Source organism: Trichogramma pretiosum, unplaced genomic scaffold, assembly GCF_000599845.2.
Source record: "Trichogramma pretiosum strain Unisexual culture from Peru unplaced genomic scaffold, Tpre_2.0 scaffold4, whole genome shotgun sequence".
NCBI lineage: Eukaryota > Metazoa > Arthropoda > Insecta > Hymenoptera > Trichogrammatidae > Trichogramma > Trichogramma pretiosum.
Window position 1 is genome coordinate 3,234,142 of NW_019641688.1, and position 280,601 is coordinate 3,514,742.

General features: G+C 40.4%; 30 protein-coding genes and 1 non-coding gene across 51 annotated transcripts; 12 read left to right on the forward strand and 19 right to left on the reverse strand.

Annotated features, from left to right (window-relative positions):
- Window positions 1-12,947: 12,947 nt before the first annotated feature.
- LOC106650238 (proto-oncogene tyrosine-protein kinase ROS) lies at window positions 12,948-27,994 on the reverse strand. The gene is made up of 17 exons (XM_014368160.2): window positions 27,505-27,994; window positions 24,354-24,413; window positions 23,515-23,574; window positions 23,338-23,428; window positions 21,342-21,577; window positions 21,031-21,258; window positions 20,816-20,957; window positions 20,249-20,730; window positions 19,230-20,174; window positions 18,830-19,153; window positions 18,150-18,745; window positions 17,432-18,073; window positions 15,901-17,306; window positions 15,403-15,813; window positions 14,629-15,329; window positions 14,203-14,557; window positions 12,948-14,130 (listed from the first exon to the last, which is right to left on the reverse strand). The coding sequence occupies exons 1-17, from the start codon at window positions 27,742-27,744 to the stop codon at window positions 13,307-13,309; spliced, it is 7,743 nt and encodes a 2,580-aa protein (XP_014223646.1). The 5' UTR covers window positions 27,745-27,994; the 3' UTR covers window positions 12,948-13,306.
- On the forward strand, window positions 21,508-23,175 carry LOC106650227 (cAMP-dependent protein kinase catalytic subunit beta-like). The gene is made up of 4 exons (XM_023461582.1): window positions 21,508-21,591; window positions 21,922-22,195; window positions 22,280-22,605; window positions 22,704-23,175. The coding sequence occupies exons 1-4, from the start codon at window positions 21,533-21,535 to the stop codon at window positions 23,173-23,175; spliced, it is 1,131 nt and encodes a 376-aa protein (XP_023317350.1). The 5' UTR covers window positions 21,508-21,532.
- Window positions 27,995-31,213: 3,219 nt separating the features above from the next.
- LOC106650452 lies at window positions 31,214-32,090 on the reverse strand. Its single transcript, XM_014368441.2, has 2 exons — window positions 31,567-32,090; window positions 31,214-31,469 (listed from the first exon to the last, which is right to left on the reverse strand). The coding sequence occupies exons 1-2, from the start codon at window positions 31,967-31,969 to the stop codon at window positions 31,363-31,365; spliced, it is 510 nt and encodes a 169-aa protein (XP_014223927.1). The 5' UTR covers window positions 31,970-32,090; the 3' UTR covers window positions 31,214-31,362.
- Window positions 32,091-37,129: 5,039 nt separating this feature from the next.
- Window positions 37,130-38,280, forward strand: LOC106650437 (prefoldin subunit 3-like). The gene is made up of 2 exons (XM_014368426.2): window positions 37,130-37,283; window positions 37,629-38,280. The coding sequence occupies exons 1-2, from the start codon at window positions 37,188-37,190 to the stop codon at window positions 38,118-38,120; spliced, it is 588 nt and encodes a 195-aa protein (XP_014223912.1). The 5' UTR covers window positions 37,130-37,187; the 3' UTR covers window positions 38,121-38,280.
- Window positions 38,281-38,490: 210 nt separating this feature from the next.
- On the reverse strand, window positions 38,491-40,337 carry LOC106650561 (c-Myc-binding protein homolog). Its single transcript, XM_014368647.2, has 3 exons — window positions 39,548-40,337; window positions 39,298-39,419; window positions 38,491-39,183 (listed from the first exon to the last, which is right to left on the reverse strand). Exons 1-3 carry the CDS (start codon window positions 39,572-39,574, stop codon window positions 39,018-39,020), a joined length of 315 nt encoding a protein of 104 aa, XP_014224133.1. The 5' UTR covers window positions 39,575-40,337; the 3' UTR covers window positions 38,491-39,017.
- A 765-nt stretch (window positions 40,338-41,102) lies between these two features.
- LOC106650239 (protein SON) lies at window positions 41,103-47,459 on the forward strand. 2 transcript variants are annotated; one of them, XM_014368161.2, is made up of 14 exons: window positions 41,104-41,971; window positions 42,055-42,210; window positions 42,309-42,464; window positions 42,541-42,888; window positions 42,960-43,113; window positions 43,194-43,345; window positions 43,423-43,565; window positions 43,637-43,745; window positions 43,841-44,382; window positions 44,453-44,563; window positions 44,642-44,755; window positions 46,614-46,848; window positions 46,915-47,030; window positions 47,102-47,459. In XM_014368161.2, exons 1-14 carry the CDS (start codon window positions 41,545-41,547, stop codon window positions 47,222-47,224), a joined length of 2,886 nt encoding a protein of 961 aa, XP_014223647.1. In that variant the 5' UTR covers window positions 41,104-41,544; the 3' UTR covers window positions 47,225-47,459. The 2 variants fall into 2 exon arrangements, with proteins under 2 accessions (XP_023317481.1, XP_014223647.1); XM_023461713.1 differs by lacking the exons at window positions 46,915-47,030; window positions 47,102-47,459 and adding an exon at window positions 46,365-46,450 and having other exon boundaries at window positions 41,103-41,971; window positions 46,614-46,737.
- Window positions 47,456-50,004, reverse strand: LOC106650560 (NADH-ubiquinone oxidoreductase 75 kDa subunit, mitochondrial). Its single transcript, XM_014368646.2, has one exon. It carries the CDS (start codon window positions 49,754-49,756, stop codon window positions 47,567-47,569), a length of 2,190 nt encoding a protein of 729 aa, XP_014224132.1. The 5' UTR covers window positions 49,757-50,004; the 3' UTR covers window positions 47,456-47,566.
- Window positions 50,005-50,147: 143 nt separating this feature from the next.
- On the forward strand, window positions 50,148-54,828 carry LOC106650559 (helicase POLQ-like). Its single transcript, XM_014368645.2, has 15 exons — window positions 50,148-50,380; window positions 50,465-51,310; window positions 51,393-51,571; window positions 51,637-51,813; window positions 51,880-51,979; window positions 52,047-52,243; window positions 52,305-52,450; window positions 52,523-52,760; window positions 52,822-52,962; window positions 53,058-53,493; window positions 53,569-53,726; window positions 53,794-53,889; window positions 53,956-54,243; window positions 54,309-54,443; window positions 54,511-54,828. Exons 2-15 carry the CDS (start codon window positions 50,752-50,754, stop codon window positions 54,580-54,582), a joined length of 2,922 nt encoding a protein of 973 aa, XP_014224131.1. The 5' UTR covers window positions 50,148-50,380; window positions 50,465-50,751; the 3' UTR covers window positions 54,583-54,828.
- Window positions 54,829-55,112: 284 nt separating this feature from the next.
- On the reverse strand, window positions 55,113-56,111 carry LOC106650442 (ribosomal RNA-processing protein 8). The gene is made up of 3 exons (XM_014368430.2): window positions 55,770-56,111; window positions 55,455-55,691; window positions 55,113-55,337 (listed from the first exon to the last, which is right to left on the reverse strand). The coding sequence occupies exons 1-3, from the start codon at window positions 56,051-56,053 to the stop codon at window positions 55,121-55,123; spliced, it is 738 nt and encodes a 245-aa protein (XP_014223916.1). The 5' UTR covers window positions 56,054-56,111; the 3' UTR covers window positions 55,113-55,120.
- A 1,048-nt stretch (window positions 56,112-57,159) lies between these two features.
- Window positions 57,160-72,482, forward strand: LOC106650580 (DNA mismatch repair protein Msh2). The gene is made up of 15 exons (XM_014368685.2): window positions 57,160-57,505; window positions 57,581-57,630; window positions 68,436-68,559; window positions 68,635-68,891; window positions 68,953-69,117; window positions 69,195-69,383; window positions 69,574-69,965; window positions 70,036-70,250; window positions 70,361-70,678; window positions 70,752-70,973; window positions 71,047-71,276; window positions 71,360-71,451; window positions 71,509-71,728; window positions 71,802-71,894; window positions 71,975-72,482. The coding sequence occupies exons 1-15, from the start codon at window positions 57,472-57,474 to the stop codon at window positions 72,125-72,127; spliced, it is 2,754 nt and encodes a 917-aa protein (XP_014224171.1). The 5' UTR covers window positions 57,160-57,471; the 3' UTR covers window positions 72,128-72,482.
- On the reverse strand, window positions 57,494-64,822 carry LOC106650579 (trichohyalin). 4 transcript variants are annotated; one of them, XM_014368684.2, is made up of 4 exons: window positions 64,613-64,821; window positions 63,324-63,455; window positions 60,988-63,242; window positions 57,494-59,876 (listed from the first exon to the last, which is right to left on the reverse strand). In XM_014368684.2, exons 2-4 carry the CDS (start codon window positions 63,416-63,418, stop codon window positions 57,937-57,939), a joined length of 4,290 nt encoding a protein of 1,429 aa, XP_014224170.1. In that variant the 5' UTR covers window positions 63,419-63,455; window positions 64,613-64,821; the 3' UTR covers window positions 57,494-57,936. The 4 variants fall into 4 exon arrangements, with proteins under 4 accessions (XP_014224170.1, XP_023317311.1, XP_014224167.1 ...); XM_023461543.1 differs by having other exon boundaries at window positions 60,988-63,245; XM_014368681.2 differs by having other exon boundaries at window positions 60,988-63,455; window positions 64,613-64,822.
- Window positions 72,483-72,639: 157 nt separating the features above from the next.
- On the forward strand, window positions 72,640-76,680 carry LOC106650389. The gene is made up of 5 exons (XM_014368360.2): window positions 72,640-73,470; window positions 74,051-74,902; window positions 74,979-75,372; window positions 75,450-75,753; window positions 75,826-76,680. The coding sequence occupies exons 1-5, from the start codon at window positions 73,343-73,345 to the stop codon at window positions 75,927-75,929; spliced, it is 1,782 nt and encodes a 593-aa protein (XP_014223846.1). The 5' UTR covers window positions 72,640-73,342; the 3' UTR covers window positions 75,930-76,680.
- Window positions 76,681-77,969: 1,289 nt separating this feature from the next.
- Window positions 77,970-80,106, reverse strand: LOC106650502 (regucalcin-like). The gene has a single exon (XM_014368530.1). The coding sequence runs from the start codon at window positions 79,216-79,218 to the stop codon at window positions 78,127-78,129; it is 1,092 nt and encodes a 363-aa protein (XP_014224016.1). The 5' UTR covers window positions 79,219-80,106; the 3' UTR covers window positions 77,970-78,126.
- A 91-nt stretch (window positions 80,107-80,197) lies between these two features.
- LOC106650503 (gamma-glutamyl hydrolase-like) lies at window positions 80,198-82,271 on the reverse strand. The gene is made up of 7 exons (XM_014368531.2): window positions 81,731-82,271; window positions 81,432-81,555; window positions 81,316-81,366; window positions 81,169-81,243; window positions 80,822-81,083; window positions 80,491-80,719; window positions 80,198-80,409 (listed from the first exon to the last, which is right to left on the reverse strand). Exons 1-7 carry the CDS (start codon window positions 81,840-81,842, stop codon window positions 80,279-80,281), a joined length of 984 nt encoding a protein of 327 aa, XP_014224017.1. The 5' UTR covers window positions 81,843-82,271; the 3' UTR covers window positions 80,198-80,278.
- A 93-nt stretch (window positions 82,272-82,364) lies between these two features.
- Window positions 82,365-88,507, reverse strand: LOC106650504 (ras-related protein Rab-39B). The gene is made up of 3 exons (XM_014368533.2): window positions 87,785-88,507; window positions 84,692-84,801; window positions 82,365-84,442 (listed from the first exon to the last, which is right to left on the reverse strand). Exons 1-3 carry the CDS (start codon window positions 87,890-87,892, stop codon window positions 84,004-84,006), a joined length of 657 nt encoding a protein of 218 aa, XP_014224019.1. The 5' UTR covers window positions 87,893-88,507; the 3' UTR covers window positions 82,365-84,003.
- A 130-nt stretch (window positions 88,508-88,637) lies between these two features.
- LOC106650498 (fanconi-associated nuclease 1-like) lies at window positions 88,638-93,821 on the reverse strand. Its single transcript, XM_014368527.2, has 10 exons — window positions 93,744-93,821; window positions 93,335-93,476; window positions 91,899-93,267; window positions 91,404-91,815; window positions 90,486-90,605; window positions 89,950-90,402; window positions 89,467-89,884; window positions 89,264-89,386; window positions 89,082-89,193; window positions 88,638-89,005 (listed from the first exon to the last, which is right to left on the reverse strand). The coding sequence occupies exons 2-10, from the start codon at window positions 93,461-93,463 to the stop codon at window positions 88,983-88,985; spliced, it is 3,159 nt and encodes a 1,052-aa protein (XP_014224013.1). The 5' UTR covers window positions 93,464-93,476; window positions 93,744-93,821; the 3' UTR covers window positions 88,638-88,982.
- Trnae-uuc lies at window positions 90,737-90,808 on the reverse strand. Its single transcript has one exon. It is a non-coding gene; the product is annotated as a tRNA-Glu (tRNA).
- Window positions 93,822-94,167: 346 nt separating the features above from the next.
- On the forward strand, window positions 94,168-95,883 carry LOC106650499 (adenylyltransferase and sulfurtransferase MOCS3). The gene is made up of 4 exons (XM_014368528.2): window positions 94,168-94,361; window positions 94,442-94,655; window positions 94,746-95,503; window positions 95,577-95,883. The coding sequence occupies exons 1-4, from the start codon at window positions 94,184-94,186 to the stop codon at window positions 95,726-95,728; spliced, it is 1,302 nt and encodes a 433-aa protein (XP_014224014.1). The 5' UTR covers window positions 94,168-94,183; the 3' UTR covers window positions 95,729-95,883.
- Window positions 95,760-97,640, reverse strand: LOC106650501 (probable galactose-1-phosphate uridylyltransferase). The gene is made up of 6 exons (XM_014368529.2): window positions 97,287-97,640; window positions 97,051-97,220; window positions 96,777-96,982; window positions 96,474-96,702; window positions 96,191-96,407; window positions 95,760-96,120 (listed from the first exon to the last, which is right to left on the reverse strand). Exons 1-6 carry the CDS (start codon window positions 97,351-97,353, stop codon window positions 95,879-95,881), a joined length of 1,131 nt encoding a protein of 376 aa, XP_014224015.1. The 5' UTR covers window positions 97,354-97,640; the 3' UTR covers window positions 95,760-95,878.
- Window positions 97,641-97,807: 167 nt separating this feature from the next.
- Window positions 97,808-99,479, reverse strand: LOC106650546 (hydroxyacylglutathione hydrolase, mitochondrial). 5 transcript variants are annotated; one of them, XM_023461710.1, is made up of 5 exons: window positions 99,384-99,479; window positions 98,933-99,051; window positions 98,516-98,858; window positions 98,333-98,436; window positions 97,808-98,257 (listed from the first exon to the last, which is right to left on the reverse strand). In XM_023461710.1, exons 2-5 carry the CDS (start codon window positions 98,978-98,980, stop codon window positions 97,982-97,984), a joined length of 771 nt encoding a protein of 256 aa, XP_023317478.1. In that variant the 5' UTR covers window positions 98,981-99,051; window positions 99,384-99,479; the 3' UTR covers window positions 97,808-97,981. The 5 variants fall into 5 exon arrangements, with proteins under 5 accessions (XP_023317478.1, XP_014224101.1, XP_014224100.1 ...); XM_014368615.2 differs by having other exon boundaries at window positions 98,933-99,048; window positions 99,384-99,472; XM_014368614.1 differs by lacking the exon at window positions 99,384-99,479 and adding an exon at window positions 99,197-99,375 and having other exon boundaries at window positions 98,933-99,048.
- Window positions 99,480-99,599: 120 nt separating this feature from the next.
- Window positions 99,600-101,621, forward strand: LOC106650544 (ATP-dependent DNA helicase Q1-like). The gene is made up of 3 exons (XM_014368610.1): window positions 99,600-99,681; window positions 99,795-100,686; window positions 100,761-101,621. Exons 1-3 carry the CDS (start codon window positions 99,624-99,626, stop codon window positions 101,617-101,619), a joined length of 1,809 nt encoding a protein of 602 aa, XP_014224096.1. The 5' UTR covers window positions 99,600-99,623; the 3' UTR covers window positions 101,620-101,621.
- A 401-nt stretch (window positions 101,622-102,022) lies between these two features.
- On the forward strand, window positions 102,023-109,976 carry LOC106650543 (TBC1 domain family member 16). 2 transcript variants are annotated; one of them, XM_014368608.2, is made up of 7 exons: window positions 102,023-102,279; window positions 105,126-105,236; window positions 105,805-106,509; window positions 106,594-106,968; window positions 107,045-107,834; window positions 107,911-108,204; window positions 108,280-109,976. In XM_014368608.2, the coding sequence occupies exons 3-7, from the start codon at window positions 105,912-105,914 to the stop codon at window positions 108,686-108,688; spliced, it is 2,466 nt and encodes an 821-aa protein (XP_014224094.1). In that variant the 5' UTR covers window positions 102,023-102,279; window positions 105,126-105,236; window positions 105,805-105,911; the 3' UTR covers window positions 108,689-109,976. The 2 variants fall into 2 exon arrangements, with proteins under 2 accessions (XP_014224094.1, XP_014224095.1); XM_014368609.2 differs by lacking the exon at window positions 105,126-105,236.
- Window positions 109,977-110,011: 35 nt separating this feature from the next.
- On the reverse strand, window positions 110,012-113,882 carry LOC106650545 (transmembrane protein 104 homolog). 2 transcript variants are annotated; one of them, XM_014368611.2, is made up of 6 exons: window positions 113,597-113,882; window positions 113,098-113,219; window positions 112,892-113,024; window positions 112,230-112,583; window positions 111,980-112,157; window positions 110,012-111,904 (listed from the first exon to the last, which is right to left on the reverse strand). In XM_014368611.2, the coding sequence occupies exons 1-6, from the start codon at window positions 113,633-113,635 to the stop codon at window positions 111,165-111,167; spliced, it is 1,566 nt and encodes a 521-aa protein (XP_014224097.1). In that variant the 5' UTR covers window positions 113,636-113,882; the 3' UTR covers window positions 110,012-111,164. The 2 variants fall into 2 exon arrangements, with proteins under 2 accessions (XP_014224097.1, XP_014224098.1); XM_014368612.2 differs by having other exon boundaries at window positions 112,940-113,024; window positions 113,597-113,881.
- A 1,842-nt stretch (window positions 113,883-115,724) lies between these two features.
- On the reverse strand, window positions 115,725-123,774 carry LOC106650455 (actin-5C). Its single transcript, XM_023461604.1, has 2 exons — window positions 123,595-123,774; window positions 115,725-116,960 (listed from the first exon to the last, which is right to left on the reverse strand). Exon 2 carries the CDS (start codon window positions 116,941-116,943, stop codon window positions 115,813-115,815), a length of 1,131 nt encoding a protein of 376 aa, XP_023317372.1. The 5' UTR covers window positions 116,944-116,960; window positions 123,595-123,774; the 3' UTR covers window positions 115,725-115,812.
- Window positions 123,775-146,503: 22,729 nt separating this feature from the next.
- Window positions 146,504-160,848, reverse strand: LOC106650523 (transcription factor Sp4-like). The gene is made up of 7 exons (XM_023461690.1): window positions 160,261-160,848; window positions 150,348-151,178; window positions 149,985-150,270; window positions 149,553-149,603; window positions 148,602-148,829; window positions 148,154-148,516; window positions 146,504-147,647 (listed from the first exon to the last, which is right to left on the reverse strand). The coding sequence occupies exons 2-7, from the start codon at window positions 151,142-151,144 to the stop codon at window positions 147,504-147,506; spliced, it is 1,869 nt and encodes a 622-aa protein (XP_023317458.1). The 5' UTR covers window positions 151,145-151,178; window positions 160,261-160,848; the 3' UTR covers window positions 146,504-147,503.
- Window positions 160,849-161,576: 728 nt separating this feature from the next.
- Window positions 161,577-163,516, forward strand: LOC106650525 (cytochrome P450 9e2-like). Its single transcript, XM_014368568.2, has one exon. It carries the CDS (start codon window positions 161,886-161,888, stop codon window positions 163,413-163,415), a length of 1,530 nt encoding a protein of 509 aa, XP_014224054.1. The 5' UTR covers window positions 161,577-161,885; the 3' UTR covers window positions 163,416-163,516.
- A 961-nt stretch (window positions 163,517-164,477) lies between these two features.
- On the reverse strand, window positions 164,478-166,016 carry LOC106650526. Its single transcript, XM_014368570.2, has 3 exons — window positions 165,794-166,016; window positions 165,649-165,725; window positions 164,478-164,965 (listed from the first exon to the last, which is right to left on the reverse strand). The coding sequence occupies exons 2-3, from the start codon at window positions 165,663-165,665 to the stop codon at window positions 164,641-164,643; spliced, it is 342 nt and encodes a 113-aa protein (XP_014224056.1). The 5' UTR covers window positions 165,666-165,725; window positions 165,794-166,016; the 3' UTR covers window positions 164,478-164,640.
- Window positions 166,017-166,076: 60 nt separating this feature from the next.
- On the forward strand, window positions 166,077-169,081 carry LOC106650524 (UDP-glucuronosyltransferase 2A3-like). Of its 3 annotated transcripts, XM_023461692.1 has the most exons (7): window positions 166,077-166,153; window positions 166,272-166,589; window positions 166,712-166,892; window positions 167,352-167,669; window positions 167,741-168,392; window positions 168,453-168,678; window positions 168,736-169,081. In XM_023461692.1, the coding sequence occupies exons 3-7, from the start codon at window positions 166,890-166,892 to the stop codon at window positions 168,995-168,997; spliced, it is 1,461 nt and encodes a 486-aa protein (XP_023317460.1). In that variant the 5' UTR covers window positions 166,077-166,153; window positions 166,272-166,589; window positions 166,712-166,889; the 3' UTR covers window positions 168,998-169,081. The 3 variants fall into 3 exon arrangements, with proteins under 3 accessions (XP_023317460.1, XP_023317459.1, XP_014224053.1); XM_023461691.1 differs by lacking the exon at window positions 166,077-166,153 and having other exon boundaries at window positions 166,184-166,589; XM_014368567.2 differs by lacking the exons at window positions 166,077-166,153; window positions 166,272-166,589; window positions 166,712-166,892 and having other exon boundaries at window positions 166,964-167,669.
- A 643-nt stretch (window positions 169,082-169,724) lies between these two features.
- Window positions 169,725-172,008, forward strand: LOC106650341 (UDP-glucuronosyltransferase 1-1-like). The gene is made up of 5 exons (XM_014368278.2): window positions 169,725-170,224; window positions 170,296-170,718; window positions 170,794-171,025; window positions 171,104-171,332; window positions 171,414-172,008. The coding sequence occupies exons 1-5, from the start codon at window positions 169,799-169,801 to the stop codon at window positions 171,736-171,738; spliced, it is 1,635 nt and encodes a 544-aa protein (XP_014223764.1). The 5' UTR covers window positions 169,725-169,798; the 3' UTR covers window positions 171,739-172,008.
- A 95-nt stretch (window positions 172,009-172,103) lies between these two features.
- LOC106650240 (fibroblast growth factor 1-like) lies at window positions 172,104-176,262 on the reverse strand. The gene is made up of 5 exons (XM_023461642.1): window positions 176,041-176,262; window positions 175,029-175,242; window positions 173,159-173,325; window positions 172,961-173,064; window positions 172,104-172,857 (listed from the first exon to the last, which is right to left on the reverse strand). Exons 2-5 carry the CDS (start codon window positions 175,217-175,219, stop codon window positions 172,672-172,674), a joined length of 648 nt encoding a protein of 215 aa, XP_023317410.1. The 5' UTR covers window positions 175,220-175,242; window positions 176,041-176,262; the 3' UTR covers window positions 172,104-172,671.
- Window positions 176,263-177,097: 835 nt separating this feature from the next.
- LOC106650567 lies at window positions 177,098-278,924 on the reverse strand. Of its 9 annotated transcripts, none has more exons than XM_014368654.2 (20): window positions 278,008-278,924; window positions 248,517-248,593; window positions 231,719-231,785; window positions 214,031-214,095; window positions 200,738-200,819; window positions 189,772-190,043; window positions 188,455-188,643; window positions 188,096-188,371; window positions 186,676-188,013; window positions 185,637-186,299; window positions 181,403-181,735; window positions 180,515-180,742; window positions 179,674-180,444; window positions 179,548-179,604; window positions 179,088-179,473; window positions 178,744-179,017; window positions 178,467-178,666; window positions 178,125-178,315; window positions 177,861-178,025; window positions 177,098-177,612 (listed from the first exon to the last, which is right to left on the reverse strand). In XM_014368654.2, the coding sequence occupies exons 6-20, from the start codon at window positions 189,823-189,825 to the stop codon at window positions 177,590-177,592; spliced, it is 5,148 nt and encodes a 1,715-aa protein (XP_014224140.1). In that variant the 5' UTR covers window positions 189,826-190,043; window positions 200,738-200,819; window positions 214,031-214,095; window positions 231,719-231,785; window positions 248,517-248,593; window positions 278,008-278,924; the 3' UTR covers window positions 177,098-177,589. The 9 variants fall into 9 exon arrangements, with proteins under 9 accessions (XP_014224140.1, XP_023317486.1, XP_023317489.1 ...); XM_023461718.1 differs by lacking the exon at window positions 278,008-278,924 and adding an exon at window positions 264,066-264,147 and having other exon boundaries at window positions 179,088-179,470; XM_023461721.1 differs by lacking the exon at window positions 278,008-278,924 and adding an exon at window positions 264,066-264,147 and having other exon boundaries at window positions 178,137-178,315; window positions 178,744-179,005.
- Window positions 278,925-280,601: the final 1,677 nt, after the last annotated feature.

Sequence of the window (280,601 nt, forward strand, 5' to 3'; positions counted from 1 at the left end):
CTAGTTATATCCAACATAAACAGGCTCGTTGTAGCTTTGCTTTTGTCGCGATAATGAAGTGTAATCACCGGGGACGATGCGCATTGTTGATACACGCGGCTGGATTAGCGAATTTTGCAGGATTTCGTGCCTCGGGCTTGGTTCAAATGGATCAATCCTATTTGTTTTTTATTTTTCACACGGTCAACGTCGATACCAAGCACATTTGATTGAAAAATCGAATTGATGCAATATTTAAAAATTCACCGTAGGATCGTGCGAGAGAAAAGTAAATGTTGGCGTGAATCGCTGCAGCACGTGCACCGTAAAAAGTGAATCATTCATTCATGCTCGACCTGACTCGCGTCTCTTCACTCTCGGCCGGCCGCAGACTTTGGTACACGCATACGTCAAATAGTAAGTACAGCAGTACCTAAGGCGTTTACGCAGAGGAGGGTCGTAAAAGCCAAGCATACACACACGCTACTTGCGAACGGCACGAGAATTCTCGTTGCCATTCTTGAGGAGGACGGCTCGCGCTGTACGTGTCGACTCGACTCTTGCCATAAGTAGCAGTGTAGAAAGCTAAAAAGCACCCCCTCGAAGTTATGCGCTCAATGAGGCGCGCCGAGATTCCTCGCGGAATCTGCGCCGTGAAGCAACCGTGAGCGACGGCCAGCTCATCCGGTGCGAGTATCATAGTGCAGCGCATGAATGAGTTGGCGAGCTGCACTCGAGTCCGCATCGTCTGTGCGCTCGCGAACCGTCGTAATTTTCGTACTCCACAAATGTGTGTAGGTATACAGGTAAAGGTAGAAGAGAGAGACGAGTGCGAGGCACGCGCCTCCAGCGCGACGAGCGCGTGCTTATTCGCTGTTTCGTGGAATTTTTCAATGGAGCCGCACAATACAGCTGTATAATATAGGTGGCTGTTACATATATACGTGCGAGAGGCAGATCTCGCTGCCGTAAAAGTTTGCCAGGGCCCTATGCGTATAGTGTATATCGATGTACCAGTGCGAGGACAACGACTCGACTATATAGCCAAGCGCGCGACACACATAATACTTATAACGAAGCAAATATTCTTCGGAATGACTGGCGTGCGCGCGTTCGTGTGCCGATTTAATTTACGATTTTTCGCTCCTGCCACGCGGCCGCTTCGTTACGATGAAAAAACTCATTTATAATGACATTTTAAATTTCTTTTTCTTCGCTTTTTTGCTCTTTTCTGCGTCTTCTTCTTCTTCTGCTTCTGCTTCTTCTTAATCTTTCTTTTTTCTTTTGCTTCTGCAACCGAGTGTGGGAATGGCAAATAACAACAAGCACTTGATATCGAAGCTACATAATAACATTCGCCCCAGAGCGAGATCTTGAAATTCGTCAAACGAATTTCTTCTCTTGTCTTTTTATGTGTAACCTGCTGTAAGAAGCATAGTCTACCTAGAAACGCTACGCGCGCGGGCTTGGACGTTTTGCTTAATAACGATGAATGCTGCGAATGTGCTCTAGCTCTCGCGCGCGTCCAAACCCCCCTCGGATCGTCGTGTGTGCCTTTATTATTATACGCGACGATGTATATCGATCGATTTTTTTGCCTTTTCTTTCTTTCTTTCTTTTGGGGAAAATTGCTATTGAATCTTTCGGAGTTTCAAATTAATGGGCCCCTATGCGAATCGTCGAATTGCTTCTCGATAACGCTGCGATTAAAGTTTTCTAAAAAATCATCATTGGATACTCCTCAAATGGCCATCGTACGTGAATTAGCTTGCTGAAACGAACAGGTGACTTTTTCCAATTATTAACTCATCGTGACTTCGACGTATCAATTCCATTGTACTGAAATTGAAGTATTCAATATTTTTGATTGAAATTCTAAGGAGGAGCTCTGCAACCTTAAGAGTATCTTTGGATGAATATACGATTTGTTTTTCTATGCTTCTTACTTGCTCTTTATGCTATCAAACTTTTCCCCTTTGAGATTTATCCCAATCATTTCACAATTCGGTCAATACAATCAGGATGAAGACCCTATTTTATTACGTAAACGGAATATTTTAATGTTTCATGCGTCCATAAATGAGTTGTCTTGATACGTGTCTAATAAGCATTGTTATATATAAGATAATTGTATTTAGCCTCCACATGGATAATCTTTAAGACAAATTTGATCCGATAAATCGGATAATACTTAACTTAAAAGCAAATATAAATATAATGGCCATATGACTTTTGCGGACTGCGATCATTTGGAATATATATCGAGCACAATGCATACACACACATTCGCACACCGTCGAGCCATATTACAGTTTAGCTCTATAACGATCCAATGTGTCCCTCCATATGCGGGATAAATTGCAATGGTCCGCGTGTGTATATGAGAGAGAGAGAAAGCGTAAAAGCTCGCTTTACGACGATAGCGCAAATCCGCGCAGATCTCAGTCACACGAGGAAAGTAATCCCGGTCTACGCGCAGTCGCTCGCATTCATACACTCCCTCGCACAGATTGCCCCTTGGTGGCATCCCTACCCTGCTGCGGAGCTCCGGTTCCACGCCTCCGAGTCGTCGGCATTGGTAGGGATCGGGCCTATTGCGATGGCGCCTGGCCTCGAGCAACGACTCCGACTCCGACGGCTGCTTCTCCCCTCTTTCTCCGACGCGTGGTAGGGATGGTAGGGATTTGGCCACACTCGCACACATTTACACGAATGCAAATAGCATCAATGGGCTTTTTGGAAAAAATGTATCGAGCTTTTTCCAGGCAAGAGAACTTGTAACATAAATATGATAATTTTAATACTGTCTGTTCGCAATACGAAATAACCCATAATATTATTGATTCGCGTATGGCACATTCAAGTATGGGTTTTTTTGACCGCGAATAAACATTTTCACATTATAATTACATAACTACGAGACTACTGTGCCTCATAGCTAAAATGCGAATCTAAAAAATTACTTATTCACTTTTTTACGCACAAAGGGTCGATTTTCTTGGTAAAATGGCCCCAGCCGTAGCTCTTTATACGAACAGCAACAGCAGCAGCTTTGACAATCAATCGAATTAATCAAAGTGACAAAAATATTGGTGTATAATATTTATTCAGATATGCATAAGCTGGGTCTTTTTTTCTCGTTCATCATCTGTCTCTTGAATATTTAGAGAAAGAGAGAGAGCTGTGGTTTTTTTCGTTTTATCTATAACGCGCGCGACAAATGCTCGGCACATGTATAGGTGTAGGCAGCAGATTTCACCATTCCTCCTCTCTCCCCTTTTTACTTGTCGCGTGTCGCACGCGCCCTTCAGTTTATATTAAGCACGCATATTCGCTTTGATATTTTTTGGTGACTCTACGTGTGTCAAACATGGCGAATGTTTTTTCAGCAGTAGCCTAGCTGTGCCTCTCTCGAGCATTGTTGTTTCAGTTTGAAGCTTCTTTCACTATTTTAAGTTTTTTGCCTAATGATTTATTAAATATCCTTAATGACAAATTCATTGATACATAGGACGTATATATTTGTGGATTGCTACATAGCAGAAAGTTTTGTATACTACATAATATTTTATTGTAACAATTTTATATGCAAACTTATATTGTATCAGCTGCTTTTAGCCAAAAAAGTTTGTACATTTTTTTATTTATTTCTCAACAAAATTTCTATTGTTACTCTTTTTTTCGTATTTATAGGTAGTACAATTAAATTCAATAGAAAGTACGTTCGGTACCTGGCTGAAAATAATTGAATAAAAAAATCACGCTACTACGCGGTAGCACTCGATCATTGAAGCTTAATTGATTCACCTGTCTACAAGATCGCACAAGTAAGCCCAACGTCTATGATTGATTCGTCCAATTTGATCAACTTCAGAAGCAGCGTGATGAATGAAAATTGGGACCACCGTGAAACACATAGCAAAGTGAGTATGCGAAATTGAAAAGCGCTTCTTGCGGTTAAAAATTCGTTGTGTGAGGTGTGAATAAATCGATTCAATGCGGTAGCATCTCATTGAACCGGATGAATTTTCATTTCTATTCAATCAACGTGTGGGTAAAATAATGCAGGTGCGTTTGGAAGAAGAAAAAGGATTGGATTGTTCGTTGCTTAAAACTCTACGATCGATATAAAAGAAAGCGGAAAAATCAAAACATCATTCGAAGATCAATAATTTTGGGTTCGTCGTGCGTACGCGTAATATGACGTACATATACGAAACATAATCAGCGAATTAATTGTCAGACGCTTGAGTTGCTGTTCTCGAAAGTACTTCAGGCAGCTCGTCGTTGCCACACACAGACACAACTTAGCTCGGAGCTTATTCGTAAATATATACATACACACGATGCAATAAAGGCGTCCGCTCGGCAGCAGACATCAAACTTGAAAATCTTGCACGAAGGAGACGAGCATCCTCAGACCTCGGGTAGCGCGTGTAACGTTATATTTTACAAGGCGTATACGCGCTCCCCTTTCGTATGCGTAATGGAGCGCGACGCGATACGTATGCGCAAAAAAAAGTCGCGTGTGGCATCGCGTCTTGGGAGGCGAGTATCAAATGCGTCTGCGAGCGCACACGCCGAGTTCACCCTCTCATCCCTTATACGTTCGATGCCTTCGTGTATGTAATACACTTGCGCGCCATGTCGGAAGAAAAGAAAAGAAGAATCTTGACGCGCGTCCGTCACATTCGCTTCGTTTCAAGGGTTTTTGATCCTTGCCTGCGATATGCCTGTATCCCACAAGGCGAATTCGTCCGAGTCATGCGCTGCAATTACCAAAGGGGCGAATTCGCTGCACCGCTACGAGACTTTCTTCTTACTTTTCTTTCTTGACAAAAAATAATGTATTCGCAATGATCTGTTATCAACTCGATTCATTGGAATCGGAACTAAATGTCACTCGTGAATACAACAAGTGAATTTTTTTCCGGTCGCAACCTGCTGCTACCGGAATTAGATGAACTTGTCCGCGACTTTATTCTAATTATTTCCCATTAAATAGTCGCGCTCTTTTTTTTTATTTTCTCACACTTCCGGACTGAGTTAATCACTCTAAAATAAATAACTTGTTTGTAAACGTTTGGCCGCATAGTTTTTATGAGGATTCTGCGATCGTTTGAAAATAAAGGATACCTCGGTGGCCTCGGGATCGTGAGAACATCTTCGTTGTACACACTTCATTCGCCAACTGCAACTCGTTAACGCGGTAAACCAATAAAGATCCTATAAACAGAGAAAGCTGTGATGTATGAAGTCGCGATTCACAACTCAATTTGGGACATAATTTAATCGTTTATAATGTCCCGTTTCGGTAATTTCCTGGTTAAGTAAATAACTCGCCGCTGTCATTCACGCAAACACGCAAGATGAGTGAATGAAAGAGTTGGACTAGATATTGAGAGCGGTTGACAAATTACACATTAAGTTACAGAGTGACGATGTGTCTGGGCAAAACGTGACCTTCCACGGGGATCGCTGAATAGAGAGCGAGAACGTACAGAGCAACAGTGGCACCGGCATCTGCAACTCGTGGCGCTTCTTCGGCATATAGGCCGTACGTTAGTTTTTAGCCCGTCGAGGCTCATCGGATATGCGCATTATAAAACATGGACATGTGGCTTCGATACAAAATGCTGACTTTTCTATCGGACCACAGGCTTGGTGACAATCGTCATTGTGTGTAAGTTCCCTAAGCCTTCTGTCACTTGTTTAGGAATCCGATTTTGAGGTGAATAATTGAGAAAAGACGAAACAATAGCTGAAAGTAAATTTTTATTCTTAACCATTTTTTCCCTTTGTACTTAAAATTTCAATGTCGTAAGTTCAATATGAAACTAATATATGATGCAATATATAGGTGCAATATCTATTAACCTTTAGAGGGCCGGTATTTCAGAAGTCATATCATCAATAGAAAAATGACATAAAGGGTATCTTAAATCATTACTCGATCATGGACAGAGGGGTGCCCCAATATATTGGGGTTCCGGCCCTCTAAAGGTTAAAAACAATTAATATCTGTTTCTACTCAATATTTATCGACAAATATCTTTGAAAAAAAAGTTTAAAATACTAAGAATTATTTGCGCATTTATTCAACGTTAAAACTAAAAGAATGTGAATTGTATATCCACCGTGCGAGAAAAAATAAAGTAACATTGATTGTTGAAAAAAGTTATCATAAGTATGTGGCACGCTAACTACTTCGGATGAGTATTGAATGTTACAATCTTCGAGGCATTGTTGAATACCATTATATGTTAAAGGTACTGTCATATTATTGAACATCATGATATTCTTCTGTTACATACCGCTTGTCGTCTCATTCAATTACAACTTTACTCGCACTATCGGTTATACAGAGCTCTACCGTTTGCTCCAGATCAACGGTTGTAATTATATTCATATTGAATACGTTGGTAAGGTAGGTAACTTAATTTCTAACTAAGCTTACACCAAACAATTAGATAAAAAACTGCTGCCAGTACACTAGCAATTAATGAGCTTCCTTAGAAAAAATTATCGTTCCTATGATAACGAAGGTTTCCTACAAAACAGGATTTTCGTAGGGATTTTGTTGGGTCATTTCAATTACATGAAACTGACTCGAAGAGAATTAAATTCGATCTTTAAATACAATGACTCTTTTATAAATGAATGTATAAAAATAAAATCGAATATATGTTTAGAAGGAAAATTTTTGACAAGAATTTGAAGCAATTTTTTACCCTATACTCGGTTTCGATATCGAATCAAACGATATTTCATTTTCCTTATGTAAATTGGAAAAACTTCGACAAATACTCAAGTTTTTAGTCTTAAATTGAAGTATAGCTACTCATCTTTCAAAAACACCGCTTAAATATTTCTAAAAAACCTTTGGAATCTGTAAAAGCCTCTGCCAATGTATTGGCAAGCAGCTTCTTTTTGAAAATGTGATTATTCTTACTTTTTTAAGTATATAAATAAATGCTAGTAAGAAGTAGTAATAAAACACTATCTTATTTCAAAATGATGAATTCTGATTTAAAATGTCGTCAACCCTTTATTCTGTTTCGATGAAAAAAAGTCAAGGTAGGACGAAGAAGTGAAATGGCAGAGATGTGAGTGTCCGATTATCTCAAATATATGAACAAGCCGATAACGTACAGCTCTTTACTTTGTCCGATACCAATGCAAGAAAATAAAATATACAATATATAAATCATGCGTTTAAATCCCTAGATAGTAGAGGACAGGTCGGAACGCGTGAGAGATTTTCTGGCTTTGATTTTCTGGTCTTTGCCACCGTCTGCATTATGATAATATAGGAAAGACTCGGTAATAGCAGATACCTACTATATTTTTTAAACACAAAAAAACAAACTTTTACCTCAATACACTCGTTTTTTAAAATATATAAGTAGAAGTTTTACTCTCAGTAAGTCTTGCAGCATTATCAAATCTCATCTAAACATATCACGAATAAGTAGATATTTTTGCTCCAAAATTCACTTTTTCTTCTTTATGTGTTTATGGAATTCATAACTCGTATTAAGAATGAAGTTTATTAATGTAAAGTAATGTAAAAAAGAGAGTATTTCACTGAAGTCAGCCTGCAATAATTATTTTTACAAAATATAGTGGGTGTTCGCTTTACCCTTGTTTACCCTACATCTCTCAGCAGGGACGAAGTGAATAATCAAGCTTATGCAGTTTCTTTTTTCTCTCTCTTTTTAATTAATCTACATAAGTCTCGATACCGATTGTAATGTTAATTAACAATATAATTATAGCGATAGTATAGCCGGTATACTAAATGAAATGTATTTCGCGATAGCTCAGTAGCTCGCTGTGCGCCGCAAACTTGTCTATAATATCGTCCAGTCGTCATCATCATCATCATGTGGTTGCCGTCGTCGCTTGTAGTGTTGATCGTTTTAGCACTTGGTTTGGCCACAGTCAACGCTGCACCTCTGACTGCTGCTGCTGAAGACCTGTCAGAATTGCAGCTGCTGGGCTTTCACGCCATTAACGAGTGAGCTTATATAAATATACCGATAGATACATTTTTGGTGCGAATTTGTTGTCTAATCTCGATTATTTACGCGCACTGCAGTACCGTAGGATTATCGCGAAAAGCCGTCGGACCGATCAACATCGACCGAATATTGGACGACAATATCGATGGCATACGCAGTGGCTTGAGCCCGTTTGATCCATCCAAACTCATAGATCAGTCGTATTATTGGACCAAGAGGATCTTTGCGAAACTGTTCGACGGCCAGGTGAAACGCGTTTCGACTATGTACCGCACCGGTACCTGCACCCTCAATTACTCCAATAAAATCGTCACGGCGAATCTCAACATGGGATGGGACATAATGAGTGTCAGTAGCATTAATATATAATTAGGGCAGTTATTAAGAGTTGTAGTTGATTTGACCTGGTGTTCTTTTGGGTGTGTTTATCAAGCAGTTTCATTACCCTTATTATTACGACGTCTTCCTCTGGCGCGGCCGGGGGACAATTTACGGCACTTTGTCAAATCTCAGAGTGCTCCTCGACATCGACATTAACTTCAGCAAGCATCAGATAGTGTTAAGGAGATTCAAATTCCATGACAACGGGTACGTATCATCCTAATGCATGGTAATCAATTTTTCTTACTCCTAGAGGAAGCTTTGTGATTTACATAAAAATCAAAAGCTAAAGTTATTTGTCACTGATAAAAAGCGAGCATTTTGATATAATTTTGCTGGTTCAAAATAAATTAATGCAACTTCGGTGTGTAGTCAATTTGTATTTCAGCACTTATCACAATAATCCAGAAATATTAGAAAAATTAATTTTAACGTAGTGATCTTATTCGATAATTAACCACTGGCGGGATCCATTCGCTCAAGGGAGCGTGTTTGGAGCTCCGAGACCACCTAGCGGCGAAAGTGTGAAGTAAAAGTTTGGAGATATGTTCGGTAAATGAAAATGACGTGTTGTAAATTGAACAAGTGGTATTTATTCAAAGTCTTCCTTCGATTATTCAATTCTTCAGTTACCTATCCCAGCAGTCATTGCAACGTCTCTGCATCGTCCCGTATCTCTCTCTTGCTCGACGCGTGAATAAAATTGAATTTGGTATAACGATTGGAAAGTGAAATTATGTCATGATGACTACATATGTCATGCACATAAAAGACCCCCTCTACGACGCTGGACTTTCTATTTTTCACTGTGTGCATAGCTCGCGCCACTTCTATCTCGACCTCGTGTTTTTTACATAGACAGTACAAGTTACGAAGCGGCAGCGTGAACATTTTTTAGGAAGATCTCATCCGCAGCAGCAAATGATTTTAAAAATAATCTCAAATTATAAATGATTGTGTGTTGTGTGTGAGTTAACAAAATGTTTCAAATACACCTGTATGGTTCTATAATACAACAACAATTAGCAGAATTGCACAGGTTACGAGATAAGATTATTTGGGGGACTGAAACAAAGCTACCCCAACTTTTTTGTCGATTCAACAAATTATTCAGCAATTGGAAGGGCCAACTTCCAAATCTTCTAGATGTTTTTTCGAGGGAAGAGATTGAGGATCTTCTCATAGATTCCATAAAAGACGTGCATAAAAGCAGAAATTCTTATGAGGGAATATATTTCGTCAATTTTGTGATGCAAAGCGGTTACAAGGACGAGCCCGTCGTCGATAAAAACGGTAAGCCACTGTTGCGTCGCACCACTGCGCTGCACTATGCGACTAGGCTAATGTTTGACAAAGTCCTCGTGAGTAAACTTTTCCAAATATATAATAGATTTGATGTGAATTACACGGACATGTTGGGTCTAACCCACTTTCACGTGGCCTGTGAGTACGGCTTTAGGGACATCGTCGAGAAATTTCTCGATCACGGTCAAGATCCCAATTGCCTTGTGACATTGACGGGGGATTCGCCGCTACACGTGGCCGTGTTCCGGTTATGGAGCAATCGAAGATTGGCGCAGTTGCTGCTGAGAAGAGGCGCCGATCCGACATTAATCAATGCAAGAGGAGAGACTCCTTTGGATATCATTTGCAAGGGAGACTGCGACGATGATGTCTTGGTGAAGATGTTATTCGAGATCGGAGACGAAAAGCATCAACTGGTGAAGGTCGATGACCTGCTGCAATCAGCTGTGGTTAACGACCTCTTCTACGTGACCAAATTACTTCTGAGAAGAGGCGCCAATCCAAATACATATGACAAAGATAGAATGTATTGGACTCTTTCTCGAATTTTCGAAAATTTTTTCGACGATGACTTGTTGGAGATTATATCGGAGATGATCGATGAACCACTTCGGGCGATACCAATTGACACTCAGGGAAGGTGGGGTCAACGCGATACAATGTTGCACTTGGCTGTGCGCAACGACAAAAAAAAGGCAGCCGAACTGCTGCTGAGAAAAGGTGCCAACCCGAATTTGATCAATCTTTTTGGATCAACTCCTCTGCACATTATTTGTCAGACACATCGCAATGGTAGATTTTTGGAACTGTTCTTCAATATCATCGAAGACATTCGGCAGTCTGTGCAGCTCGACGCCCGCGACCATTGGGGAAACACTCCATTGCATCTTATTTGCAAGGGAAAAATCAACGACGACGCGGTGAAGATATTCTTCAAGATCTGCGACGAGAAACATCTGCCGGTTGAGGTCAATGCTGTGGACAACTTGGGCCGGACACCACTACATTGGGCCGTGGCGAGTCTCTTATCGGATGCGGTCGATTTACTCTTGAATCATGGTGCAGATATCTCTTGCTTCGTTTTCCCCACCGAGGATTACTACGGGGCGAGATTCAACCCGGAAATAAATTATTTTTATAAAAATAAATTGATAATAGCGTCTGAAGCTCTGGCCACCCTTGACAGTCTTGAGAACAAAGGATATGAATTAGACCAAAGCAGCGCCCTGACGGTCATGAAATTTTTCGCCAAGCACGGATTGCTGGAGACATCGTCGGGTCTCGAAAAATGTTGGTACGACGAGGAAGAGTTCGCGACCGAAGCCAAAGAGATAATGATAAGACTGGACTTGTCGCTCTACGACCTGGTGCAGTTACAACCCGTAGAAGCGGCAAAGCTGATTACACGCAAGGAATACAGCGAGCTCGCCCGTTCAGTCCCATTATGGGATCGGATAGAACAGATGAGACATCAACGGGCTTGTGTTTTGCATCTGCTCGAGAAAATGTCGCGAGGATTTTTCCGGGACTGGGCGTTAGAATCTTTCATGGAACTGACGAAATACCGACTGCCACTCGAGTGCAATGAAATCATCATGGAGAAATCATTAACGAACAAAGATTTGTATAATATTTGCTTGGCGGCTGCAGGACCACCCATCAGTGACGGCAATAGTAATAGCGATAGTAATAGCTATGAAGATAACAATTAGCGATATTAGTAGACGTATTAATAGAAATAGTAATAGCTATAGTTATTAAAAAATGTGTACAAAATAGAAACATTTCTTTAAGTTTGTTATTTCAACTATATAAAATAATCTATTATATATTTTAAAGTTTTCACAAAAAGAGAAGTTAAAATTATAGCATGTTATAACATGTTCCATTTCATATCAAAATTACCGATATAGTTAAATAATGAATTGAAAGTAATATTAAAAAAATATGATTTAAATAAATATATGACCTAAAGATTGAAGGAAAAGAGAGACTCGACAAAACAGACATACTCTTAATTATCTTATTCTTATGCACGATTCGTGACTTCTTTCCTTTTTGTGGCCGACTCGGGTGGCATTGTATTAATGAACAACTTCAGTCTTGGGATCGCCGCTTAGTTCTCCGCGATATTTCCGAACCAACGCTGGAGTCTCTCATTTCTTTCATTTGGCTAATTAGAAGCAACTCTCCTAGCATTTACCATTTATTTATCGCCACTTTCTATCCCCTACGTCTCAAACGATAGTCATAATAATAGCGATGTAGTTAAGCAAATTCGCAGTATTTTTTTTATGTCGATGTTGTTTAATGTTGCATAATATTTTTAATATGAATCTAATAATAAATAAATTTAAAATATGAACATCCCCTTTTTTTTATTGACAAGGCATGAAGATAATTTGAAGTAAGAGATCTTACATTGTGCGTGACCTACATTAACGAAGAATTGATATTCAACGTCTCTCCTCAACTATTCAACAAATTCAACATTTAAACAATCACTCATTGAACATTCGTTACTAGCCGAGCTATACGCACGAACACAAATTTTTTTCGATTGTTTTGAATGTATCTTATTGTACATTATTTTAAGTTTAAATTTCGACCAGATGAATTATGTTTTCTTCAGTATTATCTAGAAATGAACAACCTATAAAGTATGATATTAAAAAAATTCGTTTTTTCGTCTAATGGTCAGGTTTCAAATATTTTTTTCAAATGAGAGATTAGTACTAAGATTGTTGCATGAAAATTGGAGGAAGCTCTTTGCCAATGAACTGGCAGCGAGTTTTTATTATTTTCGTTCATATCATTCGCAGAAAACTCGACGTGTCGTCCAACGGCTTCTGGACCAATGCCATCGTGAAGATCGCCATCTGGCTAACCCATGACGCGATTCTGCGCCAGGTCCAGATCATGGCCAATGACATAGTGGCTATCGGGGTCAACCGACTGAATAAGCAGATCGACCCGGATCACATACCCTTTACCTACGTCAATCTTAGCAAAATGAACGATTCACGTCTCTTTTTGAGTCTGCAAAGCCTGGGGCACAAGTTCGCCGCGGACGAGTATCACCCACACGATGTTTCATTAAAAATGATCAAAAACGAATAAAATATTCTGTTAAATTTTATGAGCAAGTAATTAAATTTTCATAAGATCTATAAACAAATTTCTAAAAAATTTCCATCGCTGGCGAGGTAGCTTTATTTGAAAAATTTGATAATAAAAAAAATACAATCATGATTTTATCGTCAATATTTTATTTTTACATCAACATTTTTACACCATACAAAAGGATAAAAATTGTTTTGATAATACTTTGGTTTTATCTGACAGTTTAAAATTATAAAAAATATCATTAAAGTAGAGTTAGTTCATTTTTTATATTTTTTAACAAAATAATTCATTGAAAAATTTTTAAAACAATACACATTAATTAAAAGATCTATAATTAGAACGAAAGCTACATATATTTATATATTTATGTACAAGTGTGAATTAAAATAAGTCTGAAAAAACCTGTTCATAGATTCATTCAATTAAATATCAATAATTTCATTAATGAAAGATGTTTCATTTTTTCTTTATACATAGTGGATATATACAAGTTACAAATCAGTCACTGGATCGGATGGAATATTGGCGTAATTCACATCTTCATCGCTTAATTCAGGTGACAGATTTAACACATTTAAAAGTCCGCTGTTTATCATCAAAGGTATATTGGCTTTGCTCAAGTTAGATCTGGATCTTTGTACTTTATCACCGTTAAATTTATTTTCACTATTTTCCGCTCCTGCAATAGTTGTCGGCAAAAAGGTCACCGATGAGTAGGAAACCGATGGGGAAATGGCAATGGAGTTGTTGCTTTCGGCGTTCAATCGTTCCCAGTCATCGAGAGCTTTTTTCTTTATCCTTCTGTAATCGCTAAGCGACGATACAGATTCTCTGTTTACGACTAATTTGGCATAAGAGCTCGAAGGCTTAATGTTATGGTCTCCTAAACTGGCGGTCGACGATCTTTTATCCAACAAATACGTAGTTTCTATTTTTTTATTCGTTCTATCGAGACTAGCACTGGACGAGCTACACGAATCGCGCTTATCATCGGCCGCGTCCTCTTCGTGAAGCAACGTACTGGTTGATCCATTAATACTACTGGCTGAGCCTTTGTCAGTGCTTACTTCCGCTGCACCGATTTCACTGTTGCACAATTCGAGATATCTACTTTTATCCATGGCGATGTTACCGATCACAACTGGTATGGATTTCGGCACTTCGTATTGCGCTCGAGGATCTCTTGATTCACTCGAATCCATGTCATCGTCCATTATTAGTGAATTTTTAGGTCTAATGGTGGGTTTTGATTCGTCAAAATCGCTTTGAAACGATTGTCTGCTCAAATCACCTTTGCTGTACTTATAGGCATTACCTAAAACAGATTAATGTCAGTTGAAAATCTGAACAGGATAAAAAATGCAAGATAATATTATTATCAACAAACCAAGGAATTGGCCCGTATTGACGGGGCTTAAGGTGCCATCTTCGGTGCTATTTCTTAGCATAATGATTTGATCCAAAATGATTCTGAAACTCGGCCTCGTTTCTGCCAAACTCCAGCAACGCAACATGAGCTGATGCAATCGCGGTGGACAGTTCAATGGTTTTGGTAAACGGCCTCCGGCGCGAACGTGATGCAAAACCTCGAGATTCGTACGTGCCTGATAGGGTTGCTGTCCCAGAGATGTGATCTCCCACATTATAACTCCAAATGCCCATACGTCGCTTTGCGACGTAAAAACTCCATCGACCAGAGATTCAGGTGCCATCCAGCGTACAGGTAGTAGACCTTCTCCTTCCTACAAAGGAGAGATTATTTAATATATAATACATGATACATTTGCAGACAAATTCACGAATGAATTCCTACCTTTCTGTAATAATCGTTTTTGTAGATGTCACGAGCTAGTCCGAAATCACCTATTTTGACGACGCGATTATCTCGATCACGCGCGGATACGAGACAATTGCGACAAGCGAGATCTCGGTGAACAAAGTGTAGCTCTTCGAGGTAGCGACAACCTCGAGCAACGTCCTCGCACATCGACAACAAGTCCTGGAGACGCAGAGCCGAATCATCGGTAGGTTTCAAAGATCTACTGCTTCGGAGATAACTTAATAGATCGCCTCCCTCCATCAGTTCCAATAGTAGCAGCGGAGAGTCCGAGTCTAAACAAACTCCTATTAGTTGCAACACGTGCTTGTGCTGAAAGTGACTCATCAGTTTGGCTTCTTGAAGAAATTCATTTTTCTCTTGGCTCGAAGCTCCTTTGCGCAGCGTTTTTACGGCAACGGGTGTGCATTTTTCTGGGTTTTCCGAATTTTTTACAGTGCCTTGAAAAACTTCTCCAAAAGCTCCACTGCCTAGAAATTTCGCAAGAGAAATTTGTTCCCTCTGGATTTTTGGTAACATTTCAGAATCGTCGGTTTCTGATTCCACAGCGGCAACGTAAAGTGCATTATTTTCGATAAAATTGCCTTTTGGAATTTCCTTGAGCGTTGCCAATTCGATGTTCAGTTTGGTTTTATTGGATGGCTTATTTTTATCGTCTTTGGATTTTTTACGACAAGCTGTTCAGACAAAGAAGTAATAATGAAATCTTTAAAAATTACTTGATCATATTTTCAATAAAAAATTACTTACAACAAAGGCAATAGCTGAAACCAACGAAGATAATTACTACAATCGGAATGCTTATTCCAAGAATCAGTTCCATGTTTTCTTGAGCTATATTGAAAGCTCTTCTTATTTCCGTAAGATCAATTACTGTGCTGACTTGACTCCAGTTGCTGAATCCAAAATCATTTTTTGCTCTTACTCGGAACGAATATTTTTGTTGCAATTTTTGTGGAACGTCCCAATAATTTTCTGTTCCATTGTAATAAACATTCCATTCCGTGTTGTTAGAAACTACTCCTGAATTAGTGATTGTTCCTTCGAGAAAGTACTCTATTATGTGGGAACCAAGACTTTTAGCCGGTGACCATCGTACTTGATATCTCGAGTTTTCTAAATTTATTAGATATGGACAGCCTGGTTCTGTCGGTATGTCTTCTGCAAATAAAATTTTTGATATTATCTCTCTGCTATATTATGCCAACAAGATTGACTATTGACTATGAATGAAAACAAAGTATTTACCTAAAGTTTGATACGTAAATCGTTTGTCGTTTGGCCATACAAAATCTTCGGGGTAATTTTTATATCTAAGTACTAATCTAAAAGTGTAATGCTCATTAGCTAGTAAATCTTTAAGAATATAAATCAACCTATTGTTAGTATCGAACACATAATTCGAGGCAGTCTGCCAATTTTCTTCGTCAGTCTTTGTAAACTCGAGCATGGAACTCGACAATAATTCGTTCATAGGCACCCAGCTGATGTTCAGTGCGTCCGAATGAACGCCGCTCAACGTTAAATCATTCGGCTCAAGGTGCATTCGCAGAAGCTTCACCTCGCTTTGGCTGAAGTTGTCGGTAAAATTTTCCGGATACGCTCTCACGTGCACGAAGTACTGTTGTCCCGGCGCGAGCGGATGAATCAAAGCCGAAAGTTCGCCGTCTCTCGCCCATGCCTCGCCGGTCTCGGACTCGTTCGAGTGCGACTGCCAGAACAGCTTGTAGCGCACGTACTCGGCGTTCCACTGTCTCGAGTGGTCCCACTGGGCTTGCGCGAGATTCGGCGTCAGCGACGAAACTCGCAGATTTTCTGGAGCAGATGGCGTGCCGGGTCCAGTTTTCAGTATGACTCCGGGCCCGTTCTCGTCGACGTGTACGAAATCTTGGTCTCCGTAATAATTGGTCAGTGTCAGCTTGAATCGATACTCGGTAAACGGCTTCAAATCGGTCGCCTCGAATATCTTCAAATACGTATTGAAACGAATTCTCTCTTGGTCATTGACGCACTCGTGATCGAGCGTTCTATTGTTTAATTTAGGCTGGCATTCGGTCACGTCGATAGTGTACAGAGTGGCGGGTAAGTTGTACTTCATGCAGCCGAGATAGGCACACGGTTCGGGCAGTCTCAAAGTGATGCTGTTCGCACTCGTCGATACCATTTGCACGCTGGACGTGGATGCTTGCGGCAGAAGACAATCGGAGTCCGGATAAGGTTGCAAGGACTTGCCAATCGCCCGTATGCTTCTGGCGTCTCTCATCGGGTACTCTCTGATTAAACCGTTTTCCGTTGTGCTCGTTTTATCGATGTAGTAAATTTTTCCCGTCACCATACTCGACCAATAAATATAATTGATGTCCGTGGTGAGGGAGAATGGAGCCGATGGGTGATCCGGGCTCGTGTCCAGCACCAAGTCACAAGTGCAGCCTTCGATATCGGCGATGTATAGCTGACCTTCGGCCGAAATCCAGTACATAACGGGACTTTGGGGATCCGTATTGTCGATGGTAAATACCGGTTGAATAGTCGGACGAAATGGACACGAGCAATCCTCGGTATGATTGAAAAACGATTGAATGTTTCCTCCGTAAAGATCGGATTGCATGACGTATCCAAGATCGCTCGAACTCAATTCCATCCAAAATAACGATCTGAAATTCAACGTGTAAATTAATATCAGCAGATTTTTATTTTTTTTTATAAAATAATTTTGTGCACAAAATTTCGAGGAAAATTAGGTAAATAACGAACTTGTTTTTGAAAAGTGAATTTTTACCCTGTTAGTGGAGCGATGTCGAGATTGACAATTCTTCGACTTCTCGATAATATCTTTGAATATTGAAGTATTCCAGCTTCCCAAATACTGATATCTAACTTCATAATATGACTTATTCCCGAGTCGTCGAAATTCGATTCCACCCAAAAGAGATTCCTGGATATCCAATCGACTGTCAAACTCAAGGCAGGGTTGTTGAGAGTCAAGATTTTCGTGATATTTTTACCATCCACATTGGCCGTCACCAACTCTTGCATTTCATTGATCCAATAAATTTTAGATTCGGTAGCCAAATGAGCGACCTCCACTGCTATATGCTGAGTAATCGTAATATTCGTTCGTTGATCCAGATCTATTTTCTTGACATCTTCCACTGTGGCAATGAGCAGTTGAGGCACTGGATTTTCGTCGTTTGTTGCGGCGGATGTAGGATCGGTGTACGGCCCGGAACCCGCTTCGGACGACGCACAAACTTGAAAGTAATAAGTCGAGTTGGCCTGAAGTTTGTGGATTTGATACTCCAATTGCGAAATCGGCAGAGATACGGAATCACAGATAGGGACCTCTATGTCTTCGACTAAAAACCAGCATTGAACTGTATATCCCGTTAATAAACCATTTGCAAATTCGGGTTTGTCCCATCTGAAAATTATCACGGTTGTTATGAAATTAATTTATTTTACAAAATAACAACTGATAATTCATTCGAACGTCTTACCTGAAAGTAACAATGTGATCTTCTTGTTCCGCCAAGGGATCCCTGTAAATTTCAACAAAAGTTCTGGGATTCGTCGGCTGACTCGGTACACTCTGGGGCGACCTCAGCACTCTACTGACCCTCTGAGCCGAGTCCCAGTAGGTATAAGCTCTGACTGTGATCTCCAGCAAAGAGTAGGGAAGCAAGCGATCGGCGTTGGCGTAGCTGACGCTGTTGCGATTCGAAATCACCGGCTGCGTGGCCACGTTGATGTAGTCCGCGAAGCTGACCTCGTAAAATACTCGCCCGTAATTGGTATTGTTGACGGCTTGCCACGTGACGTTGAAGTCGCGCCAATTACCCTCTATCCTGATGCTACTGACGTTTACCGCTTCCGGACGAACGACGAGTCGAGACATTTGCCGATCGAGCGGTGGTATTGGTGTTTTCAATGTGAGACTAGAGAAGCTCGCGTTCCATGGCGTTTCCAACGCTAAGGCCGATTTGAATTTACCAGAGACATCCGAGGCCATAGCTGTGTTTGGCGAGGAAAAAAAGAAGAAACGCTCGGAGATATATGATAACGATGGACCATACACATTTTGTATCGTCGAAACCTAGTAAAAAACAATTTAATTTTAGATTTTGAAAGGATAAAAACCAGCAAGGTATTTCGTTCATAGCTTTGAAAAAAAACTTACCAACTCGGGAGGAAAATCTCTATCGGTTGGTAACATGTCAGCGGTGAATGATCGATACAATTTAAAATCTTTCTCGCCGTCTCCTACGATCCAATAAACAAAACGATTTTCCAAATCCAAAGTTAATCCGGAAACTTGTAGACCATTGAAGTTGTAATCGTGGCGGTATCGATGCCTACTTTCGCCGTTCAGACGAGCAACTTCGATCGTTCGACTCGTCGCCCAATACACGTGAGCTTCCAACGAGTCGATGATCATTTTTTTCACTGCTCCAGTCTGTACCACTGCTTCTTGCAGCTTGCCGTTGAAATTCGATTTCATAATCTAGTTAGTTAATAAAAAATAATTTATAATTCTTATTTTCAATTTTCAAATTATATGAGTAAAACGAGTAACGTACCAGTTGTTTGTCTGGGTCGAACCAATATATTTTTTTTGTAATCCACTCTACTGCGACGTTACTTATCGATGCAATATTTTCAACCAAGATACTTTGATCGCTTGTGAAATTGTAGTGTATCAATTTGAACTGACTCGTGACCATAAACAAGGAATCTTCGTACCAATGAAAATCGGTAACGTTAATGTCATTGGCCACGTTCAAGTCGGTAAAATTTAACACAGTTTTTACGTTCTGTCCAATCAAATCACTCTGAGCGAGACTAGTATTACCGAGCCATAGAATGGACGCGTCCGACTCCTTTCGCAGCGTTTGCACCTTGAATTTGCTCGAGTAAGGACCGTCGCCCGAGCCGGAGCAGGTCGCGACTCTGACCGTGTACAGCGAGTGCTCGCGCAAATTGTCGACGCTCTCCTCGTAACCGTCGAGGTCTCGAATGTGAATGATCTCTCCGTTGCTGTCGTCCTCGATGAAGAGCGCGTAGGTCCAATTCTGCCAAGCCGCCTCGCTCTGATCGCTCGCGAGCTCCGGCTTCGTCCAGGTGATTTTGGCCCGATCGGCCGCGACGAGAACTTGGACGTTGGCCGGAGGTGATTTGGGCCAAGGAATTGGCTGACTTTCCTCGCTCAGCGTGTGTAGATTTACGAAACTTTCGTCGACTTTGTTGAAGAGCACGTGAGGCGTGTACTTCTTTTTCAGTGGCTCGAACGATTCCGAATAGATTTCCTCTCCGTTGGTCCAGTAAAATAATCCGTTTGCGCTCGACAAAGAGGTAACGTTGTTGAATCTCGGTTGCTGGGCGTCCGTTCGAACGTCAATGACAATTTTACCATCGAAGGAAACGTGCTTTATCGTATTTTCGGATTGATACGCCACCAACAATCGCCGTTCAGCATAATCGACAATGAACGCTCCGAGGTTGGATTTTTGTACAATATGTTCTGGCTAAATAACGTAAAAAGGCCTCGTTAAATTCAAGTACTTCGAGTAAATTAGTTCAAGTTATTTTATTTCAATACCTTAGCTACTATCTGCTCTTGGACATTCTGTAAATCAACTTTGTAAATTCCATCGGCGGCTATCCAGAAAAGGTAACCATTCACGGAATCTACTTGCAAAGAAGAGGGCTGATTATTCAATTCCGATACTACAAGCCTCTCATTGGTTCCATCCAAATCGTAACTATGGATCTCCCAGTAAGCAATGTCGTCCTTGGAGCCAGACACGTAGAGTCTTCGATTGAGCCAATCGACCGAGAGCAGCCACGGTCTCAAGTCGTCCGAGATATTCAGCCTCGTCGCGTTTGAGCCGTTGAACGAAACGCGATGCAAATTATCAGCCGAATCGCTCACGTAGAAAAATGACGAAGACATGTGCAGAGCCACGTCGCGTATCCTGTAGCTACTGGCAAACAGAGAAGTAGCCGACATTGTATCCGTAGTCTGAACGGCTACGACATTCTCACTGCTTATTATCAGTTTGGGTTTTTCTGCTGGATTAGCTGCAAAAAGAGATGAACGGATTAAAATTTAAACATTTAAGCGGGTCTTATCTTATACAAGCTGTGGGCTAGTATAAATTCTTACTTTCTGGTTCTGGTAAAGTTTTCAGGAAGGTAGATGCAGCAGGTCCCTCGCCGTTTTCATTTTTCATCTTCAGGCTGATGGTATAGTTGGAATCGGCGTCCAAATTTTGAAAGATGTAAGTGTCTTGTGACATTGGTATTTCCTGAAACAGATCGAGATTTAATAAATCAAGCTCATTTCGTAGCGATCTTGTATCGAAGTATCTTTCAACTCACGACTCTGATTTGCTGCAGTTGCAAAACATAAGAGTAAAGCGGCCCACTGGTATAGGTACCGGGTCTCCAGTGGACGTAAATCCTGCTGTGATCGACGGCCAACGCCTTGACCAGTCGAGGAGCCGAGCTCGGTGGTCCGCTCGGAGCCGTGAGGATCGACGCACTCGGCCGAGAAAAAATCGCCGCATCGTCGTCGATGGCATTTTTCAGGTACACGACCAATCGGAACTGCAAAATTTTTAACAATCAATGAGTGACGCGCCGTGAACAATCTTGAATTTCATATAATAACAATCGAATAACACACTAACTCGATATTTCGCGTACGGTTGTAGATTGTACAGGGATATTTGGTTATTCCCCAACCAGTTTTGATTATTGCAGTATTTCCACTTCTTTTCCGGGACATCTTCGAGCTTGCATTGAGCAAAGTAAAGCAATTTCGTGTCGTATTGTTTGAGATTTGCATTGCTCCACTTCAACGTTAACGAATTTGACGTCAATGAATCTTCGACTAGATTCGGCGTTGGTGGAACTCCAATATAATCTGCGAAAGGAAAAGTAATGAAACGCTTTTGGCAAGGATAAAAATCATTATTAAACTTGGATATTTAGTAATTATAATTAATTTATTACTTTAACTTGTCGCTGCCTTATAAATTAATTGTAAGGTTATATTGACATATTACGAAGTTATCTGTTTTTTAGCGTAAACACACATCACGCGTGAGTGGTGCGGGAGTGTCTAACCTTTTTTTCGACAACTATCAAAACTAGTGATATAACACCCTAGCGAAAAGTGCAAAAATAGATCGACATGAACCGATGGGTATCGTCGGCGAAGCTGGCGTAAATTTTCTTACAAGCGATTTTTCTGTTTCGTCGCTTTAGGGGCGCGAAATCGATGGACTCACGTAAACGCGAGAATCAGTTCAAAGAATACGAAGCAGGACTGAACGATCTGAAGAAGCTGTTCGACGAGCGATGGAACCAGTCGAACTCGAGCTGCGGCAACGACTACGACGTGCGCCTCGAGGACTTTGAGCGGATGCGCACCCTGGGCATCGGCGCCTTCGGACGAGTCATGCTCGTCAAGCTGCACCAGGACAGCACCTTCTACGCCATGAAGATTCTCGACAAAGTGAAAATCGTCAAGCTGAAGCAAGTACGTGAGCCAGACGAATTCCTTTTCGACAAATTCCATCCAGTAAGTGACGACGACGTTCGTGCGTGTGTGTATGACGCACAGGTGGAAAACACCCACAGAGAAAAGAAGATCCTGCAGTGCATTCGCTTCCCCTTCGTCCTCTACCTGGACTTTTGCTTCAAGGACAACTCGTACATCTACCTGGTGCTGCCCTTCATCAACGGCGGCGAGATGTTCATTCATCTGCGGCACATGGGCAAGTTCGAGGAGAATCTGGCGCGCTTCTACGCGGCCCAGGTCACCATGGGACTCGAGTATCTGCACAAGTGCGAGCTCATCTATCGCGACCTCAAGCCCGAGAACATACTGATCGATCACACCGGCTACCTGCGCATCACCGATTTCGGATTCACGAAGCACCTCAGCGAGTCTAAAAGTTATATTTCTATACACAGCCGAACTCGAGCCGAGAGGGGAATGCAAAAAAAAATATTAAGCACCGAAAATCATTGTCTTCTTATCGTAGGACGTGGACGCTATGCGGAACGCCCGAGTACATAGCGCCCGAGATCATCCTCTACAAGGGCTACAACAAATCCGTCGATTGGTGGAGCTTCGGTGTTCTGCTCTACGAGATGAACGCCGGCTACTCGCCCTTCTACTCGCAGAACCCCATGAAGATCTACGAGAAGATAACCGCCGCCAGGTACAAATTTCCCAAGACCTTCTCCGAGGACCTCAAGGATCTCGTGAAGAATCTGCTCCAGCTCGACCTGACGCGCAGGTACGGCAATCTCAAGGGCGGCGCGCTCGACATCAAAAAGCACAAGTGGCTCGCCAAAACCGACTTCATGAAGATTTATCAGAGAGGCGTCACGCCGCCTTTCGTGCCCAACGTCGCCGGCCCAGGCGACGACAAAAACTTCGATCGCTACGACGAGGAACCGTTGGAGGTTAAGAATCATAATATGTGCGCCGAAGATTTCGCGAATTTTTGACCTTTTTTTTTTATTTTAACCGGTGTAATTTAACTTTCTTTCTTACCTTAGATTAATGGTTGTTTTTTTTCATTTTAAATATAAGAACGCGTCGAGTTGTAGCTTGTAAATAAAATGTAACGAACGCGAATTATTCTGTAATTCGAAAAAGCTAAAACTCACCTCTGATAAGTTGATAGTGTTGACTCAGAGCATTTTGGCAGCCAACCGAGCAGTAAAGCTCTTTCGTCGATACCAGTTGTTTTGTTGCATTCTGAAATAGAAAAATAAAGTTTGTTGAATTTTATCCTTCAAAAGTATGGGTTTGTTTATCAAAATTTTTCATCGTGCCAAACTTACACAAACTTCCTGACAGCTCGAGTCGATCGCTCGCTCCCATAAATTACAGCCATTTGAACACTGAAAGAAAAAATAATCGATTTTTTAATTCGCATAATCGGACGATATTTCTCTAAAGTTTAGACGTAAATCAAAAGAAAAAAAGTACCCAGCTGATACTTTTAGCAGAAAGATTTTGTCTAGTTTTACTACGATAAATCTAGTTCGCCTCATTTAAGTTTGAAATATTTTTACAAATTCCCTTATAAAAATTCAGACAACCTCTCTGTGGTTCGTATTAAATTATCTATTTTTTTTTAATTTTTATCTTTCTTATTCAAGAAAAAATAGACCTTGAATCATAAATGCATCTATAATCACGTACGTTGCGAATAATGAATCTACTGTGTCATAAAAGTCACTTGAAATTTCTGTTAAAACATGCAACGATATTTTTTTTAGCATGAGATTTGCTTTATAAATAACATGAAAACGTGGAAGCTCGACTTGGATAAATGCTCGTGTGATAAGAGTTACGTATCAAGTGCTTAGGCAGAATTCACGCATGGTATATTAATATCCAATAAGCTGAATATCCATTAACAGATCGAGCGACTTTGTAATCATTAGTTCAAGTCAGCCTCTCTTTCGTACATATCCGCGCGCACACACCGAGCGGAAGCTGAATGTCATTGTTGTCGGTACATACGTAAGAAGGGGGAGTCTGGCGTATAGAATTGATATTTTCGAACGATGCCAGATGGATTAATTGTGCCAAGGGAATACGCGCTTATAGATTTGGAAAAAAAAGGGAGCAAAAATTTTTCGTATTCATGAATCGAAGAATTGAAAAAACTTACGTGATCGATTCTGCATCTGAAGTCGCAATCAACGTCAAAATCCGCATCGTCTTTGTCGTCCTAAAAACAAATCGGATGATTTACTTGCATGAAAAAGTCTGTCTACAGTGTGCATTTGAATTATTATTCTCTGTCTACTTCTTAATGCAATGAATTTTTCGACTTATTTGCATGAATGACATAATTTACGTTCGTATACGCTTGGCGCATAATTAAAATAAATATGCGCAGCAAAATTGTGATCTTTGAGTCTTTCTCACGCAGCGTTGCAATTATGAGCGCGTACATGGGGCACTAGGCTGCAGATAAAACTTCTTTACTCATGTGAGAAAACGTTTATCGAGTCGACGAAAGCCTCGACGGAAAAGTTTCGAGCCTTCAACGCGTGGATTTATTTATTACTTTATTACTTCAACGACGGTGTTCATATTTCACTCGAAGATCGAGTTGAATAAGTCGGCGATTTCGCGACGTTTTGTCAAAATACTCATCTATCCCCTTGTCTCGGAAATATATACTTTCGTCTCTAACGATCTTATTTTTGGAGCCGCAATTCGTGGCACCGCTCGGAGCTCGTATACACGCGGCGTATTCGCATGTAGTGGCAGTTAAGCCGATTAACAAAAGGCTTATAGTGCGTGTATGTATCTCGCACGCATCGGTCTCCGGAGACGTCGCCGTCGTCTCTCTTTCTCTTTCCCTCTAAATTGATACGTCCTTCGTGGTTGTTGTGTCGTTGCTTCTGCAAAGCGCAACGACCAAATGAAATTTCGCCGTTGTTGTAACGTATAACTCGTGCTCTCTTCACCCGCGTGTGACTTTTGCCGAGTGAATTTTTGCTCGGACCGTACATTAAATTGCGTGTGAGAATGGGAAATGTCAAAAGAGATAGAGAGAGAGGCGGCGATGGCTCGAATTTACGAAGCGTCGCAATCGATTTAACTTATTTATCTCGCGCCTTTGCTATGGCGATTCCCGAGGATTTTTATTTTATTTTTCTGTCTGCCCGACACACTCGTTGCTCGTTGATTTACCCAAGTGAGATAAACGTAAAATGAATAAAGGTTGTCGGGGAAATGTATCAAATCCACCGAGTACCACACTCGACTGCATTTAAATAAGTTTTGTTTTCGATCTGCATCATTTTTTCACCTATACACAAAAGTACAGAAACAAGCTGCAGTGAATCGGTATGCGTGCAATGTAGCATCGAACAAAAGATCCCCAGCTCTGCCTCTCTCTCTCTCTCTCTCTCTCTCTCTCTCTCTCTCTCTCGTTCACTCGGAGCGAGCAGCAGTTGAGAAAATAAAAAAAGAAACGTAACGTTGTTATGGAAAAAGCTGGCAGAAAAGAGGAAGCCGCTCTGCTGACCCCGCATGGGCCGTCGCCGCGGTAATTGCGCCGACTGATCAACGATGCGTGACATACGCGATGCAACGCAGCAGCTCTCGCATCATACGTATGTACGTGTAGTGGAGGTGCATTTCGTGCACCGCTGGGCATTAAAATATCATCCGGCGCCTCTTCTATACAGCATAATGCAGGTTCGCGCACGCCATTTCCTCTCTCGAAAAGAGGAGAAAAAAATCGCACCAGCATGGCGTGCTCGGCTCGAAGCGAAAATTATTATCATCGGTGTTCTTTCACGCGCGCGCGCGCCGTTTTAATTTTTAGCGTCTTAATCTTGGCGATGATCGCGCTATGAGCCAAGCTCGTGTAGTCATTGCTCTCGATTTCAGCCGATAAACTCTCGCACGCGCGCGCGAGGAGCAGATTTTTTTTTCTCTCTTCACTCTTCTCTACTCTTGTACGATATACTCTAGTCTAACTCTTCTCTTCTGGGCAGCTCGTTCGATCGCGAGCGCTGACTGTAACGAGGATTACCCGCTCATCGCACGGATGAAATATAATGTTTAATTGCAGCTGCATGACTGCAGTTTAGGTGTTTAAAAGAGAGTGAGAGAATATACCGTATAGGCGCGCGCGCGTGTGTGTGTATGCCTCTGTGACGCATGTATAGAAAAATTTAACGAGAACTAAAGTGAATAAGGAATTTACGCTGCGTTATATAGACGTACGCGTGTATGGCTGGGCACAGCGTACGTATTATATGTACGCAGCACCGCTTCATTAAATGATGCGACGAAAAAAAAAAAAAAAACGAGGAAAAATTGCTGGGCGTAGCGATGGAAAAATGAAATTAACGACGCTTTAAATACCTCGACTAATGCGATAAATCTCCATCTAATCGTGCGCGATACCGCGATGATAATCGGACGTGTAGGAAGATGAAAGCGAGTGAAATCGATTAGATCGTCGTCGAAACAACGATCGCGTCGATTCACAATTCGATCGTTACCAGTTGAGTCTCTCGTGAACCACTGCCATAAATTATATCATGTTTATATGCACGTATATAACGCATGCAGATCGCCGCGTTCAATTTTCTAATACTCTACGCATTACGCGCGCATAACCAGGCCATTCAACTCTCTACAGACATTTCGTATATATAATATATATATAGGAGCTAGCCGAGCGCTGCACTGCACGGCACTTTTCTCATTTCGATCGCTCGGCTATAATCGCGCGCATTCGTCGCGATCGGAAACGTGTGTGCGATACATTATGCATTAGAGGCAATCGACGCTATAACGAAAGAGTCGACGAACGAAATTGTACGAGTTCGCGGCAATTTTGCGAGCTTTCAAAAATTGTGCTCACGCAACAACGTCTTGCCGCAGAGAGCGAGAGAAATAGACACGATATACAGCGTGCGTGAATTTCTCTAGTCCGTGCCAATTGATCGTTAAATTCCATTAAAAATCCTTAACTTGGACATTGCAGGCAGGATCTCGCGTACCTAATTAAACGGTTCGCGCACGTTGTCTATAATATCGGTATATAGGGGGATAAAACTCGTCGACGCGGATCCTTGACCGGCTTATTACGAGATACATTATGACGGAGGCGAGACAGGTTGACCAATATCCTAATTCACGCACGGCCGGCAAGCGTTTCCTTCGATCAATATCGCGCGCAGTTATAAGCTATTCTTCTGCAATTACCGGCATGCCACCGCGTTGCCATGGACCGACGAATGTGTGCATATAACGCGTTAAGACTACTATGCAATGATGAGCATTCTTACCAGGAGATTCGAGGGAGGCTCGTTTCGAGCGCAATAGCTGTGGCAGGCATTACTGGTGATGCCGCCGTTGTCACCACCGGCTGTCAGGGTGTCCTCGGTCGCCGGCACATAGCGGGCCTGTACAGCCGAACAAAACATCAGCAGTAGGAGCAGCAGCATCGGTGTCGAAGCCGCTGCGGCGCGTCCACGGCGGGGACTTTTCCTCCATGGTGCTCCGTTCCGCTCGTCGCCGATTATCATAGTTCTTCGAGTCCGTTTAATATTGTCGCGGCGGCTGCACTCGCTTGTCGCGTCGTTTCAAGATCATTTCCAATTCAACGACGTCACATATAACGAGATAACATTCCACGCATTTTACTCTTTGCTACTTTCCTGGCATTTCTCAATGCGATAATTCATCCTGCGCACCACCGACATCTTCGTAACGACACTTTGACATTCGCGTTTTGCCGCGCAGTTTCACTTTGAAAGAAGATGCAAATAATTTTCACTTTCGAAGAGAGCTCGAAACACAACAACGGAGCACAAAGCAAAAAACACAGCACAGAAGCACGAAGACGAGATCCAGTGACACATCCAGCAGCACTTGTATAGTTACACCACACAGGACGTTCGTCGAGCGCGTCGAATTTTTATTCAAAACACCATGCGCGTATACACGATCGTGGCTTACCGCTGCAGCTTATAACGCGTACTGTATAGCTCGAGAGAGACCACATGCGCGCACGCTAACGCACGGAGCAACGACCAATCTCCACTTATATCCACTGCCGCCCGTGTTTTTATCTCTACCACCACATATATTTAGATTATATACACTGCTATACGTATATACATCGGCGGTGCGGGCACCAAGTCGCTCGACGAGAGCTCGACGGCGTTAGACTGGCGCATAAGCTCTGGGCCGCCGCGTGTGAGAGCCGCAGCCGATCATCGCAACGATCATCGTGCTCCGTGTGTCTCCCTACCATCCTCCTATTTACTCTTGTATGTGTGTGCGCCCCGAGTTCATTCAGACTTTTCGTTCTACACACACACACATATTTATAAATATAGCCGCGCACACATCATACTCCCGTATTATATTTCGCTGTACATTTTTCGGACTGCATAGTATGTACTGCAGATATCGTACGACGTTTGTGTCGTTTGATCGCTAATCATCGGTATAAACGTTATTTTCCCCCAACGACGCTTTTGGATTATCAGCAATTTTTTTTGGACCTCGACTGTCATATTTAGAAGCAAACTTTTAATGGCCCTCTGCGTCGTATAATGTGCAGTCTCAATGTGCAGTGCACCGCGCGCACATGTGCAGTTCGCGGGCTTCGTCGCGATTCTCACGAGTTTATATTTATGTTGCAAACTCTGCCGATTTTTATACGCTTCTCAATAGGATCTCGAGCATTTTGCGGGTCGCAAATAAGACATTGGCAACTTTTCCATTCCTCCAAATCGCTTCCTTTTTCTCGTCTCTTCGCTAATCTACTTGGCGTCAGGTTGTACATATAACAAGGATCGAACTCGAGATCGTGTCCCGCACATAATGTGTTTTTCAAAATAATACAGGCACCCCATGAGAAAAAATATATCTGTTCCATTGCCTTCCACCGCACGCACGCACGCAAAGACCTGCGGACAATAGGTATGGAACTTCGAGGATTCACAATAATGTGCCTATGTGTGTGTGCGTATAATGTGTGTGCTACACACAGACGGAAACCACATGTGTCGCCGGTGGGCTAATGTAAACCTTCCAACATTTTTCCCCTGACTCCGCTTTCAAACATTTCGATCGATTTACATGTCATAAACGAGCATTTCTGTATCGGAAGAAAATCAATCGGTGAAGTAAACTCGTGGCCCTTCCTAAGACAAAGCTATACAATTGGAATGGTATATTAATTACTTCAAGATTGAGATGCCTCATTATAAGCTCGTTAACGGATTGATGTTTCAAAACGCACAATTACGGGCGTCTAACCGCACCGAACAAATCGACGCCCATTGCGTTACGCGCGTTGCACATTACGCACAACTGATTATTCGTGCGTGCGGCGCGCGACACGAGTGACATGGAGAAATCATCTCGAGAGTGAAATTAAAATTGTTTGGAAAAACAATCCCGGCGCGTACGAAGCCGTATGATACGCTCTTCAGGATTTATCAAAAATTTTTATCTCAAACGTATATACGAACACGAATGTCGTACATCCCGCCATCGTAACCCTGAATTTTTGATAAAGTAAAAAAGTAGGTATGTAAGATTCGTAATGAGGCGAAGGAAAAATCATCCCAGATATCGAAATTATAATGAGCACGCTGCGCTATCGCAACGAGTAAAATATAATATTAATAGCGAGTACTGTGTATACGCGGGTATTTCCCACAAGAGTCTCTACGCGGACGAGTCACCCTAATCTTGCAAGCAGTGCACATTTCGAGCCGTCGTTGTCCAAGTCCAACTACAGAGACTGCATCGGAGCTCTCGCTCCCAAGCATATATACCCCCATGATTTTAAATCGAGCAGTCGCTCGTGAAGCGAAAGATGCCTGTATGTCGCCTATGCGACTTTCGAGCGATGCATTATATTATAATGGCACTCAATTATATAATAATATTGCGAGTGAGGAGGACAATATGCCATATGATTGGGCTAATTATTTTTTTTTTTTTTTTTTTTACGTACATTGTATAGGAAGTACGAATGTAACAATGCGTGTCTGGACGTTTGTCCGTATTATACATGCATAAACACGTACTGCACTCGGAGTGCATATGAGCGATTGTCCAACTTTTCGTTTTTATTGGCCGTGACGCGTTCTCAGCCTGAGCTATGCGCGCACGGGCATCAGCAGGAGCAACGAGAAAAGAGACACGAAAGGAACGTGATTATCGTGAAACGAGAGTCGGGAGGAGCGCAGCAGCTATAATGGCAGATAAAAATATATCTATCGTAATGTATAGAGCGAGGCTTTTTTGTTGTGCTATAGAGTTTACGTTAGATAAACGATAATCGTTTTATGCATATTACGTATCTATTTGTTATCGTTTTGACATTTATACTCTGGCATGTGGGACGTTTGAAAAGGAAAAAAAAATAGATTGGGTTACGCCGCGCTGAGGCTGAGCCATGTGTGGGCTCCGAAGATATCAAATGTATGTATCGACGTCATTAGTGCACGCGTAATTGCTTCTTTATGAAATAATTTGAATTTTGTCATCCCTTTTCGGCTTAGCGTGAAAATCTATTTAACGATCGATCTAAAATTAATAGTATGTTTTGTTTCGGTTGTACAGAATACGTAATTATCGCAAGCGCACATCGATGACTCGACTGCAGCAGCTACGATTCGTCGAAACGAACTTAATCAGTGAGATAAACGTTTGGAAAATCATACTCAAAAATAAAAAAATACCGCAACAGTAAGAAATATATCGACCGACGAGACATGCAAAACACGCTGATTTCGGTCTCGGTTATAACTTCTAAGCGGCTTCCTTTTTTTGTGCGAATTCACTTAAACATTGAAGCTTTTTCTATAATTAAACGTGTAACGACTAGATAAAAAAGAGAATTATTTTAAAAAATGGGCCTACAGGTTCTCACTAATCCTGAAGTTATAGCAATCTGTTCGAACGCTGAAATAGTACAATAATATAGTTATAAAATATATTAAAAAGTTTATTCTGTACAGCGTTTAAAATGATAATTTCAATGCAATATGTCTGATAGTTAAATATCAATTTTGAAAAACTTGAGATTTATTTTTTACAGATCGGCCATTTTAGAAATTATTATTTACATATAATACACAAACTGTCCTGTGTCATTTTAATGAATTCTCTAATTATAACTAACTGGTTTGTTTATCAAGTTCCAATGCAGCATACTGTTCTTCGTCAACTTCAGATAACATAAATTCTCCGTTAGACCTCTTAAAAAGTACTCTTCTTATTCCTTCTGAAAATTTCAATGAAACCATTAGTTGAAATAATTACATAAGATAATAAAAAAGTACTATCGTTAAGAATGAGTTCATCTACTCGAATTAACATACCTGAAGATGGTTCGTCAGCTAGAATCACCTGTGCTTCAATTTGATTATCATTTTCACCTTCGTCACCTTGAATCACCTGCGGAGTCACAATCTCATAGACACCCATTCCACCTACGACTTTATGATCTTCATTGTCAGGTGTCAACATGGTTTCTGACTTTTCTTTCTCCTGCTTCGTAATTGTTACAACGTGTAACAGTGGTTCACCGTCTGGTCCTAGAGTAACTATCATTGTACGACCATCTTCGCGTTTTTTACTGACTCGGTACACCACACCATCGTAGCCAGTAATCGTTACCCATTCAATGGGGTTTTCAAAGTTGAAATTGGATATAAATTCAGCATAAGCACCGGTGTTCTTTTCTCGCGTACTTTTCAAACAATTCGCATCTTCGTTGACCATGGTTCTTTTACTAACGAACGAACACAAAATCGATTAAAATTTGGAATAATTGTTTGTTTTTTTTTAACAAGAATCACTAGTCGCTACAGTCGATTCGGTCTTTCTTTCCTGTTTACACAGCAACGCGTGTAACAACTATACTGATTCAGCAATTCAGAGCAATATATCGACATGTCACGTGCGTGTGAATTTCGCAGCAGAAGAGAAAGGACAGATTCTTGGCCCTGACGAGCGCCGACGAATGACAGCGCGCCAAAGATTCTACCTCGGAGGCGTTTACGCAGACCTACGATTATTGCGCTCGGCTGCTCTTATTTCATGGATTAACTCGTTGCACTAACCCAACGCGCATAAAGAAGTTTCACTTCGAAAGTACTTCGAATTCACCGACTTTCGTTATCGTTTTCTGACAAAAATGAGCGAATCAAGAATACACCGCGGATTACTTTTAAACTATGCTTTAAAGAGTGTTTCTTGGCGCGTAGACAAGACGCGAAAAACATTTGATCTCTATGAGTTATTATAGGAACATCAATATTTTAAAAATTAATATTAACTTTGGTTTATGACCAAAGCCTCCGCTGTGCCCTCAGCATTATTATAAACTAGGCATCGTGCGTTTGGGTTTTGATTATTCAAAGTAACAAGTTATAAACATTTTGAAGTAAAGATAGATGCGACAATCACTTCGATGGCCGGCAGTCCCATATTCCGAGACCTCTGAAAAAGTCTCAACTTCTTTACCCGAGCTTTCACTGCTCATATAATCATTGAAGGTCTTTGTTTACGCCTCGTTGTCGATCGCAAAATCTAAGAGATTCGACGACGCGATGAAAGAGGATCCACCAGAATCATCCTCCGCTGCAGAATAAGAGGTAGTATTGTATAAAATTCATTCAGCTTTCATTCAAACTCATGTCAACTGTTTATTGAATAGTCAATTACATTGACTTATCATCCCCGGTTTTACAATAAGCACATTTTAACAAACTAATTACTAACATTTTCAAATGATGCAAGTTTTTAATAGTGTTAATATTTTGCCCTTGAATCCAGTGGAATCAACATATGCAAAAAGCCAATTGAAAATAAAAAATATATATTAACAGCTAGAAATACATGGACCGACATAAGACAAGTAAAACATGCAGATTTTGGTCTCGGTCATAAAAGTTTCTGAGCAGCTCCCTTTTTTGTATTTATTCACTTAAACATTGAAATTTTTTATGAGCTTGCATCACGCCATATTTTAAGAGAGCGAATGATCTTGACAATCAGCTTATCGAAATCATCGCAAGTCTAGTTGATACAAGTCTAGTGATTACATACATAACATACATAACATATTATGCGTGAGGAAAATACGTTAGAATTGTATACGATAGAGTTTCACAAAAGCACGGCCTGTTTATATTTTCCGGCGATAAGTTTACATAACTACAACGATAAATTGTTCACGAGCCAAGAGCAAATCTCCACTGTGTCGAGATAAAATTGGAGAAAAAATACAGAGAGACGACGAAAGTAAAATAGACGCGATGATTCGCGCTTACAGAATTAACTAGCGTATGATAATTTTCGTGTCGCGTGTATTAGTGTATAATATACTCGAGCGTCGGGAGTAAAAGCTCACGATGTGCCACTGTATTTTATATTGTATACGAGCGCGCGCGACTCAACGTTGTAAAGCGATAAACGAGCCCGATGACACATTATTTGCGCGCGCCTACGTTTTCTTGCCTTTTTTTTTCACTTATACTTTCTTTCTCTTACAGCTGCGCTGTCCGGCGTATAATGTAAGAGAATCGTCGGCGCGCGTATAGAAATGACGAACGAGCTTCGTCGTCGCTGGGATAAGCGTAATAGGAACTCGCGCGTGCAGCGTAGTAGCTCTCGGAAACGCAAATGTTAAGTATGCATACCCCCCCCCCCTTGCGTATATCATGTATTAAAACTGCGATGAGGCACACGTCGATGGGTAAGAGAGAAGTGCACCGTGCTGATGTTCAGAAACTGATGCGCGATTAAAAAATAGGAATAAACAAATAAAGTGAAGAAGTCGTTACGAAGCAACTTTATGGCTCGACGAAACTTTTGACTCGTCGTCGGAATTTACAAACACGTAGAGACGTGAATGTATAAAATCGTATAAAAAAAGAATCTGAACAAGCGTGAACGGTATATGTTTAGAAAGTAGAAGAAAGGAACTTGCGACAAGGTTTACGTAGGCTTTTTTTGTCGACCAAGGCAAATATATAACGACGAAACTCACTTCCCCGAGTTATTTAATGTTCCGTACGCGAACTGCGCCTCACAATGAAAACGAAATGATCCGCCGAATATAATAGAAATAATTAGAAATCGACCTGTTGCCGCTTATTCATATGCAAATTTTGCGCGCGTGTCTCGTGTCTCCTCTAAGAAGGTACATTATATACACTTTGAATAAAAAAAATATATAGCCTGTACGCGATCTAAATCGAATTTTCCATTGATTCCATGATAATGAGATATCCCATTGTCCAAGAGGCGCAAACACAAATATACACGCCGTATGACTCTAAGTTAATTGCATTCATCGAATAAGTATACAAAAATAGTCGATCGTCGAATAGATCAACGTATCAAGCGGCGGTATATACGTGTACACGTAATTAAAAGTTGAGCGCCTTCAAAGAAACAATGACAGCTCTTTTCCTTCGTTTTTCTATTGGCCTCGTCGAGCCTTTATCAATCGCGCACGCAAACAGTCCGAGTTTTTATTTGTATATCTCAATCGATTAGATTGTAAAAATTACAGAGTCTAATCGCGGGAACAATGATCGAGAGCCGATACGGAGTGGGCGATTATATCCGAAATTACTGTAAGGCTGCACGGATGTGATCCACTCGAGCCCTCTTGACAATATACCTATATAAATTCGTGCGCGATACAGCGAGAGCCCGACAAACATCCTCAAATCGCGACTCTAGATTTTCGTTGCTTTATAGCATTTCCCCCAAAAGCCGACAAAAAGATAAACACGCGGTGGATCGCTTCCAGTGTGTAAACCAAAAATAACACCTTAAATGTGCCTATGCGTGGCTCGCGTTATGTAGCGACAGATTCCGGTGTAGTTTCGAGGGCCAAATAATATTCATTGTATCGTGTATCGCTGCTCAGAAGCTCGAGCAGAGGAAAGCTCGCCCAATAGACAATGTATGCAGAAAAACCCAACTATATTATACCTATGTATCAAGTCGCGCGCGTTTATTAAGCGGCTCGCAAGTAATAGCCGTTTCCGCAGGAAATACAGTTGTGTATATGCGTGCGCCGCGCGGTGTGAGCTGCTAACGGGCCGCTTATGATCGTGCACGACTGCACCGTATCAACGGCATGTATATATATGAGCATTAAGCATGTTCCGCGACTACAGCATGACAAGCTTAATTAAGCTCCATTCGACGATGCTTCGTGCACTGATGCCGTTTAAAATTTTTCCCTTCGAGAGCTTTCTTATTATTATCCGTCTCGAGATCCTAATTTCAAAGATATTAAACCTACTGAATAATACGTGCACCTAATCGAGAAACAATTAACTTGAAAACCCAGAACTAATACAGTGGATTTGAATTAAAACATAGTATAAGCGCGTGTGTGACGTGTAATCGGTAAGTACAGTGAAGCCTGGTTTGTTGTAGGAAGCTTGCTTAACAAGAATAATAATTAGTTATTAGTTACTTAGGCTACATCCAAAATCTATTAAATGGTAAATTTTAACATTTTTCTCCGAAATTTTGATAACTTGCGCGTGTTACTTTGGAATTGACCGCGAACCAAGTAGTGTGAAAACGAATTGACAAGCCAGCATCTTTACATTATACTTTTACGAATCTAACAGATAAACAGAAATAGAACACATTTGCAGGCTTCACTTAAAATTATGATAAAATAAAGAAATCATTGTTTACTTCTGCAAATAGCAACATTTTAAAAAGATGAAATTATACCGACGATGTTTTAATCATCAAAAAAAATCTACTATTTCATCCAAGTTTTATAGATTCAATTAAATTTAAACAAGCTTTGATGAAAGAATGTGTATTAATAGCAAATCCAACAAAATTAAAAAAAAAGAATGCAAAAAAGTATAGAACTCAAACGTAAAAATACAAAGAATTCAACTATCATCAAACTGGCTAATTGCGATTCGGAGTACTCCAATATAGAAACAAATTTTTTGCTATCAACAGACACGTTGTAACGAGTTACACCTAAAATATCATTTTTTTTTAAATAAAAACAGATTTGAAGAGAAACACAAAATATTATTGACGGGACTGAAGTCTTTTTATTTACTGTAACTGTTTATGCGCAGTAATAATTTCACGATTTTATTAGACAATAAAATAACTCAATGAATGAATTTTATAAAAATATTCAAGATTAGTAGTGATTTAATGAATCCATTCTTTACTTTTTTATGCTCCAAATACATTTATGCGAATAGTGCAATTTTTAGAGAAACTGAAAATTAATATCAATGAAATCAAAATTAGCAGCTTTTTCTTGTAAGGCGTATAATTATTTTTAACCGAATGTAAAACTAGTATATTATGTGAAGACAGTTTTTTCGAAAAAAAATCGACCATAAGAAAAATTCCGGAGTTCACAGTCATTGAACTTCTTCTTGACGTTGCATATGAATTAGGTATCGTTTTAAGTGGCAAAGATGCGGGCAAGAATCTATAATAAGGGACCTTACTTAACTGCTAGAAACGAATTCAAGTGTCAATCCATCAATGTACTTAGCCGCAACGACAGCTTCTGCCTTATAATCTACGATTCGATTATAAATGGAAGCGATCGATGTTGTTCAAGACATTTTCACGATGCAACTTTGTTTTGAGAAAGTCCCGTGTCAATCGAAGTTTTTAATATAAAAAATCAGTAATAAGAATCGACGACTGTCAAAATTGTCAAATTGTTCAAAAATTAAGAAATATCGATACACATTTATTCAGTCTACATAAAGTTACAAAAATAAAATAGAATAGAAAATTCTATAAATAAATGTAATATGGGTGTTTTAAAAATGAACTGTTCTCTGTATGGGGGTGTATCAATATGCAGGCGCCATGAACAACTCACCGAGAATTGATGCAGCAGACGAGCGCGAGATCAGTAACGCGAAAAATAGTTTGAAAGCAGAATCACGATTCAAATCCTTTAATAACAATGAGTGAGTGCGTTAAAGATAAAGCAAACGACAAGAAGGAGCTCGATACCACCGATAAAAAAACTTACGCCGGTATTCCTGAAGCAGAGTTTGTGGTAAATATTTCATTTTTATATTCCAAGCGTTAAGTCACTTCAATGACATAACCTGATTACGGTGTGTACAACTCCATATATTCTCTTCGAGTCTTTTTATTGTACTTATAAAATTATAAAATCAATGGTTCTTTTCACTGAAATTATTCAGTACCTCACTTTTATTATTAAAAAATCCCTACAATATATATTGGAGTTTGCATATCGATCAGTAACAAAATTAATCCATTTACCATGTCCATATATGGTTATGAAAATGATACAATTCTAAAATAAAATTTAAAAAAAAGTTAGTAATGCCATTTTTCGTGAATATTACAAATTTCTGTTTTTTTAATTTTCCAGGATGATGTTGACTCTTTTATGGCAAAGCCCGAAAACAATGGGAATGTGGAAATGGTTCTTAGGAAATTAGATGAAGCCCATAGTAAATATAAGTTTATGGAATATAATTTGGTGAACAAGAGAAGGAAGCTCAAAGATCAAATACCTGATCTACAAAACTCATTGAAGATGATCAACAAACTTAAAGTTGAAAAAGAAAATAACAGAGAAATGCAAACACAATTTGTTTTGTCAGAGCAAATTTATGCCAAAGCTGTCATAGCTCCAACTGATAAAGTATGCTTGTGGCTTGGAGCAAATGTCATGCTGGAGTATTCTTTAGATGACGCACATGTATTGTTAACTAATAATATTGAGTCGGCTACAAAAAATCTTGGATATATCGAACACGATTTGGACTTTTTGAGAGATCAGTTTACTACTACTGAAGTGAACATGGCTAGAGTTTACAACTGGGAAGTCAAGAGGAGGAATGCTGGAAAAACAGCATGAAAATATGAAGTAAATTATTTAACAACTTGTCAAGCAAGCTCTGCTACAGTTTAGGCTGATTATTTTGCAATTTTTCTGTATATTGTATGTATGAACTGTTAAAGCACTCTGCTTAGTGAGATAATTTTTTATCAACAATAAATGAATGCAAACAATAAAATATATCTATTTCTCTTTTAAATAATATAATAAATCAATTTCATAGTCTAAATTTCCTTATTTTTATTCATTTTTGTTATTTTTTATGTCTATGTTCATAATATTAATGATGATTATTGATTTCAGCTAGTTATAGAATAAAAGCACAAATCACTGTGCTAGATTCATATTTTTTCATTATTCAGGCGGGTAATAAAAGAGACTTCTGATATCCAAGTAGAAAAGATGCTTTATTTTGTTATGTTTTGGCATAAACATACTGAAATACTTTTCGATGACAAATATACATATATAGAAATATTTATATAAATATAAGCATTTGTAATACCTCTGTTTCTTATCTTCAATACTTGCATATTTAATTACTCATTAAATTTGAATTGAAAAGTTCATTGAACACAAATTTGCACATATAAGATCAATTAAGTAAGATATGAAACTATTAAATTTTTGCTATGAAATTTCATTTTTGAAATTAATGTACTTTTACATTTCAGAAATTTTCAAGTAAATGGTCCTTTATAAAGAAAATGGTGAAAACAATATATTTTTAATTACTGTCAATATCAATTGGTCCTACATTCAACTAAAATGTAGCGATGCAAAAGTTACTTGAATCAATTGTAAACACTACATTGTCATCTTATTAGGCACAGTATACCCCATGAACTTGTCAACTTTCTTATGGCAAATAGGACTAGTATGTCATCACATATTACTTGCCTAATTATTAATTGACTAATTTGGTGAGCTTTGGGGCGAATATTGTGCATCGTGCTTAGATAATTTTAGTTTTAATTCTGCTATTTGCGCTTTGGCATCACACAGCTCTTTCTTTAAACTTTCTACTTCTTGCTTTTCCACTTTAACTGAATCAGAACCCATAAAGTGTCTTCGAAGATACCTAGTACAATGATTAAGGAATAACCATGAAGATAATGTGCATTGATATATTTTCATTAGAATTAATATTTTAGAATATCATAGTATAAGTTTTTTTTATATCAAAAAAGGATACTCTAAAGCATCTTCAGGCCTTTCAGATGATTCATACAGGGATACCAGCACATTGGTTAAGGCATCCATTACACCTGCATGTTCGAGGTACTTCCTGAATTCTTCTCGTTTCACGTCAACGGGCTAAAAGAACATTGATATAAGTCTACGAATTTTTTCATCGGGCAATGAACTCATTATTTGAAAGTAACGCAAACGATACTGCGATCGTGTAGCGTAAATCGCATGCAAAGAAACAAAAATTAACTCACTTTCGTAGATGTACTTGTGTTCGACATTTTAATCGGCAACAATTATATACTAATTTATATATAGTGTGACTCAAGATTCTTCTTTTAAATAAATTAAAGCCGGCTTTTTAGCTCGGATGCGTTAAAGTATGTTTACACGGAACGCGCACACTTTAACTAATGCGGCTATGCGGCTATAGTTTAACCTTGATGATACGTGCGATTAACGCGCTCTAATGAGGTACCGAGTCGATCGAACTTACTCAGGAATTTCGGGAGGTGATACTATATCATGACTCGGATAGGAAAACGTGTCCCCGCACCTATCACGCACCTCAGCCTCACACAAGCCACAAGAAGAAACAAGCGATTGAGCGACAGAGAGAGATAGAAAGCTAAAGAGAGAGAGAGAGAGGAAAAGCTTAATACAGGGAGAGCGCGATTTGTGTGCAAACTGTAGTTTCCCACTACCAATATATCTCTTTGTCTTTACCGCGTAAATATTATAGCAGACGTGATCGTAATTTTTAATTTTGAGATCGCGGACTGATTCAATTTCGACGTCGAACACACAAATAACAGACGTTGATACAGACTCGCTGCTGTATATTACAACAAAAAACGAGCTGATCGAGGCAGTTTCAGCTTTATAGAGTGGATCGGATTGATTTGCGACGGATTCGGATACTAAGAAGGACGATGTGTGTTTTGATAATACAAGCAAGATTACTACTTATATATGCAAACGGTGTGGGATAATTATATCCACCGCGTTCGCGACGCCCGGCACACCCCGCGACCATAATATTCGCATCTTTTTGTATAATCAAGTTGGTAAGGCGTGATATCGTTATTATCGATAAGGAACGGCGGTCTTTTTTAAATTTTAGAACATCAAGAGTAGATTCCTATTAGCCATAACTGTCAAAATCAATTTTTGTATTTTTCTCGTACATTGCTGATACGGCGACAATGATCAAAATGCTCCATATAAATCAATATTTAACCGAAAATGTCAATGTGTTTACTTAAATTGAAATCATATTTCACATATTTTTACAAAATTATTGTACAAGGTTCTCAGTATCCTTATTTTCTTTACTAATCTTGGAATCTCATATTATTATGGTTACATTGGTCATAAGAACTGCTGCTTGCTGCAGACACTAGGTGTTTCGTTTACGTTCTTGAATCATTGCGCGCTCTACGATATGTCAAAATTTTTGTTTACAAACTTTTTTCTAGGTTAAGAATAGTAGAATTACATTACATTGACTATTTCAAAATGAAAACGTTTAACTTAAAATAGTGTTTAAACTTCCGGATGATTTTTAAAAATATTTAAAGTTATTTTTATAAAATTATTATTATATTTTATTTTTAATAAATAACGTAATCTAGATTCAATTTCAAATCAAGTTTTGTATACGAAGTGCTCTGGAGCTTTTGTATACTGGGTGCTTTTAAATTTTTAAAATAATAGTTCATTTTTTACAAATTTCGAGATTTTTTTTCCAAAATTAAAATTCTTACACCCTTATTCAAAAAGTCTTAAATATTCTGAGAAAGTTCTTCTTTAATTTACTCGAAGCACTTTTTGTCTATAAAATGGAATTCTAAGTTTTTTTTCATGAACTTTTTTTTATAATTTTACTGCAAAACGCAAATGCAACTTGGCGTGGAACCAGTGCAATAAGTACTTGCCAGATGGAGCGCAAGGCGCACTTTCGACAGCCCACAGGTCACTTTCTGACTCCGCAGTCCGCAGTTCGCACGTGAAATCCGATCCCCTAGACAAGCTCATCGTGTGCTGGTCTTGCGTCGCGAATAGTAGTTTATTTCACTATGATAGTGATAATTATATGTTAATTATTCGTGAACTTGACTCGAAGATTTTGTACCTCTTGTGGGTGTTCTGAGTCTTTGAACTCAGGTAGGGTAACACGAAAACACAACCGCGTTAGTTTAGTGCTCGTTTACTTCGTCGCGTTGACAGTGAGAACATTAGCCCATCAATTATGGGCGATTTGTTCGACCTCGCGGGTCTTATAACAAGAGTAGGTGTAGACGCGGTGAAGATCAAACCTGAGCCGGGTCTACCCGAAAAATCATCTAACGAGATTCTAACCGAATTGTTTAGCACGTTTGATGGAGTTGATGTCAACACGAGCAGCAGTAGTAGCAGCAGCGACGAGGATGACAACGACGACGATAACAACAAGAAGGACGACGCCGGAGCCGAAGCTGATGCTGATGATGCTGAAAAAGTTAATGGCAACGACGATGATAAAGACGTTGACGATAAAAAACGAAAAAGAAAAGATAGTCTCAGCAGTACTGGTAAAAAGAAGAAGAAGAAGAAGAAACATAAACACAAGCATGATGACAAGGATAAAGAGAAAAAGCACAAACATAAAAAAAAATCAAAGGATGACGATGATAATAGTAGGCGTTTTGAAATAAAATTTTAATTAGAATCATTTATCTTAGTAGCTGTGTACTTATAGTTTGTTAATTTTTTTCACTAGGCCCCAAAAAGAGTAAGAAAAAAAAGAAATCTAAACACAAGAGTGAATCAGACCTTTTGTCTGATTCCGGAGAACCAAAGATCAAAAAAATAAAAGTAGAAAAAGATGCAGACACAGAAAAAAAGAGTAGACATAAAAAAAGTCACTCAAAAAAAGGTAACATTTGCAGTCAACTTTTTCATTGCGAGATATCTATTTATTTTAACACTTATTCTGTAACTGATGAATATTTTTTCTTTTTTCAAAACCAAAAGATATTGAACCTATTAAAATCAAAGAAGAAAAAAAGGATCCAAAAGAGGATGAAACGAATGTTGAAAGGCAAGAGGAAATTGTTTCATCACCTTTTTCTGCTATACCTAAAAAATTAACTGAAGATTCTGAAGCACCAGAAGTACCTAAACTACTTGGTTGGTATATAAATTAAAAATGTATTCATGTATATGATGAACAATATTTTAATTCCATAAATTATTATTTATACAGAAAAAACATCAACGAAGCCTACTATTATGAAAATCATGATAAAAGATCTCAAGAACAGCGAAGTGTTCAATAATACAGTAAAAAAAGTTGAGGAAGAAAAAAAAGAAAAAGCCGACAAACTAGAAGAAGGCGAAATCACAGATAGTGATGATGAAGATAAAAATAACATGCGTACTCCATCACTAAGTCCTAGTCCTGTATCTCATAGAAGATATTCACGAAGTCCTCGAAGACAAAGCAGAACTCGTGATCTTCGTAATTTATTAAAAGAAAAAGAAAAGATAAAACGGATCAGTAGTCATAGATCTAGATCAAGAAATGGAGATCGACATGCCAGATCACGTAGTCGTAAGAATATTACTTTTTTTAAATATTCATATGAAAAAAATTCAATTTTCATTTCTCATTGTTTTTTGTAGCTATTAGAAGTCGATACGGTCGAGGTCGGAGTAGAGATCGACGAAACAGTTTCAGAAATGATTCAGATAGATATGTTAGAGATCGAGATAACAAATTCAGTCATAGCGAGGACAGAAGTAAACCTAGAGGAAGAAGTAGAAGCAGAGAAAGAAAGTATGTTTGAGTTTATTTTCATAAATCAATTCTTCCAAAAAAAAAATTGTTAAATTCACCTATTTGTGTATAATTTTTAGAGAGAGAATTGAAATTGATAAAAAGAAGCTTTTAGAAATAGCCAGACGCAATGCTATTAATATGATTAAAAAAGGAAAGCTATCTTTGCCTCAACAAGATAAAGCAATTGCTGCCATAAAATCTGGAGGAAAAACTGTTGAGGAATTGACAGGTACACTAGTCAAAACAAAAACATACATTTTTTCAAAGTTGAAAATTAATTGAACATATTCATTCATTTAAATGCAGATTACTGTAAAACGCTTTCAAAATCAGAAGCTCTGGGAGAACTTTCGAGTATATCTTCAGGCGATGAGAGCGGTGATGATAAAGGTTTCCAACATCCATTTTTATTAAAAGATAAACCTAGTTCTATTATAATGAATATTCGGGTAAATACATATTTCAAAATTAATTTAATTTGAGAAAAAAACCATTTCAATTATTCTTTCATTAACTTCAGGACTCAAAGCAACTACCAACAAAAACAATGCTAGAAAAATCGACTGAAGCGCAAACACAATTACGATTGCAATACCCTGTGTCCAGTGGTCAACAACACAGAAAAAATGGTAATATTTAATGCTTAATGATAAATATGTATTGAAAAGAAAACATATTTGTAATGTATTAATCTGATTATTATTACTTTTACAATAAATTTTAGAAAAAGAGTGGGTACCAGTACCAACCAAACCGAAAAATTCTAAACAAAAAAAGCCGGAACCAAAAAAAATGTTTATTCCTGCAAAAGAAGTGCTACACAATAAACCTTTACCTTTGGTTGTACCTCCAATGTCTGAACAAATCACTGCTCAACAAATGCAACAAGCTTCTGCCGCTGCTGCAGCTATAAATGCAGAAGTGGGTTCCTTTGACCCAAATACTCAGAATCCTTATTTACATTACAATGCTATGGTACCTGTTCCGTATGATCCTATGGCGGCTCAAGCTGCTATGTACAATCAACCTGTACCACAACCACCTATGTATGACTCTTCGATTGCTCAACAAATGGTGCCTCCAATGCCTATAGCTGCAGTTGATCCAAATGTTAATTCAGCTTATGTTGCTGGTGGAGAAGCATATGCCCAAGCTCAATGTGCACAAACACAGTATGCCTCAGACAAAGACCACCCAGTCACAGAAGTACCAAATACTGAATCACAAGAACATAATACTTCTATCTTTCCTGAGCCCCCAGCAGAAGTAAGTCGTAGCTTTTCATTTATTCATTTTAAATAAATTTAAAAATTGTATTAAACATTTTTATTTATAGCCTCTTGATATCAGTGCTATTGTTTCACAACGACTCGCAGCTATGCGAAAATTATCAGAAAATCCCAATGACTCTCAAGCATTAAAAGAAATGTATCAAGCGCAAAATGGGGTAATATATACCATTCTCATACATAACATAGCAACTTTAACAATTAAAAATGTAAACCTAAAATTAATATTTTTGTAGATGCAAACTTGGGTAGAAAGTAAGCAAATTCCTGGTCAATTTACTGGGAGTACCGGCGTTAAAGTTCTTACACAAGCTGAACTTAATTCTGGTTACCAAGCTTGGGCTCGCAAGGTATTATCATTTATAAATAAATCGAGGATATACACGGTGAAAACGAGTATTATGACGACGATTTAAGTTTGTAATATTTTGAATATTTTTCAAGACATTACAAATTTTAATTGTTCAAGGATCCATTTACAAAACGAAAGAAAAAAAGTCGGGGACGTGCCAAATTCAGTGCAGTAATTAAAGGTTTTCTATTGGAAAATTTTTAAAGTATTATTGTTATTCAGAGTTATTTAGAGCCTGCCATAAAAATATTTTATAGTCGCAAGAAATTTATTTAGAATTTTTAATTTCTGTACTGAATTTGACACTTTCCCAACTCAGTAACACTGATGTGACCAATTCTAGGAATTCGAAGTTCTTAGGTGCAGTTATTACTATAGAAATAGAAATCCGTACCCCAGCCTAAAACTCAAATTTTTATTAGAATTTTCCGAAACTTAAAGAGAATATTTTTTTAAACGGCTCTATGAGAACCTTAAGAAAATCAAAATAAATGTTCTCATGGGGCCTTTTAGAGAAATATTGAGTAGAAGTTTTATTTTAAAATTTGAATTTTAGGCTGGGATACGGATCTCGTTACGCTGTAAATATATGTAGCAGAGAAATCGATAGTAGGAAAAAAATACTTCACTGGCCATCATTATGACTTCATTGTATTAATGCTGCACCCATGAACTTCGAAATCCCAAAATTGGTCACATGGGCACTTATGAGTTGAGTCTGTAAAAGATTTTCAGGTAGTCTTATCTTATAAACCAAGAATGCTACAGGTTCTGATAGCTTTTTGGTTGAAGAGAAACCAATAATAAAATGAAAATTCTTAGACCAAAAAATCAAATCAAATTTAAAAAAAATGTCAGTTTCATTAGTAAAAGTAGCAAAATTGTGTATATGTACTTGTGTATCAATCATTGGAGACTCTGTTTCGGGGTCTCAGTGACAAGGAAAAACGCGTAAACATGTAAAATTTACCTAGGTACATGACTCAAAGAGTCAACTTCTGAATTTGACTTTTCTAATTATTCAATTAATAAGTACAGAGGTGTATGACACCAAATCTACAGATTAAGTATTCTTTTTAGAATAAAATAGTCAAATGTTTTTTTACGTTTACCAAAAATTACGTTTTTCACCCTTTGCGTTGTGCATCTTGGTAAAATTTGCATATTTACGCGTTTTTTCTTGTCACTGAGACCCCCAAATAGAGTCCCCAATGATTGATACACAAGTGCATATAAAAAAATGTTGCTATTTTTTACTCATGAAACTGCAATTTATTTTAATTTGGTCATATAATGAAACAAAGAATTCATTTTTACATGAGTGAAATCTTCGACCCTGTAGATACAGAAAATCATATTTTAATTGAGTGTAATATTCAATTCTAATATAAATATTAATTGAATATTACATTTAATAAAGTTGATTTTATTTTATAATTACTGCAAAAGTGTAATGATTTGCTTTTATTCAAAACGTTTAAAAAACCAAATTTTGCGACTTGAATATTCGTACATCACAATCCGTAGTCTCCGAGATTTTCAACGAATTAACGGAGTGGTAATTATAATTTTGCAGAAATTAGTATCTACCTGAAAATTTTTTACAGACCCAACTATTTAGTAAAAAAGGAATTCCAACATCAGCTGTCTACAGTTTTCCGTTTGCTCTAATAAAGTATTTACTGAATACATGGTAAGTTATGGACGTCTTCAAAGTCTTCAAAAATATAGTCATCGCAAACATTCCTCATGATCATAACTTTATAAAATAATTATTAAATCATCTTATTTTTAACTATAAATTAATTTCATTTTCATTTTTTTTCTATTTTTTTTATTAATCAAAACCCACGTAGGATCAACTGCAAACTGCTCAACCTGTAGCAGGCGGCATGGGTATGCATCTGCTTCAAAAAATGGGTTGGAGGCCCGGAGAAGGTCTAGGAAAAAATAAAGAAGGTACTCTGGAACCATTGAGCTTAGAGGTAAAATTGGATAAGCGGGGTTTAGTTACGGATCAAGATATTCCACAACAGGCGCGTCCTGGAATCAAAAAGAAAGAAGTCATTCCCAGTTTTAAATCTTTAGAAGGTTTGCCATTGATTTTAATTTCTTAAAAAATAAAAAAATTACTAAAAAAAAATAACTGATCAACAGGTAAACATCCAGTTTCCCTACTTGGAGAATTTTGCTCAAAACGGAAGTACTGTGCTCCTTTATATGAAATTTGTTTTGAGAGTGGCCCAGATCATAAGAAGAACTTCGTATTTAAGGTAGAGTAGTTCTAATCTCATTCTGTCATACTTTTATATAAACTATAATGAAAAATATCTCCATTTTGCAGGTAACAGTTAATGGGGTGGAATACAAACCTGCTGTTGCAAGTCCAAATAAAAAGTTAGCTAAAGCTGAAGCAGCACAAGTTTGCCTGCAATCATTGGGCCTTTTACCAAGCAGTCAAAATTAAATATTTTAGACTGATATTTCTAATAAAAAAAATTGTACATAAGAACAGTATTTGTAAATATGAGTTAGATATAAAATGATATAATTCTGCTAGGAGTATTTTAATTCACTTAATTATTTAATTAAACCCACTGCTCAACCCATACTGCAGCAAAATTAAAATACTCTTAGTGTGCTGTGTGACTTATTTGTCATATAAAATATGGAAAATGAATCAAATACACAACTTAAATTTTTTATTATTACGATCGTTTTATTTATTTCAATATTTACAGTTTATGAATTGCTCTGCTTTAAACCTTATGTACAAAATATCATCATAACAATCAATAAATAACTCAGACTAGACCTGCTTTTGCTTCTGAACAGCTTGTACGCACTTGGCCATAGTTGGAGAAGCCCTGGATATAGCATTAGTCATGAAGAACTGATCTAATGATTTTTGCTTGATATCAATTGGGTCGGGTAAAAATGATCCTTGGGTTGTTTTAGCTAATTCATAAACTTGTTTTAAGAAATTTGAAGGTTCAACTTCGCCGTAATTAACTAAATGTGGAGCTATTTCCGCTATTCTATCCCTAAGTTCATGTAAATCATCGTATGGTAAACGGTGACCTGCAATTTCCGACAAAGCTCGAATGATCTTCCAATCAGGTCGAGCCATACCCGGAGGTGTTATAGCAGCGTTGGTTAATTGAGCTCTGCCTTCCATATTTACGTAAGTTGCGGTTTTTTCAGTATAAGCTGCTCCAGGTAACACAATATCAGCAATTTGTGCACCATTATCACCATGACTTCCAACGTAAATAATACAAGATTCACCAAAATCTTCTTTCTTGATATTTTCATCAGCTCCAAGTAGGAATAAAACACTCGGTTTAGCTTTCTTGACTTCTTCTAGGCTAGCAGCATATCCAACATCCAGAGCAGTAACTTGAGAGGCATTAGTATGCAGAATGTTGAAAACTTTCCAATCTGCATCAGTTTTTACTGTTTTCTCAATGTTCTTGCATAAAGATTGTGTTTCAGCAAGAATCTTATCACCATCTTTACGAGTTAGTACATCTGCTCCTAAAATTATCATTGGTTTTTTTGCATTTTTCAATACTTCACAAAATGGATGAGATCCAGACTTGATTTGTGAAATGATGTCTGGAGACTGACCCAAATTCTCATGATCATATGTTAAATCAAGTTTAGGTCCAATAACAGCAACATTTTGTTCACGGTGTAAATAGCCTTTCCTAATTCTAGTATTAACTAATGGTGCTTCAAATCTTGGATTTGTACCAATTAACAAAATAACATCAGCATGCTCAACATTAGCTATTTTATTATTTAAAAGATAGTTGCTTCTGAGATCTACACCTGCTCCAGATTTGGGAAACTCCTGTTCCGTTGTAAGAAGTTCACTGTCAAGGGTATTGACTAAATCTTTAACAGCAACAAGAACTTCAGCATCTGCCATACAACCAGCAATAGCAGCGCACTTATTTGGTGGTAAATCTTGAAGTGCTCTGGCAGCTGCAACTAAAGCGTCTTCCCATTCGACATTCTGCAATTTTCCATCAATCTTCAACATTGGAGTAATCAATCTTTGTCTTTTAAGACCATCATAAGAAAAACGAGCCTTATCTGCAAGCCATTCTTCGTTGACGTCTTCATTAACTCTTGGGAGTATTCTGAGTACTTCTCCTGTCCTATGAGAAACAACAATGTTACTACCAACAGCATCATGAACATCAATACTGTCAGTTCTATGATTTTCCCAAGGTCTAGCAACAAAAGCGTAAGGTTTGCTAGTCAGTGCACCAACAGGACACAAATCAATAATATTTCCAGAGACCTCAGACATGAATAGTTTTTCAACGTACGTACCAACTTGCATTTCATTACCTCTTCCAGTGGTACCAAGATCATCTACTCCAGCTACTTCTGATGCAAAACGAATGCACCTAGTGCAGTGAATGCATCTAGTCATGACAGTCTTGATTAGAGGTCCAAGATCTTTATCTTCTACGGCTCTCTTACCACTAAAGTTGATGTCAGTAAATCTGCTCCTGTCATTACCAAAAGCCATACTCTGATCTTGCAAATCGCATTCACCACCTTGATCACAAATGGGACAATCAAGAGGATGATTGACAAGCAGAAACTCCATCACACCTTCACGAGCTTTTCTAGTGAGGGCAGAGTTGGTCTTGACCCTCCACCCTTTCATGACTGGCATAGCACAGGCAGCTACAGGCTTGACCTGTTTTTCAATTTCAACCAAACACATTCTGCAATTGCCGGCGATGGCCAGACGTTCGTGATAGCAGAATCTGGGAATTTCGACACCGACCATGGCAGCAGCCTTGAGGACTGTGGTGCCTGGTGGAACCTGTACGGGCTTATCATCGATGAAAAGTTCGATGAGCTCCGGCTGCTGCTGGGGCTGCTGTTGATTAGCGGCCGAGTTGTGAAAACAGACAGCTGACGCGAGACGTCCGTTGGATCGACTTATTGCACGAAATAGTGGTAGACGTAGCATTTTGCACTGATCCTTAGCACTGTTTCTTGTATAATTATAAATCAAAGCTGTTGGGTTACTTGGGACCCGAACGGACGTTCAAATTAGATGGATAAGTGTACGAGGAGCTGTCGTCTCTGCAACCCGCCTCCTCCAAAGGTACAAGTTTCCTTGTTTACAATCGCTTTAACACTATCGGAGTATAAGTTCGTTTTTCGAAAGTTACTTAATAGCTCTACCCTCCATCGTCGGGATTTAGTAGTATATATCGTCAGTGCTGAGCGCACAGTGTAGTCTGTAATACAATCGTCTGTTTCTCTGACCTGACGTCACATTTTGCTGAACAACGCATCATATAACCTCAATTCGCGACTGTCGCGACTCGCGCAATTATTTTTCACGCAGAGCTCAGCAGAATGATTTCAAATTGCAATTTCGCCAGAGTTCGTAATGTTTGAGCAATAACCGTCGTGACTCGTGAGTGAATATATACTTCGGTGTTTATTTTTTGAAAGTCTTTGGCTTTGCATTTCATATATTATGGGCATATAAGCTTATATTTGACAGTTCTCAGTAGAAAGTTCTTATTCGGAGTTGTTTACTGTTGTTTGATTTGAATAAGATTGGGACTTTTACGAAAAAAAAGTAAATATTATTGTGTTAAATCGTTTGTGTGCGCATGTAATGAAGCTCTTGTAAATAGATACATTGAGATGACCTATTTTCCAGGAAACTTAGCTTGGACCATATTCGATTCGACAGCTAGAATTCGAATTCAAACCGAATTGCAACGATTGGCGTGTGAGCAAGCTTTGCCTGCTCAATACAATCACGTGAATGCTGTATTCGCATCTCGATAGGCTCACGGAGCTAAAGGAGACAGTTACACTTGTTTGGACAGAATTTGTCTGCTGTTTATTCTGTGCAAACGTGATAAGAGTGACCGCTGTTTTTGACAAAAAGTGAGAATAAATAATAATCATTCTGCGTTTCATCAATGAAACACCTCGTGAAAAATGAGCGACCACATGAATATTTCAACTTGGAATTTCGACGATGTCGTAGTGCCGTTGACTCCGGAATATATGATGAAGACGCACACCGACTCTGCAAATCTTGAAGGCAGTAAATTTATTTCTTCTCAAGACAGTGATCCACTTCAAGAATTACTTTCATTAGACGATACTATATTCGATCAATTCGAAGTTGATGCTAATGTCGACAGCATTGCTCATGGCAAAAGTAAATTATTCAACGAATCCAAATTCTTTTTGGACGAAACTCTGCACGACGATCCGAGTAATTGCAGCGACAACGCGGCTGATTGTCTGTTGGAGGACAGCTTTATAAAGTACAACAATAACGTCGCCGATGAGTTAAATGCATCTGTCAATTTTTTAAAAACCAAACTTTTTGACATGCCTGGAGAAAAGTTCGTACAGCCGCCAAAGAAAAAAACTTGTCTTGAAAAATCGAATAATGCTACAAATTTAAAAAAAAGTAATGATTTTTATGGATTACCAGAAATTTTAAAAAATTCAATCAAAAAATACAAAGGAATAGATAAACTTTATGGTGAGAAATTTTATTTTTAATATCATTCTTACAGATAGTTGATAAAATTATATCAATATTAAATTGATTCATTTTTTCTTAGATTGGCAAGATGAATGTCTTAAAATGAAAGCTATCGAGGAGAGGAAAAATTTGATTTATGCTCTACCAACTAGTGGAGGAAAAACATTGGTTGCTGAAATATTAATGTTTAAGGAAATAATTTGCAACAAAAAAAATGTTATGTTTGTGTTGCCATTTGTTGCATTAGTCCAAGAAAAAGTTAGATTTTGTTTTTTTTTTCAATTAATTTACGTAAATTTTATTCAAAAAATTTATTTTTTCAGATCCAAGCAATCACTCCATTTGCTTTAGAATTTAATTTCTTGATCGAAGAATATGCAGCTGCAAAAGGGACTTATCCACCAAAAAAAAGAAGAAAGAAAAATAGTTTATACATCTGTACAATAGAAAAAGCTCAAACTATAATTAATTGTCTAATTGAATTGAACAGGCTAGAAGAGGTAACATGCAAATTGTTATGACAATTTTTAAAAATAAAAAGTTCTTTAACTTTTTATTATTCTTAGATAGGAATGATTGTAGTTGATGAATTGCATCTATTGGGTGAGACTGGAGGAAGAGGAGCTACATTAGAATGTTTACTTACAAAAGTATTGCATTCAAACAGTATGTATTATTTATTAATTGAATTAGTTCTCAAATCATATTTATTTGATAAGCACTATTTTCATAGGTAATATTCATATTATTGGGATGAGTGCAACAATAGGCAATTTAGAAGAAATTACATCATTTTTAAAGGCAGAGTTATACATAAAAAATTTTAGGCCAGTAGATATCAAAGAATATGTTAAATGTGAAACTGATATATGGCTTGTTGATTCAAGACTTGAAGAAATTTATACTGATAAAAAAACTATTAACTATCCAGTAAGTTAATTTTATAGATGTAATTGTAAAAGTTACTTATGTTACAATTAAATTTTTTTAGTATAGTGAAAGAGCCCGTCAATTAGATCCTGATTTTTTAGGAGGTTTAGTTATGGATGTTGTACCTAAAGATTCATGCCTAATTTTTTGTGCATCTAGAAAAAACTGTGAAAATGTGGCTGTACTGTTGACACAAGTATTATTTAGGTATAAAAAAAAAATAATAATAATTTTTATATTTACTACAATATGAAATAATGGAAATCCAATTTTTTTCAGTTCATTAGAGAAACATAGATCAGAGGAGAAGCTAAAACTTTTAAGTGCTCTCCAAACTGAAAACAATGAAATTTGCCCAATATTGAGCAGAACTATTAAATATGGGGTTGCTTATCACCACTCTGGGTTGACTGGTGAAGAAAGAAAATTAATAGAAGAGGCATTTAAATCTGGAGTATTATGTGTCATTTGTTGTACATCTACATTGGCTGCAGGTGTTAACCTTCCTGCAAGAAGAGTAAGATTTTTTCATTATTATTCATCAGAAAAATGAAAAAATAAATTTAACTTGTATATAGGTAATTTTACGATCTCCATACGTCGGTTCACAATTCCTGAATTTAAGTCGCTATAAACAAATGATTGGACGAGCTGGAAGAGCTGGATTAGGTGAAATTGGAGAAAGTATTTTAATTTGTTCAAAAAAAGATATGATGCTGGTACTTATTACTTAAAAAATTTATTTTTGGGTATTTATATCAACACAATTTTTTGTCATGAATTAACTTTTAATACATAATCTACTACCGACTAGGTGAGTGATCTCTTACGTTCCAAAATGGATGCAGCAACAAGCTCTCTCCATGAAGATATTGATAGGGGTATCAATAACTTGATAATAAGTTCAGTTCTTTTGAATATTGCCAATACACGAAAAGATATTCATGCAATAGTTTCAAAATCACTTTTGAAAGTACAGGAAAATCGTTTAGGGATTAATGTTAAAGAAATAGCAGATAAAGCACTTGCTAGTTTGTTAAAAGCTGGTGTACTCAGAGTGAAGCAAAAAGAAAAAAGTAGAACTTATATAAAATTAGATGCAACAGTTGTTTATCCAACACAAATAGATGATATTTTTGAAGAGATGAAAGTACCATCCAAACCTATTGAAAAACCAACGAAAACAATAATTAAACTAGTCAATGATACAGAAATAGAATTATGTCCTTTAGGAAAAGCTGCTATGAAAGGTATGTTCAATTTTTATTACATTCCATATATTAAATTTAGCTTTTCTTATATTTTGAATCTATCTACAATTCTAGGCTCTATTGATTTAAATACTGCCCATACTTTATATGAAGATTTAAGGAAAGCATCAGCCAATTTAGTGATTATTGACCACCTCCATCTTTTATACTTAATCACTCCCTATGACATTGCTAGTCAAGTAAAACCAATTGGAACAGTTTATCATGATGTTGTGAGTGTCAACATTAAAATTAAACTATTTCAGAAAAAATCTTATTTTAAAATAAAAACACTTTCAGATGATGTCCTTACCTCCACATCAGATGCAAGTGGCTAGATATTTAGGTCTTAATGAAGCAGTTGTTGAAAGACTTAGAGCTGGAATCACACCTAAGGTTTTTTTAATAATTTTGTTTTACTCTTAATTGAAAGTGAGATTTCAAATAATCAATTTTTCACAGAATGTAGACAATAGAATTGTAGCTAGATTTTACGTGACTCTGATGCTGTATGAATTATGGAATCGAAAATCTATCTATCATGTTGCTCAAAAATATCAAGTGAATCGCGGCACTATTCAAAATTTATTAAATTTAGCTGCCTCTTTTGCAACTTCAACTGTTAGATTTTGCCAAGAATTAGATGAGTTTTGGGCATATAGTGATTTATTAACAACTTTTGGTCAAAAATTAACATACTGTTGTGCTTCAGAATTGGAACCTTTGATGGATTTACCTTATGTTAAAATTGTAAGATAATTTAGAATTTTTTCATGTTCTAAGCAAAATATAATAAAATATCTTTCTTTATTCAGGGTCGTGCTAAACAACTTTACAAAGCAGGATACAAAACATTACAATCTATTGCTAAAGCTAAACCCAAAGATTTAATGAATGACATTGACAATTTGTCAAAAAAAGTGGTCTCCCAAATCATTTCAGCTGCTAAAGTAAGTTGAAAATTAATATAATATTTGAATTGATTTTCCTGATTGAGAGTTATCAATTTCTTTTTAGTTAATTTTAATGGAAAAAGTGGAGAATCTGAGAGATGAAGTTGAAGAAGTATTAGATGGATTAGAAATTTAGTCCATCTACTTACTTATTGAAGACTAGTTATTTTTTATTATTCGTTATTACTGTGATATTAATATGTTGATATTTTGAAATTTAATGGTGTTAAGAAATATTTTTTTTAGAAAATAGATTAAATATTTGCTATATAATTATTTCATGTAAAAAGCGTAAATTTTTTTAGTTGAAAAAATGCAGTATTTTGTAATTTGAAGGCATAGCCTAAAGTGTACAAAATAAAAATTTATTTTTTTCTATGAAGGTTTTTTTATAAACATCATTATTTCGCTTTCCTTCTTATCTAGATAAAACTCTTTGTGCTTTTTAGATCAACATATCTAAAGAAATGATATGTTGTTCAAGCAAGCACATACATTAAATTGTCATACACAAATATCAATACTTCCGGAGATTGGATGTATTGGAAAAGTATGATACAAATTATGATGTAATACAAAATTTATAACATAAAGTTAAGTTTATTTTTAGAAACTTATTTTTAATAAAATTTATTAACAAAAAAATACAAAATCGACTACATTTTTTAAGTGACTCATCTTTTTTTGTACATACAAGATTTTAGTAATAAGTTAGGCAACTTTTTGGCATCTGTTTTTGACACATCTTTTGTTTTTTTGAAGTCCATAAAATAAAATATATTGTGTGATAAATCCTTCCATGTATTAACAAACCCGTATGATTTCATTTGATGAATAAAATCTTCAATTTTTTCAAATCTGCTTTCAACTTCTGCAATTTTGAGAATCCCACTAAAATTCAAATCATTTTATCAATTTTTATTCTATTATTGAGTATTTCTTATATTACAGTAATCATTACATAATTTAATCTTATCTAAATATTTAATGCAATAATTATAGTCTTACCCTTGAATAAGAACTCTGTTAGCTTCCAGTATATAATCGTTTAAATTAGAACCCATAAGAGAAAGACAAAATACAACAACATTGGTGCGACCAGTCAAGAGAGGAGTATTGGCAATGTCACATGCTTTGACTTTTTCATTTACTGCAACTAAATCAAATGAATGGACGGTTTGAGGTACAGACTCAGCTATTTTAGCTTCGCCACAGCCAAAATCTGCTATAACATGTTCTTTTGGCCTGCAAAAAATAATAAGTTGAAGTATGATTATTAAATTTTAAAACTCTATAAAAAAAATATTTTTAAATTATTTTTACATTTTTAATAATGACTTAATGATAACATCAACAGGATTCATTGGCCACTTCTCAACTTGATTCTTGTAGCCTTCGTGATAGGCATAGAAGGCACTAGGATCTTCTTGAAATAATTTTTTATTTGCATTACTATCATTAGTATATAATTGTTCGTTGATGAATCTAAAACGAGAAGCTTTCAAATGGCTCATCATTCGCTCTCTCAATGGAAGATTCCAAAATTCTCTTTGTTTTTTACGATTCATGATTTTAGGATTGTTGTCTATTTTTTGTGAAGCTTTCATTTTTGTCACACTCAAATTTTTATTATCTTTTTTATTCACAACACTTTGATTTTCTTCCTTTTTATTCACAACACTTTGATTTTTCTCTTTTTTTTTCTCAGCATTTTTTTTTCTATAGTCTTTTCCTTTTTCAGTATTTTGATTCTTGTTTGCTGGCCCGGAGTTAGTACGCTTTTTAATCTTCATTTTTATTTTTATTTTTATTAATAAACCGATGGAATTGACTGATTTAGTGAAAAAGATGAACTTTTGTATGGCTTGTAGATGTCACAGCGTGGTGGACACTTTCAAGCTAAACTCGAGCGGCAAGCAGCACATGGCCGTGTGTACGTGATGGTATGCGTGCGGCATTCTGCTAGCACGATGAACCAATTCAAATTTGAGCGCCAGATTTTAAATAACTACATCAACTTTTAACAATTATAGAACGCAATGGTTTTTTAAAGAATGTTTTTTTTATGAAAAACTACTATAAGTTACTTTATATTTTTAAGCTTGAATAAACAAAAAACGATGTATCAACTCCTTATGAAAAATTTAGTATCGTAGTTTTTACAAAGCTGTCATCGATACAGTGCTGTGTATAAATTTACTGCATCATATCAACTGATCAAGTTTTGACTATTATTGAGGATAATCAGTTTAAGTAATCGAAAAATAATTTTTATAAAAACTTGAAGGAAAAGATAACTACTTTGTTTTTTTTCAGACTGATTGATCTTCAACGTGATTTTAAAATTCCGTTATTTTTAATTTAAAGAGTTCAAAAAAAAAGTTTTTACCTTGTGCGTATATTTTATATCGTGTGTCAAGATCAATAACATAGTAAACGGCTGACTATACTTAGCTCGTAGATTATAATGAAATTCGTACTAAGAGGATTAGGAGGAAAAAGAGAAAATTGTGATTGAATTGATGTTTAATCTTTTTAAATATTCTATTTATTGATGTAATACATAAAAATGGATATTCTTAAGTGCATTAATAAGTACTTATAATAACGTAAATAAAACAAATTTTAAATAACTGATTTATAATTTACAAAAACAATGTATCAAATTTATTTTCAATCAATAAAAATATTTTAATAATTTTATTTAAAATCACTTGAAAAGTTTGTGAGTACAGGTATTATTAATTAGAAATTATGAATTATAAAACAAAATTTGAATTTGCCTCTTTTTTGCTACATTGTTTCCTTTCTCGATTGAGAATTATATAAGATCAGCCAACCCGGTTTCAGCTTTACGCGCGGGAAACTTTACGCAACAAACAGACAAAACAAAGGCAACCTTACTGCTGCCGGCTGCGGGATAATCCCAAGGAGAAATCCTTCGAACAAAGCACGTTTTTTACATACTCCGACTGAATTGTTGTTCTCTGAAGATACCATCCGAATTACAATAAATTATACAAAAATGGCTGCTGCTCAACATAAAATACTTGATATGGGTTCGTTTTTATGGCAAAAATTTTATACATTCTACATTATGAGTGGTAAATTATGATCTTTTTATTGTACTTTAGATGCCGGTGCCCAGCAGGGCTTCGTGAATTTTTTCCAAAATTTACCGGAGGTAAGTTTCATTCATTTTTTGCAATACTGATTCATTCAATTGTGGTAAGTGCGATGGAAGTATCAATTATTATAGAGAATTTTACATTGCACAAATTTTTGTAATCCCTCGTCTAAGGGTCCTTTATTCAATTTTTCTCATCTAGATAAAAATTAGATCAAGCTAATTATGTTTAGTTCAGTCTAACAATTTAAATTAACAGTAACTTTTTGCAGATACACTCATACACTTCTTTTAAATACAATAAGATTATTGAGCAACAATTCAACTTTTATTATTGTTACATTTTATTTACTATTGACTTTTTCATTCCCATGTGCTATGGTAAGATGAACTTGTGTCAATATACTGTGGCTTTTCAATATTTCTGGTAGAATCACTTTTTACATAATGCTCAGTTCTATGATTAAAAGAAAATTGATGGTGTTGATTATATTGCTCTTGAAAAGATTTATGATCAAACGTAGGCTTCCTAACCTGCTGATTAAAATTAATAATTCTATCTAAGTTACTTTGTGGTTTATAAAATGATGGTTCAAAATATTCCAGTGGAGGGCGATGATGCTGAAATTCAAATCTTCCTCTGTGGTGCTCTTGATACCTTTGAATATATCTATCGTTATTTTCATGTAAAGGATATTGAACTCGTTGATTAATTTGTTCTCTTTCATTCATTTGACCATGATAATTTAAATTATGAGTGTATGAAAAATTATGATGATGATTAATATGGAATGTTCCACCAAACTGGTCTTGAGAATTTGCTCGACAACCACTGCTGTGGCATTTAGGTCTGCATGGTAACGATTGGCATCGAGGCCTTGCAGTTGTGGTTTCTATCTGTTCAACTTCAGGTCTTGCAGTAGTGGTGGTTGTGGTCGTAGTTGTTGATGTAGTAATAGGATCTGACGTTGTAGGATTTTTCAATGGTTCAGGAGAATGTTTTGGTATCTCTAGTATTTTCTCTGTTGGTTCTGAATTTCCAGATATATCACCTCTCTGAGGTCCTTTATCTTCTTTATTTTCATTGGAATGATTAATATGCCAAGGTCTGATTTGACTGGGTAATTTTGGTTCTGGTTCTTCAGTGGAAGGTAAAATTATTATTGAGTGAAAGGGGAATTCTGTGGTAGATGGATTATCAACTTGAGTAGAACTCTGTAATTGATCTTTTGATGCTTTTAAATTATAATCTTGTGAACGCTGCTCTTGCATATTAGCAGTATCAATGTAATGACTTCCTGGATGTTTAATTTTGTAAGAATTCATCGATGCATGACTAGGATCATCATAAACTTTACCATACTGTTCAGGTTTGGAAATTCCTCTCGGCCTATCAGTTTGTGAATTGATATTGTCTATTTCTTTGTTATAAGAAAATGGTTTTTCTATTCTTTCAGTAGTTTGTGAAAAACTTGCTCTCCGTTCATTTTCGCCATTGAATCCGCTATTTTCTAAGTTAAATTCCCCTCCAGGATGATAAGTATCAGCTTTGGTTTCATCATAAAATCCTCTTTGCTGGAAAGATGGATTTTCGTGATTTTGGTCTAACACTAGATCTTTCTGAGAAACATTTGCTTCTGGCAGAATAGATTTTTCATTTGGTTTTTCATTGGTTTCAATTCTAAAATCGTGAAATCTCGATGATTCTGGTTTTTCTTCTAGTTGTATTAACCCCGCAACCGGTAAAACTCGAGGCTCGTTTACATCGACATTTAATCTTGAGTTACCATACATTTTCGAAGGCTCTCTATCGGTCCATATCATTTCTTGATGAGTCAGTGGCATCGGTCTCTTTGAGTCATCGATAAGCATTGCTTCCTCTTGAAACCCTCTGTAATCTTCATTGATAGGTTGAACTTTCAACGGCTTTTCGATCATTAATTCTCGATTCGACGGGTATTCGAAAGATTTTGGTAAGCGTTCCAAAGCCGCGGGTGACTCTTCGACGATTTCCAACGCTGATAGTCTCTGTCCATCGTTGCGTCGAGAACGTTGAGATTCAAGGTCAAATCCGAAGTTTCGATTGGCTCTTGTCCCTTCGATCGGCCTTGGGTCTACGTAGCGCCGATCGAACTGCAGCGGAAATCGATCGTTATCGGATTTTTGTTGATACGTGTATGGATTGTAATCTTCTAATCTAGGGTACTGAGAGTTATAATCAGGAATACGATCGCGGGCTGAAAAATTCTCAAGTGGTGCTTGTCGATCGCGTTGGCGGTAATCTTCTTTGTAGGGATCATATACTGCAACATAATAATTGTGCGCTTTCGTAAAATATTATGACATATACCTTTACGAAAAATTTTTTTAGTGCGGTTTATAAATTAATTTATGTCACTTAGCATTAATTAATTCTGAATGAAATTAGCTGAGCGTTAGTTTTTAAATAAACATCAAATAACAAATCCTAAGCACTGCTAGCAATTTGATAGCATATTCAAATATTTAGTTGGAAGAACAGGTTACAACAATTAGATGTATTTTAGAAACAATAATAATACGCAAGCAATGCAAATTAATAACATTTTATTGATTAGAGCGTCCATGGATGAATGGTAGTCAAAATAAGTGATAATGACTAGTGAAATATTTACTATTTAATCTTTTTTTATTTATTTCATAAAAAATTACAAATTAGTTGTTCAATAAAATTGCGTAGTATCAAATAATCATAATGACGACTAAAAAAAGGAATATAAAATCTTTTCTGTATTTACATTACATATGGTCTTAAAAAATGATTGCTTATTAAAGTGTATATTATGGCCATTCTACCAGTGCAAACTAAATTCCACTGCTACTTACAAACGTATGTTTACATACGCTATACATTAAAAAAAAAGAAAAAATATCATCTCAAACTTGAGGTATTTGAAGTAAAAAATACAAGATGAAAATCGATGATATTTGACTCGTCATAATCACCTTATACATCTAAGAGGAAGTTAAAAAGCTTTTTATACAATAAATATTGGATTTTCAAAAGCGCATTCTTCTTATTAGTTATTATATTAGTCAGCATTTGACATATTATTATTGCAACCCAATTTTTTATTATATTGTCTTCATTGCTCACAAACATTTGAAACTCTGCAACATATTGGTCATCTAGGGTTGTATCAACTAAGAGTTTCTACTGCAACTTAAAAAAAAATCTACAAATAAGCGTGGGATATTTATAAAAAAATGTCTCAAGGTTGATGAACCAATTAAGTAAAAAGTTCTCAAATGTCTGGGCCCTCCAATAATTCATTACAAAATATGTGCTCGTTTATGTTTGTTTTTGCTTTTTTCTTTTATATTTGTGAGATCGTCGGCAAAGATAATCGTCGATTTCTCCCCATTATTCATTACCTCCGACGTCTCTGCGATATCTTCGGCTCGACTCGTTGAGGCACGGCTGGTTGGCGTAGGCCTCGACGCACTCGACCTGCTGACGCTGCTGTTGGCCGGAGGCCGAGGCTGAGGAGGACGAGCCCTGACCCAAATCGATCAGACCGGTGGTGAACTCGTCGTCGCGCTTGGCGCCGAACGTGCCCTGGCCGCTGAAGCTCGCCCCGGAAGCGAAGCGCTGGGGTGCGCTCGAGCCGTTGCCGATCTCCACCTCGGTCGACTTGGAGTGCTCGTACTCGAACTTGCCGCTGGCTGGCCTCGACGCCGAGATCCTTCCCAGTTTCTGATAATTCGAGCCGGACGAGTACTCACCGGCGGCACCGAATTGCGCCGAGCCGGACTGTTGCACCAAGTTGGCGGCTTGGTTCTGGAACGAGATGAACAAGTCCTCGAAGTGCTGTCTCAGCTTCTCGGCGCTCTCGTGGACGTTGTCGCTCTGATAACGGCCGCTCGTCTCGCAGAGATTGCTCAGCCTCTCGCGAATCGTCTCGGCCTCGCGCTCGGCCTCCCTCACGACGTTCTGACTGTTAGACGAGGTCAGACGCATCGAGTAGGCGTTGAAGCTGTTCACCTCGCTCTGAAGCCTGTTGAGATCTTGCTGAAGTCGGCCAACGGCGGCGGTGAGATCCACGTGCGGCTGGATCAGAGGTTGGCTCGGCTGCTGGATGTACGATCCGGAGCGGCCCTGCGAGCTCTGAGAGTTGTAGGAGCCTTTGTACTGGTGCTGGTACGAGGAGCTGATCTCCACGGAGCCGTGATGGCCGCCAAAGTCTGGCTTCACCTGTGCTTGCGGCGCAGTCAATCGTTCTCTCTGAATTTTCAAATTTTCTTCTTCGAGCTGTCGCAGTCTCGCGTTCTCCTCCTCGATGTGTCGCAGTCTCGCTTTTTCGGCTTCCTCGCGTTCGAGCCTCAGCCTCTCGGCCTCCTCTTGTTGGCGCAGTCTCAGCCTCTCGGTCTCTTCTTGCTGGATTCTGAGCCTCTCCGCCTCCTCTTTCTGCAGTCTGATTCTCTCCTCCTCGGCCTTGATCTTCAGTTGAGCCTCCTCCTGGCGTCTCAGCTCCCTCCTGGTCTCCTCCTCGCGCTCGAGTTGCAGCCTCTGCTCCTCCAACTCGCGGACTTTCTTCTCGTACTGGATCTTCTCGAGGCGGAGCTGCTCCTCGCGCTCCTTGCGCCTCGTCTCCATTTCGCGGTTTCGCTGCTCGAGCTCGCCGATGCGCTTGCGAATCTGGCTGACGAAGTGCTCCAGTTGGCCCTTGACGTTCTCGATTCGCACCTTGACCGACTCGTGCTGCTGCGCCTCGAAACTCAAGTCGTTGAGCTTCTGCATGAAGTAATCGACTTTACCGTTCAATTCCTGTTGGTACTGTGGGCTGACGTCGGGCGAGCTGAAGGTCGAGTAAAACGTGCTGATCTGATCTTGTACGCTGGTGATTTGATCCTCGACGCGCTGCTGGGCGATCCTGTCTTGGTCGATCTGAGGCCTGACGGGGTACTGCTGAACCGGCGCCAACTGACTTGCGGGCACCGTCGGCCGAAGCGAGCCTTGGTAGCTGCTGCTGCTCATGGAGGAGACGCTCGACTCGTGGTAGAGCTGCTGCTCCATCTGCTGCTGGCGCTGCTCGACGTCGCGGTTGAACTGCTCGAGCATGTCGTGCATCTGTCGATATCTAGCGCTGCCGTGATCCAAGTTGTCGCAGACGCGATTCATCTCGCTGCTGATGAGGTTGGCGCTCGTCTTGAAGCTCTCGAGGCGGCCGGACGTGAGCGCGCCCGAGTCCACGTTGAAATTGCCCATGAACGAGTTGATACGGCTGCGCATGTTCTGCAGCTCCTGCTCGAACTCGGCGGCACTCACCACCTCGGCGTTGGAGAGTCGCGCGTTCTGGTCGTGGCTGCCGTAGCGCCAGCTCGACGAGGCGAACTTGGAGTAGCCGTTGTCGAACACGGTCTGGCCGGCCTTGAAGTTGGCGGCGCCGCGGCCGTCGTCGGTGATGTAGTGCTTCTCGTCTCTCCACGTGCCGGCGCGATCGAGATTCATGCCGAAGCGTCCGGTTCCCAAGCCGATGCCGCTTCCGCCGCTGCTCCCGACGACGCTCGAGTCGTCAAAGTTCTCGAGACGGCTGCCCGTCGAGCCGAGACCGCCGCCGCCGACCATGAAGCGCCGACCGTCCATCAGTCGGCGGCTGCCGCTACTACTGCCCACCCCGACTCCACTGCTGCTGTAACGATACGAGGCCTTGTATGAGCTTTTCGCGCTATGAGACCTGTAACCGCCCATAAAGCCTGAGTTAACTGACTCTACGTCACCAACGCATTCGTTGCAGGCTGCCGGCGCTCCCAGGGCCGACTGGACGAGCAGCGCGCCCATCAACAGCCAAGCGACTTTCCCCATGTTTTCGCTTGTGTCTCGCTCTCGTTACGTTGAATTTCTGAAAAACCATTATTTACCTCTTATTTCACATTCTTTTCAATTATCAAAAGCCTACTATAAAATTACACGTGTAATGAGTAATCGAATTTAATTTCGTTCAATATTATCAATAATATAATTATTAATTTCAAAACTCAACTAAAACCGGCCCTGTAGTTTTTCACTTTTTTAGAATATTTTGTTTTTTTAAGTTAATGTGTAAAAATAAATTAAAATCGATTCAAACGTTGCAGTTCTGTTTCATTAATTTTTTAAAAAGATCAATGAAATCAATGAAATAAAATAATTAAAAAAATTAAAAAATTATAAAACATTTTAATCGCGCAGTTGAAATATTTTAATTGTTAAATACTATTAATGTTATTGACTTGCAAGTACTTAAAATTATTTTGAAAAAACCACCGATACAAAGGATTATTTATTTGTATAAGATTATTTATTTTTCATTTCCGGTTCGCGTCACAATATATTCGATCAAACAATTCAAAAGCGTAAAAACCCCGCTAAATCGCATCCAAATGATATGCCATTTATAATTTTTTTTATTATTGTTTCTTTTTTCTTATAAAAAATCCTTTAAAAACATCTGATTTGCAAATAAGCTCTGCGAAACTGGATTTGATCGTAATGCGAGCTGTTATTATTTGAAAATAGTGAGTCACATAATGCATGCTATATATAATTCACCAAAAAAGGTAAATCTACATCTGTGGCTTAGATCGGTGAATCAAGCGTTGAATCACAATGAAAATTGATCACCTAAGCGCATGGAAATTTTAGTAGATTTGAATAGAAGTTATTAATTTTTAATATTAAATCGCACTTCAAAATGATTTTCATAAAAATTTAAAAAGATCAATTAATTTGAAAAAACGGAGAATTAGAATTTAAAAATTAGGTTCTACGATTTTCCGAAGAATACTTCTCAAAACCTTAAGGAAAGATCGGTTATTTCTCACCAATTCTTGAAATATATTACTTTGGCACTTGTTTTTCAAACTCAAATTAGATAAAAAAATAAATAGCGATAAAATTGAACTTTTGATCACTTTCACTATGAGCTAATACAAGCATGCAATTCACTCTGTCGAGCGACGATCACTCGTGTAAAAACTTGGCGCAAAGACGATCCCAAACGGTTGCCCCTTTCAGTACCTGAATCGTTCCTGTGCTTGAGCTTGAGCGCGATAAAAAAGCTCCGAGGAGCGTCGAGCTACGCGCCTACTGCCTAGCCAACTATAACTAACTTAGCTGCGAACTTTCTTATCTTATTTATATATAGAATGTAATACCGATCACACTCGGCCGAAACGATGCGCAGACATGTAAGTCAGGCGGTCAGCAGCGGATCATTTATGCTGTCAACCCCTCCTTCCGCTCACGCACACGCACACGTTGACGCGTCGTTACCTCCCCCTGACATTGAAGGTTTTCTTCTCTCTCTCTCTCTCTCTTTTTTCTCTTCTCCTTCCAAGCTCTCTCGATTCGTTTGCACAAAAGCAAACGATTACTAACTCAATTTGCGCTCAAGACATTTCGATGATGCCGATATGCTTTTGCGCGTGTACGATTGGACTCTCGTTATCATCGGCTTGTATACATAAACGGACTTCTAATGAAATCCATTTATTCTGTGTGGACAATTTAGCGGCGCCGGCCCAATTCCGCCGCTCGACTAATAACGCGAAGATGACGGTGGCGATGCTGCCGCGATGCTGCCGCACGCTCGAAAGACGCCGTGCGCGTCGGCGTTTTATAATATATACAAGCGACTCTTCGTATCTCGTTTTAAATCGCGGGATCGGGGTGCAAAAAATAGACTCTTATTTTTTGTACTATACGAGAGCACCGGATTATAAGCCATGTAGCAGCAAAAATATTGTGGTTTTGAATCGATTTGAAGAATCGGACGGACCTACACGAGTCCAAACTCGTTTTTAATGCTCGAGATTTATAAGTAAAAAAATAACAAGAAAGCGAGAACGAAGCAAAGAAAGAAAGAAAGAAAAAACGTGGGGTTTCCTTTTCCATCGTTAATCTCTCGCCGAAAATACGAGCGTATCGTAACGCGCGCCTCTGTATCTGTAGGCTCGCGCGATGGACACGTGTTTATAAATAACATGGGTAAAATTGGGTTTCCAGATCGAAATAATTAGCGCCTCGCGTTTCTTCCGATCCTTTGGCACTCGAGACCTAAAAGCGAGATGCGTAATGGATATACATAAGTCATACGTGTATTTTAATACAGCCCGTATACGTGCGTACGTCTGCGCGGGTGAACATTATAAGGTCAAGCTCGTTACTCAGTCTCTGCGATATATTTTTATTCTATAAGCTGGAAAAACAGCAGCGCGCCAATGACGAAACTTTACTCGATTCGGTCAATACGTAAGATGCATCACCGAACTTTGATCGTGCAAAGGCTGTTGTGCGCTAGTTGAGACGCGCTTCCAAAATTAGCATCTTTTTATCATTTTTTTCTCATCGATATATTTTGGACACGATACGGACAAAAAAATACATTTGAATTTAACAGCCTCGCTTTAATGCCTTTTCTTCGCTCGACAAACAAGTAAGGGCAAATTATTTACACCGGAGAGAAATTCTCGCACCCACAAATGCGAGAGTCTCAGCCTTGAGGTTTAACCGAGCAAAATCATGGCTAAAGGATGCAAATATAAATGAGTGAGAGGAAATGTGTCTTCTGTGCATATTCGAGCGATTGTGAATATATATAGCAGCCGTAGCATGACACACTCGCACGTACACCTAAATAAGGGAATTTGCCGATGTTTGTAATACACCGTCGCGATTCGAGGCCTGCGACTACGTGAAAACGTATTTCCTTCAAACTTTCGTGATATCATCAATATTATTCGCCTGTACAGGTAAACAATTGCGTATCTGCGACGAGAATCCAATAATTAACCCTTTTTTAATGGCACGATCGAGCTCAGTGTAAACAAACAGAGATTAAGAATTAGTCAAATCAATTCATGGAAACAAATATTATTCCAATGTTTCTTTGAATAGTATTATAAATTTTAGATCGTGAAATGTATATGAAACTTTGCGAAGAATATAAGAGGTTTATTTATTCTCGAGCGAAACCGAAAAGTGTAGCGAGCATTTGAGATTAAGAAAAGTGACAAAAAATAAAGTCGCCTTTTTATTCGTAAACATCAATCAGCCGGTATCGTTTACGCTTCGTTAAAAGAAATGTCTCATGTATACTCGATAGCCTACTTTTCTTGTTTCACTAGTGCCATGTGTTTTTTCCTTCTTCTTTTTGTACTTGATCTTTGACCTATTAGCGCTGACTTTTTTGCGCAGAACAATCTGGAGAAAGTAATTTTCGTCAAACACGTCAAATAAAACATGGTTATTTTCAAAACAACATTGGTTTCGATATCGCGATAAAACAAAATTTAAAGTAAACTGAAATCAAAACTTCCTCACTTGTAGAAGCTCTTAGATCAAACTCAAGTAACGATTAGAATGTACATCCCTTTGCAAAAGCGGATTAATTAAATCCCCTTACGCTTCTAGTGTCGATCGCTTTTTTACGCTATTTAAACTAATTTCTAAGGCCTTGGTGCTTCTTCTTCTTGTACAGCGAGTAAGGCAATATCGACACCCTGCGCGTCGTGGATAGTGCATAGTCCACGTCAAATGCACGCTCGACTAACATCCTTGCGCTCGCGCTCGCTGCGTGGCCTTGATCGACGCGTATTTTCCCAAAAATTTCTTTTGTCAAGCGAAGATACGGCGTCGCGCAACGTGCGCAGCATCTGGAGCAAATTTTCTTATTTTTAGTCAAATGATAATTAAAATACGAGAATAATCAAGATCGCGCGTTTACCACAATGTAATCGATTAATTTATTCATGAAATCCACACGTGTCGTGGCGGCCAAAAATAAAACGTATGCACGCCACGGCATAATATCTTTACATCATAGTCCGACGTGACTAAAACGGAAATAGTTAATCGAATCTTCTTTATTATATTGCACCTCAAATGGAAGTTTTACGTAAATCATCAATTTTTATTTCTCGCGAACGCGATTTAATGCAAAACTTGAGCGATCGAGCGAGCTACGTTTTGCGATGTTTCATGTCCCATTTGACTTTTTGTTTTTTTATCGTGAAGAGGCTGCTGAGACATTTTAGAATTAACGCGGAATGAGTAAAAGGAAAAATAATGGAATAAGTACAAAATGTGATTGTCCGTTTCGTCGCGCACGCGGTCCAATTTCCTTTCAGTCATACTCGAGCAATAGCAATGGCACACGCGTGTTTTGCACTTTATCACAAATGAAGCGATGAGAAGAAAAAAGAGCGAGAGAAAAACTGCGAGATTACAGCATATGGTCTCGTTGAGCTTTTGACCTCGCGACAATTTATTATCTCGCGACGCGAGCGACCCTCCTTGTTTTGAGCGCATCGCTCGTTAACTCGTATAATGTGCTTTACAATCATTTTCGGTCCCATGTAAATTGATTATTCTTAAAGTCTTGCCAGACACTCAAACATTTCATTCGGTTTAAAAGATACGCCGTAAAGATTCACGCCACGTTTTTCGCAATTATTATAACATACAAAATGAAACAAACACATATGTTTTGCGCGCAAAATGAAATGTATGAGTAATAATAATAAACTTGCTAGAGACCTTGACATAAACTTGAATATTTTCAGAAGATTTTTCTCATGGTTGTCTAAACGATGAATTAATTGAAATTCCCTGCATTGATATCGTTGACACATTTTCATTGTGCACGCTTTATTGGTATCATTTGGGTGAAAAGACAAAAGTGTATGAGCTGTCAGAAGCTATAAATTATCTTGCATGCAAGTTCCACGAATAACTAACTTTGACGAAGGCAAAAATTTAGACTTTTCGCGATCATAAATATCATTCCGACAGTTGATATTTAGATATGTGAGTAATGGGAATTTGACGATATGTTTTTCAGAAACCGAGCAGTACCGTGAGGTTCTTCAATCGTTCGGACTTTTATTCCCTTCACGGAGATGATGCTCTGTTCGCAGCCGAGGAAGTTTTCAAAACCACGTCTCTTTGCAAGAAAATTGGTCCAGGTTTGTCTTCCACTTATTTTGTATAAAACAAAACTATAAATTTCTTCATGTATCTATTTAAAATAAATATTTCAGCTAACAACAAAATTGACAGCGTGATACTCAACAAAAATACTTTCGAAAGTTTCGTGCGTGATTTGCTGCTGGTGAAGCAATACAGAGTCGAAGTTTATGTTAACCAAAAAACCTCCAAAAATCAAGATTGGACAATCGAATACAAAGGCTCACCTGGTAATCTTTCTCAGTTTGAAGATTTACTTTTCGGCAACAATGATGTGGCCGTCGATGCCGTCGTAATCGCCGTCAAAACTTCCAGTGATGCTTCCTCAAAGGTAGGATGACTTGTTTACCTATCATTCGATTTAAACTCATTTTCTTCTTTTTCTCCAATAGCACGTTGGTATCAGTTGCATCGATATGGTCAAATCGACTATTTCCGTATGCGAGTTCAAAGATGACGAAAATTTCATTGATCTCGAAGCGCTTATTGTGTCGCTCAAAGCTAAAGAGTGTGTCTTACCAAACGAAAACGCTCAAGATCTTCAAACCATTAAAGCTGTAAGCCTTAAATTTTTACCAAAGTCATTGTGATTCTATACTGTGTTGTTAATTTATTATTATTTTAATACGCTAAGATTATGGAGCGGAACAACGTACTGGTAACCATGAAGAAAAAAACCGAATTCGGCACAGACTCATTAATCCAGGATTTAAATCTCCTTATCAGATTTGCAAAAGGACAGCAGCAAAACGCTCAAGCTTTACCACAGACTAATTTGAATTTAGCAATGTCAGCTACAGCTGCTCTCATTAATTATCTAAATGTGAGTACTCGCTTCTTGTATGCTTACTCGATTTTTCGCTTTCTCGTTTACACCAGGGTCAAGTTCAAAAACGTGATATATCAAACAAATTTCCGTATTTTCCAAATACTTATTCTCTGAAGTTTGTTTGGAAAATGAATGAAATTGAATCACGAATTCGGAATTTTCTTAAAATGGTTCACTTTTTTAGATGACTGGGGACGATGGCAACAGCGGTCAATTCACTATAGAAGAAATTCAGCGCAGTCGTTACCTACGCCTTGATTCCGCAGCCATCAAAGCCCTGAATTTGGAGCCTCGAACGGATTTACCAGCGAACATACAAAGCTCGACATCGAGTATTCTAGGTATTCTCGATAAAACCCGTACCGCTGCTGGTAAGCGTTTGCTGTCCCAATGGGTGAGACAACCTTTGCGTGATTTAGCCCCTATCAAAGAGCGACACGATGTCGTAGAAGCTCTTTTGGAAGATTCTGAATTAAGCTCGTCTTTGAGCGAGGAACACTTACGTAGGGTTCCGGATTTGCAACAGCTAGCTAAAAAGTTAGCCAGAAAGAAGGCTGGGTTGAGCGATTTATACAAGTAGGTTGAACATTTTACATCTTATTGATGAATCCTTTCATTACTTATAATGCATATCATTATTTTGCAGAATCTATCAATGCTTAAGCCACATGCCAGTCATGGTAGAGAAGCTCCAATCTTTGAATAACGTTGCTGCTGCCAAAGCTATGTTTTTGGACCCATTAAAAGAACATCTTGAAGAAATGGACAAGTTTCAGCAGATGGTTGAGCAAACGATCGATCTTGAGGCCGCTGATAAGGGAGAATTCCTGGTTAAAGCTGAGTTTGACGACGAATTAAAGGGTAATTGTCATACTAAAATTTTATTTTGTAGCATTTTTGCATACTATCATCCAATATAACATTTTTCTATATTCTCGTACTGAATATTCGTTAAAACTATTCAATTTCAGAACTGAAATCTCAAATGGACGAGAAAGAAAGAAAAATGCAGAATTTATTGAGCAAAGTTGCCGATGATCTTTCTATGGAAGCTGGAAAATCTGTCAAATTGGAAACCAATCCACAACATGGTTATCATTTTAGATGTTCGCTAAGAGAAGACAAATCTTTGAGGAATAGCAAGAACTACACGATATTGGATTCAATAAAGGGTGGCATCAGGTTCAGGAACAAAAAATTAGAAAGTTTGAATGAAGATTATATGACTGCAAAAAATGCTTACACTCAGCAACAGAAAAGTATTGTAGTTGAAATTATTGATACTGCAGGTATACATAAATAAAATTTATTTTGATTATTCACTAATTATGTATTTGAGTACAACTAAATAAATTCTTTTAGGTGGATACGTTCCTCCACTTAAGAATCTTGGAAATGTTATTGCTACTCTCGATGTACTTAATTCTTTCGCCTTAGCTGCATCATGTGCAAGCGAAGTATATGTCCGACCAAAAATGTTACCGAGTGAATCTCAAGAACTCGATCTTGTTCAAATAAGACATCCGTGCTTAGAATTGCAAGAGGAAATTGATTACATTGCCAATGATGCACATTTTACAAAAGGTGAGCTTTTCTCATTATTTAGAAATACATCGTTTTAATTGGAATAATAAAAATATTGCAATATGTATATTAGACAGTCGTTTTCACATCATTACTGGACCAAATATGGGTGGTAAAAGTACTTACATAAGGTCCGTTGGTGTATCTGTTCTGATGGCCCATATCGGAAGTTTTGTACCTTGCCAAAGAGCAACAATATCAGTACTTGATTCAATTTTGGCAAGAATTGGAGCCGATGATTGTCAAATCAAAGGACTTTCAACTTTTATGGCTGAGATGGTTGAAACCTCAGCTATTTTGAGAGTAAGAAAGAAAATTTAATTTTGAATAAAAAAAATAGAAAATCTTATTCTGTTATTTAAAAATTTTCACTTTTCGATTTACAGACATCAACATCGAACTCACTGGTCATTATTGATGAACTTGGAAGAGGAACTTCAACTTATGACGGATGTGGCATTGCGTGGGCTATCGCTGAGTAAGTGTTATCAAATGAAAATATTTTAGCATTTATTTAATTGAATTGATTATTTAGGCATTTGGCGAAAGAAGTCAAGGCGTATTGTTTGTTTGCTACTCATTTCCACGAAATCACACGACTGTCTGAAGACGTTTCCACTGCAAAAAATTTTCATGTTAAAGCAATCGTTGATGAAAAATTGACCTTGCTTTATCAAGTGAAACCTGGAGTTTGTGATCAAAGTTTTGGAATCCATGTTGCAAAAATGGCAAATTTCCCAGAAGACGTTATTGAAGTATGATTTAAAAACAAAATATTAATTTACTAAAATTAATTTTACCCTTAACTAAATTTTTTTTTAACTTTAGTATGCTAAACAAAAACAAGCCGAACTTGAGGATGTGCAAGGAATCGTATTTGAAGGATCTGATGACCCTGCAAAGAAAAATAAAGTACTTAAAGTATGTAAAATTTCCTTTTCAAAAATATCCAAAATAACTGTTTCGTCTATTGAATAAATATCTATTCATTTATATTACAGGAAGGGGAGGAAATCATCAAAGAATTCATGGAAAACTGTAAAGAATTTGAATCTCTACCTGAAGAAGAAATCTTACCAAAAGTAGCAGAATTGAAGAAACAAGCTATTTCTCGTAATAATCCTTACATCAATGCACTTTTAGGAGTCTCATGAACAATAGTTACTACTTATTAAATAAGAACAGTATTATTATCCATTTATTCTCCGGTCTTAAGCAGGTACTAAGAACGTTATTTTTTTACGATTTTCAAACCTTGACAAATTGAATGAAAAAGCAGATTAATCAGTATAGATTATCAATTTTACTATTAATTATTCAGTACATTTTTGTTTACTCTAACAGTATGTAAGTAGCATGCATGTTTTTCGATCACTAATGTTCCTATATAAGGTAAAATCAGTGATATTAATGTTTTATCGTTAAGTTAAACTGTTACCTAACAAGTTTTTCGTATCTAAATGACGAATGCTTGATTGTTTTGTAATAAATGTCTTTCAAATATTGAAATAAGTATTATTAAAGTTATTTAAATCCACAGATAATCAAACTATGAAACTGCAAGTCCCGCCATCTCTATTGTCCAACATTAACGAATGCGCGTGCAAAAAATATATATAAATATATAATGTTAGCACGACCGCGTTATATATTGCATATAATTTAGTATTCGACACAGCTCAGCAGCAACAGCAGCAGCTTACACATTTGATGGTAAACTGCAAACGCGATGTTGCGCGCAAGCGATAAGGTCTAGAATAGGCCACTGCTTAGTTTGCAGCGCGTCATCGGTGCAAGAGATTCGCAAAATATCTGTGCATAGTGCGCGGCGCGCCTCGTCGTCGACGAGCTACGTTTTATTAACGTAGTGTAACCTTGAACCTGACTATATATCTATACACGGAGTACGAATGCACGTCGCACGAAAGCGTATAGCGCACATAGTACAGGACTGCGTGAAGGATATCCCAGCGTAAGGTTTTTTGGGGAGTGTCAGTCAGTGCTTGGCGATCGAGTGCAGCGCGCCACCCAGCTACGTAGGCTTCGTATGTGCACACAGACACACACGTTTCGCGACCCGTGAACGACCTGCATTGCTCAAACGCAGCGCTAATATAATACCTGCTGGTCCAGGTAAACGGAGGAATTTTTGGCAAAAGTGACGAGAAGACCGAGTAGTGTTTATTTATAATTCGCCCCTACTATTACAATTTAGAGTTTTGCTCTATATGTGCATTTTGCATAGAGATCGTCGGAGTGGAAAGTTGCAGTTGCAGTTGCAGTTGCAGAGTGAGTTCGCGCGTGTGTGAGTGCTGGGTACATACCCGTATTTCGATACACAAACGTCCATCGACGATTTGACATTTAACATGGATCCTGCCATATTTCCTGAGGAAATTTGGATTAAGATTTTGCTTGGGTGTGATGTACCTGATATCATTGCCTTCGGCAGTACCTGCAAATACCTGCGTAAAACTTCGGACACGGATTATCTGTGGTGAGTGCAATGCATATTATACCTATATGTGTGCCAGTGCACGAGTATGTGTAACGTTAGTAGAGTAGTAACGTGTGTAGCGCGCGCGAGTACTTGCATATATATAGTAAAAGACTAGCGTACACATAGTACGTGAGTGCAATTATTGATTGCGTCAATGGCATTGAGGTTATAAGCTCTGGAAATTCGCGTGAAATCGCATTATATCCTGCGAAACGTGATCCTTGATTCTATGACCTGATCGTCTTGCGCCTTAGGATTTGCATCGAATTTTTAATTTACGCGCATTGCTCGTTGCGGTACTTATTGTTTTTGACAGCTTTTTACGGCATCGGTAGTTCACGTTGAAGAATAGCACGAATAAAATCAAGTTTATTCATTAATTAAAATATTCGCTGTTTGTATTTTTTGCAAATACGCCAAATAATATTAAGACGTTCAATGATTTACCGACGCTTGCACACATTTAATTTCACCGCCATTTGTAGAATTATCTAAAAAGTATTTCGATTACATCGAGAATGCTTTTTTTTCTATCGATCATCGACGATCAATTTATATTTTTTTCATGATATTCTAGGAAACTAAAATGGCTACAGCTCACTTCAAAAGTAAATTTTCAATTTCCGGACGTCAAGTCTCTGCAAGTAATCAACGTCAGTTTCAAAGCCATGTGCTACAGGCTACATATGATGATGGCCCTCAACGAAAGTACAGAAAATATGTTTCCAAAATGTTGTTACTGCAGTGGTTATACATGCCAAAAATATTGCACCGAAAGATCTAGCACTAAAGTAGTCATAGAAATAGGCAATAAGTACACATGGGTTATAACTCCAAATTTTGGGTTGAGGAGACACTGCTCAATGCTTGGCTTCCCGAAATATAACAAACAGATGACTCATGTGGAACAAGTACCTTCTCAACTCCCTCCACAGAGTGCACCTAGCAGTAGTTGCAGAAGAAAATTGGAAGGAAAATTCGTCAGTAAAAAGTCTCTGGTAAAATTGTTGAAACTTTCTGAACCAGAGTCTACTAAACTTCCGCCTCGCAGTGGACCATTCTGTGTATTCTGCAATTCAGTACAATTGTATAGAGAAAAAAGGAGGCTTGAATTACATCCTAATGATGCATCTTGTTGTCCTCATCTTAATGCAAACCATCAGAAATTAATTAATGGTTATTGCACAGATACAAAAGAAATTTTAGGCATACCAAATATTGATTTATTGAATCCAGCTCAAGCTTTGCTTATGGATGGATCATTTTCAGTTTTAAAGGATTTTGTTGATCATTTATTTAGACAAATGGGTCTTACTGAAACCCTAAGAAAACCTAATACAGTTCTTATGCTGTGTGAACCATTAGGAATGAGCATATCAATTAGGAAACAACTTTTACATTATTTATTCCAAGAAGTCAAAATTGCTAAGTGAGTAAAAATATTTTCTATTTGAATATTGGTTTGATAAAAAATATATTTTAATTTTGTAATATGTTACTTACAGAGTATGTTTAGTACCTAAACCACTATCTGCATGTGCTATGATTGGAATAGACACTTGCATTGTTATAGATAGTGGCGCTTTAAGTACAAGTGTAGCTGTTATAATTAATAATAGAGTTGTACCTTCTTGTTGGAAAATAATACCTGTTGGTGGATGGCATGTAGCTTATTATTTAAAACAAGCAATGAATTGGCAACCAAAGGAGTGTCAGGAAATACCGATTTCTTATCTAGATTCCCCTACTGTGAAAGAACGCTGTAGGCTCTTATTGGATATGCAAGATGGCGAATTTCATAATAGATATGATAAATTCAGCAAAGGGGGACAAAGCAAACCTGATAAAGTAGATATTGATATCAGAGTTGATACTTATGCTAACTGTAAAAGGGATTGGGTATGTATCATACAATTAAAATGATCGAATTATTGGAAGTATTGAAATTAAAAATCGAATGCATTTTTTTTCAACAGAGAGTAACATTAGGATCAGAATTATACACAGCTCCAGAGCTCATGTATGTCAGCATGAATTTACCTGAAGCAGTCAAAGAAGTCACAAAAGGACTTCCTGAAATCGTTAAAAAGGAATGTTTGTCTCACATTCTCTTGACTGGTGGAAATACAGATTTACCTGGATTTGAATTACGATTGCGACAAGATTTGAAAAAAGTCTTTCCAGAATATGCACCTCTTTTAGAAGTAAAAGGCTGTCTAGGCACCCACTGCTGGAACGTAGTAATGGGATCCTTGTATGTGCCTTTATCTTTGCATCCAGGTAAATTGAACTAACAGATTAATTGGATGATAAACATTAAAAGAAATGTAATAAGTCTCTTTTTATTTATAGATAAAATTGCACCAGAATATTCAGAGGGATGCTCATTTACATTATCAAGAGAAAAATATATTCTTTTTGGTTGTGAATCGTTAGATGAAGAAATTTATGATTAAATAATTGAGTCTTGATTAAAAAGGTTGATAAAGTTTCATATCGAGATTTTATAACAGCAAAATTATAGGATAAATTGAAAAATATTGAATATCCGTTCAGAGCACGAAAAAAATAAAAAATATTATATTACGTATCTAGGCCGTGAAAAAGAGAAAACTTCCAAGGTTCGTGTAATTAGTGTCCGAGGCTGATGAACACGTTTACTGGGTCTTTTTTAAGTCGCAGGCTAAGTGTATATACAATATTTCGTGAAGTCCCTGAGCAAAATGTAACCATTTCCCCTAGGCGTTAGGCTGAAAAAGAGTTGCTTTCGGATGGATTATCGAAAAAAATATGTTACCATCTTGCGATAGATTATATCCCATGTTATCAGTGAAATTGTTGGGAATTGTAAAAGTCAAATGATTAAAAATTTCGACTAACATCAATCGGATATATGTGTATTAAATTTTGCTTACAGATCATCTGAAATATCAATCTGCTAATAATAACTGGTGTAACCAAACATCTAAAGTCATGATCTACATGAAATTAATATTACATACAATTATTGCGATAAAAAAATTCATAGTCATTACTTATCACATAAATCAACAGTGGTAAAGCATTTAATTGAACATTCCAATTGATATAAAATTCAATATTTTTAATTTCGTTTGCTTTTTCACTGTTTGTTGAATTCAGTTTGTTGAATTTTCATTTCAAAAAAGTTGATTTAACTCTTCAATCGAAACTCTTTCTCTCTATCTCTCTCAAAGTAGTTAATTAATGAAAAAAAAATTAATTTTTTTGTTGTTGTCACTTCTAATTTACTTGAGTTTTTTTTTAAATTAAAATTAATAACGATTTTTTATGATACTAAAAAAATATTATATAGTAATGAAAATCAGATTTTCATGGTTGTTAAATTTGTTTCACATTTAAAAAAAAGTATTTCACTGTATTTTTTCAAAAGTATTCAATTTATGAAGAATTGTATTAAGTACGAAGTATCGAATGTTTATATGGACATTATTAGAATGACTGAATTGTAATTTTTGTAATTAAGTTGTACTTGTTTTGTATATAAGAACGGTGTGTAAAAGTGTCCGATGAAAATGCTTTAGTATTAAAAGTATAAAAGATTATTGTGATAAAGGACTTGGTATTTCTTAAAAATTACAAAAAAAATATGAAAGAAAAATATGGTAAGTTTTACAATAATTATCAGTTGTTTCGTAAATTTATATGGAAGAAAATCTTGCCAAAAATAAATTAAATGAATATAGGAAAGAAATATAAAAGTTATATAGCTGGATTTCTAGTCATATTTGGAATTTAGAAACATAAAATGTTTACTTCCGTGTTAAGATATATTAAATGAAAAAAAATCCATGGTAATAGGATAATGTAAGGAAATAAAAATTGGAAACGGCGTGAAAATTAACACGTGCATTCATAAAAAAATATCATTAAAAATTATCAAATTTTCAACTGCTTCTTGTACTACGATTGATTTTTAAAATTGAGCGTCATGGATTATAAAATAATAAACATATTTACACATAAATATTATGATCTTAACGAATTTAAAAAAAGGATCTTTCTGCGATTAAATATAATGATTTTTTGCTGTATCTGGTTGAAATAATTGCTAATTATAGATTTATATTTTAGAATTTTTATTGTTACAAATTTTTTGTTCAAGAAAATGAATTATGCTTCAGAGTTTATTGCATTAATCGTATAACAATTAGCTTACATAGTAAAGTACGGCTACAATTACAGTTATAAAGGTATTCGATTTTTCATTGTATATGTACATCATTCTTCTGTAATTGCTAAACTAATGATTAAGCTGTATTTTATACTTTAGTTTCATAAAAAGTTAAGTTTTCTTTTGTAAAATTCTTTTAGATTTAATAGATTTTCTTATAAAATTTTAAATATCTACAAATTGTCACCTTATTATAAATTTTATAAATAAAATGGTATGAAAAAATTATGTCTAGTTTTTAAAAAACGCAATTTGAATCCGATCATTAAATCAAAACTTCATATAAATTTTATATAAATTATTTATTGCATTCTCAATATACTAACTTACTAACAATAATAATTTGGTATTTTCTTAACAACTAAAACGTATAAAATTCTGTATAATGATTTTATTCATACTAGTGAATGGTAATTTTAATGGAAGAAAAGTGTGAATTTTTATTTGCCAGAATATTTGAAATTGTAAGGTGGGAGACCAGTTACCCCTAAACCTTTGATGGCAAAAAGACTTCCAGCATCAGGTTTCCTTGACTTCTCTTCGTCACTCATATTAACGCGAGCCGATGTGACGTACAAAATATCGAGATTCGGCCCACCGAAGGCAACACTGGTTATTTTGTCAACGGGCAACTGAACCTTTTGCAACAATTTTCCTGACTTGGGATTCACTTGGATAACGGCAGCCCCGTCGAAGAGGGCGACCCAGAGATTACCCTGCACGTCGATAGTCATGCCATCGGGAATACCCTTGATGTTGTTCTTCTTGAGATCGAAGACGACCCTCTTGTTGTGCATGTCGCCGGTGCTGACGTTGTAATCGAAGGCCCAGACCTGATGGGTGGGCGAATCGATGTAATACATGACGTTGTCGTCGAGGCTCCAGGTCAGTCCGTTGCTGATGGTGACGGGCGAGATGACGCTCTCGGGCTTGAGGTCGGGCCCGATCCTGTAGAGGCTGCCGCGATTCGGCGCGATCTGGCCGCCGACGTCGTGGGCCATGGTGCCGAGCCAAAATCGGCCGGCCGCGTCGCACTTGCCGTCGTTGATGCGAGTATCGCTGCGATCGGTGTCGAGCGAGGCGATCTTTTTCATGGGCGGCTCGTCGGCGTTCTCCTCGCCGTTCCAGGTGACGAGGACGAGGTCGGTGCCCGAGGCCGCGACGAACTTGTCATCGCTACCCTCGACCGGAATCGCGACGCCCACATAACCGTGCTTGACGTGGGCGTAGGTTACTTTCTTGGTGAGCGGATCGAAGCGGAGGATCTTGCGCCCGTCGATGTCCACGTAGTAGAGCTTCTGCTTCTTGACGTCCCAGTGGGGGCCCTCGCCGAGCTCCACCGAGTCCGCGACTTTCTCAACGACGATCGTCGACATGTCCGCCGCTGCTGCTGCTGATGCTGCTGTAGATTCGTTGCCGCTGGCACCGCTACTGCTACTGACGGTCGTACGCGACTCGATCGGCTGCAGACAACACGAGCAGACGACAGCGACTGCCAAAGCGCCGACTAAATTCACGCGCAATAAGCCCATTTGAAGCGGGTGCGCGAGCTTTTATAATTTTCGATCGACCTGCTCGAGCAGACGTGCGATACGGTCCCTATGCAAACACGAGCGCAGCAAACTTTGCAATAATATACAATAAACGCGACGCCTCGAGTCGACGAGGTTATACGCGCTGCCAGAGATAATGACTGTTTTCCGTTTGCTCGGCTCTCGTGTACTTATAGATTCTTATGTAAAGGAAATATATATATATACACGCTATGATCTGCGGCCCTCCCGCGATAGTTTCTCTCATAGAAAATGATCGTATTTACTCGCGTAGCAGCTGTCATGCAGATGCTGGTGGTGGTGGTGGTGGTGTTGACCGAGAATTCATAATAAAACATCTTTTTGACGTGCTTTCTCGCGGCGTCCGCGTGGAAGGTCGTAATTTTTTCATTACGTAACTCCATAAATTATTCCTTATGAAGCTTTATTACAAGCGATAATTAACCTTCTTCACGCCATTGTGCCGATTTTTTTTCCTTCTCCAACTCTTGAAGCCGATCGCATAAAAAAAAAATAATACTCGTGATCAATTCGTTCCTTGTTCTTGGTGCATGTAATCGAACGCGTTAAGGCAACGGAACGAAAAAAAAACGATTATCTGCGTAAAGTCGTACGATCCGCGGCTGCTGCACGAGGCAATGACCATCGTTGCAGCTTTATTTTCTATCAATATTTACTCGATAATATATTTTGCGTTGTTTATTGATGCGCGCGAAAGAGAAATGCGAATGTATATGTCATTAATTTCCAATGATGCGATTTCTTTATTTATTTATTTTTTCTTATTCAAACAACGGGTTATCGCTGTTTGTATCGTGGAAATTATGTTTAGCTTGCAAGTTACGACTGCCTGTGGCTCGCGCGGGTCTGTTGTTAGAAGTTATTTGACTTTTCTCCCATTTTTAAATTTAATATCGTGAAAATGCCAACGTAGATAAATGATTGGTTACGAACGTAATGACGGATTCAAAATAGTGTATTTATTCTGCCGGCTTTATTTTTCCTCGCACATAATCACGTACTTTTTGACATGTTTTTTTTAGCGCTTCTCGAATAAATAGCAAACATCGTACGATGCTCCTTTCTGTCCGGTAAAAGTCGCCGGATAATTGTAAATCAGAGCGGCATTTTCTTCGCTCTTGTTGTGGAAGCTATGCTGATTCTTACGAGCTGAAAAAGGAAAAAAAATTACAACACTGAACAATCGCATCCTAATACATTAATTCATCTAGTTATGCTCGGATTCGGTACCTTCGTTGACGAAGAAATTGGCGAAATACTGGGATACTTGTATGGCGTTTTGAGTGTGAGGCACGTTCTTGCCCGGTCTCCACTCGTAGGCGTTCTTTTCCGGGTGAAATTGCACGCCGTAAAACGGATGGGTCACGTGCTCCAGCGTCGATATGAACTTCTTGTTGCTCTCGTCGCGATTGTAGGACATTACTCGATAATCTTCGGAAATTTGCGCCTCGCGCAGCGACTGCAATGCACAACAACAGTCAACGTACGGAGCATCGCGCATCGAGTCGAATTTCGCGCTTCAAAGCGCATCAATTTTTTTCGTCGGATTGGATCGACTCACCTGTTTGTTGAAGCAGAATCTGTGATAATTCCAGGTAACGTTTTCCGTCTCGAGAACGTTGACGAGATTTTCCGATGCATTGCGGAACAGACGGCTCTTGCGGTAGTCATTCGTCAGCTCCAACGGGACGGCTCGATTTTTGCTCGAGCAATCGAATCGGTAATCCTTGCGATTGCTCGCTATGTAGAGAAGAACTTCGAAACCTAAGCATGTGCCCCAGATAGGAAAATAATCCCCGTTCGTGTTCAGCCTCGTCGCGATACTAGAAAAAAAATCGGATGATGTTACTTGGAACGAGTTTTTTTTAGGTCTTGCCCTGATAGTCGATGAAGTACTACGATACGAACTTGTAAATTTTTTCAGCTGATTCGGCATAGCCATTAGTTACGTTGAACCATGCGGCGCCACCCGGAAGTAAAACCCTGCATAAGTAGTTGAACGTTCGTGAGATATAGTCAAAAGATTCAATTTGATCAATAAGTTTCGTTACTTACCCATTCACTTTGCCCAAAATGTCTTCGTAGTAAGCCTCGGTTTGTCCAAGCCTATTATTTGTAATCGTTTAGCGAATAACTCGTAGAATGAAAAGCAAGAAGAAAAATGTAATTACCAAATCGGTGCCACCCTGGCTCCCGCGCCCTCGATAAATTTCACATAAGAAGCTGCCAAGTAAGCGTTGTAAGGTCCTGGATAGAGCTCCTTCAACTGATATGATATTTCCTGCGTCAGAATCCCTGCGGCAAATCGTAATTCTCAATTTTTGCTTTTCCACGACCAAGATTAATCGGCGTGTACATAAACTCGGTAAGCAACTTTTGATGACGCGCGCGAGTGCAGCAGCCGCAAGAGATAAACAATTTTATCGACAAAGCCGCGGAAACAACATTATACAATGCGCAAATAACTTACCAATCACAGGCCGGCTATTGAGTTTCGCGCCATGTTTCGTAGCGGCTACCAGGAGAGTCGGGTCCGCCAGGCAGCTCAAGCAAACAGCCAAAAACACCAGAGCCGGACGCATCTCCTTTTTTTATTTTTTCGTCGCTCCGAGCCCAAAATTTCTCTCTCGGCGCGTCTGCCGGTGCTGGGGCTTTTATCGCGAGTGCGTGTGTGTTTATATACACGCGAACAAGAGAGAGAGAGAGAGAGAGAGAAAGAGCGAGAGAGAGGCCTCTATGTAATAGTCGAATATATTTGCCGAGCCGAGCACTTCATCTTCGATACTTCGTATGTGCATGCGTCATCGTCGCGCTTGCACAACTACTCCGCGATCTCGTTGTGTGTATATATGTGCGTGTGCTTTACATTTGAGCTATATAACAACGGCCTGATAATAAGAACCGTGGAAAATAAAAGAAATGTATACCGATGATAAAATCGCTACCAGTCCACAATGAAATCGTGGGGGTCTCTTCCGATATTGATTAATCGTGCTTACGGTTTTATACACTTGTATACGCACGTCTGCTTTATTGTAACGACAGCCTTAGGTAATAGAGACGCTTGCGAAACTTTCTTTTGTCAACAATGAAGGTACAAGATAAAATTTTAAAAAATATTCATATATTATATGTAACCAACGTAAGTAATACAATATTTTTTTGCTTGTTTTCTTTACGCAAAAGTTCGCGATGACTCGATTAACGAGCATCGTATTTTTTCGCATTCACAAATTTGCTCTTGTGTTATTTTACTCGTATTAACTTTGCAATGAGAATTACAAAAATGGAAAGGCAGCTAATATGATTTTTTTCCACTTTTTGCTACACAGAATGCTTCTTGCATAAATCAGTACAATACATACTTTTTTTGAACATAAAAAATCATATTATTGTGAATTCGTTGCACCATGGCGCAAATTCTATAAAAAAAAACGTTTCCTATTTTCCTATTCTTTCGCATCAACGACAAGTTTTATAAAATAATTGCATGATTTATTAAAATTATTTCATACAAGTGTCGTAGAAAATGTTCGCATGTGAAATTTGATGAAATTCTACAGCTTATATAGCATCCAGCACAATTACGAAGTTATAATATAGAGTGATGTAAATGTTAATAGACGCAATGTTTTTCGTAGATATACATAGACGAATTATATATGAAAATATTAACTTTGTTCGTTTTTCTTAAGGTTAATTTTCATTTAGATAATATCGACTCTGATTTTATAGGAAAAAACAAATTGTTTTTTAATTTCAAGTAAAAACGAGTCAACTTATGCACATATAAGTAAGATTTAGTCTCTAAATTATCAGACAGTAGTAAATATCAAGTAAATCATCAAAAAACGTACATAACGTTCATATTGAATTTTAGTCTTACAGTTTGACGCTATGCGTTAGGTAAATAAACGTATAATCAAACTCACTTTTATACAATCTATGTACAAAATGAAAAAAATGTGAAGATCTATACATGTTAACTATCAGCTATGAGATAGATACTATGAATGCATGAAAACTTGAAAGTTCTTAAAAGATCGATGGTAATTTTGAAAATGTGACAAATAATATTAGTTGAGTAACTCAATCATAGTACCGTAACTTGAAATAATGAGCAAATGAAGATCACACACAGTTTTTTTCTTTAAAAGTTATGATGGAGTTTCAAAAATATCAGCGGAAACATCACAATACTGCACCGCTTTTCAAGTATGTTATTTTTACAATATAATTTTCTGCATTACAGTCTATAAATTTCAAAAGTTCGGAGAAGAAATGCAGTTGACATTTTGTTCGTGATGAGTTCCGTCATGATTTGAATTTTTCGCCACGATCGTCGCTTTTATTTTGTATGCGCGTATAAAAACACAATGAATAACAGTATAAATACTTTAAAAAATTGGCAGCTGTCGTCCCGCATTTCTTTTTCATACAAACGTAGCCTCTTCCAGCTCTCTGGCAAATCTTTTTGAATCACATCGTTGGGAAAGCATCAACAACATCAACGAATTCTTCATATATTACTACATATGACTAGTGAAAAAGTTTTGGTAATGCAAAAACGATTGCAACATCAGCTATCGAAATGAAAGCTCAACTGCATGTCTTCTACGAACAAGAAGTCACTTAACGATCGGCCATTATCGTTACTGACAAAAACAAATAATAATAAAAAATCGATTTGTATCGCATAAAATTATAAATGTCGACGTATTTATATTTATACAGTCATGTGTCCTAGCAGCAGGAACTCTTGGCAGGCTCGGCCTCGACGAGATTGAAGTCCAGACCACCGGGCCGCGCGAAGCCGGTCTTGATTCCGTCCCAGCCATCCTCGACTTTGTACTCGCCGTTCTGTATTCGATTGTAGACCTCTTGGGTGACGGTGCGGAAGGCCTCCTCGACGTTGAGGCCGGTCTTGGCGCTCGTCTCGACGTGGTGCACGCCGTACTGATCGGCGAAGGCGCGCGCCTCCTCCTTGGAGACCTCGCGGCGGCCGCCGTTCGCCACCAGGTCGAGCTTGCAGCCGACGAGGCAGAAGACCGGTCGGTGCGGCTCGATGTGACGTCGAGCCTCCATCATCCAGCGGGGAATGTGCTCGAACGAGGCGCGATTACACACGTCGTAAACGAGCAGAGCGCCCACGCTGTTGCGGTAGTACGACTTCGTTATGGACCTGAAACGAGATCAAAGACATTATTTTGTTGGATGAATAGAGCCGAAACTCTTGCCTAACTTGTATTGAATGGGAGAGAAAAAGTAAACGAATCTACGGTCACCCCATACATCTAAAGACCAACGTATAGTTTTACTCTGGCTATGTAAGGTTTCTCGCCCTGCGCGTGTTTAAGTTCACGATTCATTTTATTTTGTTTTGAAGGTGGGTTTTTGGTATTCGAAGCTGATCGATAAAACAAAATTGTACCTGAATCTCTCTTGTCCAGCTGTGTCCCAGAGCTGCAGTTTGATCCTCGTGCCGTCTTTCACCTCTATTAGCCTCGCAAAAAAGTCCACGCCCACTGTTGGGTCGGAGAGCTGCAAAAAAACGATTACGTCTTTAAACATATTCATAAAAACTGAATGATGTGTATGAAGCGTGCGTAGGTCAGTCGGATGTGATCTACATACGTATTGCTCTTAGCCGATTCGTATGAAACAAAATAAACCACAGATGTTGTAGTTAATAAACGCAAACATCGCGTTACGTAAAAATACCTGCATCTGCATTGCAAAGATTTTGAAAAAAATAATCGACTGCAGCGAGCATCTCGCCTGTGCAGAATGTGCTCGCAGTTGCATAAGTCATGCTAAACGATCCTTTGGTAACAGCAACGACGACGACGAAAAAAGCCGCAACTCGAGTAGTCGAGGGGAGAGCGTCCGCGCATTTGCCGCGCACGGATAATGTATTAGCATAAATTACTCGATCTCGTTTAATCAATTCGAGCTGCAGCTAGCCGAGCGGCAAATGTGTGCCATTTTCCTAACATTACATGGCGATAGCCTGCGAGGCGTGCGCGTCAACGCGTGTTGACTTATGGACGGCGGTATCCGATGGCGACTTTTAATTAGAAAATACATATAATCTCTCGCTCGTGTTGCGAGCCTAGAAGGTAAAAATGGTAAAAGTTGATATCGGATTTGATTTGAGCGATAGCGTAAATCCATTAATTATTTTTTCCTTCATTAATATCACGCAAGCCGTGGAGATCTTAACGATATCGCAATATCATCGGAAATGTAACGTTACGAATGAATCGAAGAATTAGTTCTCGAGTGTTATTAATCAATTTTTAATAATTGAAAGCTCATTTTTTTATGGCACGTAGAAAATTAAATTATTATGTTAAATAGAGAACGCTCGTGAAAGTTTCATTAACCGTGTCGAGATGAGTACCAAAAGTAGGATTTCTAACGCCTAGGCCAGAATCCTAGGCATAATGTCACGAGCGAAAAGTAGTCATTATGATTTACGCACACATACGAGTTTCTCTCGCGTTGCACTTGCTCGGAATATGATAGGCAGATTATTGTTTCTGTTGCTCGCGGAACGTCTCATTACCCCGCGAATCTCCGGAGCAAAGATTTTTTACACGAGAGCGATCGCGCGAAATATAAGTACGCGCGCACGCTTTCTCCGCGGTATGCGGGGCGATATCGCTCGACGACGTGTTGAATGTACGACTCGTGTAACAATGCATTCGATATTTCATTCTTTTTTCTTCTTCTTCGTTGCGTGCCCTCGATAATCCGCGCGTTGCGATGCGTCGAAGAAAAAATGCCAGCTATCGACTAAATATGAATTCGTCGATGCGTGATCTGCACTTGTCGCCAGCATCGCTTGCTTTAACTTTGCGTTGAAAAACGATTGACAAAACTTCCGATGCCTCGTAAAATCAATGTTTTATTACGATATCAAGGCGCAGAGAGAATCGAGTATTGAAATTACTCACTAACTCATTGTACGATCGAAATACGTTATATGTTTTGATCACATGCCGAGAATATACTAATTTATTATCACGTATGGAACAACCGTGCGGAATTTCTATATAGATAAGAAAGTTTTGTGACGGGTAATTGCGTGCGATCGTGACAAATATTATTTGAGGAATTGCGATTTCTCTTTATTAAATGTGTCTTCTGTAAATTAGCTATTAGAATCTGACGCGATCCAGATATGAAAATTTGCATTCGACAATGATGAAAACTCTTTGTTTTGTGACTATAGACAAGAGCTTCGATTTCAAACAAAGTGCAGCATTGAATCTACGAAGCTACGATTGTTTCTTCGAGTGCAAAAATGTCGCAAGTGAACTTGTGGGTTTTCAATGGTGCGTTATTCATGATAAGCAACGTTTGAAAATAGATCGTGATTTATTAACTGCTCCTTTTTTGTCATTCTCGTGACTCATTGCTTAAAACTTCCCCGAAGTATTTATATTTCCGAGATGTAACTTTGTGCGCTTTGCCCACAACATAAAAATCTTGCCAGCGGAATTGCAATCGCTTCCTACGTATAGGTATAATTGCTTCGAAAAAGGGGAAAGCAGTAAAAGCTGTAAAATAATATCGGAGATACGAATTCAATAATCGTATTTCTCTGGCAACAGTCGGCGAGCAAAGTCTTTACCGCAGCCGTGTAGTCCACGACAGCCTTAACCCCAATCTAATATAAGAACGAGAGAAAGCTTCGCGCAAATGAACTCGCAGAGAAAGAGATAAAAGCGTCGATGCCCGTACGGTCCGCGACTGAGATTAGAAACGAGTGCGAGAATTTACGAAAAAGAAGAAGCTCGCGAAGAGCATATTTAGCATAATCGAGCGCGTATAGCAAAACGCTTCCAACTATTTATGTGTCATTTACTTTTAAACGTGTTTATTCTTATTAAAAACCCATAACTTAAAAAGTCGTAGCTAAAAATTTTTCGTAGCAACATTCCAATTTCGTACGCAGCATAGCCGATAGCGCGTGATTATTTTTCTCAACTGCGCACTTTGACAGCTCCATTGGTGGACTAATATACGAAGCATGTTTTGTCAGCACGCACATGTGTTTATATATCTGTTAAAAAATCTCATGCAAGCGATTCGAGCTGAAACTTCCAAGTAGACGTTGCGCGAGCAGAGTCTTACATTGCACCTTGTGCTTCGTACGTGAAATTAAATGCCCTCTCGATCCCTTTAAAAGCCTTGAAAGACTCCGATCAGACTCGTGTTTTCGTATTTGATGTTTTGACCCCCGCCGTCCGCCATCTTGGTTAATGACGTCACAAAGTCTAACGTTCAATCATGTTACTCAAAAAAAGAATTTCTAACGTCAATGCAGGTAAGGGAGCTAAAGCGCGACAATGCGCCAAAATAAAAGATTCAACAATATTCTATTCGGGGAGCTGACAGTGGCAGCATTATCGTCAGCATCGTTGGAGCAACCCACATACAAACACACACGGTACACGTGACACAGTAAAAAAAATGATGAAATAAAGCGAGATATCAAAAGAGGAAAAAAAATTACCTCGGCAAATTTGCCATCGGTGAAGTACTTGAGGAGCGAGCTTTTGCCAACTGTACTGTCACCGATTAGGATGAGCCTAAATTGGTAGTCGAAAATTGGCTCGACCATGTTTGACACTGTATTGCTTATTGTAAAATGCACGCACGAAACTGGCTAAATGCGCGCGTACGAATGTTTACTACGCACTATCTCGTGTATACGTTCGAATAAAGCACTACTATATACGATGAGCACGGCAAGCTGATGATGCACACCAGTCACTCTAGGAAGGCAGCTGATGCACGATGCTCTCCTCTGTCTCTTATTGTGTATATTTACGCAAGCAACGTGTGATTTATCGATATTAGGCACTTTTCCTGGCTGGCAGCGAGTTCAGGCAGCACAGACGCTTCTTATGTTCTCTTTTATGTAAGCTACAACTGCTTGTTGCTGGTATGTGTCATCAAGGCGGCATCCGAATTGTGGTCATTTGACAGACTCTCATAATTACACTACCGCTGCGTCAAAAGTTTTGTAATTTCTCTCTCTCTCTCTTTAATTTTTTTTCTTTGTAACCTAAGAGCCAGCTTGTATCGTGTGTGTGCACTCTCGAGACGGCTGCTGCCAAACGACTACCTGCCCCAGACGGCTGCGGTTGCTGCTGCGGATAATCTATCCTATACCGTTCTTTATTTCGCTCGGCGCTTTATTTTGACGACGATAAACACATGTATATATATGCAGAGGAGCGACTGCCGAGGAAATGTATGCGTAAGACGGACCGAGGACACGGCTGCGAGATTTGCTGCTGCCCGAGGCATTATTGTACACGAGTACTTATGAAAAAGTGTTCTCGCAATCACCTACAATGAAAACTTCGCGGAGCAGCGAACTTTACATTGCGGCGCGTCGAGTTCGAAAAATCAACTAAAAACACTTTCTACAGTTTTTTTTGTCAAAAATATAAATTCTTTTATTAATTTTTCGACGACATTCCATGCAACAATACCATTAACAATTACATTTTTTAAACTTAGATGATTTTGAATATAAACTTATGTTCTAAATAGAGATTTAGTTTGGAAACAGTACTCAATGCATTAAAATACTTTTTATGCACGCGAATAAATCTTTTATCATGCAATATAATCAATTTTAACTTCATAAAAAAATAATATATAATCTTTTAGATGTGTTTATGCTAATGCTCCATAATACATTATTTTGATCCTCTTCCCAGTGCTGCAAATGAAAAGTTTTCATTTAATTATTCAATTCAATTTTACAATAAAAAGGTAAATAAAAATCAATATTTTACCTTCTACATGGCATACTTCAACATCAAGACCTATTTGTTCCAAGTATTGAAGCCAAAGTTTTTGTTTCTGAGACAGTGAATCACCAGGTCCTTTCACTTCCACTATCTTGCACTAAAATTCATATTAAGGTATAATTTTTGATAAAGTTCGACCAGAAAAATATATAAATTTCATTTTTTACCGTTGAATTAATAACATTCCAAACAATGAGGTCTGGAAAGCCTGATCTCCATAATCTATAATTTGTGACCAATCTTTCGCAAATGCCTGTTACTCCACTTATTCCCATGCAAAGAACGACATCCTATGTGAATAAAGATGATACATTATTTTAATGACTAAAAAAAATTATGGAGATATTTCAGAGTTAAGAAATAAAAATACTTTAAACTGATCTTCGTTCTTAAATAATGGATTATTTGCCATTAATGACTGGTACTGTAAACAGTTGCAGTACTTATCATACAAAATCATAGCGAAAGTATCAGAATCCATGGCCCGCATGGATGTAAGTTTTTCTTCTATTGCTTCCTTTCGATTTTGGAAAAATTCTTTAGTGAACAAATCTAATGGCGCTGATTGGTAATCCGAAATAAATGTTCCCGGTACATAATAAGAGTATAGCTCATCCCAGAAAAATATCGTGAATAATGTAATTGGTAATGCACCCTCGCAATGAAGACCTTCGACAAACATCTCTTCACTGGTGTAATGCTGAAGCGCCAAGACTTCGACACTTCCGTAAAATTTGTCTCTGCCGTTTATAGTAATGCTCCATGTACTTTTGCCCGTGGATTCGGCCCTGTAAATTATTCATTTAATTTATATGATTGAATAAATCTTGGAAAATTATTAGTTGAGTTATACCTATTTGCCATATTGGCCTTTATAATTTTGGTATTGGCTGGTTGAGGTACTAATCCTTTCTCTTCTACATCCAACAAAGTCTTCTCAACTAATTCTCTGGTTTCCTTGCTCAATCCAGTTTTCCTTCTGGTTAATTTCCTCAATCTTTCTACAAGATCAGATACATCCACCTCGGTCAGAGTATTCTGCTGCAAGGCATGAATCGCCAACGCCGCGCTATTCTCCAAATTTTTCAAATGATGCATCTCAATCAATGCAAGCTCGCTGTACCATTTGCCCCGGCTGCTTTGAGAGAAAAGCTTATCATCTATAAGCGTTTTTAATATAGTCACAGCCTCAGGAATTGTTTCAGGACTTTTTTTGAAGGCATCAACGCTCATTGACATGACTTTCAGCCACGAATATTCAGCGACGAATTTTCGCACATGCAGTGGTAAAGTAGAGTTTTCCGGCCTGAAAAGTTAACAAAATAAGATTTAACATCGGAATTCTGGCTTTTATTGTAGCTTTCAATTATCGTTAAAAAATGTTTTTACCTTAATTTTGAATTTTTTATGTGATCCAAGGCAGTGCGACCCAATTTTTTTATATTTTCCCAGTCTTTTTTTTCGGTTGAAGCATAAGTTTCTCTAACTGCATTGTTAGCTTCGACGTATCTGAATTAGATTTTAATTAATGAAAATATTTTTTTAATCAAATTATAAATTTTAATTGGTATAAGAATAAATTAATGAATTAAAATTTCTACAATAAATTTCATTATATATTGAAAAAAATCACAAAAAAATTCCGATACCGGGAATCGAACCCGAGCCTCCTGGGTGAAAGCCAGGTATCCTAGCCACTAGACCATATCGGAGTATGAATGGTGGTGTCTACTAACTAATCAAATATAATGTATCATGATTTTTGTTTAATCGTTTATATCTTTTGCAACTTTAAACAACATCCAACATGAACTTAATATATCGTTTCAACGTATTTTTGAAAAGCTGCTTTTATGTATATCTAGAAAAGTTTACTATCCATTATCAAAAACAAAAGTTTTCATAATAAATATAAAATATAAAAAATAATACAAAAATATTGTATGAAAAATTAAAAAACTCAAAACTTTTGATACTTAATTAATTGAATAAAATTAAATAGAATTTACTGTCATAAGTCAAATAAACCCTAAAATAAAATTTTTAAACGGTTGAGAATTCTTTGAATACTTAAACGATTATATTAAAAAATCTCTATTCAATTGAACCAGCATTGCCAGGAAGCTCTCATTGATTAAGAGCGCGAATACATTAATATCTTAGAAATAAATTTATACTCAGCAGGAAAAAATACATGGTTAACATCTAATTAAATATTTTAGAGTTCAATATGAATCCTCAGCTTATTTGGTTGCTATAATAATTAGAATAATTTTCGGTAATTGTAGTAAAACTAAAAAAACTCACTCTTTCAGACTCTGTTGATTTTTAAAAATTGGAAACTGTTCTCCTTTTGGCCTGATGGGATACAATACTTCTCCTTTGTGCACATTAGTGAGTAGAAGGAAAAGATCAGCAATGCTTTCTTTTGGATCTTGTGTGGGGTGAAATAGAAGTAGAATTCTATTAAATATTTCTGTAACATTTGTTTCCATACAAACACATAATTTTAAAGTAATTTGTACTGTTGATCTCAACACAGTTTTTGGACTTTTTGCACCAACAAATAAAGATTTGGCAGAATTTCCATACTTCAATAATCTACCAAGTAATACTGGCTTAGTTCCTTTATTATTTATTTTGAATTTTTGACAAATAGTTTTGACTTCATCAGCTTGTAGCATATTTAAGATATCAGGCATATCTACTTTCTCAAGATCTAAAATAGGAAGTTTGTTTGTAAAAAAATTAGGTATTTTATAGAATAATGTATTCAAAATAAATATTTAGACAAAATTTTACCTGATGAACAAAATCCATTATCAACAAGTTCTTTAAAAAAAGGAACTAAATTATCAGAAATTTCTGGATACTTAATCAAACTAGCTCTGTGCCAACCTAATTTTCTTTTTAGCAATCTCACAAATAACATTTGAGATTCTTTTGATAAAGTGAACAGAGAAAATACTAAATTGAGTTCATCTATTGAAAAATAACCACAATTCATTGGATTAGAAAAAACGTTCATAACGATAGACATTAAATGATCTGCGTGTTTTTCTTGCCCAAAATTAATATCACGAATATCAAATTTAACACAGTTTGGGTTCATGACATCACTATATACCATTGAAAAATCAGACTTCTTATAAATAGATTCTAAATCAAATTCATTAGAATTAATGCTTCCTTGCCTCACAAGATTTAAATTTTCGACAGCAGCTCGAACATCATCCATGTTAATTCTATCAACAAAATATAATTTTTGAGGAGAGCTTTTCTTTGGAGATACTTTGCTTTTCTTTTTAAAAGGACTTTTTGTTGGAGATGTTTTTACTTCCTCAATATTTCCCATAGTCAAATTTATTTGACTAGGGCTTTTAACTTTGATAAATGCTTTTGAATCTACTGCTGGTTCTTTATCATTAGCACAATCTAAATTATCAAATTCATAGTCATCAATATAATGTTCTGATGATTCCATTTTGCAGGAAACTAAATTTTCTTTTGATATATCACTATTTTCATTAGGTGTAGAAACTTTTAACTGTAGCTCTGCACTTTCTTTCACAGGCATAGTGCAGGGTGCAGATGTATCAACATTACTTGCATCATCAAACAGACCAGTATCATCAAAGTGTTGTGATGGTTCAAGTTTATAGGGATAAGTTGCTTCATTTTTATGCATAGTTTTTTCAATACCAATCATATCATCTAGTTGTGTTTTAGTGCAGGGTGCAGACGTATCAACAGTATTTGCATCATCAAACAGACCAGTATCGTCAAAGTGTTGTGATGGTTCAAGTTTATAGGGATAAATTGCTTCATTTTCATGCATAGTTTTTTCAATATCAGTCATATCATCTAGTTGTGTTTTAATGCTCAGTTGAGTTGCCTCATATTGGCAGGGAATTTGATTTTCCTTTGCACCGCTTGCGATTACTTCTTGAGTAGATTCAATAGTACAAGATTTTTGCACTGCTGGGGCATTTTCAGTTGCATCAAAAGTTTCAGAATCGTGTCTTGGTTTCTTGATCACATTTTCAATCTGAGATGAAGATGAACGTTTTTTTTTGTTTAGACTTAATTTGAGCTTTTTCTTTGATGTGCTATCGAAAACTATTTTAACTTCGCTCTCTACTACAGGATACATAATTGATTTTCTTCGTAGCTGTTAATAAAATTGAATTAATTAAGTGCCATACAATATATAAAAGTAATGATAATGTGAAACTTACGGAAATCCTTCGTTTTCTTCCTTTGTTTTTTGGTGTTGAATCATAAAATTTTATTCCACAACCAGTATTCCTGTTAGATACAATTCTGTAAAATTGATCTAAAGTTGTTTGTTTCGTTCTTACAGACATTCTGGCATAATAACTGTAAATTATTGTAATTTAAAAGAAACATTTTAAAAACATGCAACCTATTTCAAATGCCCTCGAAAATTAATTTTATAATTTCCGATTTACGATCAAAAGTAACTTAATGTTTAAAAACATGCAACCTATTTCCAATGCCCTCTAAAATTAACTTTACAATTTCCGGTTTACAATCAAAATTAACTTAATGTTTACAAACATAGGAATTAGCTTAACTGGAAGAATATATAACAATCAATTTCAGGAATTGTTGAGGAATACATACCTTATGTCAGATTCAATAAACGTCTAAAAATAAACTTGATTCCATCGGTGCTCCTTCTCCCAATGCTCGATTCTTTATTATTTCATTTTAATAAGAGAGAAAGAAAGAAGTCGAGTCGCGTTTTTGTTTATACAATCAAAGTATATGCACAACTTGCAGCGCCACTGTGTCCTGTGTAGTGTGTTGCCTTGGCCGGTGTCCCATGTGCTGCCGCCTGCAGTGCCCAATAGTCATACGAAATGCAACTTTCACATGCGCATCGCCGACTAAACCGATTAGTCGTAATGTTCCGTCGTCTGTGACATGTGTGACAGTGTGGTGTAGTTGTACATGCACTGTAGTTACATCTGTCGAACACTTCCACCACGTGAAAGTAGACGAAATTATTTTTTAAATTTTTGTGCTCTTGGAAAAGTGCCTACTACTCGTGAGCAGAAAAAATGAACGAAAAAATTTTATTGGCGGAAATAGCGGAATTAAAGAAAAGATTACGCGAAAAAGAAGCTGCTCTCATAGCATTGCGACAAGAGACACAAATTTTACAAGAAAATGGATTAACAAATACGGAAATTGCACGTTACAGTAGACAAGTGATTCTACCTTCCATTGGAGTTACGGGTACATAACATTTTTTTACAATAATTAAAACAATTATAAATTTACGCATTACCGAAATTGATTATTAATTTTTTTTATAGGACAAATTAAAATAAAGCATGCCTCAGTGTTGATTGTCGGGGCAGGTGGTCTTGGGTGTCCTTCAGGATTATATTTAGCAGGAGCTGGTGTTGGACGCATAGGAATTATAGATTATGATGATGTAGAAATAACAAATCTCCATCGACAAGTATTATTTACTTCATCAGACATTGGAAGACCTAAAGCTTGTGCTGCTGCAGAACATCTTAATAGGTATTTTATATAGTTGAAGTATTTTTTTATTCTTTTAATTTGTTTTATAATTTTCAGACAAATAAAATAATACCAGATTTTCTTTTCTAGATTGAATGATAGCATCCAAGTTGTACCTTATAAAGTCCAGCTAGATAGCAGTAATGCATTAAATATTGTGAAAGATTACGATATTGTTTTGGATGCTACTGATAATGTTGCTACCCGCTATTTGTTAAATGATGCCTGTGTTTTAGCAGGCAAACCATTAGTATCAGGTTCAGCATTGCAATTTGAAGGTCAATTGACTGTGTACAATTTTAGAGGTGGACCATGTTTCAGATGTATTTATCCAGACCCTCCACCTCCAGAAACAGTCAACAACTGTGGTGACAGTGGAGTCATTGGAGCTGTAGTTGGAACAATAGGAGTGCTACAAGCATTGCAAGTTATAAATATTATTCTTGATTTACCTGGAATCATGAGCCAACGTCTTTTATTGTTCAATGGAATTAATATGAAATTTAGAGACTTAACTCTCAGAGCCCAGAATAAAAAGTGTGCAGTATGTGGTCCTAATTCAACGATTCATCATTTAATTGATTATGAACAATTTTGTGGTTCTAAAGCAAATGATAAAAATCCAAATTTGAAAGTTTTGGAACAACATGAAAGGATCAGTGTTGTAGATTATAATGAGAAACTTTCTTCAAAGCCTCATTTATTAATAGATGTGAGATCTGCACAAGAATTTGAACTGTGTCATTTGGAGCATTCTCTTAATATTCCATTTAAAACATTAAGCAAAAATAAAAATTTAGAAAAACTTCAAAAGGAAATTAATGAAAATCATTATGAAACAAAAAATAGTAAGTATTTATTTTTTTCCAAATACATTTATCTCTGTCAATGTCCAGCACTAACAAAACATTTTCATTTCAGTTTATGTAATCTGTCGCAGAGGAAATGATTCTCAAAAAGCAGTCAAAATCATGAAGAACTTTTTTACAAATTCAGACATTCAGATTAGAGATATCATTGGTGGAATTCATGCATGGACTTATAATATAGATACAAGCTTTCCTATTTATTAATATTAATTTTAGATTGTATTATACAGTCTATAAAATTTGTAAATAAGTACCTAAAAGGTAGCATTTTTAAAGCATCATGTGATATAAATTATACATTTGTAAATCTGCTATTATTTGCTTTTAAATTCTGTTAAATAAATGAATTTAAATTTAAATATAAGCTGTTAGTTCTTCTTCAGTTATACTCATTTCTGGGTGCTTATAATGCACCATTGGCAATACTCGTAATTTTTCAGCAGCTTGTTCTGGTGTTAAATCTCTTTGAGCCTGTGCTAAAAGTTCATATCCAACCATATGTTTTTTAACAGTTGCAGAACGAAGTAAAGGAGGGTAATACATCCCATGGAATGTCCAATGTCTATAATCTTTTAATTCTGGACCAGTTGGGGCACCTTGTTTGAGGAAATTTTATTATTAATCAAATGGCACATGTAAATGTTTTATTTGAAATTAAAGCCTTACCATGCCAACCCATTGAATACGGAAAAGAACATTTAAATAAGTTATCATATTTTGTACATAGAACTTTCATGACTGCTGCAAGAGATTTTTGTTCATCTTCAGTCATATCTTGCATTCTGATGAACTGTCTTCGAGGTAAAACCATTGTCTCAAAAGGCCAAACTGCCCAGTATGGAACAACTACAATCCAATGTTGAGTTTCAAGAACCAATCGCTCCTAAATCAAAGTTACATTGAATGTAATTATTCTACACAATCATGATCTGATTAATTTTAACCATACCCTTCTTTCTACTTCTTTTTTCATGTAATCAAATAGCATGGGAGACATGTGTCGAGTATAATAATCTTTTAAATTTTGATCTTTGACTCTGGCCTCATTTGGTAAATAAGAGCTAGTCCAAATTTGACAATGAGGATGTGCATTACTGCAACCCATTAGTGCTCCTCGATTCTCGAAAATTTGCACCCACTTCCATCTTTTTCCCAAATCATTCATTTCAACTATCCACCTTAGAAACAATTTGAAGATTTAAAATTTCATGTCACTTGATAGTGAATTTTAATATCTGGATTATCTACTTACTGTTTAATAACCCTCAATACATCTTCGACATCCATAAGGGCAATTGTAACATTTGATTTTGGATGAAAACACATAACTCTGCATGTACCTCTAGCTGGACCCATTTGGAAAAGCTCGTCATCGGATTTTGGGGGATCGGGTACGTCCTCTAGTAAAGCGGGAAAGTCATTTGTGAACGTATAAGTGTGCTCATAATTTTCGGTTAACTGAAATTGCAAAGGAAAGAATTATTTATGAAGCACTTTTTACAAATGAGTAAAAATCAATATCTTACGTGTCCATTTGCACGAATATTTCCAGGGCATAATGGATTATTAGGATCGTATTCTGGTGGATCCTCATCATTGCTAGGCTCAACCTGTCCTCCCCAAGGGCGTTTCATTCTGTGCGGTGAAACCAACACCCAATCTCCTTTCATGGGATTGAACCGCACATGTTGATGATCTATGTTATTTGTGAATTTGTTTAATTAAAATTTAATCGTTTGAAATATTTTAATCGTCAACAAACCTTTTGGATCGAATTTAACTTCTTCTTCGGTCATCGTGAAACTGTTAACTTTAACTACATCGCCCATTCTTCGATAATCAAAAATAAAATCTGAATCTTATCACCTTGTAACGAAAGGTACACTGTTTGCGTCAATAAAAGTATTAACTACGAGAAAATGATAATGTCACAGCTAATTAGACTATATGTTTAACTGCGAACGCGAAGATAGACGACGAATCATTGGCCTAAGAGATCGCATTGCAGTTGAAATTCGCTGACACCTTAGATATCGAATTAAAAAAGCTCCCGCTATCGCACTGCTGCGGCCTTATGTCACGAGGAAAAGCACAGACTCGTGTTTACTACGCTTACGCGATGCACTTTGGCCTTGAACATTTTAGCATGCGGAAATGTTTGTCAGCGCGACGATCGTGACCTCAGTGTTTATTTCTAGTCACTTTACTCTCGCGTCTTCTCTCTTTGATCGATAAAGTAACGAACGACAACGAGCGAATGTATAATTTGATTCACTGATTATGTAGAATATAAATATAGCTTTATTCGTTGGAATATACATATGAGCTGTACAATTTTACAATTTCGTAATAAAAGATGTGAATATTAAATATAATAACAATATGCACTACACAGAATCAATGAGAAGCATTCATTAATTAAAAATTTAGCTCAGTATTAATGATCTTAAGGGAAATCTAATTAGCTTTAAAACAGTCCTTTGCCTGTCTTAAAGCTCCCATTACTTCTATTGGATCTTCTTTTTTTGTAAAAAGCTTAACTTTAGCATCGCAAACTCTCAAGAATGGATTGATCAATTTTTCCTCTCCAATTGTACTTGGTATAGTTGGGAGATTACTTTTGCGTCGACTACAAGCCCATTCCAGTTTTTCTTTCATTGCTTGGTTAGTAGGATCTACATGTAGGCCAAATTTCAGATTTTGTACAGTATATTCATGACCGCAATAAACTTTCTGCAATACATTCAAAAAGTATTAGTTGATGTAATTTTTTTTTGGACATTTTAAAAGGAAATTAATTAATATTACTGTTTCATCTGGAAGTTTGGCTAAAATTTCATTCAGAGCACAGTTCATTTGTGCAGGAGTTCCTTCAAAAAATCTTCCACATCCCCCAACAAACAAGGTATCACCTTTAAAGATTAAGTCAAGTTTAAAGAATAATTTTTTTGAGTACAGAAAATTTGTAAATTTCATTTGGAATAAGAATACCTGTAAAAACTGCTGGTTCTGAATTATTTCTTGTAACATAATAGCATATATGACCTTTTGTGTGACAAGGTGTCGACAAACATTCGATTTTCAAGTTTCCTACATTGATAATGCTACCATGCTCAACTTTACAATTTAGTGCTCCAATTCTACTATCTCCACCATATACTGTTAAATTTGTTATTGAGCTTGCCAAGCATTCATTGCCACCTGCATGATCCCAATGGTGATGAGTAGTCAGTACTTTAGTCAATTTACATGCATTGTCTTTGACAGCACAGATAACTTGATCAGGACTAACTGGATCCACAATTGCTGCTTCTCGACTTTCTCCATCAATGATCTGAGAACAATTTTTTTTACATAGTAAATAACTCTGTGTTGCTTTCAATGAATGCAAATAAGCTTTAAACTCACGAGATACATATAATTATCTTCTAATGCAGGTATAATTTGAACCTCCATTTTTTGATGTTCAACTTTGATGGAAGTGCTGTGTAATAATCTTTTAAATCTGCTCGAAGGAAACTGTTCTGCTGCAACATAAAAAATGAGATCATGTATACAATTGTATCGGTTAGATTATGAAACTAATTACTAATTTTAATTCTTTTACATTCAAAGAAGTTATAAATCACGTATTATTTTTACTAGATAAATAAATATAGTTCACATTAATACCCTTGCAAACAGATACAGATCCATTTTTCAGTCGCGAGGAACACCGCGCAAAAATAGTTCTGAACATTGGCTTGCAATTGAATAATAAATAATTTCTCTGTTAAATAAAGGGTCGAAAGTAAATCGAAAGTAAATATGCCAAAAGAAAACAAAAAAATGTGGTAAATATGAGTTTAGTTCAGCTTACTTCGCAGTCACCCACTGATCGACTCGGTGCTTATCATTGGACTATTGCATGCACTGTTCAATGTTGCACACAGTGAGTTTAGTGACGTCTGTTCCATGGTCTGTCAATTTATGCTTTTTTGAAATGCGCTTGCCGGGCCGGTGTCGTCTGTGCTCTAACCTATGAACATATATAAACACAAGAGTTATTTGCAGTGAAAAATCTTAATTTTGTGATGACAAAAAAGTGATTGTTGATAAAATGTCTACCAGCCACTCAGAGGATGTTATTGAAATTGACGATGATCAAGATTATGAAGGTACTTTATTTTTTTACATGCATAATTAAGATTCAAGCAATTGCATTAATCCAAAGAAACACTATAATTATTTATCGAAAAATGTGATTTTTTAATTTTAATACATTTTTTAGTTACGGAGGAAGACGAGATTGCAGCAATAAATTACGAATTAGCTCAAATTGAACGTGAAGAGCAAAACTTAAAGGATCGTAAGAAAGTATTACTAGATCGAAAACAAAAACTCAAAGATGATGCCTTACTTAAAAAAAGTTTTAATTTAGCCAAAAAGTCATGGAATACTGAAAATTTTCCATGGTCCAAAAAACTCAAAGATACCTTGAAAAATGTTTTTAAAATAAATGATTTAAGACCGCTGCAATTAGAAACCATGAATGCATTTTTGTCAGGTGAAGATGTGATTCTTGTTATGCCAACAGGTGGTGGAAAAAGTTTGTGTTTTCAACTTCCAGCAGTATTGAGTCAAGGAGTCACAATAGTTATATCTCCTCTAATAGCTCTAATGGAAGATCAATTATACAGTTTGCAAAAATTAAAAGTTTGTGCAAAAATGTTGAATGCCAAAGCACCTAAGGAAGATGTAAAGATGATAATGACTGGTTTGGTTGATAATAAATCACCTCTTAAATTAGTCTATGTCACCCCAGAATACATGTTTAAATCAAATAGGTTCATGAGCAAGATTCAAAAGGCTTTTGAAATGAAACGATTAGCTGGTTTTGCTATAGACGAGGTTCACTGCTGTAGCAGTTGGGGTCATGATTTCAGGCCCGATTATCAAAAACTTATCAGTCTGAAAGGTATGTTTCCAGGAGTTCCTATCATAGGTCTCACTGCAACTGCACCGGCTAAAATTATAGTCGATGTACAAAAAATGTTGAGCATTCAGGGTTGCCTCGTCCTCAGAGCTTCCTTCAACAGACCCAATTTATACTACGAAGTACGACGTAAACCAAACGACAAAGAAGCCTGCCTCGACATGATATCGAATCTCCTAACTACCAGGTAAGTTTTTATAAATACATCATAGTTTATAAATGCATTAGTTATTAGCTTGACGAATCGATCTATGTTTGCAGATTCGAGGGAAAATCCGGTATAATATACACGACGACGATCAAAGAATCGGAACAGCTGAGAACGGATCTGCGCGCGCGAGGTCTCAAAGTTGGCTGTTATCACGCGATGCTGGAGGCCGAGTATCGCACCAAAGTCTACAACAAATGGATGAGCGGCGAGTACCAAGCGGTCGTGGCGACGATCGCTTTCGGCCTGGGCATCGACAAGCCCGACGTGCGCTTCATCATCCATCACTGCCTCTCGAAGTCTATGGAGAACTTTTATCAGGAATCCGGTCGCGCCGGTCGCGACGGTCAGCAGTCCTACTGCATAGTCCTGTATCGTCTCATGGACCTGTTCAAGCTCAGCCCCATGGTGTTCCAAGACCAGGTCGGCCTGCCGAATCTCTACAAGTGCCTGGCCTACTGCCTCGATCAGAGCTCCTGCAGGCGAAGCCTGATAGCGGGTCACTTCGAGGAGAGCTGGAGCAAGGACGACTGCAAGAGCATGTGCGATCACTGTCGCAAGAAGCGAAAAGTCAAGCTGGTCAATGCGGCCGTCTACTGCAAGCACCTGTACCAGATCCTGGGCAAGGCCAAACAGGCCGATCAGAAACTCACGCCATTGAAGCTCGTGGACGCCTGGTACAACAAGGGAGCGACGAGCCACCGACTGGACAGCGTGCCGACGCCCAAGTTTCCCCGGGAGGTCGGCGAGGCCATTCTCGGCCACTTGCTCGTCAAGGGCTACATGAAAGAGAACTTTCAGTTCTCGGCCTACACGACCAACACCTACATAGAGAGAGGAAACAAATACGCCTTGGCCATGAGCGACGGTCACCAGATCATGCTCGAGCTTCAGGATTGGGAGAGCAGCTGACGAATCTAGCACTTTTCATTTCGTTCATTGTTGATATCATTCTTGTACAGTTTCACATTCATCCGAATAAAATAAGTTTTTATCGTATCACGAGTTTAGCGAGTAATGGATTTATTTATTTGTCACGGATAAAGGGGCGCCGCTTCGCTGGACAAAATTCAAGGGGGCCGCGCGAAATTTATCGCGTGCGCACGACAGTAGCGGCTCGAGACTCGAGGTGGGGTGGATAATATAGCTATATAGGTATTAGAAGCACGGGCTGCTTCGTACCGATCAATAATAGCCGTATACGTACAAAACAGCGCGTAGTATGCACGAGTCATATCGCATCGGGCGCGTGTTACACACGACTCCGCGTCACACATAGGTGTATCGTGTAGTAGCTGACACGCTGAGCGGGGAGCGCGCAGAGTCAGTCGCGCTGCGATTTTTCGCTCGTTCGGTAGCGACGACTACACGACGTCCAGTGTCCATCGATCCTCGTCAACTTTTTTTTTTCCTATATCTTATACAACTCGTACGTGCAAAGCTGCAGTATACGTAGCGTCCGTTTGCGCCGCGATCATTGGAAGGGATTTTTGAAAATTGCTGTATAGAACTCGAAGTTGTATCGAAAATGCCAAAACTCAAGGCGAAGGTCCACGGTGAAAAGCCGCAAAGGTAGGCCAATCATTATTGATGCATGTTCGTGAGCTGTCGTGCTCATAAGGTAAACAACCAAGTATCGGAGTAGGTAGGAGCGCGCGTCTAACGAGTGGCAGATTTTTACTATCGAGGTTAATCGTTTTATTCTTTTATTTTGTGCTGCTGCGGCGGCTAAGCTATAGCACTTATGTACTTGGTTCGTTGCTTGCGACGATATATACATACGTACAATAGGGGATGATGGTTGCGGCCGGGTTATATACATGTATATCATGCGACTATGACGCTACATCACAGCGTAACACATTACGTGTATTGTACGTTGAGAGGGTGAGCTGTTACTCGTCGTCGACGTCGCGTGAAATTAACTTTTTCACTTCGCATTTTTTTGTACGCGTTTACTAGCACAGTGCGAAAATTAATTCAAAAAAGCTATACTCTGCGGCAAATACTACTTTGCGAAGAATTTCAGGATCGAGGGATGATTATCCTGCGCGACAAGTTTTACGACAAGAATTCGAGGAGGAGCTTTGACCCATTTACAAAGGCCCGATTGATGAATCGTCTATATGTATAGGCAGTGCCGCCGAGAGGAAAAAAGTAATGAGATGGCATGCACCGAGTTTGTGAATATTTCCGCGATACGTATCGCGCGTAATGCATTTTTTGGCACCGCGACTTGCTCGATGGAGATCAGCATGCGGAACTTGGAAGTAAATTCAGCCCATTTTACCACTTTGTATCTCGGTAAGAGAAGATTGCAGCAAGATTCGCATAAGGATTTGAGTCTACTATGATAATACGCTCGGTCTCGTATAAACCAAATTTATTGTTTTTAAAATTGCAATATCATTATTTTCAAACGTCGAATAGTTTTACCGGAGCAACCATCATAATGTCGTCGAGGGTGACCATATGGTAGATTATGATTATGCGACCGATTTATTTCTTGATTGAGATATGATCATTCGAATCGATGGAAGCTGTTTACTCAAATAATAACGTATACGAGAACACGTTTATCACTGGCATACGATGATAAATTTAATATTATTTTATTGACGACAAAAGTAACGCAAAAAATAAACGTCTCTTTAATAAAGAAAAACCGCAAAGGATACGAATATTATCAAGCATTAGTGAATCGAAGCAATAAAGGAATAATCTCATGAAAGTTTGCACAGATGTTATACAGACATTTAATCCAAACGTGTGTGTATCAATCTTTCAGCGTCGATTAATATTTTGCTCCTGCAGAAGTAAGCTCTCGTTAGTATTTCTCTATGTAATATATTGTTTACTTTTCGCCATACGGTAAGGTATAATCTCTGTCCTCTTTTTCTCTGGCGTCAAAGGGATTTAAGCTCTTTCGCAGTTCTTTTATCGCACTGTAATCTTTTTCGAGAAATTTCCTCATCACCCGATGGATCAAAAAATGCAATAAACATTGATGACACGTCCGAACTGCGAAACTTTTGCGCTGTCGGTTTTGCTAAAGCTGAATTCACTCAACGTATAGCTATAAACTTATATAATCGTGCATAAATGGTTGATTCCACCGGTAAGTGCATATTTCAGAACTTGAAATTGGCAATGTACAATGAAGAGTGACATTATAGATACGTAGCTCGTGCTTACGGTATATCTACCGGTTTACGAGTAGATACGATACAGTTTAATAAAGGGCTCGAAGGGGGCTTGAAATCGAAAACATATTATTAAATTTTTAGAGCGGAGTTTTCGCCCTATCCATTGTACTTTTTAAACGCCAATCCTTATGCTCTTTTCGTATACTTTACGTGTTAATTTTTTCTGTTTTTGTATTTTCTTGTAAATCGTGTGCTTTTTTACCTGTTGTAATATTCAAAGCGAATCAATTAAGATATAGCGCCCAGGTAACGTACACTTCTTTAGATCATCAATGGTCACGAACGCAAACTCGGGTGATTGAACTCATATATCTCCTTTGATGAATGTTTTTCATGATCGAGATGCGTTTGGTTAAAAAAAGTACATTTCAATGTTTGTGTAGGGCATCCGAAGGAGGAAAAATATCGAGAATTTTCCTTATGTCTAGCCGCATTCCTAGTAAATCTTTTTTCAAGCACAATGCAATCAGTGTAAAACGTGCATCGCTTACATTGCAAATAATTATAACAAGTTTAAAGCGATCAGCTTTAAAGTTTCCATATTCAATTATATTTACGCGACTGTGGAATCAAACATACGCGCAACCAAACGATTCCAGACGACAGTCTAGCGCGCATATCCGATTTCCCAAGTGAAATTATACTTGGGTTTTGAGTGCAGTTGCGCGCTTACGAGATGTGCATTCGGCCAGTATAAATGGGTCACGTTGGCGCGCGGCACTTCTCGCTTGTGTATAAAATATTATACGCGTACGAGTTGTGCATCTTTTACCGTAATTAATACTCGATTCACGGTATGGCAACTAGGGTGGAAAATACAATTTGACCTTTCGTAAATTTAAACGAACCAACGAAAAAAAAATCGTAACTTCGCTTGGCACCATTAATAACCAGAGATTTTCATACTTTTTTTTCGTTTCAGATGTGCTCTACATCTTGTTAACTTTTATATAAACGATTTTACAAAAATTCATCTGGCCGTGAAAATAGTTTTAGTCGTTGTAACATTCGTTATTATCAGAGCTTCCAAGCGAAAAGATTTATATGCAATTTTAAAAGGTCTACTCGTGGCTCGCGTTAAACTTCACAATTCCTTTTTTAAGATGCTCAAAAAAGCTCACATGCTATTTGCTCATCTTATCATGCATAAAAATATGTGTTACGAAAACCGTCAGTTAGTAAAATATACATTTCTGTGGCATTGTGTTTCAGCGGCGATATCGTTGCCACTGCGCATCGTCATCGAATCGAGACTTATTTCACTGAGTAAAAATAAATAAGATTATTTAGGCGATATTATAATTTCAATTGACTCTCCAGCAGGTGAGATTTAAAATGCATTTAAATGGCAAAATTTAGATATAATATGTGTTGCATTTTTTAAGATTAGCTTTAAATGTTGTTTCATTAAATCGATCGATGTTCAGTACTTTAATCTCATCGAATCAGTCATCCAGCATCCACACGAATGCGTTACATTTGCATAATTGGTATTTTTATCAAAATATTGCAATAACACTCGAGTAAAGGCAAATTTAATGAACTTCATCAGCCAAATCGACGTAGTACCCATATAACAAAACGATCACCGCATGCAATTAAAATGATCTTTTGAATATTCACCCGACAATTTGCCTATATAATACATTCAATCGATTGACAGAAATTGAGGTTATTAAAATGCACCAGCCACGGGTACATTATCGAAAAATCACACAGCAATACTTTGTTTGCCATAACAATACAACTTTTTAGCTGCAAATCGCACCGCTCAATGTACATTTTATCACGCTAACTGAAGGAATAACCGATAACGAGCAAACTGTATGAGAAACGTGAAAGGAAATACGTATTTTCCATATAATAATTAGGGTTGATATTTGTTTGGCAGGGTAAAGTCGAGGTGACGGGGCTGCGCAACGAGACTGCGAACACGAGCATCATGGCAATGTGCAGCAGCGGCATAGGTTTGTGCAATTCAACGGCAGGATCGGGATCATGGCGTTTTACAGTAGAAGTAACGGGACGGCGTCCAATGGTAATGGCAATGGCAATGCAGCAGCAGGAGGAGGAAGAAACGCTCGATACCAGGCCAGTCAAGCAGGCAGCAGCAACAACAACAAAGGAATCGGCTGCGGCTTCGGCGTCGTCGGTAGCGGTGGTAGCGGCTGCGGCAGCGGCAACATCGGTAGCGGCGCCGGAGGAGCCTTAGTCACGCGCGAGACGCGCTGCGAGCTGAGCTTTTGCGCGATGCCTCTGCCCAATATACTGCGCAAGGCCAGCAGCTACATCCTCGGCGACAACTGCCAGGACAATTTGCGGGCCATGTACCAGGACGGCGAGACGCTGTTCTGCAAGAACAACGTGTGCGTGCACCCGCCGACGCTGCTCAGGCAGCACTGCGACGTGGTCCATCATCCGGGCTACCTCACGGTCACCTGCAAAGTCGACAAGGCCACGGCCCTGCCGACGCTCCACCTCAGTTGGATACCCAACACGACCCTGCGCAAGTGTCCGGCCACTCTGGAGAACGCCGCCGCCAAGAGGCTCGAGACCACCAAGGAGAACAGCGCCGAGCCCAGCTCCGACGAACAAGGTTGGCACTTTTGAACTCGAACAGCTTATACCTTCATCTATTAACGATAATAAATAACAACGATTTTATTCTTATTTGCCGCAGCCAAAGGGACGCTGGAAAAGATCGACGGAGCTCAAGAGGCCAAAGAACCGCCCAACAGTCTCGACTGCGAGCGAGTCTGCTCGGGTGGCGCGAGCACGCCGCCGCCGATCTTTTGCCAGCCGAAGAACGGCGACGCGACGATCGGGACGGATCCTTTGAGCAGCGACGTGCCGGGCCGCAGCAGTAGCGCTGCCGGTGCAGCAGCTGCTGCAGCCGATGCGGAAGCGCAGCGGCCGTCGTCGAGCGTCCAGTACTCGAGGTCGGAATCGTCCGAGTCGAAGAACGACGACGGCAACGAGCTCGCGCTCAAAGATAAGAGCCGAAGCTTATCGTTGACGTCCATGAACAGCTTATCTATAACGATCAATAACGATGGTGAGCAGTTGTTTACTTTTCTATCGTATACAGAATAGTGGAGTTTTCAAAGGGGACTTTGTTACGCTTTGTATAGAGGAACTCCCGACGTGGATGCGGAGCCCGGAGCTGCTGGCGCTGCAGCACAACCTGGCCTTTCCCGAGAGCGCGAGCGCCTCGCCGGTGACGCTTCGCCGCACGACGACCCACCGCTGCCGGCGCTTCTCCGTGGACCTCGGCCAGATGCGCTCGCTCCGGCTGTTCTTCGCCAATCCCGAGTGCAGCTCGGGCCAGCTGGTGGTGGCCAGCCGCGAGAGCCAGTACAAGATTCTGCACTTTCATCACGGCGGCCTGGACAGGCTCGCGGCGACTCTGCACCAGTGGCACCAGCTGCTCAATCCCAGCGGTCCAGCGAGGCCGCCGCCGCCGGCCGGCGAGGAGAGCAGCCTGCTGCCCTATCGCCACTTCATGGTCTGCCGGCCCGAGGTGAGCAGCGACGAGTTGCACCCGGAGGAGGGCCAGGTACCGATGATCACCTCGCTCGCCTGGCAGGATATGCTCAACGAGCGGGGCCAGCTCGAGGACGATCTCGGCCTGCGCAAGGGCATATTCTTCGGCGGCCTCGAGCCGGTCCTGCGCAAGATCGTCTGGCCGTTCCTGCTGCACTGCTACTCCTACCAGAGCAGCTACGAGGACCGCGAGAAGATCGACGAGATAAGGCGCCAGGAGTACGAGGAGATCGTCAAGAGGCGCAACAACATGAGCCCCCAGGAGGCCGAGCACTTTTGGCGACACGTCGTCTGCATCGTCGAGAAGGACGTCGTCCGCACGGACCGCGGCAATCCCTATTACGCCGGAGAGGACAATCCCAACATCGAAGTCATGAAGTCGGTACAATTTCCATCCTCGGAGAATGAAAAAAAACCATCGAAATGTAAACTAAAGCTGCTTGCTTATCGACAGGAATATCCTGCTGAACTACGCGGTGTACAACGCGCGACTCGGCTACACCCAGGGCATGTCGGATCTGCTGTCGCCGCTGCTGGCCGAGCTGGACGACGAGCAGGAGGCCTTCTGGTGCTTCGCCGGCCTGATGCAGCGCTCGGTGGCCGTCTGCACCCCCACGGACGTCGACATGGACCGGAATCTCTGCTACCTGCGCGAGCTGCTGCGCCTCATGGTGCCGGACTTTTACGCGCATCTTCAGAAGCACGACGACGCCCTGGAGCTGCTGTTCTGCCATCGCTGGATACTGCTGTAAGCTTCCTTTCGACTCGCGATCGTAATTCGTTCGCAATCCCAATTATGGTATACATATCGTTGTCGTTGCAGCTGCTTGAAGCGAGAATTCCCGATGGACGTCGCCCTGAGCATGTGGGAGGCCTGCTGGGTCAACTACCTGACCGATCACTTCCACCTGTTTCTGTGCCTGTCGATAATGTGCGTCTACGCGGACGACGTCGTGGCCCAGGACCTGCGCACCGACGAGATGCTGCTGCACTTCAGCTCGCTGGCCATGTACATGGACGGCCGGCTGATCTTGCGCAAGGCTCGCGGCCTGCTGCACCAGTTCCGCCAGCTGGACCGGCTGCCCTGCACCCTGGCCGGCCTCTGCAAGCAGTGCGGCCCCGGCATGTGGGACAGCTCCCACGATCCCGTCATCGAGTGCGTCGGCCACCTCGACGCCAAGTGTCCGCTCGCCGACAATTACTCCCGGCAGGCCTACAACAGCCTCGAGTGAACGCGGTCTAGCTCGTCGATGTACTTTGGAATCGAGTTCGATCGAGAATACACCGCAGCTTTGCGTGCGCTGATTGTTCCACGCGATGCTGCATTGGGACTCGTGCCCAAATATGCCCAATTGCCGCCTGTAAATATGTCCCTCGACGTTTTAGTTCTAGTTCGTTTATTCCAGGCACAAATTACTTGTTTCACACCAAAGACTACTTAGTATTTGTAATACAAAAATATCCACATTACGTATTCAGACAAATGCAATGATTAGTGCCAACTACTGAAGCTATCACGTATACGGATTGACAACACCGTTTCGATAGTTTTTTCCCTGCACATAGTTTAATTGTCGTGTGTGTGTTTGCGTATCTTGAGCTTTGGTGGATCACCTTAGTAAAAAGTTTAAAGTTTCAACTTATACACGATAAAAAGATTCTGAGTTGAGAGATAAAGTTGATGTCGCATCAAGTACGAAAATGTCAAATCAGTCTAATCGGATGCTTCAATTAAAAAAATCTCGTCAATAGCTATGAATGTAAATACAATTTATTCTTTACTCTTTTCGCTAAAATAACAAGAGTAAATAAAGTTATATACTAAAAAATATTAAAATGTACATATGAGTCTGAAGTTATTTGCGTGTTCGATGATGAATTAAATCTCAGCTTCAGAATATTTAATCACAAGACTGACATAAAAAAAGCACTTTTGCAACGTGTATTGAGCATATATTCTTAACATTGCGTTCCAAAAAAATGCTCTCAATAAAGGCAAAAGAAAGATAGTATTTTGAGAATTACAAAAAATAATTTAAAAATTCAAAAAATTCCATCAACAATTTGACATTTTTGAAAACTATCTTATTTGCACGTTGAATTTTTCTAATCAAATTGTTTAATGCAACGATATACGATTTGTACAAAGTATTGCACATGTGTAGTGTTGTCTACAGTTTTTGTAAGTGTTTTCTTGTAAATGTTGTCTACCTCTGTTGTAAGTGCCATTACTTGTGTTTTTATTCGATATAATCATTAATAAACATTTGAAACTCTCAATTTCATAAAGTGTTATAAAAATTATATGTAAAATCAGCTGTCCTCAATTTATGACACAAAAGTAATGGTGAAACCGAAATAAATATTTTTACTTGAAAGTTGCTTAACAATTTCAACTCAAAGTATTATTTTCACACATGATCATTACAATGATCTAGTTAAAACAGTTAAGAAAAAGTCTATTCATTAATGTAAGCCTAGTTATTAGTTTGTATGAAAATAAAATGAAATATCAAAAAATCTTTCATTCAAAAATTATTTTATTCTTTCAACTTTTTCAGTATTATTTTTTATTACATGTTCCAGTTGAAAAATATACATGCTTTTTTACAATATTCGTATTTCATGTAACTTTATTTATCGACGTCATGCGCAAAGATAAAAGAGCACTTTTATTTACAAGATTTAGTTAGTTACATCAACTTTCTTTGACAATTTCTTGTCTTTTTATCGAATCAGTAACTAGAATTTATACATAAACTAAAGATATTAATTTACATTTTAAAATTATAAAATTGAACATTGCCGTAAATAACTAATGAATGATAAATGCAGATATAAAGGATATATTTTTGATATTTACTTATCAAAATATATAGATTCTAAAAATTTACTTTTTATATTTCAAATTTGTATGTAGTATTCATTTAAATTCATTCAAAAATACCCTTTCAAAGTATTGTACTTATATTCGAAGCAAGCTACTCAACTTCAATAGAAGTATTTTCAATGCATAAAATAGTTTCACATGGCGCGTTTCTATGACTGTTATTTGTAACATTATACACGATAATGCACCTTTAATAATTTGATTTTAATATATACTAATTAAACTTAGTAACTTCAATTTGAGTAAAGTAATTGAAACAAGAGAAAGCAGCCTTGAACTCATTTAAAATAACAATTAAAAACTAATTTACATTCAGTACTTTTATTAAGCCTAGGTAAAAAAGCGATACAATTAAAATGGAAAATTTTGGTGAATATTATTGTCTTGGAAGTTATAACGTATGACGCTTTAATTTGTGTGAATTATTTTAGAATTGAGTCAAAAGTTAATTAATTACAACCCTGTCTAAATATTCAATTGAGTTATCTTCGCGATTTTTTTACTTTCAATTCTTTAGTTTTATTTAGTCATATTTTTATCACAGAAAAATAATTTGTCGAATGGGAACAATATTCAAGATTTTGAAATCTTCTGGGATTTATCATTTGAAATATTAAACAATCTCAACGATTCAAAATGATATCTTTTCATAAATATTTTTTGATTCATAAAACATCAAAAGTTATTCATTATTAAACTATAATCATGAATTTATGTTTGAAATCACATTAAAAGGATTATAAAGACAAAATTTATTTGTCAAAATCTTGGAATAGCCAAGTAAAAATGTACGAAATAAAAGCTAAGCTTATTGTAAATTATGTCGTAATTTGTGTATCGCTTACCCAACTTCGGATATCACTGATACCAGAACTCATGTGGGTTTCAATGAAATTAATTGAAACGAGCAACATGCAGAAGACAGACCATATGACCATAAAAATAATCCACGCAATATTTGCAAACGGACTGGAGTATTCATTCATTACCCCTTGACCGATTATTTGGGAGGTCTGTCTTCTGGCGTTCAAAACTAAAAATGTCGGTATTAAATACTGAATACCCGCACCCGCATAAGATCCCGTTATGCTGACCAGTACAGACAGATTTGTCGTACTCATTGCTATGAGATATGGCGGTATAACTGCTAATACTGGAAAGACTAGTTTGCGCAGACATAGACAGTATTCTTGAGTTTGATCTTCGCGCAAAAAGAGCGACTGAAGATTATTGCGTAGAGTAATCGCTATCACAGGAAAGCTTGTACTCAAAGTAAAAACCGGAAAGAGAGCGAGGAAATATTCCATAAGAGTCAATAGGATATTTTGACTGGTGGAACAGTTTCTTGGGACAAAATCCAAAGTATAAAGATCATCTAGCTCTCTAAAGGCAAAAACGCCTGTAATGGCTAGTAAAAGATAAAAGCAAGAAATTAGGATAAAATCTAAGCTTAGAGACTTATAGAGCTTAGATTTGTTTGAAATAGGAGCTATTAATGCTGGTAGAGAATGGTGACACATAAAGGAGTAAACACAAACACCAAATAGACCAGGCAATCCTAGAAAAAATATTCATGAATTTAAAGAATGGATAAAAAATTAAAGTCTATTTAAAATAAATTGTTAAAGCTGACCTTTTAAATTGGACTCTTTTGGAGTGCCTTCTGGACCATCAACAACAATTTTTCTTATAGCATAAATAATCATTATTGAAAAAGACATCCATCTCATAAGTGAGGTAAACATTTGTAAATACTTGGTCTTTTGCACATTGAAAAATGCAAATGGACCTAGCATTAGTATGAATCCAGTCTGAAATGTATTTTAAAATTTAGCAAAGGACATTTTTTATTATTTTACAAATAATTAAAAGTAAATAATTACCAAAAATATTCTGTAAGCATCTAATCTATTAATATTGTAATTCGGCCAACAAAGTTCAGTATCTGGGATGGTTGTATTGCAAGTAAAATTTTCAGGAACATAAGTACAAGATACATCAGCAACAGATTTGGCTATAACTGTTCCATATATACTCAAATCACCGTAAAGATAAACAGCCAAACATACATAAAATAATGTAACTCCAAACTTGTTAAAAAAGATAGAAGCCATCTCTCCTAATTCTATTCTTTCATCTATAGCATAATAACGACTTGTTAAACTACCACGATCAACAAGAGGAGTATCTTCGGAATCTGAATTTGACTGCCCTGCATCTCCTAAAGCTTGCATTGCCTATAAAAAATATGATTTCTTAATATAAAATGCTATTATGTATTAGAACAAAATAGTATAATTTTAGAATGCAAGTTATGTATTATAAACTTTATATAGAAATAAATAGTACTACTAGTGATATTCTAAAATAAACAAAAAAAATTAAAAATAAACAATGAAATAAAAAAAGACGTTAAAAAATATAATCTATTGTTAGGAAATAAGTGTCATAAATATAAAGTTCAGAAACAATATAAGTAAAGTCAAATGGTGAAAAGTTTTATAAGTGTATCAGTTTTTTCTTGTAAGAGAAAAATAGTAGAAACCTCTGACTCTGGTCCTATAGCCGAGTCCGAGTCTTGAGGAACACCTACTCTTTTGCGTTGTTGGCTTTTTCTCCAAGTTAATATGGCATTTGCAGAAGCCATAGTTTCCACAACAAATGTCACTGTCATGAAACTGTAAATAAAAAATTATTATAAATTAAAATTCAACCACTTCTACTTTATAGCTAAATTTATTGATAACAAACCTTATGAATGCCAAAATAAGAACAACACCTGATCCAAGAAGCCATCCTGCTCGGCTAAAAACTGCTGGAAGTGCTAATGCTCCAGTACCGACGATCAGATTGAAGACATAGATAAGGCCAACCTATTGAAAAAATTTAATTGCGTTATTTCCAAATTTTTTTAATAATATTAAATTCAATAAAAAAATTTCATGGTCTTGAAATTACCAAACCATGAATTTCAGATTTTTTTGTAAGCAAAAAAAGCACCAATTTTATTTCAATTTGATGCTGCGCAAATCTGCTATTTTTTATGTAAACAGTACTTGACACTGACCATGATAAGAACAGTTTACATGGCCTGCATAATATTCACTATTTATCATGTAATTATTGACAATAAAGATAATATTAATGTTTCAAACAAAAAACTGACATCCAAACATCAAGTGAACAGTAGTAAACAACTTGCTGAGTTTCTAAAACCTGTTTTTCGCAAATCAAAAAGTTTTTCACTTACCCAAACTGAATATTGCTCTCCGCTTGTATACACTGTCATTTTGATGTTCTTAAACTACATTCGTCTAACACATCTCTGCATCAAAGTATGCAGTTAACTTGCCAGATGGCCGATGAATTCTTTCTCTGTCGGAATCTGTCATCCGAATGATAACAAGTGGCGGCCAGCGGGTATGTATAATTTTACAGCGCACAAAAGATTCGATCGCTGACTGGCAGATGAAGCGTATATCGTTTTTTGCTGTGTCTGACAAACGTCAGCGCTGTCTGCAGCAACACGTTCTTAAAGAAAGGTTCTCTCTCATCTATGCGCAGGACAGCTCGATAAACTCCGAACATGCGCGGTCGGTCCGACGTGAAAAAGTTCTCCGTTTTATATGCAAAGTACGGAAAAATCGGTTTCAAGCAACGAGCTATCTTTAAATTGGCGATCAATTCTTCGAATCCAAACGATAGATAAATAAAAAATTATAGTTTATTTCGCGGTAGTGAGGATGACTCACGAGCATTATCTTAAAATTCATAGTAGGGATAAATTTGTTTCGAAATGACAATATAAGAACCGAATAAATTGATACAAAACTTTTTTAATTGAAAATAACTTTTTATTAAATTGAAAGTATAAACCCAATTGTTGTCATCCTTAGAGATAAAAACGATCGTACGCTCAATTGCGTACTATATGAATTACAAAGATGAATGACTAAAATGAAGGGAATGTATGAAGAAATTGTACAAAAGTATAATTTTTTTTCGTGTTCATTCAAGGATTCAATGGAGCGCTTTTTCTATTATTTAATAATTAAAAATCCATCGCCAAGAAGTCAATTCCTCAATTAATGAAGTTAGCATTTAATTTCTCATTTAGTCAAGATTATCATTTCATTGAGTAATATCACATGAGATAGAGAAAAAAAATAGTAAGGAATTGATTGGAGGGAAAAGTATCTAGTAAATTTATGCAATTAGAGTAAGAGTATTTTCGAAGCATTTAAAAAGCACAAGATACAATACATATTTTGTAAATTTTTATTTTTCATAATCCCATAAGTCTAATGTAGTAGTCTTTTTTCACGTCGTGTGTACGTTGAATGGTCTTGCACAATACAATGGGAATAAATTATAATACTTTGGCTACACTTGCAGGGTAAAAAACACTACAAGTGTTTGAGTAAAAACGAGGCTGCTAGCTTTCTTCCTTTTTTGGTTACGCTTGGAGCATTGGTTACACATTCATGTTTTCATGTAGATTCTCATAATTATTAAGAATACAGTTATTTTTTTGAAAAGGAAGCAGAAGCCTCGCTTCCACTCACCCTATTTCGCCGTTAAATCATTATTTTTTGTTTTATCTTTATTATTCCTTAATATTCTCGATTAACTCGTGTGTAGCCGTATAAAATAGGAAATGATCGCAAGTCAGGCCTACCTGACTCATTGTTCGGAATGATTGCGCCCTCGCGACGAGCGAAAGAAATAACAAAATATATCCGTAAAGTAAAAAATTTCACTTAAAAACACATAGTACAAGATTGAAATGTTAATTAATCTTTTCGAATACAATACATTCGTGCGCGAGGTTCATAGCTATAATAAATAAAGAGCGGATATGCGCCTAGTCTAATCTAAGTGTGTGTGATCTTTGAAGCCGGTGTCTGCCTAGCGTTCTCGTTTGTGATTTCTATTTCAGGTTTTTAATTGATTTTAAACCTTCGTAAAAAAGCGTGAAAGACAAGCGAACACGGGCTAAGTATCACACACACTAAAAGTAGATTTTAAAAACGTTGCATCTTATACAAATTACGGAGCAAGTTGTTTAAGTTTTAATATTTTTATAAGAAACAGGAAATTATAACGCCTCTGCCGTCATTTTCCACAGTTGGTATTGTTTGTTGAAGACAAACTGCACGAGTAATAAACGCATAAAGCTGCGTTGCCCTTCGACAGAGGCCGTGTCTTCTTCTCTTCTTTCTCTTCTTTTGTGAAAAGGAGTGAAAGGATGGTGTATGCGGGAATAATAATAAAAATAGCAATAATAAAGGTTCAAAACAATGAAGAATGACAAAGGGATGATGATTGATGCGAAGGGAATTGGACCATTGTTGGAAAGGCGCTGGCGTTTGCTCTCCTTCTGTTCCTCGTCTCCGTAATAACGCAGAATGTGTGTGAAGTAATAGAAAGTGCGCGCTGCTGCGGCTGCCGATCGGTGCCGAGCATTTAGAAGCACTTCCTGTGGACGATTGATGGACCGGACTCGTCGTATTCTTGCTTGGAGATCCACATCTGCTGGAAGGTCGAGAGGGAAGCGAGAATAGAGCCTCCGATCCAGACGGAGTATTTCCTCTCTGGTGGTGCAATGATCTTGATCTTCATGGTCGATGGGGCAAGAGCGGTGATTTCCTTTTGCATTCTGTCGGCGATTCCTGGGTACATGGTGGTGCCACCAGACAAGACAGTGTTGGCGTACAAGTCCTTACGGATGTCGACGTCGCACTTCATGATGGAGTTGTAGGTAGTCTCGTGGATACCACAAGCTTCCATACCCAAGAACGAGGGCTGGAAGAGAGCCTCTGGGCAACGGAAACGCTCATTGCCGATGGTGATGACCTGTCCATCGGGAAGCTCATAGCTCTTTTCCAAACTGGACGAGGAAGCAGCAGTGGCCATCTCCTGCTCGAAGTCCAAAGCAACGTAACAGAGTTTCTCCTTGATGTCACGTACGATTTCACGCTCAGCGGTGGTGGTGAAGCTGTAGCCTCTCTCGGTGAGGATCTTCATGAGGTAGTCGGTCAAGTCACGACCAGCCAAGTCCAAACGAAGGATAGCGTGAGGGAGAGCATAACCTTCGTAGATTGGGACGGTGTGGGAGACACCATCACCGGAGTCGAGCACGATACCGGTGGTACGACCGGAGGCGTACAGCGAGAGCACGGCCTGGATGGCGACGTACATGGCGGGCGTGTTGAAGGTCTCGAACATGATTTGCGTCATCTTTTCACGGTTGGCTTTAGGGTTGAGGGGAGCCTCGGTCAAGAGAACTGGGTGCTCCTCGGGGGCAACACGAAGTTCATTGTAGAAGGTATGATGCCAGATCTTCTCCATATCGTCCCAGTTGGTGACGATACCGTGCTCGATGGGGTATTTCAAGGTGAGGATACCTCTCTTGCTTTGGGCCTCGTCTCCTACGTACGAGTCTTTTTGGCCCATACCGACCATGACGCCCTGGTGACGCGGCCTTCCGACAATGGATGGGAAGACGGCGCGGGGTGCGTCGTCACCGGCGAAACCGGCTTTGCACATACCGGAGCCATTGTCAACTACGAGCGCAGCAACTTCGTCGTCACACATTGTGATTGGGTTTTAACCTGGAATCAAGACAAAAAGGAATGAATTAGTTTTTTTTTCATGACACGATTGAATTAAAAATTGAAAATCATTAAAAATCAAGGAGCCTTGGGCAGAGTTTATTATTAAGAAAATAAATTTCATTGATAGACAGTTGAATTTTTTTTGCAAGTCACGCTAATTTCAAGGCTCGGCATACCGCTCACACAAGAAAATCGGGTCATAACGTAAATGTGCATGTACATCGAGAATATCACGAGTACTTGCACGGTAGCTAAAAATGCGCCAAGAATGCTACTTTGAAACAATTGCAAAAATAAAAAAGAAGAAAAGATTACATTACAAGGCTCGTGCGTTACGCGCCGCAAGAATTCAATATGTAAGCAATAATCGAGCGATGATCTGTGCGCGCTGATTTGGCGTGACTCATGGAGCAAACATTCGCGAAATTTTCCAAGTCAATACGAGTACGAGTAGCAGTATGTAGACCGCTCATGATTCACGCTCTCGATTATGTACGTTACGTATGCCGTGTAAGATTCGAGATACGCAGACTTAATCATATGACTTGGAAGGGAGCTCTCAGACGTTCGTAGACTATAGCGTCGAGACATGTTACTCTTTTTCTACTCATTTTGCAGATAATTCTCATTCGCACACACACTCAGACATGTTGGTCGTAAGAGAAAGCTAAGCCTCGCGCGGAGCCCCGCGGTTCTGATTTTTTGCGTACACGCCGGAGCGCGAGAGAATCACGTGACCGGCACGTTCTATAAAATGGCTAACCACCTTCTTTCGTGTTGTCGTTTTCTCTCTTTCTCTTCGTTCGTTCAATTTCTTTCTCTCTCTTTCTCGTCGACTCAAGGCTACGTTATATTGGAACAGCGCAAGCAAATGAAATATTTAACGAATCGTACAAACACACATAAACGCGATCTCGCCGCAGCACAGGCAGAAGAGAGAAGAAGAGGAGTCGGGAGAGAGAGAGAGAGAGAGAGAGAATATTCTAGGCGCGTCCCGTGATCCGAGCGACGAAGAGAGAAAGAGGCAGCAGCAGCAACGCAGGCATAGTAGCGGGATTCACGGGATTTTGCCGGCAACCGCACCCTGCCCCGCCCAGCCCCGGCTACCAACGGTCGATAGCTGTGGCTGCTGCTGCCGCTGCTGCTCGCTGTATATGCTGCTCTCGCTCTTTCTCTCTCTTTCTGCGATACTCGCGCCGGAAATCCGACAATGCCGTATCGCAGACTTTCAATGTCTGTGTATGTCGTACAAAAAGATACCGAGAGAGACTATGCTTCGAGCGGCAATTTTTTTTGCGAGGGCGTCGACGTTAATTAACGAGATACTAGAACGTTGCGAGCGGAGATATGAAATTTCAAAAATAAAAGAGAAGGCTTCGCGTCGACGAATAGAAAGTTCGGTACGGTATACTTTGAAAGTTATGCGCGAGCGACGCTAGTACGATCGATTTTGAAATGGAAGGATTGAGTCGCGAGAACGGATTTCATTCAAATATTTGCTGTCGCAGCGTGACGTTAACTCGACGCGCGATACGCGGAATAATGCCACATGAGCTAATTCGCATTAATTGAACGAACGAAAAAAAAAAAAAATTTTCACTCAAGCACAAAACCAAGTCACGCGGGGCTTCTTTCTTAGCACGCGCCTCTCTCGTCACAAGCCGCATAAAATGGAAGCCTTCGCAGCCGGTACAGGGCGCACGAGTGCGGCGTTGGCGGCGGTGTTGGCGGCGTCGTCCTTAATATATATTTTTTTCTACCCGCACACAAATGAAACTTAGCTCGATGGAACTTCCATGAATCAAAAAAAAAGTTCATTATGTTTCTTTAAAAAAAAAACTAGAAGCACAATTCACGATAAAGAGCACTCGGAGTAACGAACAACAGCGAGCGGTAGTTTCTCGCGGAAATATTTCCTCTTCCTCTTTCGAAACACACCCACTTGGAATGCTTGAAAACTAGGGTGGCAACTGCCCACACCTTACGTCGACTAATGGATAATTTTCTGATCACTCTTAGAAAAAAACACACACAACTATTAGAAATAAAATTTGACACACTACGCTGCGTACGAATCTTGCACCAGGGGGATGGTTCTTATAAGTAGAAGTAGAAAAAATATCCAGCCTCCGCTGGGACGACAACTCGGTAAACTTACTTTTCACGTTAAAAAAAGAAGAGAGATCAAAGTCGTGCCGGCGACTTGGGAAAAACTTATGTACAAAGCTGTGTTGAACTTTGTGTGCGTTGAACGGGCTCGGAGCACCGAATGACGGCTCGGGGTTTGCGGATCGTGATGATATAGCCGCCGATGCGAGGCGCTACGTTGCCGTCTCCCTACCCCCACGTCGCGCCGATGGCCCATCGACGTGCCATCGCAGCAAGCAGCAGCGACGTCCCCTCTCTCTCTCTCTCTCTCTCTCTCGCTCTTCGCGCCGCACATATATACATACGTATTTTGTTCAAGTGCTCCTCTATGTGTGTGAGTAAGTTGCGCGCATAACAATCACAATAATGCCGAAAGCAGCCGTGTGTGTAGTATTAGCAGTAGTAGTAGTAGTATGTAGTAGTATAGTAATCGAGACTCGTGCGCCAGTGGATTTTACCATATACGGCGAGGTTCTAGCCTGGCCGTTTTTAGGCAGCCTTTCAAGACCAAATATACATCATCATTGCTCGGCGACGATGATCCTCGCTTAAATACGTGTATCGACGCCGTTCAAACGGTACGAGTAACTTTTTGATGATGCATTTTTCGAAGAAATTTAGCTAAGAGAGACGAGAGCTGCTCTTTTTTTCCTCTTTCGTTCAAAGTTTCACTCGCAGGTATTTCGAAGTCGAGAGAAGTAACTTACTGGAATTTCCAAACTGATAACGCTTATACTTTTATACGCGATTGATAAATTTTATTCTCATTTTTTCTTTTTTAAATCATCAACTCGTCATTTAGCGATTTTGGTTACTCCATACAAGACTTATCGATTTCCGCGTCACGAAGTTTGTCGAAACATCGAGGCAACGTTGCAACGAAGGATTTCGTAATTGTAATTTATAAATAATAATATGGTCCGACAAAACGATTCTTTGTGTCGTGTTTGGGCATAACAAACTGCCTCAATGAAACTGATATTTGTTATACATTTGCATTTTCATCTGCAAGCTGTCGGACGTTTATTAAAGCGACGGCTGTTTGTATATTTTTACTATCAGCTGTTTATCATTTCGTGTGTGTGTATGTCGCGAGTCGAGAGAGAGAGAAAAAACACAACACGCCAGTGTGTACGTGTGTGTTTGTACGCGCGTGTATCATCGATGACTAAGTTTGGTTTGTTTTTCCGGCGCGAGTTAAAAGGAAGTAGCGCATTTTTAATTCATCATCATATATATGCTAGTTGCACGGAAAATTTGCTTGTAATTTTGTCATTCGCAAAAAGAAGAAGAAGAAGCAGCAATGAGTGACGAGCTCTGATTAATCATCCGCGCATTGATCCAACATTCTTTTTTTTCGTGCAAAGATTATCTTCGCGAGCGCGTACAAGTCATCGGTCGTGAAATAGCCATTTTCGGTCATGTGTCAAGAGAGCGAGAAGCGAAAAAGACACGATATCTTTGCGCTGTTATGTAATTATTGTCGGTGCAAATCGTCGATTTAAGGCGCGATAGAACGAGGCCAATTTAGAGCGATTGGTCAGAGCTTATCGTCGACCGTTCAAAACCCCTTTTGAATGAACAAAAGTCCGAAAATTCTCGATCGTTCCGGCAATGGACTGTGGCGAGTAAAAAAGGACTTGGATGCACGGAGGCGCGCGCGTCAATGGGGTACTCGTAACTGCGACCGGCAACGGTGCTGCGGTACAAGTCGGAGCATTGCGTGCTGTAAAATGGCAAGCTCACGTACGATGCAGCAGCAGCGACAGCGCATTCCGATGCGTCTGTGTAGCAAAGGGCTCGGCCGGCCACACTGGCTACATACGTTTATAGATGTGTAATGCAGTCGCGGCGACTCGCGTAGCCACGTGCTTTATACTCCATAATACTTCTCTCTCCTTTTTGCGACGCAATGGGATTCTCGGCCGATGGCGAGGAATATTGCGCGCTGAAAACACGGAGGAAAAATGCGTTTGTTGCACGAGTCTTTAGAAAGTATTCGTGTTGCAGCCAGCCACGAGCTCTCGTATTGCTACGACTCGTGCGCGCTTACATACGCGTATTTTACAGAATAAATAATGTATGCGGTACGCATGCAAGCCTCGGGAAAGCTTTAATGAATTATTAACCCAGATTGTTTGAGTTGGCGAGCGCGCGTTACTCAATACGATAACATTGATATTATTATAAATACTTGCAGAGAGCCAATAAAGATAAGAATTGTATATGAACGTGTACCGAGCGTGTGAAAATAGAGAAAAGTAAGTGCACATTTGCACAGAAACTTAACTAAATGTGCTGGCTGATGACTCGAGAGAAAAAGAATAAATAAAGGAAGAAAAAAGAAGCGAAGAGTGAAGCGTCAGTTTTGAAAAATATATACCGGCCGTTGCTGTTGCTGCTACGCGTTTACATACGTGCGTAAATGCAGAAATGGGTGCGAGAGCCCTGGCATGCTTTCTGCCCTATACCGCACGCAAGGCGCGTACTATACACACGCAGCAACTGCAGTTCGTGTGCAGTCGAGTGCACTAGTCTTTTTTTTTTTTTTGCTTCTGTCGACGGGAACGAACGGAAAGCCTCATTTGCCGTAGCGCATACAGTAGGTAGTATAGTAGTCGTAGTACTATGAGCAGTATGTACCGAGCAGACCCATAGAACACGCGCCGGAAGGGAAGCACGTAACGCGTTTCTCTCGCTGCAAGTACACATGCACACATCGCAGCGGACTCAGCTTTGAGCCAGAGAGTCGATGTTTCGCGCGTAGCTTCGAAAAAATATATACAAACGCCACTGTTGAATAACGAAGCTTCGCGCTTAAATGGCTATTAAATCGTCGTTAATCACGATGGTCGGAAAAAGGGGCTCGTCGAACGCGTTATTTGGCACGGCGTCAAGCGCGTCGACGGCTCTGACCTAGGCGCCGCGCTATCCGCAAGTTTATAAATATATGTCGTACTATAAGCCGAGCGAGTATCAACAACTTATAAATAGCTGAAAAACCACCGACTGTTTACACGAGTCGTCGACGATCGAGTATACGGAATAGAGACGAGGAGAGAGAGAGAGAGCGAAAACCACCTGATACAACTACGGCGATCAGCGACTGCAACCTGCCAGCCATCGGCGGCATTAGCAGCAGCAGCTCGGTGGCTTTTCGCGCGCGCGTGGGAATGCGCGTGTCCGTTATATGCTGTTGCTGCAGCTACTTGCCCGTGAGAGAAAGAGGCTGATAAAAAGATGTTTTACTGTTAATAAGCGTACGTACGTACTCGTACGCGAGGACTATTTTTCTTAGCTAGACACGAGATCATTTGACGTTTGTGCTGAATGCATGATCGATCGCCATTATTCATTCGAGTGATTTTTCTTTTGCGCCCGATAGCTATTTTCAGGAGCTTATCCGGCTGGTATAGTTTACCGATTGGATGCGAATCGACGAAAGAAAAAAAGCTCGATGAGAGATTTTGTAGTCTCGAGGGCTAGTAAACGCGAGGACCGCATCGAGCACCCTAACCTTGAACGCGGCTCTCTCGAGGCATGGCCGAACGAGCCCGGCTCAGGCTGGCACAGATATTCGGCGCCACTATTCCATTACTCAACTTTACTCGATAGTACAATATCGTCGTAACATTTGCAATATGAATCAACGAGGTACAAGTACGTCGAGCCGAATAAGGAGGAAAAATCCGAGGAATCTATAGAATGAATCAAGTCTCGCGAAGATAAGAAAATCCCGGCTCGAGGTCCCCACCCAAGTCCGGCGAATTCAATACTTATATGTATATAGAGGAGCGGCGCGCGGCAGTACTACAAACCCCCGTGTGTCCAACGCCTTATACGGCGAATTTTGACGCAGCGTAGACTTCTCGGTACGCGTGCACACACATACACCTATGAAAAAATGACAAAAGCTTGTTCGTGTCTGTTGAAACGAGCGCGTATATAAGCAGATGAAGGCGAAATTCGATTCGAGTTTTTGAAAATCGTCGGCGAGAGCAACGCCCTGCGCTGCTGCTGCTGTAATGGCCGCTGCTCTCTCCGCCAGCTATACACACACACACACACACGATCTTACGGGCGAATTCACGGACGCCGCGCGACATACACGTATGCCGGCATTTTCATCGCACCTCGGAACAGGCCGGCTGGCAGGGACGAGGCACCTTGGCTCCAAAATCCTGTGCCGTGTTAGTGCCACGTCGCCAAGGTCGCAACGGTTTAACGATCAAAAGCCGCGAGCGTTACAGAGGCTCGCGGTCGCGCGCGCGTTTTCGATCAACGGCCCAAAATCGTTAAATGTTCAGCAAGAAAAGTCAAGAGGAATAAAAAAAAAAAGTAAAATAGAGAACAAGACGCCCAAGGCTCGACATGTTTGTTTGCTTTTCGGCTTCTCTCTAGTGCGAGCGTGTTTTCTTGGCTTTATCAAATGTCTAATGCACAGAGTTCTAATATTATGTACGATATAGATAAACATAAATACCTCGTTAAGAGAAAGAAAGAGATATACGGGATGAATCGGTCTGGTAGACGTTAGCACACGCTGCTGTTGCTGCTGCTCTCGGATAAACTGCCGTGCTGCTATGTGACAGGATAGCTTCGTCGTGGCACACACTACTATAAGGCTGCTTTTGCCAGTACAAACGGTCGCGCGAACGTGCGTTTGCTGCTGCTGCTGCTGCTGCTGCTGCTTACCAACACAACTCGCGTGTATTCACACACGTACGGGGGCAGGCAGATATCGCTCCGTCTCGCTCTCGCTCGTGGCGGGTGGCGCGCCAACGAGGCCGTCTCTTTCTATCTCGAGCGCTCGAAATCGGCGACTCGACGCCGCCGGCCCCCGAGCTTTACCGGAGATCCTTTCGCGTTGCGAATATATGTGTGTAACGCGCACACGTCGTGTGTGTGGCGCGCCATGTTCGGGCTCGTTCGCGCTGGGTAGGGGCAGCTACGTGTGTTGATGTGTTTGCAGCCGTTTCGCGGCCCGCAGGGGAGGTCCGTACGATACGATATTGCGCGAGCTGAAAAAGGATGCCCGAACACCGACACACTTACAATTTCGATTCCTGTACACACGTATTATACATGTTCGTATTCGTAGACTCGTCCTGTGTCTCGACATGCCATTGATTTTCGTCTTTGGATCCTTCATCAAGGAGAAAATCTCTGCAGCAGAGCTGCTCATAAGCATGCATCATTATATTCATACGAGAGATAAAATATGCGAGTGCATCGGTACGAGTTGCGAATAACACGAGACGGCTGAGCGTGTACAGAGCCGGTATATCGGAGTCGGCATGAGTCGTCGTAAATGGACTCGTCCGCTCGATGCTTCCCCTCTTGGCAGTTGCGGGCTGCGCGCGCCAACTCTATATACTACGCTCTCTCTCTCTCCCCCCGTGGCTGTTAGCAGACGTCGTGCCTCGGCAGCAGCAGCAGCAGCAAAATCGTCGTCGTCGTTGCCATATATGGGCATAAAACGAAGCCGGCTCGCTGATTGGTCGGTTACCGCCGTGCCGGCTCGCTTCTTGTCTTTCTCGCGCGAGCTCGCTTATGTGTATATACAGTGTGCTATATAGGTCTCTGCTGCTGCTGACTACGTCGTTGTATAGGTCCGTTGCGCGCTTACGTGTGCGAAAATGTGTGCATCGTGTGTATATAGTAGTATAGTATACTATATGTGGCCCATGCGCCGCGTGCTGCACGAGTCTCTTGTACTTATAAGCCAGTGCCAGGCCGATAACGGCTAGCTGTGCCTCATATGCTTGCGTGACTCGTAGCCTCCAAAGAGAGAGACAGAGACAGAGACGTGTTATATGCACGTTTTCACGCATTCCGCACTAACGCCGAGAGCCAAGAGATGACTGACTTTTTGCATAGCGCACAATCATACATATAGGATCGCGTCAGAGCTTCGAGAAGCGGATTCGAGGACGATGTGCAATAATATTTTTCATCGATTACGAGCGAGCGTCACTCGAGTAACGCGACTGATTATTCGCGCGCGACGTACAAAATTAAGAGTTCGGCTGAACGCCCGCACGATATTTAACTCGAATTTAAACAGAGCTAAGGTAGTAAGGGCATGTCCGGTGGCGTGGGCGCGACACTGCCAGTTACAGTACTTGGCTCCTGCAAAATGTGCCGCTAATATAGACTGGTACAAGCGTGGGCTTGCATTTCTTTGGCAAAAAGTGCCCACCCTAGCGATTATCTACTGCTTCCTTGACGTTGAAGTTTTCGGAGCATTTATCTTCATACGCCCGTACAATTTGATCGTCTCGAGTCCTGCGATTTTGAGTTACACTTCAGCATTCTAAACCTCCAGACGATAGACGATGAGCGTCGAAGTAGCTTATAGGATATATTTGGACGTATAATCAGCTCGATGATGTCATTCTCGGCGTCTCCCCGATCGCGCGCTAGTGATTGCAACAACAACGAGAAGAGAGAAAAAAAGAAATAAGAAAAATATGCATAATATGGCCGCTTTGTAGGCTGCGAATTCGCTCGGCGGCGCTCGAGCTCGTGCTGCACAGCCTGAGAATTCGCTCGTTCCGCGTGTTGCGGCAGAGCACGAGTAGCTGCTGACTACTGCGCGAGACCTCGATCTCTCACACACACACAGAGTCATCGATAATAAAAGCCTTAAATATTTTATCAAACGACGTTTTATCGTTGGCGCTCGTGGAGAGTCGAGTCTGCGATAGGTATGTGTTGTATATATGTAGAGTCGACCGTGCCAATTGCGTAATGTCATTCTCTGCCGATGTACGAATTGACGATCGACGTGTCTAATTCGTCGATGACTTTTTTGTCGCATTGCTCAGCTTAGAACGTTGCAAGCTCGCAAGTGCACCTTACTCATCTCATATATTTCTTCGAGTCAAGTATCGAGAAGAGGAAAAGTCGATCGACTCAAAAAATCAGCGAGCCGTGTAAAGAACGTTCGATGTGCATCTCTTTCACTGCGTACGACTACTTATGCAGACGCGCGTGTGTGTGTACGTACCTGGCCGTATACCAGTATATATATCAGCAGTAGAGTAAACCGAGTCCAGAGGATAATGAGAGAAATTCTGGCGCATAATTAGGAAAAACAGCTTCCTCGCGGAGCGGATGTACACGCGCGTGTGTTCCACGATCTGAAATATATTTAAGAAATATATTGAAGAAAGGGGAGAATTTCGAAGGAAAGAATTGTACGTACGAGTTCCTGTACACCTACTATACAGCGAGATAGCGCCGATCACGCTGTAGAAGCGCTTAAAGCCCCCGAATAAAGTCATTTCCAACGGCGCATCCGTGTAATATAAATTCGATCCTTGGTGTTGTACATATCGCGTCTGTATATTAACGGTTTATTTATTCGCGAAATTCCTGACCCAATGGCAGACACGTACCGGACGTGTACTTGCGCCAATTACGCATGGGCATTAATATCACATAGAAAATGCCGCAAACCAAACTCATTGGTTCTCTTTCGATCGATGATCGCTGACCGTTGTACCGATTTCGTATAATTATTTTTGTCCCATCTTCTACTCGTGGAAACGAAAAGTGTCTGCCTCGTAAGCAGAAAATGCTCAAAGTATAAACTTTTTGTCAAGGTAACTCGTGTTATATATACGTGTGCATATACGAGCTGATGCCATCAACGTTATAAGCCCATCGGTTATACGCTCATTTAACTCTTCTCTCTCTCTACTCCGTATAGAATGGCGTGCGATGCCAGCTCGGCGGCCCGAAACCCGATCGAGGATGCGCGAAAGGAAAAGAAAAGAAAAAAAAAATTACGAGACTAAGCACAATATAGTCAGACTGCTATATGCTATAGAAGCTATATGTATGTATAAGAAGCAGGTGAAACCGAAAACTTGAGGTGCTCGTGTGCGTGAGTGTGCTACATAGACATGCACACGTATAAGGTATACTCGCGAGTTTTATATGTGTAATACTATTCGAAGAAATGAGGCCCCTTGTTTTGTTTCGCCAATGAGTGTAGGTGTGTGCGAATATGTGTGCGTGTGTGCGAGTTCGCGTCGTCGAAGAAGAAGACCAAGAAGAAGAAGAAGCGTCAGCTCGACGCGCTTTAAAAATTTTTTTCCTGCGTATTAAATACGGCGTATTTAAAAAAGTTTTCGATCATGCCGCGCGGCTCGTTGCGCTAATTGAGTTATTCGAAGTAAAGTCGGAATTTGGCTACAGGTAAAAAAATGAAAGAAGCGACGATTCGCACATATGTAGGTCGATAAATAGCCGATATATATAGCGAGCGTCAGATCGGAGTTTTTTTTTTATCGGAGCCGCCGCGAAACAAACGAAAGACTCACGAGTATACGAGGCACAGTTGTTGTGCTGGGCCTGCTCTCGCCGATAAGTATATCATGTGTGTACGCAAAGCTGTGAGAAAACCACGCGCTCGGCAACTCGTGCAGTCACGAGCTCGCACTTTGTTGTACCGAAATATATACAGATTTACGCTCGTGCATTACCGCGACGAGGCTCGCACTCACACGAGCCCACATGTGTTGTTTAAAAGCATCGTAACAATAAGAACGAGGCGTTTCTCTGTCGTTGAAACGGGCAGACGGCCAATGCTCGCTCATCCGCGTCTAATCATTCAGAACTCGCTCTCGCTCCATTTGTGTGCGTGCGTGCTCTCTGTGCTATGTACCTCTTACTGCGATCGTATATGAAAATGCTCGGCCCAACGCTATATATACGCTACGAGTCGCTATTGATCGCTCGAAACTCGACGTTACGATTGTACAAAGGAAGTGTGCGTGTGTGTGCACTTTCGTGGCTGGCTATATACGTATAGGGCTCTTATTTGCTCGATTAATTAGCGACCGATGCGATCGCAGAGAGAGAAAACAAAAGGGAAGTCACTTGAAAAATGAAGAAAAAGGAATGCGAGGGCACATATCGTGAGAGAGAAAGCGAGAGCTTTTCTGCCGGGCCTCGAGCTTGACATTTTTATCCATACTAACGTGTAATTTATATCAATACATTCGAGAGATTATACAGCACTGCGAATTTCTTTCCATGCATCTTTTTGCTGCTCAATATGCATAGCCTATTTTCTTCGCTTGCCCAACGTTGCGCATTGCTCCGAGAGCCAAAAAAATCTCGTGCCAGCTAATCGATGCAAGCTCGAATAATTTACTATTAAAAAAAAAGCATGTGTTTATCAGCGCCGAGGTCTAACGTCCGATGAAAAAATCAATGAAGCTCGAGTTCGCGATACATAAATGCATCGATGAAGCAAGACGATCGCGACGCGAAGGAGGAGGAGGAATAACACACGACGACGAGCAAACAATCGTAAGATAAAAAAGCACTGGCCGATCGATTTCTCTCTTTCTTCGACTACCGCGAATTGTTGCATCTCGTCGGCTAGAAATAGACTCAAGGTCGAGGCTACGCGAGATAGATAAGCTCGCATATATTATCGTCTGCGCAGGCTCCATCGATTATTATTACCTCATTTTTGCAATAGATTTATCAAGCGCGCATGATCTCACAGCACTCGAATCGACTCAAAGAAGGTTTACGAGCTGGCAAGCGGCCGCTCGAAACATAAACGAAGGGTTGAGTCGCGGTGAAAAGAAAACTGCTGCTATACCGTGGCTATGTAACACGTGTGCAGCGGCAATGCGAGCACCCGGAATTTTATCCCTAACTAATAGAGCCTAGTCGCATTCCACGCACATAACAGTTTTTACTTCGAGCTTTTCCGCGTGAGAAACAATCGAGATATTGCGTGCCATGAAAATTATGAAACTAATACACGACTGGCACAACGCTATGCGATTGAATAATCGTATATACAAAACGAGCGTCCAAGTTGTAACGCGAGTTGTAAGATTTTTAATAAAAAAAAAAGCGAGGCGTGGACGAGGTGTCGCGCATCGCTGCAATTATTGCACAGGCCTGCACGAGCCGAGTGTATATAAGGAGAGAAAGCTGGCCAACGATCTGCAAATAGGACGATAGACTCGCGATGCTTCCGTATTTATCATCGCTTCTTGTATTTTATATATGTACACACGTATACGGACGTGGATCGTTTATCGCACACCTCCTCCTGCTTCTTGGCCTAGAGCTTGCCTCTATACACGGAGCTTCTATGTCAATATTGGTAAGAAAAGCAGATATATCCGATTAGAATTTAAAGATCCAGCTGACGAGCTGAATATTTGATAGGGATTAGATCGCTTTGATCGCTTTATTTTCCATTTTAATTGGCGCGTATCAGCATCGTTTATCGCGCGATCCGATGCAGGCGTTTTTTCGAGTCGACGAAAAATTAAGCATCCCCCTACTTTTACGCCAATATCGACGCCTGCTGGACGCGACGTATAGTAAAAACGCGAAGGTAAGTAGGTAAGCGAGTACGACTTTTCCATACGTGCTTATAATTCGTTAATGAAGCGATTATCGACTTGGCTCTTTTTCTCGCTCGTCTTTAAATTTCTAATTTCCAGCTCTCTTTCCTTCAATTACAATCTTTAATTGTGCGCGGCAGCACAAAACGTTTGTATACACCGATATTATACTTATCGATCGCTAAGCCGCGCGCTGATTGTCGTTTTCTAAAATGTCATACGTCGCTTATCGAACCTCGTGTAAAGGCGCCGGGACAAAACGAAAACAATTGCATCTTTGGTGTATTTATATGTATCTGGCAGGGCCCCCGTTTGCCTGTGGGCTCGAAACAATAGTGATCCTTGTGCGCGCGAGACTCTGCGAGTGCGTTGAACTCATCGTTTCGTATCATCTCTCTCTTACTCCCTCGACGTATAGGTATACAACACACTTACACACGTATTACGTACGCATTCCGTTATTGATTTCGAGGCAGTCGGTCGCTACGCCGCATCGTAGCTTTGGGATTATGTAATTGACAGAGTGACGTACACGCGCTTTACCTGTATTATAGAAAAAGTCGTTGGCAGAGGACTCGGTGACAATTATGAGTGAGGCGCATTTTTGGAATTATCAATCGATGATTAGCAGTCGATTGAAAAATTTACTCGGCTGATTAAATTTGGTGTCGCCTTGGCCGCCAATCGAGTCTCGTTATGATAACTCAAGCACCATTCAACAAATCCTCTAACGTAGTACACATATAGAATACCTGTTGTTGCGTTGAGTCGGCAAAGCGTCTATTTAGGTGTTTAACGCAGAGTCGAGCTGCGATCGAGTTATATTGCCTTGTTGAGTAAACAATTTGCCAAAAACGGCCGCCTCTCTCGCTCTGCTAATGTAATTACTCATGTTGACGCGGCGATTCTGTACGCTCTGAAAAATAAGACCAAAATAAAACGTATTACATAGAGCCCGTTGGCCATTTAAGTTGTCGCGCGCCTTTTTTAAAGTGACTAACTGCGGTCGCAAGTGCGGATAAGGCGACCGAATACGGAAGCTCGCCTGCATAATATAATATAATATGAATGAGAATAATTGCCATTGGTTGTCTTAGGAAGGGGCCAAGGTCGTTTCATCGACCACTGGCCACAGCTACTGGCACGGGGCTTGATCCTTATTCGGCAAGGACGCGTGCAGTTTCTTATCGAAAAATGCTTGAAATTAATCGTTTAACTCGTCGTTTAAAGCAGAAACAAACATGGCGCCGTGTGTTATATATATTTTGTACAAATACAGAGGATGCAGCTCGTGCGTGCGCGGCTATTAAAGCGTTCCAGCTCTCTGCGCCCCACGGCCGCGTGTCTATTTATTATTTTTCAGTTAAATAGGTCGTTAAACTTTTGCCATCGCCATCGTTGCGTCGAGCTCCTATGTGTGCGCGAGTTTATACGCTAATAAACGAATCGTACAAACGATTTTTCAGATAATGAGCAATTACAATGGAATTCGACGCGTGCACTCTGGAATAGCTTTTAATTGAGAGAAGAAATTCGAGAGTTTGTGCGCGAGCTGCTTAGCGCGAGCCACATGCATCATGAAATTACGATCGTGAATCACCAAAGAAAAACTTGGTCGCGATAACGTTTCTTTCTTATATCCTTTGGACTTTTGTTGAATATCACAAAAAAATGACACTTTGACGATTTCGATCCCGAGAACGACTATATGTTGGAATTCTATGCTTATCTTATCGAGCCATGTTACCAGTATTTTCCAGTTCAGCTGGGTACCATTTGGAATTTTGAGGCCCATACACGGTAGTCGATTCGTTGGCGCTAGACGAGCCAACCAATGTGCATGGCGCCGTTTTGAAAATTGTGTTGTTTTTTCTTTTCTTACAAGTGTGTACTGTATAGCTTAGCGCTCGAGTCTCGACCTTTTTGAAAGAGCATAAACTTGAACTTGCGCAGCGATCGTAACTTTTCTCTCAGACGATAGTCGCGTCGAGCCATATATATAATAAAGCGAGCCCGCGTGCGTATTTGTCGTTTATAGCGCTCGAGCGATGTTGTACTACGTGTGCGCAGTCGTCGCTACATGTCGCGAGCGCCCGATCCTATATAAAGTCTCTGGAGTTCGCGGAGAAACTTTCGCGTCGATTATTTTTATGCGCTCGACTTTCTCCCCCGCAAAACGTAGATAAATTTTGCCTACGAGAGCTCTAAAGCTCGCAAAAACTGCAACCGATCGAGTCAACAACAACAACAACAATAAGTTGGGAGCGCGATCGTTTGCTTTGGCTGCAGCACCTGCACACGAGTAAGACCACGTATGCTCGAAAGAGTGCACGAAACATTGGCTCGGCTCGAGAAGGAGGCAATCAGTGCATAACCATTATTCCAAATAACGATCGTTACGTCAGCTCTCGCGAGGCGGAATTTCGCAGCTATGCACGTAGAAACGGCCGATCGATGCGCCGATCCGCGAGCTTTTTAAATTGCGCGCGTCTTCCCACCTGCCTCGCGATAATTCGCCGTCGTTACGTAGAGTATACTTGCTCGAATCTCGGCTACCTTGTAAACGTATGCGTAAAGAAGGCTCGAAAGCTATTTATATTTTTCATGATTGCCTTGTAAAATTTTTCTTACTTTTCGCGATGAGGCCAGTTTTTCAAAAATACAATTGCATCGAGCTTTACCGTTATACGCTACACATGAATTCGCGGTCTATCGAGAGACATTGCTTTTTCGCAGCTTGCGAGCTTTTGTGAATGAAAAAATTATTAATCAGATGGAAAAAGATGAAACTGATTCTTGCTTTACGAATGTTTATAATTTCACTAGTGATTTCATTCGAGAGTACTTGAAAGGATTAGCAGGGCAAAAAATTGCTTCATATTTACAATGTGCGTGTAAAAAAGCCTCGCGCATAGACTACTTGCACCTACACGTACTTTGCACGTACATATACTCGTAATTAATGCTCGAAAAATTTCACCTTTTTTTTGTTATAGCAGAGCGAAGCTCTCTCTGTCTCTCCCTCTCCCTCTCGCGAGCGTATTCAGCGCTGATGGATCGTCTGCAGCTCGTCTATACGCAACACAAAGGGAAATTCTCGCCTCGAGTGAAATGAGCGTCTAATCGATGGGATAGCTGTAAAAGTGTACTAAGAAGGTATGCAGCTCTAGAGAAAAGAACTTTCGTAGCTGACTGCGCGGCTGCATATGGATAGCTCTTTCCACGTGAGCTGCACACTCGGCCAATTAGAGATTTTCTCGCATCGGGCGCGCAGAGGCGCGCTTCGTTTAGCTGGCAATTTGCACGAGCAGTTGGATCGCGCAGCAGCACGTGTACATTCGAAAGAGACGATTTTATAAAATTTAGCTCGAATAGAGCGAGGCCTATGATGATACCTGGAGAGCAGCAGGGGGAGTCTTGCGGCCTCGGAGGACGAGCAGCAACGTCGTTTCAGAATTCCAGAGACGCGGCAACAAAAGAAAATCACTCACAATGACTGTTTCGCAGTTGCTATTCACGTGCCGAGTGTATTATATATATTTTCGGAGTCGGCAAGTGCTACTCGCGCGTTGTTCTGGGAGCTGCCCGAGCCGGCACAGCAGCAGAAATCGCTATTCGCACGCGCCTAGCCTACCAACGACTTTATGTACGCGAAAAAATTAGGATTCCCTTTTAGCGGCTCGACGCGATAGTCGCTTCCTTCGTTTTGCTACTCGTATAAGAGCGCAGCCAACTTAACTTTCACTTTTAAAGTCATCGCGCGCCGATGTAGGAGTCGCGTCCCGTCATTTTTCAATCATCCATAGAATCGCGCCTACAATTAATAACGACGCTGATCGCTGGAAAATTAAATCAACGATTACGTTAGTCGTGGCGCACGAGATGTCGTTGAGGTGACAAAGAAAAAGGAGAAAGATCGACGTATCGACGACACCTCGCCGCGGCTCGGCTCTGGTTCGACGAAGACAGGTTTGGCTTTTTGTGCGCCGTTGTGCACTTGCAGCCGCGGACTCGTTGACACGAGCCCGAAAAAGTAGGTTACAAGTTACCGGCGACACAGGGCCGGCCCGACATCGAGTATTCTTACGAGCTCACTTAATTATCGAGCAAGGTTTGTTTTGAATCCAAAAGGATCATTAGTCGGAGTCGTGCGGGCGTTCGCCGGTCAAAGAATAATTTTGTCGAGCTTTTTGCCGATAAGTAAACTGACTCGATGCGATCCAGTGCGTCGAAACAGAAACGAAATCTAACGGTCGCACGAGTCTATGCAATTGCAATTAATTAGGAATAACTTGGCTGCAATTACGGACACGCTTCAACGATATAGTAGGTGTATAGAAAGAGAGAGAGAGAAATCGAATCGAGTCGAATCCAAATACATCGTAGTTTCGTTATCACTCGCGTTAAAGTCAATATTAGAATCTCCACTGTCGTCGCGGCAAAAAAAGGTAAGAAAGGCAGCTGTAATTGCGCTGTGGTCAGAATATGATATACGCTCGAGCGTAGGTGGCCTTGAGAAGAGTACAACTACCACGGCGCGGCAAACGGATGTGCACGCGCGCTTATACACGAGAGATGAAAAGAGCCTAGCACACGGCCACATTACTACTCGTTCTCGGCTTTAAATATATATACGAATCCGCGCAAGGAGCGTGACAAGCACGCCATATACATATTGGATGAAGAATCGACGCGCTGCAGCACACGAGACGCTCGACTTTAGCCTGCATATATAGATGGACGCAGCGTACAAACCGGAAGTCCATCCTATATAAATATATATACGTGCATCGGTACACGGAGCATGGCACATTATCATGTAAAATTATTCACGCGTGTGAATTACGCATCGACGAATAAAAGTGCGCTGCGAGAGAGAGAGAGAGATAAAAGTTGGCACGCGAATAATCGCAGCGCGGAGCAAATTCGTTTTCTACCCGGCTCGATCTCTGTGCTGTGCTCGGTACATATAGTCGGGCGTGTGTGTGTGCACGTGTTGCGCCGGGCTGCAGTGCTTACGCGCGAAACCGCCTCGAGCATCGCCTTATTTGGAGCTTTCTCCCTATAGCCTGCGTATGTGTATATGATCGGGATCCGTACAGTGCCTAGCCTGACTCCTGCCTCGGTTTTAGCATACATATACCGTATATATACGAGGCGCGCACATGTGTGGCGCAGCTGCTAATAGCCGCGAATACGCATGCCACGCACTACCACACAGAGAAATCCATCCACGGAGCTCTATATAAGCGCCTGCCGCTGCTACTTCGTGTGGACTTTCTGCTCCGATTTTCCATGCTAATTTATCTTGTCTGTGCGTGCGGCGCACATACTCGCCTTCGTGTGTGTGTGTGAAAGCAAGAAAAAAAAGTAACATGTGAATATACGCGCGCGCAGGCAAGCGAGCGAGCGAGCGAGCGATGTATCTAGGTCGTTTTTTGGTATTAAACACACATACGCGCGCACGGGCACGAGAGAAGAGGAGCAAAAAAAATAATAATATAGCTCGAAAGAGCATTTCATTCGACTCTGCTCGGTCTATCTCTCGCCTGGAAGGAGAGGAGCGACTTAATTGGATTTGGCATTTATACGCACGCGTCTCTTTAAAACGCGATCTAGAGTCTCGATGAAAGCCCAGCTAGCTGCCAGTGAACGTGTGTATACCGATTTTCTTTCTCTTTCGATTCACTCTGTACGCGCCACACTGGATGGAATGTTTTTGCAAACTTTGTCGATCGTGCTTTTTTCGCCTACGTAAGCTTGTAATATCCAAAGGATCCGATTTCCCGCCAACGTTTTAGTCGAGCCAAGAATTGGCAATGAAAATTGCAAACTTTACACTTCCGACTCGAGGCACAAGCTCCGATACGCGTTCGCCATTTTCGATCGTATCGTCCATCGTATCGTCTCTCGCGAGTATGCGCAAAGTGAAAATCGTAAACGGCGAACTGCTCGAATAAGGCCGATCGGCGAAAAATCGATCGATGCAGCTTGAAAAATATGAAGCTTCTACGCGTATTGGCCCCGATTCTTAGCCGCCGGCCAAGTCGTGTCGCGGCGGGTTACATTATATATCGATGCATTTGAGGTCTGGGATTGCCCGAGAGCCGTGTAAACGGATCTTGGAAGCCCTTGATGTAATGCAGCTGCCAATCGAGTCGCCCAAGTCCGCAGCCAATCGTCTCGAATGCGTACGTATACGATATAAGGTATTAGGTCCATCGCTCGTACACGTCGAGCTTGCGGGGTTAAGTGCAATATTATGCCCCCTCTGAACTGGGTCAGTCGTTTCTTGGCGCAGCAAGACACAGCTCGCTCGTAGCCATACTTTGGCACTATTGCATTTTCTCCGATCTCGATCGTGTATTATACATTCGAGCATCGTAATCACGGGCTTTCCATTTCCGCGGGCGGACTCTGATTCGGCACCGCGGAGCCGTTGGCCGATTGAAAATCGTCCCTCGGTAATATAATCTCGCCCCTTTTCCGTATTATACTAGAGCGCAGCGTATAACGAGCGGCTCTCGTTTAGCGAAATCTGTAACGACGACGCCAACGTGCGCACAATATTACGGGCCTATAATATGCAGTGCGAGCTAGAGGCAGCAGCGATCGAGTCAATGAACTATCGCGTGCTCGAGTCCGATATTGCGCGCATCGGTGCCGTACTGCTATATACTCGCTCGAGCCTCGGCTTATATTATTATACATTACTTCGTGACCGCTGATTTATTTTATGCCTCATAATATAACTATATTCTTGGCTCGTGCGTACGCGACTTTTTGCCTAATTAATCGTACGACATTGAACTTAGATTATCGTTTATCTTATTTAGCTCTGCGCATCGAGGTTATTCCCAACCGTTTGCGTTTTCGAAAAAATGTATCAAAAAATGGGAAAAACATTCATTGAGCAACGCAGGGCTCTAATCGAAATTCGATGCGTTATATCGAGAGACACTCGAGTCTTAAAATTACGAGAAACAAAAGAAAAATACAACGAGGAAAACGAAAGAAAAGGTATAGCGGCGAAACATTGCGCGTGTGTCGAGCCTACTCGTGTGTTGGCGCGTACTTACATACTTGAGTACGCTACACGAGTCATTTACTACATCAACCGGTTATTCGCCAGCTGTTCTGGGTCAGCTAGTTTTGCCATCGTAGCGCACGGAAGGTTACGCTCGTTCGAGCCTATATAACCGGCAAGGCTTTTCTCTATGCTCCATCTCTAAACTTTGCTTCTGAATTTTCGGCTTGGGCAGAAAAATCCAATTGTGTCCTGCTCGTGGACCATTTTTCTTTTTCTACATTTTATACGCATGTAATGCACGCGCATAATCAACCTGTCCGCTCGAAATTCCGCAACCGGCCAACGACGACCATGTGTGTGTAATATACGTTATGATCGGCGGTTAAAAAAAAGACGAAGAAAAAAAAACACTTGACTCGTTGAGTCGATATGAATAATAATCGGCGCGAGAGCTCTTAAATTCCAGAGTATATCAAGCGGCGATTGCAAAATTAGCAAATGAAAACACATCCATACACGTATAGCGCGTTATTTTTTCAACTCGATGCTCGCAGGCGCGCACATGTGCGCGTGTAATATCCGACGAGATGTATCATCCGCGCGCAACCCGTTGAAATTCCGCATAGGCAACTTTTATGCATATATACTCTTGTGCGTGAGTACACATGTATTTCGAGACGGTGACTAGGATCAAAAGTTAAGGATGATCTCATGGCAAAAACCGTTAAGCGCTCGTATAATATATATATATGTCTCTGCGTATAAACATGTTTGTGTATATGGCAGGCGTGCGTGGACTTGTATCAATAACATTACGAGCCCTTCCCCCCTTTTTAGAGCATCTGCAGAGATTGTGTCGCAAATTTTTTGTTAACGACGGTAAGTATTTATTTCGAAGCCATCGGGTAATGTATACCTTATATGAATTTTCGTAAGTAATTGTTTAGTTAGGTGGATCGATACAGTCATCGATAGACCGCAATTATGCATAGATCGCACAAGGCGAATGTACGAAAGGCGTATACTCAAAATCGTATCGAAGAAGGAGGAAAAAATGCGATCGTTCGGCATCGTTATCGGTTTTTTTGCGTCCGCGTCGTTGCTCTTCTGGAGATTGACCAAAAAAGGCAATGCTCGCGCGGCTCTCTCGCAGCTCAGCGTGCTCAGCGCACTATCAGCTCTCGATAGGCAATTCGTAAGCTGTACAGCGCAAGTATAATACGTATCATACATGGGCGAAGAATGCGATTTTGCCTCTTCCTCTGCGTGCGATTTTCGTTGTGTAATCGGTGGCGTGCGCGCTCCGACGGATGAATCATCTCTCTCGTTTTCGAAGCGATCGGATTCATCGGGAGAGTGTATAAAATTTGAGAAAACAAATCACGTCTCTTTCGAGGCAATTCGAACGTTTCGTACTGCAGCTATACGTGTATACGCTGTAAGTGTGTGTACAAGTGCGCGAATGTTTGTGTGCGCGGGGGGGTCTGTATTATCCGCAGCGAGAAAATCAATCGTCGACGGCAGCTGTACATATATGGGTCGGAGCTCGCTCGGCAGGACCCTAGCGTAGCGCTCGAGCAGCGTCGCGCGTTGCAGAGCCGACTGCGCGTGAACCCCCCCGCACACGCGTATCTCGATCGCTCCATCTCCAACTCGGATGGGTATAATGCGCGCGTATAAAGGAACGAATATTCCCCCAGGCCGGAGCTGCCTCCAGGCGCGAGTTTATCTCCAGCCGATGTGCCGCTCGACGTGTGTATTAACACGGCTGCAAGCGAGGCGGGGGCGGCCAACAACACCACCGAAAGCTTTTCACTGAATTTTAGAAATGCGACGAGCTTCCAATTCGTTCGTCTGTGCAGTCGATCAGCTCGAGCTGCGACTCTCTTTGGGCGATGGGCGTGGGTCGTTGTCGTCGTCGTCGGAGCTTTTGTCCGTCATCCTGCGAATGCAACGACGCGTGACATCGCTCCGATAATTTGGATAAAGCCATTATGGAGAGTCGGCCATTATGCGCCGAGAGCAAAGAGAAAAATTTTATCTGCAAAAAGCATCGAGCGAGAAAACGTTTACGGGGCTACATCAGCAGCGTGTCGGCCGGCTTGGCTCTAATAAGGAATCCTTAAGTTTCCTATATATGTAGCGATCGACCGAGAGACTCTCTCAAAGTTGCGCCCTGAGAAACGAGTCGTCGCTACGATAATAATAATAAAATCCTACAAATGGCAACGTCGAAGCTCATCGTCCTAAGCTGACTCATCCAGGGGGGTTCGCTCGTCTCTCTCTCTCTCTTGGGCTCCTTCGGTCTATGAATACACGCGTAGCAACAGCAGCAGTTATACGGACTGTACTATGGACGATGTGTTGTCAAAGGCTCTATCTATGTTTTTGGGTGTGGTATACGCGAACACACGCAAGCTCACGCACTTGAGCTGCGGTACATGCATCGTACGTATCCTATAAAGTCCGCATAGGGCCGCCGATCGATGCTGCGCCGGTGCTCTGTATAGTATGTACTACTGCTACTGCGTTTCTCCTTTACTCTCTATATACTCCATCTGCATCGAACGTTCCAACCCACGCTTATGTGGGTGGCCTGTCTATCTCGAGCTTTTGACCAAGATCGGGGAAAAATACGAACTGAAAATTCCCGATCGCGAGCATTTTCTTCGCTGCAACTCGAGCGACGATTAAAAAAGTACCGGTTCATCGTCGATTTACGCTCGTTTGAAATAGTCGACGGCTAATAGCGCAGCGAGCATTATGTAAAGGCCGTAGGACTGCGACAAACATTCGCACCTAATAAAGCAATGCCTCGCTCTCGATCGTTGCTCCTATATGCAGCTCGTAGCTCGAGTTACATTATATACGGCTATAGTCGAGGCCTCGCGAGTCGACGTCGAACCTCGCCTGCACGCAGATAAGCGCATGGCTATCCCAATGCCGTGGTTTCGATTCACATTATATAGCTCGTCGACGCGCTAAATAATATGATCTAACTTCCTGTTTCCGAACGCGACGAGCCTGTATAGTTACCAGCAGCGCGGACGCAGAGACACGTGAAAAAAAATGAAAAAGAAAACAGAGGAGAAGATGAGTTATTACGAGTAATCGGGCCGGGCACAAAGAGCAGCGAGCCTCGAAAAATATTAAATCGAAAGTACTTGACAAAAACTTTCTCGCTCGGTTGAGGCGAGCCGACGCCGCCGCGAGAGGAACGTAGGACATATATCGAGCTCAGCCCGCGCGAGGACTGGCTCCCATTATTATGGAAAATTAAGCCGCGCACTTATAAATAGCGAGCTGTGTTGTAGCTTATGTATACGCGCGCGAGCTGTACGATGAGAAACGCGAGCGACGCGAATTCCGCGCGACACAACAATCGCGCTCCGTACCACGGAAAAACTTTCTCGACTTTGTATTTTACGCATCTACCTGCGCCTTGTACGTTCGTATGTAATATGTGTCGAGTCGGCGCGACCTCGGGACTATAATGTGCGCGCGACGATACCTGCCAGCGCGAATGTCACGAAGAAAAGTGAACATTTCAGACTCTTCTCTTTATACAATATGCTAAATGTGAAACGCCGAATGAAACCCTATATTATATTACACGTATGTGTATATCGAGCGATTCTCGACGCTTTTATATGCCATTGCATTGAAATGAAAAATCGCGCACTCTATATAGTGTTGTTGTATTTGTTCTTTTTTTACTACCTCCAACGCCACTGCCTACATAATGACTCTTTTTTTTGTCTCGTATGCTCGCACGCGTACCTACACACTGCGAATTGACAAATTGGCAAATTGACAAAGTACGAGACGGCTGGATGGTAAATTTTTCGCTCGATTTCAAAGAAATGAAGCTAGACGCCAAAGGAGTCTGTCGCCTACGTTGTTTAACGTCACTAGGGCGACTTTCGCTTTGGTACACGGAGGGGAGGGGGATACGATTAGAACAAACGTCAAATATTTCATATGCCTATATGAAAAAAATTAAATTCGCCTAGAGAGACGACGAGCCTCGAGGAAAGAACGTATGTAGAGAGGGAGAGAGAGAGAGAGAGAGAGAGTCGAGCCGCTGCAGAAAAAGTGCTGTACGAGCGAGGAGCTCGAAAGACGATAGTCTGTTAATATTCAATTTCTCGATGACGCGAGCAGGAGCTGGTTCGAGATGTTGGCTGCACAGGAGAGCAGCTGTCTTAGGTATAGCTAAGCAGCGGCGGCGGTGGTGGCAAAATTCCGCAAGTGTCCGCGTACCGGAGTATTTATAACGGCTCGACAGGTGGCTCAACGTGTTGTTGTTGCTGCTGCTGCATTGCTATGTATACACACTGTACCTCGTCGCAATTCACGTCTAGATCTTCTTCTTTTTCTGCTTCTATTCACCTCGTCGGCGAGATGAGCGTCTATTTCTTGTTCGCCAGCTCGGTACGCGCATGCCGAGTCGCATCGTCGCGAAAGTTCGCGAGACAGCAGAAATCGGCATTATCCGAAGAGCTGCTTTCACTCTTTCTATATCAAAACGCCATCTTTCTATTTTACTTCTTTCGTTTCGATTGATACAAGTGCCAAACGTACAAACAGCAGAACAAATTATTTGAGAAAAATTTGCTCAACGATCGTATACGATACATTCGACGATGATATTCGACGCGATGTCGAAACACACGCACTCGATTTCCGTCGAGCCATATCAACGGCTGAGTAAGAAAAGCATGTATACCGATCTCGGCTCCTCTTAGTAACCATAAGCAGTATCAATCTCTTCCCCTTTGGATTAAGCGAGAAAAAAAGGACTCGAAGAAGAAGAAGAAACGAGCACGCACGTCGAGCCGCCTGTAGAGACTAGAGAGTATGATATCTCTGCCTTTCTTCTTCCTTTTGACGAAGAGCAGATAATCGCAGGCAGCTCTCTGGGGCTCTGCTACAGCGCATGGCAAAGCCAAAGGCAGCGGAGTGGCCGCATCGTGCCAACAACGCGACGAGGCACACAGAGAGAAAAAGTCCCGCCGCGCTTGCACGATCCATCTCCGCACTTTATATGTATGGCAATTTCAAATCTTTCTCAGATGTATACTCTCTTTCTCCTCGACGATTTTTTTTAGCGCAGTATCAACAGTGTTTAGCTCACGACTTTTCGTCTCACTTCTTGTTTGCGACTTTGCGATTTCGTTTCGCAACTCGCCGTATTATTACATATATTGTATGTATCCGAACGCGAGGCACGACCAAAGACGTTGTGAAAATGATGCTTCAATTAACGACAAAAAAAGCTATGTTCACGACGATGCGAAATTAGATATTTAATTCACGCGCGATCGTTGTAGGTGAATCTTGTGATTTCGATTTGGTGAATAAAAATAGCGCGCGGTAGCATATTTAGAGTCGGAGTCGATGAAAAGTATCGCGATAATATGTATTCTATACGGAATCGCTGATAAGAAAAAAATCACACTCGTGATACTAGCTGTAAGTGTAATTAGATCGTAATTTTGTTAAGGCGTCGATCGTGTCGTGTATACGCTCGTGTCATGATTGATCAGCTTCGTACGCGAGTGATAGCGTCGAATTGTGCTGTATTAATTTTTGCTCCAACACACTCACACATTGTCATACGATGACTACTGGAGTGCGTTGTTTTTCGCCGTCGCGTGCACACGTATTAATCGTTGACGAACAAATGCAGCAGCGAGCTCGGCCGCATGAGGCAAGGCCGAAAAAGTAGCTAGCGGTAATTTGCGATAATTGTGCAACGAGTTTAAATACTGCATAGACGTGTATATACATAATAAAAGTAGGCCTGCCTGCGAATTGCCTGGCTCGCTCGCGGAGTCAATGAGAAAGAGAGAAAGAGTTGGCTGTATATATATTGCTCGCGGAGCTCGGAGGCGTGTGCGCCGCGTCGACCTCGCCAAATATGGCTCGAAAAATCAAACGATTGTATTATTTGTATTTGCCCTCAGCCGCGCTCTTCCGGAACCATTTGTTACGATTCGCGAGCGTTGCGTTGCTTACTTGCTCGACTTAATCGCGCACACGCACTGGCCGACAGCGAGCCATATATTTTAACGATCCTTTACTTGAACAAATTGAACGCACACCTTGTTTTTTCATTAACGCCTAGGCTGGCTTAATATTTCAGGCTAATTCTAACGCGCAGCTATTTTCTATTCGTGTATAGAACCAAGTGCGTCTTTATAGCCTTCATAATAACATAAATGCACGCGTAGAATCGCCGAGTGTATTCGGAACGTCTAATTAGTTAATTAGATTAATTACGAGAGCTCTGCAGCTGGAAAAAGCGATCCGATTTCAATTGTTTCTGTCTACTTAGTGCGTTTCTTCGAGTGAAAATTAATTAAAAGTATAGCTAAATCACGCGCACCTATCATTAAAGTAAAATTGAATCTATGTGTATCTTTGTTATAGCTCGTCCGTATGTATATGAGCGCACGTGGCCCACAAATGTATCGCTTGACACGAAACATCGCTCGGCCTATTATAACTGCTTTATTTTGATAAGAACGTCGTATCCGACGTGCGAACGCGACGTTTGATTAACCATTGAAACAGATCGCGACAAATGTACTACGTGTGTTTGACGCTCGCGCGTGTTGTGTGTACGACACAACACCACAACATATAGTTACTCGTGAACGCCCGAGCTTCTCGATCGAGAGACATTTTGATGCTTGGTATCCTCTCTACTCTCTGGTTAAAACTGCTAAGCATATGCGTACCGAAACCGCCCGACAAAAATGAGAAAATATGCACGAGCGACTTGCTACAGTACACGACATCCCGAAAGACCATAAACGGTAAAGGCACGATCGAAAGGATAAAAAATAAAGAGCCATCGGCTCGCGGCGCTCGAGTAATTTTTACCCAATTATAGCGATCGCGGCGAGTCGCGAGCGACAAGAGGAAAGATGGACAGACGGGGCAGATATGGTGCGCCTTATATCGCTATACGTGTCAAGGAACGCGATCCAGACCGATGCTTCTTGCCAAGGAGCAGAAAAAATCCCATTCGCTCCGTACTTTTTTAGGATGGACTCGCGACTTTGGCATATCACCCAAGTATTTCCATGTTTCCACGTTTATACATAATTATTCGTTTTATTTCAAGCCCGATTATATATTCAATATTATAATATACGTATTAATTCGGTCAAGCCAAAGCTGCGCGTGCACGACTTTGAAATCCAAACGTCGGCTTGTGGAATAATGTGGAAAAACTAGCGATGTAATTACGGCATCGATACGCGAGCGCGCATTTTTCCGCTTCTGAGAATAAGCATAAACACGTCTGTACTCATATATGCGTGCGCGACATGGCCATTAAAGCAAGTTTATTCACACGCATTCTCTTCTAACGCTTTAATACAGACGCTAAAAATCCATAACACAAAGCATTCATATATACACATTTCTCATATAGAGACATATACGGCGAAGAACAGACGTACTCGAGAAAGAGGCAAACTTTAATTGCATATTAAAGCCAGAGAAAAAAGTCCAATCTATTTATATCTCAAAATAATCCGACGCAGACAGAAAGAACCACTTTGATCCCCTCTAACTTTTGTTTCCAGCTGATTCCCGCATGTAAACGAAAACTCGTGTGTGGGTATTGATACTTGATAAAGTGGCTTCGCAGCTATACGCACCCACATCCGCACGTACATATATAACAGACGAACGAAACCCTCGCGCGTCCATCTGAAAATCGAATGCCTGCGTGTATCGTGCAGGGTAATCTGAGTCATAGCTTCGTCAAGGGGTTCAGTCAAAATTACCTTTCCACGAAAAGCGGAACTAAAATGACATTTCGCATTTTTTTTTCATGCCGCACATCGTACGATGCGAGCACCGAAAATATCCTGCGGACGATTTACAGATTTAAAAAGCAGCTCTCGTGAGTCACGCGCCGCGATACTGCACGCCGAGGCAAAGCAACGAGAGTAATCGAGACGCACTACGTATAAGCTTGGCGCATTGCACGCACTCACACACGCTCGCACCTTGAAATTTTCGCAGACTTGCGTATTCATCACCGATAGTCCATGATTCAGACGTCTATGCGGCTATCCCGATGACTCATTCGCAACCAAGAAGGGGACTACGTCTAATACCTTCTTTCAATGTCTTGGCTATTTTAGGTCGTATTCATACTCTAAATTCTAATATTCTTGTACGTGGATTTCAGTTTTTCCTATTACAAGAATAATTAATTTTCTTTACACCAACAATTCTTATCTGAATTCATTATGGACAGCCTTACTCCAACTGCAAATGTAGCAAATATAAAATTCAATTAAAACCGTACAAATTCTAAACAAACAAATAAATTAAAAAGAAAATAGTTACCTTTAACAGAGGAAAAATGATTTTTAAAATTTGAAATGAATTGAAGATGGTTCGGTCGAACATTAGCTTATATGTGCTTGTTGGTTATCAAGATAAATAATCAAACATATGATTATGTATAATGATTTGATTTATTACACCATAAAAATATACATTGTTTATGCCCTCTGCAGAGTAGAAAAAAATCTTGGCCCTCACACTGCGGCATACACTTGACACTTCGTGAAACACAAATTGATATTCAAATGAAAATAAGCGCCCGACTCATTTTTTTAGTTAACAATAGAAAGCGTTTATATAAATCAACATTTTATATAATAATTTAATTTAATTAATTTAATATTTATAATAAGCTAATTTCATTTACGGGATACACACATATTTCATATAAATAAGTAGATATTAAATTAAGAAGGCAATGCATTGCCAACTGATGTAATAAAAGTTTCATTTTAATTCATGTCAAAAACGAGACATTTGATACTCAAAATACATGCCTCTTTATAGTTTTTTTTTACAAACATTTCTCATTGTTATAGGAATCACAACATAGCGTCACAATTGTATTGATTCCCGCGTAAAATCGAAAATTATTATTCATGTATTTTAAATCGCATGTCTCAAACCATTCGCAGACTTTATACATCGCAATTGTAGCAAGTGGGATTCAAGTTCTATGATCTTTGAAGTACACATTTTTAGGTGTGTTTATGATGTTAATCCCATAAAACATGTCGATAATTAATAGATAACTACTTTTGGAAGAATTGAATTAATATTGTTTTATATTATAATGAAACTAATTGTAAAAAATGTTATAATTTATGTTAAAGTAATAGTTATAATCAATACTATTCTTCATTGTACTTAAAACTGTGTCGGTGTTTGCCAAAATTACATTCACTTTACACATCTATTCATGTACCACAAGAATTATTATATTAAACCATACAATCGTTTTTTTGTATCGCTGATAATAAATTGTTAATTGAACATCGAGCAAGAGGTTATTTCAGCGACGAACTTCACATTCGCCCCTAAAAAATATATTTTTAGGTTGCGTCTCTTCTGTGTGCTGTGCATACCGCTAACTCGACGTGTAGAATTATTTTTTTAGCATAATATTTGAAATGTTGATTGAAGATATAATGCAAAAATTGAGTTTTATCGAATTTTTTTTTGTTTTCACGGAACAAGTTTCCTTTTTATGGATAAATTATTAAAGATATGAATATTAAATCGTCGTTTTATAAATACGCTACAACGCGTATGGTTTATTTTCATCGATTATCTATGTAATTTTATTCACAGTAGCTAAATTTAAACTAAATTTTAACTTTTCTCAACCTGCACCAATGAACACTTTGTATTGTGTAAGATCGAACTGAGTTCGATTGGATTGTTTTTAGGTACATAGATACACTCTTTCAAGTCTGAAATTTCTGGAATATTATATGAAATTCTTAGAGATTTCATATAATACATACCTGCAAATAACCCAAGTACCTATTTCTTAATTGAAACATCTGCTTGTTTATTAGTACAACGATTATCTTCCAATATCTTATAGAGGTACATAAATATTAAAAATCGTATTTATAATGATAAATAAGCGAAATACTTTATTCCGAAAAGCACATGGTTTTTTTTCGAAAAGATTGTTAATCATACGTTAATATAATTTACAAATTATGTAGAAATTTCATTCATAGTTCTCGTAGCAACAGTTTTACTTTATAATGAATCAAAAAAACAATTTAGTTCTACAATGACAGAATAAATACTATCATATAAAAAAATATAACATATAAAATTATCAACGTGCTACTAAAACTATTATTTATGTAACAGAACGTTTCTGTTATCCCTTATGATTAATATATAATTATATTTTATATATAATTTCGCAATAATGCAGTGCAAATATTTATATTAACAAATTCTACTTCTCAGCATGATATTTATCTAGTACAAAGATTAGAGCAATACAGTTATAAAAATTCTACATTTATTCAAGTACCTTCGATTGCAAGTACTTCAAAGTTTTCCTTAGTGACGTACAAAGCTTTAGAAAAACCACGCTAATCGTGAATTTTGACTCTGTGTAATCTCTATACATAATAGTTGTCTGTTCTGTATGCTACTTTCATTGATTCTAAAAATGGATGCTCATCATCTCTTGTCTTCAGTCTCAACTATTGTCTTCATTTTACATACAAATATAAATAAAATAGCCTTCGTTCTTATCACATCCCCAAATAATATATATGTATTTATATATTTTTTAATAATCATAATATATTTATATGCATCGTTCATAACTGACATTCAACTTTTTATGCAGTTCATTTGCGATTATATTTATAATAAATTAGTAACATACAGATATTAAATCTGTAACAGCTGCTCTAAAAAGTTCATTTTTGATCGCAAAGATATTATAAATTACGACAAAAAGCTGTGTGGTATGGACAATATTAATGCTTACTTTTTAAAATAAGAATTAATCATTGTTAATGATGTACTTTAACAGCTCTTTACTACACTCCATTTTGTTCATGCAGCTAACATAGAAATTTATTCACATTACTGTTGTTATTGCTGTTGTTGCTGCTGTTGTTGAGAAGCTGGAGCATGATGTAAAATAATAGTATTTCCATCCGTACTACCTGGCACTACTATTGATGATTGCTCTGACACTTGGATCTGATGTATTTGGGCTTGAGGACCTTGACCAACCTGAGACAAAATTCATAAATGAAATTTTAATATAAAAGTTGATGAGAAATAATTTTTTTAGTCTTCAGATTCTAAAATGTACCACAACTATAACGGCCGAATATTATTTTTAACTTATGGATCAATCAGTTACTAAAACTAAAATTACAAAGCTCTAATCTCAGACCTAAATTTATTAAATATTATAAAATCATAAAAAGAGTTAGTTTTAAATTTATAGTTGATTTTGAGCATCAGATATTTAAAAAATTTGAGCATTTTTTTGTTTGTTTATTCAACTATTATTAATCGGTAAAATTTACATCGCAAACAAATTTAAATTTATTTAACGGTAAAATTTTCGTCACCCCAACGCAGAAAGACATCTCTTCAAGTTCAGAGGCAAAAAGGTATATATGTCTTATAAGATTGGAACCTAGCACTTTTCTGCCTCAAAATTTATTAAGATACCTTTCTGCTTCGGGGCGACAATTCATTGCTATCATATATTCATTTTCACTATTTACTTGAATCTGAATCTGTTGAATCGCTGGTGGGTTTTGTTGTTGTTGTTGTTGTTGCTGCTGCTGTTGTTGTTGTTGTTCATTTATGACGTTAACTTGCTGCTGCAACTGTTGCTGTTGCTGCTCAACCTGCTGTTGATCGGCTTGCTGCTGAGTTTGAACCACAACTTGAGTCTGATTATCAGTTGAAAGTGGATCGGTGGGCATCGCTGCCGACTCTTTAGCACGTTTGGCCAAATGACTTCGTGCGTGCTTTCTCAAATGATCTCTACGGTAAAAAGCTTTACCACATTCTGAGCATACTTCAGTCTTTTGACCACTGTGTATCACAAAGTGAAGATTCAAGTGTTCTTTCCTTTTAAATCCCTGTTAAAATTTAAACGCATCGATAATTTTTTATGAAAATAAAATTAACAAAATAGGTTGCTTATTTTTAAAGTTATTTTTTTACCTTCATACAAACAGAGCAAATGAATGGTCTGTCAGGATTGTGTCCTAACTTGTGTCTTTCGAGATGCTCTTTGCGTTTTAATCCAGCACCGCATATGTCACAGATAAAACGTCTTTCAATTTTGTGCCCAACTAAATGTTGCTCCAATAGTTCCTTCTCCGGATAAGCCATATTACACTGAGGGCAACAGAATAACGTGGTTCCATCCAAAGCCTGAACGATGCTTACCTATAAATAAGAACATTGTTTAATGAAATAACATTTTTTAATTATTAACTTTAGAGTGAATATGTTCAAATTTATAGAAAATAGCTATAATTTTAAAGCTATAAGGAAATAATGTAGCAGTAAACAAATACTTACAATCAATGAATTAATTAGAATTAGAGAAGAGAAAGTTTGGAAAATTATTTTGCATTTAAATAAGTGGCTTTAGATTTTCCAATGCATGTGGCATAGTGCAGAATTATTTGGCCCATATAGTTATATCGAGAAATTGAGAAAATAAAAAATGGAATTTTTGGAATACTTAGCAAAAAATGAATAACAGTATAGCTATGTATAAGGCACATTGGATTTTACAAATACAAAAAATTTGCAATTTCACATTAAAACTATTTACATTTGTAATATATTAAAAACACAGTTTTTAGTAAAAAGAACATGAATAAAAAAATTGTTTTCAACATGTAATAATAACAACCACTGGACTATGAATTAATGAATGTTAAATGTGAAAGTAGCATAAATAAAATGATATGATAATAAAATGGTATATCGTAGCAACTCCAAAAAGTAAAAGTTTCCATAGTCCAAGTGTCTTTACATGAAAACAAAAATCTAAGCTTGACGCAAAAAATTATTAAAATTGTTTAAAGGGAACAAAATGATTCATGGTCAAACCTTTCACACAAGCGATTGATAAAAGTATTTTTGAACAAACATCTGTACCTTAAAACGTCTACTTTTGGAGTTTTCGACGGCTAAATCACCGGAGCTCGTCTGACCATCGCAAGTATGAGTCAATACAAAGAAAAAGAGAAAATACGGTTTGAAAATTTAGTTGCTTAGGTTTAAAAAAATTAAACAGAGGTTGTCCTATGTTAAATCACCATGTAACTTTAAAATCAACAAGCATAGACATTTACAGATACATTTTTTCAAATTTTTTCATAGATTTAAAGAAAACTGTCAGAACCTAGACTGTACCATTGCTGAGAAATTGAAAACAAAAAGATTATTCTTTACAAAATCTGCTACTCAAGATAGTAATAAATGGATAAGTGTGATTCGACAGACAGAACAAGCTCTAAAAGCCATTGTATATTTTCGATATCAATTATTTATTCCATCTACGTTTAAAGTAGAAAAAATGAAGCTTACTTGGCCTGGCTTGGGCTTCTTTGGCTTTGGTGGTTTCTTCTTGTACTTCTTCTTACGCTTGGGCTTCGCCCCGGGTTCTGCATTGGCATCTTCCACGACATCGGGTATGATTTCACTCTCCGCACCAGCCACCGTGATTTGTACAGTCTGTCCATCGGCGCCAGTCGTCGCTTCGAGGGTCTCGTTACCAATCGGGCTTGTTTCTACTTGAGCCTCACGCTTTACGTTAACGTTCACATCGGAAGAAAATTTGAGAAAATGTTGCAGCGTGAGATTCGAGGGTATCCTGCTCATAATAAATTTAACGTTAATAATGTACACGAATACAGAGTTTGAAAGTTTATAAAAAGGCTTGATACATACAGCCTAGTCAAGTAGTCAGCCACGGTCGAATTAGGTGAAATGCTGGACCAATTGGCCGGCAGAGTGACGAATTCTTCTTGGACTTGGCCAGGTTGAGTTTTTATACCACCGCGTTTTATGAGCGCAACTGGGGTAGTACCAGCCTCGGTTTTGACTTCGGTAATCGTGGTGGTCTCTTTACCGTCGTCCATGGGCTCGCGTAATATTAAATCGTGGGGTATTTGTGCAACGACCGTCATACCTTCGGGGCCCGCCAACTGAACCTGCTGCATGGCCTGCTGGGTCGTCGTCGTGGAAGTAGCCGTGCTCTGGGTCGTCTGCTCGGACGTCTGAGTGGTGGCGACGGTGTTCTGTGGCTGCACCTGTATCTGCACGTTGCCGTCATTGTTCGGCTGACTGTAAGCAACGGTGAGCACGGTCGCGGCTCCCTGTGGAAATTGGCCGAGTATCGGTGTCAAGTGATACTTGGGCTGGTCGTTGGCTCCGCTGGTCGTTACGTTGGGATTGACCACTTGAATCTGGACGGTTTGCTGCTGCTGCGTGCCATCTTTTCCGGGCACGGTGATCGGCAGAGTGATGATTTGTTGCTGCTGATTGCCGGGCTGGGCTACGGTGAAGCCATTGGGATCGACGGGGCGCAGGTAGTGCACGCCGCCCTCGCCACCCGATAGAACACCGACCACTTGGCCGCCAGTGGCGATGTTCTGGGCGAATTTGGCGGTAGCAAACTGATGCACCGTACCAGCCGGCAGCGAGCCGGTAGTGAAGCCCTGGAACGGTGTGAAATTCATTTCCATGCTAGAGCTCTAATTTCCGTAGAGCTATATTAGCCTGTGAACAGAAAAATCAAATGGATCCGTTGAAAAATTACTCATCATTTTTGGTTCATTTCTACATCATCGTATTAAATTGAATATCCGCGTACGCGTACATCGAAAATATCAAAGGTGATTAAATAAAGGTACGAGAACACGATGATAATATATCGTGCTCGTTCGTACACAATGTCGAATTAATAACGTCCATATACAAATATAAATTTAGCATCGTTAACGGCGTAGCTGATCGCAAGCTCATTAAAGCAGCAGCACCGAAAGAGAAATAGATAGACAAAGGGAGGTAGATCGGGCTTTTACTCTAGCATTGTGTTTTTGCCGCTTCGCTGAATAAATCAAAAGCATCGATACAAAAGCCCCGGAGCATATTTGCAGCCCATGCACTTACATAATAATAATGGGTATAAGCGCACGCGGGCTATCTAAAAGCGAGTAAATCTAATTTCTAGCGTTTCGAAAACGTGGACACGCGTGCGTAATGTGACAACGTGAGCAAACAAAAACAAAACAAAAAAGACAGGATACGCGCGTGTATACACCAAATGAAAAGAGGAGGATGAAGAGGAGGAGGAGGGAAAGAGAGCAGAATACAGAAGCGAAACTACACATGCAAGCGGGTGTAAGCGGTGCGAGTGTGTGCGTATAGATCCGGAGCGAGAGAGAGAAAGAGTGGGAAATGAAGTGGGGTGCGGAGCGGAGCTTGTGTCCCCCACACCCGACGTTATAAAGCACCCGCCGCGGGGGAGATCCCACTCAACGTCGACGTACACAGCAGCAGCAGCAGCAGCAGCAGCAGTGGCAGCGGCAGCTGTAGAAGCGGAAAGATTCTGCCTTCGCTCGCTACGTACAGACGGGTAAAACGGGGGAACGGGGAAGAGTACGGCGCGTAAAAGGGCAGAAAGAGAAGAGAGAGAAAGTTAGAGTAGGGAAGCATAGCGCACACGAGGAAATTATACCACACGTGCTTGTGTATAAAGTTTGATTATGTTTCATCAAAGCGAGAGAGTTCCCGTTGGAAAATAACTATATACGTATGACGACGCAGAAAGCCAAAGTCTCGATTAATTTCCGATATTATTGCATCGCAACGGTTCATTATTATCGATGAAAAAAAAGGAATTAAAAGGAATCGGATCGAAATGAAAGAAACGATTGGAATATAGCGTCGATTATTTTGGCGCTTTGCGATTCTATTCGTCGAGTTCGATTAGAATATAGAGACAAGTCCAGCTAGTAGGCACTCGGCGAGTGCAAGTGTCATTGAACGGAGCTTTGCGCGTTCATTGTGCTTCGGGCAAAACACGTGGAGACGGACCCCCACTCGGCAGGCCAAACTAGCGTGCGATGCAACGACAGCGGCGTTCAAAGAGGTGGAGGTTGAAGAGGTGGTGGATATCTCGCGCGCCACTCTACTCTTGGGCTCTCTAAAGCGCGGGGGTGCAACGCCACCGCCACCACTGATCTAACTCCTGCTCGCCGAGGTGGGGTTTGTGCATGTACTGCCGCTCGCTGCGAAGCTTGGGAAACCGAGAAAGTGAGAGAGAGAGAGAGAAAGAGACGAAGAGAAGGGGTTTTTATACTAACTGACACGTGCTAGCAAAAAGTTGTCAGTAGGACAGAGCGACTTTACAGCGCAGATACGATGCGAGAGCTTTTCCTCGCTCAGGGGTACATGATCGGAACGAGGAGCGAATTTCATCCGGCTCGCTTTGAAACTCGTGTTGTTCCAACGATACAACAAGCGTAAGTATCCGAGCCTAAAGGGATTTTTAGCAAAGCACTCGTAAGGATTTTCAAGCTGGAACAATCGACTGTACCGACACATTGGAGCAGAGTCGATCGCGTCTACGTGCTCGATTATTGACAAACATCTTTAAAGGGGCCGCGAACGAACGAAACATCGCGTTGCATCGAAAAGGCCAAGTCCAAGTCGGCGTGTGTACAAACACAGGCACGCTTCAAGTCAACAGGTCAGCGCATATACTGGATAGGTATATAATGCACACCCACCACATGTCGCGCGGCAGACTTGGCCGCTACCACTACCACTGCCCCCCGCGTTTTCTCCCCCACGAGACGCAATTGTGTGCACCGGCGCTAGTACATAGTTGCATCATCGCAGGGAACGGGTATAGGTAACACGTGCTTCGCCAGCCGGTATGTGTCTGTGTGTGTGTGTGCGCGCGCGAATGTGTACCCGCGCCTCACCATCTCAACGGAGCTTCTCTCTATTGCTGCATATACCATATCTTCCCCACCCACTGGTGCACTAAAAGCTCGAAAAAAAACCATTTCCACTCTCACTCTCGAAAATCCTCACCACCGCAGCAGCCCCTTCCTTTTGATTTTCTCTCTCTCTCTCTTTCTCTGTGTATCTCTATTTTCCTGCTAACAGAGATCCCACCCCCTCGAAAAGTCCCCCTTCTCCTTGCTGTCGCTCATTCTCTCTCTCTCTCTCGGCTTCTCTTTCTCTCCGTTTTGCCTATACATATCTATATAGAGTTGACAGAGAGCTTTAGGTAAACCGCGTGCTTTTCAAGACCAGACGGGGGTAACTGCGCTGAAATTGACAGCTCGCACGCGGTAGAACATTTTGCGTCGATTCCTCGTGTACCTTTGCGTTTTAAACTTGAGCTGTGGAGAGACTATACTTAATGCTACAAGGTACTAACAAAAAAATCAAACACTTTCTTACTTATTTAACTGTTTTTCGTGAATTTTATTTTACTATTATATAAAATATGTTGACGAATAAATTAGCTAAGCAAGTCTCGGGGAGTCGACCTCGTTCCGCATCTTCTCGAGTTTCTAAAAGTCTCTGCGCAAGTATATAAATAATCCGCGTGCTTTCCGTTCACCGTCGTAAAAATTCCATTGAAATCTGACTCATCGTGCGCTCGAAACTATTGCGCAGCCAAGTTTTTATATAGTGTGTAAACAATTCGTCATTGGGCATTCAGTGAAGCAGAACTACACGCGCAGCATCTTTAATTCCTCGGGCTTAAAAAGGAGTCAACAACGGAGTCGGCAACGCCGCTTTAATAAACAAATCGCTCGCACTCGCAGACAGTCTGTTAGATATTCTTGGAAATGTGCGCTGCTTGTGTCGTCATGAGTTGTGACGGTCTTACGTACGCGCATGGCAACTCGCTTCGGACCGTCGTCGTACGAGAAGTCACGTGACGAAGCGACGCCACGCAAGCAGAGAACAGCATCGTTTCTGTCTTTAGCCATTTTCTATAGGTGTATGCTTTGTGTGCCTACGTGACGGCTGAAAACGACGCCATTTTTATGCTTTTACATAAGCCATCGGGAACAGCGTGGCGTATGCAGGTGCGTACGGATGCAAAAAGTCAGCTTTTCAATCGCAAAAAGCTGCTCGTCTCAGATCAAGTTCGGATCGCGATGCGATAGATATATAGCGTGTCGATGCAAGTACGGAGAACCGGGAGATATAGACATGAGGCAGCAGGGAAAGAGAGAGAGAGAGTAAAGCAGGCACAGCTAAAGCGAGGAGGCGGCATGATGGCTCAGTGGTGGGTGGCTGGGAACGAAGGAAGGGTGGAATTGTATATACCCACGCACGTACACTCACACACATACATAGAGTAGGATAGAGGTAGAAGGTACATAGGTGCGGAGAGAGAGAAGTGCATCCGCGAAGATAGAGAGAGAGAGAGAGAGAAGCGAGGAAGGGAGTGTGGCATAACACACGAACGAAATATATACATGTATAAGGAAGTACCCATTGAGCATGCGGCCAGAACTAGCCCGCGCCGAACCCGTCACGACCATCGCGGAAACGCAGAGAGAGAGAGAGAGAGAAGAGAGAGAACGAGGGCATAGGGGGGCAGAGTACGTAGAGTAGCAGCCGCAGCAGCAGCGAGAGAGAGAGAAAACCAGGGAGAGAATCTAGAAAAAGAAGGGATCCCCAAATGCACCTCGTGTGCGCGGGAATATATAGATAGCGACCGAGGCACACGCGATATTCCCCCAAAGTTTAACCATCCGCTCTCGCGCCCCGAGGAGGGAGGTTTCTCTTTCTCTCTCTTGTCTCTCCGATTTTGCTTCTTATGCCCACGTTTGTCTGCTCTCTCTCACTCTCTCTGTTTTTGCAGGCACCACCACCACCACCACCACCACCATCGGCGCACACACGCAACAATAATACCAGCATCGTCTGGGCGACTACACGCGGTCGTCGTCGTGTGTCAGATCACAACACAGAGTGCAGACTATCGCGGAGGAGTCAAAAGACTCTTGCGTAGCAGGCCGCGAAGCAAGTAGGCTAACAACTGCATCCACTTGCAGCAGCAGCAGCAACAGCAACGCGTACGAATTTCACCGCAGTACCTTTCGTCGGCCTTCCGTTATTACTCTTAGTGACTGAACATTGTAAAACAACTCACCAGCTCGATGAGCTTCACGACGCGAGTCCGGATCTTTCGGGCAACGAAAACACTTTGAAGAGATTTTAGTGGAAGATTTCGAGAGCGTTTCGTACAGTGTGTTCTATACTTGTAACTAACTGCTGCTGCTCTGGCTGGTCGTGCTTTCCCTCGGGTTCTGTGTGGTTATGTTTCACACACATATACATCCACACGCATACACACAGCGCACCATTATATGCGTGTGTATAGATACGAGCTAGCTGCGCGTGACGGACGCGGGACGTTTGTGTCTGTCTACGTGTGCAATGTATATATATATATCTATCTATACCTATGTGAGTCTGTGTGTTCTGTATGTGTATACGTAAGTGTATGTGTCGTTTGCGTGGCAGAGTAGTAGGTACAGCACAAGCAAGGACGCCAAACACACACGACACCGACACGCCGAGACTTTTTGAGGGGAAATCGCGTACGTACAGCTGTTGCTGCAGTTTCTGTTCGCACACATACACGAAGGCAGTTCTCGTATAGCGTTTGCAATCGCCGTGTGCCGTGCCGTGCAGCGAGAAAAATGATCCGCTGCTCTTACCTAGTACTCTCTATAATACTACTACCAACTAATGCTGATGCACGCACCTGGTTGCGACTCCACGGATTCGTCACTGAGCCTCGATGCACATAGATATCGCTTCGAAGTCGGAGCAACTGAATAATCTTTCGACACACTCGAACAACACTACACGCACCAAGTTTATTTTCAGCAGTTATGCGCCGCTCTCTCGATCTGTGTTTTTAACTCATTTATCTGCTACGCGATATATATTTATAAATATCCGCTGTTTCTCCCGTCTGCTCCGTTTTGTTGATGTATCTGTCAGCACTGACATGGACAAAAATCGAGCTTCAAGTTGACTAACTCGCGATGCATCATAAGCCAAGAGAGACACAGTTATAAAGCGAGAGCTCTCAAATGTTCTCTCTCTCTCTTTCTCTCACGGTCGGTACAAACAAGTATGTATGTATACACGTACCGCTCCAAAGTCAGAGCTCGAATAGTTAAGTCTGCGCTGCAGGCGCGCGACCAACTCGCGCGCGTATCTGCGTGGCGGGTTCTAGAAAGAGACGGACTGACCCGAGTACGTTCGGCGAGTTTCCAGTGCGCATGCTCCGACTTGACTTGACACTCGCTATACTCGTAACTCGCTGCTAGTCGTCGTCGCTGCCAGACTGCAGAACGGCAGACTTGGCTCTGGCGGTGGCGTGCGCGTCCGCAGCGCCCCCCGTTGGCGCCCATAATTTCGTCCGAACCAACTACTACGGACATACGGAGTGCATAATCCGAGAAATTATTGCCTAGAAAATGTATATCTCGTCCAGGACCTCTGTCGTATCGTTCGACTGCATCGCGGGTGCAGTTGACGTCGATGCTTATCGATAAATCGCGCTGCAGTCGAAAAATCAATGCCACTCGTTTGCCAATAATTCGGCCGACGGCTTTGCCAGATAGGATCGTGCAATGAGAAATTTAAAAAGCAAATTTTATCCTCTACACTTCTGGGTGATTGACCCTTTTACGCGTACAGAGCAACGCGCTTGAAAGCCAAGTAAGTATGTACGTGCGTACTTGCTGCTGTGTACGCCTCGTTATATGTATACACACACACACACGTTTACCTGCAATTTCACCGTAGCGTATGCGTAGAATTTTAGAAAGTTCTTTGAACGATCGTCATCGTCATCGTCGCCGACGCCAACGCGCTCGCCTGAGACCCGGAGAAAGAGAAAAAGTTGCCTTTTGAAAAAAAAATCCGTGACTCAATATTTTTTATGTCTGCGGCCGCTCTTAATGTTGTTCTATTTTCGCTCAAAAAGAAGGAGAAAATAGATCATGGGAGGAGACATCGTATCTTACGTACAAATGACTTTTAAACGATCCAACGCGCGGCATTTAAAAGCTTATCGGCCACCGAATAATCTTTTATAAGAAACGATAATAGGACTGGGGTATCGTGCAATGACGTATTTCCAATGGTTTTTCGAATTGCGTATGCACGATAATTAGTCCTGGTGTTTGGTATCATAACAGGTATATCGATCCATTGAATCAATGGAAAAAGTTGACAACTGTGACTTTTTTATTTGTATCGAATCAATGGGTCGTTTATTAAATCGATTTTGTGTCTCCACGTTTTCGTATACACCATACCAGGGTAATCGTACCTTAACGACTTCACGTAACTGTACCCAGTTTTTTTTTTCGAACATATACAAGCTACGAAAATACTCAGACTAAACGTCAACAATATAATGCATTTTTGATGCATATTTCATCAAAATTAATAAACAATTAAATGATAATGGAGAAAAGACTTGATTTCCCAAGGTCTCGAACTCAATTCTCAGAATGAAAAACTTTGTAATTCATTTTTCTGTAGTAGGGCAGAGCAATCGGATTATGAGCGATGCTCGGACACTTCGCAGATACGTATAAACTGACACAGGCAAAAACGAACCGTTCATTTCTCGCTGAGTGGAGAGAAAAAAACGTAAGAAAGAAAAGTTTTAGGTGGACGTTCGCGCCAGCGAGCATATATAGCGTTGCGCATCAAAAAACTAGCAACCTTCTCGGCGGGCATACTCTTGAACAATGTGCCCGCTGCTTTTACTGTCTTGGGCATTTTGCAATGTCGTATTGAAGAGAAAAATTTGTCTAGCAGCAGCAGCAGCAGTAAACTCGCGTGAGAAATACGAGGCTTGATTCACGAGACGGGGGCAGCAATTAATTTGGATTCGAGGTTGATCATAGACCGGCTTGCGTTTGATGCTGTGGATATTACATATATGTTACATATAAAATGAAATGAACGAAAAAATTTTACGAGTACAACCAGAGGAGCAATGAGATTTCACATTTTTAAAGGCGTCTAGTTCCGTTTGCCTTCAAATAAAAAAATGGGAAAGAGAAACGATATTTATCGAAACGAGACGGAAATCGGTCATGTATAAATATAATTTATATTTACGTGCTGTATACGTGATCATTGAGCTATACAGACGAGATTAGTCGTGCTAAAAGTTTCTTTTTCCTCTTTGCTGCGTAAAGAATAGAGAGATATAACATCGTCAAAGTCTTTTGCACAAGTGTGCCTCGCGATTCATTGCGCAACTTTTGCTTACTCTCTTGCCTTGTGTGCTGATGCTGATGCTGCTGCAGTACATACAGCACAATATATACAGTATGTGCAAGTCGCAAAGTGCGAGGAGGCAAAACTCGTCGGTGAACGTATAAGCGTACGGGTTTTTGTGCTCGTTCTAGGCTACGGCGCGCATACACATGCATCCGCTGTAAGTCCTTCAACTCTGCAACAGTTCGAAGCGTAAATCCAGCGAAGCAAGGACCCAAGCTATGCTAGCCCGTACACCATTGTGATTATTGCAGCTTATCATTAACGCAGTAACGACCCTTACTGCGCTACATTTACGCTTCGAGCTGTTGCAGAATTCAACGTCTTATGTAGTACGTAATATTACTGTACATACACATAACATATATAGGCAAAAGAGATATTCGCACAAGCAAGCAATGTACCGTTACACATGGCGCGCTCGATGCGAGCTCGGAATACATATACAAATACATATACACACATGCACAGCCCAGCACAAAGTGTGCGAGAGCAAAATGAACTTTCGAACGCTTCATCATGAGAGAGCTGCAAGCAGCAGCGGCGAGAGAAACGCCGAGCCGATGAGCGAGCAATTAGCACTCTATTCGGCGAAACTCGACAGTCTTGGACACTCGGACGTCTCTCGGAGCAAGCAGAAAATCGTTGAAATGTAACAAATCCTTTTTCACAGAGCAGCGACGAAGGACAATTTGAAATGTCGTACGTATAGCAGAAGAAGACGCACGCGGTTCGGCACGGCATGAAAATACCCGCCAGAGTCGAGCGGAATTTCAAGTCCAGCTTTCTTGCGAGCTTCTACAACTGCAGTCGGCGCGTGTATACACATCCACATTCGAGAGGGGGCTAATATTGTTTACACCCCCACTCGGGTCAAAGAGTATGTGCCGTAGAGTAGGTATTTCTATGCCACTTGCCAGTCGCTCTGCATGTAGCATATAGCTATATATGAATGGCATGCTATGCCAGCATAGGAAGTGAAAAGAGAGAGAGAGAGAAAAGAGGGGCTCTTTCCGTGGAGCAAGAGCGGACACAGAGAAGGAAGTTGTATGCCGCTGTAGAGAGAGAGAGATTCGCGAGAGAACCACCACTACATTTTCCAACCCCACCAGCTACGAGCTTCTCTCTCTCTCTGTCAGCTTTTTGCCCGTGTAGGTATACGTGAGGCACGCGGCGGCGGCTGCAGCCACCACTTTTCTGCGGGTTCTCTCGGCTCTGCACGCGCAGGGAATATCTGTATAGCGTCAGCGCGCGCCTGCCTATATATGATACCCCACCCTCGGGTGCTCGCTCGCTCGCGGGCGAGAGAGAGAGAGAGAGCGAGCGCGACCAAGACGATGATGTTTTCTGTATATACAACGAGCCATGTGCGCGGGTTTCCACATTGCAACAAGGGTTGCTCCTGGACAAAGACGTGTGCCTGCCGCCGCCGATGTAAGCTATACGGAAATGCCGCGCTGCGCTCGCGATCTTGTTACGTGAATACAAGTTAACCTCTTACCTCGACTATAAAATCAGTGTTTTTGCAGTACGTTGACTCGGGAATTTCTGTCGATTCGTTGCGTCTCTCCTTTTTTTCCCGCGTGCGTTGCCTGCGCGAGATCGACGACACTGCACCGAAGGCAAGCTCGGGACTCGCTGCAGCTGCTAACGTTCCTGCGGCCTCGGAGCTGCCTCACTTCGCGAACGACACTTGGCAACTATTCGCGCGATCTGCACGCCGACCACCGCGTTCTACACGATCGGCCGAAAAAACAAAACGGAATGATGGCCCGCGAGCAAGTCCGTCTGTACGGCAAACAACTTGCTTCTAAATGTCCATACCCGTTATGTGCTCTCTCTTTCTCTACACACATACACACTTATATATACGGTCGTTACAAATTACAGCACACACAGTCTCGCACTCACGTCACATGCATGGTTTATAAAAGCTATGTGTATCTTTGACTGTACGCACATATATATCAGAAGGCGGCAGTTCTCGCGTTTGCCGTCGTCGTCATTTTATATGTAAAAGCCCGACTGAACTATATGATATATGTAGCGCGCGTTCAACTTGGAGAGACTTTCGAGCCAAGCGCCGCTGCTCCGCTGCTGATGTCAGCAAACCAGCGTGACTCGAGTCTGCGTATGTATATATCGTTATGTATAAAATAACTGCTGTATGCCTATATAACGCATGGAATATGGTAGTCATAAGCGGCGAGCTTGGCGGCACGGCCGCTGCACGCGCAACGGCGCTGCTCTACAGTCGCTGTGCAAATTCTCGCTTCTCGCTGCGCTGACCGATGCGTTTCTGCGCCGTCCTTGATCGAGAGCGACGTTTTCGAGTCGGCTCCTGTGCAAACTGCAACCCCTGAATATTAATTAAAGAGTCGCAGCTTGCGAGTGTTCTTTAATCTTTACCGTTATTAGGACAGCGACATCGGTAGTAGGTTTTATCCTTTGCACTCGTTTCGTTTCACATTCAGGATTCATAATTGCACATCGATATCTTTATCGCGTTTGAAGCAGATTGCAGCCTTGTAAGGTGGATCGATCGATCAAACGAGTCTCAACCTGCTGGATAAACATCAAACTTTTTGAATTTTTTTTAGAATTATATCAGCTCTTTGAACAAATTTGAATAAATCGTTATGCTCGTCTTTGATTCGAATCAATGATTATTCGTTCGAGTTCAAGCAGGTTTTTTTATACTCATGTCGATAAGAGTCGCAGACCCCTCAGTCATTGATTTCCAATCAATATAAGTTGCATGTGGTATCGTTTAATTTTTTCCCACTGTCATTGTTGTTACTTTTATACTTCAAAGTGACAAATAATTACGTCAATCGCGCGCAATATCGCTCGATCGGTATAAAAATAACATACGAATGAACTGGTCTCGCGAGCGTCTCCTCCACTCAGATATTAACGCGTGCTCACCGATTCAGCTACAATAATAAAGTCCTCTTGCACGTGTGCATCATCTATCATAAGCTTGGTCGAGTGGGAGGCGGTCTATTAGTCGAACGCAGCCACAAGGTTAACGCGCAAAAGTAATTTTGCGGAAAAATAATATATCATCTCGCAGTAGTCGCTGCTATTCGTCGTCGGCAGTCAACGTCGCGGAGCTTCGTCGCGATGGTCTCGTGGTCGGTCATCCTGTTGGCGGCTACGGCCCTCTACCTCGTCTACGCCTGGTTGAAGAGGCGGATGGCTTACTTCGAGGACCGTGGCATACCCTACCTGCCGGGCGTGCCGCCATTCGGCAACATGTTCGACGCCTTCATGCGGCGCAAGCACATGAACGACGTCGTCCGAGACATCTACAACGTGAATCCGGAGGCCAGGTACGTCGGTGGCTTCGACTTCATGCGGCCCGTCATCGTGCTCCGCGACCTCGAGCTCATCAAGGACGTGACGATCAAGAACTTCGACAATAGCCCCGACCACAAGAGCTTCATCGACGACACGGTCGACCCGCTCTTCGGCGGCAATCTCTTCAACATGGCCGGGGATCGGTGGCGCGAGGCACGCGGCATGCTGTCGCCGGCCTTCACCTCCAGCAAGATGAAGCAGATGTTCGAGCTCATCCTGTCGTGCAGCAAGAACTTCGCCGCGTACCTCGAGTCTCTGCCTGCCAGCCAGCGCAAGATGGTCTCCACCAAGGACCTCTTCACCAAGTATACCTGCGACTGCATAGCCACCACTGCGTTCGGCGTCAGCGTCGATTCTTTGAAAAATCCCGACAACGAGTTTTACCGCTACGGACGTGAGGCGACGAATTTTGAAGGCCTCAAGATGCTGATGTTTTTCCTCCTTCGCGCCGCACCCAAGCTCATGAAGATTCTTCAAATTCGCTTCGTCAGCGACCAGGTTCGCGATTTTTTCACGACCCTCGTGCAGGGCACCGTCGAAGCCCGAGACACCAAGGGCTTCAGCCGACCGGACATGATCCAGCTGATGATGGACTCGCGCGGCAAGCAGCTCAAGCACCTCGCCGCCGTCGACACGACCTACATGACGTCCCAAGCCTTCATATTCTTCTTCGGCGGCTTCGACACCACGTCGACGCAGATGTGCATCATAGCCCACGAGCTGGCCATCAACGAGGACACGGTGCAGAAGCGACTGCAAGAGGAGATCGACCGAGTGCTCGAGAGCAGCAACGGCGAGCCAACCTACGAGGCCATCAACGCCATGGCCTATCTCGACGCCGTCTTCAACGAGTCCATGCGCAGACACACCCAGGTTGGCCTGCTCGATCGGCTCTGTCGACGCTCCTTCGAGCTGCCGCCGGCGCTTCCGGGAGGCAAGCCCTTCCTGGTCGAGCCCGGCATGAATATCTGGGTGCCTGCCTCGGCCATACATCGCGATCCCAAGTACTATCCCGATCCCGAGCGATTCGATCCCGACCGTTATTACGAGAAAAAAGTCACCATCAATGACACTCTCAATCTGGGCTTTGGAATCGGTCCGCGAAGCTGCATCGGCAATCGTTTTGCAATTTTAGAGACGAAAATTTTGCTCTTCTTCTTGCTGGCCAAGTTCACCCTCAAGGCTAACGAAAAGACCAGTTCACCCATGAGATACGACAAAAAAACTTTCGCTCTCAAGGCCGAGGGTGGATTCTGGTTGGATATAGAGCCTCGCAAACTTGGCGTTTCATAACGTGTGACCGACAATTTCGCGCGTCTAACGACTTTTTTTTAAAAATGAAATAGCTTTTTCAACAACCACAAAACGTTTTTTTAATAAATACTGACACGAAATGAAAATTTTTATTAGTTGTTAATTATACTTTGTAAATAAAATTTGGTATTAAATATTATTTTCATCCAATCAATTTAAATTCAATATTTTTCTTTTATCTCGTATGTTTATTGACAAATTATCTGCTTTATTTGCAACAATATCATAGTAACCCTCTTCATCGTCATCATTATTATCATATTATACAAAATACTTGTTTAATGTATCATTTCTTCAAAAACTTTCGCTCTTACACTCATAACTCAACAATAATAATAAGTATATAATTAATTACTCATAACATCTTAACTTATGGTACTTTGCTACAAGGTGTGCACAAATAATTTTGCTACTAATTTAATTTAAATTTGTTCATGAATATTTTCATATGAGCTTCTATTATAAAATTTAAAAATTATGGAAATAATGGAATTAATTATAAGCTACAAATAGAATAAATCGTAAATTTAAAAATGAATTGTTACAATCTTGATGTGGCTTTTGACTTTTATTTTAATTACTTGACTTAGATACTTTAACACAGATAGTGTATTAAAAAGAAACTAATATTTTGCCACTCGAGTACATGTTACCTTGTCATTTTGATTTAAATGAAACTATCATGTTATTAATGTTGAATGCAACACCACAATTACAGTAACTGATAGCTTAATATGTACATACATACTAGTATTTCATTTGTTTAATAATTTTAATGATTATGTGCATACAAAATAAATTATATTACAAAAGCTAATACCTCCACAAAATTGATGTTCACATGATTTTCAATAGTTTAATTAAAATAATCAATAATTATAATTTTATTCAGAAATTGTACACATTGCGTGCTTGATTTAAGTCAAATTTGTTTTTTTACTTCGAGCAATTGATTAAAGAATTAATCAAATTTTGAGTCAGCGCATTCCATTTTCTTCAAAATAATAACTTGACATTTCAATCGATTTTTTTTTAATTTCATTTTTTTCTATTTAATCGTAACTGTAATTTTAATAAATTCATCGAAACAAATTTGATATTTACTGAAGAGTTTAAAATCTAGTTTATCGCACTCACACAGACATCATTTATATCTTCATAAATGCATACATTCTTGATGTACATCACGTTTTTTTTACAGTTGTTAATAAGTATCGACTCTTCTTTGTAATCGTTCCATGTGCAAATTAAACAACATTTTATTGCTTTCATAATATTGCGGATTTTGTTGAGCATTTAAATCTGGAGAATATTCCATAGAATTACTGCTGTGGCTTGGACTGTAGCAATCGCTTGATGAGGATCCCTGAGAATGATTTGGTGATAAATTTGGATTATTCCACTGCATATTCAAAGATGCATTTTGCTGTTGCATCCCTTGCATATTGTTTATGTGAATATTATTTATTCTTTTACTGAGTGGTGTGAACTCAGTACCATCTTCTTCCAGATCACGTCCTCGCTTTCTGCTACAAAGAATCATTCAAAATTTATATTATAAAACAAATTAAAGATATATAGATTTATACATATTTGATTCTATGATAATTAAGGATCTCATCTAAAAGGAATAATAGTGGTAGAAGTACATTAATCATTTTCAAACTCAATTGCTAACATTTTCAAGATACTTTTTTTAAAAAACTTCAAAGATAGCTAGAAAATCAAATTTTAAATCTGGTTCTTGGAAACTACTACTAAATATCTTTGTAAGAAGTCAATGGTGCTATCAAAATGAAAATCACCACTGCTTTATTGAGAAATATTCAATAGAAGTTTCAGAATACGGGATAGAAATTTTTTTTTAATCAATTAATTTTTAATTTTTGGTATGGCTTTGCCCTTCCCTGACTTTCCAGTGATGTAAAACACATGGCATAAAATTACATGGCATAAACACATGGTCAACTTGAAAACATAAATATCCTTTAGATTGCAGGGTTTTCTTCGAGAAATAAAGTATAAATCCTCAAGTCTATAATTTTGCAATTATTGCTCAATCACTAATGCTAAAGGTATAGGACAAAAGCATGTGTATTTTTGAGTTTTGGCCTCAAAAAACTAAAGCAATCACTCAAACGTAATGTTCCAGGGCCACTTAATAATTTACATTGTTTAATTTGGATAAGTTTCATATGAAAATAATTCTTACTTGGTAACTTGAGTCATTTTGATAAATTTGCTGGAAAATCAGATGCTCGAAGAACTTGTTAGGTTGCAGTTGAAGTCCTGCAGCCAAAACGTAAAATTTTGATGGAAATGGAAAAAACGTCGTGTCAATGTTTATGTGCACATACTGTTTTGCCTTGTCAATGTGTGTGTGTGTACGTTGAAACTGGTATACTTCGCAGTGAGTTTCGTATCACAGCAAATATAATCTTTCAGTATGTAACCTCAAAAAAGGAATCACGCACGTCACTAACCAGATTCTGTAATTCCGTCTTACAGCAGTCTTGTATTGACTACACACTACACAGTGTACAGTATAATGAGTAATGAGAGCATGTGTAGTATTACATTGGAGAAGGGATACGTTCAGGTTCTAACTGTATAAGACTAAATCCAATCCGAGTCATGCGTACAAGCGGATCGAAGTAAAGGAAAATTTAATGCAGTTTAGAAAGTTTGCGCAGCAGCCGAACAAAGGATTGTATTTTGTAAGCGCGGTAGTTTTGAATCTATTGTTTAAATAATAGAAGAGCAGCTGGATTTAATGGATAGATGACCTCGACTAATTCGAATTGTTTTTTATTAATTATAAAATTTCTCTTGCAGAGTTCATTGAAAAATCAAATTGTCAGGAATAAAACATAGAAAGTAATGTCTAATTTATTCAAGTTAGAACGGGAACACTCATCAAAATAATCTTGTATTAACTTACTTCATTAATATTAATATAAAATAAAAATCATATCTAAGAAAAAGAGATTCAGTGAATGAATATGTTTTTGGTAGATAATTGTAAAAAAGGCTTAAATGAGCAATTACATAATTTACTTGTAATAAATATTGATATTATTCTCGCAGGCCCTATGAGAAGTTAAATGTGTATTTTAAGTGTTCTTGAAAAAAAAACAACAAAAGAAACTTAAGGTTATTTTCAAATGAATTTTGAGAATGGATTACACCTAACAAACCCAACAATGAGACGACTTTGCTACATATTTTTTAATATTTTCCGTAGTATGGCCAATTTATGTTTGTTTTAACTATAGTTTCAGGAGTTGACGAAGATGCAGATAATTCATCTGAAGAAGTCTTTTTTTCCTTTCTTTGTAGGTAGATTAATGATTTCAAAATGATCAAGAATAATGAATACTGCAATCGGTTTTATGCATGAAAAAAATATCATTCGCTTAGTTCATCTTCTTATTATGATGTTGGAACATAACAATGGTAAATGACGACATATCGATGCTAAAACTAGCAAGTCATGCATACGTCTTTATTTAACGTACTGCAAGTTCTCTTTTTAAGGTTGACAAGTCTTTTTTTTATTTGGTTCAATTTAAAGTCTTCCTTGTTACTGAATACTTAAAAAAACTATGTTTAAAAAATTCACTCAAAATATGTATTGGCTACTAATTGAAAGCTAGATTTTATTGATATTCTGTCTAGCACAGTTTAAAATATTAGATAGAATATCTTATTCTTTGTGGTTTTCAATTGAAATATTTGTTGTTGGTTGGCAACGTGGACGCGTGAAGTGATTGTGAATCTAATTGAAGCCATTTTTTTATACAAGTGATAATGTCAGATCATTGTAAAGCATCTATGGCTAGTTTACTTTTGTTCGCAAGCATTATATTGCAAAGCGCAATTGGCCTCAGAATACTTGGTTTGTTTCCATATCAGGGCAAAAGCCATTTCACCATGTGCGAAGCGCTTATGCGAGGTCTGGCTGCCAAGGGCCATCAAGTCGACGTCTACAGTCATTTTCCACTGAAAAGTTCCATTCCGAATTATAAAGACTTCAGTCTGGCCGGTAGCCTGCCAGCCGTAGCTAACAACATGACGTACGAGGATGTTTCGAAAGCTACCGGTACGGATATGATCGGATTGTGGATCGGTAAAATTGGAACATCCGTCTGCAGACTGATGGATCATCCCTTGTTTCAAGAACTTTTTTATCACCCACCAAGAGATCCTCCGTACAATATTATCGTTCACGAGGTATGCTGACTGCTTGAAAGGTAAATGCGGCAAGGTAGCTCCGTAAATAGTTGACTCTAATTCCTATTCAGGTTTCCGTCACTCACTGCTTCATCCCTTGGGGTCGTCATCTAGGGATACCCATCGTGGCAGTGGTTACTTTGCCTCTTCTAGATTGGCTATTCGAGCCCCTTGGCAATCCAATAAATTTGTCCGCCGAACCGAGTATATTTTCTCCATATGCCGCACCGATGAGCTTCCTCCAAAGACTTGACAATTTTATCCGTTTCAAATCGATCAATCGGGACTTTAACAGATTCAGCGAGGAGCACGCCAGATACGTGGAAAAGTATTTCGGCATTTCAGATAGGAAACCAATCGAGTTGATCAAGGACGTCTCGCTGGTTCTCGTCAATTACGACCATTCGATCAGCGGAGTTAGGCCATTCGCGCCGATCGTCGTGCCAGTCGGAGGCTTGCATATCCTAGATCACAACGACTCGCTGTCCGAGGCGCTGCAAACTTGGCTGGATCAAAGCGATCGAGGCTTCGTTTACGTCTCGTTTGGATCCATGACGAGACTCGAGACGTTCCCCCGTCACGTGATAGATACATTTTATAAATCTTTTCAGAGCATAGCTCCGGTTCGAGTGCTTCTGAAAATTGCCAAACCAGAAGAGATGCCAGTTGGAATGCCGGACAATGTGCTCGTGCAAACTTGGCTGCTGCAAATTCAAATACTCAGTAACTATCGGTAAATACTTATCGAACTATTTATAATCAATTTACGGACTATTTTTTCAGAGCACAAAAATATCAAAGCTTTTGTCACCCACGGTGGATTGATGGGATCGCAAGAGTCGATTTTTTACGGGGTACCTATGATTGGCATACCTCTATTTGCTGATCAGTTTTTTAATATCGAATCGTACGCCAAGAAAAAAATTGCTCTGCATCTGAACCTGTATGAATTGACTGAAGAGTCTCTGACCTCTGCTTTAAAAGAAATCATTTACGATTCATCATATTGGTAGGACTAATTATTGTCTCTACGATATCCGAAATTGAACTTGATAAATTTTTTCAGGAATGCGGCTCAACAATTAAGCGCAGAATTTCGAGATCGTCCTTTATCACCGATCGATACAGCGACTTTTTGGATTGAATTTATAGTGCGACGAGGGGAGGATGCTTTAAAATCTCCACTTGTCCATATGCCTTGGTGGCAAGCTTCGCTTCTAGATGTTTACATATTTTTCGTTTTGTTTTTAATTATTGGTTCCCTACTAGTAAAAATAATGTTTAACATGTTTGTTAAAAAAATAGGTCCAAAAGAAAAAAATCTATGAGATACAGCGATCATTTTTCAAGCCAATTCATCTCTTAGATATTTGAATAATGACGTTTTTTGTAGAAAGATAAACACATGCATATTAATAAATAATCGGTATTATTATTATTGAATCTGAAATCTAAAATTAAATCTGAAAAAATTCAAGTGGTTACTTAGAAAATTAAAATTTTTTAGACGATGTAAGGGTCCGAAAAAGCTGAAGAATGTCAAGGTTGTTTGTGTTATTGAAATGTACTTTCATGAATTTTTTCAGATTTTTGAAGTTGATGATACACTTAGAATCGATGCTGATAAATTCGGATTTTCAGGGTGACCCTTATCGATTTGAAGCCTACATTATGGCTTTTCATAGTGCCACTCTTTAACTAAAAAATATATTATACATAATAACATCAGTCAACGACTAATTACAGTATTCCGAAACTACCGGTAAGGTTTCGCTCAACATTTTCCAAGAGGGAGAGAAATAGAATACGAATTGAATTCATAAACCTTGAGTGCTTGCTAACAGCAAATTAAAAAAATTAAATTTCTCTTGATATCCTTTTACTCATATCAACCAACATTGGCCCAATTTTACTTTTATATAAATATAGCTGTAGCTGGTTGAAAAAATAAAAATCTGACGCCGAAGTTTGGGAACTGTTTACATTTATAAGATGAGATCTACAGGATAAATTGTTATGATTACTCGAGTACGTACGTGTAATTATTTCAAACGTTAAATTAAAAATTAGTAGTACACAGTAAGTCGTTGAGGATACACGTCTGAAAATATATCCGAACGGTGAAAATCATGGCGTTTTCCATAAATAACGTCATGGCCTCGTTGCTGGTGATGACCGTTTTTTTGACGATCGGTAGCGATGGCCTTCGTATTTTAGGCTTATTTCCACGAAACGAGAGGAACCACTTCGCCGTTTGCGGAGAACTGATGAGAGGGTTAGCCGAGAGAGGCCATTACGTCGACGTGTACAGTCATTTTCCGTTGGAGGAATACGTTGCCAATTATACGGACATCAGCTTGAAAGGTACGCTGCCCGAAGAGAAGACGGTGTTTTTGCCCGACGACCTATACGAGCGCGTGACCAAGGAAGAGCAATTGGAGCGATGGCTGAGGACTTATGGCAAGTCGATTTGCGACCTCATGAGCTCGACGCATTTCCTATCGTTGTTCGACAATGCGGTACACTATCCCCAGTACGATTTAATCATAACCGAGGCACGTAAAGGAACATTTCGATTGTAATTACGATCGTTAATCATATAGTCATTATTATAATCGTTTTACAGATTTCGTTGGTCAATTGTTATCTACCGTGGGGTCGCTACCTCAGGGTACCGGTAGTAGGCGTTGTAACCACACCCCTACTCGACTGGCAATTCATCCCCTTGGGCATGCCGATGAATTTGGCCACGACACCTTCCATGCTATCGTTCACCTCGCGCCCCATGAACTTCTGGGACAGATTAAACAATGTTTACAACTACATTAAGAGCCATCTACTTTTCTCAGGCGTAGCTTCCGATCAAGTCTGCAGTATGAAAAAGTACTTTTTGGAAGACATCGATAGCCCCGCCACGCCCTTGAACAGGGACGTCTCGCTGGTTCTCGTGAATCATGAGCCGATCCTCAGCGGACTGCAGACCTTTGGACCGAACGTCGTGCCCGTTCCCGGATTGCAAATCAACGATCGCAAAGACAAGCTGCCCGAGGTATGAGTCTCGATCCTTTTATAGTCCTTTCCAAGACTCGATCTTTTAAGCGTCCAATTTTTTCTACGCCAAAAGCTGGTTCAACAATGGTTGGATCGTTCATCCAAGCATGGATTCGTCTACGTATCGTTGACCTCGACGAAGTTCGAGGAACAACCCACAATCGTGCTGGAGAATTTTTACGAAGTTTTCAAAATGCTGGCTCCGGTGCGTTTCTTGGTCCAAGTTGACGATCCAGAAGTACTGCCAGTTGGCATGCCACTGAACGTTATGCTTCATTCGTCCTTTCAAAATCAACAAATTTTGAGTAATTTTTCGTTCTTTCGCTAATTCGATATTGTCAAGATCTATTTTTTGAAGTACTCACTTCGACATTGAATTGTAGAACACAGACATATAAAGGCATTCGTTACTAACGGAGAATATGAGCAAGTACAAACGGCCATTTATCATGGAGTGCCGATGATAACCATGCCTTTGAACGATGATCTGGGAATGATGGCCCTTTCGACCAACAAATTGAATAGCTCCATTTGTGTTCCCTTCAGACATTTCACAGTTTTCGAATTAAGTTATTCTTTGTATGCGCTCTTGGACAGTCAAGCGTCGTACAAGTAAGTAGTACTTTCATTTTTTTAATAAAAGAAATATAACAGAGACTACAAGGTCATATATTTTTCTCCAAAAATAATCAGACAAGAAGCAAAAAAACTCCAAGAGAAAATCAACTTTAAGATTGCCGATCCAGTAGATACAGCAAATTTCTGGATAGAGTACATTCACAAATTCGGTAAAGACTCCTTAAGATCTCCGGAGCTCGATGTAGCTTGGTGGAAGTCGTCACTCGTCGACGTCGTCATTCTCGCGGCGGTGCTTTTGACTTTGGTCCTTATAGTCCCTACACTCTACCTTGTCTTCTCGATAATCAAGATGCTTACATACGACCAGATTTTCAAACCTAAAGAAGCTGATTTGTACATAGTAATGAACGTTCGTCATAATCGTAATAAAAGAGATTAACGCATTAATATACATGTAAAAAGGAATGTATCGTAACGACTTTTAACGTGTACATTTAAAATGATATTCCGTGTTATCGTACAAATAATTTTGTAATTTATGTAAATTGACAAAAAACATTAGATGATGACATCGTCGTCCCAGCTCAAGAGCGCTCTTGACAAATTTAAGCGGCAAAAACATGCTCTTGTTCTATCTTTTGAGTGTGAGACTATATTTGTATTGAATTTTTTTGTTCAAGTGATTGTAATAAAATATACTAGATTTACACTGATAATAATTTCTTGAATTCACACGTTCTGGGGAGCAGATTAAACAATGTTTACATCTGCTTACAAAGCCATACTAGCTTCAGACCCAAAATTATATCAAACAACTAAAAAACACAAGGCGTCACTCACTTACACTCTTAACTATTTTCAGACATAGTTTGTTTATGCGTGGTGAGCTTTCGGCAAGATCACCACCTAGCGGTTAGTTCATAAACTACTACTCTCGTATATCGAATGTTGTTGTCCCGGCAACTCCGATATCATAACAACACATAATGGGATGTTCCTTGTATCTAATAAACTATACGATCTTACTAAAAGAAAAATTGTTAATATCCATTCAAAAAACTAATGAAAATGTAATCTTTGATCCAGCAATCAAATCTCATGTGTCTCATAATTTTGTAAATCGTATGGTATTGTACATTTTCGCCCTTTGATGACAACTTCAAATTTCAAATTTGAAAAAACAAATTATTACTCGTCTGAATCTCATTGTTTCAATTTTAGTCAAATGAGCGTAAAAGGGGTTTTGATTTCAAAATCTTGGATACTAAACAGTAATGTTGCAAATGAAAACCAAATGAAATGTCAGGTTGAAATGTGCAAGCTCGCGGTGTGATCATCATAAGCCCAAAAACTGCTCCATCGCTCGCTGACTCTATAAAACAATGGGCAAAAATTGTGCAGTCGTGTGTCCTTTCAATGACTTTGGTCCAGGCAGCTGTCGGCCGTTCCTCTTGATGGCGAGCCACCAGTCGAGCTCGGCGTATCGGTGCGAGCGAAACGCGCTGTAATTACCGATACTCCATTGTTCCCACTCGTTGCTGTCGTTGTTCATGTTGAGCTACACGCACGTGAGCAAGCAGAATGGAAAATAATTAACACGTCAGGCGACACGTGCGCACGAGAGCTATCGTTGTTGTTATTGTCGCTGGCGACATTCTTACCTCACCGTACAAACGGCCCGTGGAATTGAATGCCAAATAACGACCGGTTTCTGCGCTCTGCAAGCGTACGATTCCGTCAGCCACTGCTCGCACGAAGAGGCGGGCTGTGAAAGAGTCAAGAGCACAGCGTTGTTGTATAATTTTTATTTTCTTTTTGAAATTTCGTGGCTTCAACGAATCAGCGAATCAAGTGCTTACCGTGGTTGTCGTCGGCGTCAACTCCAGCGACTCGTCCCAATGAATCGATGCCGACGCAGTATCCCGTTCGAGCGAGTAGCTTCAGTTGCAGCGGCTTCTGTCCGACCTTCGAATGAACGAGTGACCAAGGTATCGACGCGTGACTCGACGCTACTACTGCTGGGTTGCTGAACAGATAAATTAGGCTCGAAAACTGCATCGATTCGTTTTTCGTCGAAATAGAAATATGCATTCTTAGAAGTGATTTTGCAAGTAGGGGGCAAACGAGGAGAGCGAGAAAGGTCTGTAAGTATATGTATTGCGTTGGACTAGCTAATCACTCTGACATTGCATAGGTGCGTGTTCGCCATAAGTAAAATAGCGAATTCTCGGGAAAAGTTGCATACGTATTACGAGCACATGGCTTGTGTACGAAACGGACTTTTTGCGCGGCGCACTCAACGCACCAGCGTCGTTTTATAGTTTTTGCGCGCTGTTCGAGGCACGCGTTACGAGCAGAGGTAGATATAAAATAGGCTGTGCAATGTGCATACACAAATGGAGCGTATAGCGTGACTGCCGGTGTATCATCGTCTAAGGGCAAATGTGGGGTTCACGACTCCTTTATCGGTGCGAAGTTTCACAAAACTAACGATACATGATCGATTCGTAAAACATAATCTCGTTTTATTCGAACAAACAGGACAAAAGTTGCATAACGTTTTCGCGAGTCAAGTTCATCTATGCAATGTCAAGAGACGAAAAATTGTACGTTCGTGCCGTTGCGTCCGCCAAGCTCTCCGTCCTGCAGCCTGCAAAGCTGCAGGGAGCTAATCGCTGCTCGTTATGCGCGCCAGCCGTGCAGTGTTACGTGTGAATTTATAGCCGCAGCCTCGTGTGATGTACGTCGTGCGCAATTAATGTTTATCGAATGGAAAGAAAATAGCAGACCTTCGATGAAAATATTTTTCTCCTTTTACAAATTAACTCATCTTTTTGATGTGTAACGTCTTATGGCTCGTTGGGTAGGCTAGTGAATCCGTGAAAAACGAGCGAGCGAGCGAGCGCGATAATCGTAGGTTTTTAGTCTCAGTAGCGTCTGTTTGCTTCTCGCGCTGTGATTGGTCTACGCTAGGCAGTGTCGAGTGACTGCTAGTTCGCTTCTGCTGCGACACGCACAGCACGGGCGAGCAGTACTCGACAGTCAGAGCTCATTTCTATGAAACGTACAATGTAGCGTTGTGTATCTCTGCGTCTCTGTCTCTCGCTCGCGCGTTGCGTTTTTACGTGTGTTGATCGGTCAAAATTATTAAAACTAAATCAAAAATGTGAATTAAACTTGAATTCGTTTTGAAACGGAACTTAATGTAAGTTGAGGCCGCGCAAGCGGCCTCGACACTCAATAAACGAAATCACAATTAATCGGGAGGTATTGACTACAGAATAAATCGAAAAATCAGTTTTATTAAAATTGAATCAGTTTTATTAAAACAAAATCAGCTGTATAAGAACAGCTGTAAGATGTGTAACGTCTTTATGAATATTAAAAATAGAATTTAACATTAAACAATTCAAGTAATTTTATATAACAAAATGCAAGTAATTCGATTTAAAAAGTTCAAGTAAAACAATTTACAATAGAAAAAAAAAGTAGCGCTGCAAGATGTGTAACTAAAGTCACATTTAAAGGTAAAAAATAAAAAAAATAAACAAATAAAACGAAAAAGTACTTGACGTTGCACTTCTGGTGATTTTTGTTTAATATGCTCGGACACCAGAAGTGCAACGTCAAGTACTTTTTCGTTTTTTTATATTAGTCAAGGTTATCGTATGCAGGTGAAGAAAACAATGTCTCTGTTCATACGCAGCGATCGAGAAAATTTACAATTACCCATTTTGATAGTTATCGAGTGAAGCGTTGGGTAAAACTCTGCTCAGCTGGCTTTTGGCCTCCGTTTTATCGTCTCTGTTATTGTTTCCTTCGAAGCTGTCGTCGCTACTGCAACTGTCGTCTATGTCACTGCTCTCTTCTTCGACGTTTGGTGGCTCGAGATTCTCGTGGATCCAGCGCAAACTTGGCATCGCTGTTCACTGCTGCGCTGAGCCTGTTTATTTTTTTTTCTCATAAATATTTTCCATTTCATTGTCCGTCGTGGGATTGATTTATGAAGAGGCAGACAATCACGCCCCTTTATTAATCGGTCAAGATTTTTTTTAGTGACTAGTCTCGAATTGATTGACAATCCAATTTGTCGGGCTCGCGACGTTCTCGTAATAATTTGATTGATTTAATGAAACTTGATTGACTTATGAATTCGATTGAAATTTTTCATCTTAAACTGTATAATTGATACTTGATCCTATGAAAACCATTACACTTTCGAATTTTAAAAGTTAAATGTTTAAAAACTCAATGTGAAAAAGTAAATAATAATCTTGCGACATCCTTTAAATTTAATGGACTGTAATACCGAGTTCGAGCGATTGAGTTTTGCTCGTATATGAGCTATTTTTTATAAGCATGCTTAATCAGCACGAAAAATTTGCTCTACTTTTTCTCGTACTTATTCTGCTTACCAATGGACGTATCGGTGTACGTTAGTGTAACAGCGATGCAAGTTGATATAGGATACATTTATGATGTATCACTGTATACACGTGTAAATCTGTGTATACATTGATAACTTTGAAAATGAATGATCCAACTTAATTTTCAAATGAAAGGTACAGCGAAAATCAATGCAAAGTTTGATGAAAGTTATCGATATGATTCGCATTGGTAAAATTAAATGTATTATGTGTAAAATTTTCTTATCAAACATTGATGGATCGAAGTACAGTTTATATTTTATAAAAATAGTGCATGCGTTTGTTGTTATGAAATCAAATTGTTCACTGCCTACCTTTTAATTAACAATTAACATTTAGTTTTGACTTCTAAATATTCAATATTTATAGCACAAAATGAAGCAGCAATATTGCGGCCTGTCACTGTTTCAAATAAATTACCTGGCCAAGCGTCATGCGCGATCCACTCGGCTCGAGCTGTGCAACTGCAATGCCCGCGCGTCGGTCGGATCAAAAGAACAGCGGAGCCTTTCTCATATACGTGGTAAACATGTATGTATTTTACGCAGAGGGAGGGAGAGAGACGCACCCACACATTCGTGCCCGGTTGCAAGTTGCTTTTTTCTGCAGCATATAGTGATGATGAGAGTAATGTAATTGTCAACTAACAGTGAATTACTTTTACGAAGAAAGAAGGCTGCGATTTTATCATACTTACACTCATTAAATTATTTTGTCTGCGAGATCGAAAGTCTAGATCTTCGGTGAGAGATAGAATTTTAACATTTTTAGCGTTCGGTAAAGTGAGGTGATGTCAAGATATAAGAGAAAATAATTGATTCAGGTTTAATAAACATTTATTTGATCATGAATATAAAATTACACTTTATACGATAAATGAAACACATATTGTACAATATCTCACATTTTTTGTTAATAATAACTTCAGTGGCAATTCGAATACATGTCTAGTTTACAAATTGCTCACGCAAAAATCAAGAAAGAAAAACAAACTAGAAATTAAAACTGTAAAGTTAAAGCGTTATAGTTTCATGCTGTTCGACTTTGCTTTTTTTCTCGTTTCAATATACAATTACAATAGTGACTTGATTAATTATTGTTTGTTTACACTATTCTGTGTTTATGTAAAATAATTGATTGAACGAAATACGTTAGTATAAAATATTAGTAATTAATTATTGGGACTTCGAACTATATAATCATAATAATTTATCATTTAAATTTTTATATTTTTCAACAAATAATAACAATGAAAGCCGTCTACCCAGAATTCGTTCTTCACTACTTTCCAACTAATAACATGTAAAGAAAAAAAAGCTCTATTCAATTTTTTTTATCTTAAATCGTAAAAATATTTGTTTAATTATCACATATAATACAACAATATACAGTTTTGCTTTCTTTTTCTTGGACACAACACAAATAGCAAATAATTTTTTTATCAAACACTGTGAAACTTTGATAGTTCTTAAAATGATACCATTTTACGTTTTACATGGTTAAACCATACTTAACAGATAATTAAATACTAATTTCTCAACTTATTCACTAATTTCTAATTACATAAATACATTTTATTTACATGGCGATAATCAAAAGTTGAGACATTAATACAAAAGATCTTTTTGTCTTCATTTTTCTCTATTAAAATATTGATTGATTCAATAATTTACTTTTATACTATTTACATCTCCACATAAGTTTCTTGAAAACACCAACAACAAAACGTTACAAAAGAAACTGAATTTTATACTACTAACACCTACAACTTGAGAAAATATATAGCCAGATGCGCTATACATTCAAGTTAGTTAGCTTGGCCACAAATTGAGAAGAAGAATCAGTTGGCTCTTGATCCGGGTTTTACACACAGCTGAATTTGACACCTACAATAAGTAAAGACAATTACATTATTTTACTTTCAAAAAATATTTTTATGAGATTATAATAAAATTGATTTGACCAGAAAATTTATTTTTTGTAAAATTTTCAATTTTTTCAATTTTTTTTGTCAATTTTTCAATTTTTCCGATTTTAAAAAGAAAAAATTACTGCACAAGTTAATGCAAAATATCATGTTCATGGTCAGTAATGTTCTATTATATACATCAATAAGGTATGCATCCGTGCGTACCGTCGTCGCTGGAGTAACAGTTGTGACAGTGAAGTTTCTGATTGCGAACGCGAACATCGGTACCCATGAGACCATCACCTAATCGCACATGGCATACGCAACATTTGAAGCACTCCATATGGTAAAATAATCTTAGGCTTTCAATTATCATAGCTGCTCCTCGTCCTAAAATAAGAGAAGTTAATGAAATAAGTAAAGAATGAATTCAAATTATTATATGAAAATAAAACGTTTCGAATGCCTTGCATGCGATTCTTCAATTACTTTTATATTCACCTAATTCATCGCCACAGTGAGAACATTTTTTCTTTCCACTAACGCTCAACATTTTTTCCTGTGATTCTGGATTGCCAGAGTTCGTAGGCGACTGATTTAAATTGGCTTGTTTGTGCGTCTGTTGTATCTGATAGTGCTGCGGTGACTGAAGATGTTCCTGACTCGCGCTGTGCTCTAGCCTGAAATGAGAATGATAATCGTCGTTACATGGAGAATGTCTTTCGCTCGAGCCGTACCTCTTTTTATTCAAACAACAAGTGATACATGTATATTTTTCTCAATTGTACACTAAACTGAGCGCAAGAAAATAGAAAGTATAACGTATAGTACCTGCGCCTCGGCGAAAGCGGTTTCTCTTGCACGGCTCGACTTTGAACGCGTTGCGTGAGTGTCTGAATAATCGAGTCAGGCAAAGGTTTGCTGTCGGCAGGACGCATCGACGTTACCGGAGTAGCGTATGGCACCGCCGTTGTCCCGGTTGCGTGAGGCTTGCGCTGGTTTTTTTCGTTTATTCTTCGCTGCTCTGCTTCCTTTAGTATCAAATTTTTTAGAGTCAAGACTTATTTGTTCAAATTTGTACGTGTGAAGAACTTGTACAAACACTAACCTGTATGACCCAATGTTGATAATTTGAATAATCATGAGTTCCTCTTGGCACATCGCTTTTTCGTCTTTGCACCCATTGATCATTCTGTATCATTCTGGGTCTCGGCGCGGCAGACAAGGCTTGCAATGTTTGTCTGCTCATTTGTTGGCCCAATTGAGGCTGCTGCTGTTGTTGCGCAGGGGCCAAAGAATTGTTTGAACAGCTCGATCTTAAAGGAGCTTCGACTCGAGTCCCTGAATTCGCGGATGGTACGCGACTATTTCTGTCAAATTTACTATCATTAATTTTTACAAAACTGAAAATTATAACAGATACAGAAAACAGTCAAAATTTTAGGCTCGTACCTTATGGTCACGTCTCGTTGCCTCTGATCGACTAATCTCAAAGGCTTCGCAGGTGGTATCGGTGGAGGTGGTGGCGGTCTCCTCCTCGGCCCCATAACCGGTGCGTGATGTTCGTGCATTTGTAAATTCGGCATGGATGCTCGATAATTTACAGTGGTGGCAGCAACCGCGGATACGGCGTGAGACTTGTTGCTGTTGTAATGGTTACGCGTCTGCACCGCTGATTGCTGCTGTTGGTTTTCTTGTTGCATAGATTTCCACTGCTCGTGCAGCTGATCAGCCAAATGCTGTTGCTGTTGCTCGCGATAAGCCAAATTGTTGCGTTGTCTTTTGAGCTCTTCTTGCTCGAGTTGGAGCAGTTCGCGTTCCACGCGTAAAACTTCCTGCTTTTATATCGAATATCTCCAATTACTATGTTTGTAGAAAAAAAGAATATTTCTTTTTAAGAATCAATACTTACGTGTGAAGAAAAAGACTCATCTTCGTGGCTCGACACTGGGCTCATTGGTTTGTTATTCTACAGAAAAATGAGCGCGTTAGCACGAGTATTTGTTTGAAAATTAAAATCAATACACAAGTAACGTACCTCTTGCATATTTACATCGATTTCCTGTTTGCCAAGTCTATTATCTTCGGGTTCATTATGACTGATTTGATGCTGTTCAGTCAGCAATCTCACCTCTTCCTTTTTCATTTCCTCAATAGAATTGTGATGTTGACTTTCCATTTTCTCCTGCTTACGCAAATTTTCTTCGTTCATACGCAATGTCTCGGGATTCGGTTCCTGCTGGCGTTGACGTTGCTGACGCTGCTGAGCTTGCAGCTGCTGCTGCTGCTGCTGCTGTTGTTTCTCGCTAATTTCATGCTGCTGCTGCTGCGGCTGATGATTTATGATACCAGCTCGCTCGCGCTCAAGCTGCATCTTTTCTTCCTCGAGTTCGCGAAGCTTGTGAGCGAGTTTCTCGCCGAGGTCGCTGCTATCGTCACCGGCACTTCTTTCGCGATTATTTTCGTACCTCCACTGCTCCTCGCGCTCGAGCACCTCCATGATTTCGCGCTCTTTCTTGCTGATCTCGTCTTCCTCCGAGGAGGTGACACTGGTCGCGCCGAAGGGTTCGCTACTCTGACGGCTGTGTTGCGACATGTCCGGGCTCACCGGCTGCTTCGTCCAGTCTTCGGCTTGGCCAAGTTCGACGCCCGAGTCGCGCTCGTGGCTCGAATCTTGCTCGTAATAGCTGTCGGTGTCGTAGGAGCGTCGGTGAAGCTGCTCGATACGACGTTCTTCGGCGAGGATCGAGGCCATGTCCGGTGGTGGTTTGGTCAGTGTGAGCTCGCGTTCGAGATCGTCGTCGTTGAACTGTTTCGAGAATATGATTTGCTTAATGAATTTTTCAAATTTCATACACTTGAATAGTTTATAAACTTACGCTTTCGATGCCCAAAAAGTCAGAACGCCGACTGCGGATTTCTTTCTTGATGCGACGAGTCGAATTCAAGCGTTTCAATGGCTCGATCGGTTGATTATCTTCGTCGCTCAGGTCAACTGGCGGTGGTGGTGGCTTTTCTTTCGGTGGTTCTCCACTCGTTGGAGGTCCCATTGGAAACGCCATACCCGTAACAATTTCTTCATCGCTTGAAAAGCTCAATGGTAAAATCTGAAAAGGGACACAAAACGATCGATCGGTTTTTTAGTATTATAAAATCGATGAAAAAATAAATAAATAAACATAATTAAACGTAGAAAAGTAAGTCATCACGATTTTTTCGATTATTCATCTAAAAATTGAAAAACGCACTTGATAATATTTACTTCATTGAAATATGCGAGCTTGAGCTATAAAGTGATTCATATAGAGCTAATATAATAGTAAGAACGATAATAATGAGGCGGTAGTGGCTTACTCAGTAGAATGAACATCATGTACGGCAGTACATAATTTTTTAACACGAGCATCGCGTTAATCATGTAATCTTGGCGCGAAACGGGATCGGAAAATATACCATAAAGTAGCGCACGGGCCAGTGAATCTCTCTACGCGTGCATCGTTACCGCAACATTGAAATAATACAATAACAGTTCATTTTTGTCTTACTGTTTCACGAGCCCGTCGTGAGTTTTTTATATCGTCTAATTCATATATGGCTTGTTTGCTAACGGGTAATAAATAATATACGTAAGTTAGTAGGTAGTTCGTACATGACACCACGTAAATTTTAATTTTATTACGATAGTAAATTTTGCAAGAAAAAAAAACAATTAACAAAATTACTTATTATCACGCACTGCAAATGTTCAAGTAATTGTAAGAACTCACCTGTTTTCCACTCGGCGACATCGGACTCAAAAAGTCCGGGCAGAACGACATGGTTTTGTCGAGAGCCAAGGTAGTTGGCCTTACAGCCGGTATCGGCGCTACCGGTGCATTCAACTTTATCTCGTCCACTTGCTTCGTCAACGATTCGACTTTTTCGCCCTGTCTGGGCTCCAAATTCAAATCGATAAGATTTTCGTCTTGCTCCTTCAGCAGCTCGTGTTGATACATCTGTGGCTGTTGCTGCTCTGGTTCTAATGCCAGCTCCAGTGCCTCCGCCTCTTCCTTCTCCACCTCCACTTTTTCCATCTCTTGCTGCTCTACTGCCGCCAACTCCTATAGCAATGATGAAGTTTTATATAGCTGTTATTCCGCATGAGAGGAAATTCAAAACAGGGTATGAATCTTTCAACCCCGCAACATTCTACGCATTCGCTCAGGTTTATGGGTACAGATTAAGAGAAGATAAAGAAAGAAAATACACAGAAATATAGATGTATGCTGCACAAATTTTTCACCGCATCTCAAACTGAACAAAATATCGCTACTCACTCAAAGTTCTTACTTTTCACGGATAATTTGACTAAGAAAAACACGCGCTCCTTGCGAATGGAAGTAAATGAGTCCTGACATCGACTCGTAGAACGAGACTGAGCTTGTCTTTCAAAAAGTCTACCTAAGCGATTACCGTCATATTATCTAGGCAGCTTTTATGTACATATGTTTATAATACGTGTATCTCATTCGGCGACAAAAGCTTATAGCCTGCAATCTGTGGTAACTTTTCAATTCGACGCAATCTTATCAAACATCTGGTGCTATCTTTTTATAAAATTTACACACGCGTTCAAGAGCGCGCTTGCACACACATTCGTAACTAATTCTTTAATGGGAGATAAAAGCTCATGTGTGCACAATGGAGCATCGAGCATGACACTAGAAAAGTTCATGCACAAATGGGAAAAATGCGCGATAACGACTTATTCTTGCATTCGTGGTGTCTCGCTCGTTCGAAATTTAACTTTCAAGTACATCTCGCGAAGACAATAGCAATAATTATTTCAAACATAATTCACAACTTATGATTTTTTCTTTCTTTTATTTTTATTTTTGTTAACTGAGTCGTAGTGAAGTACCTTCTTTTTTTCTTAGATGATAAGAAAAATATTAAAAAATTGAATTTTACGTAGTGGTTGAAATGTATGTATTATGGCTAATGTATATTAAAAAAAAGAGAATAGTATAAAGTTATGTTTGTTTTGAATAAAGCAAGACGAGAGTAATTATCAACATAAAGATGAAATTTTTCATTTACCCCAACACACCATGTGTAAAAAATACTTACTCCTACAAAGCGTAAAATTACGTAGTAGTTGATACAAAAATAGTTGTACAAAAGCTAAGCTTTAGTGCGATAGAAATAGAATGTGTAAAAAATAAGAGTTAATAAACATACGAAAGCAAGAACATAATATTGAGTGGCTGTACATGAAAATCTACTTGTATGAAATTAAAATTAATTTAATAAATGTACAAAATACAAGGTTTTTGTTTTTTTCAACATAAATGAGATACCAAAGAAGCTGACATTATCACCCTTACCTTCAACAGTTCAGTAACGTATACCCAAGCTTAGAGCGAAAGTGTGTGCATCAATCTTGAATAAACTTGACAAAGCGGTGGAGATTTTTTATTTTTAATAATCTTACTTTTATCTCTTGTCAGTTTTCTACGATAGGTCGGTTACGTATTACGACAGGACGTACTTTTGTGGCTACGTCGGCATACTGGCATGTTATATATATGTATTTTCAAGTGATTTTAGCAGTAAACAAACACATATATTTCTATCATAATTAATGTCTATTTAATATTTATTGTTACACATATATAATGAATAAAACAAATGTTATCAAATAAATGAATTAAATTTTGGTAAGAAATGAGTCAAATTCATAAAGCAATGAATATATATATCAGATTAACCAAAACAAAAAACAAAATCTGTAAGTTTATTAAAATATGTTATGATGCAGGTACATCGAAAGAATGAAAGATCCATGAGAATATCCAGTTTATGCAGTATCGTGCTTTTATATTTTTTTCTCCGTATTTTCGTTTATATAATAATAAATTATAATAGCAATGATCATAGCTCTGAATTGCTATATAACAATAATGGAACATCATTATAATATATGTATATAATATTTCATATTCATCGCGTGAATGCGCTCATTGGAAGATTTCAATTCGAGAAATTTCTCTGTCTCTTTTTCTGTCTAACGTTTGCATCTGTAATATTATAGCTTTTAAATATATAATAAACCTGGTCTCTTCCGACTTTCCATTTCTTAGCGGTATAATAAGTTTATTACTAACGCGTGTATATAATATCTATCCACACGAGAGATAACTTCACAAGTATCACAATGGGTTACATCTATAAGGTCAGCTTTAGAAATATCAGGCCTTTTTTGTTTTATACTCTTCAGTTTTTTTTATAATAACCAAGCTGCGTAAATTTATTTTACTAAATTTTTCAATACAACTATGATGTAAGATCATATAAATTTTTAATTAAAACTTATCAATAAGTTTGAATTGTCAGTCGATGAATTTATATTAATATTTATAATATATGTGTATTGTCTCGCGTAAGAATCTATCATTTTAAAAAAAGATCAGTTGGTTCATAATCAATTGTTAACTTATCAACACCATGAGTAAACCTTTAATGTTGATAACAATCAAAAAGCTAAATTTTCTCCACGTTACGAATCACATTCCAAGTAACCTGTACGAAAAATCGTCAAAAATCGTATAAGTTTTCTCAAAATATTCATGCAAAGATCATACGAAAAACTCAATGGTCCATAAAACCGTATAATATAATCGAATATGATATTTAGTTTTCTCGCTTGTTTACCCCGCTCATTTAAATTTGCATTATAAGATTTTTTTACATTCTATAGCTGTTACCTTTATAATCCAATCCAACAAGCATAATATAAACGTTATAGCAACTGATTATTGGCCATGTCTACATATATAACTTTTATCAACTTGCATCTACTCGTAGCTTTTGTAACAATAAAACTACACGCCGCGTACTTTTAGTTTTATAGACAGTGTATTACAAGTTACTCGGTACAACATTTGATTATGCAAATAGCAACTACCATCAATAGATATTTTTAAACACATGTTTATACTATGAAATATCATAACCGATTCGTTTTTTTGTAAGTGAATAATTTCATTCAATTGTAAAGTTAAAGCTCTAACCGGATGGTTAAGGGTATTAAAACTTGAATTATTCATAACATAGGGATTCATTAAAATGACTAAAATTTAAAATAACTATTAACTAATTGTAATAATGCTTTGGCTAGCAGGTATATCCAAGAGTATAAATTCCGGTGAGTAAGCCGCCTATCGTGACCATATTTACAATTACTCGCTGATCTCTTTGCTTTGACTTTTTATGTAAGATCACAGCAGAGTTTTTTCATAGCATTGACTTTTGCACACTCTAACGTATTTAATTATTTAGGAAATTAGAATCCCTTATTATTTTAGACGAGCGGAAATTGCGTGTTTGAGAATATAAAAATTATAACACAATTCAAGACTATGATTCCTCAGATCAAATCTAACAATAATTTATTCTTCGCTCCGTTATATTTTCTATCAACAACATTTCCAACAGTTATTAAAAATAAGTTTTTTGAACGATCAACAAACGATCTAACGTGAACGAGATATGATGGAAAAAGGCTACATTACGAAGAAAGGCACTAGAACTTGGTACGTATATGGTAAGCAAAAGAATCAAGATAATGTGGGTTGCTTTTTACATAAAGTATACCCATGTTCAACGTTATAAGATAATACTGACATTCTGCACTCTTAATCATAATTACCGTTTAAAATGAAAGGTTTTTCAGTAGATTCGAGAAAGAAAAGAAGAATAATAAATTAATCAAGGTCCGTATATAAACATGCATAAATGTCGATTACATGTACGTACGCAAATATAAAATATTTTATCCCAAACACGCAATAACCACAATAATAACAAGAACTACACGCACGCACCAGAGATCGCGTTTTTATTACATGTCCCAAAGGGTAGGAAAAAAATGAAAAGAATATTAAGAGCAACCAGAGTGGAGTAGAGATAAGAAACTTAGATTAAGGTTTCTTGAAAGCAGTGCTACTCGTCGACTCTGACCTCGTTGATTTTTTCATTATCCTGCTGTAATGGTCGCTGCAATTGTTGCTGCTGCGGCTCCCCTTGAGTGTACGATGGATGTGCGGGTTCCTCCACCACCACCTTTTCCTCACCGATCACCTCCACCAGTGCGCGTCTCGGACTAATCGGCGAGGTAGGACTTATAGGTACAGGAATTTCGGAAGCTTTGTGCAGCGAAAGTGGAAGGACTCGTGGCTTCACGGGCGATGGAGGTAAACTTCTCGCCGGTGAAGAAGGACTGCTTCCGTTGCTTAGGCTTTTTCTAGGAAGAGGAGTAGGAATTTTAGACGGAGAACGTGGAGATGGCAATGGTCTAACCAGCTGCTGTACTTGTTGCGGCAGCTGCTGTTGAGAATCGTTCAACGAGCAGACGGTGTTGGTCGATGAAGAATCCGACGGACTCTCGGAATCCTTCGGCTCGGAACTGCAAGCACTGATGAGACCAGGAAGGTAGGATGGCTTGGGAGGAGGTGGATAATCGGGAGGAGTCTGACGGAAGGGAACACGTGGAGATTGATAGACAACTGGACGCGAGGTCGAGGAGTAGAGATCGCTTTGAGGTGCTTCGTTAGCGTTAGTGCAGACCATCGCGTTCCCAGCCGAGCAAGATAGTGAAGAAGTGGAAGTATTTTCAACGATGCCCTGTTGGTAATCGAGCAGCAGAACAAAAGGCATTCAGTTTTATAAGCGCTTCCCTTAACCAAATTATTTTTATTTTCTTTTTTCGTTTCTTCGTGATATCGTCTTTTGTATTTACACGATTAATGGACTTTTAGATTATTCATTGTGTGTAATCCTTAAACCAAGCTTGAGGAAGTCTAGAGCGAGAAGTGATGATGTGCATTAATTTAAACATAAAAAAAAATAATAATAAAAAAACTACAAGTCATTGAACAGTCTAATTTACAAGATTAAAACACACTGCTCACTCTACCTTCACCATCGACCATTATAAAAACAACCCGCGTAAAATTATCATATCATTCTGTAGAAAATTGATTTTAAATTTTAAACTTACCATCACGTCCAATACCGCTTGCTCAATATTATGTGAAGCGTTAATCTCGGAATTTTCAGGCTCGACCGTTAGTTTCTCTATATTATTGGTCACATTTTGATATTCCGTCTTCTCCTCGGCATTAATTTGTTGCTTTTGGTGTCGATTGTTTTCAATTGCTTCCTCGGCTTGACTGGTGCAACAGCTGATATCGGTCGTGAGTATACCTGAATCTTCGCGATCAGCATCGTTCAACAAAATTTCCGTCGAAGAATTGGATGTCGGGTAACGTCGAGAAGTTGGATGATGGTATGGATCGAGCTCCTCGAGACTCTGAACACGTTCGAAAGTGTCAGGGCCACTGGAGGCATCGGCGTCCAAAGAATCAAGACTCTGGTGAAACGTGGCTCGCGGTGCTCGGTACTCTGAATCCGGCGACGAGCTACGTTCGCTAGGCGTCGAGTTCTCCGCTCGAATTTGCGGCTGCTGCTCGTGGAAAACGATGTTCGTCTTTTTAGAATCCGCATCTTGACGGCCGTTATCCAACGAACTGAGCCGCTCTTTGATACTTTTGGCACTGTAATCGCCGTTGAGCTGCGCGGCCGGAGTCGAGTGCTGATCTCCGCTACCGGCGAATTTTTCCAACGTCTGCAAACGTTCCTTCAGGGGCTTAACACTTTCCAGCTCCTCGGCGAGCAAGCCTCTGCTTTTAATATCTTCTTTATTCAAGGCCAATTTATCCCAATTATATCTATCTTTGACTGAATCGACGGAAAGTCTTGTGTTCTTTACGGTAGCTTCGCTGGTTTCGTTGTTGCTTTTCTGACGCTCCAGAATCGATAATCTTTCTTTGATGGATTTCGTACTCGTCAATTCGACCTTGCCAAGGTTGTTTTTGCCACCATTGCTTTCGGTCGAATTGGCTTTTTCAAATATTTCGCGTCTCTTGTTGATGTCGACTTTGACGACCTGAGCGTTTCCGGCGATCTCGGTGGGGGTCTTTGGCGGCGGCGGCGGCGGAGATTTGATAAAACTGTCACTAATTTTGCTAATGTTGCTGGAGCGACGCGACGGTCCACTGAACGAAGGGCGCGACGCGTTGCTCGGCGGATTACTGTAGCTGCGCACGTTGTCGTAGTCGTCGGGTTCGGGCGAGCTCGCTGTGGCCGTAGTGGCCGAGTCGTACTCTTGTTGCTGCTGAGCTTTGTGATGAAAGCCATTATTCAGAGTATCTTGTTTCGAGCCTTTATTATTACTTGTGAGTGTGGATGACGTCGTGAACGCCAGACTTGTGCCATTATCCGCGCTGGCATTGTCTACATCCGATTGACTTTTGTCCAATTCGCTGTCTCGGTCACTCTGTATGGTAACAAATTATCGTTTTATTATTTTCAACTGTTAAAAAAAAAAGAAAAGAAAAAGAAAGTAATTAAGTACTCACGAGTACACTGTGATTGTCGTCGTGGGCGTCACCACTGAGGGAGCTTTTACCGCTACTGGTACCGATGCCAAGATCGCTGAGATCGTTCGAATCATCTTCTGGATAGAGATTCAAGCTGAGCTTGCGACCTCGATTCTCCATCATCTCGGACAATGTTTTGCCGCTTCTGCGTCGTTGTCGATCGTGCTCCTCGAGCTCCAACTTTTTGACCTCGACGACGCGTTCGATAATATGCTCCTGACGTTTTCGTCGGCTACTCTTCCAATTGTCCAAATTCTGCACATTTACAAAGCACGTATTATAGCTACTATTCGAAACATTTTTGATGTGATTAGGTAAAAATTGAGTGATTTTCTTACCGATTGCCAATCTTCGGCTTCATCTTTGACTTCGGGCTTTACCTTGACGACCTTTTGAACTTTTTGTAGCTGCTCTTGAGCCGTGCGGTAAAGCGAGCATGGTCCAACTTTAACGAATTGTAAAGGATTCGTCGCTTGGTTCGTCGGCGTCTTTAGCGCCGTCTTTAATTTGGGTGGCTCGTGCGGAACCTGCAAAGCATGTCGGACAAATCATTACTCTGCGCAGGAAAATCTTCAACGTGGATGGATGGAAAATATGCAAGCCCAGGCGAATCTCGGGCGAGCGCATCGGCCTCATTATTAGAAGCTTGACGGGTTTCGAGCTCGGCTCGCGATAGAGAGCGCGAGGAGGACCGCGACCTCCGTTTATCGAGGAATGCGAGCGTGTGCATGCTCGCGACGATCGATAGCGATCCAAACGCATCGCGAGGGAGAGGCCTTACGACGGCTCGCATACCCGTTCGCGTACAACGTGTACGCCTTGACGCGACGAGCCCGCACTTATTCTTATTTTCCAGATCGCTCAACAAGTTTTCGAGTTCGCGCGGAGTCGCATCGGAATCGTGCGAGCATTTGCATACGTAAACATTTTTAGCGCGGCACTTTTACGAAAATTGCGCGTACGCTTGACATTTTTCAGTCGACCAAAATGCGCCCCAAGAAAAGGAAAAAAATTCTCAAGCGAAAAAAAAAGATTGCGCGAGAAGTAACTGTTAATTCCTCTCTCTCTCTCTCTCTCTCTCTCTCTTTCTCTCTATCTTTCGTCCGCAAAGGGTCAGAGACCGAATAAATCATCCGGCCTCGGCTCGCGCGTGAAGGGCTGATAAATCAGCACCCATACATTTAAATATATGCGCGCGAGTGTGAAATGGAATAACAAATGTTTGCACGTTCCAAGAGAGAGAGAGAGAGAGGTCGGACTCGTGTGCGAGAGAGCGTCATTTTCTCACTAATGAGTCGATGTGTTTTTACGTAGACTAAGTACGACATTATTGGTTCTTTTTTCTTTCGTTTAAAATTGCACATACGCGCGTATGCGTGATAGAATAAACACATTAGAAATGAGTTCAGCGAGGCCGGTCTCGCACATCGTGACGAACAATTTCCTTTTTCCGGCTCGGCACTTTCGTTTGTAGCACATACTGCAGAGACAGCCACGTGACGATGCATTGTTACGCAGAATTTTTTCGTCAACGATTCGAGTATATATGCAGCGCGTATTATACAATTTATTGATAGACGGAAACGGATTTTTCAGCGAGTAAATAAATGGCGCATATGAATCGCGCGAGGAAGAAAGAGAAGATAAAAGCTTACCGTTCTGTCAGCGCTCGAACGGCGCTCCGAGGCGGCCGCTTGAGAGGAAGGCATGTCGTCGCCACACGCGCGCGCCACAGTCCTCTCTCGCTCGTACTCTTGCGCTCTCGTGCTGCTGCTGTTGCTGCTGCTGCTGCTGCTCAGGCCGAGTGCGCTGCACTGCTGCTGCGGCTGCTGCTTCTTCTGCTATTAGTCGCTGTTTGCGTCGAGCCCATTCTATATGCTAGATATCGGGTTGAGACTGTATACGATGACGACCGATGATCCGATTCCTGCAACAAACGCGTCGAATTATTATGCGATAAATTACAGCCGCTGAATCATAATATTTAGATTACTATCTGTGACGACATATTTTGCATGTATCAAAATGCGACATACTTCGGCAGATTGTTATTTTAATTGCCGAATCGTTTATCGGACCACGTAAATGGATACGTTATCGCACTCATCGACTTTAGCCAAACCAATACATGGTTAACATCCTACGTTAAAGTAGCATTGCATTTATGATTTGGCTACATTTCTCCGTTCAAATTACACCTAATTTATTTTCTTAAATAAACAAATAGTTTTATCTCACATAGTGATCCATATCAAGAATGAATTATGCTTTTTCTTCTCAGACACGCGCTCGAGCATCTCCGTCGTCGATCTTGAAAGTTGAAAAAAAGAGGCACACGCATAAGCAGATGAAAAGTCGAAACAAATGGAGCGATAAAAAAATTCTTTCACCGTGCGCGCGCGTGGAAATTGCAATGCCGTAACCCAAGCGCGTTGCAGTCTTCGTTTCCATTGAATTTTGCAACTTCGAGAAACTGTGTCAAAGAGCCAGGAGGTGTGTGTGTGTGCACATTCGTGTAAGCCCGCGCGTATACAAGTATTCCTCGTGCGATTTCTTAAGCATTTTTTTCGGCCTTATTATTGTTTAAATTGAATTTAAAACTTTTACAAAAAAAATGTTGTCGAGAAGTCTCGCGCGCGTGTGCTCCCTATCAGCTCGTGCTCATCTGCGTCGAGTGCGAGTGGCATCGATAAAATCGCGCAAGCCGAAATAACGTCAAAGCGCAGAAAAAAAAGAACGTATGACGCGCTCGAGGTGGCAATTTGGAGCGAGAGAGGGAAAAGGGCATCTTTTTTTATTTATATTGCGCGTCACAGAGAACGCACTGGTCTAGAGCCTAGAGGCGAGAAAATTTACGCCCGACCGCGCGATACCGTTCGACTTTATCGTTTTATGTGTACAATATAGATATATTCCGTACGTATATAAACTAATCAACGATCGGATGAAAACCGAAGAAATGAGAACAGGAGAAAGGTGTAAATGCACCTCGAACTGTAGTCAAAGATTCTTCAATCATTCAATTATCGATGTATCGATGATTATCATACATACTGACGCTTTCGAAATATTACATACTCGTATGTACATTAGTCGACGAGGCGCCGATTTTTCTAGACAAATCAAAAAAGCTGCAATTCGTTTCAAAAAGGAAGAGAACCTCCGAGGGCTTTACCGACGTATAATGCAGTATATATACATGCACCGCGCTGCGCTCGCGGTCATGAAAGATCGCTGGCTTGTCTTAATAATAAGTTGCAGTGCGTACACAAGAAAGGATAATAAAGTAAGGATTTCGGAATAATAACTGGCGAGCGCGGAGAGCACAGGCCGCGCCGCGCTGATGCCCGTATCGAATCTTGGCGATTTATCGTGCTGCGGTACAGCTTTGCCGCGTGTGAACTTACGATGTGTATCCTACTACGAGAATCGGTCTCTTCCCTTCCTATGCGTAATGTGCCGCTGAAACCATGTATAGCGCGCCGACTTTCTACCGTCTCTACTCCGCTCTGCTCTATGTACTTTTACGCCAACTCACCAACAGACGTGTTGTTTTTTTTATTGGTTCATTAACTCTGCACCCTTTACGCGGGACTTACATTTTCTATGAGTATCGTAATAAGCTATATCATCTAATCTCATCATCGCAGAAGGGTTAAATCACGCACATAATCATATCGTGGGCATTCAACAATTGTCGGTGGATTAATTCCCTCTTTTTTTCCACCGACGCCGTACGTTTAAGGAAACTTCAATAATAGAGCACTTAAGAAAAAATGTAACATTTGCAGTATAATAGATTTTCAGTTATTATGCAAAAATACGTAATAAGAAAATTACTCATACATTGTATCGTTCTACTTGGAAGCTTGGTCTGTAAATTCATTCGCCTGTATTTACCGTATAGCTTCCAGCGCGATTATAAATATTAATCCTCTCTACTTTGAATGCGCGGTAGACATAGGATACAGGGGGGGTGGACAAAGGAAGGTTAAATTATAATTCACTCTGCAAATACGATTGTCCCTGTGGCTGCAAACATCTGCGCAGATCGAGCAACGATGCAATCATCGCGATCGGTAGAGAGAGCTCGATTCGTAATTATACATATTAAACATACGTATATTACGCAGCTGAAAATATAAAATAAAAGGTCTGAATAACGTGTTTTCTGACGAGCTCGAGATCATAAATAGCTACTGTTATACAAACGGGGAGGAGAGAATGTGAGAGTCAAAATTAAATTACATAGGTATGACTAGAACGGTTGATAAGAAGTGCAAAACTTGACGAATAACGCGTTGCAAAGTATGTCATTTTTTGTTCACATTGTACGAGGAACTTGTGAGTGCGTGAAAATTGTGCTTGAAACTTGATTGCATGCGAAAGATACGAATTATGCACTTATATGAGCATGCGCGATAATTGAGAAAAGACGTGACGGTTTTTTTTCGCGATAATTTATAAAAGTATAATAGGCAAGTAGTGCACAATATAGATTACACAAGAACATCTTATCTCTCAGCAAGAGGCACAAAATAATCTAGTTTTTTCATTGTTTACAGACTGTAGGTAGTTTACGACTCGTGCTGTATACGAGGAGCTCCCGAGGCGATGGCGGCGAACGATTACGCATCGGTGCCAGGCTTATTAACTAATTGGTGCACGAGTCTCGCGATCAACAGGTGTGTGTGTACGAGGTTACGTGACATATGCAGTTCGCGTAATTCAATGCATCTTTCCTTCTTTCTTCCTACCCTAACGCGTGTCTTGGAAAATAGTTTGCACTTATGTGATAGTAATAACGATCTAAAAAAGGTCAGTTATGTATTGGTCGAAAATATTTTTTCGAATTTAAGAGGATTCACGATATTGAGGAAGAACCTCAAAAAGTACCCCCCAAAAGTAGTAGAAAAAATTCTATCATTGTTTTCGTCAATCCAACAGAACTTAACGTGCCTCTTTGTAATAAAGGCCTGCATTGAATCATAATAGAGCAACGCACTAGGAGAGGAAGCACCGTAATCTTTGCTGTTTTTTTTTCGTTGTAAGCAATAGATCTGCACAATGCCGATTGTTGCATAGAGGAAATAATAAGAGAAAAAACCCGAAGACGACACGTTTATGGTGCCGCGAGAAATTGTAACTGTTCATTCGTTAGAGATAAATAACTATAGAGACAATAGATGTAGGAGCTTAACGAGGAGAGTTACCAAATACGTATCGATGAAATTGTGATGAACTAGAATTACCGATCCCCTTCAGCAAACTTCAAATTCATTCCATATAAGTGGATGCATAAGTCAAGTGATTTATAAAAAAAAAAAAAATGTATTTATTTTTTATCGAAAAAGAGAGAACCTGGATCTTAGTCTAAATTTCAATTTGACATTCAAAAGATTTTTTACTTCATATATATAATAATTGTAGACTGGAAAATCGGCTCTACGATACGCCGCAGTCTATTTGCTATACTTGCCAGACGAGCTCCAAGATAATATCGCGACTGAGCTTCTTTCATGGACAATCGTTATTTTTATCGAATTTCATAACTGTAATGATCTTTTGTTCATTTTCCAATCACGTATTTACTTTCCTCTTATTCGTAGGTATTTTGTCAAGCCAACTCCAGAATCAAGTTTAAAGGGGCAAATATTTGAGAAAGATTAAAATTCATCTACTTTCTACACTTGAAATAACTAATTTCGAGTACCTAAGCTCGGCTACCGAATTTTCAAAAGTCGATAAGGAGTGAAATTTTTCTAATTCATGCAACGAGTTTTCTATAATTTTCAATGAATCTTACTTATGAATGGATCCAATCGTATCAAAGAGTTTTCCGTGATCATGAATCTTTTGACAATGGAAAGCAGGCGGTGAGCGAAGCGAGTAATTTTTTTCACAATATCTCTGGATTCCTATGCGTCGATATGTCGCTATAAGCTTCTTTATCATTTTGATATGAGCGGTGAAATCATCCCCGCAAAAATCAAAGAAGCATAAAAATGTGTATGCTGTGCAATTACTCGTTTGTGGATATTGCGAGAGACTGTTTGAGATGGAAATATTTTGAAAGTTGAGCGTGTCTCGCGTACTTAGTATTCAATTTATTTTTTTCTCAGTCTCGCTTGAGAGCAAAAAAAGCAAGCACTACAAGTATGCGGTTGTAAGAGGACTAGCACTTGAACTAAAAAGAAAAAAGAAAAGATGATCACAGACGTATTACGGCCAATAAATCTGGTGCTGTACGTGTGCGCAGCGAAACTACGTATAAGACCGCAATAATGCACATTCGAGCGACAACAAACTCATGCGAGCCGACACACACTTGGGCGGCCCACTTCTCCGGTTATATGATGCAATTAGTGTATTAACGCGTAGATAAGCGCATTAGCTTCTTTCAGGGTTTCATTGGACAGAAAGAGAGAAAGAAAGAAAGAGATAGAGAGATACAAAGAGGAGAGGGGGTAGGAGGAGGAGCCCTTACCTACATGTGCAATTGATGTCGTTTCAATTTTCTCTTTATCTTCTTGTAAGCTCGCGATGAGTGTCTAAAATTACGAGAGACGATCGAATTTGCGATACATAATACGATTTGCATGCATTTCATTTCATATTCTTAATTTTTTTCGCTAACGGTGTTTATGTTAAAATGAAAATTTATACAAGCTCTGGAGCGTCTCTCGAGGAGCAATTAAAGCTATCATTAAGCAAGACTAGCAAGCATTGCGAGCTATTAGGCGAAATTTGCGATAATGGTCGGAAAAGGTTCGCCCTGTATAAGTACGCAATCCATCATCTACACGTGTGCACTTGGAAGGAACATATTTGACTGCGAAAGAACACAAGTGCCTACATGTATATTTGAGAAGGTGCAAGCTTGAATACAGCGATTTCTCGCGCTGTAATGTATAGGTACTGCTACAACTACAGGCACACATATATAATATAGATATACAATAAACGTAGCGAATAGAATATCGGCGCGCTAACGAAGGGCAACGTTTATCACCCCTCGAGCCGGTATACGCGTGTATGCGTTGCTCGAGCGCGCGCGACGTTTATGGATCATAAATAACGAACAATGGACGCGAGTATAATATAGGAAAGACGAGGGCGACTTTCCTTTCGCGCTTCTTCCGCGTGCTCGCGTGCGTACTATATCCTCGGCGCAAACTTCTCTTTTTTTCCCTTTCCCAACGCCTCAGTATGTGAGTTCTGCGCTGCGCGTGCCTCGACAAAAGGAACTCTCTAAACATTGAGACGTACGACGCCGAATTGTCCGCTGCTACCCGCGAACGAAAGCCTCGCGTCTCGAAATATTTTTCATACGAGCACGCGTTTATCTCGCAGAGTAAACAATTTCTGCGGCGATACACTTTATTATACGTATGTCTAGAGGGGAACAACAATAACGCGTTAAACCGGTGTTGCAGCAGCTCAGCAGCCTTGATCTTGATGTCTGGTAATATGCGCATATCTAGAACACTAACTCGCGAATATGTACGTGCGTGTATTTCTATATAAAAAATATATATAGGCAGATATACAACGATAATTACGAGGCACGCACGCGGAAGTGAGCGCCGAGTATATATATGTACGCACGTGTGCGCTATATATGCGAGCTGCGGTTCTACGATGGGCGATTCAACTTCGAAGATAAAGGAAAAGACTGAATATATACGTGTTTGTTGTATTACGCGCGCAGATCCGATTTTTGATCGATAAGGAAAGAATACACATACGCGCGGCAAGAAACTGGACTAATGCAAACGAGAAAAGCTGCCTCGGACCGCAAGGATGTGCGTCTTTTTTGCCCACGGCTTTATGAACTAGGCGTTAATATAATTAAGATCTTTGACACGAACGTGCAAATATGTATCTACGCATAGCGCAAATTTTGCTACATTCGCGCACGGTCAGAATATGATCGCGACAAAACCCCACGCCTAAACTTGTGTATGTATAAAAGTAGATGTATACGCAAACATCCTTCCGAGACGTGAGCGGAATGACTGAAACAGCACTCGAGCACACGTATAATGTATGTTATTGCAGAAACGAGAGAGAGAGAGAGAGAAAGACGAATACACACGCACGCGTATACGTGTGGAGCGAGACGAGTTTGCGTGCATGTTTGCTTCGTTTTCTCCATCTACTTTAGCGCAGCGTGACTAGTGCGTGGCTAGGTCACGGCCACAGGGCGATGGCCTCTCTTTCTCTTTCTCTCTCTCTCTCTCTCTCTCTTACTGGTTCTGCTGTACTATATTATGCTCGCCTCAATACGATATACACATTCAAAAAGATATCGCATACACCCAAGCTTTTTGATCACTTTTTTCTTTTGCAGCAAAATTTGTTTAGACGAATGAATTGGCTGATTCATTTTTGTCAATGAAAGATTTTACACTCGAATGAATACGATGTTGGCTAAATGACTCGATCGAGCATAGCAGAAAAAACAAGAGAGAGAGAGAGAGAGAGAGAGAGAGAGAGTGAGAATACTAAACGGGCCCATTCCGGTCGATCGATCTTAAATTCGAAGCCAATAAAAAGAGAATACAATTTTTTTTGGTTGAAAGAATCGGCTCGCTTCTTGGCGATATACATACGAATGGTAATGCACTTCGATCAAATGCTCAGATATTTTAATGGTCGCTTGGTGAATAATTGCGAAATCGATGGCTTATGTGCGCCCATGCGTACGTAGCGAGGATTACTTTTCCTACATTTTCTTCGGCTCGAGTCAAAATAAAACTAAACTTAAATCGACGGATATGTCTGCGCATGATTGGAATAACAACTTTCATTTCCGTACAGTGTTGTTGCTATAATAGATATAATCACATTTTGAAAAAATTTAGTTTTCACCCTGAAAAAGTTGCAAAAATATATTTTATACGTACGCGTGTATCGACAATTAGAGACATTTATTGGACGTTTTTTGTATAACAAGAATAAAAACCAATATTTTCAGGAAAGACGTCAAGTATCTATCAAAATTTTACTTGTTTGACCACACCTTCTTGTTACTATAACCCCCCCAAAAGCAGTCACAGGCGTAAAAGTAAAAAAAAGTGTTATTTTTGAAGATAGAAACTGAATTTTTTAAATTGTACCATATAGTATGTACGGAGGCGGCCACACGCGAGCGCGATACGGTAGCTGCGCCGGAGTTAAACACATTTCTCTCTCATCTGATCCCGTCACGGCAAAACTTCTTTTTTTCTTTGCTGACCATGGCACCTGCTGTACTTCAAGTGGCATCAGGTCCTGTGTATATACATTCGCTAGCTAAAGATTTTTTGCTTCGCAGACTTGCATTTCCTGTTCACGAATACTGTGATAAGTTAAACAACAGCCGGCAGCAAGGATGTTATTATTAACGCCTCGTAAAAATTATTTGTCAAGAAAAAAACTTTATTGCGAATTGTGCATGGGGTTTTTGCCAACGCACGTTTAAAAAGCTACTGTCACAGTGAACTAAAAGATTAATTTCCCAAATTCAGTATGTAATTTAAAACGCGAAGCTAGATATATGTATTTATTTTCCTTTCGTTTCTGTAGCTTTAATTATTATACAACCTTGCAGATTAACATTTATGGCACGCTTTTCGGAAAACGAGGCCTAAATATGAACTTGGCACACTGCTACAAAATTGAGTATGTACTCGTACCTTAGGGAAAGCTACGCTGTAAGTGTTACTTACGGCACTTGTATCATATTACGCCAATAAGATTCGTAGCATAAAGCAACTTAGAAATGCAAAACAGAGTCACACGTTAAAGAACTCGGAAGCAGAGAAAACAAGGAAAGAGATAAGCAACTCAACAACGTGTGAAGCAGCAACTCTTACGTACGGTCAATAATCTCTTTTGCATCTTTGAGTTGCTCTACTACTCAAACGGCAAAAAGAAAAAAACAGTTCCTCTCTCACTCTCGGCCTTTGCCGCTGCAGCAGTAGCTTTAGGAGCTGCCATTATGCATCACAATCTGAATCTCGCGCGAGCAAGCAGCGATGTATAGGTGGCGAGGCTCTCTCGAACTAATTATCCACTCGGCGAAACGACTGCTGCTGCTGCTGCTGCAGTGCAAGGCGGTGGCGGCAGCGACGACGGCATCAGCATCGGTGAAGTCGTTTTATACACAACTTGTTGTGATAATTAGTATGGCGGCGCGATCCTTTGATTTTTGTTCGCGCGACACTGCAGCGCGCGCGCGAGCACAGGCACGATGATTTATATTTTTTTCGCTCAACGTTTTTTGGGCTTTTAACTTTGTGGTATTCGTTTTGGCCTGACGCGCTTGAGAATATATACGTTATACATCGCGCGTGCGGGCATGAACATCCTAGAAGATGGCAATCGAAAGATATAGCGATAATTTTGAATCGTAGATTTTTCGTGGTCGACGTTGGGAAATAAATTTAATTGCATTATGCAACGGCAAAAGCCTGCCACAATTGACACGTATCGTAGAAGAATACGTAAGAGATTTGAATAAATCGAGTCGAGTAAGGCAAATATATATAATGCCCTTATAATGACTCATCCTCATTACGAGCACGTAACAGAGCCAGTAAATGTGCACGCTATAATTTAAATCAATTCGATTTCAATTTATAGTTTATGCTCGGCGCTACGGCTTCTGCATATGAATCGAAAGAAAGCATTCAGCCAAATAGAGAAGCAAAAGCGAAACTACAATTTGTGTACCAAGGATCAGAAGATAAAAATCGATATAAATTACTATGAATATCTGTGTGTGGTTAGCCGATGAAAGCTGCAGATAAATATGTATAAAGGCCGTAATATGCAAACACAACAAGTCTCGAAGGAGTGCGCGGGGTGCACATTATATACATATTTGAACAATGCGCTTTTACTTTGTCCGCGCGTAATGCACATAATGTTGCGTAAAATTGATTTAGCACACGAGATTTCACTAAAAGTCCGATGCTCGTTCGACTTATTTTCAAGAGTCGAATCTCTTTCGAGTTTATATTGCACGAGGAAGTATACCGCGCGGAAAATTTTCACGAAAATACGACAGCGAGAAATTCTCGGTGCGCACATAGTTGAAAATGGATTATTTATGCAGAGCTCGATCGAAAGTATATTCCGCGTGGCGCTTCGACAAAGGAACGATCCACGCACGCAGCAAGTGTCAAAATTAAACAGGAAACCATAATTTGAAAATCAACGCGTAACGAGAATAGAACGCGTCAAAAGTCAACAAAGCTTCTTCCGCTCGCGAGCGTGGAACTTGTAAACAGAGCGAACGTGTGTGCGTGCGCGCGCGGGCATAAAAAAGTGCATAACGAAAATAGCCCTCGCTCAACTTTTTCGCATTTCGCGTTATTCATTAATGTACTTGTGTGTGTGTGCGTGTGTGTGCTTGCAGCGTATACTTTCACGGAGAATGGCGGTATATAGACTAAGTAAAACTGCTGTTGTGGCAACACGTGCTTGCCATATGTCCGCACCTCGCAACGCAAAATTACAGGACGCGCCGAGAAGACATATTGTTGATGCGCGAAAGACCTTGACTCTTAATGACTGCAGGCCAACTCGAACGAGCGTATAGATGCGCCCCTAGCTGGAATAGCATTTCGAACTCGGAATTTCGTGCTCAAGTTCAGAGTATAACCAGTCGTGCGTGCTGTATTACAATGTGGGCGCGAACGCTGCAACGCTAACGTAATCGTATCGCAGGCGAGTGGAAACAACCCGTCCGTACATACCGCGCATCAGCCAAGATCCGCCAACGTATTGCGCTTTGATCTCTGGTCATCGCTAAAATATCGCCCTCGTGCTGCATCGGATGTGTAAGCGCGCGACGAAAATAAACGATGATTTCATTAATCCCGAGCGAAGAGACGTCGACAGAAAGCAAAGCTCGGCCTGTAGCTACCTACCTCTGCACTGCCCAGCTAATATCTAATAACAACGAAGTAACGAACGCGCGACGATGATAATAATCCACGCGAGCACAGCTTCCCTGCGAGTTGATGGCTTTATGCTCGCTAAGTCATGAATAATTGTCCCGTTAATACGTGTGCATTAAGAAAGTTATGGCATTCGAGAAGATTAAGTTATTCTTCTGCTACTGTGCAAGGATTACCATGCACTCTTCGTCGCCTAATATCTTTCGTGCGCATAAGGCTTCCGCGTTCCAGTGCAGCGCAATATACAGCAACGACGACAAACGACTCTATCGCCAGATGTTTGGCTCTTTCTCTCTTGCTCTCATCGAATCGGTATAATTGAAACATTGTGTTTACTATAATTTGCCCGACCGAAACGTGACATTATTGAGTAAAACATTTTCGATGTCGTGAGCGGTGAGAAATTGGCGAGCGCGCGCGCGACCTCCCGCGAATTTGACGATGAAAGAGAATTTGTCCCAAAACTATTCGACGGTATCGTGAGATAGTCTGCGACTCGAGTCTCTGCGTATGTTAGCTCGTAAATTTTTTAAGCTTGCACTGCTCGAATCCCTCGAGCTTGATATGGTGCGCCACTTGTGTTTTAATAATATTATACAATTTACTTCGGATACCGAATATATCATCGATGTACGCCAATCGAGTTTCGAAAAACTATGTGAAAACTTACCGTTCGCCCGTAAACAATATTTATTGCAATCCTTTATTTATCAATTATTATATCGAAATCGCTGCTGATTTGGCACTCTTACCTGAAACAGGACAAAAAGTCAAAATTATTATAGAGTGAAGCAAGTAATGAAAAATTACAGATATAAAATTTATACCAAGTATTGATGAATTAAATTTATAACTTTATAAATGTATATTTATATACAAATAAATATAAGTATAAATCAATAAGTATAATTTTTTGGCTATTTAAATTTTTTTTATTTTCCCCGCAAAAGGTGTTCATAGAAGATTGCGACCGTATTTATTGTTGTCCCAAATATCGAATACATTTTTTAAACTAGGTTTGGTAACATTTGTCAGTTCAACGACAAAAAGTTTATCAAGCCATTAATTAGAGAGAAGCAGTTCAATCGACCGAATCTATATTTCGTCTCCGTGGTATTGCATGCGTAGCTGCACTCGATGTATAATTGACACCGGTGGCAAAATTAATTGACATCTATAAGTTTCCCAGGATCTAAGACAGCACGTAAACAGCGGTACATTATTATTTTTCTCTTAGCTCCTTACAATCGCGCAAAAATTCCTGGTGTTTTCGAGTATTACCGACATAATGTCGAGTCGTGTCGTTGGCAACTCCCCTTCCAACAATCATTCCGATATAACATTTCGTAACAACAATAATAGCAGTCGCAGCAACTACCTTGAACAAATTATCCAAGTACGAATAGTTGTTCATTTCACAAGAAGCCAACTTTCCTCGACGAAACGCGGAATTGAATTCCGATGTATTAATTATGGATTTAGCTCTATGCATCGCTAGTATGCAACCGTGGTGACGTTTGTCATGCGTGCGATGGGCTTTTCGTTTTGGAAGCGACATAAATATTCTTCTGAGCAAGGCACTTTTTCCCCTTCGATCGTAACACCTTCAAAGACTAGCGATCAATCATTTTTTTTCCGCATTATAAAACCCAAGTTTTAGCATTTTCGAATATTTTAATTTAAATATAAGTATTTCATGGTTCACCAAACGGGTTAATTCAAACTAAATATTGATGACGCTCAATTCTTCATATTTTCAAAGACACACATACAACAAAAGCAAAACACCCGTTACAGAGTTGTGTTCATACCAAGTTTTCAAAACTAGCAATCGTGGACTCAAATTGCAGTGAAAACGGTTAAAATTCATCAATGCCAATTCGTATTCAAGTATATTTTTAAAATGCAAAATCTGTTCTGAAATCGGCTGTCTTTGAATTGTATGTAACGTGGCATACATCAAGCATTTACGAATCGTAAACTATGTCAATGTAGATTTTATTCACTGCAAAGTTGGTCATATTTTAAAGAACACGCGCACACGCAGTGAAGAATAAAAAAAATAACGAACCCAGGAAAAATGTAGGTCTGCAAGTATCCATTAGAATGGCATAAAAGTAAATAAGTCACTCAAATGATTGGGGCTTTTTTCGATTATCAAGTCTTTTTAATTACGAGAATACAAGAAGTACGCGAAACTTCAATTTTGAAAACTATGGTGGCATTTTTAAAGAAAAGTTTTCAACAACAATTTTCGATAATAAATTTGTCTGATTTAGTACGTAAATGTAAAACAATTGTTTCCTGAAAATTAAAATAATCTTTATACACGAATACAATATTTTAAAAAAATATAAATCAATACTATCAGAATTTGATCATTTAATAGATAATATTAATCACAGAGCTTCCTCTATGAGAAAGCAAAGAGCAAGAAATTCCACCAATTTTAATTGACAACTGTACATTTATCGGTCAGTTTTTTTATTCAATTTCTTAGAAAAGTAAACAATCATTTTAAAATTACTAAATTTTAACCCATTTAAAATAGGAATTCCAAGCATAAAAGTGAACCAAAATAATTGTGATCTATATCAAAGCCCAAGTAACAAAAAAACTAAATTTGAAATACGGAAAAACCTGACAAACCTGTATTAAGCGAAAGTTCACAATAACCCTTAATGTACAAACGCAGAGTGTAGAGCAGTTCATAAGCCATTACCAAGCTTGTATATATTTTGTTATTAAGAACACTTTTTCTTCGTATTTGTGACCAACATTCTTCAGCACTTGCAGTGTCACGTATTTACTTAGATACTTATATACACGAGCTACGTGCAGAAACGTGAGCAGACAATTAACTTTTATAATAATATAAAGTGGCGCGGAACATACGCGCGCCTTGCAAAGTTACAGCAGTTTCGAATTGCTCAATTTCTTGGCGGCGCAGGGCGTTAACCGCACTCGAGCTTATTGTACGTATAACTAATGATAGGATTATTATTATATCATTGGAGTGACACTTCTTTAAGCATAACGGTTAATTAAGAATATTTTCTAGGAAATCAAATTAATGACGAGAACAGAATAAAAGTACGTGAAAAAGGCAGTCAAACATATGCATATAGCAAGTTTTTATTTTCGTAAGCCGAGCGTTAAGCCAAGATGAAAATGATTGCATTTTTATGTTTTTTTACATGGAATTTTATGGAAAACAGTTGATAATTGTTTTTTTTCGTCATGATTGTTTTATTGACGACGAAAATTAATTATAAGTATACCCATTCGAAAGATTAAGAGATTGGAATAATTTTCTGTTTTTAATAATATTCTAACGATATCTATGAAGAATTTTCTGTATGAATTATTTTAAATATTTTTTTATATTTTTAATGTTTTTGAGACAAAAAATGATGGAAGTCTGCTTCGATGATGTCAATTTCACGCAAAGCTGTAGGAAATACTTCCATTTGACGATAAAATTTCCAGTGAATACGCAATAAGTGAATCGCACAGAAAAAAGTTTCTCAATCATATGTATTTTGCATCTGCGAAAAAAAAATTAACCAAATTGAAGGTTGCGGGACGAAGCTTGCATCGTACTGGTCTTTACATACCAATGTTAAAGGACGTATTTGTATTAGTTTATTACATAATCTATTATGGAAATAGTCGGCAAATGCATTGATAACGAGCTGTCTATGCAGAAGCTCAAAAATAATGAAATACACGAGCTAACTGAAAAGGTACGCACGACCGATGCAGCGTTGCAAAACAACGCTTTCTAAAAACCGGATGCACATTATACATACAAACCCACAGCAGCAGCGACTGGGAGACTGACGACTTCTCGCGAGTAATTAGAAATTTAGAAAACAAGATGAAAAATTTACTTTAATGCAGCTTACTGACAATATGGAATTTAGGCTAATTATTCGGCGTGGCTCTGCATCGAACAGGTGTTGATTATTTTTGAATTCAGGTGTAATATTTGAGATGCTTGTAAATATCCTTAATTGTGCTAAAATGTTCGCAATGGTAGCTTATCAGCCGAATATGTAGTGAAATACATTTATAAAGAATCGGTATTATTATAATAAAAGCACGCATTCATAAATAATGCCATGAAAGTACAGTCAGAAAAATGATGTCAAAAGACAATTTCTATTGATTTCTAAAATGCGAACAATTTTCTGTCGTGCTCTCACATATATGATAAGCTCGTCGAAAAAGAAGAACCCAGTCACATCTTAATCACGATCTGATTGCTCGAAATTGAGAATGTTCAACAGGGGAGAAAACGGCAAGAAAATATTTTTCACAGCGTAACGAGTTTTAAATTATATATATACTTTTGAAGATGTTATACTTTTGAAATTGTGCGGCAGCTCGCGACACGTGTGAGAGAGCAGACTGGCGTGTTCACGTGTGTATATATGACTTGTATATATGTAGCATAGCTCGCACGGAGAGAAAGGATAATTCAAAGGAAATAAATTGCAGCTGCAGAAGCAGCAACGGTGGCAGTCGCGCTGTTACCCGCGTATATTAAGCGTGTACTATATATATGTGTGTGTGTGTGTGTGTGTGTGTGTAGGCTTGTCACCAGGCCGCGAGAGATACACGAGAGCGAGAGAGAAAAGCGCCTAGGCTCTCGTACGTGGGAATTTCTTTCCTCTTACTTTCGTTCATCAAAGCGCGAGAGAGATACCACTCTGTTACGCTACGCGGATATTGTCTCCTTGTGAAGGAGCTAATGTAGTGCAGCGAAAAAACAAATGATTTTCTACTCCCAGAGACGCGCGGTACACGCAAGCTAATTAGATGCACCGAAACTCTTGCAAAAAAAGTCAGGATAATAATCAGTAAACGCATGGCTTTTCTAATTCTTCAATTATGACGGACGAGATGTATGCAGCATGCATAACCGACAAAAAAAGCAGCAGCTCGACAGGGAGTATGCATTTTGCGAAATACACAATAGAATTGCCACGTGTGTTTATACATGACCTATACCCTCGCTGATAGTTTTACGTAACCACACCTTTACCGGACTTTTTCGATATTTTCTGCATAAGGAGACTTTCACGTGTAACGTTGATTTGGCGTGCTAATGTAACACATGCCAAGCACACGTTTCGATGTTCAGGCGCTTATAGGCCAAGTTTTGGGTGACGATTTTTCGACGGATTAGCTTTCTCGTGCAGTCGAGGAATGCAGATGTTGATGTGCCGATTTAGAAGGACGATAAAGAAACAAAAACAAAGATGATTTTCTTTTTTGTTTAGATAAATGCAATGAGTATAACAATACGATGATAATCGCTCTTATAGTAATTCATAGTGTAAAAAAGTCAGTGTATTAATATTATACAGCAGATTGTTTCTCAAGGTGTTGAATTAATTGATACGTTGAAAATGTATTAAATTTGCGTTGAGAAAGTTATAAAGTCTAATCTTGTACGCGTGAACACGCAATAAACTACATCGAAAATTAATGCTCTTCCGAACGAAAAAGATCTACGCTAAAATTTTAAATACACTTTCACTTTCGCGCGCACGTTTGTCAGCTGTTTGAACTGCAAGTCCGACAAGGGTAATAACTATCAATAATAACGCGCTATACAAGTAAACTCGCTTGTTTCTCTTCTGCGAGGAAAAAATTTCGCATGTAAAATTATGCGCGGCTACCAACATTCACACCTACGTGTGTACATGCCGTTGACGTTAAAAAATGCCCCAACTTCGTAGCTCTGGAAGATTTTATATATATATATATGTGTGCATGGGCATTGAGAACAACGACCAAGTCGTGGATAGAGAACCAGGAAGAAAGAGAGAAAATTGGTATAACGAGTTGAAATTGTAGGATGCACATTTCTGTACTGGCTGCATTTCATTTTTATCTTCGAACAATTTTTCAAGGTCAATCTTAGATTTTACAACCAACTGCGGTACTGTATCTTGAAGTAGGAAGAAAAAAAAGAAAAAATACGCGAGGAGCACCGCACAAAAGGATAGTTTCGCGCGTCTGTGTATGTACAGGCATCGTATGCATAGCTATTCATAGCAATCAGCCATGCTTTGCCTCGCGCATAATTAAATGCTGCATTATTTTGCGGCTGCTTTCTCTCAGACTTTTCTATTCAACCTTTGACACCCCAGACTTGCCAGAAATCGAAAGAGATGGAAGAAAATTCTCCTTTGTATGCACATTTACACAAGTTTAAATGTTCATTTTTTTTCGCATGCTCTCCATCTTATACTGAATTAATCACTGCGGCATGTATCGCGTTACGATTTCTCTCTATTCTTCTTGAATCTTGAGCTCGAATCGGTAAATTTTTCGACATCTGAATGAGCGTAAAATAGATTAAAAACATGGTGTTAATTAGCGCTCAAGTCGCGCCTTTATTTTTTAAAACGAGGAGAAATGCGAGTGCCCAGATAACCAAATTACCATATAATGTAATTATGTAAACAAAAGCATTTTCACATACATTATGGCGGTTTTAACGAAGCTTTAATAATGCCCGAGGAAAGACAGAAAGCTCAGTCGGAAAATTTCAAGGAAAGAAATACCTCGAAACATCCTAGAGAAAACACGTAGGTATATGTATATAGAGGCCAGCTGCATGGTGCAGAACGAAACTCACATAGCAAGAGGGAGGTTGCTGATAAAATAAATCGTACGGAGCATTAGCGCGCACGAGGCGATCTTGGTACTTGTATAATACAAAGTGCAATATAAGTGCGCAATGGCTCTTTTTCTCCTCTTTTTCGTCTCGATAGTGGACGAGTAACAGCAGCGGCAGAAGCAGAAGCAGAAGCTGCTGCGTCTAAGAGAAAACGTAGAGCTTCGAATAAGTTCTGTCCTCTGTGTGCGCCCGCTGTTATATACGCGCCGTTTGTTATCTCGCTGAGATTGGACGATATTTTTTTTTTCGACGAGTGAGAGACTGCAGTTGATGCAAGGGGAAATAATTCATGAAAATTGCGCTTCGAGAAATTTATTATTATTATTATATATACACATGTATATATAAACGTATTCTGGATGTTGATATTTATAGCTGCACTAGAGACTTATCACGCAGCCAGGAGTGTATGCGCAGTATGTGCCGCTCCATGCGTGCGACTAGAGATTTACCATTGCGCGTTTATTGATAATTATGACAACGCGCGAGGCAAAAAATCCAACGCGTGTAATGCGTTGCGGCGTTGAAAAATCTGCAGGTGCTGCGCTATCTTCGTCGAGGTCAGTGCACCTTCCAACGAAAGATGACGCGCCATTGACCGCAACAATATATAAAGCCGCGTGTATTTTGTTCTCTAAACGCCACTTTTTTCATTGTTACCTTTCACTAGCTATATACATCCAATCTGCTTTCCTTCTTTTTTTATACATACCTTCGAGCTCGTTATCATCGTAATCGTGTTTCTCGATGATGACGGTGTTAATTGAGTGAAGCTAATCGATTGACCGAAACTCACTATAACAAGATCGAAAGGAAAATGGCAATAATCCCGAAGGAATTTCAAATCCAAGACCAATTACAAGAATTAAAAAAAAAAAAAAGAACAAGGATTGGTATATCTCTCATTCGCGTAATATACATTCATTTGGTTGCGTGTTCGCGATCAAAGCCGGAGCTCGCGCAATGTGTAAATGCGCGCAACACACGGCGTAAGCTCAAAATCATACGAAGCACATCCAATTATCCGAAAGTTCAAGATGTTTCTGCGAGATTATCCCATATATATGATGAGTGAATTAAGTATAACGATGCGATGACCCCGACGCGTTCTCGCCAATCGCTTCCATAGATCTCGCGTACTGCCGTTGCCGCCGCCGCTGCAGTTCTGCACCGCTGCCGGCGCGGTAAATACAATGAACTTGAAATTACGATAAAATAGAATGCGAGTCAATAAAACTATGCGCGCGCGCGCGAGCAAAGAGAGAAGCAATAGAAAATGTCCTCCGTATGTATTGCCTTCTGTGTGTGTGTATGTGCAGTGCAGCCATTCTTGCAGCAAGTTTATACGAGTTTTCTGAATGGCTTCGAGCGAGCTTCTGCGTGTATCATTGTTACTTTCATTGGAATTACGAGCTCGCGCACATGTGGCCACCGTATAAAAGATGGACATTATTATCCCTCGTGATTTATCAATTCCCGCTGTTATTTAAATCCAAATAAATATTTATTAACAATTATTTTTTTACACGCATAATGTACGCGGCCGGACAGAGAAAAGGATAAGCGTTTAAATTTATATTTCTCAAAGTGTTTCGTAAATCATTATTATACACACAAAAAGGTCACAATCTACTTATAAATATATTAAAGTCAAAGTGGCAAATAAATCCCGAGCTCGCAGCAAGTGCGCGCGTAAAGTCAATAATATAACTTCATCGAGAGCGGTTCATATAATCGAGCAAGTATATAATGTGAATTTGCGCGTAATGAAAAAACAGAAGATCGGTTGGATATAATTCTTTGGATATAATTTATCTATCATAGGAAAAATACTATACGCAACTAGGACGATTGTCAATTATACACTCGTGTCTTTGCAACCCTCGTTACGTTTGGACTGGAGGCAGTTTGAACCAAAACTTGTCTAGCTTTGAATCTAGAAATATGATAAAATATTTTGAAAGGATGTTTAAAAATAGGACAAATTTTTTTGACAAGACTTCTTGTGCTGCAATTGAATTGGAAAAGTATGAATAAAGTACAGTCGAAAAAAGCAGACCATTCCATTTTCCTCATACATACGCATTCATCTTTGAAAAGTATAAATAATTGCACTTGCGCATCCAAACGCACCCAATATTCTTTTCCAATCGAGCGCAACGAGTGCGCCTAGATGCATGAATAGTTCATCGATTCTCGCGGCAATGACACATATTTCGGAAAAAGTAACGCTCGCGTCTGCTGGCGTGCATTTTCATGGTGTTGCGCAATCGCATTGAATTCCCTCGCGCGGTTGAACAGTAAGTTCCAAGCTCATTTCCGTTTGAAAAAAGTCACGGCGCGGCGGTGCATCTAGCCGCCAAGACCCGCACGGATTTTTTTCTTTCTGTCCGCGCGCAATACCTTCGAGTCATTGCTGTAATAATAACATTGCTCGCGCGTCATCGTCCAAACTCATATTGTTTTCCGCGAATAGTGCAACTGTCATTCCTTGCGCGCGTCTACTACAGCGCAACGTATATCGTGCAGGGGGAAAATAGTACGCACATATTACACATTTGATTTTTGATGCACTGATGCACGCTATAAAAATACAATATTTCGCTACTTTGCTCGTTTTGTACTTATAAGCCCATAAATATAATGCAAGTATCGAAGGTGCCTCGCGCGCGCCTCTTTTAATTAAACGGATATGCGCTTCGAAATGTGCTGCGGCGGATAACCGCTTATACGGCAGGAACTCATCTTGATCTTCGCGCAGAGAGTTTCTATGCCTCGTAGACGAGTCCAGAAATGTTTTCCAATGGTCGCGACTTTGTATTTATTAGACGCGAACCGAATAACCGGGATTTCATCGATAAATTAATTTTTACGACATCGAGGCAGAGAAAGAGAAAACCCTCGCGATAAAATAGAAAATCTCGGATGAATAATACACAATCGTTGACTTTTTCATACATAGCCATGTGCGTCTAGTTCGTTAACGATGAGTTATATTCATAATTGCGTGCGCGTGTTTATACAATATTAATTCCGATTCCACGTCGAGAAAATCACCTCACGTGCGTCCGTACGAGCGTTTAGACATCTGAAAATAGATACCAGTATCGAAGGTCGAATCACAAGTTTATTTTTTTTTCTTCTTTCCCTGTATCGCATTTATAGATAATTATTATGAAGTCGCTCGGACGTTACTAACGAAGGTTTTGAGAGAATGAAAAAAACACCTCGTAGAATCTGATATATAGTATATTTTTGTAGAGAAAACAAGTTCGACGTCAGCGTTTGATTTAAAAAAAGAAAATGACATTTAAAAATAATATTCCAACGATCCCAAATAATGGCAGGTAAGGCTTGAGACTATAGTAATAAAAGAAGTATAAACATTTTACGCGGTTTTGTTTTTTTCAATCATTCATATCTCTTGTCTCGGTGCATACTGTAGTTTAATGAAAATGCAACATGACCTTCGACGAAATATTTCAATATGCATGTAAAGCAGCGCTACTGCAGAGAATCGTGCGTGCATGCGTGGGAATGAATTTATTGTTATTGCAATGTATACTTAAATAAGCAGCAATATAATATACGCACAAAATCGATTATTCCGCGAGCGAGATCTGCTGCAAGAAATTCCACATACCTGTGGTATTTAAACGAAAGACAGAGGTCTTGTATGCGCGCAAAAGAGAGAGAGAGACAGAGAGCATCGGCAAAAAATTCGGCATCGAGCCAGAGAAGGACGTTGAAGAGAAAAGAAATCTATCTGTAAGTACAGCTCTCATCGGAGAGAATTTCAAAATGGATTCCCTCTCGGTGCAGGCCGCGCTGCAGTCGAGTAGAGTCCAATGATCCGCGCGCCACGCCACAAAGAGAGGAGAAGATTCGAGGCTCTTTTAGATTTAGGATTGGGCGTTGGGGGATTATTAAGGTTCGAAACAAAACCGGATGGGCCGAGGCTTTCACCTGCAGCGATGAAAGGGTGCGCTCGCACGATTCGTATAATAGGGCCCGGTTCTCTGCGCCTTTCTTCCGAGGAGAAATTCTCCTGCCAACGTATTATACGTAAGTGTGTGTACGTATACGTGGGGGCATAGCTTCGGCGCTTTAATTTCAATGTTTTATGAGCTAAAAGTGAAGAAGCAAGTCTCGTTCAACGAAACCTCGTCAGTTATAAATAAGGATGGCGAGTTTATCGTAAAATAACATTCTCTATAGTTTGTTTATTAATTCGTAATTGATAATTTATGAATCGGTAATCGTATAGATGCATTTGAAAAAAAATGATGGTCGCTTGAGTCGTATTTTCAAACCATACACGGCTCGTTCGGGGCGAGAAATCCGCAAGGATTAATATTCTTTTAGTATCTTTCGAGGCGAAAAATTCATCGAACACAAAACAACAATCCAAGCACGCGAAAAGTCAAATTGTTCCCAAGACTCGTGTCATTTTTCGAGAAAAGCCATAAACTAATTCGTTCCTTTTTTTGTAACCCCGTTACCAAATGTATTTTTTTTTATCGTCTTACGCAAGCGGCGGCATAAATCCCAATAGCGACTGGTCCACGTTAGCGCGAAATATTATATTTATGAATAAGGCTGCGCGCGGCAGTGCGAAATTTGCAAGCGAGGCGCGATCGTTAAAAATAATATTCAACGTCGAGAGAGAAGAAGAGACAGAGGCCAGGGAGAGAGAGAGAGAAGAGCCGTCATCTTTTCATTTTCAACAATTAAACGCGCGCGTACGTATAATAATATACACGGCAGTACCACAACAAAGTTTGCAGCTATAGTTTAATTTTGTCTCGTAACCCGTCATCAGTGCGGAGACCTATAGCTCTGCTGCGCTCTGCTAGACATCATCGCTATACTCTCGCGCAAACGATAATTATGGCAACGTCGACAACGGCGGCGTGGATGCTGCTGCTACCGCAGTACCACACATGCACACGCGTACATACACTGTCGCGCGTGTTCGGCTTCCAAATCGGCCACATGCGTGTGCGTACGCGCGTATTTTTCCGCGCCTATCTGTCTGTATAGGTTGGACGACCAGCGAGAGAAGCAAAAGTATAAAAAAAAATCTATAATATCCCGTCTCCGTTACAACTGCAGTAGCAAAAGTATCTCTCTCTCTCTCTCTCTCTGTGCTCTCTGGCGCGTTCTGTCTCTTACCGCTAGTATTATATAGGCAACTATGTAACTGTAAATGTCATTATATCCTATAGCCAGAAGCAGCAGCAGTAGCAGCTATAGCTCGCCTTGCGGACGACGCAGTTTTTATCTATCTCTCTTTCTTATTCTCTCTCGGAGTGGATTCGATTCTCGCGCCTCGCGCCACTTTGCTTTTGTTCTTTTCTATCATTGTCACTTGCTCGTTTCCTCACTTTTCTGCTGATTTCCCCACGCTAATGGCTTTCTTTCGGAATATATAGCGTCGAGTGGCTGACGCGGGTGCTGCAGTAGCGCGATATAAAAGCACCTATACAGTTGCTAAATGTGCGTGGTATCCTTGTCGTCGCGAGAAAGCCGGCTTTGTTTCCGCCTCTCGTTTTCTCGTTTTATGTAGTCTACATAAACGAATCTGTGAAAATCTGTCGCGCGATGTCTGTACTTAGACGCGGCTAAGTGGGGTACTACTTTTGCCGTTTCACACCTGCAAACGAACCAAGACATCATCGGTCGAATCCCCTCGCAGTCGAGACGAGATGCAATATTCGATGAGTGGGATACTTTTTCTAAATCTCAATCGCACGGTATCTTTTTGTGCTTGCATTGATGCGAGCATGAGCCTATTAAAAATAGTTGCTGCACCGTGGCGTCGAAAAAGTAATCGATGATTAACGAGTGCAGAGCAATTTTATGCCCAGTGAAAATTAATATTATATTGTTGAAATAATGACGACGGCGATTGGGATTGATTTGCAATTCATCGCGAATAGAAATAAAACCACGGCGGCGTACGCGAGATTAATCAAATGTCCGACAATAGCCATACGCTAACAGAATGAGAGATAAGCCTGCTCGTAATAAAGATTTAAACTCGAACGAAGACGAGCGAGAAAATAAGATAGAATAAAGCCTCGCAGCGCAATGTTATTTTCTCGAGTGTGCAGGACACAGTAGTAAGGGCACATAAAAACGACACGAGCGCGACACGCTAATGACTGATCCATAAAGCGAGATTAAAGCCTCGGCGATGATTTATATAAAACCTCGCGCGCGGCTGGACGCAAGAGAGCCGATTTCCATCGCGTATCCCGATCGTTGTTCGCTGCCTCTATAGAGTCATCCTGTGGACCTTTAACGGTGTGCGCAGCTTGATTGCTGCTTTTCAGCTTGTGTACGAGACATTACGTAATGTATATGGCTGTCTGTGCACGTGGAAAAATCGATCAACGATACTTCAATGATGCAAGCTCGCGTGGATTTTTTTAAAAACTCTTGATTATTTCCAATTATCGAGCTCGTGCATTATTACAAAATCATCGATTCATCTTTAGTCAAGTGATTCTACACGAAGAAAAAGAAAAGACGGCGAGCACAGTGAGCCAAACAATAATCGGTTTTACTGCAGGCAAAATCCACAAACGGAACTGCACCACACGCAGCATCTTTTTTCTTTTCGAGCTCGTGCGTTAAGTGAGCGAAATGAAAAATTTGCATGATGGCAAATATAATGAGCCGCTGCAGCAGGTGCTGATTCTCGCAAGGTCAACGATCTATTCTCGAGGATTCCTTGAAAGATACTGCGTTTACCTGGACTGCAATATGATATTATTTTCGAGAATTATGATTGAGCTTCGGACGATTTTTTTCAAGCTGTATGCAGGAAAAAGTACGTGGATAATTGCAATCGAGACAGACAATTTGCGTTTATTGCACTTCGGTAACGAGACCATAGCAAAACTGTGCCGAGTGTCTCGTTTCAAGCGATTGCAAACTGGAACATCGAAACGATATTAAAAAGCATGAGTTATTGCTGCTCTTCTGTTGCAACTGAATTATTCTTTTTGACATAGATGCATGTGGACAGTTTACGATACATTTGATTGTTTTTTGTCAACCGGTTTCACTTGTACTTTCAACGTCATAAAAATACAAGCTTCGATGAGAATATTTTTTCTGCTTGTCTAATTTAAATTCAATTTGCATATAAGCGAGTTTTATCTCTCGTACTATTATACATATATTTTCAATTGTATACGAAAACAAGTTTTAAATCTATATAAACTTTCTGATTTTAGTCGTTTTTAAAAAACTTACGAAACCATGACATTACGACAGCAACGTTGTATATGAATTTCGAGAAGTTAACTGGCCTCTCTTACCTGTAACACAAATCATAAAGAATATTAAATAAAATGATGTCTATGATTTTCGAGTCTTATTCAGTTTTTTAATGTGGGAATCAGAACCGCAACACGGTAATAAAAAAAAAGGATTGATACGATTGGAAAAACATAAAGGGAATGCGTATAAATCGATAAAGACAAACGTCGTAAAAAGTGATTGCGTACAAGAAACTTGGCCAGTATGTAGGTGTATTCCAGTCTTGGTAGCCAGCTCAAAGTCTTTTAAAACTATGCGTCCCTGTAAAATCGGCATGTTCATATATGTAAGCGAGCATTATGCGTCACTGCGGGTAAGAAAAGCCATTTATTACCCTCGTCAATTGACGTAATGAAGTTCACGCAAATGATCCAAGCTTGCTCAGGGAATATGAAAGAATTTTCCTACGTAGCGCAGATTCGCATTACCATCGACGATGATTTCGTTATTTATGAAATTTCATTGATCGGACGCGCCAAAGTAGACGAAGACGATGAAGACGAAATTTATGAACTTGAGCGCGCGACCCTACTTAACCACGACGACTTCGTTAAGACGCCACGAGAGCTTAAAATCTAATTTAGATTCTTCGTCTTGTTTATAATAACCCAAACATTTTTTCATAATTATATCGGCACCATCATTACTCGACGATCATCAACTTGTAATTTAAGGCTTTTTCTTACATGGAATAAGTAGGGGGTAAAAAAAGCAGTAAAGTCGATCATTTGAAATCCATTCAGTTAGTGATTAATAGGGCTGGCATTGGACAATATTAATTTTCATCTCATTGAGAAATTCAATTATATACAATTAATACGCTAAAAACAAAAGAAATCTTTAGAAATGTATAAATTTATCAAATTTGACATCTAATTTTAATTTTTCGGCTATTGGTGTCCGCTGTAATGGATGGGATCAGGTTTCAATTAGAACGGCGAATGCATAATGTGAATTTCCGCGCACGCCGATCGACGGGTTCCGCGTGAGAATCCGAGTGTGCAGTCGCAGAAGCTGAGATTCACGCAGATGCATTCTTCATTCGACCTCCGATACACGAACATACAGTTCAATTATGTCGATCAACTCGCAATTGTTATATTTTTTATCACTGTATATGTTAATGCTGGTTGCATTTTAAATCAGGTAAATTTGTTCAAATAAAATCTCTCTTTTTCTCGAGGGAGTAGACTCATTGATCAACTGATCAACTCTACTTTGTTGAGAAATAAATATTTAACTTTTCATATCACGAGGGTAGATTTTTTTTCTCGTATTTCAATGAAAATTCAGCGCATGAAAGCGATCCGTGCACAAAATCCAATACACAATGCGTGCGAAAGGAAAAAAATTGTATACATAATCCTGCATCCTTAGATGTCTATGCGTCCTTTTGTTACTCGAGTAGGTATACAATCAGCCCCCTCATCCCAGCTTCTTTTTTCTTAAAAGCTTCCCTGCGAGACAAGGAATATAAAAAAAGTCGAGTAGTCTGCGCGAGCTTGTGAGTGTTTATGCGAAAAGGTGTACCGCCCTTCGTTTGAATATTCAGTGATTGCGCGCGCGCACTCACGCGTAGGGTGAAAAATTCTTCGCATACTCGTTCCGTCCTTGCTGCTTGCGAAATATCATATTCTCCGAGTTATGTTTTTTTTCAAAATTAAATTCTTTCTAATTATTATTATCAAGTCAGAGGCTCTTTTGCATGTGACTCCAGTTTTTACGGATCTCATCTTATGCGCACGAGAGAGAGATAATTACGGTATTTCGAAAATTACAACGTCATTAATTACGAGATATGTACTGCGTATTCCTTGCCAGTTAAGCTTGAAATCTTATACTTGGCTCCCTCTTTCTCTTGCTCTCTGAATTGATGAGCTCAATCAAAGATTCACTTTACTTTTCTTCTATTTTTTGTGCGATTTACATTTTCGCATGAACTACCCTGATAAACTAGCTACACTTTCAGCACGCTTCGGTCGCTCTCTTTTGTTTCTTCTTATTTTGCCAATTTTTAATTTTAAATAAATTAAAAGAAGATTTTAAAAACACGCAAGAGTCACTTTTTGGCTCAAACTCCCCGTAGAAAATCAAAATTAGTCTCAATAGATTGATAAGCCATCTTTTCCATTGAGCACAATTTTCTTAATAGAGGCGCCGCTAGACGTACTACAGTAAGCTACTGAGCAACCAATCACAGCGCTTATAAACTGCTCACGCTCAAAACCCTATTACTTTTATTTATTTAGAATAGATAGATAGGTAAATTTCGAAGCAGCAATTAATCAAGCCAGCAACGCAAATCAATAAGAGCATAGATCGGGAAAGCGATAGACTCCTGCAGAAACGATTATCATCATCGTGCGCAAATCGTCTGTATATGTATTCAAGAGTTACAGCATCTAGCCGAGGTCACGCAATAATTGCCAATAATGCCGGAAGCCGAGAAGTGTCTGCAGAGGGTAGAGCAAGCAGCAACACACGAGGCGATCCAATCGCCGAGCTATGCAGAGAAGAACAAAAAGACAGAGAGGTTCAATTAAAGCAACGACGGCAAACGGCCGGCTTCGAGTTTATAATATATAATGCTTACTCTCGCGGCCGCTGCGGATCCTCGGCAGAGCTACTATATATGTGCACCTGATTCATCGAAGCAATCCAGCTGTTGTACGATATAGATTGCATAAAAACGTGCAAAAGTAAACTCGCGAGGGAGAGAGAGCGAGAGTGTTTTGTATGATGCGCGGGCTATGAAGTTTTTTTTGCAGATAAAAAGGCAGCTTTTCTGCGCTCTCTGCGTCTTTGAGAACTGCGTCCACGATGCGCAAGCTTTGTAAGCACTCATATGCAATAGTACAGCAGAGGCAGTAGCAGCCGATAATTAGTAATGCTCAGGTACTAACAAACGATGAGAAGTTAAAGGTGGCTGCGTTTGCAAGCCAATGAATTCCTTGACTTTATATTTATGTCGAGTGTGGATCGGATGGGCAATAAGCAGCGTTGGTAGCATATTTAAGATTATAATATATTTAATTTCTTTGAAATCTCAGTTACTAAAATTTATTTTCTATTGAAGAATAAAGGTGGTCAAAAAACGGAATTTATCGGTTGCGATGCCTTGATTGTGGAGATCGAGAATTGCAGCTCACACTCTTGCGTTTTTCAATTTCTAATACAAATTTCGAAATATCTTTCGTGTATATTGATGACACAACGCGAAAGTTTGACTCTCCATCGACCGTCGGTACTTCCCACTGCACCGATACGATCTTGTATATGAATGGAAAATCGTAAAGGCAGAGAAAGAGAGAGAATAGGAGAAATGAGTCGGAGCAGCTGGAGCAGGCAATAAAAGGACTAAAAATCGAACGCCACCGCTGTAGACTCGATTACAGTTTTCTCCGCGAGGATGTATAATACCGAGAATTATTCGGTCGGGACGCCGTGGCTCGAGCCATTCTGTACGCATTGTCATAAAATGTTATTATGGAATCTAACGGTAAATCGGCTATACACAAGAGTATATACCAACACAATGTATAAATATAGTGAATGAACTTTTTTAGATTGGGTCTTAAAACTTTTAACAAATTAGGCTAATTAGTAAAGCGCATCGTTATCACTCGGATTTTATCTGCAACTTGTCTCGAATCTCAAACGCGCAGCTGCACAGCTGCACAATTGTGGCTTTATTGACGATACTTAACCTTTTTTCATTATACGATCGGTATACTTTGTTTTTCTCTTTTATGTTCTAATAATTCGACGTATTTACCCAACGTTCATACAAGCAGCACACATATTACATGAGGCAATCCGTATTCCATCCTGAGACTTGAAATCCGGTCCAAAAATTTTTTCGCTTTTTTAGAAAATCGCTTGTAATTTTCATAGATACAGTATATTTTTTAACGGGTGAATTTATGGTTTTCTTAGCAAAACAAAGGATTATAACGCGAGCGGAAGGCGAGTGCTGAGTTTTGATACGTTCATTTTATTATATTTCTTATTAAACTTTACTAATTTATCAAAACAAAATCAATGCATATATTTATTGAAATAGTAGTATCACTAGTCTTTTTTAGAATTTTGGTGACCATTTATCACTTAATTCTTGATGTACTTTGACAAAATTTTAAAACTATTTTGGAATTGATCTTAAGGCCCATAAGATTAAAATAAGCATAGTAGACTTCATTGTCAGGTACTGGGAGATCCCAAAAAAATTTTCATGTGGTCTCCTTGTTAGTTCAAAAGTGGATTTGCACAAATATAGATCGATCTCATTTTCGAAGCGACGAGTGAACTACTTTTTATTGTGAAGAACGTCGATCGCCAATGTGCCACTAGGTGAACATTAAAAAACAGCGGCTTTAGAGACGTTACTAGACAAATAATACTAGGTAAAAAATTAGTTTTAGAAACTGTACTACATGAAAACGTTAACTATTTAAATATTCGTTTATTTTTAAAATTGTTACATGTACCCAGGTAAGAATTTTCAATTCTGAAAAAGCATTTTAAAAATGTGACTAATTGATTACACAAACATTCTGTGTGCTCATTTTTCAATTTTGCCTATAAGTAACTTAGACGCCATTTTTTTACTTGGTAAGCAATATTAGCCATCGAAAACCCTCATCTATAAAAATGCAATCATAGACACAAGTTTATAAGCTTTTTGATCAAAAAGTCGCAAAAGTATGCATGCAAGGTATACGTATAAGCGTAATTATTTCTTTATACTATCATCCCAAATGTGTGTGTGTGTATCTGTGTATAGGTTTGTGCGTGTGCAGTGCATATTATACAATCTTTACAGCACGAGCGTCAGAAGAAAAAAAAAGGTAAAATCTTATACGTACTTACAGAGAGCTGAGAATTACGAACCATTACTAATAATTGTCCAAGAGAAGCGGGAGAGAGTGAGAGAGGGTACAGAATGCGTAATGCGCCTCTGTCGGATTGGCTCTCACGCGATATATTCGCGCCTCGCCGAGCGACGAGAGATGCTGCACAGTGCACATATAGTATATTACTCGCACACACCACGTGCGCGTGCATATGTGTGTGTGCGCGCGGCTTTTTATACTTGGTTCGTTTTGGTATTTGTACGCGCCGCAGCAGTTCAGCTCGCTTCCTTCAAAGTATAATCTATACTCGCTTTCTTCGAGCTGTCTATGTGCGGCTATGTGTGGGCACGCAGCGACGTTTTTATCGCGCACACACATGTACGTATGTATGTGCAGCAAGCAGTTTTCAGGTAATATAATTGTACGCCACGCTCGCTCGCGATTTTACAAAGTTTCTTATTCCTGGAGGAGGTGTGCGCTCGTACTTTGCAATTAGTCACATCGGCACGAAATTATATTAATTATTCAAGAAGCTGCAGTGGGCATGTGAATGGAAAATTATACCGATCGAGCTCGGGCGTTATTTGTATGCCACGCGCGCGTATATGCAGGGAGACATCGATCGAATTACAAAACTGCGTCCGTGCACGCCGAGGGCTGCTGCGAGCTCCCGCGGCAAAATTAATCTCTCCGGCTATGACTTTTAACATTTCCGACTGAGTAAGCTTAATCTAAGCGCGCGAGCCAAGTGAGAGAAAAATGTGTGTTATTATGTATTATTACGTCACGCGATCGTGAGTTTCCACTTTCCACGCGAGATTATGTTCCTTGAGAACGAACGAAACCAGAGGGAGAAAAGACGATAGGAAGCACAAAAACAAGTACACCGTCATCAACCTATAAACTCGTCCTTTTAAAGTTAATGCAAAGTATAAATTAGTGTGCACCACCGCTGTGCGGAGTCGTCCGATAAATCCCCCCGCTCGAGCGCGAAATAATTAATGTGCCCTCTCCCGTGCAAATGTTCAGCGACGCGCAAAAAAATCAAAAAGCAAAATTAAAAAAGCTACGAGTAGGTAAAAATCGGATGTGCACACGTGCGCGCGCATATGTATACGTATGAACGCATACGAGTATACATATATACAAAGTTTTTCTCAAGGACGTGCAGCGAGTGTGTATATATAGGCGCCCGAGGATATGTTGATGATCGCAAATTTGTTGCTCGCGCGAGCCTTGCTGCATGCGCGGGCATAATATAAGAGATGGCGGAGAAGCAAAGCTGCAAAGGAACATATTATCGCGAATATATCCATGCTCGCGCACTTTTATAATCGCACATCGTCGTCGTCGTCGTCGTTCAAATTTATCGTCGAGCATGTATATTGCGCACTGCGTGCTATACGCGCGCGGATGTTACGTGAAACACAATGGCCGTTGTCCTTGTCGTGCTTACACGCTGTCCTGCTTTAATTGAGATGAAATTAGAAATGTCGCGCGTCCATTCCGGTGCCGAGCTCGTCCGCGTACCTCGAGTTCATTCGTGGAAACAACTATGGCCACCTTCGACGTTTCAGCCGATAGACAAGAATATTTACGGCCAAGCAAGAAATTTGACGATTCTCCAACGTAATTATTAGCGCAAACGCGGTGAAAGTTATCCGCGGCACAAACTGCGATGCCGGCCAACTGGATATGCCAATAACAATCGCTTTCCAATGGAACATTCCTCTCGTTAACTTGCCACTGACTCGTACGATTCCGTGTACGAGTACGTGTTTGCAAAATAAGGAATAAAAAGGAATTATCTCGAGACGCAGTTCGTCGCCTTCTGTAACGCGTATTCGTGTTTTTCATAAGATTATGCTTTCTACGTTGCAAGTTGGTCAGTTTTATCGACGCTTACATTATCGATAAAAATCAATTTTTCTGATATTAAATTTGCTCGGTTTGCAAATTCTCCTCTCTTGCAAAGACTCCCCCCCCCCCCCCCCCCNNNCCCCCCCCCCCCACTACTCCTTCCTTTTCTCTCGCCAAAAGATGGAAAAGATAATAGGTTTCAAGCGATATACGTACACATGCACGGTGCAGATGTATAGACGTATATAGGTACGGCTCGACGGGACCTCCACTCAGTTAATAACCTCCTCAGGATGAAAACAAGTGGGTTGGTGTTTCTTGGCTCATGTGCGTGCAGGAGCGTGTGTGGCGGAGCATGGAGCGGCGGCAGCGGCTCGCAACGCCGAGAGACTCGTTTGAGGATATAATCAAAAAGATAGCCCGTGCAACACATACACACACACACAGCGGCATTGAGCCGAGGGAAGGTGCAGCTGCCGTTGCGAGAAAGAGAAAAAGTGAATGAAAGCGAAAAAGAGATACGAGGAGAAAAAACGCCGAGATATATAGAAGGCGCGCACACACGCGCGGCTCTTGCGCATTCGTACGGAATGATTGCGACGAGAGATGCATTACGCGCGTGCAAGCGCGTGTGTGCGCTTTCGGACCTCTAAAAATTCATGCTTCGATCAATGGCCATAATGCGCAACTTTTTAAAAGGCAGAACGAGTTTTTAAAAAACGAAATCTTGTTTATGCTTATGCAATGCAGTAAAAAAAAAGTGTAAATAAAAATCTTGCAATTAATAAGTGATCGCTACGAAATGCTTTATGCTGTGATGGCCTGTCTTGGGCACGAATTGTGGAAATTTTTTCATAAAAAAAAAATTGAACGTAACACCTTCCAATATGCGAGTCCCATAGGGCAGAGTAGCAGAAAGACGCGAACGTCGAGGCGAAAAGCAAAAGTCACGCCAAAAAGTTTATTTTTCTCGCGCGATCGACAAAAAAGCTCGTCGATTCGCTCGAGCCGCAAGCGAACGCACAGAGTGCGCGGAACTCGTGAGAAAAATAAAAATAAAAGAACCGATTGTCGATGGCGAGACGGTATGTTTGTGCACTGGGCGCGCGCACACACACACACACACACACACACACACACACACACACACACACACACACACACACACACACACACACACACACACAACAGTCGGCAAATATCACGAGAAAGAAGAAGGGAGAAAAAAGAAGGAACCTCCCCAAAGAATGAGACGAACACGCGCGAACGCGTATAAAAAAGATGAGCGCGAGCAGGCGCGCAAAGAGAAAGTATAATAAACGCGAGAGGCCCCAAAAAAAGGAAAAAAACGACCGAGAAGCCGATGCAAGTTCAGGAGGTCCGAAGTGTGGTTTGCCCATACCAAAGAGGAGCGACTTGGTAAGCTTTACACGTACATACACCAGTGTGTGCGTATGTGTATGTGTGTTGTATGGTCGGTTGAGGACGAGTTCAAGGCCGGCTGGCTTCTCTCTCTCTCTCTCTTTCTCTTACTCTCTCGCTCTTTCATTCGTATTTCTTTTTCTTTTCGCAAAATCCTCTTTAGTTGTTTATCCTGTGGGCGATCGCCATGAGCAGCCTCGTGTGTATTCTACTGCTGCTGCTGCCGACGCCGCTGCTGCTGCAATAGGCTGAATGTTTTCGGGCGCTGACAAATTCCGCGCGTGACTTTTTATATATTTTATTATACACAAAAAATATATATATATATATATATATATAACTATATACTGTATCAACATCTTTCTTATCCTCTCTTTCGCAGGTACGAGAAGTATTGCGATATTCGTAACTTGCGTGCACAGCGGAGCAGAGCCTCCCCGGATATTATATTTATTGCTGTGCCCTTGACGTGCTCAAACATACGATATGCACGTGAATGCGAGCCTTTTGTTTTGTATTGACCACTGCATGTGTGCGTCTGTGTGCTTGAATAGCCTACCCCTTTTCACTTTTTCCTTTCTGTATATATAAGGACTCAGTACCTGCACATGCGTTCTGTGTTTGGCTACCTTAAAACTTTGATTGCATCCTTTTCTTTGTTTTATATTCCAGATTAGCTTTATGTGCTCAAGAAGAAGGTTTGCCCCATGAATTCTATCACTGTGTGCGGCTCACCGTCTTGCAACTGCGGAGCTTCTGGGCCTCTCTCTCTCTCTCTCTTTCTTATTTTATTTTTTGGTTTAGTTGTAACGAGGGAGTAGCGGCTACCATTAAAAATTGAAGTTACACTGACTGCGATTCGTAAAGTCATCAGGCTTCTTTCTTCTTTTATAAAACTCGCTTGCCGAGGTTGAAGGGATTATTAAAGATGTTATTTGTTTTGCGGGAAGAAAATCGCATTTCAAAGTTGCGAATGAAAATTGGTAGTCTTTTTTTCACTTTTTTATGTTCTCTCGACAAAGAAAGTTGATGGAATTGAAATACAAGACTGCAACTCAGAGGAAACAACCAATGCCAAATAATTCGTCACTATATATTAATAAATATTTGTTAACAAGAGTTATAAAAAAAACCATCTTACATATGTCCTTTATTCTCCTGCGTTATTTCACATTTGAATTCCAACAAAAATTTATATGGCATTTTGTAGTAACCCACGATGATCACTTTTTGAGGTGTTGGTACCAACGAAGACTGTAATTTCGTCCTTGAGACGACCTTTCTTTTCGTTTCTCCCAACCCAAGTCTGCTTCGTCGTGCTCGTCCTTTTTTAGAGAGAGGGAGATAACGAATTAGAAGAGGCGAAAGAAAAAAAGCAAGAAGAATGAGCAGGTGGAGCCGAGAGAACAGACGGAAATAAGAGAGAAGAAATGAATGCAGCTTTTTGAATCACCAATGTTAAGTCCAGAGCTCGTAACTCGAATGTACTTGTAAAAATTTTAAATAAAATTAAAAAATGTTGGCTTTGACTATGAGTAGGCTCAAACTTTACAATTTTGCATGGAAAAATGTTTTGAACAAATTAGCTTAAGATGATTTTCCATGTGAATCTAATGAGTGAGAAAATTAGAGAAACACGTTGCACTCGGTATTCAGCAGCACTTGAATAAAACTTAAAGAAGATGTAGATGACAGTAGTCTTGCAGCAACTGTCCGTGGAAAGTATCATATACAAGGGCATACGAGCGAATGTTGTCTTTTTCACTATAGTTGTATACTTTTTCAGTGAATGGCAGAAAATGCGTTTTGGTTCACAACTGTTGGAAGAGAACATCTCGTGCGCTGCTGGCATCGCACGCAACGAGTTTTTCAGCACGATACACGTACATATGCGCCAGTCACAGCAGCAGCAGCGCACCGAGCGTTTGGAAGTTCTACCGAGTTAACAGGCTCATTTGTCTCGCGTAATGTGCGCCTCGTCGTCGACGTTGTTTTGCACGCATCCTGTCAGAACGTAAAAGGTCTTCATACAGGCCAGAAGAATATTGAATGCAAAGGATCAATTCATCGATGCGTTCATTTGTGTGCGAAGGTTTGTGCATATGCGATATGTGCACATTTAGATGGTTCCAGATTACTAATTATTGAAATTGGATTGAAATCGCATTCGTTATTCAAAAGAACAAATGGTATAATTAAAATTGAATAATTGAAGCCACGTCGAGAATTTGTTGTCTTATTTTGATCCATCGATCACGATTTAAATTATTGTGATGTAAAAAAAATAACTTCAACCAACGAAGCTAAAACAAAGAAAAGTAAACGAAGTTTAAAAAGGCAACAAATTGAACGAGAGGTATTCGTAAAAATAGCCATTGCTCAAACGATACGGATTGTTTAAGTACACGCATGTAGTTTGTGAATTGTCATCGATCAGCGCCCGAAGCTACACATCGACTGTACACGATGCTCGAGATATTTTTATCTTGTAGCGCGCGCGAAGCAAAATAAAAACTACGAGCGCTCTGCAGGGGGGAGGAGGGATCCTCGAGAGGAGGATCAAGAAGAGGACCTTTTAAACGCGGCAAGTATCGTTGGAATCGAGGTTCATTCCTCGAGTCGCGAGCTCCAAATGGACCCATTAATTAACGGCGAGGGTCAAGCGATCGGATTCTTTACGGCTCGATGGTAATTTTGCAATGAGTGAAAACTTTTATTATTTCTTCAAAGAGGAGGCTCGCGAGTGATGTACAGCATATGGCGCGCACACACACACACACACACAGAGGATCGAATTACATTATGGACTTTTCTTCTTGTGTTCTCTAAAAGACCAACGTGTTAAAACATAAAGACAGAATTGGCGAGGAATCCTATCGCAATATGATCTTGGCGGTTATGATACATACGCGCTATACGCAGGGAAATACCCTATCCCTATCCGCGCGCCGCAAGTAGCAGCACCAACAGCAGCAGCAGCAGCAGCAGTCGCTTGAGCCGTGTATATACGCGCACGCATCTACAATGCGTATAAATATACAAGAGTCTTTTCTCTCTATCCGCAAAAACCAAGTACTCGCCACCACAAATCATTGGAATCTCTTTGGCTGTGCTGTGCTGTGCTGCGTGCAGCGCGCCATAGCGTTAAGGCTGCTGCAACTTGCCTCCACCTATACATACATAAGGCATGAATTATGAAAATTGCCCACCCCAGTCACCCGGTTAACCCAGACGCGCATCTCGCGCGCACAAAACGTGATATCTTCCGAGCTCGCTCGTCCGACTCTATTTCTTTTCTTTTTTCTTCGCGCTGCCCACGGAAGCCACAAATATCGTTGCCAAGCTGTAAACAGCCGGAGAGGATAATCGTTCTCGAGCGTGCAAAATAAAAATTACAGCAGCAACGACAAAAAAACAACAGCACCCGTTCCAAATGCACTCTGTATAAGAGTGTACGTACGGGTGGGTAACAGACAGCTCCGGTCTATCTTTATATCGTCGTTAACATCGTTAAATGAAACAATGACACTCGCGAGTCTGTATGGATTATATATATATATGGGAGCTGCCGAGTAGATGCAACTATATGTAAGTGGTTCAATGGCTTCTCGTCTGGATCGCCTCGTTTTACTGTCTAGCACAATCCAACGGCTTGCGATTGCTTCATGCACGAGTCTGCACTTTGCAAGTGCATTGGAATAATCGCGAAAAACTAGTGGCTTGCATGTATTTAGTTTTTAATATTCCAAGCTTATTGAAACGAGTCGAGTGACTACTGACTAGTGAATGAAAAAAAATAATAGTAATAATAATGATAGTATACAAATTTAGTAACTCGTCGACGAAGTAATAGAGCTTGTGACCCAAATATGAATAAAATAAGGAAGGTGGTACGTATTAGAATCCAAGCACGTTGGAGCGGGCTATGCCCAGTATGTAAATGTATTCTAGATCTTTGAATCAATGAATCGTAAAAATAACTTGCATACGCGCGAATAGTCAACTGGCACCGCTGTGACAGTTTGAGCTCCGTCGCAGTTGCTCATATACTTCATCATCGGTAATTAAGTTAACTTGGGGCCTGCGAGCTGTATCGTTGTGAATAAAAACACTGTATCCCGTTTCACAATCAGCCGCATCACACCTGCCAGCTAAATACTTCATTGAGTAAGGGGCTGCGAGAAAATTTACTCATGTTAGCCATTCGTCAGTATTATTGGTACGATAGTAGTGCACATAAAATCTAGCATCGAGGAGGCTGTGCAAAATTTCGGGAAATATAGTGTGCTTGTCATATCGCAACCGAATGAAAGGTTAAAAAATATTCGGACGCATCTCTGGCAAAATTGATACATAGTGAAGCTAAGAGCCGAGCGTGGTCACTCGTGGGAAAAGTCGCAACTTTCGTTGTTACATATCCCAAGTCGAATAAGAGAAAATGACGTATGAATTAAAAGAGGAGGAATCGGATCAGGGATAGAGGGGGTAGATCGAGCTGGAAACACAGACGAGGAGTCGCGATGAATCGATCATCGAGGGACGAGCCCGAAGAGCGACGAGAGATCGCGAGACGAGCAAAAAAATTATCTCGGATATATACACGATGTACCGTATAATATGGCTATAAGTGTATGTGTGCGTGTGTGCGTAAGCTGCGTGGATCGATGAAGACGTGATCATCCAGATCGAACATAAAAGTTTCAACTTGTATAAATTTATACATGTGCAAGCTTGTGCCAGCACACATGTCGACTCGAGTCGTTTTTTGCCCCATATATATCGCGCGCTACTTAACGGTGTTAAGGATGCGATCGCCTATTGAAGCTTCAAGAGACGAGGAGCTGCAATCGCGCTATTAGCTCGGATAATAAACCTTGGGCAGAAGTGCTGCTGCTGCTGCTGCTGTTGCGCGTTAATACGCGTGCACACGTACGACTGCGGCTATCGTTTCAAATTTATAGAAAATATTTTACTCGGCGAAGGCCCGCGGGGTGAAGATATAACGAGGCGAGCGCGCGCGCGACGTGGCACGGAAAAATAAGAGAACATCGCTCGAAACCCCGCGTAGTAGCGCGCACAGAGCGCGAGGGTGTCTCGCAAGCTCCTACCTGCGACGCACACGCTCACACACGCATATACGCTCGGATGGTATATATTATGCATACGTATAAACTCGAAGGTGCGAAGCAACATCGATATAAAATGTTGTACATGCCTCGGCTCTTGAATCAATGTAGCAGTGCGGGGAAATGAGCACACGCGCGCGTACGCTGCTTATAAAGACGCAAAGGGGGGCGCGAGAGAGGATAAAAACACGACGTTCGCGACACTTGGCTGTACATGCATACGTACCTATATATACACGCCGTGTATATACATACATACGTATGTGCTCGAGCATTAAGAGGTGCGCCGAGTATCGATTACGAGCCTCCGCAGCCGCCGTACACTATCCATCCATGTGTTCGTCCGAGATGTAGGCGATTGTATGTGTGTGTGTGTGTGTGTGTGTGTGTGTGTGTGTGTGTGCGCGCACACATATAGCGCCCAGGAGAGAAAGATTAACGGCAAACTTACCTTGTGAAATTAATACTCGATCGGCGCAGCGCGCGTACACGTAGTCATAGGATACCCATGCCAATACACACAGGACTTACGTATTTTTGCAATGTTATAATTTTCTAGGTTAGCGATCGTGTGCCGCAGCAGCTGCGCCAGCGTCTCTGGATTAATTCCAAGTCGTGTGCGTATACGCGCGAGGCTAAAAATTATTATAACGATATACGCGCGATTTGAGCGACACGCGCGCACCGCACAACGCATTTGATTTATATATTTTCGAGCCAAAGTCGAATGATTTGCCTAATAGCGAATCGTCGATCGATCGACGACTGCACGCGAAACCGATTAGGCGTTGATTGCGATCGTTGGAGCACTCGCGCAAGTGCATAGACGTATTATGCGCGCGGACAATTGAGCAATGCATACAATAAGGATCGACCTTGAGCGCGTTAACGATCCTATACGGCACATACGGAGATTTTTCATTCGACGGATAATAAAAGCCTTCCAGACCGATTCGATGAAATGAATATTGGTCAGCACCGTTTGGAAAATTCAATCTTTCGCTATTGTAACTCGTGCGTAATCGATGTCATTAATAAAATCGTGACGGCCTATGCAGCCGAGCTTACAATGCGAAATTATCAAATACGAAACTTATCTCGATTGCGCCATTAATAAATCACCGCGTGCGTACCATATACAAATGTGTACCGAAGGTATGCGGCAGCTCGTAACGCGAACGCATTGAAAATTACTTTTCTCGATGATACGTGCAAAAGCTCCCCCTCGGTGTGCACAAGATTCTAGAGTACGAAATAAAAAAGATCGGAGGCTCGACCTCGTTATGACTGTTAATACGCAGGTGTCGAATCGAGCTGGGCACGCATATAATAAAAGATCGTTGGCGATTATGATGTTGCACAACGCCGCCGCCGCCGCCGCCAAGGCAATTGCAAGTAATGAGATTCGAGATTTTTAAATATCCGCGAGCAGCTAGCTCGTTGAACATTTTTCTTCTATCGTTCGTTCAACCCTCTGCCACGTGGCTTATTTATTATATGCACAGTGGCTGGCTTTTATCAGTCGATCGCGATCTTGATCTTTCGTAATTGCGATTATTATCGAAAAATGAAAAAAAGCAATCTAAGAAACAGTCGTATAATTTTTCAATCTTGTGAGGGTGCAGCCTGATTTTCACAACTTTGTAATTAGGGTTCAAAACCAATATCGATTAAAACTATTGACCACCGAGCATTACATTTATTTTAGAGTCAAATTTTTCACTTATTTTAGCAAACAATTTCAAGCGCTTTTTCTCCTTCATATTTCAACATTTCTCTGTTAATAACGCAAGTTTACTGTGCAAAACTTAAACAGAACTGTGTGTACGTATATAACATTTTATCCTTTTTCTGCGACCCGAACATAGCGAAAAATCGATTAAATAAAATGAGAATATATAGGTCGTCATTTATTATAAAATCTCGCTGTAGTCTCGTTGAAAATTTACTAGAAATAATTAGTCGTTTGGTTTATGTTGCGCAGATATTGGCTTAGCTCAACGAGGCAACATAGTTTTCATACATGAAACGTTTCACTTTCATAAAGCATGCATAAAGTACTTACATAAGTACAGTATCGATCAAATTATTTTTGTTCATAAGCCAATGGGCCTAAATGCCTTTTTGCAAAATAAAAATTTAACGTATTTGAATTTGAATATCGCTAGGAAACTACGTTAAAAAATCGGATTATGCGTAAATGTACTGCCGACGTGATTGCTATAATTCGTTTGGAATGTTCATTACGGATATAGCTATCGTTGATCGTATATTATTTTTTTAACAATGAAAAATAACTAATACGATACTACTGCGGTTGACTTACAGTGATCGGATTTTTGTGATAAATTTTGTCAACTAGTTTTTATTTGATAGCAAATCAAATTTATATATTTTCAATATTTTATGGATAGATAATTCCAAGTTATTATGATGGCAATTTAAGAAATCAGCTTTCAGTCGTTGATTTCACGAAAACATAAAAAAACTCGAGTTAAATTTTTAGCTTTTCTAAAGTTAATAATCTCAGCTTGTAATAAATAATTTTAATGATATCACAACGACAGTAGAGAAAGACTATAATATAACCATCATTATAAAGCTAGTTTCGAAAGTTGTCGTCTAAGCAAGCATAGCAGCGCATCTTTTCAGAGTAAATAAGTCATGTCTGCATCTCGAGCGTTGATAAAATGATGGATTTTCTAAGCTTTCATAATTACAAATATAAAAAATGTTATTGAATATAATAGGTTTTTGCGCGATCTCGCAAAGAAGTATGGCAAATTTCGATTAAGAGCAGAGTCGAGGAATGTGCAAAGAATGATTTTTCTTAAAGCATACTGCACTTTTACGTTATCGGCACGCTTTTTGCGTGGGATAAGAAAAGATAGAAAAAGTGAGAGAAAGAAGGAATTTCGATAAGGTTGGCGTGCTTAAATTTATGCGATTGACACGATCGACTCAACGCAGAAAGAAAATGTGTACATGCTTATAACGGTCATACAGTGTGTGCAAACGGAGGTAAAAAAAGTTGAATCGGTGTAGATTTTCTTGGCAATTATATGGCATTATGTAATCGATATTTTATGGTAAAAGTCGGTCGTTGAAATGGATTGGAGAAAATTAATTTGGCCGTAAAATTGACAATTGCAAAATTTTGATATTTTCACCCAATTTGTACAATAATCGTTACAGTTTTTAAGTTTTCAAGGGCTAGACAATTTTCTGATTATCAGATTTCAAGTCGTGGGTGTAACAATAGGTCCGCGCAAGATCCGCATAACGAGCTTATGCAGGTAAAATCAAACGAGAATCGAGGAATTTCGCCGCCCCCTTTTTTTAAATATAAGAAAACACAATCAACATACGCGTCGATGCAGTTCTGTGAAGGGTCTTGGTTTTTATGACATCGCTACCTTGTCTTTTCATCGAAGCCGCTCGCGAGTAGTAGTACACTACAGTACGCGCTTAGAGGCGATAATTGTCGACCTTGCACCACACGCATACACACACACATGCTCTCTGTTAGCCGTGTATAATTGGTCGGTGATGCATTTTCTCACATCAGAAGGAAAATTCACGTCTCTCTCAAGAAAAATTCCATGGATAGAGCGGTCTCTTGGCTAGCGAGTCACGAGACGTCTAATTGTTATAGAGACGTGATTGCGCTAATGGTTTCCTCGTTCTTCATCAAGTTCGCGCCCGACAAGACGTAATCTTGATCGGTGCGATAATACGAAATTCATCCTTTTTTTTCCTTCGTGACAAAACACTGTTTTGTATTACACAATGGAATGCAGTTATATTAATCGCATTAGCCTTTAATAAGTCTTGGGTTCGACATCGAGTTTTACATCAATCGTTATTTTACTTCATTCGAAACTGGTGCATTAGCCTCCAACGACGGCCGTTTACATATCATAAAATTTAGAGTACGATTCAAAGAAGCGCCCGCAACGAGCTCGCGATTGCGCGCTTTGTGCTACGCGAAAGAAAAATGCACATATTGGATAATGTTCGAGCATATAGGCAGAGTTTGCATTCGCAGAAAAGCGACGATCCGTTAGAATAATGGCAGAGCTAGCTCGCGGGCTACATCATGCGCGAGGCGCGGGGACAAAAGGTGAGGAGCGAGAGGCGCAGAAAAAGAGAGATGGGAGCGACGTTCAGCTGCGTTACCTCGATCGGCCTTTTATATATATGTTACGTCGCTGCTATTCCAACAGTCGCGCGCGCGCGGCTAATAACTGTATAGAAAGTATCTCGTTTTTCGCACTCCGTTTTATCTTAATCGCCGATCCCGAGACTGCTAATGAATTTTGCCGATAATTGTTTGATTTTAAGCCTTTCTTTGTACTTACGCTCGATCGTAGGATATACGGGATTGAATTATGCCAACGGTACGTTTATTAGACATGTGGAACTTGCCTGAAACAGAGAAAAAACAAGCGTCATGAGTACAAAAGTCCTTTTTTTTATTCTTCTTCTTTTTCGTCTTCCTCTTCATTTGGTTCGACAATAAACGAGTTTTTAATGATACTCGTAAACTTTCTAATAATACACACGTCGAACTTGCGCTTATATACTTGAATGGAGCTTAACGCTCGCGCATAGTATGTATAAAATTAATATATTTCAAAAGTTATAATCCATTGATCGATAAATAGATCGGCGGTAAACAAAGCAAAACGAGGCATCGGCTGTAGTTGTATACGTACGGCAGAAAACTTATTACACGTAATAGCATACATTCCAGTCGCTCAGAGTCGACGGTACACGACGTCGCGCACACACAGGACGAGTACATACAGTGTTGTATATATATGTGTGTACGTAGTGTTGGGGGAGGGAGCGCCAAAGATGATTAGATAAATAACGTATGTATATTGTATACGCGTGCGCACGAGTAATAACTAAGGCAATTTCTCGATCACTTATCGCGTGTACTGCATATATGGGCTTTATGGAGATGCGCGTCGAGGATCGAGTTAGGAAAAAGAAGCCCAAGCGCAGTCGCCGTATACCGGTGCGAAAGGAAAATGGCATTCATCGAAGCGTCTCTCTCTCTCTACTTATTTAGCCCTCGTCAACTCTCTGTGAGATACATCTAGTGCGAATAATTTCTACAGATTTCTTTCGTCCGATAGCCTGCTGCGACGCGCGTGTATCGATTTTGCGCAGATATTTTTTTCCTCGCGGTGTACTTGTGCACGTGCATGACTTTTTTCTCTCCCTTGCAGCATCGACGCGCGTTGAAAAGAGAGCTTCGATGCGCCAGAAGCTGTGCGCGTTATACATTTTCGCCTTGCGCGCCTTATGCCTTCCAAGAGCAGTAGCAGCAGCAGCAGCTCGAGTTTGTTGAACTCGGCAGCAGAAGCAGCAGCATCCGTCGTCTTGCATACTTTATACTCGCTACTCTTGCTTCTTCCTCTGTCTTATCTTGGCTGTTCGCTGACTGTATCGTTCCTGCATAGGTGTGCACACGCACACACACGCACGTATACTCATTGTGTTCGCGCGAGTTGCGCACGTTTATTCTTTTCATATAATACGTAATGGCAACTCGAGAGAAAAATGTAAAAATTCAAAGCGCCGCACGAGTAAACTGCCAAGGGGACGACGAGGCGTACTTGAATCTTCTAGATGTGTAATGCACGAAAAAAAAAAAAAAGAATTGGTGCAGCGTTTTTCTGTTCGACGTAGCTCGAGGGTGCGACATTTTTGTGCAGCATGCGAATTTGTAAAAATTATTCTCGAATTGAAAATAATAGGCTTGAACGCGTGTTCGAAAATAATAATCACGTCCGAGCAGAGCGGTTGGCCTCGTTATGCGTATACGTGCTGTATACACACGCACACACACACATATGTAATCGTGAATCGAGTGGCAGTAATCGGACCTGTTGCACCGATAATCGACGAGGGTAGGTATGTACGCTAGGCATCGCAAGTGCGAGGTAAAATTAGATAGATGATTCTTCGCGTTTCCAAACAGCATAATACAACAACTTGGTTCTCGTAAGTCAATAAAACAAAATCCGTGCCCTATGCGATATAATAGCCGAACAATAACAGCCGATCCTCTACGATGTAGATGATGCAAAAATAGCACGGGAAATCATCGCAAAACGAGCATCATTGGAACTGTAATGATACTCCACTGTGCGAGTGTATGCGTTGTGTGTACATTTGAGCTGCTTGCGCTGCTGCTAAGAGAAAGAGAAACATTCCTGCGCATCGACGACGACGACGACGACGACGAAGACGAGTCACAATTACGGGATGTGCGCGGCGCAGCGCGGCCAATGATATATAAGAACGAAAAAAGGGGTTGAGAGAGAGAGAGAGAGAAGCGATTGAGAGAAAAAGAGATACGAAGATTGATCTAAAGTTAAGACGTTATGCAAGCTGGCAAGGCAGCAGGAGAGGACGAAGAAAACTCGACGGTGGTGGCAGTAGCGGCCTGTCGTAGATAAGCCATCCCTTTCTGTATTCTCTCCTTGCGCGCAGATTGTCCGCTGCCGCTGCCGCTGCTGCTGCTTCGGCTCTTATTGACTCTTCCTCCTTCTCCTCTTGCGGACGTGAGTCTTTGCGCGCATACGTATACTTATGGCTCGCACGCGCACTGCGTAGTATTGCAGGCTTTCTCGAGGAATTCCTTACTTCGAGAAAAGAGAGAAGGAAGATGCTTACAATCGACGATTGTCTCTCGCTCGCGCTTGCTTGCTTGCTCAACTTGAAACTCATCGTTATTGTACGCTCGAGCGAGACAGAGAGAAAGAAAGAGAGACAGATGCACACACACACACAAACGATCCTTTGAGCTTTGGCCCAAGTACATATGGACTGCGAAGAAAAACGTCTCGTCTTGTTAGCCATGGCTTGTTTTTCAAATAGTTGCGCGCTTATAATATAATTATCGCGTCCGCGAGTCTCTAGTTTCGTTGCCGAGACAGCTCACATGTGGCTCGTCCGAAGCATTTTGGTACTTGTCCGACGCGTCTTTTTCACACGAGCCTTGCACGCGAACCAAAGACCAATCTCCTTTACATATGTATTCTCTCGGCGAATGAATGCAATCAATTAGCATTATTAAGCTTTGTTTATATCTGCAGCGAATAACTTTTGTTTAATCAGTCAAATAACCAAAGAAATACATGAATGCACATGAAAATAAAACATCTTGAAAAGGATGGTACAAGGATAAAAAATTTTGTTCATTTTTTAGAAATAATGAACAAACGACAGCCCCAGCAGTTTATGGAAATCGAAAAAACGAAAATACACACTATCACGTAGCTGCACGCGTGAGAATCGGGTACGGTTATATTTTCAATGCAAACGTGCTCGCGAAAAAAGCTCACAATGAGAACGCTATCTGATTTCCAAAGCATCTTTCACACAGGCTCACAAAGGTGGCATCGGCGAAAAAGTCATGCCTGCGCAGCTGGAGCACTCGCGTAACGATGCTATGATTATACTATATAGCAAGTGGCTGCTCTTTATAAATTAAATCATTATGAAATTCGAGTCAATATCCTGAACTAGTTTCTTTTTATTCGCCAAATCTCATTACTAATAATCGCGCGCGAGAGTAAAGCAATTGCGACAGCTTAGAAAAACACACACACATACAGTCGAGTAAGAGTATGGTTCGACTTATGAAAAAGAAAGTCGCAAATTGCGTACATTTAATTTAATTATCTAAAACGACGTATCAGCGTTAAAGTGGCACTTGACGTTCAATCGACAACTCGTTTCGACGGCGTCCTCTTTCGAATTTTCAATTGACTTCGATTATCATCTCCGCATAAAGTATATAAACATACAACGACTACCGTGTTGAATCTATCGAATTTGAAAAACCTCGCAGCGATCGTTAATTTAAGCAAATCATTGAGTGCTACATCGAGCCGAGCTTCGAGTTCGTTAAATAAGAAACGTAACGGGAGGATCGAGATGTTGCATCACGATCCAGGCGCAGCCTGCGTAATATGGCGCGTTGCACAATGAAAGCCATTTCCCAGGGATATGCATCTCGAGAGCCGTTGGAACAGAAAGAGGAGAAAATCATATTTTAGGTTTAATTACCTGGGATAATTTGCTCGCTCCTTTTATTTTACAGACTCTTGTGTCTACCGTTCACCAATCGCTGCAGTAGCTGGGGCGAGAAAAAAAATTACGGATAGAAAATTGAATTCTCGGATCGTTGCTCATTGACGAGATTGTGTCAACGCGCGCTCGACGCGAGAGAAAGTAATGCTCCACGTCTAATTAATCGTATTTTTGCCTTTCTCAGATGCGTCAAGATGTGCAGCCAGAGCAGAAATCAATGTCAGACTCGACGGTCTCTAGCATGAAAACCTACAAATGACCCATCTAAAGGCGAAAAAGTCTCCTTCTTAATCATTGATGCAAGGAAGGAAAATCATCTTGGATTCAATACAGGTGCGGCGGGCAATTAGAATTGGCAAGAAGTCGCGAAGAGGATATAAAGAGAGGGAGAGAGAAAAAAGCGGTGATCGATCGATCACACTTCCCTGTACGGAGAGCAGCGACTTTCACGCATGCAAACTTCGATCCGGGCGACGAGTAGTAATAGTATCGGTAGTAGTATTAGTAGTAGTAGTAGTAGTAGTAGTAGCAGCAGTACTAGTAGTAGTAGCAGTAGTACTAGTACTATAAGAGTAGACTTTCTTGTGCAGAGTGCAAGAAAAAATCGCGGCTTCTTTTTTGCATGCCAGGCTTTTGCGGGCTGTCGTGCGAATTGGGCCAACGAGCATACCGATCTAGAAACCGATCGACAGCTACGAGAGCGGCGAGGTGTGCGCGCGGCCCCCTCGAAGAGAGAAGCATTTACGTTTTCGGGCCTCGTTTTTATCGATTATTCGATTGTCAAGTTTTGAATTTCGATGAATAAAAATGTGAGCCTCGATACCGATATGATTTATATTTACACGACTCAAAACGATGTTGCTCATACATAAATGTATGTTGTACACTGCGTAGAAAAACACATTATACACTTGTTTCGACTAATTATTTGATTTACATGAATGTATATATGAATTTTCCGTTATAGAAAGTAGTGGGTATAGAAACGCGTGCGCGTCTAGAGCAAGTGCCATATACCACCACACGGCGTATAGTTGCGCAAAGCGTCCGTATTCGCGTGTACCTAGACGCGTAGCGAGAAAAGAGGTTAGATCACTCGGGCGCGAAATTTTTCGCACGATTCAATGGCATCGTCCCAGAAAATCATTCATCTCGTGCAACGATTAAAAGATCGAGTCTTTTTTTCAGGCGTCAGGCTCGATTCGTCATTATAGAACGGCAATAAATAGGAGTTAGCAGAAGAAGGGGCGCGAGCAAAGAGAACGCGGAGCTGCCACATCGAGTTCAAATTGGCTCGGTGCTCGCTAGACTCGCCGGACCGTAAAACAAGCCGAGCCGAGAGTGCGTATAACGCGCGTAACAACTGCTGCCACTGTATAAAATTCATCCTCCTCTTTTCTGCATCAGTTCATAAAATTCAATTTCTCTGTGTGTGTGCGCGCGCGCATGAGCAGTGTGTATACAACGTATATAGCAGGGCCAATTAAAAGCCAGCCCATAAAAGTACAAGTGCGCGTCTATCATTCACGCACTCTATCGCGTACGGAAAAACCACCTATACGCACACACACACGTACTCGTATGCGTTCGACAACAACGCGTTACATACACATTCACACATATACATGGGTATATGGGTATTCGATCGAAGCTCGAGATCGCGGCTGTATAGCGTCGCGCCACACTTTCAGCTCGACGCAAACGAGCAAAACCAGCTTCGGAAGATGTTAGTTATACCGTGCCCGAGAGATCGATGAGAAAGTTTTCTATGCGTGTACTATCAAAAAGTTTATCTGTGGCGAGAAGTGTGTGTGTGTGTATATATATAAATAGAGGAATGCCGAGGACGTCAATAATGATAAAGTTTTGTGCCGAGCCATCGAGCAGCAGCAGCAGCAGCGTCAGTAGCGGCAAGAGCGGAGCTCGAGTTGACGGCGCGCGGCATAGTTTTCCAAGGATTTGACTCTAATAATAGATCACGGCGTGCGCAGCCTCTCGGTACCTTGAACTTGCAGAAGATTTTTCTAGTTAAAGACGCGATGCTGCGGAATAAATTTGTCTGCGGTTCGTGTGTGTATGAGCAAAAAAAAAACCAATAACGAAATGATCACCGCCTTGGTGCGCGCTCGACTGGCAGGCGGCGCGCAACAACGAGTATTTATATACTTTTCGAAACTTATCGATCAGAAAATTTATGGGCAGCGTTATCGGAGCCAACTCAGCGAGGACTGTTGTGCGCTGCGACGATGCGATTTCTATATCGATCGTAAATATCAAAGCTAATCCTAATTGTTTGGATCGGGGAAAAAAGAGAAGAAAGAACGGCAACGATAGCTACTCTGGCATTATGGAATCGCCGTGAAAGTTTCGAAAATTTGTTAATAAAACGATTTCGGCGCGCACCAGCGTATTTACTACTTCGAATCGTTCGATCGTCGTCGTTTCGTTGCATTAACAAATAATACGCCTCAAGAATTACGGAGCGTTCACTTATACGAACATTTTTCGCCTCGTACGAGCGATCCAATATTATATTATTATTTTTATTAAAGTTATGCACTCGCTTGCTCTCTCGGCTCTGCGACTCGAGACTCGGCTGGTAAACAAATCGAAAATCAAATATGCATACATTGCCAGGCTCTACATGAACGCCGGCGGACTGGTGAAAGGTTGAACTCGTAGGCATGTCAAAAGTCGACCTTGGCTCGTCATGTCACGTCACTGCGCATACTCGACGCTGCTTTTATAAATTGTGGACTTTAAAGTGTGCATTGGCGCGTGCGAAGTGATGAATTTTCGTGCGACTAATGCGCTCGGACAACGGACGTGTCGCCCTGTTAGAGTCACTCTCTGTCTCACCTTCGAATTTTATACAGTCCCTTGAGCAAGCCTCCGACTCTCCGCGAAGTACGCTTGTTATTACAGTATATGCAATAGCTTGCGCACTTTGAAAATTGATACCTTTATGATTTCTTACGCACAAATACACACACGCGCACACACGAGAGAAGACAGACAGACCTTTAAATACTGCTCGAGACCTCTGCGCAACTGTATATAAACACGCTTGCACATGCCCGTTCATGGGCTCAGATTTATGATTGCTCTTTCTTTCTGATATACACGCTTATGTTTATTAAAGTGATTTATATAGAGTTTGAGCTTTTCCAGTGATTTATTTTATCGAAATTTAACTCCTTTATCAATCTAGAGTTGGACTCTTTTTAATACTTTTTTTAAACAATTTTCCTCCTACTGTTTAATAGTTGCACGACGCTTGGAGTCGCGCATTTACAATTGTATTACAATAAACTTATTTTGTCCAATCACTTGCGAGATTTCGTAAAATGATATCAAATCTTTTCGCTTGTTTGATTATAGTTGAGTTTGTCAAATTGAGCAAATGATTTTTAATATTTGACTGTATAACTAAGCGAAACGATGGTTTCTCACTCAAATAAGGCAAAATCCGGTTGTATCTTGACTTGGTCAATGTTGTTTCTGCGCTGAATGCTCTAATGAATAAATGCATATGCTGAATATGGCCGTACGTGACCACGAAATGAAAACTCGTCGTTTTTTATGACACTAGTTTTGTGCGTCGGCCGGCGATAAAATCCTAACAGAGGCTGAGCAAGGGAGAGAGAGAGAGAGATACTTGACATTCTATACGAAAATCATGTTGTTGTCGCGTTTGGAAAGAAAGTGACTCGGTCGCATTTCTATGTGGATAAAATTTATTTGGCGCATATCGCCGCGCAGCGCTCGCACATACACAAACCGACTTGACCGGCTAGACAGGAATATTTTTCTAAAGAAAGTGTTAATTTTTTCGTCGATGCGATAGCTAATATTGAGCTCGCTGCGGGTATAATTTTCTGTACAACTGCTGGAAATAATTGACTCACGCGTGCCGGACCAAACTCAGCACGAGGATGTATGTAATTATTACGAGTGCAGAAAATATCATCGAAACAAACGTAAATAAATGTGAAACTATTGCCGCAGACATCGGTGTTTTTATTTGACGATTGTTGAATCAGAACTGAATTACATACGATACCGATAACAGCAATGACTAATGAATATCTCATCTGGATAATGACTCGCTTCTTTTTTACTCGTGCAGAATATTGCATAGAAGAAAAGGTCAAAGACCTTCTAAAGTACAATAGACCTATCAGCGTGGCGTTTCTCTCCGCGTTGAAAAGTGCACTGGGCGCGCGCGCTCGTCACACCGTCTGCCTCTTTTTGCGCAATGTATTTATGACATAAACCCGACAGAAAAATGTTTAATATTTTTTACTCTGCCATCGAAATTTTATATTATACAAAGGTTGAAAGGGGAGTTTTTTCTACGGCAATTTCTAGGTGAAAGTTAGTCTTTGCGCGAATTGGACTTTTCTCTAAGTGTCACGTTTCGCTCGCAACTTCTCCATAATGCACAACGCCACCATGAGACTTGGAACATTGTACGCGGGAGAATAAAGCAAAAAAAGAAAACACCAAACGTTGAAGCCGAAGTCGAGCAAAAATTAAACCTGTAACTTACTATATCGATGAAGTAGTTATTTAAAAAGTTTTTTATGCACCTGATAGCAGGACAATTTGTATATTGCCCGATGACTAACGGTTACGAAAAAGCCACACGACTTGCATATGGTTTTTTCTCTTTCGCTCTTTTAATATATACGTTGACAAGTGTTTACGAGAGTAATGCATTGAACGAAGATTGCGAGGGAATAATATCAAAGTGCTTTTCTGCCTAAGAGGATATTACGCTGCGAGAGCTGCCTTTTACGTAACATTTATAATGGATGTGGCGGTGTACGTTGGGTGGGTGTTGCACGTAAGAGAGAGACTAACAAATGTTTCATACATCGAATACACTGGAACGTAATTAAGTAATTTCACAATATAAGTAAACCACCTCTCATCTCAATTTCGTTTGCGATACATGAATTATTGCAAATCGAAGGATAAAATTTCAACATTCAACGATCTTTGTCTTTCCGCTAAGTGTAAAATAAATCAACTGGCCGGTGAAAAATCGTGAAAATTCACTTCTTTCTCTTGTTCGCAGCACAGTTCGAGTGCAATACGTCGAATCGATAAACATACTTGGGCGTTCGTCGGCCCGTCTCGGGAAGCCTTACACGGCTTCGGGTTTTAACCCTTTCTCATCCCTGAGCAGACGATCGGTGCGCGCGAAGCACACGTCGCGCAAATCGGGTCAAGTTCCGTCTGCGAAAAACGGGACCGCGAGACGAACCTTTGTGTAAATACACGCGCGTACGCACAGAGAAAATAATTGTCTTGGCGCATTTTCGCACGACGCCGCTGCTACCGAGCGCATCGTCGTCGTCGTCGGTTGTTGTTGTTTTACTAACGTTACCGCTGTGCCTCGGTTAACTTTAATTTAACCTTTTCGCCATAAATAAGGGGGTACTCAAAAAGTCGTAAAAATGAACACCAGCCAAGCAATGAAGGGATGGGTGGGGATTTTGAGTTTTTATTGTCAAAAAAACCTTAGGTTACTTACAGCTAGTAATTAGCGTTTTATCGATGCTCACGGAGTGAAAGCTAAGTATAATCTCGACTCGGGCGATTAGCTGCGTCAGTTGCAAAAATGTCAAAATGATTGAAGGTGTAAAAATTGGATGGATTTAGGATAAAACGGCGCACACGCGGCAAGTGAAACGTCGAAATACTTTACGAGGCTTTTGCTCCGATTTTGACATGCAATCGCTGCAAAGTGCTTTAAATTTTTACAATGCTGCGCCTTTGTACAATAAAATCCACTAACGGATTTCATTTATATGTACTGTTAAAGACGGTGGAAAAAAAAAACAAATTGTCAGAATCAAATGCAGTTGGTTTCGTCTTCAGTGTTCGCGTCGTAATTCGAAACGATATAAAAATTAGGTATCTTGACCAGCGCGAGATGGACTAAAAAATAAAGAAATATTCCGATTACTCTCGCGCGAGTGACAAATTAGAATGGAGCATTTACAATACGATACGTAGACCATTATATAGAGATCTTGACGCGCGAGTGGATAGTTAAAATCTCGACTGGAACGAGGAAACACGCGGGCGCGCGCAGTACTCGAGGCGTGGTTCACGCGCTCTCCGTGTAATCGTCCTTACCACGGAAATGGCGCGCGCTATGCGCTCTTACACAATGTTCAACAGCAGCAGCAACAACAACAACAACAACAACGTTTGTTCCGCACAAAAGTATTTATAGAAGAATGGGAGGATAAGTGCGCGCGCGTATAACATTGCGAAGAAACGAGAAGGAAAAAAAAGACGAAATGGCAACAACAACCGGCTGCTCCTGTCCGTAGCTTTTACTACGCGAGCTCCGCGAGTGCACTACGCGCACGCACATATAACCGAGAGAGTGTATATAAATCAAGCTAGCCACGCACGCGAGAGATGCCGAATTTTTTCCCTCTTCTTTTACTTCGCTTTTATCAAAAAATAAAAGGAATAGATTTTTGCCGCTCTATTCCCGTTTTAATACCGATTTGTCGGAGATCGACTAGAGGCACATTGACAAACAATGGAGCCATAGAGAGCACGAATCGCTCACGTGAGAATCTTGAAAAAACAGTCGTGTATGTAGCGACAGTCGCAGCTCGACAGTAGCTTTCTCGCTGTGTACGAGCAAATGAAGTATACGCAACACGTGTACACCGCGCGCAGACACGCGTGCGTACGGTCGAGGTTCGTGTATAGGAAACGGCGCATTTTCTCGAGGCGGAAAAATATTTTTCCTTAAAATGCCCGAGTAAGAAAGAGCGAGAGAGAGGGAAAGAGATTGGCATGGTAAATAATTATAATATATACATAAACAGACACCGCCACCGCAGCACGCGGAGAGTTAACGTACTTCGTAGCCGGGCTGTACGGTGAAAATACATATGCAGTAGCACCGGAGAGAGAGAGAGAGAGAGGAAAGTATAAACTGCAATCTGAAACGTACCGAAAGCGAGTTTCTCATTATAATTACTCTCTCTCTCATTCTGCTGCGCCTGCTGCCCAGAAAAATCACCTTCGAGCCCATTTCTAATGTCGTCTTTGATCTACTGCGTGCAGATATACATCCGCTGCACGAAATGATTTTCAATAAGTATAGGCTGCTCGATAGTCTTATTCGTATTATATTATTATATTTTATCTAATCAAGAACTTATGTTCTTCAATATATTTGAATAACTGCTCATGAAAATGGGCCTTCTTTCGTTTTTCTTTCGATTAGCGGGCCCAGCCCTTTATGTAATGTAATTATTGCTGCACTGACTCAGGGACTTTTATAATCACCTCGAGAAAGTGAAAATAGAGTTTGAATCGTTGTTTTTCGATTATTTTTAACAGTGGCCGGAGAGATAGAGGTGAGAGAAATAGAAAAAAAAGAGGCGATCGGTTGAAAGGTTAAGAATTTATTTGTTGACTAATTTCAAGCCTTTTTATCGAGATTTGGTAACGAGAAAATTTTAGAAAAAGAAAATTAGTAAATTCCTCTTTATAAGCTATCGTCGTAAACTTTTGAAGAGAAAGAAAGAGGACACTTAATGTTGTTTTGATGCTGTCAGCACTTTTATGAATTTCATTAGTTTAATCGGCAATACATTATGCAAAAAAGCAAATCTTGAAATCATAATCTCATAGATTAAAAAGCAACGCGAGTACTTCACGCTAATATATAACCAGTGCCAAGTTATATTTAGGCTCGTAAATGTGAATCGCAGGTGGTAAGTTGGATTAAAAGATTTTTTTTCTTCGAACTCTTCGATTAGCCATAAATTTTCGTGTTATATATTTCGCTACGAGCGTTAGCATTAAGTCAATTGCGCAAACTACTTGTATTTTTTTCACCACATGAATTTGACTCTAAAGTCGTATATTTTTATAGAAGCGCCGTAAAGTTGCAGCTCGTCGGCATCTCGTATACTTATGTTAATTAATTCATGTTATACGTCACTTTACCGGTAGGGATGAAATATTATCTCATGAATAAATTAAAAAAAAAAAAAAAAAAGAAGCGGACAAGAATAAAAATAAAATTATCGTCAACGAATCGAGGCGTGGCATGATTTAATCAATCCCTTGAAAATAATATCGAAAAGGCGTCCTCGATCGAGTTCGCGCTGCTCGTCTAATGTCTCTCTGGGCTTTGGTTTTTGCCGCTTGCACCACGATGACGCAAGTGCAAAAATGCTCGGCCAGTAATCGGGAATGCGGATCGGATGCGCCACACGCACCAGAGTAAGAGAGAGAGAGAGAAGCCAAAAAGAGCGCCTAGCCGGGTCCAAGTCTCTCTCGCTTTCTCGCTCGGCAGAGGGCTATATTTGTTACGAGGCGCGAACGACCGATGTAATATGCGATCGATTGTGCTGCCTGCCAAGTTTTCCAACTCGATATACATTATACATATATACACACAAGAGTCGCCAAAACTATAGAGAAGAAGCTTCTCGCGCCCGGAGCTTCGCAGGCAAATGACATAGAAGATACCGTCTATGAATCGAGCGATGTAATATTAATTCATCGAAAGTGAACGAACGTTCAAAAGCAAATCACCAATTTTTTTTTTTTACTTTTATTTTTTCTCTCGTAGACGGTGTATAAAGTAGCTTAAGCAATACATTCGTACGTACATGTCGTTGCTGCGATAAATAATTTTGATCGATGCCATGCTTCGACGTTAGTTTTGCTAAAGTCCTTATGCACGATACATAGTCGAGCCGCAAGGCGCGCACGAGTGTGCACGTTCACGGAGCTCTGTGCAAATCAACGCGACACGTCAACGCTATTATTAATATTTGCACTGGTGTATTTATTATTTATGGTTCATTGGTCATCGACCAAGCGCAGGGGAAAAGAAAAAGTTTAGCAACATTGCCGGACTGCAGCTGTATACTCGCGCGCTCGATGTTGTTAAAACAATGCGATATTTTTCAATCAAAATCGCACTGGGCAAGGGGACGTGGTGATTCATTCGTCGTTGTTGCAAAGCTCGAAATTGGTGTACACACATAGGCGTCCATTACGAGCGAGAGAAAGACAAACATTTTCTTGCTAAACATGCGTGCAGGCGCGCGCGATGAGCTATAACTTTTCAGAATCGCTCGGCGAGCGTGACTTTATACATTGCACACGAGCTCCGGCACGATCGCCGTTCATAAGTATCATTTTACACGAAGCAAAAGGCGTGGCAAGGCCAAAGTTCTATACGCATGTACGCATATATACTTGCGTCGTCCTTAATAAAACGCCTCGCATGTGCGCCCGTATGCACACACACACACACACACAACACACACATACACACGCATTGTACTTGCAGAGGTGAGCGCGTCGCATTCTCTCTTTCTGCTCTCGGTCTTTCATATTTTTCTAATATACAACCAATTAATCCATCTCGGCGTGATTAAATTGCGACACAAGTGTGCATAACTTTTAATGCTCGCTCGCGAGAGTCTTGTAGTAATATTTTCTTCATACTTTGCCCTTCCCTTCTTTGACCTATACGGCGTGGATATAACATAACGACGCGCATAATAAACTATCGAGTATCGGCAAGAAATCAAATTTATCGCTCGTGACCTTGTGACTCGTGCAGCAGGATTTAGCTACGCATTTTGCGCGTACGAACGCATGAAAAAGGTCAAAGAAAGCGGACACCGTCGCGTTTATAATTTTTCGCGTTTTTTTTTTTCGTTCCTTATTTTATATACTTTTTTTTCTTTCGAGTAAAATCCTCGCGCGCGTACACAAAGCCCTCAATTACGCGCGCGACTGCCGCAGTTAGGTGCAGTCTCGACTCTCGCGCGCCCGCGCATAATAATTGATGAACCTTCTTCATTTTGAAAGGTCTGTTATGCGCGTGTATGTAAGAAAGTATACAGCGTTTCGGTGCAGGCATACACAATAAGGTGACAGTATGAAAAAGGAACGACATGGCCGTTGGCTTTGCGAAATTTTTTAAAACTCCCTGCCCCGGCTCGAAGCTGACACTGCGCGCGCCCGAGCTGCGTAAGATGTATATAATACGATCGCGCGCGGCGGCCAGTGAGTCTTTGACTGAAAGTGAAATTTAAAGAGATCGCTGCGACGTGCATTTAAAAAAGGTGAAACAGTAAACCGACGCGAAACGGGTTTTTATTTTCAACATGCTCTCTCGCGCGCTGCAGCACTACGTGCTCTTTTCGCGGAGTCATTTTTTTCCACGCTGCGAATTTGCCGAAAAAACCTATGTGGCACATAAACGAATGATAATTAGTGCGTAAAACGTGATCGATGAAAGCCATCGCGGAAGCAACTAATAATCAACGCACATTGACACGTGACTCAATCACGACGGAGGAAGGTCATTGCCACCAAAGAGAGCAGCTACTTTACATAAAAAAGCGCCTGCAGGTATACGCGCGCGAGTTGTAATTCAGCTCGTTTCAAAAGGCGCGACATATATTTCCTACGCATAATGCCGTCCCCGAGTACGTTGAATAAACGCGTATGACGTACACAGTTGCTACCGTTTATATATACGTACCTGAACGAAGCCATTCGAGAAATATAAATGCTACGCTGTAATAAAGAAAAGCCTTTTCCGTTTGCCATTCATATTATTTACTTCCTTCTTGTTTTGCTCGAGCTATAGCTCGAGAGCTCGGGGCTCTCTTTTACGACGAAAATCGCATACTGGCGTGTCTGTACGTGCATGTGTGTACGATGTACATAATGGCAAACGTAACAAAAACATATTTCTTCGACGATCAATGCCCAGAAGTATTCTAAAATCAAGCGAAAAAATCTGAACGATATTCGCACGTACAACGCGAGCCAGTTGCAAAAGATCTTACGGTTACTTTTTATCATTCATTGGAATCTATAAAAATCTTACAAGGACTTGGCGTATTTGCTGTGATGTTTTTAATAATTTATATATCATTTTCACCAAAAATTTTTCTTTAGACCATTATCTTTCTTTCTTTAAAAATGTAAATAATCAACCTCTCTAGAGTATCTCAACGATTCGACTAGCGAACAGTCACGTAATCCTTGTAATAGCTTAAATGTACACGACGTCGAGTCATACGAAAATCAAAAGACACAAAAGGAGTGGCTTCTCTCGCAATTTTCCTAAGCGCCCACAGTTGAATCTATTGTATTGTATGCGAGTTCCTTGAATAGAGCGAGAATGTCACGAGTATATCACCTTGATTTGGAGTGACATCGGAAGCTCTTTTTTTACTTACGCATTGTTTAAAGAGTAAATGACAACCTTTTTACTTTTATGACAAAAAAGCTTATGCAATTGATAATGGGAGGATAATTTATCAAAAGTGCGAATTCCCGCGCAAAGCCACGAAAATTGAACTTGGTGAAAGCAAAATACCATACCGAATTTCATGAAGTACAAAAAATAAATCGTAAGGTAAGAAACATCAACAACTAGCTTCGCACCGATCAAACATAATTGAAACTCGACGATGCGAAATTAATCGAGGAAAAACCTTGGACGAGCCACAATGATTACGTAGGGGGGAGTTCACGCGGGCATGCGACGGCAGAGCCTACGATCGATCATTTGTTCACCTTTTTATATATACAGCCACATACACAGGTAGTAGCTGCAGTTAATACAAATGTAGACAAGCGAAAGTCAATGCGGCTCGCGCCCACTCGATGTCGAAGGATTACGATACCGGTAAAACATCGCAGCGAGAGATACGTGCCTGGAAAGAAAGAAGGAAAGAGAGACGTCGAGTAGGGTCCCATTAGCAATTGCGCAATGATCATAGGCTCTCTTCTCGAGGAATTTTTCTACCCGCATTTACACGTGATTCATGGCATTACATATCAGCGATGATGGAGTCGTTTCGTAAGAATATGTAGGTCTACGCATGCATATCTCCGAAATGCAGGAGAATTACCGATTATACACACTCCGTGATTAAAAGCAAAATTCGATAAAGCGAGAGCACGCAACGCAATTCGCAAGGATGGATGCCAGCTTATGAGCTCTTTTTTGCGCCCGTTTCTCTGTGTGTGAGAAAAGGTTGTTTAGCACCGAGAGTCTTGTGTAAGACGTAACCCGTCGATATAACATTCGCGAACGTTTTAATCATCGGCTACCGTTCAATCTCCGTGCGGCAATTAAATAATGAGACTGAAAAGTAAAATCACCCCAGCGAGAGCTAGCGCCTTGCATACCGCAGTCCGCGGAATCCCAGAATACCACGTCGTTCGCACGCCATTGAATTTCAGCAATAAATAACTGCATCTCTCGATGCAGCCACAGGTAAACCTTCGGTAAAACTATCCATTAAAAAGTAAAGGAAAATCGACTTTTTGTAATTTGCCTTTAAAAAGTTGGCAGTTGATTCGATAATGTTATTGACCGCGCGTGAGTCACAGTAAGCGACTAATAAATTAAAGTACAAAAAAAGGTTATTTTATGCGGAATCGACAACAAAAATTGTATACAATTAGGCTTATTTCGTGGAGGCTTGCGTGAAAATTGAGTAATACGTAATCGCGCGAGCGCACCTCGCAGAGTGCACGGTGTGAGTAGCGAGAAATCGTCTGTTATTATGAAAAAAACTACGTAAACGCACTGGAGTTGCGATCTTCTTTCGAAGGCAGGTGAGGAAGGAAAGAAAAAAATAGCCAAGCGAGGATCGTATATACGAGTGCGCATAAACGTTACGAGAGTCTATGAATATCCGGCCTTTGAAGGCACACATATAACGCAGCTATCGGTGCGACGTGAAACAGATCGATCGCGCCACGGCAGCGGTGGCGGCTATTTTGCTCTTTTCTTCGTATATTTCTAAAGTAGCTATCACGCAAACATCGCGCGATTAAAAAAAAAGCATCGCATCATCGCGCGCGCGCACACACATATGTCGCATGGATTTCATTTCATTTTTGCGCTCGCGGTTACTTCGGTACGCCATGGTGGCACGTAGAGCTACACGCCATACGCAGCGCGCGCGCGTAATCACATAATATTTCCTGTTTTGTACTTACACGCAGCGCGACGAGGTGGTCAAATTGAAAATAAACCGCCGATGGATATGTATATAATGTGTAATATGGAAACCGACCTGTAACAGAGAAAAAAAGAAAGAAAAATAAGATCGAGAATCATTATAAAATATTAATATAAATTGTATATGTATTATGTAGAAAATCATTTCCGTAATCATCGCATTACTCAGAAGTTAATTCGCAGCCGCGCAATTTATGTATGCAGTAGCGCAAAATTCTGCAAAATTCGATGTAACGCGCGCCGCTTGAAAATTACGCTCTCGAGCTGCCACTGCTTCTGCTGCGGCATTAGAAAATGCGCATATAATATGCGCGGTACGTGTGTACCTTTATAAAAGTGCAAAACGTAGTCTCGCGTGAAAACGCGCGGCTCGCAACGCGTCAAATAACCGCGAGAAGAGGGAGCTCTAAGAGAGAGAGAGAAGAGTCTCTACTGCAGACACACACGAAAGATATATGTTCTGCATGTAATAAAATATCGTAGCTAGCTACTCGATCTTTAGGTGGCTGCTACTACTCGAGGCGCGAAAAAAGGTGTGTAGGATACCGAGGCCAAGTCGAGTCGTATCTAAATACCGCCATCGCCGACCTGTGTGCTTGGTGGCGGCTTTGGCTTGTCTGCGCCGCGCGCGTTTATACGAGTATGAACTGCGCTGAGAAAATAAAGCATTGCGCTCGCTTCGTTATGCTCGACGCTCAAATTATGCTAATTTCGATTACTCGTGAGCGATAAGGGCGACTGACATACACGCGCTCGTATATGGACTATTTGAATTTTACACGACAACGTGCCACGGTATCGTCGGCCACGAAGGATAATTCAACGGGCAATCGAAAAAGTGCGCGAAATTCGTGAAAACACGCGCGATACTCTCCGTTTTATGAGCTTTCTTATTACGATGAACAAGTATGTGGAACATTGCACGCGAGTCACTCGTGCGATTGAACAAAAAAAGACAAGTGTAGCTATACGCAAATAGGCATTGCGCAAAAGAAGTAACCCATAAGTAGTGTTACGATTTCGCGAAATAACATCGTCAAAGAAGCAACACCTAAGCATTCGCCGGCGAGTTAACTCGTAGAATCCGAAAATACATATACGATTGCGTAAGTGAGCTGTAGTGTAATGCAACTCTTTTATGATGCCTTATAGCTTACAGCTCGTGGCCACGCAATGTGTTAAAAATACAAATTGTGAAAAGTTGTTCTCCGAGCTTTTTCGAGTCTCCTTCGAGACATTGCCTCGCTCTGCTGTTATGACAAAAAAATGCCAATTTCTGTATCCTAAAACAGTCTCCTCCGACGTGCAGATCTTGTAAAAATAATTAACATTACCGGAGAATAAAGATGACAATGTCGTTGACAAGTTGAGCCCACGAGAATTCGTAGGCTCGAGTCGCAAAATTAAATCTCCAAAAAAGTCAGTTCAATGCCATATATAAATACACTGGCGCGTACAAGGGGTAAAAGTAATAATCACGTTGTAACTCGGTCGAGTCCGATCGGGTAGTCCGATTACGTCGTGTCGAGAGAAAAAAGCACGTGGACACGAGCGCGTCGGTGCATATAAGCACAATTAAGCCCAAAAGTCATCCATTATAAATGGAAAGGTGAACGTGTCCGATCTCGCGCGAGCAGGCGACTTTTTTTACATTTAACTTTATTACGGGACGCGCCGAGAGGGATTTAGCCTGTGCGTATATATAAACATATGTGTGTGTACAAACGGAGCTCACGCGCGTCAAGAAATAAATGACGTCGAACGAATTAAAAGTAGCCAACGCCACCACTACGCTCGAGTCTCTCTCTCTCTCTATATGTGTGTATGTTATGGGACGCGATCGGAAGCCCCGAGAAAAAGCTGCAGCGGCAACAGTGACCGTTATGACCGAGCTCGGGCTACCATCTTATACATGTGTGCATGTGTGTGTGTGCACTGCAGCAAGCTGCACGTACACACAGACACGTGGATGCGCCGCGCGCTGCAAAGAAGTTTTCTCACCGACGAGAGCCTCGGCACGTTACAGCGGCATATAAGCTCGTGTGCACCTACGCCGCAATTCCCTATGGAATATACTGTTATGTAGTAGTATATTACACACGAGTTCGAGTACCAGTGGTACAGTATATAGCGGTAGGTTTGTAGCATCAGCCGCTCAGGCGTGCACGTTATAAACACACACACACATACACACACACACACATGAGCAAAGTCCGAAGTCTTTTGCCTCACTTTTGACGAATGTACACGTACATACTATATAGCGCTTTTACATTTGCAGAAGAAAAGAAACGATCGAATATCACGAGCAAAGCCTTCAGTAGTCTGCCAAATTGATTTTTTTCTCTCGATAAATTATAATGAAGCGATTCATCCAACAGACGCTCTTCATTTTTTTTGTTTTTGTAAAGAAGAAGGTCAAGTCATTTGCGGAGATACTTGCTACTCGGTTATTTCATTGTTCTTCGGGTTCTTTCTTTTAAACGGTAACAGGTCGTCATTAGCGATGTATCGCGGGGACAAATCATTTTTGGCCGCTCGCGCTTCAAGCTTATCGTGGTTTTTTCGAGCAGCGCAGGTCCTAAATGATAAATTATCTCTGAGGTTAATTTTATTTCCGCCCGATCTGGTTATTAATTATCATTCCGAGTCTTTGTGCGATTTCGCTTGAGCGAACATTCATCTTTGCTTTTATGAAAAATAAGCCTTGTACTCACTTTAGATCTCGATGGCTATTTGAATCGATCCATTAAATCAATCACATTGCGGAGAGGCCCACCGATCGCAGCTTCTCAATTACAGCAATTACGATAACAGGATTAAATTTTAACCTTGCGTACAACTATTTTTTCCAAGTCGTCGATAGTCCGAACTGTTCTAACATTCCAACTATCTATCGCCGCTTTGTATATGAGCGCGTCCAGCATAAGTCGGCCACCCCGCGCGATTACGGCATTTTTGGCCGAAAGTGTCGTATGTTTAGCTCGCTCGGGAACGTTTACCAAGGGTCAGAAAAAAAATCCAAATCCATGGATCGATAGATTTTTTCCTCCTCTTTCTAGTGGTGTAACTCAAAAAATTCTTAAAAATTGATTTTGAGGTTAAAACTCGACTTGAATGTTCAAGTCCATTTTCCCAAAAAATGTATCCTCCGATTGCAATTTAAACCGCACCAATCGAAAGAGGAGGCAAAAATCTATTGAAAACGATGTTTTCCAGGATGGAGAAATGATAAGAACTATTAAAGATATCGAGATGAATAGCGCGGGACGGCGCGCGCGGACCTGTTTTCCGTGCGCCAGCGGCGGCACACACGCGGCGCCGTGTCTTTGTCTTTTCGACTCCCTCGTAATCGCTTAAAAAGGGCTGGAAAAATAATGTTAACACGTAAATCGATAGATTTTTTTCTCCTCTTTCTGATGGTGTTATTGAAAAAATTCCCAAAAATTTTTTTCATAGTCAAAACTTGACTTGAATTTTTAAGTCAATATTTCTTCTAGTATTTCAATTTTGACCTCAAAATTAACATTACCAATCGAAAGAAGAGGAAAAAATCTATCGATTTACGTGTTTAAATTATTTTTCCAGCATTTTTTTAGCGAGTCGAAAAGACATAGGCAGGAAAAGAGGTCCGCGCGCGCCGTCCCGCGCTATTCATCTCGATATCTTTAATAGTTCTTATCATTTCTCCATCCTGGAAAACATGGTTCTCGATAGATTTTTACCTCCTCTTTCGATTGGTGCAGTTTAAATTGAAATCGGAGGATACATTTTTTGGATAAATCGACTTAAACATTCAAGTCAAGTTTTAACCTCAAAATCAATTTTTAAGAATTTTTTGAGTTACACCACTAGAAAGAGGAGGAAAAAATCTATCGATCCATGGATTTGGATTTTTTTTCTGACCCTTGATAAACGTTTCCGAGCGAGCTAAACATACGACACTTTCGGCCAAAAATGCCGTAATCGCGCGGGGTGGCCGACTTATGCTGGACGCGCTCATATACTCGAACCAGATATCCTGAGGTCATCCTATTTATATGCTTACGTTAACGCTCGCGCACATTAAGGGTCTATCCAGATCCTGATTTTTGATGTTATCTAAACTATCGAAAAATAAATTTAGATCGGTGGCAAGGCCGATAGCGTACTCAGTCAGTATACCTATCTGGAAACCAAATACGAGCGGCAAAGAAAATTATGCGTGGCGATCATTAAAGCGACGGCGTCGATCATCACCAAACAATCTTTCTCGCTCTCGCTTTACAGAGTAAAAGGCGACTGAGGTCCGTCACAGCCGCTCGACCTTCGCACAACAATCGCAATAGAATGTATATTGCATAACGATTGTCATTTTTCTTTAGTATCTCTCATCCGATCACCTACATTTGATGAATGTAATCTGATCGGAATCGTAATTGTTCAATTTAGAAATATAACTGCGAGATCGCGGGATTTTTTTACGAAAAAAGCACAATTCAAAAATGATTGACCCGTTAAAAAAGCGTTCACGGGCAAAAAATAATTTGAATTTATAAATCAGGATCCGTGCGTGTGGACGCCTTACAAGCGTGCACAATGTGACATACGCAACACTCGCGCGCTGTACCGCGAGAAGTGATTTTTTACTAACGAAAAAGCTGCGTGGCCAAAGTGACGCTCGCTTGAATCGGACGAACGAAAAAACAACTCTGTGCGTATACGTGAATCTACCTCTTTGTTCCTCAAACGACGCAGCAGTGGTTTTAATATGTATGCGATGCAGAGGGCGTGTTATGTATGTACGAACGGTGATACTCGAGTGTGTGAACCGCGAATAAAAGTATACTATATATATTAAAACCTCGCAAGATTAATCGTTCGTTGCAGTGCGCGCGCTCTGCTCGCCGAGCGAAAGAACACTTGGTGAAAGCGCCGTTACATAATTCTGAAGAGCTCCGCGCGCATCGAACTCGTACGTTGCGTAGTTTTGCTAAATTGCAGCCCTTATTTTATACTCGGTCGAGAATTCTGATTGATTTCAATCAGTCAATTAAACATCTACGAATGTGTAACTATTACTTGAAAAAATTATCATGTAAGCATATTTTACAAAAAGTTCGAAACTCTCTTCGTATATATATTACGCGCGCACACACGTGCATATCTCGAAGTTTATAGCGCGCATCGGTTGCGCGTACATGTATGAGCCGAGTTGCATAATCCACCTGTACCAGCGGCGGCGGCGGTGGCAGCAGCAGCAGCAGCGCTTCTGGGAAAAAAGAATATCTACAGCTCAAGTCGAGGCCGACCACCTTATCGTGTGTCGCGCGACTATTCCTGCTGCTGCTGTGGGTAACGGTGTGACTATAGGAAGAAAAAAAAAGGAGCACACAGATCGCTACTTTTCAATTACCCCCCTCGCGCGCACGCGATTATTTTATAATAAAGTAGCACGGCGCGCATGCATATAACGGAACCATTGTTGGCGATTTTCGAGTTGTTAATAAATTTCTGACGCACACACACACACACACACACACGGAGTGAATGATAGTTGTTATTGCCGCGTCGCTCCTGTTCTTCATTCATAGTTGAGCAGATTTTAATCACTAAACATATGACTACATGCTTGATGAGACATTGATGTTGGAATGTTGCTTGTGTTTGATCATGATCTAAGTGAGATGGATGGACGAGAGGTTGTGCTTGGTGTCTACCGGACAAATAGCTTCTACACGAACCCGACCGAATAAAATGTTCTCTAGGATAGTACCACACACTCCAAAATTCGAAAAATCGACAGATACATTGGATAAATCGAAATGTGGTTCGTTGCACGGTCGTGTGTCGAAACTGCACAACTGAAATATCTATTCCTTGGCCACTAATTTCTATTTTATTATGCAAGCGAATTTTCATGTACGCGGGCGCCACCGCCGGTACTTATACCGCGCCGCACACAGCGCGTGAAAGTCGTCATAATCTCGGTTGGTGCGAATAAAACTGCACGGGCGTTTCGACAGAGCGCGCCGCGGAGCGCTATACTCTCGCTATACCAGTATTGTCCTCGTAAAAATCAAAACTGCTCACCTACGCGCGCTCGATTCTCCTCATTGTTATATAGGTACGCGCCGTGCTTTTAAATAATAACACGCGGTGTTTTATATATTTTCTCATCTCGAGGACACACGCTCTTTTGTGCACTACATGCGTGTTTTGCAACGGTGCTGCACACGCACGCGCGCAGCACATTTGCATTTATTTACCGTAAAGAGCGCGATGGCGTCGACATCGAAATATGCGACGAACGCCTCGAGAGACCCTGACTCGGATTCGACGTTTTTAAATTTGAAAATAACGCGCTCGAAAATCGATAAATTTTCCAACTTTTGCAATTGCGCAAACTACTCGTAGTATGCGCGCTCTGGAGGGAAATTTATCTCCATCTCGCGCACCTCGCGTATTTATGACGATCGGAATCGTTCGATCTGGAACGCGAACCCCTGTCATGGATAGCGCGCTCGCGTGCTCAGCTCGCACCGCGATTTTTTTCCAACTTTTAAGGAGAAAATTGCGGTTGCAATTTTCACACCACATGCGTGCGTACGAGCAGTGAAAAAGTGATACGTACATCGTGTCATTGAAATGTACGTGCACACATGCAAAGAGCTCGAGCTGCCGGAATTTTTTTTTCTTTTTTTTTTTCTTGCAGTCTTCGAACAATGATTTATTGTTTATGAATGACTGCCTGATATCAAGTGCTTGTAAAAGAATAATTACGGTAAAAATAACTGGCATTGAGATGTTTTTAACCAACTGTTTTTCAGGATACTAAAAAAGCGCTAAATAAAATGCCGAGGAATTTTATTTATAGCAAAATTATGGCTATACGACCAAGTTTATGTGCATTTTTTGAAGGAAAAATTGAGCTTTCACTCGAAAAATGGTTATAAAGAGGTTATCGACGTAAACTTTCGCATCAACGTCACGAGGGAAAAAGACAAAACTTCCAGTCTTGGAGCGCGTATGCAAAATATACGGTGTAGGTAGTGGACGGTACAACAGTAAAGACTTCCTGGTCCCCTCAACTAGGAAAGGGTAAAAAGATGTAATTGCCTCATAGACAGTAGCAAACAAGACCTATCAATGTCGAAACTCAATTTTACATATATCAGTGCGAATCTCTCGAGGGAAACTCGCGCCGCCGCCTCGTTTCGCAATCCCTATAATAGTATTTGCTGCGCTCGCTGCATTGCATATCAAACAGAGACGTATATCTCTCGGCTGCCGAGTGTCTGCGAGTTTAGATGTATGTACAGGCAGCTGGTACATATTTTATATATATGCATGGGCCAACTTTTCTCGTCTGGGCTCGCAACGCAAACAATGGAATAATTCCATTTATTTGAAAAAAAAAAAAGAATCGGTGGAAAAACAAAAGAATCACAACATGCTGTTACAATAACAGTCCGCCCGGAGAAATAAGACGGAAGTATGTGCGTGTTTGTGAGTACACACGCGGTGCGTTGTTGTTATTGCATAATCGATTTAACGGTACATCCCTTTTTTGCAAGTGCGCGCGGGGGCGTCGTTATTATTTTAACGGCAGATCGCTTGATCCTTGTTTATCGGTAGCAAGGCCGGGACGAGTCTTTCGGATGCTTTTACGCTACGTGTAATGCGTAATAATAATGTAATTTTGTATATACAGTTTGCTTCGCTGCACCGTAGGCCAGTTTTTATTTTACAAGTGCCATTAATCGAATCGCGACAAATTATCCGGCGACGATTCGTGTTATTATCAAGTAGGAAGAAGCTGATTTAACGTCCGCGTTCGTGTCCGGCTCTTCTCTCGCGTTCTTCGTCTCTTAGAAGCGCGCATTGTGTCGTTCCTTTCTCTTTTGATTTTGAATGTCCTTATTTTTTTTATAACGCATAATACAAGACGCCGCATTTTTCCTCCTGCAGAGCGAGCGCGTGGCTTCGTTAAGACTTTGTTTACGGCTGCTTGACGTCGAATTAATAATTAACGAGAGAGTCTGCTGCATATGCAACAGTGCGCCCGGGTGTCCTTGGCCCGACCTTAAAATTAATCGACGTGAAAATATTTAGTGCACAATCATTCGGAAAGAGGTCGTTGAGTTTGTAAAAATTCCATATTTTAATGATCCACGCGTTTTTGTGGCTGCTCGTGGCTTCGAGCGAATGCGCTTGCACATTACGCCAGCCGCTAGCTTTTATTTGGCTCGTTATGGAACCAAAAGAATTCGGCATGATAATTTGCCGAAGGTTTTGCAAACTTGTTTGCTCTGTTCAAGCGAGTGCGAGCGAATTTTCGTTGCCCACAGCCCACAGCGTCGGTATACATACAAGTGACACAATATAATACAATTTGTCCTGCCGAGCAGCTAGCTAGTCGACGCGCGTCGAGCAACTTGACCACTATTAATAACAATTTAATCATCTGCCACGCACAAGATAACGGATACCAATTGAAAATAGTTTCTTCGTTTCCGCGATGATATCAAGAAAGTCATTTATCAATCAGTCGAGGCCAGTGACGCGTTGCGGTCTTCGCGCGCATTTGACATAAGGAAGTCAACTTCCTTCTTAATTATTCAATGCGTCGCAATTCATCATTCGAGGGCAGAAATCAGTTAAGCCCTCTACTCCGAGGCGCGCGAGCACGACAACTTTATACTTGAAAAACATGGAGCGCAAAAAAGACGAAGCGTAGAATGAACAAACTTCAAAGCTTGTACGCTAATGTACGAAGGTAGTGCATGTGCGTAAGTGTGCACAGCGTTATACGTATTTCATGCGTGAGTATGCGTGTGCATAGCATAGCACGGTATTATATAGATTAGTGCAAATGCAGCGTAGAGAGTCGTCGTCGTCGTCGTCGTCGTTTCAACAGTGTCAGTATGTCAGTCAAACGTCCGAATCGCTCATCTAGTTTTCCACGAAGCTGCAACGACCAATAAGAGGAATCCATCTGCTTGTATCTGCCGCTGCTGCTGCTGCTTGGCTGCACTTATTTCGCCGTTTAGCTGCGCGAAAAAGGCGCAAGAAACCTACTTTGCGCGCGTACACACACACAGAAACGTACAAAAAGCTGCCACAGCGAATACGTACTGGAAACAGAAATGTAAATCATCGTCTAATGAGTTATAATGAAGCTAGAACTAGAGCCCGAGAGGGAGAGAAAGAAAGAGAGGATACCCACTGCACTCTCTCTCGCTTTATATATATTCTAACCAGTAATGTTAGGGAGAGAGAGAGAGAGAGAGAGGAGCAGCAGCAGCAGGTGCAACACTGCAGCATCAGCACAACAGCATCGTGTGCCAACGGTATCGCGTGTATGTTTTTGCACCTTAAAGAAGGCTTCGCGCGCCGCTCCGAGGGTCATTGAACTCGGGACACGCGTAACCCTGTTGTGTGTGGCGCGCGCAACTCCGTATACCGCGCAGCGCAAAACTTTGATCTGCCTCGATTGCTCTCCTTTTTTATTCATTCTTTTATTTATTTTTCTTTTTGCTTAGAAAAATTTGTAGTTTCGAGTTTTCCTTTGTTCGTTTGACTCGGCGTGATTTAATAGGTCATTGCTCTTCGAGATTTAGGCCATTGATCATGTTAACATCTCTGTAAAACTTCTGACTTATGAGATGCAGTTGTTTCTATTGAACTTTACTAAATTATATAATTTGAAGATAACAAAGCCCACTTACTTAAGAAAGCACTTGTTATTAATAAAAATCCTTACCTTAAAAGGAAAAATGGTACAAAATTAAACTCCAACGAAACAAGAAAAATGTTATCGAGTAATTTGAATGATGTTTTAAGCTACGGCACGCTAATCTAAAAGCGTTTGCAAAGAAAATTAAGAGCGCCTCTCTGCGTGCACGTGTGCGAGTGCACACGATATGTATATATTCGCGTTCGCTCGCAACGAATTCTAAGCGTTCTGCAGTTCGAAGCAACGTCGGTCAGTCGCTGATGCTGCTGCTTCTGATTCCCAAGACTTTTGTTTCAAAGTAAATTGCCGGGGAAAAGCTCGGCTCTCTGTGGAATCTTGGGTTCACTAAAGTCTATCCTCGTCAGTGCCGATCGTTACTCCGCTTATATATATATACGCTCTTCTTTTTTCACCGACACATTCTATCTCTCTTATTATAATGTTGTTTTCTATTATTTTTACTCGGTGGTTTTATTTTCGGTTTCCTCAGACCCTTTCTTCTAGGAGCTTTGACGCTTTACTCTTGTGCAGAAAATGATCTCCCTTTTCTTTTTCCACTCGAGGGTATGTAATTACTCGTAAAGAATTATTCGAAAGGGCTAAGCAAGCTTGGCAGTTTCGTAGCGCAGTCAGCTCCGCGGATCTCGTTAATTGGAACGCGCGTGATTGCGCAATCACACGAGGCGAAGGGCTGCTGCTGCTTCCAACGATATCTTACCGCGCGGCTCTCTTTTTTTCCATTCTCCTCGCGAGCTCTGTATAGAGATTCGAACGCGCGATTCGATGACCCATCTTTTTTCTTTCCAACACTTCGATACGTATAGGTGCGCATTGGCTTGCATCGGCTGTAGAGCTCGGAAGCAGCGACGTCTCCGTGACAGCTGAAGCTAGAGGCGAAAATAAACGTTTCTTTTGCCTCGCTCCTCTCCTCTCTCTCTCTGTCTCTCGTATGCTGTATATGATGGTACACGTCCAGCTCGTATAGGCTCGCTCGCGCATTATAACGCGTTTCCAACACTTTCCGATCGGCGCGCGATCTCTTCTCGTCGCCTGTGTATACGGGGGGGCCGTATTGCAGCGCGCGCGGCTCTGTACAGCCCGATGATCCCGTTTCGTCGATTCGTGACCGTATAGCCGCGCGCGCGCTAGACGCATAAACGGAGAGAGAGAGAGACGACGACGACGAGCCCTCGTTCTTGCTGCCGCGCGCTGCATAAGCCAACTCTATACGTTGCGGTGAGCGTACTTCTTTCGCGCAACTACATACACAACGCGCGCGCGGCTTGCGCGCATGTAGCTAGTTTCACGATGATCATATTCCGGATTGGCGCGAGCGCCAAGCGTTGGAAAATTTATGCTCCTGAGCCTCGGCACTGTATTGTCGTGCGCGACGATCAATGCTATCGATAAGCCAGCAAATTTCTCCCTATATTATGTATACCTCTATATGTATGTGAGCACATACACACACACTCGCGGCTTCTCTATGAGCAATGCGCTAAATGCACATCGAGCGAGATGAATGACTTGGACATCGATCTTTTATCGAGAATTTCATCGGAGCAGCAGGCCTCGCTATTTTTGTCCCTTTTTTCCATTCACCTATAGACAGAAAATAATTTTTAAAGTTCTTTTACGTCATTGCGATGGACACTGGCTCGCGTCGTTCAAAGGTCACGTGTTTCATCGACGAGCAAAAAACCCCAATGTCCAATAATCCAGTATGATTTGGTGATGAAATCGAGGATACACTTCCAAGTCGTCGCTGTGGCGCATTAGCCAAGACGTCGCGCCTGCGAGCCTGCGGACACAGCAATCATCTCACGGCTACGTAAACACAAAAGACATCTTCTCGTCTGTGACGGAGGCACCGCAGATGCGTAGACGCGAGCATCGAGGCAGCAACCGACCCGGGGATCGGATTCTTTGGCAGCTATAGTGACTTCGCGCCAGCTCATTTCCACACGCATGCGCGCAGCGCCGCATACCGTACAATGCATCGAATGCCGGGCTTAGGCTCGGATTCTAAGCTTTGTACTCTATAACCCTCTGCACGGTCGTATTCAAGTACTAATACCTTGTGGAATTTAGAGGAAAAAAAAACAGTGCTCGACGAAAGTCCACGTTGCAGATTTTCTCCGAGCGAGGGTTTCTTTTTCGCGATGCAGAATTTTCGAGTTGAAATTCATAGGACTTTGACGTGATTATTATGCTTGAAATGGTATATAGTTTCAGCCGGAGGTACAAGATATTTTTCTTGTTCGAAACCGAGAAAATATGCCTCGTCGGATACCAGAGATAGCTCGAGTTAGGGTGTTTTGGCTAATTAGCGTCGAGACTTGAGATATATTTTTTAAATTTCAAGCTACGAGGTCTTACTCTCGCGAAATATAGAATCAAAGTTGAACAAGAATAGAGTAGGCAAAGTCTAAATTCGCATGGGCACTAGACAATTATAGCCATTCATTTCGGTCGAGGTGACTTCGGAGGGTCGAGAATTAGAGACAGAGAGCAAGAAAGAAGCCAGAGTGATAAATTTTGAGAAACCTAATAATCCTTGACATTTTGGCAGAGGAATGAAGAATTCGATGAACTTGCTGATTAGCGGCTAAATCTGCCAGCAGCGCGAAAGGAATGTCGTAAGAAGGTCGAGTCGGAGAGCTGGCTCGTGCCTTAGGGCTAAATGCAAACGCTCATGTTGCACATACAATAGCTCAGCAGTGTCGAACACGAGCTCTCTGTAATCTTAATTCAATGAAAGTTTCGAAAACGAAAGATGAAGTTTCTTTCGAGCAAATGAGTTTTCCATTCTGTAAAGTGAGCGACATTAAGAGGTCTCGAGGTGCTTCCGGAATACGCGCGTACGCGTAAAGCCGAGGAGAGGTTTTTTTTTAACATATCTCTCTTTCTCTCTTTTTCTTCGCAGCGATGAGTTGTGGCGATGGCGATGACCACATCACGTGATCCATAACAAGACTTTCTATGTGCAGGAGCTCGAGGCTTCGAGAATCGGTGCACCACTGCCTATAATATATTATACTTTCAACAGGCATATTGTACGTATCCTCTTGTCCTTCGAGGCATTCATCATAAATTCGTTTAGTATTTCTCTGCGATATTAATGACGTGAGCTCGTTGGCTTTTCAGTGAAAGATTATTACATAAACGCAACGAGAGGCAGCGAAAGACAATTTCAAGATGCCATAACGCGCCTATGTATCGATGAAATAATAGCTCCTGTGCCATAATTCCGCGTTTGTCATTCGCCTAAATGCATAATCGTCGGACGTTTTGTGCCACCACCACCACCACCGCCGCCGCCGCCGTGGCGCTGCCGCAATGCATGTTTATCGACTCGAACGTCATAAATCTTTATTAGGGTTAGATTTAAAAGTCGCATAAAAGCCACAATTTTCCATTTAACGGTTATCGGAGTCACGTTAGCGCGACTTGTTTGCATTAATAACCAGTGAGTCATAAATTTACGAGATATATAATGCACCATATGTATATAAACGCGCACCGCCAAAGCTCGAGTGTCTCGGCGTAAGCTACCGTTCGCTACATTTTTTTCTGCCTGTATCTATTGCTCGGGAAAATCTACTACTTTCTAACGTCATCGAGCTCTACCGATACTTTAGGCTATTGGCAATTAAATTATTAAAATATAAGCAGATCGATATAAAATTCAATTTTAAGAGCCACGGATAAGAAAAAACACGAGAGCTCGTGAAAGTGCGGAAGAGTATCACTTATCGTTCCAGTTTTTCTCAACGTTGCTCGCGATTTAGTAGAATTATTTTTCCATCGAGCAAGTGAAAACAACAATAAGTACCTGCAATGTCCGTATTTTGTGATTGTTGCGATCAGAGTTGAGAAAAATGCAAAAAGCTCTTACGAAAATGCCAACCAAATGACGAGGCGGCGGCTTAAGATCAACCATCAATTGTTAAGCGCGAGATTTCCGCTTTTGAATAACAAGTGACGAAGGACATCGCGTATTCATTCTCATGGATCTTAATGAAATTATTGATCGAATGAAATCGTTATAAATTGTTAGGTGGAAGTATCAAGCACCAGATTTATTTTGGATAATAATTAAACGGCTGTTGAAATTAAACAATTCGTTTAAATTGACAAATCGCACAAAGGAAAATTGTTCAACTAAACTTTTGCGATCGTTGACTAAGAATGAGTTGGAAAATGCGCGAGGGGAGAAAGTAGCGACGGCATCCGCGTACGCTACTGATTATGGCAACAATAAGATGCTTATATGAGTTACTCCGGTTTTTTGCTGCTCATTCCACCGTTGATGAATGGGTCTTAACAACTTTTAACTCAACATTTTTTACGACGACGCCATTGAATGCATTATGCGCTTTACGTGTGTGTGCGTGTACAGTGCAGCGATGCAAATTAACTTTTGGTCTGCATGTGCGCGAGCAATTGGAGGATATCTGTTGCGTAACTCGTCTGTCAGTCGAATGATATTTTTATGGATAAAAGCGTTTGTGTATGTATGCTGCCCGGTTATTAGACTCTCTTGGGTGCGGCTGACAAATTTTTGTGCAATTTTGTGCAAGGAGTGTCTCAAATTTACTGTCGATAAATTCCCAATACTTTTCATACAGTTGTATGATTTCGAATGTTTATGAATCGATGGAAAATTCAAGTTTTATTCAAAATGAATTTAAAAATTTTTGAAATGTATTTGAATTAAAAACAATAACAACGATAAAGATTAATTGCATAGAGCGCATTTCGATTAGCGAATCATTGTCAAATTTCGATTGCAAAGACTTAAATTCTGTTGATATCAAGTTAAAATACACCGTAGCGGTCATCTGTAATATACTACTCGGCAATGGTGAAAACAGGGCAATATTGAATTTCTATATCGTCGAAAAGGGGCTCTCAGCTTTCAACGGACATCCGGCCACAATGGGACACACGCGAATGTCTGTGTGCGATATAGAGCCGGTGAAAACCACGAGCGTATACGCTCTTGCATGTATACGTGCGCATCAGTGCAGTGTTGGCCTGCGAGCGGTTCTGTATTACGACTCTGCTCCACACGTTTTCCTCTGCAGCATTGACTGCAAAGGTGGGATTTTCAGCGAAGCACATTCGTCGTTGACTCGAAGCAACTCGACACACAAATGCAGTTTTTTTTTATCAGTCAATCAGGCCAATTTTTCGCAAGCGATCGGTTAAAGATGAAGAATAAACAATTTTAAGAAAATAAACTATTCGCAGTGTAAATGTAAAAAATCCATCGAAAGCGCCAATCTTACACTGTATACGCAGGTTTGCAGTATGCGAGACGATTCGTATGTATGCAGATGAATCGGAGCCCGTACGCACTAACAGGAGAGAAACAATCGTCCCGATCTCTTGTCGTGCATTTCTTTTGGCCACGATCGATCTCTTCTCCAAGTATATAAAGTTTGAAAGATTTACGCGAGCCAAGGCATGGCTGCGCGTGCTTCTCTCGAGGTGGAAAAGTCATTTGAATCGATATAGTCTCGGAAGGTATATGCGCCGTGGAGAGAAGAAAAATCCTTTAGACGGCAATGGAAATGGAAATTGACGGTAGGCATTACAAGCGTGACTAAGATTTGTTTCGTCTCGTGTGAAAAATAGCCGCAGCCATTGTGCAAAACTACAGCCAAGCAAAGATGGAATATTGCTTTCTATGCATAAATGTGTGAGCCGAGACTCTTTTTTACCCAAATGGCATTTTTATCATTCAATTACTAATGTCCACGATATACTATTGACTGATTTAATGATAGTGACACATACGTACTTATTAATGAGAAATACGCGTGACCAATGGGACTTGGACGTTTTCACTTCCATAACGTTCGATGACAAGACGCTTTGCTTACCTGAAACACAAGAGAAAAAAGTAAATTTAGAAATGTGGTTCTAATTTTTATTTTGTCAATATGAGATGCTATAAACGCGGCTTCCGAGATTTATTATAACCGCCACGTATATACACAAAGTGAAACTTTGGAGCTTTCTATGCAAAACTTGGCATCCATAATTACCCTGAAAAATATTCGTTTGGTGCATTCGAGAGAGCAGCCAACGGTTTCGAGCATTGGAGGAGCGCAGGTACATCGACGCGGCACGTAAATGTACCTAAGCGTAATGGAGGGCCTCATCACGAAATACAAGCAAAGGATAATTTCTCTAAAACTTGCCATTATGGTAAATGCCAGGCACAGAGATTCCGTCCGTCTATTATATCGTTTATTCGTTGTAGCTTCCGTTCGTAAACTTTTACCGATATTACTCAGTCACGAGCGCGCATCTTCGGGAGAAAAATGAGAAAAATCAGCGCATTGGAAACTCGAACGTGCGCAGCTGCTTCAATGCATATATACACAATAGCAGACGCGCGCACACAACTCGGGCCTGGCCCATTTCGTTCGCTCGATTAGATTCGCAAACTCGTACTTTGGATCGTCACTGGCTAACCTTGATAAAAATCTCACACGCGCAATTACGAGGCCGCGCCGCGCTCAAGGTCATCCCCGCGCGTTGTCGGCGCGGCCGGTATGCGAAGGGAGTCCCGCGAATCCTCCACGTATGCAAAATACCCCGAGGTAAACAGAGAGGCAGCGCACACAACAGGGTATACTGCTATATGGTAAACCACGCATTTCTTTCTCTCCTTGCCTCTCTCTCGCTCCACGCGCGTATAAACACTACTAACTCACGTTACGGTGCACTAACTTCTTGAAGAAAAAAAGGGACGTACAGATATATATAAATGCACACACTCCCACAGGCTCTACTTGCTCTCACGGCGTGTACAGTGTGTGTGTATGTGTTTTTGCGCTCCCACGATATGCGCGATTTTTCACCCGAATTGCCGAAACCGTGTTGAGCAGAAAAGCCAGACCGAATTGCCGCACCACAAGCCGTAGTCGCGACGAGATCTCGGCGGCGATGGACTCGCCAAGACGTGTAAATGTATATCCTCGGAGTCGTCTCTCTCTCTCTCTCTCTTTCTTTTTCTTGCTCTGTGCATCGCATTGACCTCGTTTTTCGCTCGAATGTGCTCGTCGAGGTCTGGCAACGGTGACAGATTTGCCATTTTTTTCCTCTCATTCTCTTTTCTCGACTTTGACGATTAATCCGACGAAAGAGCCCACCGCGAGTAGCGCATTTATGAAATGCTTAATAAATACATGAACGAACTTTCAGGATTCTTTAAATAAATACCAGTACTTGCTACCGCGCAGCAGCTGCAGTATATAGTGGCAAGCGGCCGCAACAGCGCCAGTCGACGACGAGAAAGTTATTATTTGTATGAATTATGATTTCATTCAGCGCTCGAGCGTGCATATATCCGAGGAGATATTTCAATCTTAAATACGTTTGTATTAAACGGGCAATAAATTAATATCTGTTTGCGCAGGGAAAAATAGTTAAAATTCATTCAATGCCGTGAGCCATGTCAACATGTTTCCGATTACACGTATTTTTCTGCTACTCCTTTTACAAATAGGCTTTCTATGCAGTAGAATAAATTGATATTTTCTGAATACTCGCGTGTGCATGTATTGGATGTAAACTACTGCACTGCTCGAAGACACACATTCATACCTATATAATATTAATCCTCGAAGCGAGGGCATACGGTAGTTTTGCGCGATTGCGCAAAAAATTAAACGCCAGAGACCCCCTTAGTTAACGAGCATTATCGCTTTATCCATTGGACAAATCTCTCCACGTATCCTTTGCGAGAGGGAAAAGTCATACATTCCCACACACGTGAGAAATGTGCTTCAAAAAAAAAGCTCGTCCGATGATAACCATCTCCGGCTACGCAAGTTTGTATTCGCATGCAGCGGGCGCGTATAACCCCAACGAGAATATAACAACAACGAGGACGAAAATAAGCTTAAAAGGGCCGCGCATGAGTGAATCTTACAAAGACTGGGGCCAAACCTCGCCGGAGATATCGCATAATATGCCATTCTGGGAGTATACAGGTGCATCATCATCAGCAGCAAGAGCAACAGTAGCAGGTGCGCCCATTTTCAAACGTATATATATGCGCAGAGAACTGTGTCGGAGAAAGCCTCGAGTGCATATGTACAGAGAAAGAAGATACTCATATATATGCGTATGTATGCGTATGCTATATACCGTATAAGCTAGATGTGATAGTAGTACACCTTCGTTGTCGTCGTTGTAGTCTTCTTCTTCTTCGTCTTCTTTTTGTGAAGGAAGTCAAGTGGAACCGTTTTTTCCCCCCATTCAAAGCTCAGTCGTGTCGATACGTTCTCTGCTGTCTCTCGAGTGCTTTAATTAGAAAGGAGATCGCAGTTCTTGTGCACATTTTGCTTCGTATGCGTACACCTATATATATTTGTGCGCGGCCAAAATAGCTGCGCGCGCTCGCTCTCGAGCATGTGCCCGACCAGTGTGTGTACAGTGTATTATTTACTACGACGACCGGTGTAAATTATACCATTTTCACTCGCAGCGAGCTGCGTGCACGAATTTCCGCCAAATCTCTGTATCGCGGATTTTGTGTTTCACCCACGCGCCGTACTTACGGTACGCAGCGCGCCTCGTACTCGTACACGATCGTGATCGAGTAATTTTTACATCTTTCATTTTTTTTTCTCCTCGACGTATATGCGCGGAATACGAGGAAAGCAAAAATTTCCAAAGAGATAGGTGATGAACGAGTCTCGTAAATCGTTGGCAGCAGGCAAATTACGCCGGACTTGATATTAGACCCCTTTTGCCGCTGCCGATATGCTGTTGCGATGCTGCCAACCGTCGTGGGATATGGTACGCAGAGAGCAGCCAAGAGCGTCGATCGTGATGGATTTCCTTTTTTACTTTGAGCTTCGCTATTATTATGATTATAATGATGATGATGCGTTTTCCCGAGCTACATGCGATTTTTATGCGCACAAGTCTGTGCTCGCGTGTACGACTAGCCGCGATTGGCCTATTGACTCGGATACAATAGCGAGTCCGCATACAGTGGAGGAGGGGTTGCCTTAATTAGATTCAGCCAATACGTAACGCAGAGTATTTGTATAATATTAATTTATAGCCATGGTAAATTTTCTTATTGTTGCCTATCTACATTCAGCTCGAAGATCGTTTCTCGCAGGAGTGGCTTTTTCGCGTTGATGTAATCCAACAGCTGCTCGTGCATTTTTTCATTTACGATTCAATTAATCGTACTAGCGTTACGATGGTGTTGTTTTTACGCAAAAAATATTGTAATAATTGCACGTCGACTCAGCGTGAAAGCTATCCCTTTCACACGCGATAGTTAATTGTCAACTCGTTGACAATTTTAATAATAACAGGCTCTCGGACAGTAAGAGAAACGAGGAAAGAAACGAAAAATTAATTAAGTAATAGTTGCGAAAGAAAAAAAAAGAGAAAACTCGATTATAATTAACTGCGATAATATTTCTCACGACTATAGTTTTCATGCTTCGGGCGCAAAAATACATACCGCACTTGCACAATATGCAATAGTATATTATAGAGAAAAAGAATCAGGATGAACCAAAGTACAGACGTTGTTGCCATTAGAAAGAAAAATAGTAAATCAACCTGCAGGCTGTCCGTGCGTATGTTTTTATAAATACTTATAATAAACAATGTTACCGGTTAGATCGTTAAGTTGTTCACTAGTCGCCTTTGTTAGTCGCTGTAGTTTCAAGGATAATGCATAAAATGAGATTGGCAATACGTACAATATGGAATGCAAGGAAAAAAATGATAATTTTCCACTCTCGTGTTTACATTGACGATCGGCCGAAGAGACTCTTGAAATTAGCATACAAAAAAGGACGAATGCCAATGTGGCCGTAAAAGTCACGAGAAAGGATATCAAAAAGTGAGTGTCCCCGACTGAAAATAACAGAGAATAGCTTTGGGAGATATCGCGAGTTACATCTCACGAAGCGGAAAAAATGTCCAACAACGTTTTCAAGCGCACTCGCGTGACGTATATGAAAATCGCATTCTCGCAAATGGCTTAATCAAACTGCTCGAGAGCCGGAGCAAAGACGGAGAGAAGCGAAAAAAATGCATCAAAGAGCGCCACTAGAATTACGCGTGTTTTCCGATCGTCTTCTTCGTTGAAGCGAGACACTCGTTACTTTCGTCACAGTGGTCCCGCAGCCGGGGCACTGTACAATCTTCGAAAAAACAATTACGATTTTTTCTAGCGTCACCTAGAGAGCTGAAATTGCACCACTCGCGGAGATGCAGCGCGCGCCAGTATACACGTATACACGTCGAGGCGCGCAATTCCACCGAAAAAAGGTTCTGCAAACGAATAAATCACGACACACCGCTGCAGCAGCAGCAGCAATGTGGCAGCGGCGGTAGATTCAATCCGTCCTGCTTATTACTTCTAATAGCTACGGCGCGCGAGATGGCCTGCTATTGTCTTCTCTCTTGGCATATATATATATATGCACGCGACACGAGAATCGTGCACCAGACGAAGACACGAACTATTACGGAAGATTTTTCGTGCTCCTCGACCGCTGCATAGCGTTTCACGTGCACGTAGTCTGCATATACATACAAATATATATATAGGTACATGAACAGTTTTTAATTAGCCGAGTCAAGCATATCTACTGGAAATCGGCGCGAGCACAAATTGCCGAGTTTGCCCACGTGCGTAAATAATACATTTATTGCTTTCGCCTACATAAGAGCGAGTGTTTCAGACGGGACTTAATGTTACTTCTTTTTTTTTTTGTCAGCGCAAAAAGAAAGAGGATGCGAGAAAGTTTCGCGGAAAGGGAGAGGGGTAAATAGCATTGTTACGGACGGTGATTTATTAATGGACTTTTTGGCTTTAACACAATGAAGCGTACGACGCAGCGAGAGGTATCTCGCGACCAATTTCGAGATTCTTTTTTCGTCGCTGTTCATCGGCAGGAAAAGCAGCTACTTTTGTTTTTCACGATCGAAAGTGCGATTATATTGCCCAGAGAAATATGCGCGCGTGCGACACCAGCGATGCTCGCAACAGCAGCAGCAGCACACGAGAGACTTTTAAAATGCAAAAAATTAACTCGTCGACGTGCGACAAATTGTCCTCGAGAGTGCAATAAATCACACTCGCGGTGTATGAAGGAGGTACAAAAATTGAAAGAGGAAAAAAAAGGAGCTCGCGCGCACACGTGTCTCTCGATACTTTACGAGCTCATTGCCGGTAATATACAACGTCGATGTGTGTATAATACGTAGGAGGCATAAACACAAAAGTCGACGATCAGATAAGGGAACGGCTGCGCGCGCGCGGCAAACAGCAAATAGAAAATCAACGCAAGGTGAATCCTCGCGCGGCCGTGTCGTTAACACACATGCATCTTATTATGGCTACGTAGCGACGCGTGCGCGGAAAATTCACGCGCATCGCACAATGACGAATATAATAATCCCCTAGCAAAAATACCCATGCATTCATTCGCGCATTGAGTATCTCTTCTTTTATGCTAGACGATCGTTCGAGAAAGTTTTCATTTAAAACGCATATAAACATCACGCAAAGAATTTTCTACTCGAACTAATCCGCCCGACAACGACGACTCGACTCACGCACACACATATTATACGACTTTGACAAAGATTAAAATTAGAAAGTCTACGAGTGCATCCCAACGAGCTAAATAACGCCTATGGAAAAAAAAAGGAAAATCCTCTGTATCGTCGGCGTCGGGGTGTTGATTGGCCTCGAATCATTTTCGAGGGGGGAGAGAGGAGAGAAAAAAAATGATAACACGCTCTAGTGCGTATACAGCGACATATTACATAGCTCAAACGCACACACGTGATGTGCAGCTAGCTCGCGCCTGTTTATAAGCGTGTATATAGCGAATGACTTTCTAAATTTGTATCGAAATTGCATGAATCACTTTCACTTGTGGTATATACGATTGATAAGATGCATCTCTGGTTCGCGAGTGTCCCACGACGAGAGAACCAGAGAGAGAGAGAGAGAGAGAGAGATGGATCGCGGTTGGCGATAAGCGCCAGGAGAAGAGGAAAAAAACGCGTCACTCGCGCGAGTATCGATTTACTCAACGACAGTAGCGTAATAATTTTCCGCTACGTGTGGGCGGTAAATTTTGGACCGAGAACGCGCGAGAACTAGGCAAGTCTCTCTTTCTTCGATACGATGACGGCTTTAATGTGGTGCGAGGGCAAACTTGGGTTCCGATTTTTCAACGCCGATGGAAAGCTGCGATCGGCGGAAAAGATATTTATTGAAATGTATACATACTGGCGGCCGATGGATCCCGTACGCGATACCTGAGATTGATAATCGCACTCGACGATGTGTGTAACACGACTATCCGACTCTGGTGTTGGATTTAGTCGATTTCAAATGTCTTTCGTCGTTGTTGTTGTTGTTTCTGTTGTTAATTGATACTTGTTTTTCTTTTTCATTTACATTCCTCAACGCGAAAGACAATTAAAATTGCGCGTTGCTATCTTTACTTTTTTTATTCGTCGAACTATGCGCGTACTTCGTATGATGATATATTGCAGTTATTCGGCTGACTTTCGATACGTAGTTTTTTTTCTTGAAGCTAGTCCACAGGCTTGTCTTAACGGTTTAATGAAGTGCCAAAAAGAACATTTAGACGACTGCCGTTAATTCTTTTGTTTTTCTTCCACTGTTAAAAGGACTTATCGAGGTCGAAACTGACTACTACTCGGTTCGCTCGCCCGAGATTCATAAATCTATCGCCAAGAAATTTTTAACGAAACAGAACTGCGACGATCGGTAAAATTGGGCCAAGAGGTAATTTTAATTGTTTGGTTTGTCGCTAAGTAAAACCTTTTTAATTTTGTACGCTCAAAAGTTTTCCTTTACTGAACTTTCTTGAAAAATATTCAACTTTGTTTGTTGCTTTAGTGTCAATTTGCTAAGAACGAGTTCTCATCTAGAATAGAACACCAAAAATCACAAGATTTTCCAAAATTTTTTAACATAATAGGAAATATCAGAAGACATTAGAAATCTTCTTAATATAATTAGCATTATATAAATGAGCAATATGTACATGTCTTGTTTTTAGCAAAGTCACACGGAATCATAGATTTCTCATTTCCTTGATAACAAGAGTTCATTTCATTATTTTTTTAATTCAATTCTAATTTACAAACCGATAACGTGCGAATCTTCCTTATCTGCTTGGTATAATACAGAACGCATTGAACACAATATTATAACCTAGCAATGCCAGCGAAGAGTAAAAAATACTTCCGCGTTTAATTGAATATCATTTGGATGAAATTAAAAAAAAAATTAGCGCTTTGGCGCATTCAAAAAGAGACGATGGCGACCGAAGAGGAGCGTAAAGAATTTTTTACACAGGCGCCTGAAAAAGTGCATCATGCCGTTAGACAGGCAGCCCCTTTTTCTTTCGTTGAACGAGAAAGAGAGAGAGAGAGAGAGAGGGAAAAGAGCGTACAAAACTACGACGAGTCCCGAGTCGAAGCGCAGACTTTTCTTTTGACGTTAGAAATGAGTCGAGGAAAAAAGAGCCACAAATGGTCGAAAAAGAAAAGAACACGATGACCAACACTATGAAGATGATGAAAAGCGTAGAGAAGAAGATGAGAGGTCAGTTTGAACTGTTGCATATTTTCTTGAGTCTACTTTGAGCTCCATTTGTATGGGTGCAAATTGTTAATGAAGCAGTTCGTTGACCGACCTCTGCTCTGCGGCCTACTTAATGTGGCTAAGAGATTCTAAAATGATGTACTCTGTTAGAGCAGAAAAAAATGTCCCTATAAATAAAATGATTATCGAAAAGGTAATAATTTTTGAGGCATTTGAAGAGTCGAAACGAGTTTCTTTCACACCTGGACTTGTCAAATCAATCATTAGCCGTCTTTTTCGCGTAAATAATTGAATTAACCTCGAGTGGTTTCCGAAAAATCAGCCTCTCAATGCAGTGCATAATTCTTCCGTACCATAAACTCTCATTCGGCCAACAATGAGCATGCGCCACACACGTAAAATGTCCGAGTGCGGAAGAAAAAAGTAGGTAGGTACACGTATCGAACATTCGGACGCGTACCGTACGCCAAACGATGTAGGATATATTACGCATTTTTTGCCTCGGCCCTCGCTATGTCCTGACCTTTCTCCTGTATAGAGCGCAAGGCAAGAAAAAAAACACGCACACACAAGAGAGAAGGAATCTCGGCTGCGCGCGCTCGCGATGCATCGCTGAACGATAAGAAGTACATTATTGGGATTCACAATTACTCAGGCGTACGTGGGCGGGTGACTTACTTTTTTTTTTGGTTTTCTTTCATTGGCGTACCAAGCATACACAATCGATCGAAGAAGGCACGCGTACATAAATTCCTGCCGGGCCATTTATCGCTCAACTGCAGCATCGAGGAGGCGCACGGCGCGGCCTCTGTAATAATAACAACCAGCGATAATACGTTACGCTGTTTCTCTCTCTCTCTCTCTCTCTCTCTTGTACCAAACAAATTGAATGAGCGAGAGACGATCGACGAAGATAATTACGACATGACGGACGATGGAGCATCTTCGTAATTGTTCCGGAATGTTTCTCTTGGCATTATGCAATGATCGTCGTAATGCACAAGCTCCATGAGCGAATCATACATTACTATACGCGATATTAGTTTTTTATTTCTAGACCAGTTCGAAGCAGTAAAGTACATATTTGCTCGGTCTACCAACCTAATTGATTTATATTTGCGAATTATGAAAGCCGCCCGTCTCGAGGAATTCACTCGGTAGTTGTAAAGATAATGTGACGCGTATATACCTTATCGTTCGCATCGATAACGTCGATTTAATGTGCCTTTCTTTTTCTTTCGGAATCTCACTGTTGACACTCGTTCAAGAGTGAAAAATTGCTCGAGATCAAAGTCAAAGCAAATGACATTATCGATTGGCTTTTAATTAGCCGTCAAGTCTTCGGCAACTAAACAGAAGCCAGCGCGTATTATGAAATCACTATCTTATCCGTGTTCGGCGGTAAAAAAAAAGGGAAAGAGAAAAATACGTTAGCGGCAATCGCAAATGGCCTTTGCGCGCCATTAGATATTCGCAAATTATTACAATGACTTATTTAATTTATGCCTATCGGCTAATCAAGCTACTAAGCACCAGCAGCGCGCTTATCATTGGCGCGCTTATAAGACATTTCACATGTATAGTTGCGGGTCGATCTCAGCCTGCGCAGGCCGCGGCCAATCTAATTAAACGATCAAAGTCACATTGAGAGCAAACGCTATTTGTCAACCGAATATGTTATACCGCCAACTTGTTTTACATCTTGCATTAGCAAAATATTCGTCCACTGCGTGTTAGCGCGTGCAACAGCAGCAGCAGCCATCGCCGTGCGTAGTATGCGTACACTCTCACAAATATACGACACAAACACGTTTGTTCGACGCTCGTAATACATTGTATAAAACTGCGTAGAATATACTGCAAACCTACGTACTTTTTTCCGTTTGAAAAATCCAAGAGGCATACATATATTCGGTTTAAAAGGGAGCTGGCGGATCGCGTGCACGCAAGCGCGCGACGATAATTCGGCCTCCTGTTGCGCAATAAACAGACGCGCGTGCGCGCGAGCCTAGGCCCGTTATTATTGTGTATCCTACGCGTTACAGTGTCCCGAGAGATTATGTATGGGCTTTTTTTTCTTCCTCCTGCCGTGGATGACAGTTTCTAGGCTTATAAGCTCCGCTCATTATGGGGAATATTTTTTAAAGGATTATGAATATGCGTAGCGACAGCTATATACTTGACCTCGAGTCGAGGCGGCGCATAGCGCGCAGCAACACGATCGGCTGTATACACGCACGCATGACGAAGCTGCGCCGAGCATAAAATTACGTTTTTGCCTCGAATCGATTGTCTCCGAGATGCTAGATTCGCGACGACAAATTTTAATTTTACTGCCAATGCGATGCCAAGATAAGAGACATCGAGAATAGCCCGAGAGTTGAACGAACTTTAAAATAATCAAACACTTTTATGGTTGAGAAAAAAAAATCATATCAACAGGTTCAATCAACGATTTATTTAACGTCGTTTAAACACAAATGCGTTTTTTTTCTCCTTATTTATAGTCAAACGAGTTTCGAGCCGTTGCGAAACTGCAACCTGAAAAGAACTGTATCGGTTAAGAAAATACGTTACACACGTTTTAGGATCGATGCTCGAATAAGGTGTGAAAAGCAATTGAAGCTTTTTAGATAATGTAAAACGACGCGTTATCTTACATGTGCAAAGCATTAATAATGGCTCGAACATTGTGATAGCGAGAAAAAAAGACTCATTCGTTACGCGTAGAGCAGCAGCAAGTTCCGGTATCCCGAGCCAATCTATCAATATTCTGAATTTGAGCATTTTAAAAACAAACCGATAATCGTCTAGATCGACTTTTTCCCTGCATACACACAGACGTTTATGCGATATATAGCGCGGATTTTTTTCGACATAATCACGATTAAAAACGTGTCCCAACGGCATTCCAATGTCCGCGCTCGCTCGCGTATATATGTACAGCGCATAGCTCTCGAGCGTCTTTTGCTCGAAAATGATCTATCTTAATGTAGCCAAGCTGTTGCTGCTGCTGCTGCTCTCTTAACGACAACCGGTCTTGTATGTTCCTCACGCGCCAAGTTTCCATCGGCAACAACACACGACCGATCATAATTATAATACACACACATACAACGTTCGGTGTACGCAGGTACACGAGTCTAAGCAGATCCAGAAGGCTTGCTTTCGTTTCTCTGCATTTGACCTTGTCGAATTTCAGGATTCGAGACGTAATTTTATACATCGCCCACAGCCTCGCTGTGAGTAATTGGTCAAAATATTTATTCGCGCTTACCAAGTATATAATTTTTTTTCATCGCAAGCTGCGAATACCCGACCTTTGATTCAAATATAAGGTTAAGGTCTCTGCTTGTACAAAAGTGATGTAGCTCAAAGTGAGGCGCGATTGAAAGTTACTGGTAAATTTTTAAAGACGCGAGAGGTTCAAGTCAGTCGTGTCCAACGACTCGAGTAACAAGCACGCTTCGAGACTTTTGAGACAGATTCTGGCTAAAAGGGTTTAAATCAGTCGAGTTTCTCACATGCTCGGATGCTTCGTTTTATTCTCTCGCGTCAAAGCTCCGTTTTCGTGGCCTGCATTGTATATAGTCGCGCGCGCGCGTGCGTGCGTACGCATATAAACACTCGTAAAGTCGAGTGTGCGTTCGAAAGGCGAAAAGCTCGATTAGTTGGAATAGTTGGAAGAAGCAGAAGGAGAAGCAGCAGCAGCAAAAACGGTAGCTTCGTTCGAACGCAGCAATTTCAATAATTCGCCAATCCCTTCTCTAGGCGAGCACGAGAACGAAATGCGTCGACGAGCGCGTCCCTACTCTAGTCTGCGCGTCCGAGCTTGGCTGCTGCTTCTCTCCTTTCAAGTATGAGAGGCCTCTAATGATGGGCATATATACGAGCGAGAGCAGCAGCAGCAGCGGCAGCCGAGAGTAGGCGCGCACATGCACACATACACGCACGTCGAGTCCGAAACGGCCGAGATGGAAATAGACATTGCGCGCGCAAAGGTGGCTCGAAATTCCTATATTATATAGTCGACTGTCGCCGCTACTCTACTGGGTCTATTGCTGCACGTACGCACGGACTCCACTTTATATAACGTAGAGGAGTGAGATTTCGATTATTTGATTTGTGAATCGACGTTATGAACATTCGCTTCGGATGAGCTCGTGTAAGAGCAGACGAATTTCTGCCGCGAACACATCGCGGCACCGTAGACAAGGAAAAGTTCCCGAGCCAATGAAAATAACGAAGAAACAAGAAAATGGTATAATAGAGAGTCTCGTCGATGATTTTCATATACTGGCAGAGCCGCATGCGTCGTCGTACATGTATACAAAATCTTAGTCATGCAAAAAGAGGCATCGTCAGCCGGTATATAGTGCGCGCACGGCTAAAAGCGTCTCCGTGAATCTCCTCGAGTATCGCTGTCATTCTTGGATGCTCTTTTTTTTGCCAACGAAATGCGCATTCTTTGCAAGCTGTGCCTCCTTTGTTCGCTACACATACGCCAGTCTATACCGCATATATACGTACGTCGCACACGGACGGACGGACAGACGGCCGGGTTTCAGTCGAGAGCTCGTCGTGGCTCACCTGTGCATCGCGCAGAGTCGAATATCAGCGAGCGCGGAGTATCCTATGATGCGGCTTAAAGAGAACTGCCCCCCGCTCGTATACGGGGGGGCATGCGAGGTGTTCCGTTGCCACGCGATGGAAAGTTTGATTTCGACCGAGAGCGAGAGAGAGAGAGGAAGCAATCGATACTCTTCCCTCCTACTCCTTCAGCGCCGTGCCGATGCTTTATTATTATTGCCAGCTTTCGACTTATATTTTACCGATCGAATGGAAAAATAATCGATCGGCCGATACATGGCTTTGATAAGGATTCGAACGGCAATGCGCGTTTCCGTCTCTCTGCGGCGCGGCTAACTTATCCGCGCACCGATACCGCCACAGGTGACTCATCTCGCTCTCGACACACACGTGCGCTGGAGATTTTTTTAATTGATATAATATGTATATTCCACGGGACTGGTATGCGAGACGGCGATTGTTGCATTTTTTTGCATTGCGTCAGCAACAATCGACGATATACTTATATACGTACATTAATATAGCGCACATTGAACACGTTGTTTGTTATTTGCAAAAGTGCGCGTGCACAGCTGCGAGTCAGCGCGCGCGCGTTTCGTATTTAGTGCATTCCGCGAGCTCATGATATTGTTATTATATGTTTATGCTTTTGCTGATAAGCAGTCGATCGATTTTTTTCTTATTCGATTTTGATTTCTGCTTGACTTTTGCAAAAAATTTCGTGTGTAACAGTTGTGAAGTGTGTAGCTCGCGCGAATATTCCGTGCCTACACCGATGTGACGGCGAATTCTCTCTCTCTCTCTTCGTGTGTCTTTCTTTTAGGAGCGACATTCACACACATAGACTCGAGAATAAAAGACATTCTCTTTTATTCTCTTTCTCTCTAATGCTCAAAAGCCAAGACACACAGCGGCGGCGCGGTACACAACGTCGCGCTTGAATATATACGTAGTGGAGCCAATAACCTACGCACATACACACACACACAGTACCCACACATACACATGCATTGAAACAGACACATTCGCATGAGTAGCAGTAGTAGTATATCTACACCGGGTCCAGAAGAGAAGAGATCTGCGAGACCGAGCGAATATACTTATACGAAGAGAGGGAACGTTCAACTCGTTCTACGAAATACATACACCTATATGGCTACATGTGTGTGAGTGTGTATCAGTGTATGTACTGTGTGTGTGCCTGTGTTGTGTATAAGCATGTGTATAATATATATAATACGCGTACACACAAACATTGCGCATGAAAATATATAGATGTGTTCGTAACGACGAATCTATTTTTGCACATCACACTTTTTTATTCTACGCACGGAGCACGCGTCGCGCTTCCATTCTTAATATTGGAGCTTTGCTGAAACTTGGCGAGTCAAACGTATACGCTAAAATCGAGTAAATCGATCGGGATGTATATTTATCATGGTACACTACATGTCTGCAACGACAACATCCGATCACACGAACTCTGCCGAATTTACGCTGCGCTCACCTTTTGTTTAGTCTGCGCGCTGTTCAAGTCGAAGATGGTGTCGAGGCGACTGCTCGATGCTCAGGGCTCCAGCTACGGAGGAGAGAGAATCTTTACAAAATCGTAACGTCGAAAAAATCGCCGAAAATCATCACTCGCGAAACCCGCGCGCGGCCCCTTCAGCACGAAACACCGTCGTCGTTGTATTATTATTATTTCTCTCAACACTGTTTAGTCGAATGAACGTGAGAGGCCAACGACTGAGTCGGCCTATAAACGCGTGTATACTCGTATACAACACAAACTAGCATGGAATCACGATACGTTGTAGTACAACATCGACAGCAGCAGCAGAAGCAACAAAAGTAGTAGATACTAGCAGTAGTAATAGCAGCGGTCGGCACTCGCGTCACGGAGCTCGTGTGCGTATGTGTACATATACGCTTTTTTTGCGAGCTCGCGTGCAAATGCGTGTGCTGTGCGCTTATAGCCTCTGGCGCAGCATCCAAAGTGCAGTGCGCAGAGGCACCTTGCACACGCTCCTCTCTCCGTATTGGCCCTGCGCTCTTTGCTTTGCCTACTCTCACTGCTCGCTCGATGCTTACATCTATTCTTTTTCAACGCACACTCACTTTTTTATACTTTATACGAGAGAGAGAAAAAAAGACAGTAAAATCCAGCCGCTTTTCTCTTTTTCAAAGCACAACGAAAATATTCACACTTTGGCCTCGCAGTCTCGTCGCAAGCACTAGAATTTTCTTTTCTTTTATCAACACTCCACGAACGAATTCGGATGCACGAAGGCTCGGAACGAATAGTACGTATCTAATAAGGAGAAATGCAAAGCGAACGTCATAAAGTTTCAGCAAAAACGACTCGCGACAGACGGTGGCGGCGGCGGCGACGGCAACGGCGACGTGCTTACGGACCGATGCACTCGGCAGCTCGAGTTGGACTGAGGAGGAGGCCGAGAGGCGAGGCTCGGCCAGGCAGGCAGCGCAGCGCAGCTCTCGCGACTCGCTCGAGGTTTGTCGCGGCGCAAAATTTCGCCGCGGCGTGGCGCTAGCGCGCGGGGCATTACAATCTGCTCGCACGGCGAGTGCTTGCTTATCCGAGCGCAAAGCAGAAAACGTGCCTCGTATATTCGAAGCGCTAGCAAAGACTCGAATCGAAGACACAGTTTTTTCTCGAAATTTCATCGAGTTGCTTTTCATTATTGAGTTCATATCATTTTCATTTCAATCAGTCCTTGAATTATCGTAGCAATAAGAGGCTGATTAAGAAACGATGTTTTGGTATCCGGACGAAAAAAGGTATAATTTTTTGCTAGGCCGATGAAAATATACTTCGAACCAGAGTTCAGCCTGATGGTGAGACACGAGTGTGTCTTTATAAAGTTGCGGATCAGCGAACGTGACACGCGGAGAAGGGAGTGTTCGGGAGGCGTATTTTTGTCCATGGACTTTTCAACGGACTTCCAAGGTACTTGCTCGACTATACCATTCATAGCTCGTACGTTACTTTACTCTCGTGTGTTTTTTTCGCTCGATATTTTAAACTAGGAGTAATAATTTGGATAAAATAAAAACTGAAACAAAAGAAAGAAGGCCGCACGAAAGGCTTTTGCAAGAGTCGAAGCTGCGGTTGCTCTTGCGAGATTCAAAATTACCCGGAAAAACGGCCAAATTTCGTAAGTGCGAAAAACTGCGCGGACAAAAAAGTATAATGTTCTCCGAACCTGCCTATTATAATGCAGTCTGGCTTACATACATATATACGCTCTTTACACGTGTGTGTGAGTGTGTGTATGTGTGTGTGGAGAATAATAGAGCGCGAGTTTGAATACAACTATGCACTTTATTGTTCGCTATATAAGAGAGCGCGAACTAACGGTCTGGCGCGCGATATTGTTATAGCTACAGCCTCTTTGTGTGTCGTGTACGTGTAGGTCGCGTGCGGCAACTCCGGCGCTGCTGCTGCTGCTGCCGAAAATCCTGCTCTCGCGAACTTGTGCATTTTCAGAAATCATTGCGAAACAACAGACATACTATATACGATATACGGGGAGTATATTATAGTCGCAAAATCGCTTTATTATAAACTCGAGTGGCAAAAACGCGCCTTAGTTCCATGTTAAAAGGATAGATCCTAGGTTAAAAGGATAGGACTAAGGCACGTTTTTGCCACTCGAGTTTATTAATGCAGTTTTTGCGCTTGGGCGACGATATTATGTATGTACGTCTCGGTTTCGCGCCAGCTCTTATAATAATGCAGACAACATCGGTCGCGCGATTTCTTACGGCGCAGGTATTACACGGCCTTACGTGTGTTCCATAAGGTAACCTCGACGCGGTTAGTGCAAAATTATGTTTTGGCTAGATTTTTAGAGATGTTTACACACCAAGAATGTGCCAGAAAACTGCTGAATTTTTTATAATTTAATCCGTTCAACATTACATAACAATATATTTGGAAACCAAGAATCTGTAAAAGCCAAGAGTCACCAACAGAATTGAAATTTATTTCGATTGGTTGCAATGTTGCGTCCTAGCTACGGGACATTCAATCTCCAATGTTTATTGGAGAAGGTTAGCGTAGCGTCCTTTCGTTAAAAA

Excerpts from the sequence above, each read along its gene's own strand:
- LOC106650227 (XM_023461582.1), top strand. The coding sequence starts at position 21,533 with ATGAATCTTCGACTAGATTCGGCGTTGGTGGAACTCCAATATAATCTG. Across the intron at positions 21,592-21,921 it reads TATAATCTGCGAAAGGAAAA|GGGCGCGAAATCGATGGACT; the intron begins GTAATGAAACGC and ends TCGTCGCTTTAG. Across the intron at positions 22,196-22,279 it reads AAATCGTCAAGCTGAAGCAA|GTGGAAAACACCCACAGAGA; the intron begins GTACGTGAGCCA and ends TATGACGCACAG.
- LOC106650238 (XM_014368160.2), bottom strand. The coding sequence starts at position 27,744 with ATGATAATCGGCGACGAGCGGAACGGAGCACCATGGAGGAAAAGTCCC. Across the intron at positions 21,259-21,341 it reads AACCGTACGCGAAATATCGA|TTCCGATTGGTCGTGTACCT; the intron begins GTTAGTGTGTTA and ends AAAATTTTGCAG. Across the intron at positions 20,731-20,815 it reads AACTTTACCAGAACCAGAAA|CTAATCCAGCAGAAAAACCC; the intron begins GTAAGAATTTAT and ends CTCTTTTTGCAG.
- LOC106650452 (XM_014368441.2), bottom strand. The coding sequence starts at position 31,969 with ATGGTCAACGAAGATGCGAATTGTTTGAAAAGTACGCGAGAAAAGAAC. Across the intron at positions 31,470-31,566 it reads AGCTGACGAACCATCTTCAG|AAGGAATAAGAAGAGTACTT; the intron begins GTATGTTAATTC and ends TGAAATTTTCAG.
- LOC106650437 (XM_014368426.2), top strand. The coding sequence starts at position 37,188 with ATGAGTGAGTGCGTTAAAGATAAAGCAAACGACAAGAAGGAGCTCGAT. Across the intron at positions 37,284-37,628 it reads TTCCTGAAGCAGAGTTTGTG|GATGATGTTGACTCTTTTAT; the intron begins GTAAATATTTCA and ends TTAATTTTCCAG.
- LOC106650561 (XM_014368647.2), bottom strand. The coding sequence starts at position 39,574 with ATGTCGAACACAAGTACATCTACGAAA. Across the intron at positions 39,420-39,547 it reads ACACAAGTACATCTACGAAA|CCCGTTGACGTGAAACGAGA; the intron begins GTGAGTTAATTT and ends ATGTTCTTTTAG. Across the intron at positions 39,184-39,297 it reads AGGCCTGAAGATGCTTTAGA|GTATCTTCGAAGACACTTTA; the intron begins GTATCCTTTTTT and ends TCATTGTACTAG.
- LOC106650239 (XM_014368161.2), top strand. The coding sequence starts at position 41,545 with ATGGGCGATTTGTTCGACCTCGCGGGTCTTATAACAAGAGTAGGTGTA. Across the intron at positions 43,746-43,840 it reads TCAACAACACAGAAAAAATG|AAAAAGAGTGGGTACCAGTA; the intron begins GTAATATTTAAT and ends AATAAATTTTAG. Across the intron at positions 46,849-46,914 it reads CAGTTTTAAATCTTTAGAAG|GTAAACATCCAGTTTCCCTA; the intron begins GTTTGCCATTGA and ends ACTGATCAACAG.
- LOC106650560 (XM_014368646.2), bottom strand. The coding sequence starts at position 49,756 with ATGCTACGTCTACCACTATTTCGTGCAATAAGTCGATCCAACGGACGT.
- LOC106650559 (XM_014368645.2), top strand. The coding sequence starts at position 50,752 with ATGAGCGACCACATGAATATTTCAACTTGGAATTTCGACGATGTCGTA. Across the intron at positions 52,963-53,057 it reads CAAAAAAAGATATGATGCTG|GTGAGTGATCTCTTACGTTC; the intron begins GTACTTATTACT and ends ACTACCGACTAG. Across the intron at positions 53,890-53,955 it reads GAGCTGGAATCACACCTAAG|AATGTAGACAATAGAATTGT; the intron begins GTTTTTTTAATA and ends AATTTTTCACAG.
- LOC106650442 (XM_014368430.2), bottom strand. The coding sequence starts at position 56,053 with ATGAAAGCTTCACAAAAAATAGACAACAATCCTAAAATCATGAATCGT. Across the intron at positions 55,692-55,769 it reads ATTAAGTCATTATTAAAAAT|GCCAAAAGAACATGTTATAG; the intron begins GTAAAAATAATT and ends TATTTTTTGCAG. Across the intron at positions 55,338-55,454 it reads AACAGAGTTCTTATTCAAGG|TGGGATTCTCAAAATTGCAG; the intron begins GTAAGACTATAA and ends TTTGAATTTTAG.
- LOC106650580 (XM_014368685.2), top strand. The coding sequence starts at position 57,472 with ATGGCTGCTGCTCAACATAAAATACTTGATATGG. Across the intron at positions 68,892-68,952 it reads CCAGTGATGCTTCCTCAAAG|CACGTTGGTATCAGTTGCAT; the intron begins GTAGGATGACTT and ends TTTCTCCAATAG. Across the intron at positions 71,895-71,974 it reads AGAAAAATAAAGTACTTAAA|GAAGGGGAGGAAATCATCAA; the intron begins GTATGTAAAATT and ends TTTATATTACAG.
- LOC106650579 (XM_014368681.2), bottom strand. The coding sequence starts at position 63,418 with ATGGGGAAAGTCGCTTGGCTGTTGATGGGCGCGCTGCTCGTCCAGTCG. Across the intron at positions 59,877-60,987 it reads ATATCGCAGAGACGTCGGAG|TATATGATCCCTACAAAGAA; the intron begins GTAATGAATAAT and ends ATTATGTTGCAG.
- LOC106650389 (XM_014368360.2), top strand. The coding sequence starts at position 73,343 with ATGGATCCTGCCATATTTCCTGAGGAAATTTGGATTAAGATTTTGCTT. Across the intron at positions 73,471-74,050 it reads TCGGACACGGATTATCTGTG|GAAACTAAAATGGCTACAGC; the intron begins GTGAGTGCAATG and ends ATGATATTCTAG. Across the intron at positions 75,754-75,825 it reads GCCTTTATCTTTGCATCCAG|ATAAAATTGCACCAGAATAT; the intron begins GTAAATTGAACT and ends TTTTATTTATAG.
- LOC106650502 (XM_014368530.1), bottom strand. The coding sequence starts at position 79,218 with ATGGGCTTATTGCGCGTGAATTTAGTCGGCGCTTTGGCAGTCGCTGTC.
- LOC106650503 (XM_014368531.2), bottom strand. The coding sequence starts at position 81,842 with ATGCGTCCGGCTCTGGTGTTTTTGGCTGTTTGCTTGAGCTGCCTGGCG. Across the intron at positions 81,367-81,431 it reads GCCAGGGTGGCACCGATTTG|GCTTGGACAAACCGAGGCTT; the intron begins GTAATTACATTT and ends TACAAATAATAG. Across the intron at positions 80,720-80,821 it reads GATTCTGCTTCAACAAACAG|TCGCTGCGCGAGGCGCAAAT; the intron begins GTGAGTCGATCC and ends TGTGCATTGCAG.
- LOC106650504 (XM_014368533.2), bottom strand. The coding sequence starts at position 87,892 with ATGGTCGAGCCAATTTTCGACTACCAATTTAGGCTCATCCTAATCGGT. Across the intron at positions 84,802-87,784 it reads CCGATGGCAAATTTGCCGAG|CTCTCCGACCCAACAGTGGG; the intron begins GTAATTTTTTTT and ends GTTTTTTTGCAG. Across the intron at positions 84,443-84,691 it reads GCTGGACAAGAGAGATTCAG|GTCCATAACGAAGTCGTACT; the intron begins GTACAATTTTGT and ends ATCTCGTTTCAG.
- LOC106650498 (XM_014368527.2), bottom strand. The coding sequence starts at position 93,463 with ATGTCTGTAAGAACGAAACAAACAACTTTAGATCAATTTTACAGAATT. Across the intron at positions 91,816-91,898 it reads TAATGGATTTTGTTCATCAG|ATCTTGAGAAAGTAGATATG; the intron begins GTAAAATTTTGT and ends TTCCTATTTTAG. Across the intron at positions 90,606-91,403 it reads AATCAACAGAGTCTGAAAGA|ATACGTCGAAGCTAACAATG; the intron begins GTGAGTTTTTTT and ends AATCTAATTCAG.
- LOC106650499 (XM_014368528.2), top strand. The coding sequence starts at position 94,184 with ATGAACGAAAAAATTTTATTGGCGGAAATAGCGGAATTAAAGAAAAGA. Across the intron at positions 94,362-94,441 it reads ACCTTCCATTGGAGTTACGG|GACAAATTAAAATAAAGCAT; the intron begins GTACATAACATT and ends TTTTTTTTATAG. Across the intron at positions 95,504-95,576 it reads TCATTATGAAACAAAAAATA|TTTATGTAATCTGTCGCAGA; the intron begins GTAAGTATTTAT and ends TTTTCATTTCAG.
- LOC106650501 (XM_014368529.2), bottom strand. The coding sequence starts at position 97,353 with ATGGGCGATGTAGTTAAAGTTAACAGTTTCACGATGACCGAAGAAGAA. Across the intron at positions 96,983-97,050 it reads ATATTCGTGCAAATGGACAC|TTAACCGAAAATTATGAGCA; the intron begins GTAAGATATTGA and ends TTGCAATTTCAG. Across the intron at positions 96,408-96,473 it reads AAAAAGAAGTAGAAAGAAGG|GAGCGATTGGTTCTTGAAAC; the intron begins GTATGGTTAAAA and ends ACTTTGATTTAG.
- LOC106650546 (XM_014368613.1), bottom strand. The coding sequence starts at position 99,263 with ATGTTCAGAACTATTTTTGCGCGGTGTTCCTCGCGACTGAAAAATGGA. Across the intron at positions 98,859-98,932 it reads AAGATAATTATATGTATCTC|ATCATTGATGGAGAAAGTCG; the intron begins GTGAGTTTAAAG and ends AATTGTTCTCAG. Across the intron at positions 98,437-98,515 it reads AGAACCAGCAGTTTTTACAG|GTGATACCTTGTTTGTTGGG; the intron begins GTATTCTTATTC and ends TAATCTTTAAAG.
- LOC106650544 (XM_014368610.1), top strand. The coding sequence starts at position 99,624 with ATGTCTACCAGCCACTCAGAGGATGTTATTGAAATTGACGATGATCAA. Across the intron at positions 99,682-99,794 it reads CGATGATCAAGATTATGAAG|TTACGGAGGAAGACGAGATT; the intron begins GTACTTTATTTT and ends TACATTTTTTAG. Across the intron at positions 100,687-100,760 it reads TCGAATCTCCTAACTACCAG|ATTCGAGGGAAAATCCGGTA; the intron begins GTAAGTTTTTAT and ends CTATGTTTGCAG.
- LOC106650543 (XM_014368608.2), top strand. The coding sequence starts at position 105,912 with ATGGCGTTTTACAGTAGAAGTAACGGGACGGCGTCCAATGGTAATGGC. Across the intron at positions 107,835-107,910 it reads CCCAACATCGAAGTCATGAA|GAATATCCTGCTGAACTACG; the intron begins GTCGGTACAATT and ends GCTTATCGACAG. Across the intron at positions 108,205-108,279 it reads TGCCATCGCTGGATACTGCT|CTGCTTGAAGCGAGAATTCC; the intron begins GTAAGCTTCCTT and ends TTGTCGTTGCAG.
- LOC106650545 (XM_014368611.2), bottom strand. The coding sequence starts at position 113,635 with ATGACAGTGTATACAAGCGGAGAGCAATATTCAGTTTGG. Across the intron at positions 113,025-113,097 it reads CTTATTTTGGCATTCATAAG|TTTCATGACAGTGACATTTG; the intron begins GTTTGTTATCAA and ends TTTTATTTACAG. Across the intron at positions 112,158-112,229 it reads ATGCTTACAGAATATTTTTG|ACTGGATTCATACTAATGCT; the intron begins GTAATTATTTAC and ends AATACATTTCAG.
- LOC106650455 (XM_023461604.1), bottom strand. The coding sequence starts at position 116,943 with ATGTGTGACGACGAAGTTGCTGCGCTCGTAGTTGACAATGGCTCCGGT.
- LOC106650523 (XM_023461690.1), bottom strand. The coding sequence starts at position 151,144 with ATGGAAATGAATTTCACACCGTTCCAGGGCTTCACTACCGGCTCGCTG. Across the intron at positions 149,604-149,984 it reads AGAAGCCCAAGCCAGGCCAA|ACGAGCTCCGGTGATTTAGC; the intron begins GTAAGCTTCATT and ends TGCGATGGTCAG. Across the intron at positions 147,648-148,153 it reads TTCAACAGATTCAGATTCAA|GTTGGTCAAGGTCCTCAAGC; the intron begins GTAAATAGTGAA and ends ATTTTGTCTCAG.
- LOC106650525 (XM_014368568.2), top strand. The coding sequence starts at position 161,886 with ATGGTCTCGTGGTCGGTCATCCTGTTGGCGGCTACGGCCCTCTACCTC.
- LOC106650524 (XM_014368567.2), top strand. The coding sequence starts at position 167,247 with ATGTCAGATCATTGTAAAGCATCTATGGCTAGTTTACTTTTGTTCGCA. Across the intron at positions 167,670-167,740 it reads ACAATATTATCGTTCACGAG|GTTTCCGTCACTCACTGCTT; the intron begins GTATGCTGACTG and ends ATTCCTATTCAG. Across the intron at positions 168,393-168,452 it reads GCTGCAAATTCAAATACTCA|AGCACAAAAATATCAAAGCT; the intron begins GTAACTATCGGT and ends CTATTTTTTCAG.
- LOC106650341 (XM_014368278.2), top strand. The coding sequence starts at position 169,799 with ATGGCGTTTTCCATAAATAACGTCATGGCCTCGTTGCTGGTGATGACC. Across the intron at positions 170,225-170,295 it reads ACGATTTAATCATAACCGAG|ATTTCGTTGGTCAATTGTTA; the intron begins GCACGTAAAGGA and ends ATCGTTTTACAG. Across the intron at positions 170,719-170,793 it reads GCAAAGACAAGCTGCCCGAG|CTGGTTCAACAATGGTTGGA; the intron begins GTATGAGTCTCG and ends CTACGCCAAAAG.
- LOC106650240 (XM_023461642.1), bottom strand. The coding sequence starts at position 175,219 with ATGCCAAGTTTGCGCTGGATCCACGAGAATCTCGAGCCACCAAACGTC. Across the intron at positions 173,326-175,028 it reads CTCGATAACTATCAAAATGG|CAACCCAGCAGTAGTAGCGT; the intron begins GTAATTGTAAAT and ends TTATCTGTTCAG. Across the intron at positions 173,065-173,158 it reads TGACGCCGACGACAACCACG|CCCGCCTCTTCGTGCGAGCA; the intron begins GTAAGCACTTGA and ends ACTCTTTCACAG.
- LOC106650567 (XM_023461717.1), bottom strand. The coding sequence starts at position 189,825 with ATGCCTTCCTCTCAAGCGGCCGCCTCGGAGCGCCGTTCGAGCGCTGAC. Across the intron at positions 181,736-185,636 it reads ATAATGAAAAAATCAACGAG|GAGTTGGCGGCAGTAGAGCA; the intron begins GTCAGAGTCGAC and ends TCATTGCTATAG. Across the intron at positions 179,018-179,087 it reads CAACGAGACGTGACCATAAG|TAAATTTGACAGAAATAGTC; the intron begins GTACGAGCCTAA and ends AATTAATGATAG.